The sequence below is a fragment of the Tachypleus tridentatus genome, chromosome 9, assembly GCF_004210375.1.
Source record: "Tachypleus tridentatus isolate NWPU-2018 chromosome 9, ASM421037v1, whole genome shotgun sequence".
Taxonomy (NCBI): domain Eukaryota; kingdom Metazoa; phylum Arthropoda; class Merostomata; order Xiphosura; family Limulidae; genus Tachypleus; species Tachypleus tridentatus.
This window is the reverse complement of record NC_134833.1, coordinates 47,459,528-47,733,496: the sequence shown is the minus strand read 5'-3', so window position 1 is coordinate 47,733,496 and position 273,969 is coordinate 47,459,528. Positions and strand designations below refer to the sequence as shown.

The 273,969-nt window shown below is 32.5% G+C and overlaps 3 protein-coding genes across 10 annotated transcripts; all 3 read right to left on the bottom strand.

Annotated features, from left to right (window-relative positions):
* Positions 1-7,578: 7,578 nt before the first annotated feature.
* On the bottom strand, positions 7,579-26,132 carry Pex3 (peroxisomal biogenesis factor 3). Of its 4 annotated transcripts, XM_076454199.1 has the most exons (4): positions 26,006-26,060; positions 15,989-16,016; positions 11,706-12,807; positions 7,579-10,897 (listed from the first exon to the last, which is right to left on the bottom strand). In XM_076454199.1, the coding sequence occupies exons 2-4, from the start codon at positions 15,989-15,991 to the stop codon at positions 10,887-10,889; spliced, it is 1,116 nt and encodes a 371-aa protein (XP_076310314.1). In that variant the 5' UTR covers positions 15,992-16,016; positions 26,006-26,060; the 3' UTR covers positions 7,579-10,886. The 4 variants fall into 4 exon arrangements, with proteins under 4 accessions (XP_076310314.1, XP_076310315.1, XP_076310312.1 ...); XM_076454200.1 differs by lacking the exon at positions 15,989-16,016 and having other exon boundaries at positions 26,006-26,132; XM_076454197.1 differs by lacking the exon at positions 7,579-10,897 and having other exon boundaries at positions 10,904-12,807.
* Positions 26,133-30,995: 4,863 nt separating this feature from the next.
* Positions 30,996-38,507, bottom strand: LOC143227075 (uncharacterized). The gene is made up of 3 exons (XM_076458613.1): positions 38,151-38,507; positions 33,579-33,844; positions 30,996-32,149 (listed from the first exon to the last, which is right to left on the bottom strand). Exons 2-3 carry the CDS (start codon positions 33,831-33,833, stop codon positions 32,072-32,074), a joined length of 333 nt encoding a protein of 110 aa, XP_076314728.1. The 5' UTR covers positions 33,834-33,844; positions 38,151-38,507; the 3' UTR covers positions 30,996-32,071.
* A 14,295-nt stretch (positions 38,508-52,802) lies between these two features.
* Positions 52,803-254,459, bottom strand: LOC143225198 (SID1 transmembrane family member 1-like). 5 transcript variants are annotated; one of them, XM_076454195.1, is made up of 24 exons: positions 253,817-254,459; positions 241,199-241,320; positions 235,881-236,051; positions 227,767-227,911; positions 217,473-217,556; positions 212,920-213,010; positions 208,419-208,475; positions 199,847-199,940; positions 191,967-192,001; positions 172,328-172,393; positions 150,745-150,929; positions 139,394-139,467; positions 128,201-128,267; positions 125,804-125,952; positions 108,910-108,940; positions 102,755-102,872; positions 101,147-101,283; positions 97,280-97,382; positions 96,551-96,627; positions 93,640-93,686; positions 78,086-78,191; positions 70,237-70,292; positions 64,556-64,669; positions 52,803-56,718 (listed from the first exon to the last, which is right to left on the bottom strand). In XM_076454195.1, coding segments are annotated over exons 1-24 (2,628 nt in total). In that variant the 5' UTR covers positions 254,315-254,459; the 3' UTR covers positions 52,803-56,717. The 5 variants fall into 5 exon arrangements, with proteins under 5 accessions (XP_076310310.1, XP_076310309.1, XP_076310307.1 ...); XM_076454194.1 differs by having other exon boundaries at positions 70,237-70,254; XM_076454192.1 differs by having other exon boundaries at positions 70,237-70,347; positions 253,817-254,458.
* Between the last annotated feature and the right edge of the window lie 19,510 nt (positions 254,460-273,969).

Genomic DNA, 273,969 nt, shown 5'->3' with positions numbered 1-273,969 from the left:
GATCCTCAAGGTTTCGTTTTTCGCTAAAATACACAATTTTGGGGAAAAATAATTAAGATAAATAACAAAACATATTCGTGTGGTTGTAAAAGACAAAGTAACTAAATGAAAATGCTTATTAGCTTATTCTATTGTAACAATTTTGTTCAAGTGTAATATATTCGATTTTAACCATTTTTCTAATCTCCTATATAGAAGTGTAAGTTTATTGAGCTGTTTATCCTAGAGACAAAAATAATACACTGACACTAAATTGTTAGGTTTAACCATCACATATGTTTAGTTTATATACAGTGAGTAGATAAATGTAGTACGGATGATCGCAGAAGAAGTGATTAATAATCATGTATAACTTATGGCATGACAAACTTTGATCAAAACGTTCTACCACCTAAAGCTCATTATCAGAATTTCTATGTTTATTCAAGTTTTTAATGTCACTAAATATCCTGTGTTTCACAACAACCGTCTTCATCAGTTGTTAGTAAACAAATGTCATTTTCATATTGATTTTCTAAAAAAATTTTTTTCTACACTAGGGATTGTCAAATAATTTTTAGTGGTACCTATATTGAAAATAGTTTAGGTTGTGACGAAGATCTCTACTTTATCTATGACATTTAGCTTTAGCTGGTAGGAAAACGATTTCCAGAAAGTTAAACTACAGTTAACACTGACTTTAACAGGTTATAAAAACAAACAAAAAACAAAATAATCAAACCCTGCTTCAGCAGTTATGGATAAAATCAACAGACCATATAGATACAATCAAACCTAGCTTTAACTTGTTGAAAAGCAATCACTAGAACATTTGAACACAATTAGACAACCGTTACAACTTGTAAGTACACTTAAAGCCTGCCTTACCAGTTAGGAAAATAATAAATACAACCAGGGCCAAAATTATCAGGTAGAAAAAACAACCAAATTCGGCTACAAAAGGACGAAAGAAATCACAAGAACGTGTAAATACAATCAGTCCTGGATTTATCTTGTAGAAGAGCAATTACCAGAACATCTAAGTTCGATGAAGCCTGGAACATGTGTAAAAACGATCATTATAACGTGTATGTATAATTAAACCCACATTTAGCAAGTAGAAAAATAATCACCAGAACGTGTCAGTACAATAAGGCCCGAATTTAAATTGTAGAAAAATAACCATCATTATGTGCAAGTACAACTAGAATGGTTTTAATGAGTAGGAATATAGTTAGGTCAGGCTTTAATATCTAGAAGGTTTGAGTGCAATCAAGACAATCTTTAGAAAGTAGGAAAACAGTTACCAAAAAGTTTAAGTACCGTGTTTACTCGCTTATAAGACGGGGAATTTTCCTCGAGATTTCGGGCTCAAATTGGGGGGCCCGTCTTATAGGCAAGGTCTACAGACATAGAAAATAAATTTAGTTCACCAGTTTATCAGATCGTTCCTCAAATGCGGAATTTCGAATTCCATTGACGGCAGTGAGGATGATGAACTTTTCAGTGAGTTTATCGGCGGCAGAGATGACGTAGAGCAGGAGGAGAACACGGAGGAATGTGACCTCTACGATGATGGATTGTCCGAGGAGCAGTTTTATGAACTGTTTGGAGATAGCGACAACGAATAATTTGAAGGCTTTTGAATTTCATAACTTGCATACTGATTTGCTGTGTTCTATTAAAGTGCAGTTTGCGTAAACTCTTTTAATACTTTGAAGAAATGTGGTTTAAAAGTTAGCATAAACGTACTTTGATACTGAAATATGTTGTGATAAGTTTTGTGCGTTAGATTGTTCTTTGTTATGTGTCTTAAATATGAATATTTATCATACAGTAAATAAAATAGTTGATGAAATTCCATTAAACGCTTGAACACCGAGTTTGGATTTATTCATTTATTTTCACTTTTCTATCTCTTCTATTTTTCTCCTTCTAATCTGAAATCGAAATATCGTATACGAAACCCAAAATTAGGTTTCTATTAATTTCCATTTTTTTCACTTTTCTCTCGTTACCTGCTTTCCTTCCTTCGTCTTATAAACGAGTCTAAACAGAATATTGACAATCTCTCAGGTGAAGTTGGGACCCGTCTTATAAGCGAATCGTCTTATAAACGAATAAAAACGGTACAATCAGACCTAAATTTAACAAGTAGGAAAAAATAATCAGAAAAATGCGTACGTTCAATCAAGACCAGTTTTACCACATAGAAGTCACGAGAATGTGTAAGTACTACGTGAGTAGGCTTTTACAGGTTGAAAAACAATCATCTCCATCTATCATAGATAAGATAGCAATAATCAAAATGAATAATTGGAAACCGCTTGCCTTTAACAGGTAGGAAGACAATTACCAAAATGTAAACGTACAATTACGTCAGGCTTTAACTGTAGGGAAAACGACGATTTCACTTATAAGTGAAATTCAGCTTGGCCTTACCAGATAAGAAAATAATCACCAAAAACTTTGGGTACAATCAAACCCGGGTTTAACATGTTAAAAAATAGCCTGCAGAACTAGAACGTGCAAGCAAGCTTGTGTTTAAAACATAAGAAACAAAATCACCAGAACATGTAAATAAAATAAGATCCGGCTTTAACAGATTGGAAGTACAATCACAGTAAGCTTTAGCATGTAATAAAATAAGTACCAGTGCATGTGCAATGAGTCCAGACTTTAATTAACAAGTAGTAAAACATCGCCAGAACATGTAAGTACAATGAAGTGTGGCTTTCGAAGGTAGAAAAATGATCAAGCTTAGCTTTAGCTGATAGTAAAACTGTCATCAGTTTGTGCCTCGCTATAGCAACAGGAAAGCAATCATCAGAACGTTTAGGTACAATAAAGGCCATCTTTAGTAGGTAGGAGAACAATCCTCAGAGTATGTAATTACAATGAAGCTCATCTTCAACAATTAGGAAAATAATCTTTCTAATATATAAGTACAATGAGATCTGGCTTTAATTTAATAGGTACGAAAATAATTATCAGAATAGATGAGCATAATCATAACTGTATTTAACACGTAGAAACATAACCACCAAAACGTGGAAATATATTCAGAACCATTTTCAGCACTTGGGAAAATAATCACTGAAACGCGTAAGTGCAAGTAAATTTGGTTTTATCACATAAGCAGTTAACGCAGCTGTTTTGTGGCATATTGCCTGAGTGACCTTCGCCCACAGAGGAGGTGTAGAGACGACTAGGAATTGTGTAACTTGATAAGAGGATGAGTTACGACAGGTTTGTATATAATTTGAATACAGGTTGGATTATGACGGGATTATGTATAATTTGATGACAAGCTGGATTAAGGATTAATATAGGCGTTCATGTCTAGGATAAAATATAAAAGAATGAATTGACTATTTTTAACCAATTAGCTACTGATTTGCTGCATAGTGTACGGTTCATCTCCAATAGTTGAATGAGAGTGTGATGTATACCATGTAGGGCTTACAAAAAATCTGCATACATTTAAAGCAGCAATCGACAAAGGGTTAACAAATGATTGTTTTAAATATAACAGGATTTAAAAAATAATGAAAATAAACACAGTCACTGGTTACAGACTCAAATATCAGCAGAATTTTTGAAAAAAAAAAAAGAATTTTAAGGAACTAAGATATCAATGAATTTAACCATATACTACTTGAAACACATTTTGATTACTAGAGTAATTTTACTTGCGGCAAAATAAATTAATATGTTATTTTTATATAAAACACTAAATGTTACTTTTTCCTTGGTGCTACTCATGGGACTGACACAATGAGATAAATGAACCAGAAAATTATTTTTTTTTATTTCGAAATTACTGAAGATATATTCATGAGTGTCTGTATTCAAGTGAATATTTTTTCTGTTTAGGGAATGTTGTGGAGGAAAAGTTTCATCAGAGAATAGCACTCATTGATATGCTGGTTGTATTCTTCTTGGTAAAACGACTCAGCCAAATGAAAATCTTGTAAAAAGTATCTCACTCTCAAGATATTTTCCAGAAAATCACCAAAAGATATCACCTTTATAACACCTCCTCACTCCCTCACACAAATGATAATTATAATATCCTGTTTTTTTTATCTATTTAATGTTAGCAATAAGATTTTCAAACCTAGTGTTATTTTTTCCCAACCCAGCATAAATTTTTCTGCTTACTAATTTTTATCCCAATGTGAGTCCTTCAATCAAGATTACTTTCCTTCCATTATGCTGTTGTTGAGGTTAAATTTCAAAGTTGTTGTGTTTCTTATGTAGAATATGTTAGCCCTCTTTTGTTAAGCTAGATAATAAGGCCACCTGTTTTCTTACGTAATAAAACTTCACATGATAAATTTAAAATCATTTGATTCTTGATGACAAGAAACCCACTTGTCAATGTTTCTCAGAACGACTGATATGGTTATTAACACTTTTACTGATAAGCAAAGAGACCTTTCTAGGTCATCTTCAGGTTAACCTTTTTTTTTACCTGAAAATGACCTAAGAAGGTAGAAACGTTGTTCTGTGCTTGTCAATAAAAGTGTTAATATCCATACCAGCCGTTTAAGTGGGTTTATTGTCACCAAGAATTACTTCACCACGGCGATTATACGAGAAGTGCAAGTCTTTTGTGTTTCTTTGTGTACTATGTTATCTGTTTAAACTACATTTCGCCATTGTTAACTGTACATGCTCCTGCAAACCTAACGAAAGAAACTTAAATCAAAAAATCATCAATAGAAGAAATGACATTTATTTCATCCAAAAGTGCAGAAAGGAAAAAAATAATCGCTAATTTTGTGAAGATAAAACTATAGAAGAATTTTGACCAGTGTACAAACATTATCCATAAATTTCAGAAAAACTATTAAAAGTCATGTTAAATTCGAAATATAAAGAACTAAATGACCTGCATTAAACCAGACATTCATGGACTAACACAACGCAACATCACTCAACTCAATAGTGAGAACGAAAAGGAAAAGAAGGTCCGTCACAACAAAAACAACAAAAAAGACGCCAACACGACGAACCATCACCCAACCTCATAATTAACAGATTAGACCGAATATTAAGCAATTAAGAAATACATCTACTCAACCTATCTGTTAACCTGAAGATGACCTAGGAAGGTCGAAACGTTCTCTGCTTATCAATAAAAGTGTTAATATCCATACTAGAAGTTCTGAGATACAAATTTAAAATCAACGTTGATTTGCTCTTTATATTCTAGGGTGTCACTGTCTGCATGTCACAACCTTTTTACAAAATATTTAATTAAAAATCTTTAATTTTAATACATTTGGAGTAAAAATATGATTTTGTAACAACTCATATTTTAGTATTTTATAAATTTTAACTTAACTTAAAAAATAAACAAATTCTAAATCATCACTTTTTGTATCAAATAATGCTTCTTTGCTCTAAATTGCTCACTGTAGATTTTTTCTACTCTTCATAATCGCCAAAATTAACAGAAATTATACAACTCCTTATCAGCATGTATTGCTTATATATTTTGTTGCCATAAAGTACTGTACAAAATTGTTTTTGGTGTTTTTGTTTTTGCTGTCATAAACTTAAATTAGTTTGAGCTGTAAATTTGGTGCTGTGGCAAATGATGAAGCAATGTTGGCGTTCTATTTACCTTTTCAGTAGTAGGTTTGGCTCTATGTTTGATTTTTATTTTTGGAAAAAATATGCTGTAAAAAGTTAAAATCTATAAATACTATACTTGGGCCTTTGTCTGACTTAAAATATTATCAATAGGCTTATCTATGTCCTGTGTGGATGTTTTATCATCAACCTACCACTTTCCTAGAAACAATAAATCGACTACGAATATAAAAGTTGACCAGTATAATAAAATGAGAAATTTTCCAGATAAGTTCAAACACACACTTTATTTGTGACTAAACATTCTTTTGATTTGTTTCTACTAGGCGTTTTTGCTGGGTTCGTGTCCTTCTTGTTTCTTGTCATTAAGAAATTGGTGATGTAGCATGAACTGTTTCAATGTCTCATTTCTAAAGGATTTACTGTTGCCCATTTATTTTAATATCTACATTCCAGTTTAATGCATGTGACGTATGTTTTTAAATGTGAGTTGCGCAAGTTCCACCTGTTCTCTTAATTTGTAGATTCTCGATAGTAAGTATCAACAATGCATGTTTTACGAAAACACTAGCCCATCTTCGAATATTGTTGAACTTTCAAAAATATCTCCTAATATGTATAAAAGCTAGCTATCGCATAACGCCGAGAGACTGTAAAATATTGTTAGTCTGCTATGGTCAATATACTACAAGCCTCAAAAGTTATCATTGTGATAAACGTTTATCATTAAGAAAACTACAGAATTTGACCAGGAACATTTATAGGTTTTGAACATTACAAATTTCACCGAGTTGACTTCAGACGTTAGCACTTTTATGAATACATTAGATATCTTCCTTGGTAAAAAGTGAGCTTATAAACTGTAGACAAGAAAAGAGCTAGCTTTCATTCTTGCCAAGTGAAGTGTACCTATGAATCAACACCGAATTAATTCGTCCCTTTTGGATCTAGATCGTTGATAAAATATTCAGTTCCAAACCAGATATAATACTCAATATTATTATGAATTTGTAAAATTATTGTATATAAACCATTATTTGTAATAACTCCTCGTAATAACCGTTATTATAAATTTTGTCATTGAAATATATTTATTGGTAAAGGAAATTATGTATATCAATCTTGTTCGTAAATATAATGTATATCGACATTTCATTACCTTCTAAATTAAAATTTCCGGCTATTTGAAATTTTAATACGTAGTGTTCGTAACATAATAAATCGGAGAATTGTCCGAGATAAATTATAATACGTAGTATATTATACTTGTTCGTGTTTCTCCTACCAGTAGGAACACTGGGGTTTAACCTGATAATACGTTGGCCCAACTAACCTTTTCTTATCCTCTGAGTCTTCTCTTTTTAACAGTGAAAAAACGTTTAAATTCACTTATTCGTTCTTGTGGTAAACTAGATAATATATGAAATATGGATACACATTACAAGAAAATGAGTACAAACTGTAACGACAGAAAAAGTGACTACACATTAGAAACTTACAATTCTATTATTAAACTTTAGTACTCCTCTACTTATTCAGTAACAGACGAAAACGTATAGTAAAATCTTCTTAATATCTTTTGTGTGATAAATGCACTGTCAGCTAATAATTATCTGCAGTTGTTTCTGACTATAATATAACTAGTTATACATTATTTCTCATGCATAACCAGTAAATTATAACAAGAAATTGTACCAGTTGTAATAAGCATACATTTAAGTATGTCAAATTAAAAACGTGTTTAATTTATGTGTTTATACTTTGTTCGACATCCTTTGAGTAGAAAGCCTGCTTTGATTTTTCTGTAAAACAAGCTGAGGCATGCTTAAACACAAACTGTGGCAGTATAAATTTTTCTTTGTTTTTTTTTAATAAACAAACTCTCACAAAGCCATAAAAAATGACAACTGAAATACATTGAGTTGTTTCATTCGCTAATATCCAATCAAAAGCTGTGTGACATAATTCTTTTAGCATAAAAACATCCACAAACCATTGAAATTTCATTTGCTTTATTAAACCCTGCAAGTAGATATATGTATGTAATTACAGTTATAAGAAACAGATTGCTAGTTAACTAAAGCAAACATCAAGAAAAATTATTCTGCTGGAAATTGCCGAAAAGTATGCACATGTTCTGCCATAAAGTATTATTTCAATTCAACATGATACTTAGAAAAGTTAAAGTATTAGTATTACCGTATCAAAAATAAGAATGCATTCATTCAAAAAGTCAGTTGTAAGCTTGACATAATAAACCTGATGAAATTAATCAGTATACGTTAGTTAGGTTCAAAAGAAACATGTTATTGATAATGTATTTTCTTACAGCCATTTCTAATGACATATTTGCAAACAAATTAGTTCTAAATAACAAGACTACATTTAGCTGTGGTGTTACACAACTCATAACAATATGCACTACACCAGCAGTTCTTAAACATTTCAGGATCCGTATTATTTTTTAATTTTTAAACACCTATACACCTATTTTCTTCGACACTACACAATCCAACAACTGCTTGCTTTTAGATAATATATTTCACTGAAGTTCCATAGGTATATAGACTTCACAAATCAGTTACTCCATTTTCTGTTCGCCTTAATCTATTGATAACGATGAACCCAATCTCGCTACACATCCAAGACCTCACCCATTAAGTCGTTTCCTTAACCACCACCAACAAAAATTCCTTGACAATTATAAATCCTGCTTAGATTACTACTCATTCTTTCTTTTTTTCACATGTTATTAAAATCTTCCAAGATTCAGGGTTTAGCCGCAAAAAAATTTCAGCACCTGACCAGTGAAAATTGGGTTTCTCGTTTCACTGCCGTTTCTCCCCACATCCAATTACACAGGCGTAGGATGTATAGACCTCCGATTCTATAAAGGACCACAAGTCAAACAAGAGACGTTTAATGTGTAATGTTAACATTAATCCCTATCTTTACGTTATCTTTATAGCTATTCACGTCACACTCGTTGTTTTAGTTGGGATCGTAATTCTCTCTGTACGTCTTCCAACCTTCTCCTCGCTCGATAAGTTAGTACTATTGTATACATTTGAATTGGAGCCGTCAGTTCGAAATACAGCGTTCTAACACAGTTTTCCTATACTTAAGTCTCTTTGTTCAAAAACAAAACTAAGTTGGAAATACATTTTGCATACTGTATTTTCACTACAGCTTCTAACTTGTTGATGACACAAGTTTCCAAATCTTTACAACTGGAAAATATTACTGAAAAATTAGTGATGTAAATTTGATTTTATAATATATTTAGTTATGAACTTATGCTTAACAGACGAATAAATTGTAAGTCTGAATTCGAGTCGTCAACCAGTCTGGGAGCACATGGTACTCTGAAACCGTCTCATTAAAAACTGATGCCGCATTTAAACTCTAAAGATGTGTTCTTTTAGGAATTTCTTCCTAGACTATAAAATTAGAATACTAAATAAAAACAGATGTTTCCTGAAAGAAATATTTGTCAATCTTAAATTTATATTTTAGGATATATAATATTTAATTGTGCATAAACAGCTATAGAGAATACAATCTAATACGGAGGTTAACTCACTAACAAATTAGTTGGTAGAGTCACTATTTTATTCTCTTTATTTTCGGTTTCGAACATCTATAACTTTCCAGTCACAGACATACAAGCGAGCAAGAAAGCTGACAATACTGTCTATTCTCTGAATAATTAACTACCTGTATAAAAATAAGATTGTTGGAAAAAAGAAAGCTGGAGAAACTGAGTGGTAAAAGAAAAGACTGATTTAACACTCATTGTAACCTTAATATGACGTCAAATCTATTCCCGCTGTGTAATGTTAATTACTTGTTCCCAGACACAAGAACAGTATTCTTCAGTATAAATGACGAAACTAATCTTAACATTTTGAATAATTCAAACAGCCTGTGAACTAAAAACAACCTTCTCAGAGGAATTGATAAACATTTGTCTTGTAGCCTCATAAACTCTAATACTGATAAATAATAAATTTAAAAAATCTGACCAACTGATGGTTGATCAGCTTTTTTTTTGCCTGAGTTCAAATTTCAGCTTTGAAGTTGCATTTATGTAATTTTCCTTTGGTAAATTCAGCTCAATTTGTATTCAGTAAAATGTCATCATTCAATTAGTGAAACTCTGAGTTAAATCCTGCAACTTTCATCAGATATTTTACCGTGATAAAGTATACTTATGAAAATCTATCATGCATATTTTGCACGATACTTAAGCCTCGCTGATATTGAATTGGTGAGTGATCAGGTATTTGCTCAAAGCTATGTGATAGCTAACAACACGAACCATTCCTAATTTCAAACTTATAGACTACTACTTTCTGCTTCATTGAGATTGAGATACATCCATGCAAAGATACACGAAAGCTATCTGCAGTAACCATCCATGATTTAGCAGTAAATGACAAAGGCAAAAACAGACAATCATCACTACCCACTGCCAACTCTTGGGCTACTCTTTTTCCAACAAATAGTGAGACTGACCATCCCTTTATAAATGCCCCTACGACTGAAATGGCAAGTATTTTCATGGGATGAAAATTTGATTATAACCCTTAAGTTGCCAGTCAAGCACCCTAACCACCTAGCCATGCTGGGCTGAGATAAGAGGAAACACAACTAGTTAGTAGCCCTCCATCATCAACACTTGTTTGACTAAATAGTGGCATTGTATAGTCACTCTTAAAATGCATCCATGACCCCAAAGTGCAAAATACTACTGATTTTGGTTTATGATGTAACAGAATATGAATATAAGACAAACAGTTTGGCATTCTAACCCCTTAGCCATCCCCAACCATTGAAATCAGACTAACTCTTTAAATAAGATTACTCTTTCACATTGCTATTGATCATATAGTTCACCATCACCATAGACAACACAACGGAAAAATTCATAGTTTGCATAACATACTTACTACTATTATTGTGGTATCTAATGCACCTATTTGTTGTTGTTTTTATCTATTTATACCAACACTAGTGAACTATTAATAAATACATTAGAGCTTATTTTCTTTCACATAATACATTTTGTCACAAAATTTGTATTTATGGCAAATCTATTATGCTAGTTTTTCACCTTCCCTAATTTTGGACTACTGAACAGATGGAACACAGTCAGCAGCACCCTTCCAACCATCATCCATACCACAGGAATGATTGTCACTCTTAAAACACACCAACAGCTTAAAGTGTGTGTGGTGGTAGGGATATTTTCAGTATCAAATGCACTCACAGCTTCACACTCAGCTCCTATATCCACAGCTTTACCACAGAGCTGATCTGCATTAAGGTGTCAATAACTTATTACAAACACAATGGCTTAATGTTATATTAAATATTTAACACTGGTAATTTCAAAACATAATTATTTATTGCAAACTTTTATAACTTATGAATGTTCTTCTTTCTTACAGATCTGATAATCCTCATAAGTTGCTCATTATCTTCATAATAATTTCACTAATCAGTGACTTTGTTAGCTAGAAAATACAATTACTGTTAATTAAGGTTCTAACAATTTAAAAAAAAACTGAAACAATCCAATCTCAAAAAAACAAAACAGTGCAGTATTGATTTGATCCTAAAGATAGTAAATGACTTTGTTACAGAAAACTGGGTACAATTTAAAGTCTTACTTTTAATTTTTGTTTTAAATTTTACTAAGTGAAAGAAAAGCAAAAATATTACTACAAAGAAAAAACAAACAATAACACCATGAGCAACCAAGATATAAGACATTCATATTATTGAACAAACAAAGAAACCTTTACAAACACCCACCATTATTAAAGTTACAAAGGACTAATGATATTTTAATATGTTCACTTACAAATTGAGTCCTGAGGTTTTGCATATGATATTAATTAATAGGTAAAACCTTATTATAGCTATACAGTACAAGGTTGATCCTAGAATAATATATTCATTTGATAACTGATACTCTTAACGCACTTTTGTGTATACATTTAATCCCTTTTTAAAAACAAACAAACTAGTATTACAAAACAGCACTACTACAATGATAAATCCAAATATGAATTAGGTAGGTGTTCACACTGTGGAGACTTGTGTATTAAGGATACAGTTACAATCACCAACAGGATAGGAGAAAGCTTCATAAACATTGGCAGAAAAAGATTTCAAGAGCTCTAACTGAAGCAACTGATATGTAAACAAACTTTTATCTTCAACTGGAATGTCCTGAAGCACTTTTTTCAATACTGGAAGGACTTTGACAAATGGAACATTTACACTGTAAGGATTGGTAAACTTTTCTTTATTACTCTGATTTATATGAAAGTAACATTCGGACAGTTTATCAAGGAGTGTTCCATAACCTTGATCTATGCAACTAGACAATACTTTCACAAAGTCTGGACTTTCTAAGATGTCATAGGTTTCAACAAATAGTTTAGACAACACTGACGGTGTTGCTGAAGCAATTGAACCAGAAGGCAGATGATCAGGACCATCAGGAAGCAAGTACTCACTCACTTTTGGAATTACACCATGAGTTCCTGCAATGTTGATTTTAACATTTTCAATAAGGGAATGAAAGTCTTTTAGGAAAAGATTATCTTTCAAGCTCACACTATCAAATTCCTTTTTAACAGCTTCCTTGACTACTCTCACAAGCTGCTTTACACCAATGTCAAGAAAGTGTTGGATACAAGCTAAATATTTCTGTTGAACCTCTGCTGTGGCTAGAGGAAGCTTTATGCCATTTTTAGACTTTTGCAACTGGGTGTCAACATACATATATCCCCCAATTATGCTAAGCTGCACTCTCATAAACATCACAAATAAGCTTGTAGCATAAACTTCACATACTGCATAACTAACAAGATTTATCTTCAGCTCTTCCCACAGCTGAAGTTTGTTTCCAGATTTAAGTTTCAACATTTCCAAGACCTGGTCAAAATCTAGCAGCATGAGTAGGTGTTCCCACACCTTTGGTACCAAAGAAATTGTTGATGAGTCACATGTTTGAATGGTTCCCTCAAAATGTTGTTGTTTCTTCAATTGTTCTACATACTCAGTTGTCTGTTTCAACTCGAAGTCTATCAGTTTACTGTGCAGATATTTATTCAGCCAGAAAACTCCTACCATGACACCTCCACCAATTAGAATCTTTTTCTGATGTCGACGAATAAAGTGGAATACTTTTTTAAGCATTTTATGTACCTAGAAAATAAAAGCTACCTAGTAAGTACCACATATGATTAATAAACTGTGCATCATAATTTAAAATATTATGTTATACTAGTAACAGTAAAAAAGACCAGAAGTCTATTATATTCATGACAAATGTGCTACAAAAAATAAAATTAATGATGAAAATATAAATGAAAAAACTTTAAATATATACTCATAAATATACACATTAAAATGCCACTGTGTGTATACTAATCAAATTACATAAATGATGAAAATCAAAATAATATAGAAAAGCTTAAAATGCTGTCAAAGGTGTGTTAACATGTTTAAAGAAAATTCATCTAACACTTATTTAAATACATGTTCAGCAATTAGCAAGCTTGAGACATAAGAAAGCAGGTTAACTAAGCACATAAATATGAGAAGGATTTAACTTGTTTATCTTAATTTTGTGATATCTTAATTTTGAATTACTTCACAATGAATAAATGGTTGAAAGCTATCTCATTAAATGGTTTGTTTTAAATTTCACATAAAGGTACACAAGGCTATCTGTGCTAACTGACACCAATTTAGCAGTGATAAACTAGAGGACTATACATTGCCAACTCTTTGGCTACTCTTTTATCATCAAATAGAAAAAATGACCATAACATTATAATGCCCCCAACAGCTGAAAGGAAGAGCAAGTTAGATGAGGAGAAGTCAAACTCACAACCCCCAGGCCAGTCCTGTTAAGAGTTCAGAAATGACTGTGTAAAGAAAATATGTGGTTTGATTAAAATTACATACAGTGAAACACATCTGATTTTCTTTATTAAAATGATAAATTTATCTGATATGTTTAATTATTAGAAATTCTACAATCATGAGATAACCATGCAAAAATTCTAAACATGTGCATGCAGCATGCCCAACACTACTGTAAAAACAAATAGTAAATTGGGAAAAACTAAAATTGTCAAAATAAGCATTTTCCAATCAACAGATGCAAACATTTTACTGCATGTTTTCATAAATTTCATTTACTCTTTTCTGAAACAAATTACACTCCACATGTTGTTTAATACTGAGTGTTTGTTTTTACATGACTAGTAGTTCTTTTTGGTACTAAACTTTTTTTTTAATAAAAACCCAAAGCTAGCAAATCTGAATTATTTCTCTAATTCTTATTTGATGTGTTTGAATGAGAAGTATGAATTATTCTAATGGAACAAGATTTCCAAATCTTTCAAGACAATGGTTGGTAAGTGTGCATTTGTAAACAGGAAGTTCAATAACTCAGGATGATAATGTAACAAATGAGCAAACCCACATATAGGCAGTCTTCTTTACTGATAGCATACGTATATGTACATAATGTGTAATGGTCAAACAAACACACTGACCTCTGTGTTTACAGCACCTATATGAGTATACAATGTGACAAATGTTCAAACCCACAGTTATTTAAGTTACATGAAAATGGTCAAACTCACATACAATCCACTGTGAGTACATAATGTGATTAACAGCCAAACCTACATAGTCTTCTAAAGAAGCACATAAGTTACATCTGAAACTACAAAATTATAAATGAAGTTTTAATAACTACTGTACAAATATCACTCCTATTAAGTAATAATAATAATAACAGCAATGTACATAGGTTATAAGGGATATGAAGAGTGCAACAGAATTTTTCTTCAGAAAGGAAAAGTATCATAACTACTAGCCTTTACAAATGGTAGTAAAAAGCACCTGTCACCAATTCTTGAGATCCTCTTGTATGCCAGAATAGTGGGATTTAAGCACCAGTTTCACACAGTACACCTGGCTCCAAAGTACAGAGCAAAAATTTAAACAGGAAAGTAACATGAACCAACCATATCTGGACTACCTGTCTAGCAAACCAAACACCAAACATGTTGCAATCCTGAGATGTATAGTAAATATATCCCATTTAAACTTGACATTTATTACATAGTATTAGTCCCTTAATTGCATGCTATGCAAACATCAAGTACTTTATGTATATCTTTAATCTTTAAATAAGCACAATATATTTGTGCAATTAATTTTACATATATGACAAAATAATAATGTTAGTTGTTTTTTTAAAAACACTGGTACAAACTGAAGAAATAAAACTTTTAAAATATATTTTTGTGATGTATAAAAATACATATGCTTTCAAAGAGTCCCAACTGCTTAAAATAACACTGTAAACAGATTTGTAACTACTGAGTAAGATGATCAGAGCACATTTGTCAATGTAATTTTACTTAATTATAATAATTATGTAATTAATTAAACCACTACTTTAGGTTTTTTGTTGTTGTTGTTGTTTGAGATTGAGAAATGTATATTCATGACATTTTCATAACACATAAAAGAACAATCCAGGCCATGGTTTTCTGCTCATTTCAAACACATGCTGTTGTTTTATGTCAAAACCTGAAAACAAAATGTCATTGTGTCTCCACCTAAAGATCATGAACATAAATAAAAATCTGCAAGACCACAAATATCTACTTATTGTAAGCCTAGTTTAGGTGGCCAAAGTATTAATATCATTTCTCTCTTCAAGCAAAAAGTTAACAGTTTCAGTAAAAAAACGAATTTATATGAAATGAAAAATAAAACAATTAAGGTAATCAGTAACCATTCTGCTAGCTCTTCTGGGCTGTCTTGTTCATGCAGGTAATATTAGATACCAGAGAGATCACAGAAACAAATAATATATCTTGAAAAAAGATGAATATGGAAGAAAGACTAGTTTCAGCTGCAAGGCTACATAAATACTCAGATATTGACATGGAGGATGAAACATATACTCAAATTACATGACATTACAAAAAACAGCACAAATACAAACCAATGTACATTTTGCACTACAATAAAACTTATGAAATACAGGACAAATTGTCACCACAAAACTCCTCCTCAAATATTAAAATATCTTAACCTCAAGGAATTACACCCCAATACTCGTAGTAATTCTAAAATGGGTCTTGAACACACACAGAGACCCTGATCTAGTAAAAAGAATTAATTCATTATAAACACAGTTTGTAACATACACTAACTCATTGAGGAATTATATTTCAAGGAGCTGAAGTTCAGAGTTTCAAACTACCTCTTAAAAGCTTAATTAAAAAGATATATTTAATCCTGGAAAAAAAAATTAAAATACAGCCCCAGACAACAAACAACAGACAATGCTTACCATTCATGTTAATGCTGATCTTGATCCTCTAATGGAACAAAATATTTTATTTAAATTTGTTCACTAAATGATCTTTTAGATAATAAATATACAGACAAATCTTATAAAATAAACCACTGACAACACAGATGTTTACAACATAAATATACCAATGGCATTATTTGACAGTATGGATAATATATATAACATTAACAAATTCTTATTCTTAATTTCCAGAAAGCTGATTGAAGTATTTTGAGGAACACATTTGACAACAATTCCAGTAAAAGAAAAACACTTTTTTTTTACAATGTTTGATATTTTGCTTTATGGCTTCATCATGTGATATCATTGAATGTATAAAGATAAGCTCCTAATAGAGCCATTACACAAAGTACCAAACTAACAACTACTTTTTATCTAAACTGGGATGTAGAAAAAGCCAAAATATCTGCCACTTCAGCAACTCAGTGCTTTAATTTGAAGCACTAATGTAACGTTGCAGTTGCATGCAAATCTCAGTCTAGTTGTATGTGGAAACAATCATGGTATTAAAATCTCCCAGATCACACACCATCTTGAACCAGAATATAGTACAGAAAATAGCTTTCTCCTCCTTCTCAGTATTATGGACTATTGGTTTATTATAAGTTTAACAAGAGAAGCACTGGCATAAATGCCTTGATGTCAAAATTAATAAATGTTAACATTAAGTATGTTTGTCAAAGTAAGCTGTCCATCTTGATATTTCATATAATTAAAATAGTTAATGCATGCTTCTTGTGAACTGCTAAAGTATGTGTGGTATACAATCTAAATAGATCCTACCCTTGACAAACATAGTGTATATAATATCACAATTCAATGAATAATCTTTACAACATTATAGTTTATACTACACAACTAATCTTGTAAGTGGTGGGAAATACTGTCTTGGAAAATAAGTTAATTCACAAGATATAGTTAAAGTTACTGCTTGATAATAAGTAGTTTAAATGCAAAACAGTGTTATTTTCTGGTGAACTAGCTTTTTCATTCTGTTAATTTTTTTTTCCTAATTCGTTTGATACGTATTGAAATTAATTATACTGAGATTTTTGTTGTAATTTGTGTTAATGTTTACAGTTAATCCTTGGCATACAAGAGTTTACTTTTTTTTCTGTGACTGATGAAATTTGTATTCTAGTGGTTTCAAAGTTTTTGCTTGGATTTTATACTTAATAAATGGTTTCTGTTTGATCCTGATCGTAGTAGCATTATGATTATTTTCTTACAACAAACACATCGTTTATAAGACAACAACAAGCTCTCATCCAAATAGCTTTTGTTGTGTACTGCTATTACTTTGTACATTTCTGCAAAACAATTCTATATAAATTGCTTTTCCCAACCAAAAGACTTATGGAACTTTATGTTACATATTTATATATACATTTTTGCTCAAGCCAACTTGGTAATGAAGTACAACTCCTAAAACAAAGATCCAAGAATAAAATTATAATTCTTTATAATCTAGTAAATAATATAACTGTATCAAATTGTTTCAAAACATTAAAAACCATAATTAATTAATAAATAAATCCAATATAACAGTTATCAACATCATCTCACTATATTTTAGTGACTGATTACAATCTCAATGAGCTAATTATGTTTAACCCTCACATTACCAACCTGTTCTTAAATCATTCATTATACATATGCCCAAATACTTCCCATAATATATTGAGTAATTTCAATTTTGAATGTTATAACACTCAGTTTGAATTAACCATTTCACAATGGGTCAAAGTTCAAATGCCATGCCATCATGTTTGTTGACTTGCATTCAAAATTTTATTGAACTACTATTTTTTTTAATTAATGTCAATAAGTTTGAAATCAAATTGTAGATTATAATTCAAACTTTAGTATTACATATAAGTTAATTTCTTAATTTAGAACTAAATATTAAATGAACACAAATATAGATGTTATTGAGTCACATGGTATGTTAAATGCAGCACTGTTTAAAATTAGATGTTTGTGACATCAAAATACAAAGTCCATAATTTTGTACAAATTAGAAACTGAAATTACTAATATTTACAAGCTATAATACAAAACAAAATCCTCGTATCTTTTTATTTTGCTGAGATATAGCTTACATATTGAATCAAACTGTGGCTCCATTCAATTCCTATCATTTTTTTTTTTTTAAATGTTCCTTATATACTCTTACTACAGTATATGACATGTGAACAACCAATCAACTTAGAAAGTTCTCAGGGTGGTCTTCTCAGCCATTTTAATCTTTGAAAAAGTTGCTGCATTCTTTCAAAATTTCAAGGCAATAGATTGTGTCTTTAATCTGCTCGAAGGTCTGTAATTTTTTAAATAAATAAATCTCAGTTACTAAGCTCAATAAATTATAGTGGAATTCTGTAGTATCAGTGTAGTAATTTATGATTTTTTGATTATTCAACTGTATACATAAAACCTAAAAAAAAAATTTGTTTGATATCCTCCAAGTGCAAAATTTTAAAAGGCTTAATGTCCTACGTCCAGCAACAACCAAGTACAAAAGTTGTAGCAAGAAGAGATAAATGTTTGCTTTACATCTTGATTTGTTGTTCTATATTTTAAGAAAAATAAGTTTAATAATTTATTTCTAAATAATAATAATCTGTATACACACACACATATATATATAATGTATTATAATTGAAATGTTTTAGTCCACTAAAATACAGCCATTACAGGGAAAACTGTACAGGTCAGTTACATATTACTGAATATGTGGCCTGAGTGCATGTGCACTGTGTCAATGCAAGCTATATAATGTTAAGTAGGTATGACTAAAAAATTAATAAATATGTATATTCATATATAGCATTATAAAAATTAAGATACTTAGACTAAACATTTGTATATTCATGTTATAATATGTAATTATTCTATCACAAAAAAGCATAATTTATATTTCCTAATTTTTTGTGATGGTTATGAGGTTGGTTAGAGTATAGAAAATAACAAAATATAAAGCCTTATTCAAAACAAACATTTGAAATGTATTTATATGTTTACAAATCTTTTAGAAACTGTAATGATAAATATACACTCAATTTTATTACAATTTATATAATGTAAATAACTGTTTTTATCCATCATCAAGTTTCCATAAAATGTTTAACTTCTACATTTGTCACAGATGGTTAAAATAATTGAAAATAATATATACCTGTGCACACATCAACATAGCAATCCAATATAATAAAAAAGTGATATAAGTATCAAATATGAAACTAATTTCAGCCATAACAAATCTCTGCTTTCTACAAGAGAAACTTTACTGTGCCAACCATTATTTATTTGTTGGAAACATATGTGATTTAAAAAATAGGTGAGGCTCAAATTCATCCTAACTTTAACATATAACATCAATATTTAAGTTTATTAAAGCAAAGACATCCAGAGAGCTAAACGTTTTGAGAAAAATCAAACAAACATAACTTTGAATTTCCTTAGACCTCTTAGCTTCAAAACACAAAGCAAATTTCTGTTACCTGTATCCAGATTATTTAAGGTTCCTGTAAGAAACATAGAACATCAAGAGACCATTTGGTCGTTTATGACTGTCATTGCTCAACCACCATTTAGTTTTCAGAAAATTACCAATTTTCCTTCTTAACCTCCTACAGAAATTTGGGGTTCATTATTGCTGATGGCAACTTATTCCATAAGTCATTCACCTTATTATAAAAACAAAACACTTAACTGAAATACAGCTGTTTTACTGAATCCCAAACCTGTGTCTATCCATCGTGTTTTATTCAAAATATGGCATCAAGAATTATTGATAAAATATTTAAATTATGTACATATATCTCATAATTCTAATTACCTTTAAATCTGACATTAAATCTCAAATAAAAAGTATTTTTACTCAAGGAATGGCTTCCTACACTTTACAATTCAAAATTCTCTTTTTCAATTAAACCAATTTTAATTTTTTGTAATTTATTGTTCTCCTCTTTTAAATAGATAATCTGATGGTTTTATAAAGTTCCTACACTTTTGTATTACAGATGATACATGCTTCTCTGAAAATTTGTTTTTATTATTAATGTAATTCTCTCATTTTTGATCAAGTTATGGCTTCTGAAACATGAATAAACTAATAACCTTGATTTTGGTGTCCTTAAGCTTGTTGAATAAGTATATGGATGTGGCATGCCATATTTGTTTAAAAGAGCAATATTCTTTCTTGCATATGGGGAAGAAAGATCTTACAAGGCCAAATGGCATTTGGTCACACTCTCCCCCATTAATTTACATTATGTTGCTGCTTTATATAGGCTTGGAGGCTTATTTAGTTTTGCAAATGTGAAAACAAGTTTTGATATATACTCATTGTATATTTACAACTTGTATTCTATACAGAAACTAGCAGTTACTTCTTTATAATATTAAAGTACAGAAAAAAAAACAATACAGCATGTCAATTAATTCCAGTTCCAACAATGATTACTAAGAAAAACAGTAAATACTACATACTTAAGTAATAAAGTGATGGATTATCATAGTTAGTTCTACTATATGAAAGTGGTGAGAACAGTCGTTTTAGGAATTTAAGAAACTGAAGAATCAACAACATATATCATTTTATAGCTGAGGTTCTGTGCTTTAAAAAAAAAGGTGTTGTGGAGTTCCTATCTGATCAGGTTGTTACAAAAAATATCACACTCATTGAAGCCAACTTCATTTTATGGTTCCACTTTCTCCATTCTACAATTTCTTCATTTACTGTGTGAATCAAAACATTTACTATGGAGGCATAGAACAAGATTAAATAAACTGTTAACAATATTCATAATTGTTAAAAACATTAATCTCATTTATTTGAAAGAAATCTATTTAAATGCCTCAAAGATTCAATATCAAGGATTTATGATAAACATACAATGCAACAAAAAGGTACTTTCAATTCTTTTTATCATGGATGTACACACATTTTCATGACACACATTCTTATGTTCTTGTCTACATGCATGTTTCAATAAAGAAAAATAACAATTACACTGAATAGTATTTAAGTGTTTGATGCTTTAGTGCATACTAACTGACCATCTTTCTCCTGATAAGTACAGTAAAAACTGTAATATTACATGCATGCTGAGTGATGAAGACTAACTACCTATGGATCTGGGTAATCTGAAACACTGTCACAAGTGGACAAGTCTGAGTACACATGTTGTCATATTCTGAATCACTCTCTTCAAAATTCTGTAAAAATAATATTTAATATTCTTGAGCAGAAGTCAGCTCATACTTCAACTTTCTTTCTGCCCTCACAGTGTCACCTAAAGTAATATTCTACTTGATATTGAGACCATATCACACTTTTGTCATCACAATGTTTGATTAGTTGGCTCTATGGTATGAAACTTGTGTGTTCTTCTCTTGCTTCCAGTGAAAGAAATGACTTGTACATATCAAGCAATTTGAACAAAGTTTTTTATTGTCTCATTAAGACATCATGAATTTCATCAATAACTACTTTACAAGTGCTATCATGATCAAAAGCTTCTTCCAAGTCTTTGTAATCAATGGGGCTAATTTTATGTACATAGTAAGGCAAGTCGAGTGGTATACTGCATCTCTGTCTATTACATCTTTAGCTCTGACTTACAAGAGTGCCTGGTCATCTACATGCCTTTTTGCTGCAATTTTCATGCTAACTTTTTCAGTTTCTATTCTATGAAGATTGATACCTTTTCTTTATGGATTTTTTTTAAACACACAATGCATGTTGACCAATCAAAATATGGTAAATTTTATTGCTAAATGAAGAAGTTTTGCTTTCAAAAGTGGAGAAAATTTTACAGGAAGGCACATTTTGTTTCATTTCAAATAATTTTCTATCAACTTCACAAGCAAAATGTTGGACTTGTTTACATATTGCTTTCTGTGGTATAGTTATATCAGGTGGTAATGGAGAGCATATATTCTCATATTTCTCTTGAAGCCTCTTAATACATCACTGCCACCTCTCTGAACAGTTGAAATATGTTAAAGGCTCTCAACTTCTGCACTAGATGCCTTTTTGAGTTTGCAATGTTTGACAAACAACACATTCTATAAAGTTCCTTGTCAACTACAAATATTTGTTTTGGAGCATTAGTTTTAATGGATTGTGATCATCTTTACTACTGCTAGTCATGATGATTGATATACTTTAAGTTATAAAAATACATTTTGCAAAAATTAAGTATGATGAAGGTATGGCAATGCTACAACGTACAGAAACAAGGCAGGAAATGAATAAAGCATAACAAAATCCCTACATTAGTAACCAAATATTTCTAAGAATAACTTTTATGTACAACTAAATATTGAATGTCCTTCAGTTGCTTAAACTCAGATTTGAATAAAAGTATTTAAGTGGAACAGTGCTATAAAGTCTTACAGTGGCTGATAACCACAACCTTGCAAGTTTGACTCAGTACAGTGTACTTACTGGATACTTAGGTAAGGATTTTTGTATAGTTTGTGTATTCCTTCATATCTCATTTCTGTGCATTTTGGCAATGCCATCCAAACATCATACTTACCTTTTGCAAATTTTATTATTAATATTATTTGTTTTCCTTTTATAAAAAATAATTTCATTGAAATAGGTTGATAGCTGATAAGTGAACATTTAATTTATTTTTATAATCCAATGGTAATATATATTGTTAATATTATATCAGTTTCTCTAATTTTAAGGCCAATGAAGCTGGAATAGATTCTCCAAGTATAATGAAGCACTTGACTGATGTTAAGGGGTTATATACAGAACTAATGCTGTGCAACTTCATCCCAACTCACTGTATGAGCATAAAATCAACTCTCCCACAAGCTAGGATCATGTTATGGAGAACGTCTTATAAATCCCAGGCCATGAAATATTATACCACATATACATACATAGTTACCAGACTTGGCACCACCATAAATTTGAAGGAAAGTAGACAGCTACTTAATGTACTCTTATGATAATTAAAAAACTAATGATTTTTAAACTCAGACACCAGTAACATAACATGTACAGACACAGACCTGTCAGGCCTACAAGATGTACTTGATATCTTGTACATTAATTTAGCTTATTCCCTTTTTTTTTTTTTTTACCAAAATTTTTTGGAAAATATCATGTAAGAAAGAGTACAAATGGATGTTACATACAAACAATTTGTACTGTGATTTTGTCACCAGAATTAACATTTAAGAAACATGGAAATAATATATGCTTATAAACTGAACTCATTACTAAGTAGTAATTTTCCATTTTTTAATTTTTCCCAACAAAATACATGTTTAACAGAAGATCTGTTTGTTTGAAGCTAAGCACAAAATTACACAATGGGCTATCTGTGTTCCACCCACCATGGGTATCGAAATCCAGTTTGTAGTATTACAAGTCCAATAATAGCAGAACAGAATAATATTACCATTATACAAGCTGTGACACACTCGATAATGGCAATTAGATACTCAAATAAGGTTACAACTCAACTTTAGCAGTTATTTATAAGCATCACAGAGTAATAGACTGCATGCAGCAGACTTTATAACTCAGCCTATCACTACATACTAAATACTATGATACTTAGCAATTTCAAATTTACTACTATGCAATATAACTCAGAATAAATTTTTGCAATAAACTGCAAATGTTACAACATTCCAACAGCTTACTTAAAAATTCATGGCAATAAGGTTATTTAGGTTTAAAAGTAGACAAATTTGTGAGGTATAATAACAATTATTCATTTGCTTGAATGTTTTGTACTGTATTATATATGCAAAGCCATACCAAAAAAAATTTAGTACAGAAAACATTAGGTACAAGCATTATAGATTACAATATATATACTGCTAGTTGATATTCTTAGACACTAATTTTCTGTGCCAAATGCATAATACTGCTATAGTGTACTATTATTACTAATACTAATAATAGCTGTAGCATAAATCCACAAGATACAACATGTAAATCATAATATAAAATGTAACATGCAAATATAGGACTAGTGCCATTACTGATTTTTTTATAAACCTTGTAATCATTTTAATTAAAGTTTTAACTGACAAAGGAAAAGCAAAAAGAAGTTATGAAGTGTACTGTATAGCAATGATTCTCAACTGTGGCATCAAAAAACCCACTGAGTTTCACAACAGAAATCCATGGGTTCCAAGAGATAGTGGAGATTCCACGGAATGCAAAATTAATGCATATTCTAACATCACATAATTGCAATCAAAGAACACCATATTTCATTATTAGGAGTGGGTTTCCTAATGACACAATATAAATCACTGCATTATTTAAAATGAGAAACACCACACACAAACAACTGCTAGTATAGAATTAATGTTTCTGTTTGGGTAGTGAATTCTGTGACACAAATTTGATACCAGAAGAGCTCTGTAGATTCAAAAAGATTAAGAACTGCTGCTGTATACTCAATGTAATATGAAGTAGCTCTGCTAATACTACTAAGTCAAATACTATGTGCCAGTCCTCAGCTTGTATTTTTGAAGTTTAATTCCACTATCATATTCAAGTTACATCAAGTTTAAACATATAATTGCAAATACGCCCAATGTTGTTCTACTTAGTAAAAGTTCAACACATAAGTTCTAGTACCTTTTATTTTTAAGTTACCATTTAATTATACTTAATAGTAATATTTATTATGCTTGACATGTTCAGGCTTACAAGAGTTAAATTAAGTTCAACAGTAATATTCTGTTCCACATTGTACTTATCTTAGGACATACATTAATTAAAATCTTAAATACTGTACTACTTGTGCTACTACATGAAACAATTTACATGAGACTTTCAACTTCAATTTAGTTCTACCTTCTAATACAATGATACTAACAGTAATGTTGAATTGATAACAATATCTAGTACTATATATACATATATAAAGAATTCACTACTACACAATACTGTATACTTTTTTCTTTTTCAGAACTTAAGTTAAGCAGCCTCTTCAATTTGCTAGATAATTCTAATAGTAATAGTACTTGCAGATTATTATTATTAGTGTTACTAGCCTAGTCCCAGTAATATCATTGAAATAAATACTCTTATTTTGAATTTATTAGATCAAGAAAACAATACAAAACAGATATACAAATAAAAAACATACAAAACAGTATAAACAATGTGAGTTTGCAATGTGCTTGACAAAAAAATTTATAAGTTCAATGAAAAGAAAATTACAACACAAATTGGAAATAATAAATTAAATGAATAAAATAGAAGTTGAGCTTTTGATATTTACAATACATAACAATAAACACATAGAGTAATTGGCAAATTATTAGAACCCTCTTGTTTGTTTGTTTGGTTTGAATTTCGCACAAAGCTACTCGAGGGCTATCTGTGCCAGGCATCCATAATTTACCAATGTAAGACTAGAGGGAAGGCAGCTAGCCATCACCACCCACTGCCAACTCTTTGGCTGCTCTTTTACCAATGAATAGTGGGATTGACCTTACATTATAGCGTCCCCACAGCTGAAAGGGCGAGCAATGTTTGGTGCGACGGGGATTAGAATCCGCGACCCTAGGTTTACGAGTCGAACGCCTTAACCCACTTGGCCATGCCGGACCCAACCCTCTCGTTACTGATGGTGCATATTGGCGATATGTTCGGACGCCTAAATCATCTGACCCATTTTTTAAAAATCAATAACTTCAAAAGTATCATACACAGAACAATCTGGTTATATTTAAATATAACTTGTAAATTTTAACTTCCTTTCTGTTGTACAGTGGTAACACTACTATTAGTAACAGTAACAATAATCTAGTTTAACAAATCGAAAAGGCTGTTTAACACTAACTTAAATTCTGAATAGGAAACAAGTACATAAAACTATGAAATAGCGATTTCTGAGTTTTATTTTGTTATGGTTTTGTTTACCATTCACTTATTATTCCTTATATGGTGTAGTTGAAGTTATTAATATTTAATTCATATAAACACTAACCAACCTTTAAGTTTTAGTTGATCACCTTGATTTCAAGTTTGTACGTGTTATAACACTAACACCTGTTTTCCCTAGTGGTGACATACAGATATTATGAATGCCGCAAATGAGTTTGTAAATTTATTGTAATATAAATATAATCTTACGATCTAACTACTGAATAAAAATCATGCCAAACTTCAATAAGTTGGTTCGCGAAAGATATCTCATATTGCTGGCTATTAACTTTTACTCGATACAGTTAATGATATTGTAGTTGAGTAAATATGTAATATTGTTATTTTGGAACATCGTTTTTCTTCTGATTATTACTTTTTCTATTTCATTTATTTATTGTAAAGTTAACCACTGATATTTATGGTATATTGTTCTTTAATGTCAGTAGCAAGTTGTGGCCATACACATACTTATTAATTGTGTTTTAGGGAAAAATCCATTTTGCTTTCTAATAGTTCAGTGTTTTCTTAAAGTTTAATAATTTCATTTTTTTTGTGTTTTATCAAGGTTGTAGCAACTGTTTAACTGTAGTTTAGCCCGTTAGGACATGATTCAAATATTTTCAATAAACAACTTCAGCCGAATTTAAAATTAAAAGTGAAAAGGTCGAAGTAAAAAATAGTGACATATATCTAAACATTATTATTATTGTTGTTGCCCAAAGATAGATTTCCCATCTCGTGAAGGACATTGCTTAAATTACTAGAGGTATGCTAAATTCATTCTTCTACACATGATAACGTATTTGTTTGTAATTAAGTTCAAAATTACACAACGGACTATCTGTTCTACGTCCACCACCGGTATCGAAAATCGGATTTGAACTGTATAAGCCTTCAGACTCACAACTATGCTACTGAGAGCTCTGTAATAAGGTCACTTGGAACACTGTTCTGAGCTTCTTTCACCAGTTCTCGACGACAAGGTTGCTGAGGGAAAACACTAATGCACCATGTTGTAAAGAACAGGCACCTGTGGCAAGTAATTATTCAAATATATTTAGGCTCACATGTAGAATGTTTGAAAGAGAGGTTCTAATTTGTGAAATCAAAAACCAACACATATCTTTCAAACCACAATCAGGATGTAAAGCATGCTAATGATATAGGGGTCTCGGGACATGCCCTCCCAGAAAGTTTGTAAGCAAAATAGTTGCTACGAGATTAAATCTGGAAGTAATTTTGCATGAAATATAGCTTAAACAATTGCATGGGTATTCACATAAAATCCACAAACATTGAATAAAAAGTCGTTCCCTAGTGGGATAGCGGTAAATTTTCGGATTTACAACGCTAAATTCAGGGGTTTGATTTCCATTGGTGGACTCAGCAGATAGCCCGATGTGGCTTTGCTATACGAAATATATATACACATGCGCGTGCACGCGCAATATAAGAAATACACACCAATGAAAAGTCAGCAAATCATCTTTTTGTTTTAACTCTGTATGGAAACAAGACTTAAATGAACATAAAAATATGTGTTTTATTATAGTACTATACTATCTACATGTATAGTATTCATTAATTGTTAAATTATAATACTAATTTAAACAGTTCTATACAACAACAATATAGCAACTGTTTTAATCATTGGCTATCATATATGTACATAGATACACTACTGGAATATCTTCAGATATTACCTAAATGATCATTGAAGGACACTCAAGTCAAAACTTTATGCAACCTACAGTATTGCTACAATATCTGTATCGCAGGCAGAGCAGGTATCTTCTTGTAGAGAACAACAGTGGAGCACAGGTAACCAGTATAAAATCAGCACAAAGGCGTGAAGTAGCGAATGCTATTTTTATTTCATTTGGGTTTTGTTTACGATTCATTTATTATTTGTGTGTGTGTGTGTGTGTGTGTGTGTGTGTTTTCTTATAGCAAAGCCGCATGGAGCTATCTGCTTGTCCACCGAGAGGAACTGAATCTCTGATTTTAGCTGGGACAGGGGGGGGGACTTATTATTTCTTCTATCATTTAGTTTATTTAATCAAAGTGATATTGAAGCACAAATTCATTTGATAGTTGATCAGGTTGATTTTGAGTACGTTTGTGAACTTAACACCAGTGTTCCCTAACTGATTTGCAGAAATGTTTAATGTTGTGAAATATAGTGTAAATTTATGGTCAAGTGAGATGTAATATCGTGGTCTAAAGATTGAATATACCCACACACACACAAGATACAGCTGAAAAGTATTATTGCTTATTATTATTATTACTCGATGCTGTTGGTGATTTTGTAATTGTCTAAATAGGGAATGTTTTCATTTTAAAATTACGTTTTTTATTTGTTTGGTTAAATTTCCTGATTCCTTTATTTATTGAAATAATTATCAATCTTGATATATATGTTTTATCATTCTCTAACGTTAGTATCAAGCCATAGCTAAACAAGTATTTAATAATTGTGTTCGTTTATTTGTTTTTTTAAATTTCGCACAAAGCTACACGAGGGCTATCTGCACTAGTTGTCCCAAATTTAACAGTGTAATACCAGAGGAAAGGTAGCTAGTCGTCACCACCCACCGTCAACTCTTAGGCTACTCTTTTACCAACGAATAGTGGAATTGACCGTCACATTATATTGCCCTCACGGCTGAAAGGGCGAGCATATTTGGTGCGTCGGGAATTCGAACCTGCGACCCTCAGATTACGAATCGAACGTCTTAATTGTGTTTTAATAAGTTATAAACTTTGTATTTCAGCTTCTTGACAGTTTTGTTTTGAATTTTGTAGCTAAGAAAGTAAAATCAATTCGTTTTTCGTGTTTCAACTGTACTTGTAACAGATGTTTGTGTTTTAAACTGCAACAAAGGCTTTCGGGATCCATATTATATGCAACTCTCACGCACACAAAATAGAATAAATTCAGAATAAATGCTACATTAACAAAATAACATTGTATTACAAGCTATGTTTAACATTGTAATTTATTTAATTCAGATGCTACCAAAAGGGCTTCTGGTATTAAGGTCAATAAACCCTATAAATGTCTAGAACAAGTGTATGCTATAAATATGATATTCTATGAAGAATCAAGAGGTTAGTTAGTAAAAAAACGTTGAAAGCTAGCTGATGAGATAAATGAGGAGAAAATAAGTAAGTAAACTTAAAGAATGAATCAGTCAGTGTGTTTGTATATTTGTATCTGTGTTATAATCGCCTTTATTGAGTTCTTTTTACAAATAGGTTGATTTGTTTTATATTAGTTAACGTCATTTTTGAAGCTATAGAAAACTTAAAATGGAAATAAAAACTCATTATTTATAACTGATATGGACTATACTTTAAATTATTTTACTGAATAATTTAAAATAACCTGCCCATGAAAAAACAACGTATTTTGACGTATATATTCGAAATTAAACTTTAAACTATTGAAGATGATTGATTACCACAAGGTAAAATAGGGTTTCAAGTGTTACTTGAGATCCCAAAATGATTAAGACAGGATCAGGAGTAAAGAGACAGAAAATTAGGGCCCCCCAGTGACACAGTGGTATGTCTGTGTACTTGCACCCTAAAAAACCGGGTTTCGATTCCCGTGATGGGCAGAGCACAGATAGCCCAATGTGTAGCTTTGTGCTTAATTCTAAACAAACAAACAAAAACAAACATAAAATTAGATGAAAGATAAAATAAAAGAAGACCGAGAAGATATTTATAGAATATTGAAAAATGGTCAAGAGCAATGTGACGGGAAGAGTTTAAAAAAAAATGACATAATATTTAAAAGTTAAAATATAACTGAAGAAAAGGTTGATAATGCAATAGGGGTGTATAATGGAATCACAATAACATGTTTGAAGAAACGAAGAACATTAGCAAAGTATAAAAGAAAATTGCTGCTATCAAAACAGAAGAACTAAAGGACATCAACACAAATAAAATTCAGATAAAAAACATAATTTAAATAGAAAAGATCAACAATCACAGAAAAAGAAGCATTTGAAAATTAATTATTAAATTAAAAGATTCAAGCCGCCACACTTCCTTAATTTTCTCAAAATTTTCAACTAAAATCACAATCTGTTACTAGATGTGCAACAGGAGAATACAAGTTACTTACACCTAATACCACTACTGTTGTGCCAACATTTAGTGAAGATCTTTCTGGACTCTCCAGCCATGATATTACTAAATCTTCTTCCATAAATTAACTGTCCAGTTCAACATCAACTATTGGAAAAATAAACGGACTCTTGATGGGAAGGTATCATTGGAGTCATACCAGACTCAGTTTGAAGTCATTTCCAAAGTGAGTAGGTGGAATAGTCAAAAATAAAATTCAATCCACCAATCTTGTTGTCCATCTAAAAAAATTAGCTTTAAGAACAGTTGAGATCAAAATGACTATCTTGCATTGATAGCCATCTTATCACTCAAAATAAGAACTAGTCAAGGCGATGACTTTTGAATAGTAAATCAGGTAATCAAGCGGTACCAAAAAAGACTCTCCAAGTAGTCGCTAAAATCGATGACTACCTAATATAACTATTAAACCTTAGTCATTTTTACTATTTGTAGTCGGGAAATAGTCAGATGATGGTGGCACGGATGCCTGGCACGTAATAAATTTGACTGCACTATGATAGTCGTTATGACTTTCGTTAGGTAGTCATTCTGATCAATGCTGACCACCTGACAATAGTCTCATTGCCTACCTGCAAACCACTACAGAGTAGTCATGACATAGTCAGTGTGACCCTTTCGTCCAAGGAGCAGTTGTCATTATGACCATCCATTAACAATGGACTGCTGTCATTATGACTATCCAACGACCATGGAAGATAAGTCATGTTGACCCGGTCAGGACCACCTCTGCAATTTCACTGTTAGGCAAAGAGACCACCTTCAGTCAGTTGTGGTCAGCAGAACCGTCACTGAGCAGTCAACCCCGCAGCCATCTGATGATTCAACCTAAGTCCCATTAACCTGCCTCCATCCTGAAAAATATAAAATGCAATTTAGCAGCACCATTTTTATTCTAAACTGAACAAGTGTACATCAGTATACATGTACCAAAATCAAATTCATAATGCAGCAACAATTTGAAAATAAACAACTAAACGTTACACCTGGTTTTTGAAAATTCATCCTGGATCAAATACACATGACAAGTTACTATTACCAGATCTAATATAACCTTATGGCTTTGAACACTTTCCTCTTCCTTTACCTTTGGAGGTTGTGACAGATTTTCCGCTGCTATGTTTTTTAACATTCAAGAGATCAAGTAACTGAATAACACATCTTTCTGCATCTTTATCAGATTTGGTAATTTTCCTAGACTCATCATAGAGCTTCAGAACAACTCTTTTAACAAAGTTGAAAGTTTTCTTGAGTTTTGTTGGAATGCAAAGTTGAAGATATAAAAACTCCCTATATACACAGTGAATGCTTCCACAAAATATTCAATGGCACAAATATCAAAGCCATCAACATATAATTTGAATTTCTGATCACAAAACTGAGAAATTGAATCACATTGAATGTATATACCATTCTCAGTAGGTTCCCTAACTTCAGTACCCACCATGATACTTTCACTTTCTTTTAGAAAGTAACATCACTAAGATGTAACATCAGGCATGTGCGAGGACTGTTTCATAAGAAATGCTAGCAATGAATTATTTTTTGGTGATATGTTTCTGTCCTGCAGGTGAGAATTTACTGAGTCCTTATATTGAGAGAGAACGTTGGACACTCCTTTTTCTGCATCATTTTCTAGCCGCTTAAATTCATTCAATAGCTGTGCTGGTGATGCCACAAGGAAAGGATAATGCTCTATAAGTTCATTGACAAAAGTGTTGTCAATGACCAGTTTCCTACGATCATGCAGAGTTTTGTCCATAAGCAAGTCCACTTTACAAAGATCACCCCTTTTTTCTGCAATGCAGACAGGTTTTCATCCATTCCTTGTGTTTTTCGGTGGAAGTTTCATCCTCCCCAACTAGCTTTTCACACAAGTATTGCTTTAATCCATATAGCCTCTGTTCTGAGATGTAGTTTGGAAATGGGGTTTCATCTGTTGCAGTTTTCGTCTTTTTCTTTCTTTCTTAAACTATAGGCAATGATGAATCCTTCCGCTTTCTATTATTCTGGAATTTCTGACGAAGTCTCATCCTCCACAGCTCCTGCAATTAGAATTGACAGAATTAGTTATATTGAGAATGAATAACAAAACTGCCCTGGTATAACTATAATCATTTTAAACAGTATTTCTTTTAAGCCACTTCTGGCATTTTCAGGTTTAATCTAAGAAACTGAAAGTCATACACATACTGGTTAATAAATCAGTTGTACGAGTTCATCTTGACAATGTATTCTCTTTAGCATCAAATTAGTTGAGTTTCATTAGTTGAGTCATATTACATCGTATACAAACAAAACAAATATTTCAAAGTATCAAAATAGTATTTTCCAAAACCCCTCCTTAGTAGATATATGTACTTGTGTGTATTTTAGAAAATATAACTTCCCACAAAATTTTCACTTGTTTCTTCACTAATATTATGCAACACAAAAATGCCATTTAATTTATTTTGTAACTAATGAATATATTTCTTGCAGAATACATTTACACCCTTACAAGTGGTGATATGGTCATTCCTGTTATGCACTTTAGGATGAATTTTATTGGGCTCATAAAGTCAAATGTATAGATAAAAGAATATATTTGTAATGAAAATATATTTCACAACAAACATAACATAATGCACATGTGGATAGTACTTACACGAACACCTTGGGGTGTTAGATTTGGGGCATCTGACAGCTGAGGGTAGCACTTAAATATTTCATCCACTACTTGGTAATGCTGCCTTGAAGTGGGATATCTGGAAAATAGAGGCTGGGCAGGCTATCATGTGCAGATGAAGACATCTGAAGAGATATAATTACACGTTTGTAATCAGAAATGGTACACATGGTATTCACTGCACAGCACTTACAAGGTATAGTTGGAAACCTCAGTGTAAACTGAATTCAGTAAATGGAAGCGACCTTCTTCCTCAACAGGCTTCCCTTGCGACAACTGCAAAGCAGTAGATCAATGCAGACTTGACAAATTTTCCAGCTTAAATGGTACTGGCCAAGGCTTGAATGCTAAGATGCTGACCAAAGAAAATATCAGATAGTTCAAAACACTTACAAATTGGGGTTGACTGATTGCAGTGAAATACTATCCAAGGCCTAATTGTCTCAAGTGAGAGATGAAACTATTTCTCCAACAGATTGAAAGATCTGTTTGACATTCATTAGGACATATTCTACCATGATGATATGGACTGAATACGTTCAGTACTGGGACCGGATGAAGATGCACTCTGATTGCTTGAAAACACTTCAGTGTTCGGTGGATTCTGCTCAAAAATACATTTTTAACGTGTCTAAATTTGTAATAAAAATTAGCAACCGTAATTGTGCTATGTTGAATAATGTATATTGAACAATTTTACTTCTTTTCTTCAGAATAAAGTTTTCCCAGGGTGATTTCCAATGACTACATAAATGATTATAATCACTCAAATTTAAATGGGTTGCGTATTTTTACAAACGACTCACCACAACAGCTATCTCTCTGTCAGAGGCTCCAGCATTAGAAACCAGAAAAACGCGCAACTTTGCTCGTGGTTTTGGAATGTCAGACCATTGAACATCCACCCAGTCCTGCCAGTCTTTCACGTACACTTGAGCTGACAAGTTGGTAGCATCTACATCCAGATTTAAGTTGTCAGAAATCTTACTCGGCAACAATCTCAGACCATCCACTGACACCAATATTTTTTCAGTGTAGGTAATGTGGTAGGATAAAACCATCTCTCTGGAATCTAAAAGAATGGTACTGATCAAAAATGATTTATACTATACACATGCAGAAAAGTTGTCATTGAAGTACAACTATAAAACACCAAAAAGATAGATTAAATTTCCATAAATTTAACATCAGCAGGACTGGTATAAATCAGCTAAATAAGTAATTTGGTTTTTTCCCTAACAAATAGTAGCCTTTAAAAGGTGAAAGCAAATATAAGTGGTCTGACCTCAATAGATGGTGATGATAGTGGTGATTTTGGTGCAAATATGCATGATACATATTAATATGACACAAGTTTTCTCTGAAAATTTTGATGAAATTTGTCACAAAAAGGCAGAAACAAATTTAAATAAAATATGTCAAATCTTTTGATGAAATTTGTCACTGGAAGGTACACACCAAGTTACATAAAATAGCTTAAAATTTACCACTGATTACAGAGTTCTGTTTAAAAGTTGTCATCATTGAGTCGCCACGAATGTAGTGATGTAGGATGATCATATTTTCACCTTTGTTCACATAACAAGGCAATGGGTAATGATTATAAAGATCTCGAGTGCTCAGAAGTTCATAGCTTCTCATTGACTCTACAATGTAAGCATGAAGATGCCTGTGATAATCAACAGTTTGGTATCTTTGACAATACAAAAAAGATTTTCCCCAAAGAACAAAGCAACAGATCACTGAAGAAAATTGAAGACTCTCGAATTCGTAGCTACTGACAACCATTGTCCCTGTGTTGTATGCGAGGCAGTTGACTGTATAACCTGATGCTTAGTGACAAAATCACCTTCCCCAACATATGCACTGACAAGGTTTCGCTCTTCTCCGAGTGAATTCACAGGCAATTTGACAGGATTAGTCAGGTGAAAGGCATCAATTCCAAGAAATCCATTGCTTTCCAAATGTGAACAGAGTTTATACTGGTGTCTCATCGCCATTGTTTTGGCTAGATTCCTCCCGTTTTTGGTACGTCTTGTAACATCAACAAAAAACTAGGTTTGGCTTCAAATCTCATGGTCCACACATTCCTCAGTGGACCAAATCTGCGGGGTCACCTCTGGGTAATGTAAAGTAAAATGTCCCTTTGGCTTGAGAGTTCTATTTGGAAATTCTTTTTCATAAAGAGAATGGAACTGTTGTATCACATCATTTAAGAATTCAGTGCTTGCATATGACATTGATGGACACATTATCAAATCTAGCATATCCAGCAGAACCAACAGAACTTCCCATTTGTTGTTGCCTTCTAGCACTGCATCACCCACCAGTAATGGAAATAACCTTAAGAGACACCAAACTTGCACACAGCTTTTTGCTTAATGTGTACAGACCCTCTCAAAATAACAAGCTCAGGACTATTGATTTTATCAGTTCCTTTGTAGTGGAACTCCTTCACTCTGCCTGCAAGGTACTGAAGGCTGAAGTATCCAGACAAGACATACTGATCTATGAATAGAACTAAAATTTTTGACATCAAGCCAGATTCAAAAAGATCATGTAATATATCAGGTGGTAGAGCATTTTCCACATGAAATTGCTGTAGAACGTTCACGGACGATCTTTTTTAACCCCATATGTACTTGACAAAGTCTGTTCAGTTTCGACCATTGCAACTTGGTAATTATAGGATGCAGTAGATCTCTCTGGGCATTTTGAAATATTAGTCAACTTTCTTAAATTATCCCGAGTTACCATACAGAATTTACCTCATCTGAGAACAGAAAATGATTCAAGAAACCCTCCAATAGCATGGCTTCCCAAACTATCTGCAACAACAACAAGAGGTGCACCTCTGAATTTGAATGTTCCCCCTGGTTTGACAATATGAATACCGATGTTTTCAAGAACAGATAGTTCTTCAATCAAAGGTCTCATCACTGTATTAAGCCCATGGTATTTTACATTTTGGCTCTTCACCAAGATTGCTAAGAATATACAATGAAGCTGAGATCCCAAAGTAGGTTCAATATTGCCTAACTGAAAGAAGAAAGCAGTATATTTGTAAGCAGGAGCTCGTATTCCAGCCTGGTTCACAGCTGTAAAAAAAGTCATTAAAATAGAGAATGATTTGAAGGGCAAGAGGAGTTTCTTGCCAGAATGGATGGTTTTTGAAATGTTCACCATCAACGACATCTCTAAGACAATCATCAGCTGACTGGTGAGGATAAACAACCTGGCTAAAAATATCATCATGTTTAAGCAAACACTTCAGAGTATCTAATAAAGAACCATACAGCATTGTGTCACGTTTCCCATCACCAGCAATTTCCAGGTCATACTCAACAGGTTTTACAAATGACAAATTATCTTCAATGTAAGACTGGAAATTATTGTGGTCAGTGAAAATTTCAATCATGGAATTTCTTTCTTGCAAGTTTCCATTACTGCAACTCTACTATTTCTTGGAACCCCCTCACTGATCAATGTTCTTTTTATGGTTTGGAATAAATGTTCATCTTTGGCAGCCATAATAGAACAGGACAAATTTTAAAAAATACTTGTAGTTTTGTAAGTAAGTTCTTTCATTTTCACGCAGCTACAGAATTGTTTTAACTAAGGTTCTTCACTTGTCTGTGACAACTATCTCCTTATTACCATCAACTGCCTCATCACTGTCAGAGTTTTTATACCTCTGTTCCGTAAAGTACTCGGCACATTCACCACCAGCTTCATTATCATGTATACTGGTAGTAGCGAACCATTCATGCTTTTTATTTATATGTCTTTTCAAACATTTGATGCTTTTGAATGGTCTTTCACATCCGTTAACCCCACATGGAATAACAAATCCAGGCTCATGCTCATGATCCAAAGAAAAATGTGAAAGAAGCTTGCTAAAATGCCTAACCTTATAATTACATTTAATGTCAGAGAAAATATTGAAAACGTCTGATTGTTCTGCCATGTTTAACTCCAAAGTTCACAAAACTTCACAGTGTTTATTAATAAATATCATGCAAGCCATGCATCCAAATGTCACGGGTTTTCATTCTGGAACGTAAAATGTATCATTTATTTAACTAAATTTAATGATAAATTTCAACAATAGCAACTAGCAAATGTCGGTCGCTCACGAACCGACGGTGTATCCTCGGACTTGCCCTCAATCTAGCCAATAAAAACGTACTTCAAAATGCAAGTTCTTGCCACAATCCCCGGGGTGGCCAAAAATATTCATTGGCCAGACCTCAACCTGATTAACATATTCACCAAATTGGACAGAAATCCGAAAGGAATTGTGGAGTGTAGAAAAAACACAAGGAGCTCTCTGCAGACGCATACGTATGCTGATGCGTGATCTATAGTATTCCCCGATTTTCGTAAGGGTATAAATATTTTATTATTTTAAACTACACAACTCGGTTGCTCATGACTCGATGCAATATCCCCCAGATCCTACATTTTTCTCACCGGTATGGATTATGGGAGGGACCCAAAGTCTGAGAAAGTTCCCTGGGAGCAAAGAAGGGAGAGGGGTTGGCGTAATATTTTGCAGGATCACAGGCCTTCTATTCATAGTGTACGGCCCGGCGCTGGCTCCTATCTCGCACCATTAAAGTATAGAGTTTAAAAATTTAAATACAGTTTGTGCCTAAAGAGAATTTTAGATAGTTTTCAATATTAAATTAAAGAAACACACATTATACACAATAGATGTTTCACTTTTTCGCTGTTTTCATATGATTTGTGTTGCCACCCCATTTGTAACTCCATTGTTTGCTGTGTCAGTGGATCCCGCCATAATACACAAGTCACATAAAGTATGTATGCTTTAACATTTGTAGCTCTGCTGATTTATTAAAAATAAGGATTTATTATTTACGTATTATCGTATGTCATCTTTCATTATCAAATGTCTATAAAATAATAACAGACGAGGTCCCTTTTAATGAGTATACAACTTTCACCTATGTAGCGGTGGCCGTAACAAATCTTTTTAGCAGCGGTGTAGTTGGCGCTAAATTTAACAGAGCAGCAACATGGATCATTGCGGGCTTTTGATTCTACCACAGGATATGCATTCAAGATATCAAATATGTGCATTTGTGATGTCAAGACTGGGGAATGTTTTCGATTTCATACTTGCTTCAAAGCATTACCTAAATATAAATATTCCTACTCTATTACTACTAGACTACATTAGTACAGACCTACACAATGTAACGGGCAACCATCCTTGTTTACACATAACGAGTTATACAAAAAAAATACGGATGAATTCACTTTAGCTAATCTAGAAAGTTAAACATTCGTATTATTATATTGTTTTATTGAAACAAGTATAGGAAAATAAGACATAAACGATTAATATTTACCTAGATTTCTTCTTTCCGTATTCTGCGCGGTTGCATGGCAATTGTACAATGTCAGTACAAGTTTCGGTTATTATAAATTCTATAAATGTCATATGTAATTCTCCAATGTGCGATAAAATATTGCTGTGTGTGATTTCTCCCCCCCCCCCCATCCGTCCCCTTTGGGTTTATAGTGTCATCCCTACCTTCGGCTACTGCTAAGGGGTGGACCGTGCCGTCTTCACTCCCCTCCTGTGTATGTATTGTTGTATATGAGCTCCTAAATCCCCCCTCGACCACCTTGGGGAATGATTAACCTCTCTCCACAAATAACACCTACAGCCCTCCTTGCACAAGGAACTCCCGCCTTCAGATAAACTCGACCTGGTACACCCCTCTGGAAAAGAGAAAGTCTCGCTCGCGCCTACTGTAGCTGCTTTCCATTTGTACTCGATTTGCGCTCGGACTACTAGACGAATCGGATGCATTTCTCGGACGTGTAGTGTCAGTGCGAGTGTTAACCACATGGGGAAAGCTTATTTCAGTCATAACTTAGATCGTTGTGGATTGTAATAATAAATGTATTGATTATTGGATTTCATATTCGAATATTCCAACACACACACACAACAATGTAAAAACACAATTGTCAAATAAAACAGTGAAGAAATAGTAGTGGTCGATAAATAAGATTTATTTAGGTAAGATTTATTTTGTGTGAAAGAAATTTATCCCCCCCCAAAAAAAAAAAAAAAAGTAAATAAATAAATATATAAGTTCTTGCAAAGTTTAGCTCTGGTCAAGTTTCAATTGTTGCATTTATGGAACAAAATTCATGTATACAGTCATTTGCTTGAACTGCGCCTTAATGTTATAGGAAACATAAGAGTGTCAATTCATGAGTTAATGCTGACTATGGTGTTGTTCTTCCTGATAACGAAGTAGTCGTTAAGACTAGCATAGCAGTGCTGCTATGAAGTAGTCAAGGTGACTGGGAAGTGGTCAAACAGACTGGGACATGGTCATTCTGACTGGGAAGTAGTCAAACTGACTAATTGCTTAAATTGACTAAGTGTCACTCAAATTGACTAAGGGTCAGTCAAACTGACTAGTAATAGATCATCGTTACTACTTAATAGTCAATTGCATACCCACGACTACAAAACGATAGTCATCTTGCTTATTGATACACTTTAGATAGTCAATTTGACAGCGACCACGATACCTCTAAAGCAGAAAATAGATGTGACTATGCCCTGGTAGTCGAAATGAACAACTTTTATTTAGAGTGATACGGAGTGTCGGTTTAGAAAATAGTATCGAGAGCAACGTTCTAGAGTCGTGTGTCAAAGAAAAAAAAAAAAAACCTCAAACAAACTTCCAGACCATTGGGAAATGCTTGCCCAGTTATCTTACTTAAAACGTTCTCGTGAAATAATGGACTTGTTGACGTGTACCAATTATAGACACCGTAACAAAGAAAGATGTGAGAACTTGGTTGAAGCAGAGTAGGTATAGATCTTTAAAGAAAGCTATGCAATTACTGATCAAATAAAATCACATATAAACAACAAAAGGTACCATTTTAAATTTATATTATCCTCAGATAGAGTAATATTGAAACATCAACACATACTAGCAACAGGCTAGAAGAAATAGAAGGATTAGTTAGAGAAATATTTATACAGAATAGAGGCAATAAATAACAAAACAATTATGTTTCAAATTTAATTTCAAAAGAAATATTGCCAAGAATTACAGTACAAAGTTTGTAGGTCATAAGAGTTCCATCCTGAGGAAACAAGAAAGAAGGAAATTTTATTGATGTTGGAAACCTGATCATTACAGCAAAATAAACTATACAACAAGTCTTTAGGACCAAGCAGATTGAAGAAACAATCATTGGTTAGTCAAACACTGAACAATAGGAATTAACTGAACTTGTAAGGCAAAGTTCAGCTAAGAATGTATCTTCTATCCTAAATGAAATAAGAAATTCACATTTTAAACAAACAAACCAATAAGTCCGCATGTTTATTGATGGGAAGCCTTGTATTATTTGGATCAACACTGGTTCTACAGCTAAAATAATTTGATTAAGTTTGGTAATGAAAGGTAGAAAATGTTTCTATATGTGAAGAAAGAAGAGGTAGTGAGCAAGCAATCATAAGATTCCAGTGAGAGTAAATTTAGAAGTTACTTTTATTGTAAGTGTTTGTACTATGCTTAATGATGTTTGGGTAATTGATATCAAGGTAGAGTTCATACTGGAAACTACTTTAATACAAAGACGTGGGTGCAAGGTTAAGGTAGCTCAAACAGTTTCATAGGTCATAAGCAGGAAATCCCTTTACATGGCATGATCGTTACTACATATGACGTTGAATTCCCCATGGTAACAATGAGAGTAGTTATTGTACCATCATGAATTTACATATATATTACAAATATGAACTATTATATATCTCTCTACATAAATACACATTTCCCCAGTGACAATTCTCTCGACAGTGAAGAAAATAGTCATCGTTCTAATCAGTTGAAGCAAAACGAAAATGTCGGCTACAGGAGACTTGACGGTCGTTTTCCTACAAGAAAATGTGACTCCACTGATATGTCCACTTCTCACCCTTCAACTGATTCTGCTGATGATTTTCCTCTATCTCTACCGCAAAAGACGTTATGACTACGTCGCAGAGTTAATTACAGTAGTTAGTTGTTTTTCAAAATGTTTGGCTTTCGGTAAGCCGAGCCGGAAGTTTCAGAAGATCTAACCGAAGATTCAAAACGTGAAGTATATTTTTCTTACACGATATTTGTACTAAAATTGTAAAGGATTCAAGATGTCAGTATGAAAAGGGAGGTAAAATTAAAAATAAGAAAGTTAGAATATTTTATAGTAAGTGATTAATGGCATATTCTCTTTTGTTTTCTTTTTATGATTATAGCTGCGTTTATAGTTCATTTATTATTTCCCTCTCTCGTCTAGTTTACCTACGTATTTTTAGTTGTATTAAAATGTTAACTGATTTTCTACGTAATCACTTGTATTTTGAACAAAAATATGTATGTGTGAGAGAGAGAGTCATTGATATTAAAAGGTATTGGTTGAATAGTGTTTTGTCCGTTTTTTATTAGCTTTTTCTTTCTGTTTCTTTTTTCTGATTCCATTATTATTGATTTATTAATATTTAGGATAAAATGTTTATGAATACTGGTGTGAAGTCTGCGCATTTGTTTATCAGATGTGTAGAAGTTATTTCTAAGTGTATTGTGAATACATTGTATTTTTGTTGTTGAATCCTGATTGTAGCGGCGTGTTCATTTTACTTTCACAAGGTATAAAGAAATTTACTAAACATTGTTTAAAACAAAACTGCATCGTGGGGATGATGTATCTTTGGAAGAAACAAGCTGTTAAGATACGTACAATGACAAATATATCTGAATACGATTTAGAGTATGTAAACTTGAACAAACATTTTAAAGATAAATATTCTGGATTTAAATATGAGCTTAATTCTTAGTACTTTAATGTTAGGAGTGTGAGAAACAGATTAATAGACCTGCATTTCGATTTTCTTATAGTGTTATAATAGTTATCCTGACTTCATTCATAGCTCTGAATACTATAGGCTGTATATACTGCATAATCAAGAAAACTATTAATTTGATCTTGCTTCAAGTTATCTTTATTAATCTTGTTAACTAGTACATGTTAACTTCCATGTAGAATATTTCTTATTCAAACCTTCTGCCCGGCATGGCAAGGTGGTTAAGGTACTCGAGTTGTAATCCGAGGGTCATGGGATCGAATCCCCGTCACACCAAACATGCTTCCCTTTCAGCCGTGAAGGTGTTGTTATGTTACGATCAATTCCACTATTCGTTGGTAAAAGAGTATCCTAGGAGTTGGCGGTAGGTGGTGATGACTAGCTGCCTTCCCTCTAGTTTTACACTGCTAAATTAGGAACGGCTAGCGCAGATAGCCCTCCTGTAGCTTTGCGCGAGGTTCAGAAACAAACAAACCTTGTATAAGAATAGAGGTAGCAATGCTTTCTAATGGTTGTTATTGTGATATCTAAAGCTACTGGCTCTACCTGTGTGTAACAAGAATAACTAGTTATATGGAAGCACATGTAACAGTGGGTAAATGAAAGATTTTTGAAGTTTAAAAACCTTGGACTTAGCACTATGACCTGTAACATCATAGAAGGTAAATGATTTTGACGTGAAAGAACATCAAGTAGAAGCAATCTTTCGAAATCTGAGAATAAAGTGTAGTACAAAAAATACGTTTTACACTTAACAACGATAGTCCATTTTATTATACATTTATGTCCAGTCACTTTATTCTTTTAAAAGTAAGGAGTTTTTTGATATTCTGTAGTTTATATCTTAATAGAATCTTTACTTATTTAGAAGACATCAGATAGATCAAACTTGTATTCATAGTTTCCTGGATATACAAGTGTAACATAAATCATTAAATGTGTGGTTAGGTTCACGGAACAGTAACATACTTTGAATTTCTAAATTATGCAACGAACGATAAACGTTTATTACACGAGAAATGAATTCATCTTCAATGGTATGAAGACATAGAAAGTGGTAGTCAAGAAGTTGAAACTATATACGTCACAACCACGAACATCGAAGGTAGAGTTTAACTAGTCAATAAGTAAAGATCACCTACTCACACAAAGAATAAATTGTATAATGAAATTATGACTTTTACTAACAAAGATACCGATGTAATAATTATCTGGTACCTTAGATTGAGATTGTAATCTGCCAAACAGTGAATTACAGGGTGTTTAACTACAGTTTTCTAGACGAAATGGTTAGAGGAAATGCAATTTTGAATATATTGTTAAGCACTAATGAGAATGCAACTCAAAAAGTGGAAATGGGAAACATTTGGGACCAGTTACCATTGCATAATTATATTTAGTATTTTGTTAATGTTGAGATAAAAAAGAAAAAAATATATACTTTCTATTTTTAGAAAACCCATTTTAAGAAAGACATTTTTAAAATTGGGTTTAAGTCCAGAAAGACGTGTTCCTAGAAAGTTAAAATGGTAAAAATAAAAACTTGGTTTTTAATTTTTGTAGTGGATACTGGTGTATATAGTCGTTTACTTCTAGTGCTAAAATAAAACTTAATTGGCTTATTAAAGAGATAAAGAAAAATAAGCAAGATAATTATACAATAATCTTAATATGCTTAGATATAGAGGGTTAAAACATTACAGAGCTATAGAAATCCTAGGGATTTCGTTTAAAAACTAGAAAAATAAAAATTGATTTATCAGTAACAGCCGGGCAGCATTGTTAAAACTGATAATAGATATTTTTAAATGTGTGTTAAAGGTGAGGAAGATGTTAAAACATGGATTGAGCACTTAAATATTATTGATGAGAAGATTTTTGCTGAAGAATATGAGATGACTGATCTATTTAATATTTTTTTTTTTTTTTTGCACGAGAATACTAAAGCTATTCCTGAATATTCTATGAGAAATACTGAAATTGTCTGAGCTCACTTGATGGGAGTTAATAATTATTGTACTTTAAAAACAATAAACATTATAAGCCAATGGTTGTTAGTCTGACTTCTGCAGTTTGTTTGTTTCTTTTTGAAACTCGCGCAAAGCTACACGAGGGTTATCTACGCTCGCCGTTCCTAATTTAGCAGTGTAAGACTAGAGGAAAAGCAGCTAGTCACCACCAACCACCTCCAACTCAGGCCATTCTTCTGTCAACGAACAGTGGGATTGATCGTCACATTATAACGTCCTCACAGATGAAAGGGAGAGAATGTTTGGTGTGATGAAGATTCGAACCCGCGACCCTCAGATTACGAGTCGAGTGCCTTAACCATCTGGCTATGCCGGCTGCTTTTATAAGAATCATGCGATTTTCTCAACGCTTCAGCGCGTTTCGTAAACAAATATTGATTTTCACTCTAAAGAAAGTTCTATAAACTTGGAGAACAGGCACTATTTGCGCAACACACAGCCAAGAATGTATGTCACATGCAAAAATAAAACTATACAGAAACAAGCTTAGGCACTAAAATAAATGTACAACAATAAATTTGTTATATTGGTTAGATGGCCCCTTGAGTTTACGACCTCTCTTCATTAAGTTGGATGGAGAATAATTAGTGTGTGAGTAATACTGGTTACCTTAGACAAGGCTAACATCATATTGAAAATAAAAACATTAGGTTTGAAAACTGGTAAATGATATCGTTCAATGCAGTTTGGAGTGTGTGTTTATGTATAGCAAAGCCATATTGAGCTAATATGGTTTGTCCACCAAGGGGAATCAAAACTCTGGTTTTAGCACTGTAACTTCAAAGACTTACTTCTGTCCACAAACGGACCAATTTGGAAAGAAAACAACCTATGCTGTAGAAAATGTGATTGCTAGTGTCCTAAGGAAATATATACACTGCACTTGTGTTATCAATAAAGATTCTTCATTGTGTTCAGTTTATTTATTTCATACCCATTAACCCAGTTTTAGAGAAATATCGAAATTATGTAAATAAATATATTGTCAAAAATCCTATTATTCAGTAGACCTATCTAACAGTTCCAAGGAAAAATCAGTTTCACAAAGAGTACCTTATTGCATAGTTCTGTGATTAAAGCCATTTGTGAATGGAAAAGAGAGATGAAAGGCACCACTGGTAAATAATATATATGACAGAAGTTACACAGCAGATATACAATTATGAAAACAGTGAACTATGGGGCATTGTTGACCATTTCTGGCCGAACAGATCTATTAATGGGGCGACTGCATCATGTGGGAACCTGGGATTGTGTTTAGCAAATGGCCAATAACCTCTCGTTTCTATGCCACTTTTGACTATAAATTGAGTACTTAAGAAAGCTATGTTCCCTGATAATGCTGCAACAATTTACCCACGACAACATGAATATCTTGGTTACGTAGTTGCCAAAAGACTGTGAGAGTAAGGTTCTGATCATGATAACATGTCTATGAGCGAGGGAAAATACGGGTGCAGCAAAGGAAGATTTGGATCATTCCTTTAAGCAGTTCAAGTAATTACTAATAAGGACTGTTCTGTAGATTGTGATATTGAGTTTAGATTGATTGTCAGGCTCCAGTTTCCATCGAGACTTAAGCAAGGTGCAATTTTGGACTATGAGACAATTGTTGCTGAGTTGTTCCAAGGGTTCAATATGGTAAAAGACTGAGGCATCCATCACGCCATTCAAGACTTTGAAGAGGAATACCGTGGAGAGCTCGGTTGTTTATGTGGATGGTCTAAGCCATTTCTAAAGTAAAGCTTACCCAGCAAGGATTTCAGTTAATTACTATGATATTCTCGTTTAAAAGAATTGTAGAAAGGTTACACAGTAAAACAATGACGTACCACAGGATATAAGAGATTTTCTCACCACTAGCAAGGCAATTTCTGTAGTAATATAGTATGAAGTGGAAACTTTGAATTTGTCTCAATGTATGTGAAATTACTAATGGAAGATCGTGAAGACGAATCTAGATTCAACAGAGGCAGCTTTTCTACAACGTCTTGGTTGATTACACTAATGTATTTATGGAATAATATGGCTTCTTGGTTCAACAAAAGTTACACAGCACTACAGTGATACACGTCCAAATTTAAAAACTGCAATGAAAGCTTCCCTAGAACATTATGGATGTAGCCAGTACTGAAGTACAAAGGATGTTAAAGGACCAGATTACATGGCTTTCAGGTAGTGCTTGGCTATTTCCAACAGCGATTTTTAAGAAGGAATGTACATATATGTTCTGCATTATTTCACATGGGCGAATAATGGTAACTCACAACGATGCTTTTCTATTACTACAAACAAGTGAATGTCTGGATGCATTGGAAAAGACCCAATGATCCAATACATTAGGCCTGGCATTATGGTGTTGACTAGTCAAATTATATGATAATGACAAGAGCAAACATAAGATTGCGTTCAGTGCAATAAATGGTTTATTTTAGTTTTGAGCAGTCCTAGCTATCATGTGTAATACACCCTGAAACTACGGATAAATTAATGAACCTTATACTGAGAGGGCCTCTTTGGGACAAGTGTCGGTTCTATATTGACCAACGATTGGTATATGATTGCACGTTTCATCATGTTATCAATAATCTGAAAATTATACTTCAGTGAATAAAATAAGGCAGGTTTGAAACTGAAACTAAAGAAATAAACGTTCAGGTGTGACGAAGTAGAATTTCTCAGTCATATTATGGGATGAAATTTGTTTGTTGAATACCATGCAAAGATATTTGAAGTCTGTCTATGCATGCCATCCCTAATTTTGAAGCGATACACTAAAAGGAGGAAGGACAGTTAATCAAAAACCACCCACTACTAATTTTTGGGCTACTCCTTACCAACAAATAGTTAAGACTGAATATCACATTAAAACATCCCACAAAGCTGAAGGGAGAAGTATGTTCAGTGGTACAATTCAAAAACACGACCTGCTTATTGGCAATTGAGTACTCTAACCATCATGCCAAACATGGCATCTCCCAAGATCCTGCAAATAAAGAAGCAGTGCAGTATCAGCCGCAATATATTACCAAGAAAGAAATTTCAGCTTCCTCAGTGTCACATTGTACTATTGACAGTTTGTGGTCAACTTCTCCAAGACTGTGACACTTTATTAGATCTCAATAAATATAATATGTACTTCCGATGGACTGAGGAATGTCACTAAGCATTCGAATTCTTGAAGCATGCGTAAATAGAATCATCAGTGTTTGTATATCTACAATAAGACTGTGAGATCTTGTCAGCTACAACTGCTAGTGACGGTGAAATCAGAAAAGTGATTATGCATTTCCAGGATGAAGTACACTGTGACACAGTGATACACTGTATATGCTAGTCATACACTTATGAACTCTGAATTCGGATACTGTTCAATGAATAAAAAAAACTTCTTGCAGCTGCAGTCTTCAGAGAACATTATCAACATTTCTTGTATGGGAGACATTTCATTATTCAAGTGCATTAAGCATCATTAAAATGATTGATGAACCTTAAACTTCTGGATGGAATGCAAAAATGTTGAATAGTTGGGTAACAGTATTGCACATCACAAAAGCTGTAGGGTGTCAAAATGGCACCCACACATTTACTAGAAATCAATGGTAGTTTTTTCGAATCATACTGTGTGCTACCACTAGAAACTGTTAACCTAAACAACTTTTTTCAGAGAATCTTAAATTCCTTCTACAGGGAATGGACCAAGATATTGTTGGTCCACCTTCAGAGACAAAATGAGGTTACCTGTAAATACTCATTGCTATCAGTTACCTTAAAAAGCCAGCTGAAGCTTATCATAGGTCGATAGCTTAGCATGGTCTGTGAATGATGCATTGGCAAAACACTGGATAAAAACCCAATTCAAATAATAAGAGATCCATACGAATCATGGGACTGACTTGAACAAATAACTATTTCATCACAATCAACTTTATAGTACAGTAAAGTAAGTAATAATGACTGTCATTTGTGTCATGCTTTTCATGATACACAGCCACTTTATCTATGAATTTTCCAGACCATTTTATCTATGCTTGTAAATTATCATTAAACTATTACCTTTAATAAAAGGAAAAATTGAAAAGTTTTATTCACGTGTTGACTAATACATGCTATGATTTAAGTCACAGTTTGCTTAATGTCATGTTACAAAGTTTCAATATGATTGGCCACGACTTTTTTGAATTATTTACGCTTTTTCAAAACAGTTTATCCACGTATTTAGGAAAATGCACCGATTACACTTTTTAATGTCAATTTAAATCACGAAAACGTAAGCATAATGAACACTACAAATCTTAACAATTGCGATTCTTAAGTTTTGTCTTTACATAGGAATGTGTGTTATACATACATACACAAAAATGTGCATAACTTTCACTTTCTGACTGTACACTGCACTAAAGTCAGACTTTTTATATCTATAAAACAATTCCCACATTAATGAAAGTACCCAGATCACATTGTAACACTTCTCTGTATTACAATATGTAAATTAACGTGAATCTTATCATCGATTATTCTGTAACAGAAAATATTTCCAGGTTTATGCAAGTTTCGCTCCACGAGATTGCCAGATTGTAGCTACAAATAACAAAGTTGAAATTCTAATTATGCATGACACTTTATACACAGTATCAGAACAGCTAGTAAAATAACTACAAACATTGTCCTCCACTTTATTTTAATAAAAGTTTTAATACCCATACCAGCGGTCTTGAGTATTAAAACTTTTATTAAAATAAAGTGGCGAATATGGTTTCGACCTTCTTAGGCCATCTTCAGGTTAACAAAGTTAATAAACGTTTTAATACCCATACAGGTCGTCTTGAGATACATTTTTACTTCAAGTGAGTTTCTCGTCACCATGAATATTTGTAGTTGCATTATTTCAACGCCATTCAGTCGTGGGGGCGTTATAATGTGACGATCAATCCCACAATTCATTGGTAAAAGAGTAGCCAAAGAGTTGGCAGTGATGACTAGCTGCCTTCCCTCTAGTCTTACACTGCTAAATTAGATACGGCTAGCGCAGATAGCCCTCGTGTAGCTTTGCGCGAAATTCAAAAACAAACTGCATAAACACGAAGTACGGAAAAACGGACATCGCTGACAGTAAATGAAATTTATTTTATATAAAGAATATATTAAATAGTTTTCATTATAAATCCTTGTTTGCCCACTTGCAATGTATAATATACTTCCGCACACAAATATAACGAGAGTTGTATTATTATGCCATTTATGTGTCAAGATTTTACTATTATATAATGTCGCTTATTGCATTAAGTAAAAAAAAAAAAAAACTGGTACTAAACAAATCTTTTACTGAAAGTATTCTCATTATATTGACTTTTCTATGGCCCTCGTAAGCATAATGGAAAACACTACTACATTATCTCCATAATAATTATCCCGATCTCAAAAGCACACCGTGGTCCGAGAGTCCAAAATTTAAAAACAATACCAGAACTACTCATTCAAGCTTTCAAGCTCACTTCCACTGTAATCTTTCCTGTCCTAAAATATAATTTGTTGCCAATTTAGATGAATTTGTTTCTACCAGACTTTTAAAAAAGCAAACCTTTAGCACTTGTAAATTGCTACAAATTACAACTCACCTTCTAAAAGAATGTCCCCTCGAAAAATTTTTTTTCCTTATTTATTCAGTAAAGTAAAACGATGAATTTCCTGGATCAATGTGATACTAAATTTGGCGCGGATATAGCCAGCCAACAACAATGCATTCCAAAAAGTTAGCTACTTTGACTAAAATATTTTTTTACTAATGCGTGTAAAACTTGAGTTTCATGTTCAATAACTAAGTGTTGGAAGCACAGTTTTTCCTGATTCATCCGAGGCATTAAAATATTAATTATTAGTTAATCAGAATGTATTAAATTATTCACTTGCGCCAATTAAATTGTTTCTAGAAAGATTAATGGATCGCAAATCCGGCATGTAAGGCACTCAACTCGTAATCTGAGGGTCGCGGGTTCGAATCCCCGTCACACCAAACATATTCGCCCTTTCATCTGTGGGGACGTTATAATGGGATGGTCAATCACACTATTCATTGGTAAAAGTGTAACCCAAGAGTTGGCGGTGAGTGGTGATGACTAGTTGCCTTCCCTCTAGTCTTACACTGCTAAAATAAGTGCTGTTAACGCAGATAGCTCTAGTGTAGCTTTGCGCGAAATTCCAAAAAAGCAAATACCATTGACATTTTACAAATATTTACTGCACTACGTTATTATTTACTGTTAACGAAACAATCTAAATGTCTGAAATTGTTTAAATCGACATCTTCCAAAACTTTTATACTCGTTAGTGACATTCTACCTGTCTCTCTGATATCACTTGTTAACGAACCAAGTCCAAATTGTACTTCATATCATGACATTATGTACTGTAGGAAATCCTTGGTTATGGTATATTTTGTTTTATAGTGACTTAAAAACAGTTTTTGATAACTTACTCCATATAACTATTATTATTATAGTTTTGAGAATTCATTAGATAAATAAAAGTATAGGTATAAGATAAAAACTCACCCAAAGTATGTAGATTTGTTATATCTTTGAACTACCGGGCTTTGTTGAAATAACCAAAACGTTTTTCTTTTACATCTTTAAAACCTGTCCTACACAAATATGTCAATGATATAACCCAGATGTTATGTATTCCTTCTCTGTCTACTGACATAGGGACTGTTTTATTATTATTAAAGTGCTAAAATATATAAGATCAAAATAACGTATTTGAATAAAGTAACCATTTTCTAACTAGTAATTTGTAAAGGGGTTTTAAGCAGTAGTAAAATGATCCTACACGACCTAATTTTAGGAAGAGGAGATCAAGTCTTTATTAAAACCCTTTCACTCCTACTTACTATTTATGTATTATCTTATGGTTGCCTTTATATGGCAATTAACAGTAAGCAAAAAGATAGATGTAGATAACAGCAGTGTATACGTACAAGTAAATGATTTTTAAGTACTAATAGTTATTTTTTAAACATTGATGTCCCACAAGCATTACTAAATCACGTGAAATTCATTAACTGTTCCTAGTTTTTGTTTGTAAAATGAATTTCTCTGATGTTTCACAGCCTGGGCATGCAAAATATAAAGATCTTTCTTTCTTCCCAGTTTCCCTGACCATTGGGAACCATTGTATGTTTGCTAAGTATGTTAATTTTGAGTGAATCAGCTGGGATAAACACTTAAATCATATTATGATGTTGTTTTCTTCAAATGAGGAAAGATCAACAGGACTTTTTGCAGTTCATGTTTATGTAGATTCTTGCTGGTATACAACCTCTGCTGATAAACTTGAAAAAACAAAGTTTCACTTAAATTTTCCATTTATCATTCTGAGTAGGTATATACACTGTCTTTCTGTTATTAACTAATTATTGTTCATTGTGTTAAGTCTAATTCATTCTAACAACCTCAGTTTTAGAGAAACCAGAGCTACTCGATAAGAGTTATCTTGTCAAACCTCCTGTTATTAAGCAGGTCCATCTAACTGCTATCAGCAAAATCAGTTCCACCCAAGATAAACCATATTATTAGCTGTATATAGTCAAGTTGGATTTGTAAATAGTGAGATTCAAGGATCAGTGCTTAAACATTTGTTTTATTTTTATTTACATTAATAATATATGTAGGGGCATAATTAATAAATTCATAAAGTTTGCAGATGACAATAAACTATCAGGTATTTCAAGCTTTACAGAGGATGTTAACGTACTACAGAGTGAATTAGTTAATTGAACAAAAATTTGCCAAATAAGTAATATAAGATAGCACATTTATGTCATATTTGATTGTATATGTTTAATGTAAATAAAAACCCACTCAGTACCATGACCAAAGAAAAATATTTTTTATCATTGTATGGATAAGCCATTTAAGTCATCAAAGCAATGCTTTGTAGCTAACAACACAGCTAAAAAAATTTTAGGATCTATTTACACTCATAAAAAATTTATTATTTCTATATAAATCATTTGCTAGGCCTCATTTGTAATACTGTGTACAATTCTGGTATCTTTAACTAAAAAACAAATTTGTTGTTAAAGGTACAAAGAAGGGCTACAGAAGGATTATTTTACATGATAAGATAAGACCTCTTATTTCTTCCTGTTAAAATAAAGGTAATCCTATTGAAATTTTACCAGAATATCTGAGGGTCAATAAGATAAAAATATAAGTTTTCTTTGCACTGTAACCTGAAGACTACAGGACAAGAGGACACAAGGTTAAGATTTGTAAAATACTGGCTTGGATCCATTTACAACAGAGTTTTTTTCATACAGGATAATCGGCTTATGAAATTAATTTCCATTGACAGTGGAATGAATTACTACTGGCAGCAGTGGAGACCAGCACTTTACAATAATTTAAAATAGAGAAACTGAAAATTTTCTATAAAGGGTAAGATTAACTTTTTTTTTTTTTTTTCTCATACATGTGTGTGTGTGTGTGTGTGTGTGTATGCAAGGACAGCCTTGAAGGGCTAAAAGGTCACTTGTAAATAATTTATGATATGTTAAATCACCACATCTGTCTTTCCACCACCTCTATTGATGAACTTCTTGATATTTGGAATAATACAGCTGCACTTCTATTCATCTGCATTCATACTCTACTAATACTATATTTTGGAATGTTTTTAGACAAGGATATCTCTTCTCAAGACACCACATGTATGAATGTGAAGTTTTTTATTTACATTAAAGATACAGATAGTGGCATAACTGCAAGCTTATTCATTGCTTTTTATTGACTGTTCAAAGCAATGTGCAATGTGTTTTTCATAGCTGTTGTCTCATGTGCATTTTCTTGGATAATCTACTGACATGCAGTATTTGAGGTTATAATCAAGTAAGCAGGAATTACCATTATTCAGCTCTTCATGCTACTTTTAACATGCCACATTTAATAAAGATAACTGTTCATAAATAATATCAAACCTAACTGAATAAACTGTCTGTAATCAAGATACTTGTATAGATAGTACTGTAAAAATCTTTAGTATTATAAATTTAGGATTTTAATTATTTATGATGCATCTTCACATTTTCCATAGAATACACATAACAGAAGATTAGTTTTTTAATGGGGTCTCTTAAGATTGGCTACACATGTTTACTTAAAAAGGGAAAAAAAAGGTACAAGCTACTTCTCTTAATGAAATACAACTTCCCAATGGCTCAGCAGTAACTTTGCAAGACTCACAATGCTAAAAATTGGGTGCTGATATCTGTTGAGGGAACAGCACAGATAGCACATTGTGTAGTTTGGCACTTTACAAATGTACAAACAAAATTATATATCAACAATTAATAAATAATACAAATTTTGAGTTTATATAGCATAGAAATCATAAATTTATAATCAACTTGTAAAAAGTAACCTTACTAATGGCCTGTAAAGTATTGGGTTATGCCCATATACAGAATTCTCAATTAATATTTTTAAATTTTTGCCATAATGCTTTTGACAGCCTTTCATTTATTCTCATGATCTGACAATATACATTATAAACAGTATACTAAGTCAAACAATTATTTCCAGAAACACAATCTCACACTGAAATATTTTAGTATTCCAAAGTGAAAAATTAAGTATTTTAAATAGGAAAAGAAGCATTCAGTAAACTTCATCCATATAAATAAAAAAATTATAATGTTCCAAGAAATCACATCATAAATCTTAGCTCCACATATACTAATAAAATGTTATCTTTATAAAAACGTGAAAATATCAAACAGTACTAAATTTGAATTACCTCAGATACACATATATAATAATTTTCATTTTCATCAGTATTTACTCTTGATCTTGAATTCCTCTAATTCTGTTTCAGCAAAATGATTGCATCTTTTGCTTGTAGGCTCTTCATTTCCACAGAATATAAACAAGTTAACACTTTAAAAAAAACCTTAAGAATGTTTCAAATCTGGGGAATAAAGGTTTTTTTTTTGGCATCTTGATTGTAAAAACTAGTATTAAAATGTAAGATGCAGTTCAGAACAACAATAATCTAAATTCAGATTTTCACAATTTCCATAGAATACCCTTTAACAGGTGATTAGTTTGTTGTTGTTGTTTTTGTTTTTTTTTTTTTTGTGGGAGAAGATGGCTCTTAGGATTGGCTGCAACTAATTTACTTGAAAGCTAAAAAAATGATACAAAACCGTTCAAACAAATGTGCAAAATGTTCTTCATAACTGTTTTCTCTTATGCATTGCCTTGGGTAATCTACTAACAATTTCACTAACATTCAGCATCAACCATAATCAAGAATTTAATAAAATGACTTTTACATTATGAAGCTACACAAATGTATGATAAATCTGGGAATATTAAATTAAAAAAGTATATATTTTTTAATAACTGGCAAAATTTCTAATGGCCAAAACTATTCTTGACTAGATGCTGTATCTTACAGAAAGAGAGAAAACATTTTAAAATAATATGAATACAAGGATTATTTTATTTGACAACCAAAAATGCACTATTTAACTATTAGACAAAAGGTATTTCAAATGTAAAATCTATATATACAACAAACAAATGGCTTTCCAGGATATTTTCAGGGTCCTTTATATATATGTTTGATAAATTAAAATGGTGCTTTCTCAATCTGAAAATCTCTTAATATTACAAATTGTTTCAGGTTTTTAATAAATATGGTAAGTCATTGATGACATAAACCTTTGTTTTAAACTGCATCAGAAGTTAATTCTGCTAAAAACTTCAAACTACAACAGTTGTAAACATTCCTGTTTTCAACAAATTATTAATGTAAGAAAATGAATGCTACTATTAACAAAAATAGTTATTTTAATATATTATTCAGTTCTTCATGCTACTTTTAATATGCTGTATTTTATAAAGACAACTGCTCATAAATAATACTAAACCTAATAGATTATATTGCCCATAATCAAAATATTTGTATTATATACTTTTATAAACTAATTCATACTTTTAAGGAAAGTGTCTGTGTTTAAATATTCTCATAAATTAGTTTATAGAGCATTTAATACAGACACTTATATTCAAACAACAAAAATATCAACTAATTTTTGCTGGTACTAGCATAGATATCTGCTCATCAACTTAATATGAATAAAATAATTGATCTTGTTTTCTAAAAAGATATTTTAAAATATATTAATATATTAACCTAACATTTTAATAGAGACATTTCTAAAATGGTGATGAACTTATTCATGTTATTTTTTCTAATATTCATTTTTAATCACAAATATATTAACCTAACATTTTAATAGAGACATTTCTAAAATGGTGATGAACTTATTCATGTTATTTTTTTTAATATTCATTTTTAATGACAAATATACTGGTATACATACAGATTACCTTGCACTACTTTTAATAAAGATGTTTTAAAAATATATTATACATCAATTAGTTTATAGTGCTGTAATGAGATACCCTTTCAAGATATTATAATCAACTGAGTTATGCTGTTTTAACAAATATGATTTTAAAAATACTTGATTTGAAATATCATTTTGTGTTCAAAGCTTTAAGCTACAACCTTACAAGTACAGAGTAAGAGGTTAAATTGAATAATTAAAACCAAGAGTTAGACACTTTTACAAAATATACTATAAAATCTCCCCAGAAAATGTACCACTTACTTAAAAATAAACACTATTGTCATGCTTTATAGTAAATATATGATTATATATTTATCTTATAAATTCAAATATAATTTGTTCAATGTGAAGGAGTATCATAATTAACTGTTATGTAATGAGGAAATACTTACAATTACTCTGTTGAAACATGACTAGCCTTGTCAATAAGACAAAATAATTGACAAATAAAACTCAGTTTAAATAGCTCCTTGAAAAAAATATTGCAATAAACATATAAACATGAAAAACTAAATAAAAATAATAAGTGTAATGTTTACATGACAGGTTTGTATCTGTTTTATTTATAACATTTCTAGATAAATTGATGAAATTTAGTGTATTACTGCATCTTAAGCTAAAAGCTTGATTACACAGAGTTACATCATTTTAACAGGAAATTATCCCACACTACCATTTTTAATGTGTGTATATATATATATATTTATATGTGAGCCGTATATTTTCAACAGAGTAGAAATTTTTGATATGTGAAGAAAGTATCAAGCTTCTAACAATCTGTTTTAAAATAGCAATAATTTTAATTTAAAAGAACCCACCTAACCACAATTCACAGCTCTGATACTCTGTTTTTAATATTTTCATATCGTGACCTAAGGTATTTGAATACTAAAAAGAAACCTGAAAAAAGAAAGACTAAGTACTGAAATATGTTTCAAAATGAAGTAATACATTAACATATAATCATCTATTAATATTAAATGAAATAAAACATCTTCCAAATTTACACTGGTACACAATGTCCAAATAGTATGTTGACCAATTTTTTAAAACAAGTAAACAATTTTGTTATAATAATTTCTGAACAACTTTTATTAGTATAAACTTTCAAGCTCATTCATGACCTATCCATTAAAACAAGGTACATTTTCAAAAATAATTAGTTATTTTCACATTTAAAAGAATGCTCAAAAATAACAAATGATTTACTGTGAACAACTATTCTGATACAATACAAGCTTACTAACTCAAAGATACTTTAAAGATAATTTTGAATTTTTCACCTTATTAAAAATAAAAATAAAGTAAAACTATTTTATCAATATGTTTTCTTTTTCAAGTAACATAACTAATATCGCAATATTTTTTTTAAGTCTACATACATAATGTACAGAGTGAAGATTATTCTGAGATTTAAAATTCACTGAAACTTTTTAAATTATTGTAATGGTGTAAAAAGAAAGACAAAATCACGAATACCATTATTGGTCAATAATAAGGTTTCCCCACTATAGAAACCAAATTTAAAAGACAGGGATACTGTCCCTGGATGTAGAAATAAGGTCATCATCTAAAGTCAGAAGAATCTGGAAGAAAGAAAAAAGGTTGTTGAATTTACTGAAAAATATGAAATTATAATTATTTTACAATTAGTTTACATGCAACAATAAGGAAATCATAACAGACAATTCCTGATTGATGCAGATAGAAGCCAAGATAAAAATGACTAAATTAGAATATTAAAAAATATAGTTTGTAACATTGTCTCCTTCCTAGATGGTGAAGTCGTTTAAACAATCTTAACACACAAATAAAACAATATTATATCAAGTTTAGTTTAAGTAATGAGTATAATTTGCTTATAATTAGCAAGAAAGTCAGTTGATGCAGTATCAGTTACTTGTAACACAGATTTTTAAAAAGGCTAGTGTATGAACTAAACATTTTCCTAAAAAAATCTTCAGGTCACAATTGAGAGAAACAAGTAAATAAGAAAGAAAAAACAATCTTTTATTTTAAAATAAAGTAAATAATGACATAGTCATAACAGTATGCTTTTCAATTCTTATTATTCATTCACCATTAGATTCCATCAAGGAACATAGGGCCGCAATCACTTGCTGATTCTTCAACAGGTATTTAAATGAGTAGGTTGTTAGCCCACTGCACAATTCTTATTATACTTAAAACAAATACTTCTCTGTAGACTGATAAGGTTTGTATTAATCATAATTCATTGTTTAACATTAATAAAGAAAGAGGTATATAAAATATGTTTAAACCATTCAATTAGTTTGCTAGTTTAGTTAAATATATATTTAATATATTAGAATAAAGTATTGGGATGACACACCTACAGTCAATATTGAAAAGGACCCTAGTGATTTTACTTATGAATTCCTAGGTTCACATTAGCTTATAAGGGTTAACAGCCACTACAATCAGCCAGTTTTAATTGACGTTAGATGAAAAAACAGGATCTCAAGCATTTTAAAGGTGCAGCAATGATAGTATGAATATCTGAACACTTTAGCCATCTTCAGCTACTCAAACTAATGCAAATTCATGTTTTATCAATTGATAAAGAAAGTAACCATTCCATATTACTGTTGAAACTACAGAACACATGCACCAGTTGAAGAGCTGTAAATCATATCAAATGGAAGCTTATTTCTCATCCAAGCAGCATAAGATGTGTAGAACAACTGGTCAACAATTACTTAGCTGCATGGTGTGCCATTATAGCACATAGTTGGTAAACATCCAAAATAGTTTGATGAAGGTTCACAAACTTAGTAAGCATACCCCCACTTAACTAACTCATCAAACTGAAAATGATTTGTGAAGTACATATTTCACCATGTACAATTCTTGGTGAAAATTTGAAAACAAAATGGTCTTTGAAGACAGGTCCTCCACCCATCTGAATAATTTCAGGTGCTTTAAAGTGTGATATATATTGTTCAGCCATACATTTAGCAGTGGAATGCACTACCATTTTAACATCAAAACACTTGCTAAAGAAATGAATAATAACCAGTACATACTGGTTATCTTTCTGATTTTGGTAGCAATGGATTCACTATATTCATGAAGATTCTAGTCACCCTATCACTACCAACTACTAATTTTTTTAGTGAATAATATTGCTCTTACCATATTTAATTTTGATTTGTTCTACTATTTCTAATAAATATTTGTTATATCATGTAATTATTTGCACTTGGGCTCTGAATATTTCACCTGTAAGGTGACTTTACTTTTGAGTATGAAAACTCTATCTATTGTATTCCATTTTTCATTTGATAACCTCTAGGACCTTATTAACTGAATATCAAGTATTTTTAAAGTATAGATTTATATTTTCCATTCTCTCTTCTATATCACTAACTATATCTATTATCACCAACATACAGTGCTGTGAAATGTTTAAAACTAGTTTAACAACTGGAAATATGTACATACTTTCAAGCCCATCACAGAAATCCACTAAAGTAGTTGTATTTTTTATTTGCTTAATTTCAAGTTTTTATCTTTCCACTTACAGTTTATTTTTTAATTTTACTTTCAAATTCTTAATTGATGCCTGTGGGGCTATACAAAGTTATTTTAGCAGACACACGTTGCTGAAACAAAATAGTGCTTATGTGCGCCACCTTATTTATAATCTTTCAAAATCCAGATGACAAATTAAATGTATAAAAATCATTAAACTATTCAAGCATGATTTTTAAAACAAATATAATATATAATTAACTAAAATATAAAAATAAGACCTAAATACAGTTCCACCGTATCTCTAACAAAAGCATATTTAGGTAAGAAACCACAGTACATACTACAATCTATCAGGTAGACAACCATATGAAAGACAGTTACATGTATACTGTACAGAAAAATGTGCATAAATTTCAAACTAACCAATGGTAGGCTATAGTGTAAAGTGAGATATTTCTAATGACTATATAAACTTGTGTCAAGTAGAAGATCTCAAGGCAATATTTAGAAGGTGGGCATGGCAATCATCAAGGGTTGGAAGACTTATACGATTCTCAGGCAATCCAGATTGCAGACTTCAGTTCTCGTATAACAATTAGGTCAAACAAATCTATTTAGTATGTAGAACTGCCTGTACATGCTAGCTTATGTGTCTAATAAAAAATGATGCTAAATTCAAGATCTTTTGAAGCATGTAGTTCATGTAACAAAAATTACATTTAAGTATTTTTTCTAAAAGATTCCTTTGAAACAAAGCAATTAAAACTTAGATAACATAAAAATTCAAGTTGTCACACAAAATAACATTAATTCCATCTTCATATAAAGTAGTTTAATTATATTTTGAATGTAGCACAGTACTACATGTAGAAAATAATTTAAAAACATGTTGGGAGACAAAGGGTTGAAGGAAGAGCTCAAAACACTCTGGCACAAAGTCGAAACTAAGTTCTCATGTTTTTACAATTATGTAACCAGAAAAACTACTAGTGCAAATTTTCAGCAGTATATGGTATTCCTAGTACTTTCTAGTTCATGCATTATGTAAAGTCCAAAGTATTCCTTGCTTTAGAGTTCTGGAGACCACTAGCAGTATCTTGGGTTGGCTATCACATTTAAGTGACTCATAATGATAGTAAAATATAGCATCCTCTACTAATGATGGGAAAAATGTCACATTAACAGACTGCCAGTTTGTAACAGTCATGTTTTTATCTTGGTACATAGCATGTACCATTAAAATTACATCTTGGTACTTCTGTTTCTCCTCCTGACGTTTCTAATTGTTCACTTTCATCACTTCTACAGTTCTTCATCACTATTTCTACAATGGTTTTAAAAGCTTAACAGGGTCCAGGATTCAAACGTTCAACAAGAAGATATATCTCCGAGGTTGGTAAGGTACTCCCATAAGCAAGTTCTGCTCTAATAGCATTGCAATCCGATGCACAGTCATACCATCTAGCTTTCCAAAGTTCACTAGCCATTTCTATAATGCATGGTCCACTTGGTTGGTGAGCTCCCTTCCATAGAATTAGTTATATAACTAATATAGTTATATTTGACAAGTATTACAAATCCAAGCAATTCCTTGTATGTCATAAAGTACTGGCATTTATGAAAAATTAACATGATAGCATACTCTATACAGTTCTATACTTAAAACAAATCCACTCATAGGTGGCATACAAGTCATTTGTTTTATTCATTATTCTATCATATATGAATGTTATACAGTTAAGAAGAATCAGTTTGCACTCCTAAGTAAATAAACTCTCCTTAGTGACACACACAAACTTTTTTTTTGCTCTCTTCACATATCCTTCATGATATTTGAGAGAAGGTAAAAATAAAACATATAGTTTACCCATAGGAGGTATGGCTGTAAAGATGCACCTTATGCACAACAGTCAACAGCAAAGTCCTGAAGTTATATGTCAGGTGATATCTTGAGGTCACAATCTCTCTTATGTTTAAATGGGAATCACCAGTAACACAACTAGCACCAATTGCTATGATTTAGTCTTGCATTACAGATTTAACTATGTAATGTGAGACTTATACAGCATGAAAGCCATTTTGAGTGAATCAGTCAGTTTGGAAGTAAGTGTTCAAGGAGTACACATAGCCTCATAAATTCACAACTCAATCAGAAACAACAGTCCAGCATCCAACACAAGTATATAAACTGTATGTGTAAAATTTATAAAGATTGCTTTTTATTGTGCATGACACTTTGTTTCCTATCCATTTATTTTATAGAACTGACTAAGCTTTAACAGAACTCAGTATTACTTTGCAATTTATCTTAAAAGTCTCCTGTTATAAAGCAAACCTAATTTAATCTACTGAGAATTCACTTGAAAATTTTCACAATATTATCATTTGTATGAAGTGATGTAGTTGCTACTCACAGTTACTCCACTAAACCATCTCATTGAAACAGAAAACACTGTGGTCAGTGTGAACACAATAAGCAGGACTTGACAATTTGATGAACTGACCCTGCCAATACCAGATAAAAAAAAAGACAAGGAGGATAATAAGCACAGACAAAAAAGTTCTACTAAAATGCCTTAAAGTATCCATCACTAGAGAAGAGAGGTCTGTAGCTGAGGAACCAGCAAAGCAGAAGATTAGTGCCTACCCGTTGTAAAAAAAACAAACCACAATAATCAAAAAACTGAGGGGTCCATTCTAATGTTCTATGGAAAGAGAATCCACAAGAATGTTTAAAGCACCAAAATAGGAGGGAAAATGTAGTGAAATAAAAGATATGGAATAATGCTCCTCCCAGATTGTTAACCACTCCAGAGTTGTATAAGCTAAACACATAGCAGTGATGTAGTATGGGTAGAAACTCATGACAAGTCCAACAATTCAAAAGACTGATATAAGATTATGATTCTTGAGAAGATCTAGAACCCAAAAGATGTTCTTCCAAGACAGTGTACTAGCTCTTAAGAAGGACACCTGTAAAGATGTGCAGATCTATATAAAGTGGAAGAGAGAGAAATTTGCTGAGATAACAGGTGTGAAGAGAAGGGCCAAAGAGAAAAAAAATTACATTGGAAATGTAATATGTGATGTGAGTGCACTTAAAATGAATGACTGTGTGAAATAAAGCCATCATCCCTATGGCACAAAGGATGTTTTTTGAAAGTGGGTGTGACAGACAGAAGAATATGAGCACAAGACTCCAAGGTTTGCAATACACAATACAAGCAAATAGTTGAAGTGTCCCAACTGTGTTGATCCAAATTTCCAGATGTACCAACATTGAGTTGGTAGTACTAAATTAGGACTGGAGTTGGATGAGCTACCCAAATGTACTGAGCCAAAGTCCCTTTTCCCCTTTCCAATGGCAAAGAAAAGAAAGAAAGAAAGGATAAGCAGAAATATAAAGATAAGCAATTCTGTATATCCACTGATGTCATCCAATGGCTACAGGAAAGAAACTTTTGTAATAATCCAGTATATTCCATTTTAAATGCAGTCTCCAGGAAAAGATTAATACAGCCAAGTCTCTGAATTCTAGAGCTTCTTAGAACTACAAAGTCAATTGTACATTTATTTATGAGATTTAAGACTTTATGGTGTATAATGTCAGAATGACCAGATTAGATGAAATATTAGGTCATATAACAAAATAAATTAATTGAGTGGGTCAAGAAATACACCTGGCTATATAGTGGGGGGGGCAAAGAGAAGTAGACTAGTGATGTAAGGGAAAAGAAAACACATCACTTGGTGTTGTTTCAAAAGGAAAAAACTGTCAGAAGTAGGTTGAAATGCTAAAACCCTAATCAGCTCCTGGTGGCATGCTTCTCCTGAATGGGAGATAAGCAATGTTGAAACATTCTGGAAGGATAAAAGATTTAAATAAAATGTTTTGAAACAAGGCTAAATGACATTTTAAACTCCAACAATTTTCTTTGAAACCTTTCTTTCTTCCATTGGTGATTCACGTAGATCATGAGAACATAAATATATATATATATGGAATTCATGTACTGTTTGAAACCTGTCTCCAAATTGCAATTGGCAAACATTTGACTTTTACTAGCATGAGAAAATCTCAACATCTGTTGGTGCCAGGCATTGTTTGGTGTATTAATATGTGTTATAATATGTTCTATAATAATTATTTATGCAAAAAATAATTTTTTTGAAAATACAAACAGAGATCCAGTATATGTCGAGTAAATGTACCATAATTAATACAAGATGAAAGTACTGTACTAGATTCTACTTTAAATGAAAAAAAAAAAGTTGTCTTCAAGCCACTTAATTCAATTTTACATAATAATAGCATAATAAAATCAAACTATGATAGTAACATGACCTTTAGGCTGAAATGGATTACTGCTTTAAGATATTTACATTAACTATGAATAGCCTTGACTTTGAAATAGAATGCATATAAATGCAGATCATACAGTGGAGAAGAAATAAGTGCATCACCCAATTTTTTACACTTTTCTTGGTTCTAGTAATTTTTTTACAAGATTGTGTACTGTAGAAGTGTCAGAACCAGTATAAAATGGTGTTTGATATTGTAAGGTGTAAGCTTACACAAATTTCAGTCATCCAAACATACAGATCTTTATTAATAAATTAACCATGACAAATATATTACAGCAGATGATTAACAAATACTTGGCAAATATGAAAATGTTCCCTGATTAAGAAAACCTAGATTTACTGGTAATGCCACTAATGTAACTGACAAAAAGTGGTCATGGGGTTTGTATTTTGTTTTAAAATTTGGTTATGCTCCTCTGGCCTTCATGACTGCTTGATATTGGTGTGGTATAGAGTGCATGAGGAGCTGTATGTGACTGCTTGATATTGGTGTGGTATAGAGTGTATGAGGAACTGTATGTAGGCAAGGTAACTGGCTCAGCACGTGAGACTGGATAGTGCACATGGTGACAGGGACCTCAGAAGTTTCTTGACAGCTCATGCATTTCATAATAATATCATCAGCTGCTGTAGAAGTTTTCTTCCTAGCTCATTCCATTCCATCCCTCCATACAGCCAGTCTCTGTGTGTGTGTGTGTGTGTGTGTGTGTGTGTATATACCCAGCATTTCAGTGTGAATTGATTAAATCTAATTTCTTTAGCAATCTGTTTTGTTGAAAGGCCTCTCTGCTCAAAGAAACAATAGCTGTATTTGTCTGTGTAATTATTTCACAACCCTTGACCATGGTAACATCACACACATATTGTATTAGGCTTCAAAACTGATTTTCAGTATGAAACTCTATTTACAGACAAAAAATAGCTAATACAATACACAAACACCCTATAACCATTGATGTAATAATTAGACATCACTGCATCATCCACAAAACAAAATTGTACCTACATGCATTAGAGTTTCTAAACCAATGATTCCAAAAAAAAGTATAAAAAAATTGGGTAATGCAATAAATTTTTTGACCACTGTATATTTTTTTAGTTTTTAGGAAATCAACTCTCTTAAGTTTGCAATAACTTGTGTATTTCTTCTATGCTTATAAATCTGTCAACCATAAATTTATTACTTTATGCAAGCTACAATACATCTGATCCAGTAAGTTACAGAAAGAAATTTTCTGTCAGCACAGTTACCTTCTTTTTGACCTTCATGAAATTTAATATGAAAACATGTTTGTTTTGTAATGTGTAAAGCATAATTCATTGAAACAAAATTCAAGTTTGAAAAATGTGTTTACTACCTGTATGCCACATAACATAAAGACATTTTTCCTAAAACATAATTCTTTCTGTCTAAAAATACTTAAAATCCTTATCTTAAACTTTCTGGATGGAACCCTACAATTGTTTACTAGAAAAGTTTTATAATTCTTTAAACTATTTTTACTAATGCTTACCTACTGAATGATACAAATCTTATGAACATAAAAGTTTTATATTTACCATGAAAGAAAAGAATAGGGCAGAACTGGACAGTAAATGCCAGATGTCATGATCATCATAAAAATGTAACACAAGACAGTTTCTATTGTGTTCTCTAGACTGGGCAGGAGTCTCCTACAGAAAAAAAATCTTTAATAATACCCATTCAGCCAATTATATCACATCAATAATATAAACATAACTAATAAGTGTGTGTATTATTTCATTATTACAATAATCATCTCAAATATAAAGAGTTTTCCTTAAACCTAAAAACTGACAGTTTACAATTTACTTTCCATATGAAATGTTGATAATACTCCAGTAAGGTGACAGAATCCTTCGTTTATAAAATTTCTAACCATCAAATAATTTATCTTTGAAATCTGATAAAATTTGGTGATAAATTAACAAACCAACTACAATGAAAACATAATGAACTGTAACCAGTTTTGAAACACAATTTCATTATAATGGTGCCTACAGTTTTTGTCAAAATGCAATACATGTTTTGGAAATAAAGAAATTCTTAATTAGTAAAATCCTAGAAACTTTATAAAACCTGGATCATTCAAAAATGTTTCATTAGGCTTGCTCTTTGCCAGATACAGTATCACTTATTAAAATATTCTATTAAATGTGCAAATACATAAGTGTAATATACAACAATTGTTATATTAATTTTTTAGATGGTTGTCATCAATGTTTATTAGATTCAAGCTGTTGAGCTGTAGGTATCAGAGTACAGCAACTCTGACATATGAAATTGTTTTCTCATAAAATGAACAAGGTCACTGAACTCAGTAAATAAAATATTTTTTTCCTGACATGTATTCTCACCATTTAGTTTCCCTATATATGTGCATTCAAACTACATGCTCACAACAATTAATGCACTGTATTTAAAACCTGATAATCTTCTCTAAAGATAAATTAAGAGAATGAATAAAATAAAAGTGTGATTAACAATGTTTTTCTTCAATAAAAATGTACAAAATAAGAGAATAAAACCTGTATTGAGAATTTTAAAAATAATTCACTGATTTCTGCCTGATTATCTGATACATATAAAAACTGCTACACTCTAACTAAGAGTAAATGGCAGTGTGATAAGAAAGGGCAAAGGATCATAAGAGATCTTCTGTTGATTACTCATAGTCCATTAGAGAAGTTTCAAGTGATCCTAGCCTAGAGGAACATGATGTTTGAGAGGTGTGAGAGTCTCTGAGAGATAAGCCCTTTCATGCAAGAAAAGCAAGAACTGAGATGACTAGATGTACCACTTCCTACAGATAAATGGAAGGAAGGCTGAGCCCAGTTCACCAATGAATTGCAAAAATACCCCAAGATGGACCAAGTATTGTGTTGAAGTTAGAAGGGACTTGAAAAATAAAACCAAACATCTACTGAAGGAGAACTGATGTGGCTGAAAAGCAGGCCTCCTGAAAAGAAAAACAGGCAGTCATCTACTTAATAATAGAAAATACTTCCATGAAGCAATGTCAAAGTGTTCAAAAAATGTTAAACCTTGCCCTGATAAATGAAACAATGGGACAATAAGATTATACAGAAAGATATCTGAGATGTTTACTTTGTTCATTTTAGTCCACAGGAAAGGACTAATTGATAGGAAGAAACCCCTTCATCTTGAAGTGAAGAATAACAAGAGAGTGGTTGAGGTTAGGTTACTGAAGAGGTTCATGATGAAATTTCAGTCCCTGGCCTTTTTTTAGGGACAACAAAAATGTGAAAATAAAACTCTGGAAAGGGGCAAACAACTCTCTCAATGATGCTCATGTCCAAAAGATTCAATACCACAATCTTAAGTATGATGCTGAGGATCATACAAAGCAAATGGGAAAAGAGGACAGAGGAGGTGAGAAAGACCAAGCTTAAAATCCTAAATGATCCACTAGTCAGCCACGAAAGTGGTCTAAAAGTCTGCAAACAGAAATGCATGTGCCCTGTGGGGACCAAGCTGATAGTAACCTTATGGCTAACCTGATGGGATGGAGGAATTATGCAAATTAATAAGAGGAAAAAAAAAAAAGGTGAAAAAGAGAGAGAGGAGAAGAGATTTCATATGGATGAGAAACTGTAGTGGACCCACGAGGCTGTGAGTGACAAGAAACCAAGGAGGAAAGGGAAGGCCAGTGTGAGGCAGCCTCAGTTTAAGTCTCCAAGGCATGAGGAACATCCTTGAAGACTTCAGAGCAAATAAAAAAGCCAACTAGAGGTCATGGAGGTAAGACTGGTGAATACAAGTGAAACAGAGAAGATCATCATGTCCTACAAGGTCTCAAGAACAAAAGAATCAAATAAGAACAGAAAAAAAACCATAGACATGGTATTAAAAATACCAACTGTTGATTCCAAGAAAATATAAAAGCCATGGTGTAGAGCATCAACTAGGAAAAGAAAAGAAGATAGCTAACAAAGAATATGAGTAAGAAAAAACAGGGCAAACAAAGCACTAGAGAGTGTTACTGAAGACAGGGATCAGTCCTCACGAAAGTCTTTAATGGGAAATGGCCTTAAGTCACGGTAAAGGAATCTTGGAGTTAAGAAAGATGAGGTATTCGAAAGAGTTAATGAAGCTGATTCATGAATATGTCAACATGAACTCTTTATGCTTGAAGAAAGAGGTAAAATCAAATAATCCTTAATGTAAAATCATATAGTAAAGAATGGGAAGAACCAAAAGATACGAGAAGGGAATGTAAAGATCAAACCTGAATAATTAAATCTACTATGAGATTTAGAGGAGAAACATTGTTATCACAGGGCAAGAAAGGCATGAAATAACTCACAATCTGATGAACTATGGCAGTAACATCTTCCACAGCCAAGAAGCCCCCACTGTACACAAATAAAGCAGAGGTAGTGTTAGTAGCATTGCCAGAATCTCATAAATAGGTGGCACTCATCATCACTTAAGAATTCATCATCATTGTAGCAATTCTCCACATCAAATATTTTAGTTACTTTTTAAAAAAAAAGGTTTTTTTAAGGAGGTTAAAAGGTTAGTCAAATTGATTGAATCCATTTAGGGTTAGGGAAGAAAAATAAAATATGAAATATAAGTTTAAATGAAAATAGCATTATTTATTTATTTAGGAGCTTTTAGAGGTTATCAGAATCAAATTTGAAAATTTTTAGCTTAAAAAAACTTAACATTAACATGAAAATCACTTTGTTGTCAGAACAGTCAAAACTGTGACTACACATATTTATGAACAAATCTTTTCTAAAAATATTTAATTAAAAATTCTGATGCTTTTGTGTAAAAGACTTATCATAGTTATTAAAAGTTATAGTATAGAAACTGCAATCATTACTTTGAAGATACATTCTATATTAAAAGTTACAATATGGAAACTGTAATCGTTACTTTGAAGATACAAGGTTGGTTGCATCAGTTGACTCTGTATGGAAAGAATTAAGTTTGAACTTAAACACATCTGTCAAAGATAGTGTTGAGGATAAAAATAAAGCTAGTTTAGAGTGCAAGTTCTTACGGGAATCTACTGTGCATAGATGTCTTGTCCTCCTATTGGTGTACAGCTACTTTTGCATAATTATACATCATATACAAGCACAATTTACTTTACAAGAAGTGTTTTAGGTGACAGATAGCTCAAATTTTGTAGGATGTTCATAATCTGAAAGACAGATGGGCAAGAAATAATTATTGTATGCAGAGAGTTAAGTCTATCAGTTTATAAAAAACATATTTGACATCCTGTTTCAGAGCATGAAAATATCTCACTATAGCCCTGATTATGGTAGGAAATAAGTAGTTGTTAATAATTTCCTGATATTTATATATATTTTTTATGTGTTTTATCAAATTATAAACCAACTTTAGTGTTAGCTAATTCATTGGAAAAATATGTTTAGAATCAGACTTAGTATCAAAAACTTTGTGAAATGAGCACTCACAGTGAGATTAATGCTTCCTTTAATCTTTAATATTAAGTCATGTGCTAAGATTTCTTGGATGCAATAAATATTTCTATGCAGTGACTTAAAGTTACAGATGAGAGATTATGGCATAGAATGGCTAATGAGAAGTTCTTTGTTCTGCTAATTAAAGGTATGAATGTATAGAAAACATTTCTAGAAGACACAAATAATTGAGTAGTAAATATTTCAGATATTTTAGTAGTATTTTTTATTCAGATTTTTTTTACACATCCTCTGGGATATTCTGATGTTTATCAGATGAAATTTACCGAATTTAGAAAAATTTTTACAAACACTTTGAGTTCAAAGAACTGGGCTAGTTAATCCTTAAATGTGTAACATGGATCACAAATCACCCATATATCCCATTATTGGCTTAAAGTTGATGATGAAATTTTTTGGTTGGACAATATGACACTTTTTCAATCTTTAACTGAAACTTTTCTTTAAATTTAACATGTTAATATAACTGAAATGTGTAAAAACTTAAATTGTAGAGGGGATTTGTGCAATTCATCTATCTTGAACAATCAATACAGATGTAAGTGATAACTACAGTAAATGGTCACCCAAAAGTTTTGTAACACAATTTGTTATTGACTTCATCTGGGATCTTGTTGTTGTTGTTGTTATTTTTTTAAATAAAAGATGTTTATGTGTCCCATTATTTTTCTTACACTTTTAAAAATAGAAATGTCTAAATATGTCTCTAAATTACTCTGTGTTAGACAAAGATATTATTTGTTTAATTTCATAAGGAAATTTAATATTTAATATTATTTTAATCAATTTTTCTCTGATTGGGAAAATTTTGACCCACATTATGCATTGACATAAATAACTCATGCTTTTATGGAGTAAGGTAAACACTGCTGTATGGGAAGAAAGTTTAAGTTGTTTTTTTTCTACAAGTATGACGAAATTAAGGTTTAATTCCACAACTTTCATGTAGCACAAAATGTGTTTTATTTTTGAGCTAAATAAATTTTACAATAAAAATGGTAATTTTTTTTAGTTAGAAACAGAAGAGGTCAGTTAGTTGTTTTTTTTTTCATTTCTTTTAGAACTTTTGATCAAATTGAACCAAGAGTTTATAGTTGGTATACACCAATGTGACACATCAAAAACTAAGCATCGATATTAATGTTTAGTGAAGAACCTATGAATTAAATAATTAATTAAAAAATTATACAGTAATGCCAATTTTACATTGGCATGACCTAATACTGATGATTACAATGTTTTGATCCACAGTATTGAATTATCATAAGGTAACAATTACATATAAAAGAACATTTATATCTGATGATGACTCCATGTAATGAGTCAAATCAGAAAATGCCTACTGAAAAGTTACTGTATTTTTTTAATCAATTAAACATTAATATGTTAGGGTTTGCTAAACTCAGCAAAATACTAAAAAAATTCAATTTCAATGAAAGATTAAAGATTTTAAGTTCAGTTTATTAATGTTCAGTTATCTATACATTAGGTTTCTTGACTTTATAATTTTACTGTACTTGTTTCTTGTTAAGTTTTTGATCTTATTTTCCATTTTAAAAATTTTCTAGATAAAACAAATTTAATAATGTTTCGACAATAATCAAAACTGAAGTTCTTATTATGAAAACTAAAAATAAGAAGACAGTACCTTGCACCTTTTTTAAGTTAAAAATAATAAACTATTATATATACATATTTTTTGACCAGCATGCAATGACAAAAAAACACCCTACCTGCCAACTAGTAACATTCTGCAAGAAGAAAAAGAGAGCTGCAGCCCAGGTAGTAGCTGAAAGCAGAATATATAACAGAGAGACAGGCAAAATTCGTTCTTTGTGACGTAGCTAAAAAATAAAATTTCAATACTAATTTTTCAAAATGTATTCTAGAAATATATTAATAAAACATTCTAACAAAATAAGCATGTTACATCTTAACCAAGTCTTAAGTAAAAGTTAAAACCTTCAAAGTTACCATGCTACCATTCTTTTAAGTTTCAATGCATTTTTTTACCTCAAATAACTTAACAACTATAACATAATAAAATTTTGTTAGTCTTAAAAATATTGTCAACGATGTACATGGAAAACCATCTGGTTACAAATTCATTACACAACCTGTTTGCTTAACAACATGACTAACAATAAATGAATTCCAATGCTTTGACCATTCAACTTCTGTGAAACTCAATTAATACTTTTCTTGTTAACAAACTGTTAACCAATTAGAGGTGAAAAAGTATAATAACAAAATATTTAGGCCATTTATTTATAAACCACATTAGAAATTTTGAAAATAGGTTTTTGATCTTTTTATACCTAGAAAGTACTGTAACTTAGATATGTAAAAGAAAAAACACACACACACACATCAATTTCACTTGAAGATATGTTAATGACATAACTGATTCCTAATCCAGTTTGAATTATTTGACTTATATTGCTCAGTGGAAATAAACTTTTTAGTAAAAATTTACTGATTTAAATGCCAAATAATAATTATTTGGAGATGTTTCATAAAAGACAATGATATATAGTTATCAAAGTTAAAATACAAACCAGTGAAAATCATCTTATGGAAAATTTCACGTTCAAATTTGATTTATTTAGAAGTTCACTTAAAGCTACATGAGGGCTAATTGTGCTAGTTGTCCCTAATTTAACAGTGAAAGACTAGATGGAATGCAGCTAGTCATCATCACCCATCACCAATTTACGAGTTCCTTTTTTACCACTGAATAGTGGGATTTAATATCATATTATAATAACTCCACATCTGAAAGGGTGAGCATGTTTGATGGGGCAGGGATTTAATCACATGACCCTCAGGTTGTGGGTCGAGCTACATTCAAATTTACCATTTTTATTATGATTAAAAAGTCTATGAATGATAATTGGTGGCTATGTTAATGCTCAACATTAAATTTAATATTAGTGTGTCTACTGTTAAGACAGTTTAAAACACACTCAACATGTTCCTGAAGATAACCTTTCTAATAACCTGAACTCCTCCTTGTTTATACTAGTATGTTTTCTTATAAAATTCTTATCATTAAAAGATACTAAAGTAATGTAACTTATTTCAGTTCTTATGTCGTTACAAGTTTCATGCCTTTCCCCTCCCCATACAATTTGCTAGAACAACTGCTGCAGTAGCTGTTCAAATTAAATAGATAATCCTAATATTTAAGCCTTTTTGGTCGAATGGGAAATTTCAAAACATGGACCAACATGTTTTTTTTTCTCTAAGACACTTAAACCATGAGTGAAAAAATTGAAACTTGTATATATTTATATTATTTATATGATCTATACAAATATCTTCATTGCATTTTCTTAACCTATTTACTGTTTTCTAAATCATTATTTCCAAATTTTAACAGAATTTTATTATCTTGTGCATTCATTCAATTAAACAAAAGGTTGTAATTTGATTTACTGGTTTGTTTTTCCAAGAAAGAAAAATTTTCTTTCAACTGTTGTTTTATTGTCTTTTCTGTTTTTATCTCAAAATTTAACAACTGTTTCTTGAATTGTAAGTGATGTCTTGAATAACAGAACTGTGAAATAGGACTTTAAAATTATCAAGCCTTATTTTTCAAATACTTAAAATTAACTTTTATATTTTTCTGAACAACAACAAAATGAAATAATTATACCAGTTAAGAATTACAGTGGAAATATATTTATGGTTTGGATATCTAAAACTTATAATAAGTCTTAATATTAAAAAACTACACACTACAGAATAATATAGAAACCATATTTTTAATTAATAGAAAGTATTTAAAATGGTTCCATAGTTACAATTTAGATTTTAAATATTGTGTGGAAGATATGGATGTCAAATATAATATATTTTTTGTCTATGTTTGAAAAATATTTAAAGAACTTTATCTAGCAAGGTCTGACATTTCTTTATTTTTCTGTGAAGATCAGTGTTGTTGGTCAAATCTCATATATTGTTGATCATATTAAGGAAAATAATATTTTCTTCACAATGAAAGGTATATTTAGTTAACTGATACATGGTGTAGGTCTATGGCCAAACTTAGTCAGGTTTTATAAAATCTTCTATTTGAGAGGTTTGTACAGGGCAAAAATTAATATGAAAAGCTGTTTGAAACTGTACCCTCAGAAGAGCTCCACATTGTTTAAATGTTGTTCCACTTTGTGGGATTATAAATCAGAATACTAAATACAGCAATGATTGGCAAGGTTATTAGTTGGTAGAGAATAATATATGTCACATACATTTAGTTCTTGAGTTTATGATTTTATAAGAACACAACTATATCTAGGAAATTAATCATGTGATGGTTAACATACTATACACAACTACTTTACATTATCAACAAATGATTACTTTTGGATTGTTTTCAACATACAATGGGACAATGAACTTAACAAAATTTCTGTAGGTATAAAATTTAAAAAGTTAATAATATCACCAATATAAAGCAATTCCCAAAATTTCTGTATGTAACATGTTATTCCTGGATATTGTTCAACACCCTGTATATTTTAAAAGTTTGTTTTGAAAACTTTACAACTGAACTCTTCCACAGTACAGAATAATAATTATGTTCACTTGACTATTTGCAAGAATATTGAAGTAAAAAAGACAATCCTCCTTAGTTATACAATAAAACACATCTCTAAACATAATTAGCTAAGTGCTACTATACTTATAAATATTAGATAACCCCTCACATGGTTTAACGTATGTTAAACAATTGAAGCTTGTTTTCAGATCGATAGTTTGAGAAACTGCTGTTCAAGAAAGAATACTATATAGTTTCAACCAATAAACTGAAACAAACATCACTGTAATAAAAAAAGTTCAGATTCTGAGTCTTGGGAAAACAAAAACTTGAAATGTATACAAAAAATACTGGAAAGCAACACAATAAATAATCCACTTAGGGTCACTGGCAAAATTTAGTATTATAATAATAATAATAGTAGAAGAAAAAAACAAAGGGTCTCTGCACATTTATAATGATTAACCTCTTGACAGCAGTTTTCAACTGGTATATTTTTACAAAAATCAATATGGGTTCTTCCTTTCTGCCTGTGGTTGTATGCCTACCACACAGTCACCTCCTACACAAGAGCACAACAGAAAGAGAGCATAGCTAAAGGGGTCATGAAGAGCTAATTCAAATCATTTTGACATAAAATGTATATTCAATCAAAGTGACACAGTGTTATTTCAGGACTCAGGTTATAGAACACACGGGTTCCCTTGGCTATGGTTTTTTTAAACAGTAGATAGGGGCAGTGGAAATCTCGTTAATCCATTCATGCACATCACTAATTAGATGATGAGGCATTTGGTTACCTTAAGAGAGTCACAGAATGTAATCAATTTGTTACCAGCAATATGCCAAAAACACTAAACTCACCTGCACAACAACAAAAACATTTTATTTCACTAATGAAGAAAATGAAAGAAAAATAACAAGCTGACTGGAGTACATAGGATGTTGGATAAAGAAGCAGTACAGTGCAGAAAGTTCTGGCTCTCTGAAATGATGAAAATTGCTTTTTATCTTCACACTTCCCAAGTAGCTGACAAATTACAAATTGGGCTGAAAAGAACTTTTAATTATCTCTGCTCTGTATCAGTTGTAAAGTAATCTCACACTCAGGATAATGTTGAATACAATATAATTATCCCATGAAACAGTAGGTAAGATCCTTGATGACTCATTCCACTGAGATTAACACCTACATATGAATTAACATTTAGAGGGTAACAGATTATCTAACAACACTCAAGCTGGTAACGCTTAATAATCATACTAACTAAATGTGTCATGCTTTACCTTTGACACGTGAATCAAAGCTGACTTAGTAGATAACTTCAAGCAACTATGATACAATCAAGGATAATTACATCAAAAACTGAAAATATAAAAACTTTTTGTTGAACTAACTGGTGAATTACTGTTAGCCAGTCTTGATTATCAGCTGAATTCAACCTTGGAACAATATAAAAGTTTCTTGTAAGTTTTTTTTTATTTTATGTTAATAAGATAGAAAGTGTAATAAAAATCCTAAAGATAATTTTATAATACATGAAAATAGAGGATGATGAAATAGGAAGTAAAAAAGAATGAGTAATTTAATTTTTGATATAACTAAAGGATTACCACAGAGTAACAGCAGCTGTAAGACACAGTATTTAAATTTCAATGTTCTGTACAAATCTTTAAAAATTCAAAAATAAAAATGTTATTTGTTTACTATTCATTATAAAATAATACTAATGTATTGTTTCTTTGTTTTGAGAATTCATGCAGTGTTACACAAGGGCTATCACTGTTGGCCATTTCTAATTTTAAACTGAAAGTGTAGAGCAGTAATTCTCAACCTGTGTGCAGTGGTGTTTTTGAAACACATTCAACTTTCTTGGGATTTTACAAGCAAGTCCAACACATCAGTTAATAAAAGCTATTATAGAGACACTCTAAAACCTTCCAAAACATTCGATGGTTTTCATTGAACTCGAGCACTGAGAAATTTATACTTAAATATCATTCTCGACTGCAACGGTTTGACTGTTAGTTTAACTGTGTTGCAACAAATGTGTCGTACATCATAAATGATATATCAAACAATCAAACTGCTTTCTGGAACACGTTCTCATTTTGCAGTAAGCTACAGCTACTATGCTGTAGGTAGGAATTTTATATCAACTGCAGTACTTCATGCTTATCGTATTTGAATTAGCTTTACCATTTATCCATGGAAAAATATTTAAGTAAGTCTGGTGCTGCAAAGGAGGTGTTCAATCAAAAGCAAGGAATCAAACAAAAATACAAAAACGAATACATCAAATATGGTTTTATTGCTTTGAAATCGGAACATTCTCAATTACCATTCTGTCTTCTCTGCAATGCAGCTTTATCAAACGTGGCGCTTATTCCTAGCAAACTGAAGAGACACTTGGAAACAAAACATTCAGCCGTGAAGGATAAACCAAAAGAATACTTCAAGAATCTCGCGGCTCAACAACACGAACAATCAAGGAAGCTTGGGAACAACATGAAGCTGCCTGAAAAAGGATTGATTGCAAGTTATAAGGTTGCTCAATTGTTGGCAAAATGCAAGAAAGTGCATACGGAGGCCGAATCAGTCATTGCGCCAGTGTTAGCAATCATCATTGAAACTTTGCTTGGAATGAATGCTGCCAAAAAGGTTAAGCAAGTTCCACTGTCCAATGACACAATTTCACGTAGAATTGTAGACTTGTCATTGGATTTGAAGGATTGAGTTTGCGAACACCTCGAAGCACCTGAAGATGAATTGTCTCTGCTATGGTCTCTTCAAGTTGATGAATCTACTAATGTTAGTGAAAAAGCTCATGTTCTGGCTTTTGTTCGATTCATAAAAGATAGAAAAATTGTAAAGGAATACTTATTTTGCAAAGATTTAAAAAGTACAGCAAAAGGCCAAGACATTTACGAGTTGGCGAATGAAAACATTTTGCTCTTCAAATTACATTGGAATAACTGTCAGCGTTTGCATCGATGGCTGTCCTTCAATGCAAGGAAAGGAAAAAGAAGGGATTCATCACTCTGGTGTGCCAACAAAATCCAAACATTAGGATTGTTCACTGCATGATTCACAGAGAGATGCTCACCTCCAAATCTTTGCTGAAAGATTTGCAGTCTGTTATGAATCAAGTTATTCAAGTGGTGAATTTCATCAAGTCTCGGGCACTTCAATCTCGACTTTTCTCTCTTCTCTGGGAGGCGATGGATTCAGACTACAAAAAGCTACTGTATCACACTGAAGTTCAGTGGCTTTTAAAAGGAAAGGTGTTAAAGTGTCTTGTCCAACAAAAAACTGAAGTAATTTCTTTCTTGGAGGTTGAGGAAGCAGGTTTTGATTTTCTTTACATGATGAAATCTGATGGCTGAAGGTTCAGTTTCTCTTCGACTTGTTTGACAAATTAAATTCTCTGAACTTAAGTCTCCAAAGACCATCTGAAATCATTATTACTGCAACATCCAAACTGAAGGCCTTTGATGAAAAGGTGACGCTGTGGAAGAATAAGTTCTCATAAAGAGTCCTTGATTGTTTTCCTTTTGTTAATGAATGTCCGTCAAAGAAGAAAATTGTGCCTCAAATTTTGAACACATTAAGCGACCTACAGTCCACACTAAAACATTACTTCCCGTCACTTGCTGTCGATGAATATAATTGGGTGACCTATCCATTCAGAATCAATGAGACAACAAATCTTACAACAGAGGGGGAAGAACAGCCCATTGATTTACAAAACAACAAATTTTATCAGTCATTGTTTCCCAAAAAGAGCTGGGATGAGTTTTGGATCTACATTAAAAATTTGTGTCCTGCAATCAGTTCAAAAGCAGTTGAAGTTTGCTTTCATATGCATCTTCGTGGTTTTGAGGAATTGGATTTTCAGCATTAACTGAAATTAAAGCCATAAAGAGAGAGGCTTCTTACAGTCGATAATGAAATGCGAGCTTGTTTGTCTACGTTAGAGCTTTGCTTTAATTTTATTTGATTTTGGAAGCAGACACATGCATGACATTGAAAACATATGTAAAAATTAAAAGTTTTGATTTATCTGCTATACCACAAAATCGTTAAAAGCCTCAGAATGACACCCACAGCCAAAGCAAGTAACAGTATTGTCAATGTGCTGATGACATTAATATCGCTTGCTCTGGATGTGATTTTCATTCTAAGGCTTTCAAGTTGACTCTTCTGTGTTACGTGTATCAAAACGTGATGCACAATGGCATTATTATTGCTTGCTTTGGCCATGATTTTCATTCTAAGGCTTTTAATGCTTACTGTATAATGTTTACCTAAAAAAATCATTGAGGCTTTCCGGGTGTGCCATGAAATTTTTCAGATTTTTTTAGTGTGCTGCAAGTCAGAAAAGTGTGAGAACCACTGGTGTAGAGGGAAGGCAAGGTAACCAACGATACCCAAATTCAACTCTTAGGATACTCAAATAAAACAGTAGGATTTATTCATTACTCGTATAACACATCTATAGTCCCAAATATAGGCACAATTTTAAAGTAAACAAGCACTAACCTGGACCCTTTTGTTTTTGAACTTTAACATACAGTCATTTCTCACATTTTTCTGAATAAAGGAATGTCTTTCAAAAATTAAGTAGCATTTGTTATAAGATAGCATTCTAGTGACAGTCATCATACTAGGCAAATACTACAACCACTGTAAAATTTAATTGATTTGGAGTGACATGAATATGCTAAGGTCATATTAATTACACATGAAAAAAGATCAAACAGTAAATGTGTATGAAATTAAGTATGGTTCACTTAGTAACTGATTGTATAATCATCTTGTGAACATTATATATTGCCAGATCCTTAGGACTAAATATCATTTATTAGAAAAGCAATAAGATTATTCATTCTAAAGCAAACTTCCTGTATCCATATAAAGTCAATGAGAAATTCTTACTGAACTTGTGAAGTAATTTTAGAAAACAAATGTTGTTTTTTTTACTTTCTTTATGCAGTTAATAATTTTAAGTTTTGAAACTAGTAATAAAATGTCTCACCTTCATTATGATGTAAAAAGCAACATAAAGTAAGAGGTTTGTTATGAACAATGACACGAGGTACGATGCAACATCTCGAGGCTGAGTGTAGAGACCATAACCTGCCCTGCAATTTAATGAAGCTTATATACTTAAAAACCACCAATACAAAATATTTAAAAATCATACAAAGGATATTTTGAGTTTAAAAATAATCATTCTTGTTATGGGAAATACTTTTAGCTTATAGCTTTCGTTTTATATAGAGCTAAATATAGTTTTATGAATGAAATACAAAGGTAGAATTAAAAAATAAACTATTTGAACATTCGACAACAAGACAAGTATTTTGAAACCTTAATATCAGATTTTTATGGTTTTAAAACCAGTAAGTCAAAATGTTAGATTGGAGGGACATCATTAACACGTATCACTGATTTTAATCCTTTAATTTTTCTGATATCTTGAACTCATTTTGTGGACTGTTTATACAAGTAAATACACTGTACATGATGTTATGATAAAAACAGTATCAGTATGAGAACACAAACAGATTTTCACATTATAACATTTGGGAGAACAATTTGAAATCCATTTAAAATGAAAGAGTAATAAAATATATATACGTATATACATATCTAAAGCAAATCAAAATTAACACTAATCACTAATCTGATGACAATTTGAAATCCATTTAAAATGAAAGAGTAATGACAATATAAAACGTTTAAGAACATAGTTTCAGAATTAGCTATGAAATGACAACATGTTGACTAAACATTCAAGTAACTCCTCCTCTTCAAGTTCAATAAAACATTTTACCCAAGAAAATGGTGTAGAATAGCAAAAAAACAAATTAATTTTTTTTATAAAGTGCTTCTGATATATTAATTTTCAAGGCATTGGGCCTGTAGTCTTAAAAAGTATCAAATAAAGAGTGAAACAATCTTATAAATCAGTAGAAAGTCATGGTACCTCCCGTATTTATGTATCATCAACACATTTTAGCAAGTTGCTATGTGAAGTACTAAAGAAAAATATGAGTATATGTATGGTATTTAAAGGATAAACTAAGCACAATGTTACCTAAACTTCACAACACATTAGGCTTATGAATCTTGTATGTGAAAGTACTTATATAGCAACAAGAGATGAGACAAAAGATGAAGCTGAAAATCAGACAAACAACACTTCAGCCTGATAACTATGGGTTTTCCTATGGTCAGGGGTCAAATGGTATGTCATCATGTTTGTAGACTTACATTCAGTAATTTATTGAACTATTATTTTATGAATCTATGTCAGTAAGTTTGGTATCATATTATAAATTATAACTCAAATTTTAGTATTACACACAACTTAATTTCTTTATTTATAAATTAAGTAAATATTAAAACAAAATTCCTAAATATTAATTTTTGTGTGTCACATGGTATGTTGAATACAACTTTGGTTCAAATTAAATGTTTGTGATGTCCAAGTACAAAGTCTACAGTTTATTACAAATTACATACTCAAATTATTAATAATGACAAGCTAAAATATGAAATAAGAACTTCCTATCTTTTTTATCTACTGAAATACCATTATATTTACTGACTGAAACACAGTGGCCCCATCCACTTCTTTCCCTTTTTGGATGTATTTGCTTATTTACATACACTATAAACATGTATTTATAATCAATCAAGAGCTCAGAACTTGCCCACCAATATGATGTAACCATGTATCTAGAGAAATTGGATATGTATAAAAGATAAAGAAAATTGAGCCAATTGTTTTTGAATATCAAAGAGAACAAGATGAGAATTAACACAAAAAGATTCCAAGGCCAGTAGAGAGCTAAATGAGTTGATATAATTAGTACAAATGATTCATTGCATCGCTTCTACATGATCCAGGGCAAGAGAAATGGCACACAATTTGGCAGAGAACAAAGAAACTGTAGAGGGGATCTTGTGTGTGACCACTGATCCAAAACAATCCATGTCAAAGTCCACAGAGCCATCTGATTTCAAACTATCCATATAAATGGAAATAGAAAGATAGTTCAAAAGACACTCAGCAAAAAGAAGAAAGTACTTCCAATAGGAATATCTGCCTTCCTCAGATGACTCAAGGAAATATCACAGATAAGAACAGTAATAAGCCATGGTGGGATGGCCTGACCAGTGGAGATGGTAATATCATCCAAGAACAGACCCAATTCATCCAGCTATGTCTGGATACAAAGGCCAAAGAGAAGAAGTACAGACCATCTATTCTGAAAAAGCATAGCTCACTGAGGAAGAAAGACACAACCCCAGGTGGGATGCCATAGTAAGGATCAAAGTTTTGAACCACAGAGTACAGAAAGTTGGAAAGGGTGGAGGTAAAGAGTAGGCTTGTGAGGCTCGGTGTACAAATTCTAGACTGGAGAAGCATGAAAAGTTCCTATGCAGAGCCAAAGCATCAGAGAGTGAATAAGGTCCAACATCTTCAAGTCTGAGGTCCTGGCAGAATCACAGACAACAGACTGATAGTCCAGTTTGAATCAAATATGAGCAAGATAGATCATTAGAATAGAACATCAATCCACTCCCCAAGAGGTGGAAAAGAGGACACGGAAGATGTTCAGTACCCTTGTACACTTGACTTGTAGCTGCTTGATGTGTGGAATGAAGCTCATCTTATGGCCAAAGATAAGCACCAAGAATTTTGTCTCAGGGACTATGGTAAGAACAACATCACTGAGTGAAACAGTGCTCGGAATTGGAGTGAATAGCCCATTGATGACAAAAGTGCATGCAAATTGTTTAAGAAAAAAATATGTGAAACTGTTTGCTATGGTCCACTTCAAAACACAACTGAAAGCACTTTGAAGCTGCCACTCAATAAACCTCATGCTCGACAACTGACACAAGATGTGGAAGTCTTCAATAGAGACTCTGTTTGCAACATTAGGAAGAAGTTGCATTTTGATGGCATTTATCTTTACACTGAAAAGTATGAAACTCAAGACACAGCCCTGAGGGACTCCAAATTCCTGTGGAAAGGAATACGAAAGTGTCAAGCATACATGAATTTGAAATCACCAGTCCATTAAAAATTTGTTGATAAAAGTTGTTAAATGGCAACGTAAAATGCTGTACCTCCACATAGTATCATAAGCCTTCTCAAGGTCAAGAAATACAGCTATAATATGTTATAATTTGAGAAAGGCTTCTGTAATCAACATTTTAAGTCAAATCAAGTGGTCTATGGTGGAGCACTGTCATCAGAGCCCACACTGGGTGGGCAAGAAAAGGTTGTTTGATTCAAGAAATCAAAAACAATAGGACGATAGTGTGAATGAATCTTGGGAGCCTTTCCAGGTTTAGAAAAAATGAAGGGCAACAACCTAGTGCTAAGTATCAGGAAAAGCATTCTCCTGCCAGGTCCAGTTAAAAATAGCCAGAAGAACAAATAGCAAGAAAGGCAGGAGGGAGATAATGCAGCATCTCATGGTGAATATCATCAGGTCCAACCAGTGTACTGCCAGATCAATGAAGAGCAAGCTTGAGTTCCACAAGTGCAAAGGGGCAATTATAATCATAGAGACAATTAGCCTGAAAGGAAAGAGGCTAGGAAGTTGCTGATGCCCATAGCATTGCAGATACTTTTGGCAAAATTTTTTCTCATGCATGTAACATTTCTGTTTCATTCCCCACCTTCTTAGTCATCAAGACAGGGAGGAAAGTATAATGCCTACTAACCTTCTAAATCTTGTCCCATATGATTTTGGAACAAATGGCAGAAGAGGTGATTGTTGTAAACATAATTTAAGATTTCTTATGGCTTTGATCTCTTAACTGCTGAGTATGTGCACAAGCCTACTGAAAAGGGATGCAGTTTTAAAGTGTGGGATACCTACAAAAGGTATCCCTGGCCCATTTTTGAGCCTTCCATACCATTTGGCAGGTAAGTTTGCGCCGTGAATGAAGATACCATGAAAAGTGTGTCCGAGGTTTTAGGAATAGGTTTAGAAGCTGCCTGAACAATACAGTCAACCACTGCTGCCACAGTTATCTATTGATGGATTACAGATGATGGCAGGATCAAGTACCAAGACAGAAGTGAAAATGGGCCAGTTGGCCAGGTCCAGCTTTCATCAAAAAACAAAGGTTGGATGGCACTGACCACGGCCAGTCTCTTTCAAAATGATAGGAAGATGATCACTGTCAACCCTCCAAGAAAAGTAAGAGAAAAGTGTAGAAGAGCAGATATAGATCAATGATAGTAAAAGACTGACTAGATGCATGAAAATAAATATAAGAACCAGTTTTGAAGAGAGAAAAGTTGTGATCCAATAGCATACACTACAGAATGATCCCTCCCATCAATATCAGCACCACTTCAGAGGAAGATTATGTCTATTAAAGTCCTCCAGACTTAAAAAAGGAGATGACAAGTCTTCAATGAGAGCATCATGATCTGATTGATCATAGGTGTCACCAGAAGATACATAAAGAGAACAAACAGTGATGGTATGACCCAAGAAAACATGGATGGCTACGGCCTCCAAGGGTGTATCCAGTGGCAAAGACAAGGCAGGCACATGCTGATTAACCAGCAGCCACCCGTCCATGCATTCATCCATCATGCAATGTAACTGTATTGGCAGGTTTCAAAAATATTTCCAGTAAGGAAAGATACACAAGATGATAAGAATCAATCAGTGCCTTGATGCCATCCAAGTTAGAATGGAAATTTTTACCTTGGTGAAGAAAAATTGGGTGTAGTGCCCTTTTGCATTTTTCTTTAGTTGAAGGAGATATACTGACCTCCTTGGATCCTATCCTAGGTTGATTGGACAGATCTTCAACTTGTAGAAAAATCCTCAAAGTACAATGAAATGGTAAATTGTAAAATTAGAAATAAAATGAGCAGTTGTACCCTTTTTTCATTATCACTGATCACAAAGTTCAGAGTACTTCTCTTAAGAGTTTGAACTTATAAACATTTCACATTTATTTTACCCAGTAAAACCCCACTGAAAGGAAAGCAATAAATTGCTGCTTGTGTCAATAGACTGTTTATGTAACTCCACTGTAGTATGATACCCTTGAAAGCAACAAAGCATGCAAAAAAGTAGCTAACTTGATCCCTGCTCCAAGAAATGAATGTCTAATATATAAGATTATATATCCTAAATTTTTTCTTGGAAAATTCAAAGTAACCACACTGTATTTATAATCAGTGAAAACATTCATGCCAACAACAGGATGTGTAATTTATCAGCTTATGTACATATCCTATGGTGTTCACAACAAGACTTCTAAAAAGTGACAATACTGCATTTTGAGCCTGTCATTTATTTATTATATGGTTTGGCACTGATATAATAAACATAACTATTCTTTGAATATGGTAATCCTTTTGGGTTTTTGGAATTTAGTGACAAAGGTGCATAAAGATGTTATATGAGCCCATGATTATAAAATCCTATTTTCCTTTTCGATACAGTTTTGTCAACCAATAAAAACAAGTTTCAGCATTACTAATAACTTTCATTTAGTTTTACAAACCTTATAAGTTTAGTCTTCTTTGGAGAACATTCTTATGTTTGCAGCTAAAGTGTAGTTTAGAAGTTCCCTTACAGTTGTGAAACTCCTTAAGTTGTTACTGACTCTTTCCTTGAAGTAAGCAATCATCATTTATAATACACACACACACACAGAATCTTTGTGCAGTAAGTTTAGTATACTGTTGTTAATCAAAATCCAGTTTAGTTGTTCCTGTATTTTAACATATCCTGTACTGCTTCAGAAATTATTATAGACATCACAGAACATGTGTACATATAAAGTAGATATACACAACAGAAAATATATATAATTTAGATGTAATGCATTTTTTCAAAGTGTATTTTTTCTTATACACATGGATAAACAGTCAGTAAAGCAAAAAAGTGCAGAAGCTAAAAAAGGTTGATTGATTGATTGATTGATTTAGTGTTTTATGGCACAAAGCAGCGAGGCTATCTGCACCAGACATTCGGTAAAAATGTAAAAAAAAAATAAAAAATAAAAAAAAATAAATAAATGTAGTAATAGACATAAATGGAAATGAAGGTAAAACAAAAAAGTATAAAACCAATGTTGACACCTAGTCTACAATGTTAAGATAGAAGGCAGAGTATAAGAAGTTGTAAGGTATTTACTCTAGCAAAAAGGTAATGATCATAACCCGCCAGGAAGATTAACAGGTAAGTTCAAGAACCACCGTCAATCACCTGAAGTTGGCCTTTCCAGTCCTGGTTCCGGGTTATGTGTCATAGCAGCTATTATCAAAATGTAAAAGAATAAAAGTTTTAAAAGACACTCCATGAAAATCGTAATAATGAGTAGCCAAATGTCCAGTAAAAGATAAAGTCAAGTAAATGGAGTAAAATTTGTAAAAGTAAATGAAGGTAAAAACAAAACAGCAATTAAAACAGAAAATGGTGTAAAAACCAATGGTGACATCCAGTCTTCAAAGTTGTAAAATATTTACTCTAGCAAAATGTTAATGATCATAACCCACCAGGAAGACTAACAGGTAAGTTCAAGAACCACTGTCAATCACCTGAAGTTGACCTTTCCAGTCCTGGTTCCGGGTTATGTGTCATAGCAGCTATTATCAAAATGTAAAGAATAAAGTTTTAAAAGACACTCCGCAAAATCGTAATAATGAGTAGCCAAATGTCCAGTAAAAACATAAAAGTCAAGTAAATGGAGTAAAATTTGTAAAAGTAATTGAAGATAAAAGCAAAATGGCAATTAAAACAGAAAATAGCGTAAAAACCAATGTTGACATCCAGTCAACAAAGTTGTAAAGAACTACCTGTAGCAGAATGGTAATGATCGTAACCCGCCAGGAAGACTAACAGGTAAGTATAAAAACCACTGTCAGTCACCTGAAGTTGGTCTTTCTAGTCCTGGTTCCGGGTTATGAGTCAATATGGCCAGTACTAAAAAGTTAAGTAGTAAAAGTGTGAAATGATATGCAGCAAAAGTATAATAACGACTCGCCAGGATGACTAACGAGTAGTTCAAACGGATAGTTCAAACAGGAGCGTTAGTCACCTGAAATTGGCCTTTCCAGTCCTGGTGTCGAGTTATTTAATGTTCTGGCCATTGTCCAATGTCAAATTGAAGGAGAGAGATTAAAACGGTAAAAAAGGAACCATAATTAAAAAGGTGTAATGAATAAATATGCAACACTTAAATGAGATTAAAAAGGTTAATGACCATTAAAAAATTAAAAACATTATCAAGGTGGACAGAGTCACCATCACCAATAACTCTGTCCAATGTTACAGATTGACCCTGGGAAAAAATGTTTAAAATATTGCCATCGTTGAGAATTGTAACGATGGCAAGAAAGTAAAACGTGGCTGGTAGTGATTTGAGTGTTACACAAACTACACATTGGTGCATCAGTTCCAGATAAAAGAAAATGATGAGTTAAAAAACTGTGACCAATGCGTAGCCTAGTGAGAACAACTTCCTCCTTCCGAACTTTACGGAAGCTAGATGGCCAAAGTCCAATTTTGGGTTTGATTTGAAAAAGTTTGTTGTCAAGTTGCTCATTCCAAGTGGACTGCCAGCTGGCACGGAGCCGAGCCTTGAAGACAACACCATAGTCCAGGTACGGAAGAGGCATAGGAGTGATGGTGCTGAAGCAGACATATTTAGCTGCCATGTCTGCAAGCTCCTTCCCGCGAATACCAACATGGCCTGGTATCCAGAAAAACTCGATTGAAGTAGCTGCTAATGAAAAATGGGCCAGTCGGTTTCGAATATCAGCGAGAATAGGATGTGAGCTAACGTGTAGTAATTCCAAGGCAAGTATAGAACTAAGCGAATCAGTATAAATAGTGCAGTTGGAGTACTGCTCAGCTGCAATATGATCCAGGGCAAGAGATATGGCATACAGTTCAGCAGTGAACACAGAAGCTGTAGAAGGGATTTTGCGTGCAACTACTGACCCATAGCAAACCATAGCAGAGCCCACTGAATTACCTTATTTGGAACCATCTGTATAAATGGAAACTGAATGATTGTTTGAAAGATATTCATTGAATAAAAGACGGTACTTCCAATCTGGAGTATCTGCCTTTTTTAGGTGACTGAAAAAAAGGTCACATTTGGGGGCTGTAACAAGCCATGGTGGGATGGGCCGACCTGTGGAATCTGCAATGTTATCCAAGGACAGACCCAATTCATCCAATTGCTCCTGGATGCGAAGGCCAAACGGAGCAATGACAGATCGTCTGTTCTGAAAAAGTACTGCCCACCGAGGAAGGAAAACACATTTCCAGGTGGGATGCTTTGGTAAGGAATGAAGTTTCAAAGTATATTGTAAAGACAGTTGCAAACAGCAAAGGTGTAGAGAAGGTTCATGAGATTCAATGCATATACTTTGAACTGGAGAGGTACGGAAAGCCCCAGTGCAGAGTCGAAGTCCTTGGTGATGAACGGGATCCAGCATCTTTAAGGACAAGGGTCTGGCAGAGCCATAGACCATTGATCCATAATCGAGTTTTGATCTAATAAGAGCACGATATACCTTTAACACTGAACAGCGATCTGCCCCCCAACTGGTAGAAGAGAGAACAGGGAGGATGTTCAGTGCTCTTGTGCATTTGACCCGAAGCTGCTTTAAGTGTGGTATAAAGGTCAGTTTACGATCAAAGATAAGCCCCAAGAACTTGGTCTCCGGGACCACTGGCAGCAAAACTTCACCGATATGAAGTTCAGGATCAGGGTGAATACCCCGTCGACGGCAAAAGTGCTGGCATACAGTTTTGGAGAGAGAGAAATTAAAGCCATTCGCCAGAGTCTACTTCCGTACACAACTGAGGGCGGTTTGTAGTTGCAGCTCAATATATCTCATGTTTGATGACTGACATGAGATGTGAAAGTCGTCGACATACAGCCCATTCGCAACAGTGAGAGGGAGTTGTTCAGTGATGGCATTTATCTTTATAATGAAGAGTGTAACACTCAATACACAGCCTTGAGGGACTCCAAGTTCCTGTACAAAAGAACGGGAAAGTGTCGAGCCCACACGAACTTGGAATCTCCTGTCCATTAAAAAATTTTTAATAAACATGGGTAGATGGCCACGTAACCCATATGTATGGAGGTCTCGCAAAACGCCATACCTCCATGTTGTGTCGTAAGCCTTCTCTATGTCAAAGAATATTGATACAAGATGTTGGCGGTTGAGAAAGGCTTCTCTGATTGATGTTTCAAGACGAATTAGGTGGTCTGTGGTGGAGTGCTGTCGACGGAACCCACACTGGGTGGGCGAGAGGAGGTTTGGTTCCTTGAACCAAACAAGACGAGCATTAACCATCCTTTCTAATGTCTTACAGAGACAGCTCGTCAAAGCAATTGGACGGTAGTTTGAAGGAATCTTGGGATCTTTCCCTGGCTTAGAGAAAGGTAAAATAATAGCCTGGCACCAGGCATCAGGAAAAACATTCTCCTGCCAGATCCAGTTGAAAACAATCAAAAGGACATCAAGAGAAGCAGGAAATAGATGGTGCAGCATGTCATAATAAATATCATCAGGTCCAACAGACGTACTGGCAGACCGATGAAGGGCCATTTTTTAGTTCCACCAGGGTAAAGGGACAATTATAGTCAAAGAAACAGTCAGTTCGAAAGGAAAGAGGTGATCGCTCTGCCCGAGTCTTGATGGCCAGGAAGGTGGAGGAACAAGCAGAAGTGCTAGATACCCGGCAAAAGCTTTCACCTAGAGTGTTAGCGATGTTCCGAACATCAGTCACCTCCTGACCATCAGAGAGTAAGATCGAGAGGGGGATAGAATTGTAGTGTCCATTAACATTTCAAATCCTGTCCCATATGATCTTGGAACTGGTGGTAGAAGATATACTGGTTGTGAACTTAATCCAAGATTCCTTCTGGCTGTGACGTCTTACCCAACTAGCATGAGCACGGGCCCGTTGGAAAGCAACCCGGTTTGAAAGTGTGGGATATTTACGAAAAGTATCCCAGGCCCGCTTTTTGAGCCTTCCGTGCTAAGTGACAAGCAGGATTCCACCACGGACGAGGATATCGTGGAAAACGTGTCGAGGTTTTAGGAATACACTGAGCAGCTGCATGTGTAATACAGTCAGTTACTGCTGCTACACAGTCGTGTATTGATGGCTGATTTACGATGGCAGGATCAAGTTCTGCGAGAGCAGTGAAAGTGGACCAGTCTGCCTGATCCAGCTTCCACCGGGTCACGCGGGTAGAGTGGCATCGACCACGGCCAGTCTCTCTCAAATGGATCGGAAAATGATCACTGCCTAGTGGATTACTGTCAACCCTCCATGAAAAATGGGAGAATAATGAAGGGGAGCAAACTGAGAGATCAATAGCGGTAAAGGACTGACTAGGTGCATGAAAGTAAGTGGAAGAACCAGTATTGAAAAGAGAAAGATCGGCCCCTCCCATCAATAATAGCACTTCCCCAGAGGGGATGATGTCCATTAAAATCCCCTAGGATTAGAAATGGAGATGGCAATTGTTCAACGAGAGCATCAAGATCTGATTGATCATATGTCTTTCCAGGGGACAGGTACAGAGAACAAACAGTGATGGTATGACCCAAGGAAACACGAATGGCTACAGCCTCCAAGGGTGTGTTGAGTGACAAAGACAGGGTGGGCACGTGTTGATCAACCAACAGTGCCACCCCTCCATGTACTCGACCATCACACAACCTGTCATTTCTGTACAAAGAAATCTGCCGAATGGAGACAGTATCAGCAGTTTTGAGAAATGTTTCTTGTAAAGAAAGACAAACAGGATGGTAGGAAGCAATCAGCGTTTTGATATCATCCAGATTAGAACGTAAACCTCGACAGTTTCATTGTATCAAGGTGGCCATTTTTAAGAATGGTGAAGTGGATGGAGAACCCTTCGGTTTACGACCACGTCTTTTTCTTTACTGTCTTTAGTCGGAGGAGGTCTATCAACCTCCATGGATCCTGCCCTGGGTTGAGTGGGCAGGTTTTTGTTATTGGAAGGGGAATCCAGTGACTGAGGATGCGAACGAATAATTGTTTTGTCTCTTGTGGTGGGAGAAAAAGATGTATCAGAAGAAATGCCTGTATTTGAAACTGAAGGACGTGGATCTTGAGGTTTGTTGGAAGGTATGGGAGGAACAGAGATAGGTGTGGAAGTCGATCATCAACCTTTTTAACCACGGAGGTCAAAAGGCTTTTCATTTGTTTTGAAAACAATTCTCTTGTAGGCACAGAGAGATCTGTCTGCACTCCCACTGTAGTTGTGGAATGAAGTGCAGCAGCATATGTCCGAGATGGAGTTGTGGGCAGCAATTTCCGAGCCTCAGGATAACTAATGTTATGTGTCGTTTTCAAACGCTGCACCTCTTTTTCCTCCAACCATTTTGGGCAAGCAGGAATCAAGAGGGGTGAGAACCATTGCAGTTTACGCAATGTGGGTTCATGTCACAGTCATAGGCATCGTGGTCCTTGCCTCCACAACGAGCACATGTCAGGGAACCACGACAGGATGTCTTTGAGTGGCGAATCTCTGACATTGGAAACATCGAAGAGGGTTTGGTATGTATGGCCAAACCCTGCAAATGAGATAACCTGCCTTGATGGTGGCAGGTGCGTGGTGAAGTAAATGTTAAAACGAGGGTATTTGTTGGCAGTGTAATTCTATCTTTGCAGTGGAAATGCCTCACTGCAGAAACTCCTTGAGTGGAGAGACCAGCGAGAATCTCTGAATCGGGAACGTTTTTCAAATCCCTTTCAAGAATAACTCCTCGTGAAGAATTCAAGGTAGCATGGGGTGTAACCTCAATAGGTATATCCCCAATTGCCATTGAATTCAACAGGAGTTCACTGTGTTGGGATGTGGATGTTTCAACCAATATGTCACTAGATCGAAGTTTCTTTACTGATTTTGGAAAGCCAGCAAGTCCCTCTAGTCCCTTTTGAATGAAAAAAGGGGTCATTTGCCCTAAAGGTTTTTCGAAGAGAATGTAATATAAGAAAATGAGGTGCGTGTGTTACTGATGTTGAAGACTGCTGTTCTGAGTATTCAAGATATGGTCGCTACCCATTGACTGTTTTTTACAATTTTATTTAAATTTTTAGAGGATCCATAGGAAAAGAAAAAAATTTGGTACCCACTGACCCCACCCACCATGAAGCTCTACAAGGGACGCACTACAAAGTCACATAAGGACAATGCAGCAACGCCAGGGTTTTCGTGAGCACTATACCCAAACACCAGCATCAGGCACAATGTCCACAACACCCGTTGAGAATTTCCAACACTGGTACTTGGTTGACTCTAGCCCAAGTGGACCAGCCGATTGACCCAAGGGCGGCCACCCAAAGGTCGCCCGTCTACAGGAATTCGAGGCCAAAGTGGTGTGTTAGGGTTGGACCCCTCAACCACCAGGATCCTCTCCTCCCCTTCACGGGTCGCCATGCATGGCAAACACATGGGTGGATGTTTAGATCCCAGAGAAGGTAACCAGATAGAACAGAACCTTCCCTGGGAGGTCCCCTCACCACGTACAGGAATCCACACCGAGGGGCTAAAAAAGGAAAAAATTTCTTTCTCAGGAAGGGATTCAGTTCTTTTTGGACCTGTCTTCCTCATCACAAAAAGTAATTCAGTAATAAGAATCAAATGTTGAAGTCCCTGATGTTTCAATTTCAATATCTCTGACTGAACCTGTTTACAAGACCAGATGACCACTAAATATAGAACTAGCTTTTCTTGACTCTATCTTACGGACAGATCAAGATATAACTGGTGACACCCATTTCAATGAGGATGTTCTGGACTTACCACAGGGAACAGGAAGAGTTAATATAAGAGGAAGAGCTCCAGTGAATTCTAGCACTGATCCTTCCCCACAGGAGAAGCCTCTTCTATGTAACAAATGAAACAGTCTCTCAACAGGTCATCTCTTTGAATAAACCAAAGCAATTTTTCAAACTTATTTTTGCAGTGGAAATTCTGCACCTAATTGTAGTTGAAATGAAAAATTTCCACATGAAAAAAAGTACACCTTGAAAAAAAAACAACTTATGTGGACAGATGTTACTGTTGAGGATACCTTAGCTTGCTTTGGACTAGTTATAGTTATGAGCTTTGAGCCTCATCCTTGTATTTCTGACATTGGTCAATCTTTTCTTTCATAATGTTTTATTTACTGATATCATTTCTAGAAGCAAGGTTTTAGTTATCCATAAATATTTACATTTATAATAACAACTCTAATAAATTTCATAGAACTTACCCCAGCCATGATACACAACTTCATTTCTCACTATTTTCCTAATAGGGAACTATCTGTAAATGAGTAAATGTTGGATACAAAATGTAGAATTGATTTTTTTTTCAATACTTACCAAAGAAACAAGTCAAGTTGGATATAAAATTGTGGGTCTTAGCATGTGCTGTAAGATAATACTGTTTAAAATTAAAGATCTACACAGGCAAGGAGAGACAAATACCAGCAAGTGGTTTAGCAGATAATGTTGTCATAGACTTGATAGACAGATTCAACAGACTGGGACAGTGTCATCATTGTCATTGACAGTGTTCAATATTAGAGGTAAACCCGTGGGTAAAACATATCTAAAACAGCACCATCGTTCAGTTTCGTAATGATGGCATTTCAGAAAAGCATGGGCTATTTTGATATGAGTGTCACAAAGGCCACATACTGGTGAACAAGACCCAGATAAAAGTAAACAACAAGGTAAAAATTCTGACTAATGCATAGCCTAGCCAGGAAAACTTTCTTCTGATCCATGTATCGTGTAATATTTGAAGAATCCAAGATGTCACAGATTTTGCAAACACTATCTACATCATAGGTTAGACAAAGTATTTGCATAGGTCATAGCAACAGCACAATACTCCTTGTAATCTGTGATGGTTTTACTTCACCTTGTTTAATGTCAAGTACCAACCAAACAAGATACGAATTTTTTAATTATTCTTAACTCTGTCGTTGTCTTGGATATCCATTCAATAGAGGTATCCTTACTATGAGACAAAGTTTCTTGGTAACATTATGCCTAGGATCCATATAAGGAACAAGTGGACAAGCTTGTGCATACCTGTGAGAAAGTCTATTTTTAGTTTTATGCTTCTGACCTGTCCTGTATTGTACAATAACATTCCCTACAATATGGTCATCCATGTGCAATTATATTTCTGGTCCTCTAAAGTTTATCAGCAGTTTCAATAATGCAATATCTGCTTTATCACACTAAATCTGTAACAACCAACTCTGTGACAGATAATATAATCTAATGTTTTATTATTTCTTTTCTTTTCAAAAACTTACAGATCTGAAATATTTCAAAATACAGAAAACTAGCAAGAACAGTTCTTTCTCTATACTACAGTAATGTCATTCTGCTCACACATGATGAAACATATTCTAGATCATTTTGTATTTGCAATAATATTGCTCCAATTACTTCACCACTAACATCCATGTTAAAGACGAATGACTGAAATAACCTAACACTGGTACATCAACAAAGGCACCTTTTCCTGAACAGAATGGCTTTGAACAGCCCCCAGTCCAAATACAATTTGACATTCATTTATGCTGAAAAAGGTGCTGCCACAAAATAAGATCTATCTACAAAGAATGTTTGATATGATTATAACCAAGAATGCTAAAAAATATGCTTCATGTTCTTGCTCTCAGACACTCTATCAGATGTTTCTTTTTTAATCTTTGGATATGTAGACATTTTATACCTATTTTATATCCTACAAAAGTTCATATGTCAGGAAATTTCCCTGACATCACATATATATATATATATATATATATGTTGAAATACCAAGCACAGATATTCCAGAATATACTAAACCATGCAGTCAATAATCATAAAACTGATATCAAACACCATTCCCATTCCAAATTAACGTGAATTACATCAGCTGCTCAAAGACAGCCAACATATTACACAGGCTGAAAGGCATAACACTCAAACTAGCCTCCTGATCTTGGCTCTTTTTAATCTAGAATGATCTTTCAGTAGCCTGGAGAAATATCTCATGTATAAGGAAATAATAAATAAACAAATTAAAGAATATGTCTTACAAATGCAATGGGGCATTTATTAATAGCATACCTCATTTCTTCTTCAAATATACTTAAGATTGAATAATTCTATCTTGCAGTATTAAACTGAATTATTTGTAATTGTAATAACAACATGTTTTAATAGAAACATTATTACTGCTTATCATGAGAGTAAACCATGTTTTCTGAATTCACTTATCAATTTATTTACATATCTGTGTAGGATTAGAATTATTGCATATTTGAAGCCATAAGGGTGAAGGTTTTTCTATCATTCTCTCAAATCCCTTGAAATATTTTTAGAAACACTGATTTCTTGCAAAAGGTGATAAAACTATTCATTCATAGTGTTGCCACTTTGTGTTATTCACTATATGTAAGTGACCAAACTAAACACTGACTATTTACTTAAGCCTTCTATCTTAATATAAAGAAATGATGAAACAACTTACAATAACCAGTTAACAAAGTTTCCTACAAGCAGCAACATCAGCCGATCCTGTATCAGGTGGAGGTAAAAAATACATAATGAAATAAGATATGAGAATAATATTTATATGCAAGAAATAGTTATGAAATTTAGTTTTTAGATAAATTGATATTACTTTTAATTATACACATATTCTAAAGATCATATAAGAGCATTAATCTATCAGGCTTTGTCATTATTGATTAAATCACAATGGAAGATGTCTGTGGTCATGGCACTCAAAAGCATTGTAGATAATGCATCTGTCAGACAAGATCTGAATGCAAATGTCACACGTTCGGATCACTTTCTAATAAACATTCCTGTAAAGGATAAAAAGTAAAAGTCTTATATAGTGATAGATTTTAAATACAAAGGATATGATGATTTATTATTTATAATTCATAAATATTTAAGATGAAATAGTTCCTTTTAAATTGTTATCACCTACAGAAATATAAGATTGTTTATTTATACTATAAGGTTATTTTAATAACTACTTTTTATATGAAAAGTTTAAGGATGACTGCCTTCCCACAGCTAACTGCAAATAGTAAAAGGCAGTAGGAGTCAAGACGTTGCAAGCCAAAGCATTCATTTCTTAGTCTCTAATTTGATCTAACGTAGCCACTATCTGCTTTATCAAGTGTTCAGATCGTGTCTGAAAGATGGAATGTCTCCAACACTTTTGGGTATTATGACCACAGAAATTTTCCATTATGATTAAATACATAGTAACAAGAACTGGAAGTCAAACAAAAAGTGTTTCTTTTTATAAGTTAGAATCTCATAACCAAATTCTCTGGTCACCCAGCATGCTTCACTGTAGAGATAATAACATTGACCATGCACTATTTTATTCTCCACTACTGTACAAACTATTACTGAATGTTCCCAAAGAATCTGAATTCACCAACATACGACTGCACTCGTGTATAATTCATTTTGATATAACAGAAAGGGAGAAATTCTATAACATTTGCATGTTATGCCCATTTATTCACTATTTATACAATTATTTCCAACAGTTCATACCTATATATTACTGTAGGCTATTTTTTTAATATTCTAATTTTAACTTGAGTCTGTGCCACAACGAAGAGCTAATTGATATGAGATAACTGGAAAGTAACTTGAATTTTAAGCTGAGACATCATTTGTGAAATAGGCTTATTAATAGTTATCTAAAGGAATATACAATTTATTGAACTTAAAGATCAAGAAATCTTAACAATTATTATCATTAAATGGACAGGATTTCACAAAATTTATTATGAATAATCTAAAAGAATCCTCCAAACAATAGAAACTCTTAGTTCATTCAGTTGCTTTATTCTACCGAGCAGCAATGATGAGAGATTAATTTTTACAAAACTGGTCTGCTGCAGGAGAAAAGTGAATCAAGGAACAGATTAAGCCTATTTTATCCCTAAAATTTACATTTTGGTTAGAAAGAGAAATTAACAAATGGGTATTTGTCAAAAGTGAAGTATATGATGATTACATAAGAGCTGCTGAATAAAAGGTATTAGATGGAAAAGCAGTTGCATAATGAAAAAAGACAAAAATTACATTTTTTATTGCTTTACATAAAATAATTGTTTTATTAACACAATTGCTCTATTGATATGAATTTTTATACTATAAAACTTTCTCAATTAGACAATTTATGTTAGATTTATCACTGCAAATTGGGATTTGGATAATAGTTAACTGATATCTTTTGGTTACACGAGTAAAAAAAAATGTTTGAATAATCTTTTAAATAAAAATGCAATAACTTATTTAAAATAATTTGTGGAAATTCTTTTAGAGAAAGTTATTTTTGTTGTTATCATTACTTCAATGTTTCACCTTATGACCTTTTTAAGAGATAAACTTTTGGATGCAATAGTACTCTTAAAAACTAACTACTGATGTTAATAGAAAGCAAAACTAATGATGTGTTCTCAAATATCAGCACACATACAGGCTGACATATTTCAACAATATGCATGATAAACTTAAGGAAAAAAGTTCACAAACATAAAATGACTTTTCAAATACTATTTAATAACTCTACAGCTAAAAGTATTTTTAGGAATGTTATGATGGTCTCTTAAATTATATTTAGTTCACTCAGTATTAAAACCTCCTGATGACTGCCACAACAAGTGTGTTCCATGTACACTGGGTTTTCAAAATAAATGCATGAAGAAAAATATAATTTGCCATATTTCTTGCAATACTTGCAAAGAAAGACACATACACTAGGAAAACAGAGAGTTACTGTATGGGACATCTTTGAGTTACTATAAAAGGAAATTTTAATAAAAGTGCTGAAACAACATACTTTAATAATAAACATAGCTTATCTGAGCCTGATCACTTTTCATAATTAATTATAAAAATACAATGAGTCCCTCCTTAATCTTATAAGATCCAAGCACTATTAATTAAAGAAACAAATGGACAGCCTGTTTAAACTACATATTTCCTTTAGTTATAAAGTGCAACGATAAACACTTGAGCTATTGTTTATGACCTTTGGTATATTATGCATAAGCAATGGCATATATATATATATATTTCAACATACCTATCTTCACGTTGTTAGAAATGTGTCTGCACATGTGCTGATATTTAAAACACTGTTAATTTTCCTTTGAACTCACAACAGTATATATTTTTATTAAAACAAATATTGTGTTCAATACAGTCATCTCTAGAAAAGCCAACAGGTGAAATATTAAAGAAATAATAATACAAGAAACTTTTCTGGTTTCTTGTAGCTTCTCTTTTCATCAAATATTTTTTTACTCCAGTGTGCAGAAGGCTAACATATTTTCAAGAAATTTTTGTACATATAAAACTACTCTTGCAAGAAAACTTGCTTCAAATAAATCAGCACTTACCATATACATTGGTCTTGTGAAAGGAGAATGTAAATCCACCCTCATAGTATGATACATTCGCTTAAAGATCCCCAAGTCTAGACCATACAAAATATAATTATTATAAAAAAAATTTACTTTTAAAGTCTCACACACACATTTCAACCTATATTACACATAACAACAATTTTTGTTTCAAATGTTTGTAATACACTATAACCTTTATTTAATTAAATAATGCATCAAAGGACTTGTAACATGCAAAGAAGTAGAAAATTTGCTCTAATACCCAAAATAAGGGAAAGGTCAAAATCTGTAAAGCCATTTGGTCTAGTGAAAACCTTTGAATGATTTTAAGTTATTTTAGCATGATAATCAGAAAAAAGATCTATCAAACAAAATGTGAAATTAGTTCAAATAAAACTTACTGTATTCAAACACCTGTTTATTTTAAAGTAGTTTATTAAAATACAGTAAAAGGTGTTTTTCATTCAGAGGATTAGATTAATGTAAGCTTGTTTTATAAAAAAGTAGCCCATTAATTTTTTTTCAGTGGTAAATATTCAAAACTATAACAAGCATAAATGACTAAATTCTGAAGATTTAATACTGGATAAATAATTTATTCATTTTAATGTTCTACATAAAAGTGGGATACCTACATGATTTTTGGACCATTCTCTGACCTGATCTATATCCTACATATATATATATATATTATACATAAAGTGAAATACATTACAAACTTACTGAGCTTCCATCGTCCCATGTAGTATATCTGGGCACTTAGGGCAAGGCCTAGTAGTACATGCAATGGCACAAACACTATCCAGAAAACAGTAGACCTTTTCAGCTGTTAATAATAGAAATACCTAGTATTAACCACAGTAATTTCTTTAATACTTATAAAAAGGAAATGAAATGTCATGTCAAATAAAGTAACACTGCATTAAGAAACAGGTAAATAATACTGATCCTGATTTCTGTGTTTATTATTTGGATACTAATTGTTTTGCAAATTAATTTTAAATTTACTTTTGTTTACAACCAATATTTTCATAGATATCAAAAATGGGGCTGTACAAGAATTACCTTTTAAAATGAAAACATTTAAGGCTGTTCAATGAGAAGCTGAAAAATTAGAGCTCTTACAGAACTGAGAAAAACAAAATATAAGCCTACTAGTTTTGTCACTACGTTATTAAAATTATCTCACAACCAAATCATCTTTCTCCATGTCACACTTACATTCTAAAATTACGTATATTAAATGTATAATTTTTTTGAAATGTATGTACAACAGTGTATATTTGTTATTGTAATTTTTAATTCAAAAATATTTTACAGATGATATTTTGAAACATTATTTAATGCAATTCACAAATAAAAATAAGAAAAATGCTCTAACTTTGTATGGCTTTGAGAAGTCTCAAGCATATACAATGCAGTCATAATTATTCTGTTATCTGAAAAATTGGTGTAAAGTTGTAAAGAGACTGCAACCATGTTTTGTCTCTGATATGATCTTCCTTCTTTATCAGTAGTTTTATTACAAATTTAGTCATACCCTCTAATAATGTCACATGATGTGGTCTTAACAATTATGAATGAAGTAAACCTATAGGACAGCTATAAGCAACAATAAAAAATATTTGGATGAGGGATATTACAAATTTTTACTAAAAGGCAGAGTAACTAAAGAGGTGTGATTAGTAATTTATGTTTTGTGTGGGGAACAACTAAGTGGCACTCATTAGAAATGATCAAAGGGTGCTTTTCTTATAAACAAACAAGGCCAATTTTTATACCAAACACTAAAAAATATGAGACATTGACTGTGTATCAAATATTCTATAGTATCTTAAGAAATATGTAATGTGCTAGTCTACAATCTCACAAAGTACACACACTGATGGCTAATTCTCACTAACATAAAGAGTAAAGTGGTAGACATTTAACAGTAGTAATATTTTTGTGGTTTTTATAGTGCATACTAAAAATTATGTGCTCATTATCAAAGGTGTTACAATGTTAAAAAAAAAAGTAGAACAAATATGACAAAATGTAAAACACGCAGCAAAATATGAAAATCCTTCCTTTACTAAGCCTACTGGGTAGGAAGAGTGAAACTGGACTGAACATTTTCTTATTACCTATATTATGCTCTCAAGACAGTATTATGTTAACTACAAAACTACTTCTTAATAACATTGTGAATTTGTAAAGACATCATTTAGTCAAGATAGATTAAACCAGAAGTTTCAGAACCTTCTGTATGGACAAAACATGAATTATACAAATTAAACTTATATTTTAAAGAAAAATCCCCACAATTTCTGACTGCATCTGACATGTTAGAGATAAAAGAAAATTTGCAATAAATGAGATTCTAGAGCAAAACAATTTTAGGTTAATAATTTGGTTTCTAACGTGTAAATTGATTGAAAATATTCATTGGTAGAGCATATAGTCTTCATAAAATGATAGTGAATTTTTATTATATCTAATTTTTGAGCATGGCCATTGCAGAAGTTTCAAAGTATGTATACACTAGTATATTTTTATTATAATTAACCATGTGGAACTTTCATCATTGTCTTTTGACAACAGTAAAAGGTTTTCTTAATTTTTTATGGTAAATCTAGTGTTAAGATAAATAAGATTCATATAATACATGTTAAATCATCTCAGTCAGTTAAAATACTGTCAACACATCTTACCCAAAAAATTGGTTGGTGAAACGAAGTAGAAAAAGTGATCTTCAATTCTGATCATGAATATGTTTGTGAAAATAGAAACCCATATCAAAAAGTAATTTACTTATTTATTAAGGTTTCAAGATGCATCTAATTCAGAACTGCTTACATATATCCCTAAAAGTAGTTAATTTTTTCTTTACTTCATTGTTAAGTAGTAAAATGTTTCTTATCTTTTCATAAACAGTAAAGTGAAAAGTACAAAAAAGTCAGTTTCGTTTAAGCATTCATCAAATAAGTTATTAATAAAATTAATATTAGCACGGACTTCCTTTAAAAAAACTGACAATCCTGTATCATGTTCTTCTTGAGTAATTTTAACACTCAAGCTTCTCATTCAAATATAGAGTCGAGTATGTTACATTATAAGAGTTTTGAACAAGTAAATCAGTAAGTCATACGAAAACCACAACAAATGTAAAGCCGTAATGAAATGGAATGTATCAGAACAACATTTTGACACCACTTGGTATTCTATAAGTAGTGAGATACCACAAAAATGTGTTCAGATTGAGAATTTAGAATTTTCAAGATGAGGATATCCTTCATAATTAATGGCATTAGAAACAAAAGATTACAGATCAACTTGGGGTACCAAGATCATCCAGGAGACCTACAGTCAGTCATACCCAACCATGGTAAACAAAGTGCAATGTTTTGTAACAGACGAGAATCCACAAACACAAAGGACATTACCAAAGTCATCCACATGCTAAAGACAACAGTATGCAAAATAATCAATATGGTCTCCATTTGGAAATAAGGCCAGTTTGGTATGTGTTCATTAAGATAAGGCTTCCAGTTATATCCCTTCTTTATTGGCACATCCCTCAAGTAGATGGTGAATGAAACAGGTATTCATGCTATTCCATACCAAGACATATTGGTTAAATCACAATATGTAACACCTATAGATTTCTATGCCATTAGACTACTGAAACATGAGCTGGAAAACCAATGTTCTATACATTATTATACAATGTTCCTTTAACATTATGAACTGTAGAAATCTCTTAAATATTCTTTAAACTGAAAAATAACACATCATCAACATAACAGTTTTAGTAAAGGATGTAAGGAATATAAATGTGCAATAACTCCATATAAAAACAGAAAATCCAAAACAAATCAGGAAGTTTCACAGTTTTCTTTAATCACAGCTAAATCACTTGTAAAGTTTGAAACAAAATTAATTAGAAACTTGAAGAATGCAAAAAATATTATAGGTGTCAATATTTAATAATACTAGTCTTACAGGTAATTCCAATTTATAAACTTTAAGCATAATATATATTCTGCAGTTTTAGGTAGGTAAATCAACATTTAAACATGTTACAGCTTTTACATGCATGACATTTAGATTATTTGTGCTATCATTTTCATGTATCTGAGAATGATTTACCAGTCATGGAAATATACGTTTTCTAAAAAATTATTTTCCTATTGTAAAAGCTCCAACTTTTAATAAAATAATACACAATTAGTAAGTAAACTCAAAATGAAGCTGTATCTCTCTTACCAGTTTCAGATATTTAGTAGTAATTTAGTTTATTTGAAAATTTTTTTGTCATATTGGAAAGAATAACTATATTTTAATGTTTCCCAACCAGTTGGGCACAGTGTAAAAAAAGTAGGGTAGGATATCTTAAAGCAAACTGGAGATAAACTAATTGCACAGAGTTACTCGTATTTTAAAGTAAATATAATTCGAAATATAAGTTAGATATTTCAAATTAAGTTATAGAACAAAATTCCTCTGATGTTTAAACATATATTTCAAACCTCCATCTCAGAGCCATGCAAGAATAGATCTCACTATCAGAGAAAATGATTTTAAGGAAGTTCAAGAAGTAATACTCACCACGCCAATGACACAAATGACAGCTACAACAGCAATAAATAAATATGAAAAGTGAGATTTTGCAAGAATGTCAGGATGTCTATTCTGGTAAATTTTCATCATGCAGAGCATTGCAATAACATACATTGTTGTTGTGTCTGTTAAGAAGAAAAATGTTTAAAAATTTAGGAAAACTTTTTCAAGGTTTAAACAAAATAATCTGTTCATAACTAAATAAGTATAAAAAAAAACCTTATTATAAAAACAGTTTTATATGTTATACCACTCCATCATCTATATTAAAAACTTTAGTAATAATATGCACCAAATTAAAAACTACTGTATGACACTTACAGTAAAATATTTTGGATGCAGAGAAAGAATAATTCTCTGTAATCCAAATCTCAGACTACATAGTGTTTATGCAAACACGTCTTGGATCATATGAACAGTGGGGCTAAGTAAGTTTGAATACTAAGTTTTGTGTTTTCACTTATATTTTTAAATAGCCTAACCTTGTAATCATAAAAAAATGACTTCATTTATCCTTTGCCTATCCAAAGTAGCTATAAACTCCTAACAGTATAAATCTTTTTATCAATAAATTTTATTTTTTTATTGCCCTTTGAACAGTGTTTACCTACTATTTGTACCATTATAAGTTGTAAATCTTTCGAGTAGCATGCTGCTCAAATGCATACCTAGTGAAACATTTTCATTATATAAAATCTTTCCATGCACAGAAAAAAATATTTAAAAGGAAGACATTATTGGGAGAGGTCATATCCACAATGAACTACTGTATATCATTTAACAGATAAAAACCTTGGCATTCTATTGGTTACACACAATATAGTTTCAAGAGTAAGAGAAAACTGTTGATAAAGAGATGGGTGTGGCAAGAGAGGTTAGAATTTCTATCTGATAACACTGCAACTAAACAAAATTGGAGGCAATAAAAATATAGATTGTCTGAGAAATGATGGTTTAACAATGAGTAATGTATGTTAAATTTGAAACTTACTGGAGGTGTAATGAATAAGATAGAGAAGAGGGGTTACTCAGAGAAAATATGTCACATTTCTCACACTTGGGAAAATTCAGGATTTGTTTTAAATATTGGCTTACAAAATTTAGGACATGTACTATTAAAATATGGATTATTATCTACAATTTTATGCTATACTAATTGGTATACAATAAACAAAAAGTAGTTTAACTAAATTTTGCATGCAAATTATTAGAACCTCATGAAATGTGCAATAAATGATGCCTAAGCAGAAAGAATTAATAAAATTTTCAATGCAAGTCTACAAAATATGATGGCATGCACTATGACCCCTACCTTTATATAAAGGGTTAAAAGATACTAGCATTTGTATTATAATTTCAATTACCCATTTTTATGTTAAAAACTATTCATACAGTTTTAATTACTTTAAGAACCAATTATGATGTCAGAAACCTCCCAAAAGGTGACCATTATTAGGTATATGCCAATAACCTATATGTAAATAGATGCTATTGAATGTATTTCAATTGAAGCAGTAAGTAGCAAATAACTACCTTAGAAGAATTAAACACTTAATACAATAAATAATTTGGTTTGAAAATTGTAATCCAACCCACCAAATTGGAAATTAGAGCCATTTGGACAAACATGGTAGCATCCACTTAAAACTCCTTCCATAATCAAAGCCAGGCCCATGGCATAAAATAAACCAAAATGCCCTGGTATACCACAATTCTGAAAAGAGAGAGATTACTCACATGGATTATTACTTACATTTAAATTTTTTATTCAAAGTTTAATTATGAAATTTGTTGAATCCATTTCACACTTCATAAAACTGTAAATTTTTAAAAGAAATCAAGAAGAAACAGAAAAATAAACTGACCACAATTCTTCTTAGTAGTTTAAAATTTAAAAACCCTCTTGAGAGAAGAAAGAGCTTAAATTTTTTCACAAGCCAATTAAACTTAATATTTGTTATGCCCACTTTAAATTCAGAAAAGGGCTATAAATCTTAATGATGAATTAATTGGGATAGTTTATTATAGCAAATACATGTATACTAAAAAAAAAAGGAAGTACTAGAAAAATAAAAGATAAAAAGGAAAATTAGAGAAGGAAAGAAAAGTGAAAATTAAAAAAGAAAAACTGAATTTAAATCTTATATAAGGATTTACAAATTTGTTTTGTTTCTTGTAGCTCTGTTAATTCACCATAATATTAAATCCAAGTTTAATTATACAGTCATCAACTGCTAGGTTATATGCTTAAATGCATGTACCATGTACTTGATTAGACACTGAAAAAGAATTACGTTTCACTTTTAACAACACAATTAGTTCATCTTTAGTTTTATTACAGCATTCTCATATGTTCAACTTCAAATATACGTGCAGTGTGAATATAAGTTACAGATGTAATATTTAGCTTAAAAATAATAAGAATTACTGTGAATTAAAATGTAAGTAACAGTATAGCACTAATGATGAATTAGCTATAGCTCTATGATAAGACCACACTTGAGTTTAATATTAGTGCATGCAAAAGGCATTAATTCTAATTTAATGATAAGACAAATCTCAGTGTAAAGTCACCTGAAGCCCAATTACAAGCAGTATTAAAGCAGACAAATCTCTATAATTTCAGTAGTACATGATGATGTATAAAAGACATTAACTCTAGAAATTAACAACCTTATAATACCAAATTTTTTTACTAAAACACAAACCAAAATATTCCTGAAGAAGCTTTAAAGTGAAATGTTAAATATCTAATTAAATTAAAACATTTTTAGTGTTATAAGGTTGTTTATTTCCAGATAAATCTCTATTCTGGAATCAATGATCAATCCAAGTTAGAGCAATAAAATGTACCAGAATAGTATAACAAAAAGGAATAATTTGGCAGATCATCAAATAAACAGAACACTTCACAATACTTGTTATTAGACCATGGAAACCAGTTACAAGTAGTGCTTATCAAAGCAACATACTGTGCCAGGAAAACTTTCAGATGGTTGGAAAGTAACTTTACACCTGTTGACTTGTGTGTGACCACCTCAAGAATGATAGTCCCTTCTAACAGGTACTGACTTATCATCAACATATAAACAATAATACATAAAAATTAGTGCCCAGAAGGACAAGAGCAATGGAGCTTATGTGCATACTAATGAGTGACTCTGAGTATCCACAAGAGAAGAAAAGAAAAAAAACAATTCAAGGACCAAACACTGAGCTGATATATATAATAATTACACTAGAATCTGCCAGTGTTACATTATGGTAGTATATTGTAATATCAGTGGGACCTGTATAAGTAAATACTGTCTTGTGAACCTTTCTGAATTTTACAAAACCACACTCACTTTTTCAAGTGATTTCACTGTAGAATTCTAAGTTCACTCTTACTGACTTTAACTTCATACAACACAGTTTGCAATGAAATTCAATGGCAAGTCTCAGTGAAACAGCCACCAATGCAAACTACAAACCATCCCAATAGCTCTTCCTGATATAACTGACAAATATTTTAAACATCAACATGTAAACCAAAGGAAACACAGCATACCATTCTTGACTAATGTCTGACAACATCCCTATGTATATGACACCCATCTGTAAGTGAAAACACTAATGATAAAGGTTTACACTCTCCTCCCTACAGTACAGCCATCAACCTTATACCTAAACATGGAAAGACAAGATTTAAAAAAAAAAAGATTCTGTATAGACCTTACATTTTCTAACACCACCTTAAGTGCCATAAAGGACATGATGTCAGCAGAAATCACCTCATGTGTGAAGTTCATATGAAGACTGGATGATGTAGTGAAACTCTTAAATGACTGTCATACTATCTAGCAGCACTTGTACCTTCAAGCATCTCTTCACCAATGAGCAAAGTCAATGCAACAACTTCTGCAAAAAGAACATCTCATACAACTGGCATGCTGATAAAGGCTAGTAAAATATAATTCAGCACAGAATAAGTTCATGCAGACAAGGCAAGACAGATCAGACAGTAAAGGCAATAACTATATGGAATAATGCCTGTACTCTCTAGAGGTAATTAGCATAAAAAGCACAATACAAGAAATGGAATGCACTGTTCAACAAGGCCATTTTCACAAGAACTTCCTTCTGGTACTTCAACAATCTTACGACTTACAATGATGATGGTACTCCATTCATACAGATGAAAATCAAGGTGATATGTAAAAAAGCTCAAGCTACAGCAGTCCTTATCTGAGCTATAAGTACATGCATATATGGAGGCCATCTTTAGCTTGTTGAAATACACACTCATGAATACATCTCAAGATGGAACACCAGGTCCAGATGGTGAAAGAATATCTACTTTAGAGAAACTTACAACAGCTAACCTCATGTAGAGCCACAGTAGTAACACATCATCCTTACCCCAACTCATGAAGAATCACTAACTTTAAAGCCCAACATATCACTGTCCTAAAAAATAATACATGCAAAATTACAGAAAAGGGTGTAGCTAGAAGTATTGTCTGTTACATTTAATCACTGCTATCCTCATAAACAGGTGGTGAGTGTGGTGGATGAGAAACCTGGATCAATACTGCTGAATTTGCAGCAGATGTTTGAGAATCTTTTGTAGCCAGTAAGAACAATATGACAGCAGCTATAAATCTGAAATATGCTTAAAACAGAGTCCAAATGCTGATTCTTACCAACAGTCAAACTGCATTAAGAAAATACACTATGAAGCATGGAACATTGTAAGCAAACTAAATCATCATAAATACCAATTTGCCTTCAAAGATTTCCATCTTTGTCAGTCATGCAAAACATCTAGATCAAGAATATAGCCTACCTTGATGTCATGTGGTAACCTTTGTTGATGACATTCTGCTGCACAGCAGAGGCTGTAGCAAAGCTAAAATTGAAAATATAATTCAACCATCTTTAAGTAGGGTGTGCAAACAGTGCAATAAAACAGGAATGGTCATCACATCTACCACGGCCAAGCCTTATTCTACAGACTCAGCAACAGACATGTTAATAAGAACAAACCATCACTTTCTCTTGCAAGCATTGTCATCCCTCTAATAAGTACTCTGAAGGACAATACACCCTCACCAGCCACATTAACACTATGATAATCAGATCTACCAGAAAAATCAATACAGTTGAAAGTTGCAGCAAGAAATAGAACTGAAGAATGTCATCCACCATTAATCAATATAAGTGCTATACTACTTGATAGGATGGAAAAGATACTTAACTTTCTAAGAATTATTACAAAAGGTACATCAAGACACTATATACCTAATGGTTCTTAAACCATAGATGGTTGGGTTTTGATTATTTTATGGAGCAACATCAGTCAACATAAGGCTGGTAAAACATTTAATCTACTCAAAAGTAGCAAAAGCAAAATATAAAGCAAGCTTTTATCTAGATTGCTCAAATCAATGAGCCACAAATACTCAGTGCCACCAGTACAATATTTTCAATTGCCTTACAGTTGTACTGCATAAAATTGGTATTCAAATGAAATCAGCTATGTGATAAAACCTTCATCTGGTGGCCATATAAAATATAGTAGTTACATTACACTTAAATGGACCAAATGCATTAAATGTTACAATTCTGACTTATCAGATACTGTGTCAATATCAAGATACATCACTTAGCATGCTATGCACAGTAAAATGTTTTGCATGGCAATGCATATTTTTTTAGTGTCAACTATACCAATGAGATGTGGCTACAGTGAGTATATCTTCTATTTGCACAAGTTTTGTTTTTGTAATATTACAAATGTATCTTACTATAAAGTACATAAATTTCTTTACAGACAGAAAAAATAAATATAACACTGCTTTACTTAGCACTGTATCACAACTATCATTGTATTTAATTCTTTTTCATTGTTGTTGTTGCATATTTATAAAAAGACTGTTATTATAGAATTCAGAATTTATCAATGTAACTGTAGTACAGATTTTGTAAAATACAATTATATCTTTCAATTATATTTCAACATGCTTTTGTTACAACAATTATATATTGCTAAATAAAGAAACTGACTACAGTAAATTAATTAATGGTTAGTTAACAGAAGTAATTCTTAGAATTCATATCTTTAATAATATAAATCTTAAGCATCAGTAAGGGTTCAAACAGTTTATGTATATCATGAACATCTTTTATATTGATAAGTGTGATTGATATGCGGTAATGTAGCTATAATGTATTATGAATAATTTTAATGTTGACAAGTTAGTATGAATTCATTTATATTTAACCAATATAAAGCCAGTTTGTATCACATAATGCTTCATGTCTTAAAATGGGAGTTATAAAAGCTCAAATGCATACATAATATTCAATTACTGTCTGTCTGCCAACTACAATTTTAATGATGGTGGTGCATCCCTTAGCTGTAAGGAAGGAATTGTTATGAAATCTCATAAGTGTAGTGAGTGTTGGTATGATGAGGTGCAAGAGAGCTGTGAGGGAGGGACTGTTATGAAACCTCACAAGTGTAGTGAGTGTTGGTATGATGAGGTGCAAGAGAGCTGTGAGGGAGGGACTGTTATGAAATCTCATAAGTGGAGTGAGTGTTGGTATGATGAGGTGCAAGAGAGCTGTGAGGGAGGGACTGTTATGAAATCCCACAAGTGGAGTGAGTGTTGGTATAATAAGCCTATAGCCAACTGCATAAAATTTATCATAAAAGTAAAAATATAAATTAAATTTTAAACTTAAATCATTTGTGAACTAAGCTATTTTCTGTTGCATCACCAGATTTTGATAAAAAAACAAACCTATTTAATCAACAAATATTTTTTTTGAGTTATGTCGTCCATACATTTCATTTTATACTTTCCAGTTTCAAATCAGCACTGGAAGAGATTAGACGTTCACAGCACTGGTCCAAGAGCTTTACTTTTTTCATTTCTTTCTAGTGGGAGCTACCCCAGTCCTTGTCAGAATCATGAAGAATGACACAGTGTTAAACAGATCTGTGAAAGTGTCACAACAAGGTCAAGCAAAACATCTTCATACCCTGATGAGTTCCACACCCTGTTAACAGTAGCAGAGTGTGAAGCAGCTATTGACCTGTTCTACCCTCAACATTGTCCCACCTGACTTCACTTGTTGTTTTTTTTTATACTTTCAGTACATATACTATCAACATATTAAGTTATATTAACACATAAAAGCCATTGTTGGGACAGTGTTACCAAAATGCACTAGTTTTTCTATATATTATAAATTGTTAATATAAGTGACTTTTACCAATGATTATTTTATCAATACACCACTAATTCATTTTATTAATTATCTCAATTTTAAATGGCCCACAAAGGAATTTACTGAAGTTTCACTGTCTTGATTGCACTTTTCTGCTTCTTTGTTCATCAAGCCTGATTTTGCAAAAATTATGCATTTGAGTTAGCTATGAAATGTGAAGTTAAAATACACTATGGAGTGAGAGAGGAAGTATTTGCCCCATTATTTTTGACAGACATTTTTTGCCAAATAATATATATTAATATTAATATATATGCAAATTTATATTTATAGTGATATAAAATGGCCACCATTTAAGTGTTTAAAATATCTGAAAATAAAAAACACATCTTTGTTAAAGTACATTTTATAAAGGTATTTTTAAATTGCATGTCTGTTTCAAGAAATTAAAACCAAAATCTCAAAATACTGAAATATTTAACTGATAAAATGCCTAAAACAATAGAAGAGTTATGTAAAATTTCCAATATTACCTTATCTAGTCTGTCATGTTGAACAAATTCTCTGAAAAGCAAGAGATAAGTAAGTTCAGTGCATATACAAACTAATAGATTTTTATCATATAAAAGAGCAATTACTTATTGAAAAATACCTAAAAGCCTGACAAAACAAAAATTAGGTACATGTATGGATACATTCACATTAATACATACTTAATATTTCACTAACAGCTCAAACTAATATAATAAATATCTCAGCTTAACACTTGTATAATTTTCACGAGAAATTTCACTAACAAAGAAAGAAAGAAATGCAATTAATAAAAATGTTTATTACACTAATTAGACTTATCTTCTTCATTTACAGTTACTCTTGGAATAAAACAAAATCTTAACAATTCCAGGCCAGTCAATTCAATAACTTATTGGGTATATAACAATATATTTCACACAAATAAGATTATTTCAATCTATTATACCTTGGAAACTACTATACATAACTGTGTGAAATATTAATGCTCTAGAATAAAGATGTATAAAACAGTACATGTATCTTTTATAACACAAGGATTTCAAAGAAGCATAATCCAAAAAAATTAAAAAACATCCTTGAATGACAGAAGAAAAAAATCAGGTCCAAAACCAAAGTCAGACAAAATCAGCAAATAACTTAAACCCAGAAAATCTGAACCAATACTATTATAATATTGCTTTTTATTAGGCAGGTTCTTTGATTTTATCAAGTGATGACAAACTAGTTTATTTATTCATGGACATTTCTACAAGCTGGCTTTACTTGGAGACTGCTGAAATTAGTTAAGTTGTAAGTTTAAGTAGCCTTATTTTAATGCTCAGATGGAAACCAAAAGATCAATGTAAAAAAAACTAGTTCACTTGTGCAGTTTCATGGCTTATATGCTGAATAAATGAAATGAATGTACTAAATAGCAATGATCCAATGCTTCACTACAACTAAGTTCTTCATCATACTAAAACAGACGTTCTACTTAAATAATACTCGTTCAATAATTGCTTATATCAAAACACAAGTTCTGATATTTATGATCCAGCCTTATTTCTAAACACTTCATAAAGTTTCTCAAACATTCTAGCCATTCTAGAAGTTGCTTAATCTAAATATTATGTATCTTCTAACAAACATCCAAATATAAGCATTAAAATATAGCTCATGAAAAACACATTAAAACCAGTGTTTAAAAGAACAGAAAGGATCCTATCAGTAATAGTTATTGTAAACAAAGAAATGAAAGTTCTTGAGGGAATAAATACTTATTTAGCAATAAAATAATAATAAAAAAAGCTATATTATATACTTTTAAAATTTTCTGTTTTTATTTGTGACACTCAAATGTAAAATACATAGTAAAATTTACAAGGAACTGAACATGTTAGTAAAATAAATGTTACCTTTACATTTTAATTAAGAGAAAATTAAACACAATCCATTAATAAATTATGTTATAATCTTTCAATCATGTACTATATACCATCCATTGATGTCAAAATATTCCAGAATCTAACATTTCGTAGTCTATATCTTTTATCTTCTAATTTGCATCGTAATTCATCAAATAAACAGAAAAAAGTCTTACAGGTGACAAAACGATTTGTAAGAAGAAAAATTGTTGTGTTATATTTCAACATGAACAGCTTCTTACACACATGGCTACTGGAAATATTATCAAAATTAGAATTTTCCTTACTCAAAAATGTATTTGCAAAAGATACTTACCTCTTTCTATACTGCAGCTATCCTCATGGATCTATCATTATCTTTGAGCTATTTCCCATCTAAGACACATTCTAATATGAACTGTTGTAATGCATGATGTAACCATCATTTAACAATAGTCCTCCACTGATAGGAGGGCAACAAAAATACTACCCCCACTTGCATTGGACCCCCAAAACACTTTTGCTTGAAACTCATTCTTCAGTGAAGCAAGAATAATGTGTTAGCAGTAGGAGAGAGAGGAAGGGTCAAAAGGTATGAAGAGAAATGTACCAGAAATGCGTTCTCAAGTAAAGAAAATGTTAGCTTCTGAAACTATCCCTTACTTATCTGCACATAGTAGCTTTAATCCCACAGTTGTGCAACTGATACAGACATTAAAACATGGATGAGCTCTTTTCAGAGAAGGCAACTAGAGGAGAAAGTCTATAATAAGGGCTTACTAGAAAGGCAACATCGTGGGAAACAACATCCATCTCATGCACAGTATTCTCTTTGCTAATGGAAATAAGAAGCAAGCCAAAAAGTCAATGTTTCACAGGGAAGAGTGGTAAAATAAGTATTTAAACACAACTGTTTAGTTAGATGAGGTATAGCTTGCCCTAGTCAAATGTAGCAAAGAGTTTTCCTGCAGCAGGGAGGAATCTTAATTTGGCTGGCAAAGCCACTGGGAAACTGGCATATTATAAAAGAGGAGAAATTTTAACTACACTCATACAGATACCTCTGCCTCACTTCCTACTGCACTGTGCTTCCTAATTGAGAGATCAAGAAAATAGGCAAATACTCCCCAGGTACTTTATTTTCTGTGGAAAACAGAGTCTGGAAAAGACTTAGTGGTCATACAGAAAAACTACATCTCAACAGTGAGCATACTTGGATCCAGAGCAGATATTTTTAATGTTTTCTATTCCCCTTAACTTGATGTAGATTTAAAGAAGTAAGTACACTCTGTTAAGCAGCACCTGCCACTGGGGAAAGGAAAGGAGGGGTGGTCTGAAAAGTGGGTTGTATAAGATAAGAAGTAAATGAAGCACCTACCCATCAAATATGGTGAGAAGACTGGTGAATGGCAACTGAGAGAGGTGACACAAGCAGATGGTAAAGTTAATATAAAACAAAGGTGTTGGACATAGTCAACATTACAGCCTGAAGGATCTCATGATGGGTCATCAAAAATACAAGGCCAAAGAATAAATCAAGTGAAGGATTTTATCCAATGAGATATGACACAGCCTGCAAGCATCTCCAAGCACCTAGTTAATTGAAAACTGAACACTTGAAAAGTGTTAAGTTTCACAGTTATTCACTGTGAAAAGTGCATAACTGAAAAGTGAACACTTTATTAGATATACATCATATTTTGTGTCAGTTGTCAAGGCTTAAGATCTTGTCTGATGGCAAGATAATTTCACCAAATGATTGTATATATCTGCAGAAAATAATATTATATCCTGAGGGCACTATTGACTTGTACAGAGATGAGTAATATAAGGTGAAGAATAGAATAGAATAAGGTGAAAAATAAAACTTTAAAAATGAATTATATGCAAAAAGGAAAAGACCTGAAATTACAAATATAACCAAAAGAAGATATCCTACAAAAAATTAAAAGGTATGCACATTTTTTATAATTCCTAATTTTAAACATTTCATTGCACTGCATGTTGATGATATCTACAGCTAGTGATATCATGTAAAATAAAAAGTATATATAATCTTTAATAAAATCTTACCAGTTTTTGCAAGTATAGGATGAGAAATTTCAGATTTATAGTACGTATTATTGCATTTTTATACACCAGACAGGGTCATGTAAAATAAACAAATCCAAAGTAAAAAACAAAATGAAAGGTTTTGAGACAAAACAACAACAATTTTTTTCAATAATTTCATGTTTAATGTGTCAATTATAAACATTACCACGACTTCACATTAAATACATTCTTGCATACCACATACGTTTTTGCTTCAAAATATAAATTTGAGCAATTTGGTATGCTTTTCAACAAATTTTAGAAATTTCAATGGAAGATAACACATTTATTTGTATTGCAATTTTTAAACATAACAAATATCGGAAAAGAAAGACTATAATAAAGCTTTGTGGATTAAAGTTGTAGGTATATTAATGACAATCTTATGACTAATTATCAAGGCTTTCTTGATGCAACCAAGAAAGCTTATTCACAAGAACTCACCCTGAAAAAACTGTTTTTCACAAAAAATAAGGCATACTGCCTGGATTTAAATATCAGCATTTTTATTTGAGCATTCAAGTTTAAAGATTTCAATAAAATCTCACAATCAATTTTGAACTTATAAATTTTCCAGATATTCCAAATAAGTTATGTTACAATGTTTGTTATTTAAAGCTTATTACATACAATAAAATTATTCCTCTATTATAAGATTTATATAAAGACTTGTGAACTCACATTTTTTAACAAACAAGACTTCTCTTATCATATGTTAGGAAAGATTCAATAACTGCACAAATATTAATGATAAAATCAGAGGTTTTACAGAATATTACGACTTTTTCAAAACTTTCACATCAAAAGTTTCATTCTTTCAGAAATTATTTAAGGTAATAATGAACAATTTTGGTTTAATGACCACATTAATTTTATTTCTTATTAGATTAAGCTTTTATTAAATAAAGGTAATACTAGCTACATAAAAATTTTGTGTAGGTAATATTACACCATTAGTTACGTTACAATTTTTGGTATCTATTTTATTTGTTATGTTTACAATTGCTATAACTTCCCTTTCCAGTTCTCATTATTATTAGTGGATCTTCTCAAATCATATAATGTTACTTTTTTGGCTTTTACAAAATATTCTACTTTATTTATCATTGCCTCTTGCTTGTTTCATGTATTAAGTGACAGAACTGAGTTAAAGATAAATTAGTAGTGTTAAAAATACTTCACAATATGTATAATACATTGTTTTTCCTTCTAATATACTTCACATTGTTATATTTTAGCTTTCTCTGCATGGGTTCAGTAACAGGAACTCACCTAGTAATCAGTTTGTTTTCTATAGTTTTCATGCTAGAATTTTCAAATTAATAAGCATATCTTCATGAAATTTTGCATATTGTTAGTAAACATTACAAGGCTTTCATACATAAAATAACAGATTTTTTTTAAATCTTAGGTTTTAAGTAATAGTTTTCTTATGTTCTTTTTCAAGCATTAGCTGTCAAACAAACAAAGTAATTTTAAGGTTAGAAATACTCTTATGCATCAGATAATTTTCACATTCCACAAGCAAGATATTTATAACCTCCTGATAATTATCAAATGTTTTTTTAGGAAAATCTTTATATTTTGTACGTTCTTTTCTCTACTATATTTCTGTACAGGTTGAGTCAATTTGAACAACCTCGTAACCACTATAAAAATTAGGAAATAAATATAAGTTATGCTTTTTTCATTCTAGAATGAAACATGAAAATTATAACATGAAAACACAAATATTTAGTCTAAATAACTTTAATCACATAACATTACATATTTATACATATTTTTTTTTTATTTTTAATATATTAACCTTTAAGCAATGCCTAATTAACATAACAAATTGCAATGTTACTGCATCCAAGATTATAAAAACAGCCTTTATAAAGTGACCTGTATTAGCTGTGTTTTGGTTGGCCAGGACTTTGTAAAATACAGTCACATTTCAGTTATAATACATTATATATGTATACACATTATTACTATAAACAACTATGTTTTTAAACATATTTTTCATAAAATACAGCAAATAAAGAAGTACAGCAAACAATTATTTCTTCTAATTATGAAATTTGTACTCACTTGCTGCTTGCCATAGGTTTCTAAGCCTTATCAGATTTTGTACACAAAGGATGTGACACAAGATAATTCTTTTTAAGGTTTCATACATACATTTTGAAATAAAAAATATCATGAACTACTATATTAATACCATAGAATTCCACTGTATTTTACCAAGCATAGTAACTAAGCTGTATTGGATCTAAAAAAAATATGAAATTTCAAACTAACTAATGTCTTACCTTACCCCTTGGAATCTAACATAAAACAAAAGTTTCCTGAAAAAATCAGGAAATCAGGCTGAGAAAATCACTAATGAGGACATTCTGAGCTTTTGATTGGTTGTACATGCATCACTGAGCAAAGAAGGTGTGCATATGCAAGTATTTTGAATAACTAAGAGGTGAGCAGGAATACATGGTTTAATTCAATAACTATATAACTATCTCAGGAAACAGAAGATATAAGAAGTTCTTATTTTACATTCCAGTTTTCCAATGTTGTCAGTTTGAATATATAATTCATAATAAACTATAGACTTTGTATTTGGACTTCACAAAAGTCTAATGTGAACTAATAATGCATTCAACATATCACCTAACACCCAAAAATTGATATTTAGAATTTTTCTTTTATATTTACTTTTAAATTAAAAAGTTTAATAATGTATAATACTAAAATTTGATACCAAACATAGTGACATACATTCATCAAATAGAATTTTGAATGCAAGTCAACAAACATGATGATACGGCCTTTGACCCATGTTGATATAATTAATCAGCATAAGAATATTCTAGCTATTTACTGTATGATTAAAATATTCATTTTATTTTGCATCTTCATATGCATTACTTTCTGATAATACTATTTGTAATGTCCTCTTACTTGATTCCACATCTAAAAAGCAACATGTGTCACAGCAGTTTCTCTCAGATGGTAGGCTTCTCTGAAAGTTTTAGTGCCAAAGATGTTTAATTGGTTTTCATTGCTCATACAATGTTTTTAAGAAGGATTATTAAATATTTTTAATACACAGTTACACTAATGTTACAAAATTCAAAAAACATTAAACTGTATGACAATACTTGAAGCTAACAAAATATTTGCACTGTATAAGGTACAGTTTAACATTGTTTAAAATGTTTAAAATATCTAGAATTACCATTTGTAAGTTTTTTAATATATGGCTTTATATAGATGTTTTTACATTGCTAGCTTAGTACAAGGATTTACAATTAACCTAAATTTCCTATGCTGACTAAAATTAGAAGATATTGTCATATTAAACCTATTTCAACAAAATTGTGTATCTTACACAACTCTGAAACCACCCAGTAACCATAATGGTAAAAATACTATATTCTGAAGTACTTAATGTATATTCATAAAATATGGCAACATTTTAGTAAAATTTAGTCTTTTGTAAAGTGAAAATCATATTTTTTTATTTAAGTATTTTTATTTAACACTCACTACAGACATCTTTTTAATAGTATATAAGCATTTAAAATTTTATATGGCAATATGAAAAATCCTGAATTTCCCCTAGTAAAGAAGTAACATTTTCTCTATAAGCATCTTCTCTTCTCTAATTTATTACACCAACCCTCCATGAAAGTTAATGCAGATTACTAATTATAATATGGTCATCACCCCAGTAAAGCACAGTGTTTATATCCCTCAATCGTATTTAGTTACAGAAATTAGAAAATCAGACACCTTTTGCCACACCAACCTGTGATATCCTTTCATACAGAAATTGCCAATAATTCTCCATGACATTTAATACACCATTACTTATAACTATAAGAAAGCCAAGATATTAAACCTGTTATATGACATATTATATTACATTATTTTCCCTACAGAAAACTGTTTATTTCATTTCCAGTACAAACTTCATTCTCATGGAAAACACATCAATGAACTCATATGGATTTCTAATGATTCTTGTCACACAGTAGCCAGATAAATTTGGATAATAGTTGGAGAATATTGTTTGCCTTTTGCATTATGTAATTTAATGAGGTAATGTGAGGTAATAATTCACCAAGTGATTTGAAAAATTTATAACAGGAATATCACTCATGATTCAAAGGGAAATAAAACAAAACCTAAGTAAAAGCAGATGCATTCTGTAATGATTTTTAAGCTATTTATAAAAAACAAATGAAGTTTGATGTTATACTTTGAAGTCATTCTGGAAAGAAAAAAAGAGGATCTTACTCTTTTTTCAAATTTCTTTTCCTGTTGTTATAAAGTTGTTAAATCTGTCCAACATTATATAGAGATACGTAGAGAAAACAACAAATAAAATATAGAGTTCTAGTAAAAAGAAAAATCTTTGATATTTATTTATTGGGTTTTAGATATTATGCAAATGAAATTTGAGATTTTTTTAATGAGAATGTTTGGTTAAAATAATTAATTCTAAATCCTGACATTTTTGTCTGCAAATCACTCCTAATGATTACTGACAATTTGCAATATTTTGTGAAAATACACAAAACATAATAGAAGTTATAGTATGGAATTTACACAGGTCATTTGAGGTCATGAACTTGGTCATTTTGAGAAACCCTTAGTGAGAGTTAAAATATATCTTTTTCCTGGAATGACTGCAAATTGTAACAGGAAATCACAGTTGTTATCCTAAACAGCTTAAAACTTGTAACAGTATACATCTATTTATAATTATTTTACTGCTTATTGAAATCTCTCTAATTAATAATCTCACCAAAGAAATTGTAAATCACTTTATGAAAGTGTAGCTCAGCTCACCTTATCAAATTATAATACATAACCTACTCACAAGCTTGTGAGGAATGTTTATTGCACTATGTAACAAAATTTTTACTTTTTCTTGTTCCTTGGCAGCAAGAGTTATTTCCCAATTGCCAATGCCTAAAGTAAATGGAAAAGACCTATTTTTTTCTTCAAACTTTGCTTTTGTGACCTGGAAGCGTATAATGAAAACACGATGGGACACTGTATTTGGGGGCTGATACATGAAAGTGATTTATATTACAGTTGCAAATCTCAAAAACTACTCACTTCTAAACATTTTTGTATAACTTCAGTATAAATACACGTAAATCTTGATTCATATGTTGTTTCATTCAGACTTTATGTAAATGAAAATGTACAAATTTGCCCATTTTTACATTGAAAATAGGTTAATTTTCTAAATTTAATTATTCAAGTCACAAAACAAAGTTTGAATGGAATAATAGTCATTTTCTGTAATTTTACAACATAAGCAATTAAGAAATAACGCATACTATCCAGGAACAAAATTTGTGTTACACAGTGTTATCAGCATTATTTTTCACCTTCTTTAATCTACCTTTATCTAACCTAATAAAATTCCTATTTTTACTTTCAAGTAACATTTATAACAACAAATAAATTATACACATGAAATATAGTACTCACCTGGGTCTTATTTTTTGTTCTCAACTGTCAATGAAATTTAAGCATACTTTTTTATGCTAATGGTACTACTACAAAATTCAATTTTTTATTTCATTATGTAGTAAGAACACAGAATAACAACATGTAAAAAGCAGATGATATTCTGTAACTATCATAACTGTTTTGACTTTCTAACTATGCAGTAAAGGTCATTAAGAATTCAGCTCTTCAATGTGTTTCCCATGGGAATAAAATTTGGACTGAAGTGAAATTCAGAGTAATATGATACAACAATTGATAAATTCAAACTCTGGATTTCTGTTGGCTATAAATAATACTCTACGAAACACCAGATAAAACTATTGGCAATTTATGAAAAAGAGGATATAACAAGTGGGCTCTGATTTTCTAGTTTACAGCTTGATAAAAAATAAGATTGAAGGCTATAAAAAGTATGCATTAATTAGTAATATCTATGTTATAATAAGTAATTTATGCTAAATTTAGTACTTTTTGAAGGGTAAGTAAATAAATTGAAAAGAGCAGACTTAGAGAGCACATATCAGAGTTCACACACTAGGGGAAATTGAGAACTTTTTTTAGCTATTTCCTCATAAATGTATGAGCTTAATACTTGTATTAAAATTGGATTTTGTTTACTATATTTTGATGCTAAGTTTATTATTATACACATTGAGAAAAAAGTGACATGCACACTTTGATGCATTCAACATAAAAAGGTTAAGTTATTAACAGAAAGGGTACCAAACTGATGAAAACAATGTATTCTAAACATTAAAAATAAGAATATCAGAAAAATATATTTAATTATTCATACTCATTATCAACAGAAGTTTTGTTTTGTTTGAAGAACGTAATTTGTTTTGATCAACCTTTTTCCAACCACAAAAAAAAGAGAAAAATCTGAGTTAGCCCTTTTTTTCTTTCTAGAATGTCTGCAGATTGTAACAGAAGACTACAAATGTTTACACTAAATAGCTTAGCTCTTTCCACATAGGCTTAGTCAAATTGACCAACCACATTATCACTTTATACTAATTTAAAGTCATCATAGTTTTGGTAATAGTAACTTTAAATATAGGTTAGCTTCACCAAATTTGGCAGACTTTTAAGTAAAGATCACAAATCTTTATATTGAAAAAATCAGATTTTTAGTGAATTATTGTTAATAAATTAAAAAAACAACTGTCCATGAACATACTGAGTCTTTTTTTTATTACACTGAGAGCAAAACAATTTTCATGTTAAGATTAAAATTATTTCTTTAACTAAAGTCTCAAATTAATTTGCATAATCTCCAAACCCTCAAAATTAAATTTCAAACGTTTTTTTTTTTATTTTCAGCAAAACTTTATATTTTATCTGCTATTTTCTATACCCTAACTCTATCTAGTATTAGTTAATTTGACTGACCTTGTAACTATGATAAAAATTAAGAAATAAATCTAAATTATCTTTTTTGTTCTAGAATTACTGCAAATGGTAATAGGAAACCATAAATATTTATTGTAAATAGTTTAATTCTAGTAACAGTATACATCTCTTAATATTTCTCAATTTTTTGTTTTATTAACCTCTGAACCATGTCTCAACAAAAGTTGAAAATTATATCTCAAGTTACCATACCAAACAGAATTATGCACAAGCTGCTCACTATTATATTTCATGACAACTTCTATTTTTATTTTTTCCTTATCTTACCTGATAAGTTTCTAATTTTTTACACTTCAGTTACTTTTATAATAATAAAGAAAGAAAGCAAATAAAAAAATGAAAAATCTCATAATAAAACACCAAACACTCTTTACAGTAAAGCTTTATATTTCAACTGTCAGTTTCTCTACAATAACTCATACTTGATTCTCAAGGTTGTAAGACAAGTTATCAAAGTAAAATAAAGGCAGTAAAGTGCAAAATAAAATGTACTGTTAGTTCTAATCAAAGAGTTTCAAAGGCCTTAAGGGTAGATTTTATAATTCTCACACTTATTTTCATTTGTAAACTTATTGTTGTATCTGGAAAAAAAAACACATTATACTGTCTACTTTTTTCAGTATGGATTACTAAGTGCCAAAGTAAAAGTCCCGAGAGAGTTTCTTCTACTATTTTCACACCTATTTTTTATGTTTATTCTACAATTAGTGGCTGAAGTAGGAACCTACAAAATATAAAGCAGTGAATCACTGCTCCTTACTTAGTTTGACCTCATCAATATCAAATAAGCACATGTAATGCAATTCCTGGAACTTTCCCTGCTTCAAAAACACAGTGGAGTAGGGTTTATTATTTATTGACAGTGTAATGGTTTTATTAACACAACTGTTTGAAGTATTATAAACTGCTGATATTATAACTTTGTAAAAAGTCCAAACTCATAAAATAAGTTGATATGCATAAATTCCCTACAGTCTATTCCAATTTCCACTCCGAGAGTACAGCGAGATAGAATTTATTGATTTCTTTACAGGAAAGTGGTTGTAATGTGAACTGTCTAAAGTACTTTATCATAGGAGACAAATATTTATGATATGATTCTGCAGAAAGTTGTATCTGATGTTAGTCAATCTCCTGGGTGGACAGGACTTAGTCTTAATACTGGGGTAAAAGTGTGTAAATGCTTATGAACATACTGCTTCCTACATTACCATGTTCACATACTATCCAATAAACACAATTTCCATTAACGTAAATATGGCCTGTTTAGGTTGAGCTAATATTTTTGGCTTAGCCTTCATGCTTATCACTTTAGAAACATATTATTCAGTGGTAACTTTTTGTTTGAATTTACAATAATATGTTTTAAAACTTTTCTATAATAAAACAAAGTACAAATCTATCACTCATAGTGCAATTGTATCAGTATTTTGTAAAATACAGTAACATTTTGATTACGATACATAACTTGTGTATTATTACTTTCAAATAAATACTAAGTGTCAGATATTTTCATTAAAACATAGAACAGTAAATAAGAAATGTTTGGAAAACAATGATTTCTACTATTTATAATGCTACAAAGTTTTTCTTTGTACTTGTGAGTCATAATTGCTAACTCATTGTAAGACTCATCCAAGTTCATACACAGAGAATGTGTGTGTGTTTTCTTAGAGCAAAGCCACATGGGCTATCTGCTGAGCCCACCGAGGGGAATCAAACCCCTGATTTTAGCATTGTAAATCCGGAGACATACCGCTGTACTAGCAGGGGCTACATAGAGGAAAAAAAATTGTTTCAGATCTTCTACATGCATTTTGGAATACAAATAAAATTGTAAATTACAATACTGATACCTCCAAATCCCACTCTAATTTACATCAAGTTTTCTAACTAAACCGCATTTGGGGTTGAAAAACATTTAATATCTGTTCATAAAATAGCCTTAATTGTAATAATTCAAATTTTCCAACAGTATAGGAGACATTTTCTCATATGTAACTCAGAAAGAGTGACAGAATAACAAAGAAGAAATGCAGAGCTTTCACTCAATTATAAAGTGATTGCTAAACAGAAGTAGACATTGATACACAAATCTTCGCAAATGATCAAGTGGCATGCAAATATCTCAGCAAATAGAAAAGGCAGGAGGTCCTTATTTTATATTCTAACTTTTCAGTACTGGAAATTTTAGTTTCTAATACATAAGAAACTATGAATGTTGTATTGTGGGTGTCATAATATATAATCTAACCAAATCGAGAAGGCATTGTACCACGTTACATTTGTTGAATACAAGTTGAAAAAAGCTTGATAAAATGCCTACTAATCCCTACCCATGTACAGTGATTTTAAGTCTCTTTAGAACCTGTATTTGTTTCTGCTTAATTTTATTGGTTTGTTTTTATTTGAACAGTGTCTAACTAATAATTCCATAACACAAGCTGTAAGCTACATGTAGCTGAAGCTAACATATTGAATAATGTAAAACACAAGCTAATTGTAAGCACAGCTCAAAGAGAAATAAATTTCTGTTATTTTACATTAATTTACCTGATCTAACGAGTTTATAATTTTCACACCTCAGTTCTTTTTATAACAATAAATAAAAAATAAACTTAAAAAATGAGAAATTTAGTACGTACTTTTGGTCCACTGACAAAATTTATGTTGACGTTTTTGTAATGATTGTAAAAGTATATAAAATACTTTTCAGTTACTTCAACTATGTGCTTGAAAAGGCAATATAATAATATCCAGAAAGCAAACAATGTCTTATAACTAGTATAATTTAAATGGTTTTCTATTAAGGTATAAGTGCACTACACAATCTGTATTAATTGATATCAACTTTCAATATGTAAGAGAAATAAGTAAAAGTTTCTATTTAGAACAACTTGGAATTACAAGGCTATTTGATAAATTAAAACTTTGTCTACTGATTATAAATTATTTAACAACAAATATCAGAGAGAATTACCAGAAATGTGTGAAAAAAAAAAGGTGACAGGTGAATGTGGTGAGTTTGACTTTTTAGTTTATACCAACATGAAAAAGAAGACAGTAAGCAATGAAAATTAGGTTACGCCTAATCAACACTTTTGCAACGAGCGACAGGTCAAAGGCCATCATCACATTTGTTGGCTTGCAATTAAAATGTTATTGAACTACTATTTCATAAATTTATGTTAACAAGTTTGGAATCAAACTGTAGATTATAAATCAAAATTTAAAGTTATATATGTGCTAAATTCTTAGGTTAAAAGTCAATATTAAAAGAACACACCTAAATGTAGGTTTTACTTAGTCATGCAGTATGTTGAATGCAGCATTTGTTTAAAATGAGATGTTTGTGATGTAAAAATACTAATTCTATAATTTTCTACAAATTAGGAACTCAAATTACTAATATTGACAAGCTAGAATATAAATTAAAAACTCCATATCGTTTTATTTTGCTGAAATATGACTTATGTACTGAAATCAAATTGTAGATTATAATTCAGACTTTAATATTATATGAGTTAATTTCTTAATTTAAAAGAAAATATTAAAAAAACATTTAAATAGATTTTAGTGAGTCATGTGGTATGTTGAATGCAGCACTTATTAAAATTAGATCTTTGTGATCTCAAAATATTATGTCTATAGTTTTGTACAAATAAGGAACTCATATTACTAAAATTTTAGTGTAATTAAATTTAACTCTCACAACTGTCTGCAGGCAGTGAAGAGTGACATAGATGTAGGACATTGTGGGCTTGAACACCCACATCTCGCTCTCCTAATTTCTAATCTTCTCATGTGAGAAGATTACTAAATCAAATTACTAAAATTTTAGTGTAATTAAATTTAACTCTCACAACTGTCTGCAGGCAGTGAAGAGTGACATAGATGTAGGACATTGTGGGCTTGAACACCCACATCTTGCTCTCCTAATTTCTAATCTTCTCATGTGAGAAGATTACTAAATCTATTTACTAAATCAAATTACTAAAATTTTAGTGTAATTAAATTTAACTCTCACAACTGTCTGCAGGCAGTGAAGGGTGACATAGATGTAGGACATTGTGGGCTTGAACACCCACATCTCATGTGAGAAGATTACTAAATCTATTTACTAAATCAAATTACTCCTAATTTCTAATCTTCTCATGTGAGAAGATTACTAAATCTAGTTACTAAATCAAATTACTAAAATTTTAGTGTAATTAAATTTAACTCTCACAACTGTCTGCAGGCAGTGAAGAGTGACATAGATGTAGGACATTGTGGGCTTGAACACCCACATCTCGCTCTCCTAATTTCTAATCTCATGTGAGACTAGAGAATTGAAGGTTAAGACTGATAGATGGTGTATACCCACCACAACGTGGGTCCTTCTTCTACAGTAATCTCCAAAACCTAGGATATATTTTATAATCTTATGTTGTAGCTTGTACCCTAAGATCTTTTTTCCAAAATGCAGCATATTTTGTTTAATCTTAATGTATTTTGTTTTGGCATAAAAAATTATGGTTATAAAATAATTAATCAGAGGTTTGGATTTGCTGTTTCTAATGCAAGTTTCCTCATGATTGTTTTTAATTATTTAACTTCATTTAAATGTATTTATTTAATTTCACACACACACACACGTGTGTGTACTTCATCAAAAATAGTATCCCTGTTCACCCCTTTCTATTTTTGAAAACGATCCAGTATATACTCTTACTACATTATATAACATGTGAATAACCATTCAACAACATAGAATATCCCAAGAGTAGTTTTTTCTGCCATTTAATCTGCAAAAAAAGCTACCACGTTCTTTCATCCAAGTTTTCAAAAAGGTAAGTTGTACCTTATATCTACTCAAAGTTTCATATTTTTTAAAACCTAAATACAGCTTAGTTACTATGATCAATAAATTATGGTGGAATTTTACAATATTGATATAGTAATTTATGATTTGTTTGGTTATTCAACTGCAAATATAAAACCTTAAAAAAATTTTCTTGTATATGCTCTACATGTGAAATTTTAAAAGGCTTAGGAAGCTATGTTCAGCATCAACTTCATGCAAAGGTCATAGAAAGAAGAGAAAATTGTTTGCTTTACTTCTTGATTCATTGTTCTGTATTTTGAGAAAAAAATTTAATAATTTACTTCTACATAGTAATAATCTATATACATATATAATGTATAATAATTAAAATGTGACTGTGCATTACAAAATACTACTCCACTAAAACACAGTCAACAAAGGGAAGACTTGAGGTCAATTTTATATTTCTGGATAGGTAACATGAGTGTATGTGCACCATGTCAATGCAAGTTATGTAATGTTAGCTAAGCATGATTTGAAGGTCAATATAATAAAAAATAACAAATATATATATAAATATATATTGTTATGAGACTCAAGTGACTTAAACTAAACATTTGTATTTTTGAGTTATAACATCTAGTCTTTCTGGCATGAAAAAAGCACAATTTATGTTTACTTCCTAATTATTAGTACAACAAGTTTAAAGAGCAATAAAACTATAAAAACAGATGTGAACTGTTACAAGCCTTCAGCAGTTTAGGATAAATAACTGTAATTTTCTGTTGCAATTTATAGTTATATAAATAAAGAATGATAATTTTGATTTTTTTCATACTTTTTTGTAGTGGCAACAAGGTTGGTTAAATCAACTGAGTTCATACAGTGTTAAGGTAAAGAAACTACTAGAGAAGTCTTATTAGAAAATAAAACAATAATTTTTAGTGTTATTTAGAATGTTTTGAAAGTTATTCATATGAATTTTGTTGATTTTAAAATGAAGAATAGTATTTGTATTATTAGCATGAAAAATTGCCTTGTTCTTGAACTAGTCAGTACTGGCTCCTTATGTTCACAAACAAATGTTTTGCAAGAATATATGATTTTAGTTTTTTGTTTTGTTTTTTACATACAAAATATTTGCAATATTTATTAAAAGCATATCAACTTTTGTGAAAAGATATTAAAAGTTACAGTATGCATTTTTCATTTCTGTCTTATACATGTAGTTCCATGATCTGTCAAAATGTCAGCTAATCTTGAGAGAGCTAAACTAGATATTTGGTTAACTAGATCTCATATATATTTACTGCATACAAAAACTGTAGGCAAGGTGTTTAACATGTGTCCTTACAGCTAAAATAAGTCATTTTAATGCTAAATTCATCAATTATTATGAAATTTTTTATAGCATTCATTTATTTTTCATATTTTAATCCACAATCAAATCATTGTAGATTTTAGTAACTATAATACTGATGTTCCAGTTTTGTTTTCAACTGATTCATGAAAAGACATTCAATATAACAGCAGTTGTTTTTATATTGATTACTAGTATGTTTATAATATATAAAATGTAATATAATATAACTTAAAATTAGTGATTTTTATATTTTACAACAAATTATGATTGATTAGTAACAGTAAACAGTTTTACATTACAATAAATTAAAAGGCTATTACCTTCTCCTTACAAGTCCCAAGAAGAGTAAACCTAGCATAATATAGCCTAAGTTACTGTACACATGGTTGAAATCACTAAACACGCCAACAGGATGGGCACACAAGAAGTTGTAGTAGCAAATATCTTCATTACCGGTGACATTAAGAACCTAAAAAAGTTAAAAAAATAAAAATTCTTCTGACACCAAAATTAAGAAAAAAATACAGGTAGTTAAAAACTTTATAATATGCTTAAAATCTTTATAAAGGAACTAAAGATAAATCTTGATCAATGATCTTTTTATTTTTACAAATTATTTTATTACAGTAAAAGTTTTCTTAAATTTAATAGTGGATTTCAGTGTTTTTATAAATTGAGTTCTACAGTGTTATTCAATACTGTCACAAAGTTCATTTTAAGTAATTAAATGCTGATGGATTAAAGCAAATAAAATTATGCAAGTTAATAATTTCAGATCTTCATGCAGAACTAGAAATAAATTATGAATGAAATAAACAAAAATAAGAAATATATGTGCCTCACAGAAAGTATATCCGTACTTCAACAACCTGTAGGTAACTTCCATCTTTCATTATAATAAAACGCCCTTCAATTCAAGTACTTTGAGCAAATATAAAACACATAATAAATGAACAGAAAGTGAACACTGGATAGTACTGTATACTGTAATTATATATAGAGCATGACCATGAATTAAAAATATATAGTACCTTAACCCTCTTGCTGCAAGTAGGTTAAAGTTCACACATCACAACCTTTTAGAAAGTCACATTCAAAATTTAATTAAATTACTTGATTATCAATGCATAAGAATAAAGAGAGTAGAAAAAATTAGTTAATAAACCAATTTTTAATATCATACAGGTTTTTGTTTCTTAATTTTAAAGTGAAATATTCAATGAAACCCTCAATCTCCTCTTGTATAATGATTGTAACATTTGTTTTCTGGATCTTACCCATTCTCTAATGTATTTACTGCCCCTCTCTGAAGTTAGGAATTTAATGTAAACTACATACTATAATATAGGTATTACTAAAGCAAAGTATAATTCATATAGCTTTCAATCTTCTTTGTGTATTAAGGTAAACAAGAAAGTCAGACCAACTTCCCATACTTGCCTATCACATCCTCTCTTTCACAAACAGATAATATTTCTCTGTGATGTTTTATATCATTTACAACCAATAAAAAGACAAAAGTTTTAATATACAAAATGATGTATTATATTACATTGTTTACAGTATATGGTATTTTTTATTTCATTTTCTGTTTGAAAGTTGCTCTCACATGTCCCAATCACGAAGCTTATGGAAATATTTTAAAGCTCTTGTGCACTACTGTTTAGGAGAAACAAATGTAGTTTCCAGTCAGAATTTACAGTCATTCTACAAGAAAAAAAAAAGGAGGGAGGTAAATTTAAATTTATTTCCTACTTTTTATGGTTGTTACAAGGTTAGTCAAATCAACCAAGTCCACATGAAATTATAAGTATAGTAAATAAAATGGATAATTTCAATCAATAGTTTAAAATATATAGTTTGATATTTATTTAGTAAGTTTCAAAAATTATATACATGAAATTTAAATATTTTCAGATGAAGAAAAGTATTTTTAACTTCAGCATGAAAATCATTTTGTATTTAGTGTAGTTAACACTTTGACTCCATATATTCATGGACAAATCTTTAATAAAAATAACTTAAAAATAATATGTTGTTTTGTGTACAAAAAACTTGTAGTGTTTACTAAAAGCTTGTCTTATTTCCATACTGTAACTTTTAATGTGTCACTTTAGGGTTACAAAATTAGTCACTTCAACTGGCCTGTACAGAAAGGAGTAAGCAAATTCTACAATGTCTACAAGTTTGTTAGCAAACCTTAATTCAGTTTCAATTATTTTTATTTGAGACATAAAATTCTTAGAAATTAATGCTCTTGTAATATTTATAATTTTGTTTTTTCTCATTGTAGACAAGACTATGTAGGATCAACAGTTTGATGCTTTTCTCATTTACCAACATTATTTAAAAATCTATGATATTTCTGTATTCGGGTCAGTTTTTAAATTCTATGGAATACCTCTGATGACAGGGCTGCATACTATAGAAACACTCTTTAATCAATGTCTAAAAGAAAATTTGAGTATTAATTATTCTATAGTTCAACTTTCTTTTTTTTTTTTTAAAGTGGTTGTTCTAAATGGTGAGATATGGTACAGAATTGTAAAGGGAATCTGAAATATTTGCTGACTGAGTTTTAAACATCTATCACACCAGTTGTACGGAAAAAAAGAACACTTGGGTTAATGATAACGAAACATAAGTACACTTATATAAACAATACTGATACTATGATGGGTTACATCAGTATCAAGTACAAGTATGTCATAACTTACTTTTTGATAAGTATAAACAAGCTGAATCACAGGAACACCATAAAAGATTGCAATAATAATCAAGTTCCTGAAAAAGCATAAATATACATTATATTAGTTTGATACAGAGCAGTAAAGAAAACACTGTCTGTATAACTAAAAATATTCCTGTGCATAAAATTGAAAATTTGTAATTCAACAGCCTAAGTAATAATCTTGTAGAAGTATTTGATCTGTGCATCAATGATACTTGGTAATACCTCATGGAACAACTGAATAATAACTTCTATTACTACTCTATCTTTTATTAAAAACAACAACAACAAAAAACCAACAAGAATGGACAATAAAAAAGGCAGTGGGAATGTTAAAGTTAATCAGAAATTTCCTTATAAGATTAAGAATCTCACAAAAAACATTAAAATAACAGGATTTTTTGTGGATGTATTGCTTATTATACTACTGAAATCAGTTGCCACGATGGCAAAGACTAGATGCTGTTGGTAAAATGAAATGTTTTAAAAACAGAAAGTACTGAACAAGTTAACTCTTAGAAAAAGATTTAATAAAGCTTAGTATAATTTTTAAACAATATATTAATTTGATATCTGCTTATCTTAATCTTAAATACAAAAGATATGTACAAAATCAACTTGTACTATGGAATGTTATAAAATAATACTGTGAATATAAACTTTACTGATTTCTTTGATGTAATGTCATGAAAAAAGTGTAACTGCATTGATTAAGAACTAAAAATAATTCTATTTTTAACCCTTTACCAACCAACAAAGTGAAAAAAGCTAATAAAAACACAACAGGAGAAAAGGCTTAACACATTAAAAAAAAAATATTTGGTATAGAATTAAATGAGTCTTGTTATTTGTTTCTGGCAACTGCACAAACTTTCATAATGGTTATGTCTGTGAGGCATTCCTAATTTTGAACTGCCAGACTAGAGGGAAAGCACTTAAGTCAATAACACCTATTGGCAATCTTGGGCGATACTAATCAAACAATAGGATTTGATTGCCTTTCATGTAATGCATCTGTAATCAAAAAGTAGAATGTATGTTTTCGTTTTTGCATTAGCTTGGAAATATGGACCTTTGATCCAAAGTCTGGCACAATTAACTATTAGTCTTGAATCTCAATAAAGCAGTTGAAGCATAGTCATGTATCCTGTTATGTAATGTTACTGATGTGGATGAACAAAGAACATTCAAATTACTAAAAAGATGGAGACAATATTACACTTATTACATGGGTTTGAAGTTATATTTGCTCATAATAACAAAGAGTAATACAGCATACAAGTTACTGGATTTCTTACTCTTAGTCTCTCTTCACAGAAAGTCACACATAAAACTTGTCACCACTTTTAGCTTAATGCAAAAGAATTGTCTTACAATATGCAAAGGTAAATGCCACTGCAGTTGCACTGACAATGAATCAAACAAATTATAATGATACACTCACCATGTGTAACACACTGGGAGCTTCAGGAAGAGCAACAGATCCAAACCTAGCTTGAGTTCTACTTACTATACAGCAATAAAAGTATGACCTGCTGAATTGGGTAAAATCAGCACAAATAAGGGAAACCTCTGGTACTTACATACATGAATAAAAGATAGTATACCCTATTATTTGTGTTTACCACGAAAGTTTAATGTAGCTGGTAAGTCCAAGAGTTGTGGCAGACGATAGTTTAGATTTTGCATGATGCAAAACTGAGGAACTATAGTCACCATGCACAATCAGTTGTGTTATTCCATTCACATTCATGTCAAGATATTGAAAGACAGAATATATGCAGCTCCACAAAAAAGAGGAAGAGGGGAGTTGTAGAATCTCTCTGCAAAGAATAGTCTTGGGTACAGATGATCCTCTCAGTGAGAATGTTAAGGGTAATTATTGCATGCTGATCATTAACAGTCACTTTACAAAATGGGCCACAGTTTATTTATTACTTGACACTTTTGTATAGTCATTTGCTTTTAAGTTAGCTGATTAGTGGATATCATGGTTTGGAAAAACCTACAGAAATTCACACAAATCCAGGAGAAAAATTCATCAGGCAGTTATTTACAAAGTCTACCAATTGCTAGCTGGAATCAAGATGTGCATTTCAACATATAACCATCTGTATGATGGGTCTACTGTAAATTCTGGCCAAAATTTCTTAAATGAACACTTATTAAATGTCATACCTGCATGTAAGGTACCAGCTCAACAATCAAATGATTTGTCATCGGACGTACTAATAATTACTCATAAACCATAATTCCAAGTGGATGTAATGTATAGTTCATCTCTCGGTACATATTATCAGTGTTCACTGTAATATATGAAGTGTTTAACATTTACTTCAAGTGATCTAGCTGAAGTTTCATACCAGGAGATGGATACAGCTGCTGTAATACATACAAAAATAAAATTGACCACAAGGCAGAAAATATTAACCAGGTTTGGCAATGGTAAGTGTCAGCAGAATGAAAGCAGTATGATTCTAGTTGGACAGGTTTATACAGCTAAATTCACTAGCTAAAGCAGTTGTATGGCAGGAGAAAGTTTGTTAAACACAATAAGAAGTTATAACTATAGGTTACTGAACAATCTCCAGTTTACAGATTAAACTTGAGGATGAAAGCTCATGAAGAATTGGAAAACAGAAAAAGCAATATCTACCTATACTAACAAGGCTGGTGACAATATCTACCTATACTAACAAGGCTGGTGACAATATCTACCTATACTAACAAGGCTGGTAACAATATCTACCTATACTAACAAGGCTGGTAACAATATCTACCTATACTAACAAGGCTGGTGACAATATCTACCTATACTAACAAGGCTGGTAACAATATCTACCTATACTAACAGGGCTGGTAACAATATCTACCTATACTAACAAGGCTGGTAATAATATCTACCTATACTAACAAGGCTGGTAACAATATCTACCTATACTAACAAGGCTGGTGACAATATCTACCTATACTAACAAGGCTGGTAACAATATCTACCTATACTAACAAGGCTGGTAACAATATCTACCTATACTAACAAGGCTGGTGACAATACCTATACTAACAAGGCTGGTGACAATATCTACCTATACTAACAAGGCTGGTGACAATATCTACCTATACTAACAAGGCTGGTAACAATATCTACCTATACTAACAAGGCTGGTGACAATATCTACCTATACTAACAAGGGCTGGTAACAATCTACCTATACTAACAAACAACAATATCTACCTATACTAACAAGGCTGGTGACAATATCTACCTATACTAACAAGGCTGGTGACAATATCTACCTATACTAACAAGGCTGGTGACAATATCTACCTATACTAACAAGGCTGGTGACAATATCTACCTATACTAACAAGGCTGGTGACAATATCTACCTATACTAACAAGGCTGGTGACAATATCTACCTATACTAACAAGGCTGGTGACAATATCTACCTATACTAACAAGGCTGGTGACAATATCTACCTATACTAACAAGGCTGGTGACAATATCTACCTATACTAACAAGGCTGGTGACAATATCTACCTATACTAACAAGGCTGGTGACAATATCTACCTATACTAACAAGGCTGGTGACAACAACCTATACCAACAAGGCTGGTGACAATATCACCTATACTAACAAGGCTGGTGACAATATCTACCTATACTAACAAGGCTGGTAACAATATCTACCTATACTAACAAGGCTGGTGACAATATCTACCTATACTAACAAGGCTGGTAACAATATCTACCTATACTAACAAGGCTGGTAACAATATCTACCTATACTAACAAGGCTGGTAACAATATCTACCTATACTAACAAGGCTGGTGACAATATCTACCTATACTAACAAGGCTGGTAACAATATCTACCTATACTAACAAGGCTGGTAACAATATCTACCTATACTAACAAGGCTGGTAACAATATCTACCTATACTAACAAGGCTGGTAACAATATCTACCTATACTAACAAGGCTGGTAACAATATCTACCTATACTAACAAGGCTGGTAACAATATCTACCTATACTAACAAGGCTGGTAACAATATCTACCTATACTAACAAGGCTGGTAACAATATCTACCTATACTAACAAGGCTGGTGACAATATCTACCTATACTAACAAGGCTGGTGACAATATCTACCTATACTAACAAGGCTGGTGACAATATCTACCTATACTAGGCTGGTAACAATATCTACCTATACTAACAAGGCTGGTGACAATATCTACCTATACTAACAAGGCTGGTGACAATATCTACCTATACTAACAAGGCTGGTGACAATATCTACCTATACTAACAAGGCTGGTGACAATATCTACCTATACTAACAAGGCTGGTGACAATATCTACCTATACTAACAAGGCTGGTGACAATATCTACCTATACTAACAAGGCTGGTGACAATATCTACCTATACTAACAAGGCTGGTGACAATATCTACCTATACTAACAAGGCTGGTAACAATATCTACCTATACTAACAAGGCTGGTAACAATATCTACCTATACTAACAAGGCTGGTGACAATATCTACCTATACTAACAAGGCTGGTAACAATATCTACCTATACTAACAAGGCTGGTAACAATATCTACCTATACTAACAAGGCTGGTAACAATATCTACCTATACTAACAAGGCTGGTAACAATATCTACCTATACTAACAAGGCTGGTGACAATATCTACCTATACTAACAAGGCTGGTGACAATATCTACCTATACTAACAAGGCTGGTGACAATATCTACCTATACTAACAAGGCTGGTGACAATATCTACCTATACTAACAAGGGCTGGTGACAATATCTACCTATACTAACAAGGCTGGTGACAATATCTACCTATACTAACAAGGCTGGTGACAATATCTACCTATACTAACAAGGCTGGTGACAATATCTACCTATACTAACAAGGCTGGTGACAATATCTACCTATACTAACAAGGCCAATATCTACCTATACTAACAAGGCTGGTGACAATATCTACCTATACTAACAAGGCTGGTAACAATATCTACCTATACTAACAAGGCTGGTAACAATATCAATATACTAACCTGGTAACATATCTAACTATACTAACAAGGCTGGTAACAATATCTACCTATACTAACAAGGCTGGTAACAATATCTACCTATACTAACAAGGCTGGTAACAATATCTACCTATACTAACAAGGCTGGTAACAATATCTACCTATACTAACAAGGCTGGTAACAATATCTACCTATACTAACAAGGCTGGGCTGGTAACAATATCTACCTATACTAACAAGGCTGGTGACAATATCTACCTATACTAACAAGGCTGGTGACAATATCTACCTATACTAACAAGGCTGGTGACAATATCTACCTATACTAACAAGGCTGGTGACAATATCTACCTATACTAACAAGGCTGGTAACAATATCTGCCTATACTAACAAGGCTGGTGACAATATCTACCTATACTAACAAGGGCTGGTAACAATATCTACCTATACTAACAAGGCTGGTGACAATATCTACCTATACTAACAAGGCTGGTGACAATATCTGCCTATACTAACAGGGCTGGTGACAATATCTACCTATACTAACAAGGCTGGTGACAATATCTGCCTATACTAACAAGGCTGGTGACAATATCTACCTATACTAACAAGGCTGGTGACAATATCTACCTATACTAACAAGGCTGGTGACATATATCTACCTATACTAACAGGGCTGGTAACAATATCTACCTATACTAACAAGGCTGGTAACAATATCTACCTATACTAACAAGGCTGGTAACAATATCTGCCTATACTAACAAGGCTGGTGACAATATCTACCTATACTAACAAGGCTGGTAACAATATCTACCTATACTAACAAGGCTGGTGACAATATCTCTGCCTATACTAACAAGGCTGGTAACAATATCTACCTATACTAACAAGGCTGGTAACAATATCTGCCTATACTAACAAGGCTGGTGACAATATCTACCTATACTAACAAGGCTGGTGACAATATCTACCTATACTAACAAGGCTGGTGACAATATCTACCTATACTAACAAGGCTGGTAACAATATCTGCCTATACTAACAGGGCTGGTGACAGTATCTGCCTATACTAACAAGGGCTGGTGACAATATCTACCTATACTAACAAGGCTGGTGACAATATACCTATACTAACAAGGCTGGTGACAATATCTACCTATACTAACAAGGCTGGTGACAATATCTACCTATACTAACAAGGCTGGTGACAATATCTGCCTATACTAACAAGGCTGGTGACAATATCTATACTAACAAGGCTAACCTATACTAACAAGGCAATATCTACCTATACTAACAAGGCTGGTGACAGTATCTGCCTATACTAACAAGGCTGGTGACAATATCTACCTATACTAACAAGGCTGGTGACAATATCTACCTATACTAACAAGGCTGGTAACAATATCTACCTATACTAACAAGGCTGGTGACAATATCTACCTATACTAACAAGGCTGGTGACAATATCTACCTATACTAACAAGGCTGGTAACAATATCTACCTATACTAACAAGGCTGGTGACAATATCTACCTATACTAACAAGGCTGGTGACAATATCTACCTATACTAACAAGGCTGGTGACAATATCTACCTATACTAACAAGGCTGGTGACAATATCTGCCTATACTAACAAGGCTGGTGACAATAATATCTACCTATCTACCTAACTAACAGGCTGGTGACAATATCTACCTATACTAACAAGGCTGGTGACAATATCTACCTATACTAACAAGGCTGGTGACAATATCTGCCTATACTAACAAGGCTGGTGAATATCTACCTATACTAACAAGGGCTGGTGACAATATCTACCTATACTAACAAGGCTGGTGACAATATCTACCTATACTAACAAGGCTGGTGACAATATCTACCTATACTAACAAGGCTGGTGACAATATCTACCTATACTAACAAGGCTGGTGACAATATCTACCTATACTAACAAGGCTGGTGACAATATCTACCTATACTAACAAGGCTGGTGACAATATCTACCTATACTAACAAGGCTGGTGACAATATCTACCTATACTAACAAGGCTGGTAACAATATCTACCTATATACTAACAAGGCTGGTAACAATATCTACCTATACTAACAAGGCTGGTAACAATATCTACCTATACTAACAAGGCTGGTAACAATATCTACCTATACTAACAAGGCTGGTAACAATATCTACCTATACTAACAAGGCTGGTAACAATATCTACCTATACTAACAAGGCTGGTGACAATATCTACCTATACTAACAAGGCTGGTGACAATATCTACCTATACTAACAAGGCTGGTGACAATATCTACCTATACTAACAAGGCTGGTGACAATATCTACCTATACTAACAAGGCTGGTGACAATATCTACCTATACTAACAAGGCTGGTGACAATATCTACCTATACTAACAAGGCTGGTGACAATATCTACCTATACTAACAAGGCTGGTGACAATATCTACCTATACTAACAAGGCTGGTGACAATATCTACCTATACTAACAAGGCTGGTAACAATATCTACCTATACTAACAAGGCTGGTAACAATATCTACCTATACTAACAAGGCTGGTGACAATATCTACCTATACTAACAAGGCTGGTAACAATATCTACCTATACTAACAAGGCTGGTGACAATATCTACCTATACTAACAAGGCTGGTGACAATATCTACCTATACTAACAAGGCTGGTGACAATATCTACCTATACTAACAAGGCTGGTGACAACAATATCTACCTATACTAACAAGGCTGGTAACAATATCTACCTATACTAACAAGGCTGGTAACAATATCTACCTATACTAACAAGGCTGGTAACAATATCTACCTATACTAACAAGGCTGGTAACAATATCTGCCTATACTAACAAGGCTGGTAACAATATCTACCTATACTAACAAGGCTGGTAACAATATCTACCTATACTAACAAGGCTGGTAACAATATCTACCTATCTAACAAGGCCTATACCTATACTAACAAGGCTGGTAACAATATCTACCTATACTAACAAGGCTGGTAACAATATCTACCTATACTAACAAGGCTGGTAACAATATCTACCTATACTAACAAGGCTGGTGACAATATCTACCTATACTAACAAGGCTGGTGACAATATCACCTATACTAACAAGGCTGGTGACAATATCTACCTATACTAACAAGGCTGGTGACAATATCTACCTATACTAACAAGGCTGGTAACAATATCTACCTATACTAACAAGGCTGGTGACAATATCTACCTATACTAACAAGGCTGGTAACAATATCTACCTATACTAACAAGGCTGGTAACAATATCTACCTATACTAACAAGGCTGGTAACAATATCTACCTATACTAACAAGGCTGGTAACAATATCTACCTATACTAACAAGGCTGGTAACAATATCTACCTATACTAACAAGGCTGGTGACAATATCTACCTATACTAACAAGGCTGGTAACAATATCTACCTATACTAACAAGGCTGGTAACAATATCTACCTATACTAACAAGGCTGGTGACAAAATCTACCTATACTAACAAGGCTGGTGACAAATAAGTTGCAGTTCACTGGCTCTTGATGATGAGTTGGAGAGTTAACATTAAACCACTGGAACTTTTCAAAAAATTGCTCCATTAATAACAACCACTACTGCTAATTTTCTCCTTAATCCTGATAGATTTTTATCACTCAGGAAATTTCAAAGAAGCAAATACATTTTTTATTTATACAAACAAGAAGGAATTACTATGAAAATAAAACTTCTTAATGTTTGTAACCTTTTGGAAAACAAGAAGTGTGAAGTTCAATGTTTTTGTTTTCCACAAGCCCTTTCAAAAGTAAAGGTTTACTATCAACCTTAGTTCTGATTGTATGGTTTGTTTATTTCATTGTGGAATTACACACAAAGCTACACAAAGGCTATCTGAGCTAGCAATTCCCAGTTTTGAAATGACAGACTAAATGGAAAGCAACTAGTTAGTTATTACCCACTGCCAACTCTTGAGCTATTCTTGTCAGACCAAACAATGATTTAACCATTGCTCTTATAATGCACCTACAACCTCAAAGTGACTTATTAGTTGTTGTTTTTTGTTAGCAAGAGCACAAAAAACGAACTTTAGACCCCCTTGGTAAAAAGAAGATAAGGTGATAATATAAATAGATGCTTAACACTTTAGCTACAGACATCTTTTTCCACACTTCTTATGAGGTTTTAGTGAGCTACATTCAAACTTTAATTAAATCTACTTTCTTACCACAGTATATAAATAACTTGCACAAAAATACAGCGAATAATTTAAGTTTTACATTCTTAGTTTAACTGAAATATAGGGAGCATTTAAGATTTACTTATAGTGATATTAAAGAAAATCTTAAATTCCCCTAATTCCAGAATTGTGACATCTGCTCTTTAGACTACCTCCCTTCTTTAATTTATTTACTACCTTTCTGAGAAGTATGAAATTTAACATAAATTACTTATTATAATGTTATCACCACTCAGGAAAGTATAATTTTTATAAACTTCAACTGTATTTAGTTAAAGAGCTATAAAATAAATAATCAGCCTGCTTCTGCCATGCTCAATTGTCACATCTCTCCTCCCGAAATTGCCAATAGTTCTCCAACATTTAATATTATATTACTTAGAACCAACAGAAAGCCAATGTTTTAATCTATCAAAGTATTTATTACACTTCATTGTTTTCTGTACTTTGAATTATCTACTTCACATCCAGTTCAAACTCCATTCCCATCAAAATATTACTGACAAGCTTAGCTTCTGACACATAAAAACCCACAAACCTGTGATAATTATAAAACACTGTTTGCCTATTACATGTTCTGATTCTGTATTCTTTGGTACATTATTTACTTAAGCAAAAAATTATTCAGTGTAGTAGTGTTAGTAGTATAAAAAAGTAGGGTTAAGTGTCATTGAAAGTCAGCCATGAAAAAAAAGGAGAACCAGATAATACTTTACTTTTCGTTTTCCTTGTGTATTCTTATTTATTATTACAAAATTAATTAAAATGTATAAATTAGAAAATTTTTAGCTCAGATAAATATAAATTAAGGTTTGGTTTTTGAATTTTGCACAAAGTTACTCGAGGACTATCTGTGATAAATTAAGGACTAATAATAATAATAAAAATATTTTCCCTTAATGAGCTTGTGAGTAGTTCATGCATTATGTAGTTCAATGAGGTAGCATTAGCTACATGTTCAACAACAGATTTACAACTTATATGATGACAAATGAAAGTCAGATATGGTTCAAAGGGTAATAAAACAATAAAATTTTAAGTATAAACAGATGTATAAAGTTACAAGTTTAAAGCTATTTAGGATAAACAAATAATAGTTTCATTTACAATTTGAAGTAATTCTATAAAAAAAAGGGTAATTTTAGGTGTTTTTTTCAGTGGTTAGTCAAATTGATCATCCTCATATAAAATACAACAGATAAAATATAAAGTTTTACTGGAAAAAAAAAGTCAAAATGTACTTAGGATATTTTAGAGGTTATTCAAATGAAGTTTGAGATTTTTCAGATGAAGAAAAGTACTTATAATCTTAACATAAAAATCACTTTGTACTCAGACTAGTCAACACACTGACTCCATGTATTCTTGGACAGATCTTTACTACAGTATCTGATTTTTTTGTTCAAAATAGCTGTAATGTTTACTGAAAGTTTGTCAAAGTTTGTGAAGATACATATACCACACCAATTGTTGCAGTATGAAAACTTTCATAATTTCCTGATGGATACAAGACCAGTGTAATAAAGTTTTGTTAGAATTACAGCTATAATTAGCTCATTTCATATAATCCACTATTGTTGTACATTCTTTGTTTATGATACAGTAAATTGTTGTACATTATGTATTGTTTTATATTATTGTTTTGTCAGATGTAATGTTCACATTAACATTTTCTCACAAAAATAACTTGTAAATAAGTATAAAAGCTTGCATTTCACTAATACATTGGGGAGTTAGTCCAAACCTTTTTTCCATATGACTGAAAAATTATACTGAAAACATACATCAATGAATTAATTTTTTCATACTCACCAAAAGTATGTCACAGATTTTTTTGCCAATTTTTTTTCTTTTTTTCTTGCAAGATCAGAAACATAAAGAAAAGTCTACATACATGTAAAAAAAAGTTTAAATTAGTAATAATTTAAATAATGCCATTTTTACACTTATATACAACATACTAACAGATGGTCCTTTACTTTCTAGCTTTTGTAGGTTTCACACTTACAAAAATTAATATGTGTTGTTTACATCATTATTAAAGTTTAAATTAAACATCAATACATATTTATGTTTATTAGAAGAAATCTAAAACTAAACACATTAAGTTTTCAACTACTGAATGCATCTTATACTATACCTTCTACAGCAATCTAACTGCAAAATACTTTATTTGAGAACCTCAGTAATAAATATTTCTTTAAAATTTATCCTTCAACAAGTGTGAAAAAACTAACATGAAGTATAGATTCAAATTAAATTTTAAACAAAAATGTAATAGCTGATTATACTTCAAAAATTAAATGTTCTTATAATTTGTTAAAACATTTAAATACTATTTGAACACCTTTCAAAGTTTGTTGAATTTATTCAAGTTTTACTTGATAGCTGGCTACCAACAAACATTTAATAAACTGAAAAAAAAATTAATCACTAATTTTGTACAAGTATACCCAAAGCTTGAAGATCCACTCACTTTAGATAAGGATGTTAGTGCCTTTACAATTGAAGCAGTTATTGCACTAAAATGTGATTTTCTATGACAGCAGAGCAATGAATGCTGGAAAAAGGATGTACTGTACCACCTGGAAAGAGCTAAAAAGTGTTGTTTGGGATCTAAGTTATTTCCATTATTACTTATAAATTGAAACATTTACACACTCGAGAAAGACAACACAGCACTGAAATGGATAATGATTTTCTACAGTATAGAAGGCTAGATACCAGGAGAGCACAAGAAACTTCAGGAGTATAACTTTAACATCATACACTGCTCTTGATGGAACCATAAAATTGCAAATGAATTATCATAAAGAATATTCATTAATGAAGAAAATAGGGAAATAGAAAAAGTGAAGATAACCAATCCCAAGCACAACAGAGTGTAATACAAGAAGTGAACTCCACAAGTTACTACAAATTACTACTGTGATCCAACACTCAAGCAAAAGACAGAAATTTGAAGCCACTTATTCTGTGGATCAAGAATAGTGCAGAAAAACTCTCATAGCAAAAGTCAATTATGCCACGATGGGATTTGTTATGTCTACAAAAAAGCTCACTGTGTCAGAAATGAGAAGATATCAGTGTACAGAAATAATTATTATAGTTGCTACTTCTACAATCTCACCTTTCAAAGCAAATCTTCATCTTCAGAACCTTCCAACAATTGAACACTTAGGTGTCAAGAAGAAAGTGAAATAAATAAGAAAACACTATTTGGTTGGGTACTAATAATCTATACAGAATTGGTGTGAAAGATGTGAACTATACTGAGAAAAAAAAAAGGTTCACAAAAGAAACAGCACAGGCAGTTACAACAGCATAGTGTTGGAGCACCATTTGAGAGAACAGCTGTTGATGTACATGGTTCTCTACCACAGAGTAACTGAGGGAATAAATAAACCACAGTTATAGTGGACTATTTTAACAAACAGCATGAAGCATATGCTGATCCTAACAAAGAAGCAGAAACTATAGCAAGGAAACTTGTCACTGAAGAGCCTTCAAGATTTAGCATGCTTAAAGAACTTCATTTGGATGAGGAGATCAAGGACAGAACTCTGAACTGGCTTTGTCTGAAAAAAGCATCAGAGAAGAAAAAATAAATAAAGTATAATTTCACTCAAATAAAAATGTTTGATGTTTATTTAAAAGGTTACACAAATAAAATCTGAAAATGTCCAAATTAAGAATAGGATTTTCAATGTTAACATGAAAACCATCTGTAACAGTCAACACTCTGAATCCATATATTCACAAAGAAATCTCTAGAAAAAATACTTAATCCAAAAATAACTTTTTTTAAACAGAAGAGTGGCAACAATTACTGAAAGCTTCCCAAATTTTATGAAGATAAATGCAATATATCAAAAGATATAGTATGGAAACTCTGATGGTTACTTTGTGATTACAAGATTGGTTACATTGACCAACCCTGGAGGGAAAAAAAAAAAAAAAAAAGAGTTAAAAGTGTTATTTATTACAAATATTTGCTTAAGAAGATATTATAATAAGAAAGCACAAAGCAAAAAATGTCATATAACTGTTATAATCTAACTGGATTTCTGACTAAGGCATAAGTGCCTTAAAATAAATCCCTCAGCTAATTCATCCAAATATGGCATTAGCAGCATTCAATCTGTAAGGGAAATAACTAAAAATCTCTACTTAAAACAAAGTAGTCTTATACATCATTTGGTAAATTAAAAATTTGTATTAGTATTGGTTAGAAATGTTGTAATAGCAATATCAGAGAATTATTGGCAAGTTATAAAAAAGAGGATGTGAAAGATGAACATGACAAGTAAGGCTATCTTCCTAGTTTACATCTCTGTAAAAGAAGATTGAAAACTACATAAATTAGACTATACCTTATTACAACTGTACTATAATAAGTAACTAATAGTAAACTCATTGCATCAGAAAGGAGTGATGAAAAACAACATGATGCTCACATTGGAGTAAACAAATCCCAAGATAGGCATAAGGGGAGTTTGAAATTTAAATAAATATTTTCATTTAAATTAAGAATTTAAAACAAATATTATATTAAAATTTGAAATATTAACAAGTTTGTTTTACACCATGTTTATTTGTATAAAATTATAATAAGTGCTTTAATCAAGTTTTGAATACAACTATGTAAAACATCACATTAACCTATCTGCACCGAGTGGGCTAAATCAATTAGTCATTTATTTAGATGAACATCAAAAAACATGGGATCTTGATCTTCAATACATATTATGATTTATTATGAGTTCTTGAATGGTAGCACATTAAGTTACAATAACATTATCATCACAGACGTTTTGGATAAACCTTTTGCACTTCTATCCAGAAGACAGCCAGTTTAAAGTCTTAACCCTTAAACAGTGAGAATTTTGTAAGTAGTAGTATCAACTGATGATGGCTGTCACTTAAGGGTTAAAGTGAATATGCAATGGCACTAAGAAATACCATTATGGTCAAATATAACTTTTCACAGTAAAAACACAAATCAGCTACTGAGAAAATGAAAAATCAATAAGATTAAATTCTACCAAGGTGACATGACATCCGTGCCATCTATAAGAAAGAACAAGCTCCACAGCTGGGAAGGTGTAAGGAAGATCAATATGTTATACTGAAAAGCATCAATTATGTGATTTACAGCACCCAAGAAGACAGGAGAACTAAGTCAAAGATCATCCAAAGTAATCATTTTTGGAAGAACATCGGTAAGAAAATGGCAAACTTGGTAACTACATAGAATTTTTCAGTTGAAATTCAACTTGTTGAGAAACCCAGAGTTCTTATAGAGACCACTTTCAATGAATTAACAAGAACATAGCAAAAATGTGGGTTTTTTTCAACCTCCTACTCAGGGATATATCTCTACAAAACACAAGAGTGATAAGAGAAAAAAGGAAGTAATCTGATTGCATACCACAGTGTTCAAAAGAGAAAACCACCAAAATAAGACTTATGGAATGGACAGTTTAATGCACTTATTTTTATTTGTGTATCAGGTTTGTTCATCAAGAAACTTTACAATCCAGGAAGAGGACAGTGTTAAATAGAAAAATTAGTGTTTATAGTGATGTACACTCTTTATGTTCAGGATTATCTACCCACATGATGTTTGCAACCACAAAAAGTCAATGAACTTAGTATGTAGAAAAAAAGGGAAAAAAATATACTGAGAAATTGAAAGAACAATAAACACTTGATTCATGAGGAAACAGACAAACCAGCTGTCATGTAGTGGTAGAATTACTGTGGTATAGTAAAAGTTTATTTAATGGAAGAAACCATATTGGAATAAAAAATGAATAACTTACCTAATACATAAATATAAAAATAAACTTTACGTTAAATAAAATGAAAACAATGGGTAATGATAATGCAAGAAAAAATTAACAAAAGGCTGGAAAATTAGGTTAAATCGAAGGTTACAAATATTAAAATGAAACGTTCTTAGTGACTTCTGACTTTCTCAGCAACTTAAATGAATATGCCAATAAAACAACAAACTGTTTTCATATACCTTTGTTGCTGGCTGATCACAAACTTGAATAACAATATCCTAAGGTATATTTCATCTGAGTGACAGTCATAGTAGTTCCACATACATAGTATAATGTGGAAAAAAAACAAAAATATGTAAGGAAACAGTGGCTACCTTTACTGGCAGAAGTCTTGCTACATAAAGTAACAGAAAGGGTTAAATTGGTGATCACACTTGAATAACAATACTAAGGTATATTTCATCAGTGACAGTCATAATAATTCCACATACATAATATTGTGGATGTTTACCTTTAAGGCAGAACTTTTAAAGTAACAGAAATTAATTGTACAACATCAATAATGGATGTCAAGGCAGAACTTTTTAAAAGAAATTAATTGTACAACACAAAATATGTATTTTAGCTATGTGAAAAATGTTGTATTTGCTTACCATAATAGCTTGATTGATTTAGTGTTTTATGGCACAAAGCAGCTAGGCTATCTGCACCAAATGTCTGGTAAAAAGGTAAAAACAAATTAAATGTAGTAAAATACAGAAAAGGAAATGAACGTAAAACAAAACGTCATTGAAAAACAGAAGAAGCATAAAACCAATGTTGACACCTAGTTTACAATGGTAAGAGAAAAAGCAGAGTAAAAAAAGTTGTAAAGTATTTTCTCCAGCAAAATGGTAATGATCATAACCTGCCAGGAAGACTAACTGGTAAGTTCAAGAACCACCATCAGTCACCTGAAGTTGGCCTTTCCAGTCCTGGTGTCGAGTTACTTAATGTTCTGGCCATTTTCCAACTTCAAACTGAACTAGAAAGATTGAAACTTTGAAAAGGGAACCACAATTAAAAAGGTGTAATGAATAAATATCCAATACTTAAATGAGATTAAAAACATTAATGGCCAGTAAAAAACTAAAAACTATATCAAGGTGGACAGTGCCACCATCACCAATAACACTGTCTAATGTTACAGACAAACCTTGGGACAAAACATGTTTAAAATAGTGCCATTGTTGAGAGTCATAACGATGGCAAGAAAGTATGATGTGGCTTACAGTAATTTGAATGTTACACAAACTACACACTGGTACAACAGTTCCAGATAAAAGAAAACGATGAGTTAAAAAACTGACCAATGCGTAGTCTAGTTAGAACAACTTCCTCCATCCAAACCTAACGGAAGCTAGATGGCCAAAGCCCAATAAAGGGTTTTATTTGAAAAAGCTTGTTGTCGCGTTGCTCACTCCAAGTGGACTGCCAGCTGGCACGGAGCCGAGCCTTGAATACAGGACCATAGTCCATGTACAAAATAAACACAGTGGTCATAGTGCCTGAGCAGATAGATTTAGCTGCCGTGTCTGCAAGCTCCTTCCTGCAAATACCAACATGGCCTGGTATCCAGAAAAACTGGATAGAAGTAGCAGTTAATGAGAAATGGGCCAGTCAGTTTTAAATGTCAGCGAGAACAGGGTGTGAGCCAACATGTAGTGATTCCAGGGCCAGTAGAGAACTAAGCGAGTCAGTATAAATAGTGCAGTTGGAGTACTGCTCAGCATCAATATGATCCAGGGCAAGAGATATGACATACAGTTCAGCAGTGAACACAGAAGCTGTAGAGGGGGATTCTGTGCACAACTACAGAACCGCAGCAAACCATGGCAGAACCCACTGAATTACGTGATTTGGAACCATCTGTATAAATTGGAACAGAATGATTGTTTGAAAGATGTTCATTAAATAAAAGATGGTATTTCCAATCTGGAGTATCTGCCTTTTTCAGAAGAAAGGTCACACTTGGGGGCTGTAATAAGCCATGGTAGGATGGGCCGACCTGTGGATTCTGCAATGTTATCCAAGGACAGACCCAATTCATCCAATTGCGCCTGGATGCGAAGGCCAAAAGGAGCAATGGCAGATCATCTGTTCTGAAAAAGTACGGCCCAGGTGGGATGCTTTAGTAAGAAATGAAGTTTCAAAGATTATAGTAAAGATAGTTGCAAACGGCGAAGGTGCAGAGAAGGTTCACGAGATTCAACGTATAAGCTTTGAACTGGAAAGCCCCAGTGCAGAGTCGAAGTCCTTGGTAATGAATGGGGTCCAGCATCTTTAAGGCCCGAGGGTCTGGCAGAGCCATAGACCATTGATCCATAGTCGAGTTTTGATCGAATAAGAGTACGATATACCTTTAACATAGAACATTGATCTGCTCCCCAACTGGCAGTAGAGAGGACACGGAAGATGTTCAGTGCTCTTGTGCATTTGACCCAATGCTGCTTTAAGTGCGGTATAAAGGTCAGCTTACGGTCAAAGATAAGCTCTAAGAACTTGGTCTCAGGGACGACTGGCAGTGAAACTTCACCAATTTGAAGTTCAGGATCAGGGTGAATACTCCGTTGGCAGCAAAAGTGCATGCAAACGGTTTTAGAGAGAATAAAATTAAAGCCGTTCGCCATAGTCCACTTCAGTACACGATCGAGGGCAGTTTGTAGTTTCCACTCAATATACCTCATGTTTGATGACTGACACGAGATGTGAAAGTCGTCGACATACAGCCCATTTGCAACAGTGAGAGGGAGTTGTTCAGTGATGGCATTTATCTTTATACTGAAAGTGTGACACTCAAAACACAGCCCTGAGGGACTCCAAGTTCCAGTACAAAAGAACGGGAAAGTGTTGAACCCACACAAACTTGGAATCTCCTGTCCATTAAAAAATTTTTAATAAACATGGGTAAATGGCCATGTAACCCACATGTATGGAGGTTTCGCAAAACGCCATACCTCCATGTTGTGTCATAAGCCTTCTCAATGTCAAAGAATATTGATACAAGATGTTGGCATTTGAGAAAGGCTTCTCTGATTGATGTTTCAAGTCGAATTAGGTGGTCCGTGGTGGAGTGCTGTCATCAGAACCCACACTTGGTAAGCGAGAGGAGGTTGTTTGATTCGAGGAACCAAACAAGACGAGCATTAACCATCTTTTCTAAGGTCTTACAGAGACAGCTTATCAAAGCAATTGGACAGTAGTTTGAAGGAATCTTGGGATCTTTCCCTGGCTTGGAGAAAGGTAAATAGCCTGGTGCCAGGCATCACAAAAAACATTCTTCTGCCAGATCCAGTTAAAGACAATAAGAAGGACATCAAGAGAAGCAGGAGATAGATGGTGCAGCATGTCATAGTGTACATCATCAGGTCCAACAGATGTACTGCCAGACCGATGAAGGGCCATTTTCAGTTCCACCAGTGTAAAGGGACAATTTTTGTCAAAGAGACAGTCAGTTCGAAAGGAAAGAGGTGAACGCTCTGCCTGAGTCTTGATGGCCAAGAAGGTGGAGGAACAAGCAGAAGTGCTAGATATCCGACAAAAGCTTTCACCTAGAGTATCAGCGATGCTCCGGACATCAGCCACCTCCAAATCATCAGAGAGTAAGATTGAGAGGGGGACAGAATTGTAGTGCCCAATGACCTTTCAAATCCTGTTCTATATGACCTTGGAACTGGTGGTAGAAGATATGCTAGTTGTGAACTTAATCCAAGGTTCTTTCTGGCTTTGAAGTCTTACCCACCCAGCATGTGCACAGGTCCTTTTGAAAGCAACTCAGTTCAAAAGTGTGGGATATCTACGAAAAGCATCCCAGGCCCGTTTTTGAGCCTTCCATGCTAAGTGGCAAGCAGGATTCCACCACGGATGAGGTTATCGTGGAAAACGCTGAGGTTTTAGGAATACACTGAGCAGCTGCTTGTATAATACAGCCAGTTACCGCTGCCACACAGTCGTCTGTTAATGGCTGATTCACGATGGCAGGATCAAGTTGTGCAAGAGCACTGGAAGTAGACCAGTCTGCCTGATCCAGCTTCCACCAGAGCAAGCAGGTAAGGTGGCATCGACCACAGCCAGTCTCTCTCAAAAGTATAGGAAAATGACCACTGCCTAGTGAATTATTGTCAACATTCCATGAAAAATGGGAGAATAACGAAGGGGAGCAAACTGAGAGATCAATAGCGGTAAAGGACTGACTAGGTGCATGAAAATAAGTGGAAGAACCAGTTTTAAAAAGAGAAAGGTTGTGTTCAGAGAGCATACGCTCTACAGAGCAACCCCTCCAATCAATAACAGCACTTCCCCAGATGGGATGATGTCCATTAAAGTCCCCCAGGAGTAGAAAAGGAGATGGCAACTGTTCAACAAGAGCATCAAGGTCTGATTGATCATATGTCTCTCCAGGGGACAGGTAAAGAGAACAAACAATGATGATATGACCCAAGGAAACACGGGTGGCTACGGTCTCCAAGGGTGTGTTGAGTGACAAAGACAGAGTGGGCACATGCTGATCAACCAATAGTGCCACCCCTCCATGTACTCGTCCATCACACAGCCTGTCATTTCTGTACAGAGAAAACTGACGAATGGTGACTGTATCAGCAGGTTTTAGAAATGTTTGTTGTAAGGAAAGACATACAGCATGGTAGGAAGCAATCAGTGTTTTGATATCATCCAGATTAGAATGTAAACCTCAACAGTTCCATTGTATCAAGGTGGCCATTTTTAATGATGGATAGGCAAAGTGGCTGGAGAACCCTTCTGTTTATGACCACATCTTTTTTCCTTACTGTCCTCAGTCAGAGGAGGTCTATCAACCTCCATGGATCCTGCCCTGGGTCGAGTGGGCAGGTCTTTGTTATTAGAAGGGGATTCTAGTGACTGAGGATGTGAACGAATGATTGTTTTGCCTCTTGGGTGGGAGCAAAAGATGTATAAGAAGAAATGCCTGTATTTGAAACTAAAGGATGTGGATCTTGGGGTTTGTTGGAATGTATGGGAGGAGCAGAGATTGGTGTGGAAGTTGATTCATCAACCTTTTTAACCATGGAGGTCAAAAGGCTTTTCATTTGTTTTGAAAACAATTCTCTTGGAGGCACAAAGAGATCTGTCTGCACTCCCACTGTAGCTGTGGAATGAAGTGCAGCAGCATATGTCTGAGATGGAGTGGTGGGCAGCAATTTCTGAGCCTCAAGATAACTAAGGTTATGAGTCATTTCCAAATGCTGCACCTCTTTTTCCTCCAACCATTTTGGGCAAGAACAAAAGTAGGAAGGGTGAGAACCATTGCAGTTGATGCAATGTGGGTTCATGTCACATTCATAGGCATCGTGGTCCTTGCCACCACAATGAGCACATATCAGGGAACCACAAAACGATGTCTTCGAGTGGCTGAACCTCTGACATTGGAAACATCGAAGAGGGTTTGGAATGTATGGCCATACCCTGCAAATTAGATAACCTGCCTTGATGGTGGCAGGTGCACGTGATGATGTAAATGTCAAAACGAGGATATTTGTTGGCAGTGTAACTCCATCTTTGCGAGTGGAGATGCTCCTCACTGCAGAAACTCCTTCAGTGGAGAGACCAGCGAGAATCTCTGACTCAGGGACCTTCTTCAAATCCCGCTCAACAATAACTCCTCGTGATGAATTCAAGGTAGCATGAGGTGTAACCTCAATAGGTATATCCCCAATTGCCATTGAATTCAAGAGGAGTTCACTGTGTTGGGTTGTGAATGTTTCAACTAATATATCTCCAGATCGAAGCTTCTTTACTGACTTTGGAGAGCCAGCAAGACCCTCTATTCCCTTCTAAATAAAAAAGGGGGACATTTGCTCTAAAGGTTTTTCTATAAAGAGAATGTAATATAATAAAATTAGGTACGTGTGTTACAGATGTTGAAGATTGCTGCTCAGAGTCTTTAAGATGTGGTCGTTTACCTATTGATTGTTTTTTCACTATTTTATTTAAATTTTTTGAAGAAGGATCCATAGGAAAAAAGAAAAATTTCTGTACCCACTGACCCCACCCACCATGGAGCCCTATGAGGGGACGCACTACAAAGTCATGCAAGGACAATGCAACAACGCCAGGGTTTCGTGAGCACTATATCTAAACACCAGCATCAGGCACAATGTCCACAACACCCATTGAGAACTTCCAACACTGGTACTTGGTTGACTCTAGCCCAAGTGGACCAGCCGACTGACCCCAAGGGAGGCCACCCAAAGGCTGCCCGTCTACAGGAATTCAAGGCCAAAGTGGTGCGTTAGGATTGGACCCCTCAACCATCAGGATCCTCTCCTCCCCTTCACGGGTCGCCATGCACGGCAATCACGTGGGTGGATGTTTAGATTCCAGAGAAGGGAACCAGACAGAACAGAACCTTCCCTGGAGGTCCCCTCACCACGTACAGGAATCCACACCAAGGGGCCCATAATAGAAATAACTTACTTTCTTCTACATAAGAAAGAATAAAAGTTTCTTCCAGATTAATGAAATAACATAGTAAGTCTGTAAAATTTTCAAACTTTACTAAGAAAAAATAAAGAGGCACGTGCACATTTCTTTAATGCTGTCAAAAATATTTGCACTTATTGCTAAATGTTCTTTGAGGCTGCAGACCAATATTTTTTGCAGATACCAATGATACTAAATTTTATTTTCCTTGTTATAAAAGTAGATTTGGAGAGAAATTTCAGAATCCAGGAATTTTAAGCATGCTCATAGACATAACTGTATCATGAAATATACTTGAAAGATAATTATTTCTGAGTAAAACTGATTAACAAATAACTGAGATCTATAACTCTTTTAAATACAGGGTCGTAGGTTATTTAATAGAAACAAATACTGAAAAAGGGGGAGAGAAGTAGCTTTATATGTGAAATGTGAGTTACAGGCTGTTCCAATTGAGAAAATGTACAGGCAGAAACTAGATTGAATGCTCTGTTTACACATTATTTTAAACTGCACAGGATCAATTTTTCCCTGGTACAGGAACGAGATTTTGCTAACTCCTGATAGATGCAACATCTTAATAGTTGATTTTAAAGACACCCTTTGAAAACGAGGGCTACTAGGATGATACCTGGAATGAAAAGATTGTCACACGAAAAAAGTTTAAGATCTGAAAACTTGTTTTCTCTTGAAAAAAGAATAATTAGTATGTTCAGTTTAATTTGTTACAAAGGATAGCCTAGATGGACTAAAAGCTTCCTTATTATCTGGTCATTTCAGTTATAATGACATTAAATTTCTAGAAAAAGATTAAAACCTTAACTCAATCAAATTATTGAACAACTAGAAGACTTCATCCATAAAAATAATTACCTTTGTTCTAAATACATCTTTTTCCTCATCAGCATCATCCAGCATGTCTACATCAGTTTCATCAAACAAACTATCTGACAATGTGTCATCACTAACAGAAGCTGACGAAATTTCACATGCTACATTTTCAGAGTGACGAATCATACTGCTGTTTCCATCAACCATGTTTGTGTTGTTTACTCCATCTACATCAGATTATCAGTGTTATAACTCTTATAGTTGTACTTTTATGCATAAACAAGTAAATGAAGGTTAACTCAATCTGACTCAAAATACATCTTATTATAGCTTTTCAAGTTTTCAATAACCATGTTTTGATAGATTAAATGGTCAGTTACAAGACTATTTATTAAGCATACATATTAATATTTACACAAGACAAAAATAGTTTACAATTGTAATACCTACCTTCAGTTAAAGTACATTATTTCAGTATAGCACAATATCTTAGAATATTTTACTTTACAAGTATAAGTTTAGTATACAAAAAGCATCAACCAATTGACTTTTATATGACTGAGTGTACTTTAAGAACAATATCCAAGTCATAAATTCCTCTACTAGATGGATAATTTTAAAATTTTACTCTCTAATCAACAGGGAATTAAATTAGTATGAAAACTAAAAATATCAAATTATTTGTATCACACTCTTTACATTGCAGTATATAAGTTTCTCAACCATAAACCCAGAAAACCAAATCATTACAATTCATAATATTAAACCTTAAAAAATATTTTAATAAGTGCTAATATTAAGTGTTGAAATATGACTTTATTATTTTTCTTCCTATTAACCATAATCTTCTGACACTTTATAGGAAAAATATAATCTTACAGAGTTGATATGATTTAGTGGAAGGCCTAATTGTTGTATTACAACATCACAAGTAAGAAATTATTACTAACTTTTATATAATTAACATTTTTATTTCAAGTGGGTTTCTCGTCATCAAGAGAGACAACAGTCTGATTTTACATATAACCAGCTTTAGCAAATATTTATGGACAAAATATGCATGGTTTACTATTACTGAATCTGAGTTAAAAAACATGAAAAAAGTAGCCACAAAAGTAAAAATCCATCCGGAGATCTACATGTTTATTTGTAAAGAACATTAGAATAATTCACTTAAGTCTGAGAATATGAAAATGACTGAAAAAGAAATTTCAGATGATACAAGCTTTCCTGTTAAAAAACAAACAAACAAAAAACTTTCAGAGCTGATGTGCTGTACCAGAATTCATCAGTAACTAAATGACAATTAAAGAAACTGAGGTGATTTGTATCAATTCTGTGTAAAGAGAAAGAGAAGATTGAGAGCTCAAATGATATTTTCCTTCAGCCCACTCAAGTAGATTAGGTTTGTTAACACCAATTCAGCTTATTGTTCATTTTTTAAAATTCTGTGGTCTTATAATACTTAATATTATTCTGAATGTATTCTTTATTTTTAAAGTATGCAGATTTCACATGACATTTGGGTGAGAAAACCAATAAATTCATTCTGTTTCAAGTTAGTTATGCTGAAAATATTTCTTCAACTAATCAGTCTAGTTTGAAACTTGATTATGACCAAAGATATTTGTGAAAATATACATAGAAAGGTTGTTCAAAGCAAGTTTTAGTTAAAATTTATAATCCATATCTTTAAGCCCAATTCAAAAACTTGAACATTAACATGGTTGAATATGTGACATTTAAATGTTCATTGAATGAATATCATATCATTCAGCAGCTCCATCCAACAGCTTGAACATTAATATGGTTTAAAGTCACTTTCACTACTCTAAATAAGGCTTAACCTTTATCTCTTGCTTTGGCTTGTATTAAGTCTTGACAACAAGAAGTTTCATCAAAATTAAAGTCTCATGAAATCAGGTTCTTAATGTACCTTTCTTACTAGAAAGCAGTGAAAAACATACAAGACAAGTTAGAACTGTTGTAATGATATATACACTAAATTAAAATCTGGGACCACTTTGATGCACAAAGAACATTAGTAAAGAGTTTATAGTGACAATAAAAAATTTAGCCTATGTTTAATTCAATTACCAAATGATATTTTAAAGAGATTTTCTGTGATAAAGTTTACTTTGAGATCATTAAGTAGATTCATTTTCATCAAAAGTAAAATAACTGGCCAGTAAGTGCATAGTAGGAGCAAGCTGATATAAAAATCATCAATTACCAGTTATATGGTTGCAATAAATTAGGTAATTACTTGATATATATTATTTTCAAAACATTTTCTACTATCCCCTAATCTCTTCATCAACAGCCTTTGACAAGGCTACAGTACAACAACTGAGATATGAACCTACTTATACCTGACTCCATAAATCCAGCAGCTCTAGGACTAACAGGCTATCTGTAACTGCAAGCTATCTGCACAGAACAGTACTGAAATCCAGAAAATCAATGAAAATGGCTGACTTAACATACTCTTTTTATAATTCAAATACTTATAATCATTATAGTCCAACTAGTCTTTTTGTCTCTCTATTTAATGTATCAATGATCCCTCTTGCAAGATTTTGTGTTTATTATGTTACCTTGGTTATACTTTCATTGCCATATTCCACAAACAATGCAATGTGAAAGAATTCTCAATAACCTTATGAGAAAAATACACAGTTATAAAAGGTTGTACAAGAAAAACAAATAAAAACAGGAAACAAGTATGGAATGAAAGGCCTGACAGTAAAACCTACCAAACAGACCTTACAAAATGAATCAACTAATCTTATTCTAACAATATACTTATGTCACTAAAAATTGGCTGCTCAAAATAGAAGCTTGTATCGTATTTGAGATACCATTAGTGTCTGTGATAGACAAGTTTAACTATATATAATAATAACAATTCAAAGATAAAAAAAAAAAAGTCACATGAGAAAGTGACAAAATGAGGGCATCTACAAATTTTCAACCCCTTGAATTGTTAGATTGTTCCCAATCTTGCATTTGGGTATACGTCAGAACTAATTATATCACAATACATAAAAAATGCTGTGCGATTAATTCTAGAGCCACTTATGACTTATTAGAGATATCAAATTTATCTTAGATTTTGTAATATTATGAACACTGAATCAAGTAAATTATAAACAAGAACTAAATAAAAGGGTAAAAAAACAATTTTGTTTGTCAGTTCTCTTTCCTATTTTGGTCATGAGAGTTCAAGATTCAGCATTAACTAATGTCTAATTCTAATTAATCACAGCCAATAAACAAACTCTTAAATACAACAACAAAGAACAATCTCGAAAGGTATATTTTATATCAAGGTGTTACAAAACATTTGCTATGTATTTCAAATTTCACAATAAGATTGATTGTTTAATATAAACATTTCAACTGTAAGTGAGAAACATTACACTTAAAACTTTAATATTTTTCATTTCATCAACTGTATGAATATAAGCAGATTCTAAAGCCTTAGTGATCAAATTATTATTACTATTACGTATATATGTGTATATAACATCAAAAAGAATCTCCAAAGAATAAGATTAAAAAAAAACACATTGAACATTGGAATATCAGACTTTTTTCCCTTTTTTTTCAAAGGTCACTCTTTGAGAAATATATACATATACACCACTCATGCCAATACAAACAAAACAAGAAATTCATTACTTCTGTTATGACATATTTGATAAAGAAATGCACACACTGTTTTATACAACCAGAAACAAACACCTTGTTATGTTGATCACTAAATCAAAAAAAACACTGAATGTGAAAGTAATACCAAGTATACAGTAAAGATGGGCAAAAAGTAAAATTATAATCAGTAAAAAAACTGGGATAAATATTGAATATTTTCACTTTCAGGCATTGAGAAAGCATGTACACTGTTATTGCCATTAAATGCATAACTACATAATTATGATTTTTAGAATAAAAACTGGCAATGTTCAGGTGTTAATAAGAAAACAAAATGGGTAAACCTATTGAGAATGACAGCCAGAGTTTGTAAATGAAAATAAATATAAACTGTCCACTTGTTAAGAATCATATCAAAACATTTTAAAGATATGAAAAATATCATGCTTTTTCATTATTAAATAACCAAGACTTATCAATTTCTCATCATTCAGGGTCCAAGATGGGAAAGATCTGTTAATTTTATAGCAACTGAAAGGCAAAATCATACTTATGAGTTGCTAGCATGACAAAACCCCTTACTGGTCAGCTGTCTTCCAGAATATATATGTAAAAACAACTCATTTAGGTTGAGAAAATGTTTTACGTAGAGAAACGAACAACGTTTCGACCTTCTTCGGTCATCGTCAGGTTTGTGGGTTTTCTCGACATCACTGATTACAGCTTTACAATGTCTAAAATTGATCATCAACTTCACGTTACCTCATCTAATGGATTATCCAGTTCATTCCCTCTTATTCCAATCTTTTGACTATGCAAATTTCTGACAGAGCTTGGATTTCAACTGTAAATGGTTCTAAGTAATGTGGAATGAAAGTAAAGAATAACCTGATGGTTGGAGTAAACTATGGAAGAAATCAACTGTAAGTTCCATAATTACTTCACTGAGTTCCTGCACCAAAAAAGAACTGAAATTTCATGAAATTCCAAGTTTATTTTTGAAAATTCAAGGACTATTTTATGTGGTTTATGCAATAACTTCCACATAAACATACCGTCAAATGTAAATATTACAGAATTGTTGGTAAATAACGTTTTAAATTGTGAAAGAGCAGTAACATTTTATTACTAATCTAGCAGTAGTCCAATGTGACTCAATTATTTTAAAATAAAACAGTTAAAGTGTTTCAGCATTTCCTGTTTACAATTTCTTTTCAATTTTCAATGTGAAAGCCTTCAAGGACTCTACCTTTTCTTACAGCTTTCCTCAGAGAATTGGGTACTGTGAGGAAGCTAAACGTTCTTTCCTTTTTCCATTCCTCTTGTATTTACTAAACTTTTTAGTTGATTGACTGATTGATTTAGTGTTTTATGGCACAAAGCAACAAGGCTATCTGCACCAGACATTCGGTAAAAATGTAAAAATAAAAAATGTAGTAATAGATATAAATGGAAATGAAGGTAAAACAAAAAAGTATAAAATCAATGTTGACACCTAGTCTACAATGTTAAGATAGAAGGCAGAGTATAAGAAGTTGTAAGGTATTTACTCTAGCAAAAAGGTAATGATCATAACCCGCCAGGAAGACTAACAGGTAAGTTCAAGAACCACCGTCAATCACCTGAAGTTGGCCTTTCCAGTCCTGGTTCCGGTTTATGTGGTGTAGCAGCTATTATCAAAATGTAAAAGAATAAAAGTTTTAAAAGACACATAGCAAAATCGTAATAATGAGTAGCCAAATGTCCAGTAAAAAGATAAAAGTCAAGTAAATGGTGTAAAATTCGTAAAAGTTGTAAAGGACTACCTGTAGCAGAATGGTAATGATCATAACCCGCCAGGAAGACTAACAGGTAAGTATAAAAACCACCCTCAGTCACCTGAAGTTGGTCTTTCCAGTCCTGATTCCGGGTTATGAGTCAATATGGCCAGTACTAAAAAGTTAAGTAGTAAAAGTGTGAAATGATATGCAGCAAAAGTATAATAACAACTCGCCAGGATGACTAACAAGTAGTTCCAACGGATAGTTCAACCAGCAGCGTTAGTCACCTGAAGTTGACCTTTCCAGTCCTGGTGTCGAGTTATTTAATGTTCTGGCCATTCTCCAATGTCAAATTGAATGAGAGAGATTAAAACGGTAAAAAAGGTGTAATGAATAAATATGCAACACTTAAATGAGATTAAAAAGATTAATGGCCATTAAAAAATTAAAAACATTATCAAGGTGGACAGAGTCACCATCACCAATAACTCTGTCCAATGTTACAGACTGACCCTGGGAAAAAATATGTTTAAAATATTGCCGTCGTTGAGAATTGTAACGATGGCAAGAAAGTAAAACGTAGCTGATAGTGATTTGAGTGTTACACAAACTACACATTGGTGCATCAGTTCCAGATAAAAGAAAATGATGAGTTAAAAAACTGTGACCAATGCGTAGCCTAGTGAGAACAACTTCCTCCTTCCGAACTTTACGGAAGCTAGATGGCCAAAGTCCAATTTTGGGTTTGATTTGAAAAAAGTTTGTTGTCGCGTTGCTCACTCCAAGTGGACGCCAGCTGGCACGGAGCCGAGCCTTGAAGACAACATCATAGACAATGTACGGAATAGGCATAGTAGTGACGGTGCTGAAGCAGACATATTTAGCTGCCATGTCTGCAAGCTTGTTCCCGCGAATACCAACATGGCATGGTATCCAGAAAAACTGGATTGAAGTAGCTGCTAATGAGAAATGGGCCAGTCGGTTTCGAATATCAGCGAGAATAGAATGTGAGCTAACGTGTAGCGATTCCAGGGCCTGTATAGAACTAAGCTAGTCAGTATAAACAGTGCAGTAGGAGTACTGCTCAGCTGCAATATGATCCAGGGCAAGAGATTATGGCATACAATTCAGCAGTGAACACAGAAGCTGTAGAAGGGATTCTGCACACAACTACTGACCCATAGCAAACCATAGCAGAGCCCACTGAATTACCTGATTTGGAACCATCTGTATAAATGGGAACTGAATGATTGTTTGAAAGATATTCATTGAATAAAAGACGGTACTTCCAATCTGGAGTATCTGCCTTTTTTAGGTGACTGAAAGAAAGGTCACATTTGGGGGCTGTAATAAGCCATGGTGGGATGGGCCGACCTGTGGAATCTGCAATGTTATCCAAGGACAGACCCAATTTATCCAATTGTGCCCGGATGCGAAGGCCAAACGGAGCAATGACAGATCGTCTGTTCTGAAAAAAGTACTGCCCACCGAGGAAGGAAAACACATTCCCAGGTGGGATGCTTTGTTAAGGAACGAAGTTTCAAAGAATATAGTAAAGATGGTTGCAAACGACGAAGGTGTAGAGAAGGTTCACGAGATTCAATGTATATACTTTGAACTGGAGAGGTACGGAAAGCCCCAGTGCAGAGTCGAAGTCCTTGGTGTTGAATGGGGTCCAGCATCTTTAAGGCCGAGGGTCTGGCAGAGCCATAGACCATTGATCCATAATCGAGTTTCGATCTAATAAGAGCACGATATACCTTTAACATTGAACAGCGATCTGCCCCCCAACCGGTAGAAGAGAGAACACGGAGGATGTTCAATGCTCTTGTGCATTTGACCCGAAGCTGCTTTAAGTGTGGTATAAAGGTCAGTTTACGATCAAGGATAAGCCCCAAGAACTTGGTCTCCGGGACCAATGGCAGCAAAACTTCACCGATATGAAGTTCAGGATCAGGGTGAATACCCCGTCGACAGCAAAAGTGCATGCACACAGAGAGAAATTAAAGCCGTTCGCCAGAGTCCACTTCTGTACACAATTGAGGACAGTTTGTAGTTGCCGCTCAATATATCTCATGTTTGACGACTAACATGAGATGTGAAAGTCGTCAACATACAGCCCATTCACAACAGTGAGAGGGAGTTGTTCAGTGATGACATTTATCTTTATACTGAAGAGTGTAACACTCAATACACAGCCTTGAGGGACTCCAAGTTCTTGTACAAAAGAACGGGAAAGTGTCGAACCCACACGAACTTGGAATCTCCTGTCCATAAAAAAAATTTTAATAAACATGGGTAGATGGCCACGTAACACATATGTATGGAGGTCTCGCAAAATGCCATACCTCCATGTTGTGTCGTAAGCCTTCTCTATGTCAAAGAATATTGATACAAGATGTTGGCGGTTGAGAAAGGCTTCTCTGATAGATGTTTCAAGACGAATTAGGTGGTCTGTGGTGGAGTGCTGTCGACGGAACCCACACTGGGTGGGCGAGAGGAGGTTGTTTGGTTCAAGGAACCAAACAAGATGAGCTTTAACCATCCTTTCTAATGTCTTACAAAGACAGCTCGTCAAAGCAATTGGACGGTAGTTTGGAGGAATCTTGGGATCTTTCCCTGGCTTAGAGAAAGGTAAAATAATAGCCTGGCGCCAGGCATCAGGAAAAACATTCTCCTGCCAGATGCAGTTGAAAACAATCAGAAGGACATCAAGAGAAGCAGGAGATAGATGGTGCAGCATGTCATAATGTATATCATCAGGTCTAACAGACGTACTGGCAGACCGATGAAGGGCCATTTTTAGTTCCACCAGGATAAAGGGACAATTATAGTCAAAGAAACAGTCAGTTCGAAAAGGAAAGAGGTGATCGCTCTGCCCGAGTCTTGATGGCCAGGAAGGTGGAGGAACAAGCAGAAGTGCTAGATACCCGGCAAAAGCTTTCACCTAGAGTGTTAGCGATGTTTTGAACATCAGTCACCTCCTGATCATCAGAGAGTAAGATCGAAAGGGGGACAGAATTGTAGTGCCCATTAACCTTTCGAATCCTGTCCCATATGATCTTGGAACTGGTGGTAGAAGATATGCTGGTTGTGAACTTAATCCAATATTCCTTCTGGCTTTGACGTCTTACCCACCTAGCATGTGCACGGGCCCGTTGGAAAGCAACCTGGTTTGAAAGTGTGGGATATCTAAGAAAAGTATCCCAGGCCCGTTTTTGAGCCTTCCGTGCTAAGTGGCAAGCAGGATTCCACCACGGACGAGGATATCGTGGAAAACGTGTTGAGGTTTTAGGAATACACTGAGCAGCTGCATGTGTAATACAGTCAGTTACCGCTGCTACACAGTCGTCTGTTGATGGCTGATTTACGATGGCAGGATCAAGTTCTGTGAGAGCAGTGAAAGTGGACCAGTCTGCCTGATCCAGCTTCCACCGGGGCACGCGGGTAAGGTGGCATCGACCACGACCAGTCTCTCTCAAAAGGATCAGAAAATGATCACTGCCTAGTGGATTACTGTCAACCCTCCATGAAAAATGGGAGAATAATGAAGGGGAGCAAACTGAGAGATCAATAGCGGTAAAGAACTGACTAGGTGCATGAAAATAAGTGGAAGAACCAGTATTGAAAAGAGAAAGATTGTGATCAGAGAGCATCTGCTCTACAGATCGGCCCCTCCCATCAATAATAGCACTACCCAAGAGGGGATGATGTCCATTAAAGTCCCCCAGGATTAGAAAAGGAGACGGCAACTGTTCAACAAGAGCATCAAGATCTGATTGATCATATGTCTCTCCAGGGTACAGGTACAGAGAACAAACAGTGATGGTATGACCCAAGTAAACACGGATGGCTACAGCCTCCAAGGGTGTGTTGAGTGACAAAGACAGGGTGGGCACGTGTTGATCAACCAACAGTGCCACCCCTCCATGTACTCGACCATCACACAACCTGTCATTTCTGTACAGAGAAATCTGCTGAATGGAGACAGTATCAGCAGTTTTGAGAAATGTTTCTTGTAAAGAAAGACAAACAGGATGGTAGGAAGCAATCAGCGTTTTGATATCATCCAGATTAGAACGTAAACCTCGACAGTTCCATTGTATCATTTTTAAGAACGGGTAGGTGAAGTGGCTGGAGAACCCTTCGGTTTACGCCCCACGTCTTTTTTCTTTACTGTCTTTAGTCGGAGGAGGTCTATCAACCTCCATGGATCCTGCTCTGGGTCGGGGTGGGCAGGTTTTTGTTATTGGAAGGGGAATCCAGTGACTGAGGACGCGAACGAATAATTGTTGTCTCTTGTGGTGGGAGAAAAAGATGTATCAGAAGAAATGCCTGTATTTGAAACTGAAGGACGTGGATCTTGAGGTTTGTTGGAAGGTATGGGAGGAACAAAGATGGGTGTGGAAGTCGATTCATCAACCTTTTTAACCACGGAGGTCAAAAGGATTTTCATTTGTTTTGAAACGATTCTCTTGGAGGCACAGAGAGATCTCTCTGCACTCCCACTGTAGTTGCGGAATGAAGTGCAGCAGCATATGACCGAGATGGAGTTGTGGACAGCAATTTCCGAGGCTCAGGATAACTAATGTTATGTGTCGTTTTCATACGCTGCACCTCTTTTTCCTCCAACCATTTTGGGCAAGAATGAAAGTAAGAGGGGTGAGAACCATTGTAGGTTACGCAATGTGGGTTCATGTCACAGTCATAGGCATCGTGGTCCTTGCCTCCACAACGAGCACATGTCAGGGAACCACGACAAGATGTCTTTGAGTGGCCGAATCTCTGACATTGGAAACATCGAAGAGGGTTTGGTACGTATGGCCCGAACCCTGCAAATGAGATAACCTGCCTTGATGGTGGCAGGTGCACGTGGTGAAGTAAATGTTAAAACGAGGGTATTTGTTGGCAGTGTAACTCCATCTTTGTGAGTGGAGATGTGCCTCACTGCAGAAACTCCTTGAGTGGAGAGACCAGCGAGAATCTCTGACTCGGGAATGTTCTTCAAATCCCTCTCAACAATAACTCCTCGTGAAGATTTCAAAGTAGCATGGGGTGTAACCTCAATAGGTATATCCCCAATTGCCTTTGAATTCAAGAGGAGTTCACTGTGTTGGGATGTGGATGTTTCAACCAATATGTCACCAGATCGAAGTTTCTTTACTGACTTTGGAGAGCCAGCAAGTCCCTCTAGTCCCTTTTGAATAAAAAAAGGGGACATTTACCCTAAAGGTTTTTCCAAAAGAGAATGTAATATAAGAAAATGAGGTACATGTGTTACTAATGTCGAAGATTGCTGTTCTGAGTATTCAAGACGTGGTCGCTTACCCATTGACTGTTTTTTTACAATTTTATTTAAATTGTTTGGAGGATCCATAGGAAAAAGGAAAAAAATTTCGGTACCCACTGACCCCACCCACCATGGAGCCCTACAAGGGGATGCACTACAAAGTCATGCAAGGACAATGCAGCAACGCCAGGGTTTCGTGAGCACTATACCCAAACACCAGCATCAGGCACAATGTCCACAACACCCGTTGAGAACTTCCAACACTGGTACTTGGTTGACTCTAGCCCAAGTGGACCAGCCGATTGACCCAAGAGGGGCCACCCAAAGGCCGCCCGTCTACAGGAATTCGAGGCCAAAGTGGTGTGTTAGGGTTGGACCCCTCAACCACCAGGATCCTCTCCTCCCCTTCACAGGTCCCCACGCACGGCAAACACGTGGGTGAATGTTTAGATCCCAGAGAAGGTAACCAGATAAAACAGAACCTTCTCTGGGAGGTCCCCTCACCACGTACAGGAATCCACACCGAGGGGACTAAACTTTTTAGATAAGATAAAAATATAACACTTGACACATTTAACAGCATTGCTTCTGTATTCAAGCAGCTCTTGTTTCTTATGAAGCTATCAGTTTAGGGGATCTCTAAATTATTTCACAGCAGCCTTTGAGAACTACTTGCATTTGAAGCTCTCATTAAATCATCAAGGAGTTTCATTTTAACAAATCCAGTATCAACTTTTAAAGGTTTTAAAAAAAATTAATCTGTCAAATCAAGGTTTGCAGTGTGTTCAATTTTATTTTAGATTTGTTCTCAAGTAAGAAATCTTTCCAATAAACACTGGCATGGCAAGTCATGTACGCAGTCATGCAATGCAGGAGTAAATTATCATCTGGAAATGTTCTGAGAAAGAGTTCAATTTATCCAGTAACTGAGAGAAACAACTGTTTTTGGGATCAAGAGATGGGAACTAACAGCTTCACAAATACTGTTATGTAATTTCAATTGTGTTAGGCTTTTCTGCACACTCACATGTGTTTTAAGATTAGGTAGTAAAGATAAGTATTCTTCTGCAACACTAATAATCTCTAGCCATCAGTTATTGCTAAACTTTGACAGAAGGTTTGAACATCCAGTCTCACTTTTGAAGTCATTAGCTTTTGTCACAGAATCTTTTAAAAAAAACAGTAGAACTCTACCAAAGCTTCTTCAAATTGCCAATTAACTACTCTACACTCATCTCTAAGAGCATTTAGTGTGAAAGCCATAAGATCCAACTTCAAACAGAAGTCTTTCTGGATTGAGTCTGTTTTCCTCCATTGATAATGTTTCATATAATTTCGAATTAGCACTTGGGCCATCCATAAATATCTGCAATAATTTCTTAGAAATGAGGCCTTAGATGACAGGAACAGCTAGTTGTATATATATCAATGATAGCAAAATGTCTTAAAACTCCAATTAACAAATCTTGTGTAGGAAGTAAGTGACTTTTTGATTTTCTGCTTCATTATGGAAATTAAATATGGAGCTAATCTATGTACAGCTAAGTATGATGCATTATCTTCTCAACATGCAATTTCATTGTCAAAGAACAAGTTCTTCAAAACGTTCTGTAATCCTTTTATTTGAATGAAGTTATTTGTGCAGACTTAATTATGAACCTATAATAATATCAGTTTAATGGTTTTTTCTACATTATAAATTAAATTTAGATCTAGTTAATACATTAGGCCTATGTACTAACATTAGACATGGTAGATTCTATGATTAGTTGTTATTATCTAATTCATGAGAATGATTTAAGATCTAGCTTATGCATTTGTACCTAGAAACCTTGTAGAATATATTATGCAAAATTATAACTTCTTAATACAAATATTTGTATTTTTTTATTTTATAGCCAAACTTGAAATATGCAAGAAAGTACTTTAAAAAATCAGCTACTCACACAGTTCCAAGAGATCAGTTAAAATGCAGTTATGTTATTAAACATGATCAACATGTCAGACAATAATGTGCACATGGAATAAGATTCCTTTCAATTTGTAATTGATGTTTGCAAACTGTTTACTTATCTTTTTAGGTCAGCTCATTTTCTAAGTTCAGAATTTTTCATAATATTTCTAGGCCTCAAAAGGACATTTATAAATTTAAAAACTTTTCAAGGATTTCCAAAAGAGCAGAAATTCTGCCTCCAAAGACCTTTGTCTAAAAAGCTATCAGATTAACCACATAGAAAATTATCAGAAAAAAATATATGCCTGCCAAAATAACTTAATTCCTAGATGAAAAGGTATTGTTTCTTTTGAATTGATGTGTTTAATAACTGTACTGTTTATATCTTGAATCTTCTTATATACCACATTATGAAAATGAAGACAACTAAGGTACAATGCAAATCTACTGAAACCTCATTCAATTGCTTTATCTTGTTCACCGATATCCAGAAAAAGAAGGTAGGATCAAGCCTTTCTTAGAAAGTGTTGGTAAAAACATCATGCTTGCTTAATCAGAATATAAAAAAAAATTGTTCCTGGAGGCTCAAGCAATCTCAGGAAAATAAAACTACCTTGAACAATGTGACTATGGCCCAAAACCTAGGTGAGAATTGAAAAAAATTGGTTATATCAAATCTTTCATAAAATAGATCACTACCAGATCAATGAAAAATAAATTGTATTTGATAGATTTTCAATTACCTCAAGATACACTTATTTAAAACCTTATATGATCTACTGCACATTTTACACCTATCAGTTAAAGTAATGTTTTTATAATCATATTGTTTTTGTATTTTCCCATTTAGGACTGCTAAAGAAACTTATTTTCAAGTGAGCAGAATCTGTCTGCAATCAAGCAATTACCTGTTTTCTTACAGGAATAACAGAGCATTTAGTCAGCAAACTGAACTCTTTTTGTCAGGAAATGAGGTAGTAGCTGAAGGTTGTCATACCTTTTTCTACATATTTCCTGTTGCCTAACCAAGGTTATTAATCATTATTTGTTAACTGAGGAACTGAAGATTACTTGCTCAGTTTTTGACTAGTATTTCATTTGTTTACAGCAACAAGAACACTTTTAAGCTTTTGCATCCAATTTCAGTGAGTAATACAAAGTTACAGAGATTTTATATTCTTTTACAAGTCAAAAAAACCTTTATACAATATTTCTTACGTTTACTATTGTTTTGACTTTGTGTGAATGCCCATAAGACTCTCATGGGTTCTTAGGTTTTGTTAATTTTTGCCTTAAGCAAACAAAGGTATCAGTTCATTTCACAGTTAAGCATGAAGCAACGTATCTGTTGAAATTGTTCTGTGTGTAAAGTAATTTTTAAGCTTTAATTATGCTATGTAACACAAATTTTGTTTATGGATAGTATGTGTTATTTCTTAATTTCTTATGTTGTAAATGTAAAGAAAATGGCCATTATTTCCTTCAAACTTTGCTTTTCTAACCTGGATAATGAAATTTAGAAATTAACCTATTTTCAATGTAAAAATGAGCAAATCTGCACATTTTCATTCACATAAGGTCTGAATGAAACAGCATATAAATCCAGATTTACATGTATTTATACAAAAATGTTTAGAACTGAGTAGTTTTTTGAGACTTGCAACTGTAATGTAAATCACTTTCACATATCAGCTCCCATAGTCTCCCATAAAGTTTTTGTTATACGGCCCTCAATAGCAGATGTTCAAAGTCCAGTATATTTTGGTGGAAGCACTCACCTTGCTTCACTGAGTATGCTCCCAAGTTTCCCTTGAATTTATCAGAAAGTGTCAAAGATATGGACTTTCAGGTACATCCTGCAGCCCATTTTTCCATAGTTCTTCACCAGAGCATCAACCGGTTCCACATAATTTTCGGCCTTCTGATTGCCCAAGAAGCCCTCAACCACTGCAACAAAGCTGCTCCAAGCTTTTTTTTCCTTCCAACTGAGCTTCTTGGGAAATTCTGTGCACTCCAGAATCTTCTTTATTTGTGGCCTAACAAAGACACCAGGTTTGATCTTTGCCTCAGACAGCTCAGGGAAGAAGTCTTGAAGGTAGATGAAGGCTGCAGACTCCTTATCAAGAGTTGTGACAAATTGTTTCACAAAACCCAATTTTATGTGCAATGGTGGGAACAACACCTTCTGGAGGTCTACTAATGTCCCTACTGTCCCAAAGGCAAAGATAACAGGGAAACTTGGTAAAGCCTCCTTGGAGACCCAGTGTTTGTCTTGATCCCCAACAGGCATGCTGAAATATGCCTTGTAGGCTTCACACATTTTAGCAGGTGCTGTCACAGAGTACTTTTCTGCTCTTGTCTTGATAAACTGGCCACATACATAGCAGAATGCGTCTGGAGAATGCTTGCAGCTTCTTGATGCCATCTCTGATAAAATCAGATAGATCTATATGTTCACTTAGGCAGCTAGAACTAAACTGAAGTGGTGAGCCCTGTATATATATATATATACATATATATATATATTACTATTGAAAGTTCTGGAAAATACTAAAAGGTTCTTGAAAATTATTGTAAATTCTACAACATTCTAGAAAGTTCTTGAAAATTCTCTATCAGCTACTCAGCAGTGAATCTACCTGGAATGTTTTGGAAAATGGGCAAAATTTGAAGAAAAAAATAGGTCTTTTTCATTTGCTTTAGGCAAATTGGGAAATAACACTTTCTGCCCAGGAACAAGAAAAAGTAAAAATTTTATTGCATAGTGTTATTGTGGTAAAAAATCCAAGTTAGAATTTTGGTAATTCTGATAAAAGATACTTCACAAAGTCATTTAACAATGTTTTCAGTGTTATCAGTTAGTCAACACAGAGAAAATCTTTTGGCATGTTTTGAAAATGTTATTGCAAATGTAGATGAGGATAAGGGTGTAAATTTGGTGTGAAAATACTTATCTCTCTAAGTGTATGGATAAGTTAACAAATTGGATAGAAGAGTGGCTTTATGGAAGAAAGCAGAGTTGTTGTAAATGAAATTCAGTCAAACTGGATTAATGTTGTAAGATTATATATCCCAGGGCTCAGTCTTAGAACTATTGTTCTTTTTTATTTACATTAATGATGATATCAAGGTCTTGGGTGATGCTGGCTGTGAAGAGAATTCTGCTTCTTTACAAAATAATTTGGATCATTTAGAGTTGGATAAATGAATGGCAGATGGGTTTTAATTATAATATATGCAAGATATTGCATGTGGGTATTTATAATTTGGATGGGAATAACCTTAAAAGTGTTGTGAAAAAAAAGGATATTGGTGTAATGGTTGATCAGTCTCTTAAGCCATACAAACAGTGTGCTGTTGCTACTGGTAGGGCAAACTGGATTTCAGATTATATCTACAGAAATACTGAATGCAAATCTAAAGAAGTCATAATGTTGTTCTATAGATCACTGGTTTGACTACATTTGGAGCATTGTGTTCAATCCTGGGCTTCTTGCCTTAATAAAGACACTGAACTGTTGGAAAGGGCACATAAGAGTGTTACTAAAATGGTACCTTGGATGGAGGGGTTGTAATATAAGGAGAGATTGAGATTCTTAAAATTTAGTCTTGAAAAAAGATTAACAGGATATTTGACTGAAGTGCTTAAGATCATGTGTGCCTTGTAAAACATTTTTATTATGTTATTCTTTATTTTACTTATTCTCATATTAAATAACCTAAAAAGATACCTATTTTTACGTTACAGTTACTTTTATAATTATATATAAAGAATAAACACGAAAAAAAGAAGAAATAACAATCAATCTTCTTTTCTCTTGCTATTGATTGTCATACAGTGTTAACCCTAACTTTTTTATACAAATCACAGTATTTCACTTAATAATTTAATTAAATAATGGACCAAACAATACAGACTAATAACATGCAAAAAGTAGACAAATTACCTTACCTCTAAAAATAATTTCTGGCTTTCTAACTATGCAACAAGGGTCATTACAAATTCATTCAAGTTAGTCATTAAGTTTCTAACAAAAACACTGCTTGTGCTCCCAATGAAACTGAAACTTATCTGTTCAAAAATTAATGTTATATAACATATCATTTGATAAATGAAAACCTTAATTATCTACAATTATATGTAATATATAATTAAACATAAGAGAGAACTATTAACAAATCTAGAGAGAGAACGTGACAGATAGGTGTGGCAAGAAGGGTCTAGTTTTCTATTCAACAGCTCTGTATGTTTTGTTTGTTTGTTTGTTTTATGGATTTTGTGCAAAGCTACAAGAGGGCTGTCTGCACTAACTTTCCTGAATTTAGCAGTGTACGACTTGAGAGAAGACTAGTTAACACCACCCACTGCCAGCTCTTGGGCTACTCTTTCACCAAGAAATAGTGTGATTGTCCATTGCATATAACACCCTAATGGTTGAAAGGCGAGTATGTTTCGTGTGACAAGGATTTAAACCTCCAACTCTCTGATTATGAGTCAAATGCCCTAACCACCTAACCCTGCTGGGTGCAATAGCTCTGTAATCAAACAAAACTGAAGGCTAAAATAAATGTGTCTGAGCAGCAATGATTTTATATAGAATAATTTTATTTTAATTTCATACTCTTTTAAGAGGTGGTGAATAAAATAGGATAGATGACACACTATGAGAAAATGTGTCATGTGTCACACTAGATGAAATTCACAATTTGTTTAATAGTATTGCCTTGTAGAATTAAGAACTTAAAATTTATATAGTATTAAGTTGTGGATTATTAGTTATTCTAATTAGTACAACATAAATAAAAAGTAGTTGAATAAATCTTTGAATGTAATACACTACAACCTTGTTTCATGAGCAGTAAAGGATACACATGGCAACAAGGTTGATAGATATATGAATGACAACAGCTGACTTTAAATTTTTATTCAATAGGTTTAGTTTAGCTTTGAGGATGGGACTACCAAAATAAGTATTTATTTTCTTCAATCATCAAAAACCCAAAACTGCATAAGGCTTTCTTTCCACAGCTTTGCAGCAGTCTGGTGTGATGTTTAAAACTATCATTAACCCCCCTTTGGTTCTCCTGTCCATCCTGTCAAAAACAAAATTAATACTTTCATAGCATTAGCAGTAACAATATAAGGAGAATTTAAAATTTTTTAAAATTAAATCATGACATCTCAAAACACAGAGGATACTGGTGGAAAAGCTCTCCTCAACAGGGTATGATCTGTCTCTTTTAATGCTGAAAATAATTGTTTCAACCTTATCTTTATCACATCAGCAAAAGATTCACACTTAGAAATGCACTGCTGTTACATTTTGAACGTTTTCCTTATATTCTCAAATTAATGATTATTACCTAGGTAGTGAAAAAGAGACCCAGGTCTAGTCTAATGAATTAAAGTTACCTCAGATTTCAAGTATGCATGCAAATCTCTAATATATACATATTATCACTTGCTACATTTCATTGTCAAGGGTTACCCATCCTATTTGCCAGAAACTTATGTTAGGCTAAAAGGAAAAAAAATAACAAGAAAACAATATGATAAAATGTTCAGCAAAAGTACACCCTACCACTCTCCCTTTACTGATTACATATATTCGTAGTTTGGCATAAAGCTTTTTGGTAAAACCTGAACAACTTCATTAATTCTGTCAATAACAAAGTTCTTGCATTGTAATTAATGAGAATCTCACCTTCTGTGGCTGAGACAAACAGTTTATAGAATGCCTAATTGAATTCAAGGATTCTGGAACTTCTATGTAGCTAATGAGTAAATTGGTTGTATTAGTGATGATGCATTAAATAAAATAAAACAAGCCTACTTGTCTTGACATTACATCCACTTTCTGGAATTTACCTGTTTTTTAATACTGTTATTTAAAATTTTTAATTCAGTTTTAATTTCGATGCTGGTAAAGTGCAGTTGCATTTAAAAGAAATCAACTGCACTGAATAAACATAATGAATGTCCAAAATAAAATTTACTTGAATTGGAAAATAAAATTAATTTAATTTTGGCTATAATGGTATACTTGAGACACTTGAACTTTTCTTAAGTTAATATACTTTCCTACTGCAACTGGTTCTTTTCAAAATATAGCATTTAATACATATAATTCAATGATTTGATAAAGAAATGACTGCTGCCCTAAATGACTATGAAATGGACCACTTCCAATTTATTTTGCAAATATACAATTATGTAATAGTAAGGTTATTTGCAATAGTCCATTTATTCTAGTTCATTGTCTACATCACAGAATAAATGCAGTTTGTTTTTGTGTATAGCAAGAAGTTTCTTGTATTCAAACATTCTTTTGAACAATGATCTAAACTATAGACAAGTTTAAATGTAATAGTGATTACAACTAACAATGGCTTTGCAACTTGAATTCAAACAGTTATTGGTTCAAAATACAAAGGAAAAGCAATATCAGGTTATTCTGGCACAATCAAAAAGTGCCACATAGGTTAGTGTAAAGAAAATTATCATTAAATCTAATTCACTTGAACTTACTTTTGCTCTAAAAACTGATATGTATGGTTGATATATTTCTCTACAATAAAAATCTTTGCTTCAGAGGTAGATGATTTTGACAATTTTGAAAGTTGCAATTTTCAATGAAATTCAGCAGCACATCCTGGTGGAGAGGTACTATTTATTATTACTTTGAGTTTGGGTCACAAGTTATATTACTCATTCAAAAAATGAAAATTAAATTTTTGTAAAACTCTATATATTTGGATATCCAAGACAAGTTAAATTCCAACAGAATGAATGTTATATCTTAAATTTTAAATGAATATTGCAATTAAGCCTATATATCTGTTGATTGTAAGAATATCATTTTTTTTTAAAGTTTTGTTGAAACCAATGTTTTCATAATTCTACATTGGGAGTGTTTGTTCTTTAGTTTCCTGCCAAGTTGTGTCCTAATCATTACAACTGGAAAGAAAATTTCTTCTTCAAAATAAACAACAGGAAATGAAAACCACTGAAATTACTTTGAAATGCAATGTTTCTGGCCAAGATCCTTCACCAGGTAGTGTCTAAAACAATTATAAAAAAACTAAAGAAATTAATTCACATAAAAATAACAGAACAAAGGAATGAAATATACATAGAATTGTATTTTCATTCAAACACTGTAGACAAAATACACAATATAGTAAAATACAGATAAATGAGACACCATAAATTAATAAAATAAATGCATGTAAATAAAAAATGTCCAATCAAATAATTCAAAACAGGAGGAAAGAAATACAGCAAATTTACTTTAGATAGGCATTAAACTACTGTTCAGAAAAGAAAAAGGAACCTAAGACATAGGTATAACATTTAGGTCACAGTAAACAACTGTTAAAAACATCAACAAATACTGGAATGAAACACTAAATGAAATATTTTGTTTTGTTTTTTATTTTTCCTAGAATATAAATAAGTTGTTGTTCATTACATTCACATTAGAAATCAGATGTGAAAGTTAATGTTTTTTAATGTTTACCATCACAAAGATGATGAGAAACTTACTCATTGCTATGGCTGTTAATAACATCTTCTGTGTTCAGGAAGTTTCACCAACTTTGTGATCTATCTCATTAATGAACATACCACACTTGCAAGAACTACAAATTATGTAACAGATGAGAAATTTGGATAGATGTGTGAAAGACTTTTTAATCATCTGAAAACATTTTTCATATTGGTATTTATCTGTAGAAGTTGTAATTTTTTCAAGATTTAAGGCCAATAAATGTGTATAATTTTTGACATTGAAGAATTAATGTCTGTCAAAATTTTTAGGGAAGGCAGTCTATAATTGTTGAGTATTTAACAGCGCAGCAGTGTCTTTTTAGTTAAAATTTCTATAGTCAGGTATATTACAATTTTTGAGAAATTCAGATAAATATTAATTGCTAACAGTTTTCAACTTCAAACTTTTTTTTAAATTATAGTCTGCATTATGATCACTTTCATTACTTTTTCATTTGGTTAATTTTATTCTATAATGATAGACAGAATAAAAGACAGCAGAAGAGACTTTCTTCATCTTTCAAAATAAATGTTTTGTGTGACAAGAATCCCTTTCAGACCTTCTAAATGGATATTCTTCTTTATAAGTAATGGTGTCTAAGCAAGCCCTCATCTCACTCTACTTAAACCTCTTCAATCTTGACTTGGGCTTCCTTTGTAAAATGTTAGATATAACCCAGAACAGGTTGGAAAGATATATATATATATATTGTGGCTATGAATAGACAAATGTAATTGAAAGAAGTACTTTCTGGCTGGCCCTGCTTGTTTAAAGAGTTAGCTGTTAAGACACAACTTTCATCTACTCATAGAAGGTAAGATCACAGAAAGGTAAGTGTTGGCTTTGCACATTTCAAGTTCCAAAATTATTTTATTTTGGAAAAGCTTTCACTTTTATTTGTTTGGACAGCAGTTAATACAACAATTTTGAAATGTTATAATCATAGGAATTGTAATGGTGGACTATGAATTTACTAATAGGTAAAGGTTAACATAACTTACATAACATTTAGTTCTTGGAATAAAGTTTATGATGTTATATGAGTACAGCTTTATGGAGCCAATTCATCATAATTATGAACAAAATTTTCATAACTGAATTTAGGCAATCAAACACATGGATGTTTTAGGAACATGTTCTATGTAGAAGGGGAAGCTAAACAAATATGCTGTAGAAAATATTTGCTACTGAAAGTTTGTCTATCAACAAAATTACAATGGGCTTGTTCTGAACGTACATGTGTATATGTATTAATGTATAAAATGTGTATGTAGATATGACTCAATAACATTTAATTTTAATAAAGTATCATTAATAATTTTAAGTCAAAACCTGTAACTATATCAACCCAAAATGTTGGAATTTTTTTACCCTTAGCTTCAATTCAGAAAACATAGCTTTAAAATATTACAAATACCTGTTATACTTCCATAGTTACGCATCTTTCGTGGTTGACTAGTATATGATGGACTATCACTTCCCTCTAGCCAAGATTTAAAATAAAAAAATTATATAAACAATTAACTTAAAGTTAATTCATTTACCATCTAATAATCATATGTAGATTTTCACACAATTTAAGAAAAAAGAAACAAGTTTCTCAAATGTACATATTTTCTGTACTTGTCTGTTATTTTACTGTCATAAAATTATGATGGATTTGTTTTGTATATGGGTTCCTGCATAAATACATATCATCTGCCCCTATTAACATCCTTATGTTTTAGAGAACTGCAACATTATTAAAAACAATATCACTGGGGACCAAGTTCTCCATTGATACAGTGATATAAGTGGAAGTTGTATTCCAGCAGCATAAGTGGATGTCCTACATATAATAAAATTTAATGTATATCACAAAATATAATACAATACAGAAATTAATAAAGAATACATGAAAATAAATAATACATACCATAATACAATATTAACAAAAACAATGGTTTAGCAAACTCAGGAAAACTAACCCAAGAGGAAAAAAATGTTTTTTTTTGATAATTTCTTCTTATTTTTTACTTTCATTTAATACTCATTAGCCTTTCAATGATACAAAAAAAAATGTAATTGAAAATGGAATTAATATGAGGGGGTCAACTTAAGCTTTACCTTCCAAACTAGGGTGTTTTTAATGTAGAAACAAAAATACTTTTTTGAACTTGTCAGTTTTGTGTTCAAGAAATCTGGTAACCATTTTGCTATGGATTTGCTAAAACATACACATGTTCATCTACATATCTGTACACATTAATAATTTTCATTATAACTTTTGATACAGCACATGTATCTTCAGAAAATTTGATATATTTTATTAAAGATTACAAGTTTTTTGTAGACAAAAATTCAGATTTTTTAATGAAATATTTTTACTAAAGATTTGTGAAAATAGTCTGTTTAATAACTAGTCTGAGTGCAAAGTGATTTGATGTTATGATTAAGAAAACTGTTTTTCATCCCCAAAAGATCAAATATTAATTGTATAAACGTTTATTAACAAATTATGTAAATAACAATGCAATATAATATCACATGACAAGGAGAAAAAGAATAAATTATTGTATCTGGAACATAACTTTTGAAGGTGAAGTAAAGGACATCAAAATGGTGTATTTGAAATTGTGTTAATATAAAATACCGATTCAAATTATTAATTACCAGTTACTTCAACATCACTTAAATATTTCTCAATAGTTTTCATAACAGATGTTCAATATGATTTCCACTGGTAGTCTTCAACATCTTCAAACTTGTTGACACATGCCATACAGTGTGTGTGTGTGTGTGTGTGTGTGTGTGTGTAACACAGATTCAGTTATTACCAAAGTTGTGTCTTCTTCATGTTTTATTTAAATATTTTATAACTGTGTGTGATTCTTTAATCATACTTAGTAAATAATTGGTAAATACCTACATATTAAATTGGTTTTCATATTAACATTAACTTCATAGTTAAGTGGTACATTTTAAGTTTCAGCTAATTGTTCTTTGTAAAGATGGTTTTTATTAAAGTCTGAAATAAGGATTCCATTTGTGGAACATCTTGTACATTTTTGTCTAACACATCTTCAATGCTATTTATACATTTAAAGATGGAATAATTTTTTTGCTTCTTGAAAGTTTTAAATAATTGACCTGTTAACCTAAAGTTTCTTTTTTGGTTTCTCATATATTAATGTAGTATTTTTAACTAACATTAAATCTTTGTTAAACTTCTTAAGTGCTCTATTCACTAAATTTTTTTTCAACAACTGTGTTTAATTACTAACAATTCACTGCTTAAATCTTCCTTTCTTGAACATATTCTCAAAGCTCAATAATGAGATGTATATATGCAGATATTTTTCTACCCATAGTCCTGTAGTAAAATGCAGAAGACTTGTTACAGTTATCAAGGTACACATATGCTTCATCAAGTCACTACATACTTCCACATTTCCTTGGTTAGTTACCATTCACACAGTTTTTACAGTAGACCTTTACTAAATATTTCAAAGAAACAACACATGTACACAATATTTCTAAACAGAGATCCTTTTTAAATTGTGTAATTTTGCCAAGGGCATGTAGATGACTCATACCACTGACATCCAATTTCACGGATTCTCACCTGTTACAAAACACTTTGCCTTATTTACTATAGTTTGGGTAAGACTGGTTGTAGGTATTTTTATGGATGATTCATGTGCCCTGTGTTGTTCTACATTTCTTTGTTTTCTAATGCTGTCAAATACAAAGGATTCTCCTGTCTTTGAAATTTTAAGTCCTTGACTTTTACATATCTTTATGATCTAAGTGTATGAATAACTTGAGTCAGAAAGAGCTATTTCATATCCATCTAAATAGTAATTAATTTTTGGTCGTATCATATTACTTATTGCATGCCTACCAATTTTAAAACCTATTTCTTGTGTCAAGTTAACATCAAGTGAGTAATAACTTAAAATACAATAGCATTTTGCTTTCTTGATTCTTTGAAGGATCTGTTCCTTTACTTTTAGACTTTATTTCAATTATTTCATCCTGAAAAGTTTTTTAAGCTAATGTTCATACATATTTTTATCCTTATTTTAAAGTACGTTCTCTTTCACACCATGGTAACATTTAGCTAAAAGTTCAAGTTACCCAAGAAAATTGCAATTGTTACTTATATATAGGTATCTACAGTTAACCAAAAGAGAAATATTATACGAAATAGAATAAGTAATTCAAAAAGGCTCTTTTACTGCTGACTTAATGTTGACAGAGTGCACTATTTGGTAAGCACAAAATCTTTAATGTTTGAAAATAGTAAATGTCATGAAAGCATTTCTTTTTCAAATTCTTTGGATATATATATATATATATATATACACTGTCACAGTTAAGCAAAAGAGAAATACTCTATGAAGTGGAATAATTAATTCAAAAAGGCTCTTCTAATGCATATTTTCCTAGTGACTAAGTGCACTGTTTGTTAAGCATAAAGCAATCTTCAATATCTTAGAATAGTAAATACCATGAAAGCATTTCTTCTCCAAATCCTTTAGACACATCTACACTACCAAAAGAGCAATACATTTTGGTCTTTCATGATACAAAGCCCTGGATGATAATACTGACTGAATTGTCAGAATCACAAATTACATATTTTAAAGTTGTCTGAGTATATTTCAGTATGAAGACTTTTGTGAATTTTCCATTTCAAAGAGATTATCAGAACACAATACACATTATTACTATTATTATGGTGCTAACTATTTATGCAGTTAATTTCATCCATATTACAAACTGATTTTAACAGCAAAAATTTATCTAATGGTACTTTTAATTTTTTGTCAGATTATTCTCTGAGTTTTGTTTTCTTTCTCATTAAAACTTCTGATTTAAATGTCCATTTTTGCTCTGAGGAACATATTAGACAATCCTTTGCTTGATCTTAATCTGTGGTTTCAGTTAGGAATTAGAATGTCATAAGTGAAAAAGGAAAAGCCTTAATGATGAAATGCACATTTTTTACATTGCACAATCTTAGTAAAAAATTTTGCTTTTCAATACTGGTGAAACCCCAATGGTGCCGTTGAAGCCAAAGAGGTATAATAAAGACTTGAAGGTGGCTGAAGTACATTCAATGACCAGTCTTAAACAGGTAATTTGTATCTCTTTCAATGTTATATAGATGCATAATATTCAGATGATTATCATCAGTGCATAATGCAGGATGAAGATGATAACGTTTGATAAAACATAAAGAGGTAACATCCTTCAGCTCTAATACACTGAAAGTTTCATCAGGATATAATGTCTTTTGCACCTCTGGTTGTCATGATGTTAATGTGACTGGTGAAGTTTATTATGTTTTATAAAGGCTACTTCTGGTGCTTCAATCTTTCTTCCAGAGGGATGACAATGCATGCAAAGGAAAATTATGTTTTTCTCCTCATCAGCATGTCTGTTGTTGAGTGTGCAAATCATGATTGCGCTTTGGCACAAGAGCTGACCATTCCCATGTTACTGCATTCATTACTCACCCTGGTAAATGATTGTAATATCTTACTTTCAATTTCAGCTTTGATGATGATCCTATATGATCACCAGCTTCCACACTTCACTTTCAATATTCTAATATTAGTGTAGCTATAATCCTAATTCCTTATGTCACACTAATGCCTAATTACTAATAGTAATATACATTTGACAAGTTTATTGAATGATTCCACACATTTTCCAAATATATAAACATTGACATTGTTTTTGAAATAATTTCAACTATTTTCTTTTTGTTGATAGACACACATTCACCAACTGTTATAAGTCTACTTCAGCAATGCCATAAATCATATACAGCCCTTGGTTTCTAACCAAGCACAGCTGCAACTTCGAATGCCTTTGATAGCAGCAAAGTATATATTACAACAATGAGCAATTCAGAAATACCTCTTACATTCCTGATTTAGTTTAACTGGCAGTTTGGTGTTTCTACCGTAAAATTGTTATGTTCCCAAAATGTTTCCTAAGGACAGTGGGACTAACTACAAAAACATGGGATTGTCCTGGTATTATATATACATGATTATTTCTATTTAAACACAGTTTAATTGTTGCATCTAGTTATTTTTAGAAGCAATAATTTAATGCTATCATGATATAAAAAGACTGTTTAATGTAGGTATTATTTATTTATTTTGAGAGTAAATATTTCACAATTGTTTAGCTTCTGCATAACAACAGAATTACAAGTAATTAATTTTAAAGTAAAAATTATGGGGAGTTTAGTTAAATAATTCTGTGTGAATTGTACAATGTATTTATAATTCATTGATGTTGAGGCTATCAAACATCACATCAAATTTACTGATGATGAGGGTGTATAGATTTCTAGAAGGTAAGTAAACAATTAGGTGATAAATATATAAATAGTGTGAGATCAGTGGGAACAACAAATAAAAAAGTGAAGTCATGAGAAGCAGAAGTTTGGCCAAAGAAAGGTTAACTGCCACAGTCCTAATGGTTAATACAGGTCTAACAATTAATATGTTAGAGTAAAATTAACAATTTTAAAGAGATAAGAAGTACATATTTTACATCAAAGCAAGTTCTAAAGCAACTTAATAGATTGAGTGCACTTTGTCAAGACAAACAGATAACATCTGAAGTATGAGGACTAGACAATTACAAGAAAAGCAGTATACAACTACTGTAATTGTAAGTGAATTATACACAGAATACTAGTGTAATATAAATTATAGTAAAAAAAGTTCAACTTGTCAACTGAATTTCTAAAGCAATTGAATAGGCTACATGGACTTTTGACAAGAAAAAGAGAACTATATATGTAGTGTTTATAATATGCCTACAGTCTCTATAGTGCAAAGAATTTGTTGTACACCTGTTTAACTAGTTCAAAATATATATAACAATGTTTAGGAACAACAAGGGACCTGTTAGCTCATCTGGACTGTCCCTTAATCTCTAAGTAGAACTAAAACTATTTTTAAAGAAATAAAGCCAGCCCTTACATTCATATATGTAACAAACTTCTTTAAAATTCACTCAATTTTATGCCTCCACAACATCCTAAAGCAACCCATTCCATAGGCCAACCACCCTATTTGAAAAATAAAATTGCCTTACCTGAAGATGGTTTCTACTATGCTTAAATCTCTATTTGGTCCCCTAGTTCTATATTTCTCACTGTTAAGCATAAAAAATATTGATGCATCAACAATATCAATTCTTTTTGCAATCTTAAACACATCAATAAGATTTCCTCTAACTCTACATTTTTCAAGAGAAAATTTTAAGGATCTTTCTCTCTCCTCATATGGCAACTCTTCCATCCAAGGTACCATTCTGATAACCCTTCTCTAAGCTCTTTCCAACAATTCAATGTCTTTCATACAGTAAGGAGCCCAAGACTAAACACAATATTCAAAATGTGGCTAACAATGACATTATAACTTTTTTAAATTTGTATTCATTATTTCTGTAGATAACCTAAAATCCTATTTTCCCTACCATTAGCAACAGCACACTGCTTGGACAGCTTAAGAGACTGATCAACCATTACAACAAAATCCTTTTCTTTCATGACACTGTTAAGGTTATTCCCATCCAAATTATACTTATAATTCAAATTATGAATACTCACATGCAATATCTTGCATTTATTATAATTAAATCCATCTGCCATTTATTTACCCAACTCTCTAAATGATCCAAATCCTATTGCAAAGAAGCAGAATCCTCTTCCAAGCCAGCATCACTCAAGACCTTGGTATCATCAACAAATAGAAGTAATTCATTGACCACACCTTCATTTATGTCATTAATATAAATAAAAAAGAACAATGGTTCTAAGACTGAGCTATGTGGTATATAATCTTACAACATTAATCAGTTTGACTGGTCAACCCTCTGCTTTCTTCCATCAAAGCACTGTTCTATCCAATTAGTTAACATATCTCCCACCCCTACAGAGATGAGTTTCTTTACACTAAATCTACACCCTTACCTTGAACTACATATGCAATAACATTTTCAAAGCATGTCAAAAGAATGTGAGGCATGCTTTACCTTTAGTGAAACCATGATGACTATCTAATAAAATTGAAAACTTTTAAAATGATTCTGCAAAGTATCTTTTATCAGACTTTCCAAAGTGGAGTGTGTGATGTTTGTTTATTTTTTAATTTACTGTCCAGAAGTTACAGATACCTAATGTAGAAAAATCCTTCACTCAACACACCCATATACTTACTTAATATATGCTGCTAAAAAATATATTTGATTGACAATTGGTAAGCCACAACCAAGATTTTACAGTAGTAAGTGGTGACAGAAGAAAATGTGAGTGACAGCAGAAATTAGTAGGCCTATAGTAGTGGTAATAGTATGGAAATTACAATTATACTACAGTGTGCCCCACTTTACAACAAACATGCTAATTTTGCTTGTTTATGAAATGGGATACACTGCAAAGGAGTGCATGATCATCACCAGCAACCAACAGCTGAAATCTCAAGATAAAGCAGCATGGGATATTTTTACAAAGATAATGCTGGTAAGAAAAAAGAAAAGAGCAACTGGCACTATGGATAATGTTGCCAGAAAAAAAAAAGACTCACAAATACTTATCACATTCAATACAAAAAAAAAAAAAGTTTGAACAGTGCATGGCTAATGGTCAGCCTCAAGTTATCAAACAGATTAACAATGTTAATTGTGATAAGAGCATGTGACAAATATTAAAAGATACCAAAAATCACAATATGCCATTATGTGAAGGTTATATTGGGAACAAGAAAATGAAGGTTCTACAAGACACTTGGTGCAGTAGTGAGAAACAATCTAGCAACTAATGATCAGATGACAAGTAAGTTACACATGTGTAAGTGATAACTGATGGGACAGCAAGAAAGTAATCAACGAACGTTTACATGGTTTGGTGATAGGAAACATATCAGATAATAGAAATTTGGAGTGTAAAATGTGGTAACTCACTCAAGCTATAACTTTAAGTAAATTATACACAGAATACTAGTGTGACAGAAATATAAAAATGTAGTTCAACTTGTCAACTAAAAATCAAAAGCAACTGAATAGGCCTAAGTGTACTTTTGAAAAGAAGACAACTATATATAGCATTTATAATACACCTATGATCCCAATATGGTAAAGAATTTGTTGTTAATCTGCATAATTAGTTCAATATATATATATATATACACACACACACACACACACACACACATAATAATTCTGAAAACAAATGAAGTGCATACTGTTCATCTACTTTAGTATATATTGCTAACAAGTCACAGACACCTACCCCAACACACCCATATACTTACTCAATATATAGCACCTGAAAAGTAAGCTTCATTGACAGTCTCAGGTTTGGTTATGTAACTGTTCATGAATCATATGTTGTGTAGTTCAATTGTTGTGAACTTGCAATTGTTGTATTATGTCACTAGAATCTTTCATTTTAAATGAGTATTATTGCATCTTACCAATTCATAGTATGTGGAATGTTTAGGCCTTTGTTGGATAATAAATACATTTCTAAATTGTAGTTCAAGATATATTTATATACACTGCTGGCCAAAATCTTAAGGCCAATGAACATAAAGAAAACATATGCATTTTGCATTGTTAGACTCAACCACTTATTTGAGTAGAGCTTCAAGAGATGAAAATAAGAAAACAGAAAACAAAAATAAAAAAAACTTTTTAGCATTTAATAGGGAAAATGTGAACACTATGAAATTAGTCTAAATACTAGCTGGTCCAAGGTTTAAGACCATACTAAAACAAAGCCTTAATAGGTTTTGATTGATTGATTTAGTGTTTTATGGCACAAAGCAGCTAGGCTATCTGCTCCAAATGTCCGGTAAAAAGGTAAAAATAAAGTAAATGTAGTAAAATGCATAAAAGGAAATGAAGGTAAAACAAAACATCACTGAAAAACAGAAAAAGTATAAAACCAATGTTGACACCTAGACTACAATGTTAAGAGAGAAAGCACAGTAAAAGAAGTTGTAAAGTACTTACTCTAGCAAAATGGTAATAAGCATAACCAGCCAGGAAGACTAACAGGTAAGTTCAAGAACCACCGTCAGTCACCTGAAGTTGGCCTTTCCAGTCCTGGTTCCGGGTTATGTGTCATAGCAGCCATTATCAAAATGTAAAATAATAGAAGTTTTAAAAGACACATAGCAAAATCGTAATAATGAGTAGCCAAATGTCCAGTAAAAAGGTAAAAGTAAAGTAAATGGAGTAAAATTTGTAAAAGTAAATGAAGGTAAAAACAAAACAGCAATTAAAACAGAAAATGGCATAAAACCAATGTTGACATCCAGTCTACAAAGTTGTAAAGGACTTCCTGTAGCAGAATGGTAATGATCATAACCCGCCAGGAAGAATAACAGGTAAGTATAAGAATCACCGTCAGTCACCTGAAGTTGGTCTTTCCAGTCCTGGTTATGTGTCATTATGGCCAGTACCAAAGGGTAAAAGTAATAAAAGTTTAAAAGACATGCAGCAAAATTGGAATAACAACTCGCCAGGATGACTAACAAGTAGTTCGAACGGATAGTTCAACCAGCAGCGTTAGTCACCTGAAGTTGGGCTTTCCAGTCCTGGTGTCGAGTTATTTAATGTTCTGGCCATTTTCCAATGTCAAATTGAACTAAAGAGAATGAAACTGTGAAAAGAGAACTACAATTAAAAAGGTGTAATGAATAAATATCCAACACTTAAATGAGATTTAAAAGATTAATGGCCAGTAAAAAACTAAAAACTTTATCAAGGTTGACAGTGCCACCATTACCAATAACACTGTCCAATGTTACAGATAAACCCTGGGAAAAAACATGTTTAAAATAGTGCCATTGTTGAGAGTCATAACGATGGCAAGAAAGTAAAATGTGGCTGATAGTGATTTGAGTGTTACACAAACTACACATTGGTGCATCAGTTCCAGATAAAAGAAAACAATGAGTTAGAAAACTGTGACCAATGAGTAGTCTAGTTAGAACAACTTCCTCCTTCCGAACTTTATGGAACCTAGATGGCCAAAGCCCAATAAAGGGTTTTATTTGAAAAAGCTTGTTGTCGCGTTGCTCACTCCAAGTGGACTGCCAGCTGGCACGGAGCTGAGCCTTGAATACAAGACCATAGTCCATGTATGGAATAGGCACAGTGGTGATAGTGCCAGAGCAGATAGATTAAGCTGCCATGTCAGCAAACTCGTTCCCGCGAATACCAACATGGCCTGGTATCCAGAAAAACAGGATAGAAGTAGCAGTTAATGAGAAATGGGCCAGTCGGTTTTGAATATCAGTGAGAACAGGGTGTGAGCCAACATGTAGCGATTCCAGGGCCTGTATAGAACAAAGCGAGTCAGTATAAACAGTGCAGTTGGATACTGCTCAGCTTCAATATGATCCAGGGCAAGAGATATGGCATACAGTTCAGCAGTGAACACAGAAGATGTAGAGGGGATTCTAGGCGCAACTACCAAACTGCAGAAAAACATAGCAGAGACCACTGATTTATATGATTTGGAACCATTTGTATAAATGGGAATGGAATGATTGTTTGAAAAATGTTCATTAAATAAAAGACGGTACATCCAATCTGGAGTATCTGCCTTTTTCATATGACTGAAAAAAAGGTCACATTTGGGGGCTGTAATAAGCCATGGTGGGATGGGCTGACCTGTGGAATCTGCAATGTCATCCAAGGACAGACCCAATTCATCCAATTGCGCCCGAATGCGAAGGCCAAATGGCAGATAGTCTGTTCTGAAAAACTACGGCCCACCGAGGAAGGAAAACACATTCCCAGGTGGGATGCTTTGTTAAGGAACGAAGTTTCAAAGAATATAGTAAAGATGGTTGCAAATGGCGAAGGTGCAGAGAAGGTTCATGAGATTCAACATATAAGCTTTGAACTGGAGAGGTACGGAAAGCTCCAGTGCAGAGTCGAAGTCCTTGATGACGAATGGGGTCCAGCATCTTTAAGGCCGAGGGTCTGGCAGAGCCATTGACCATTGATCGATAGTCAAGTTTTGATTGAATAAGAGCACAATATACCTTTAACATTGAACATCAATCTGCTCCCCAAGTGGTAGAAGAGAGGACACGGAGGATGTTCAGTGCACTTGTGCTTTTGACCAGAAGCTGCTTTAAGTGTGGTATAAAGGTCAGCTTAGGGTCAAAGATAAGCCCCAAGAACTTGGTCTCAGGGGCCACTGGCAAGGAAACTTCACCGATATGAAGTTCAGGATCAGGGTGAATACCCAGTTGGTGGCAAAAGTGCATGCATACGGTTTTAGAAAGAAAGAAATTAAAGCCGTTTGCCATAGTCCACTTCAGAACACGATTGAGGGCAGTTTGTAGTTGCCATTCAATATATCTCATGTTTGACGACTGACATGAGACGTGAAAGTCATAGACATACAGCCCATTCACAATAGTGAGAGGGAGTTGTTCAGTAATGGCATTTATCTTTATACTGAAGAGTGTAACACTCAAAACACAGCCTTGAGGGACTCCAAGTTCCTGTACAAAAGAACGGGAAAGTGTCAAACCCACACGAACTTGGAATCTCCTGTCCATTAAAAAATTTTTAATAAACATGAGTAAATGGCCAAGGAACCCATATGTATGGAGGTCTTGCAAAATGCCATACCTCCATGTTGTGTCATAAGCCTTCTCAATGTCAAAGAATATTGATACAGATGTTGGCATTTGAGAAAGGCTTCTCTGATTGATGTTTCAAGAAGAATTAGGTGGTCTGTGGTAGAGTGCTGTCGTCGGAACCCACACTGGGTGGGTGAGAGGAGATTGTTTGATTCGAGGAACCAAACAAGACGAGCATTAACCATCCTTTCTAAGGTCTTACAGAGACAGCTCGTCAAAGCAATTGGACGGTAGTTTGAAGGAATCTTGGGATCTTTCCTGGCTTAGAGAAAGGTAAAATAAAGCCTAGCACCAGGCATGAGCAAAAACATTCTCCTGCCAGATCCGGTTAAAGTCAATCAGAACGACATCAAGAGAAGCAGGAGATAGATGGTGCAGCATGTCATAATGAACATCATCAGGTCCAACAGATGTACTGGCAGACCAATGAAGGGCCATTTTCAGTTCCACCAGTGTAAAGGGACAATTATAGTCAAAGAAACAGTCAGTTTCGAAAGGAAAGAGGTGAACGCTCTGCCCGAATCTTGATGGCCAAGAAGGTGGAGGAACAAGCAGAAGTGCTAGATACCCAGCAAAAGCTTTCACCTACAGTATCAGCGATGCTCCAGACATCAGCCACCTCCTGACCATCAGAGAGTAACATCAAGAGGAGGACAGAATTGTAGTGCCCATTAACCTTTCGAATCCTGTCCCATATGATCTTGGAACTGGTGGTAGAAGATATGCTAGTGGTGAACTTAATCCAAGATTCCCTCTGACTTCGACATCTTATCCACCTAGCATGTGCACGGGCCCGTTGGAAGGCGACGAGGTTTGAAAGTGTGGGATATCTACGAAAAGTATCCCAGGCCCGTTTTTGAGCCTTCCGTGCTAAGTGGCAAGCAGAATTTCACCAGGGACGAGGATATCGTGGAAAACGTGTCGAGGTTTTAGGAATACACTGAGCAGCTGCTTGTATAATACAGCCAGTTACTGCTGCCACACAGTCGTCTATTGATGGCTGATTTACGATGGCAGGATCAAGTTTTGCAAGAGCAGTGAAAGTGGACCAGTCTGCCTGATCCAGCTTCCACCGGGGCACACGAGTAAGGTGGCATCGACCACGACCAGTCTCTCTTAAAAGGATAAGAAAATGATCACTGCCTAGTGGATTACTTTCAACCCTCCATGAAAAATGAGAGAATAATGAAGGGGAGCAAACCGAGAGATCAATAACGGTAAAGAACTGACTAGATGCATGAAAATAAGTGGAAGAAGCAGTATTGAAAAGAGAAAGATTGTGATCAGAGCGACCCCTCTCATCAATAGCAGCACTTCCGCAGAGGGGATGATGTCCATTAAAGTCCCCCAGGATTAGAAAAGGAGACGGCAACTGTTCAACAGGAGCATCAAGTTCTGATTGATCATATGTCTCTTTAGGGTATAGGTAGAGAGAACAAACAGTGATGGTATGACCCAAGGAAACACAGATGGCTACGGCCTCCAAGGGTGTGTTGAGTGACAAAGACAGGGTGAGCACATGCTAATCAACCAATAGTGCCACCCCTCCATGTACTTGTCCATCACACAGCCTGTCATTTCTGTACAAAGAAAACTGCCAAATGGTGACTGTATCAGCAGGTTTGAGAAATGTTTCTTGTAAGAAAAGACATACAGGATGGTAGGAAGCAATCAGGGTAGAACGTAAACCTCGACAGTTCCATTGTATCAAGGTAACCATTTTTATGACGGGTAGACAAAGTGGCTGGAGAACCCTTCTGTTTACAACCACGTCTTTTTTCCTTACTGTCTTTAGTCGGAGGAGGTTTATCAACCTCCATGGATCCTGCCCTGGATCGAGTGGGCAGGTCTTTGTTATTGGAAGGGGTTTCCAGTGACTGAGGATGCGAACGAATGATTGTTTTGCCTCTTGGGGTGGGAGAAAAAGATGTATCGGAAGAAATGCCTGTATTTGAAACTGAAGGATGTGGATCTTGAGGTTTGTTGGAATGTATGGAAGGAACAGAGATGGGTGTGGAAGTCGATTCATCAACCTTTTTAACCACGGAGGTCAAAAGGCTTTTCATTTGTTTTGAAAACGATTCTCTTGGAGGCACAGAGAGATTTGTCTGCACTCCCACTGTAGTTGTGGAATGAAGTGCAGCAGCATATGTCCGAGATGGAGTGGTGGGCAGCAATATCCGAGCCTCAGGATAACTAATGTTATGTATCGTTTTCAAACGTTGCACCTCTTCTTCCTCCAACCATTTTGGGCAAGAATGAAAGTAGGAGGGGTGAGAACCATTGCAGTTGATGCAATGTGGGTCCATGTCACATTCATAGGCATCATGGTCCTTGCCACCACAACGAGCACATGTCAGGGAACCACGACAAGATGTCTTTGAGTGGCCGAATCTCTGACATTGGAAACATCGAAGAGGGTTTGGAATGTATGGCCGCACCCTGCAAATGAGATAACCTGCCTTGATGGTGGCAGGTGCACGTGATGAAGTAAATGTCAAAACCAGGGTATTTGTTGGCAGTGTAACTCCATCTTTGCGAGTGGAGATGCTCCTCACTGCAGAAACTCCTTGAGTGGAGAGACCAGCGAGAATCTATGACTCGGGGACCTTCTTCAAATCCCTCTCAACAATAACTCCTCGTGAAGAATTCAAAGTAGCATGAGGTGTAACCTCAATCGGTATATCCCCAATTGCCATTGAATTCAAGAGGAGTTCACTGTGTTGGGTTGTGAATGTTTCAACTAATATGTCTCCAGATCGAAGCTTCTTTACTGACTTTGGAGAGCCAGCAAGACCCTCTATTCCCTTCTAAATAAAAAAGGGGGACATTTGCTCTAAAGGTTTTTCTATAAAGAGAATGTAATATAAGAAAATGAGGTACGTGTGTTACAGATGTTGAAGATTGCTGCTCAGAGTCTTTAAGACGTGGTCGTTTACCTATTGACTGTTTTTCACTATTTTATTTAAATTTTTTGAAGAAGGATCCATAGGAAAAAAGAAAAATTTCGGTACCCACTGACCCCACCCACCATGGAGCCCTACGAGGGGACACACTACAAAGTCATGCAAGGACAATGCAGCAACGCCAGGGTTTCGTGAGCACTTTTCCCAAACACCAGCATCAGGCACAATGTCCACAACACTCATTGAGAACTTCCAACACTGGTACTTGGTTGACTCTAGCCCAAGTGGACCAGCCGACTGATCCAAGGGGGGTCACCCAAAGGCTGCCCATCTACAGGAATTCAAGGCCAAAGTGGTGTGTTAGGGTTGGACCCCTCAACCACCAGGATCCTCTCTTCCCCTTCACAGGTCGCCACACACAGCAAACATGTGGGTAGATGTTTAGATCCCAGAGAAGGTAACCAGACAGAACAGAACCTTCCCTGTTAGGTCCCCTCACCACGTACAGGAATCCACACCGAGGGGCCTTAATAAGTAATCACGTAACAAAATTATTCATTTGTGTTCAAGCATTAGCATTGTAAACATCTCCCACTCACATCTCTTGTGTTACATTGGGTAAAAACATGGCAAAGGCTAAAACCTTAACAGAGTTTGAATGCGGCAGAATTGTCGAGCTGCAAAAGCAAGGTCCCTCTCAATGTGCCATCGCTGGTGAGATTGGGCATACTAAAACTGCTGTTGCAAATTTCTTAAAAGACCCTCAGGGATATGGAACAAGAATTTCAAGTGGTCGGCTCGAGAAAATTTCGCAGGCGTTGAGCAAGAGGATTCGACAGGTTGTCCGACAAGACACCAGCCGATCATCGAAATGATGCTAAATGCTGCTCAAGAACAATAAGACAGCATCTACAAGAGAAAGGCTTTAAAAACCATAAATGTCTTCAAAGGCCACGCCTTCTTCCATACCACGAAACAGCTCGGTTAAACTTTGCTGAAAAGCACCAAACATGGGACATAGAAAAGTGAATGTGGGTTTTGTTTTCTGGTGAGAAACAAAATTTAACCTGGATAGTCCAGATGGCTTGTAACATTACTGACACGATAAGGATATCCCACTGGAGACATTTTCTACACGACACAGTGGAGGAGGTTCCATCATGATTTGGGGTGCTTTCTCCTTCCATGGAACAATGGAGCTTCAGGTTATACAGGGGTGTCAAACAGCAGCTATCTACATTGGCATGTTGAAGAGAGCATCCTTATTGACTGAAGACTCTCACTTGTGTGGAAATGATTGAATGTTTCAGTAAGACAATGCTGCAATCCGCAATGCCTGCAGAACAAAGGACTTTTTCATGGCGTATAACGTGATCCTTTTGGACCATCCAGCATGTTTGCCCTAACTGAACCCCATTGAAAATGTTTGGGGGTGGATGACAAGGGAAATCTATAGAAATGGATGTCAATTCCAAACAGTGCATGATCTTCGTGAAGCTATCTTCGCCACTTGGAAAAACATTCCAGCCAGCCTTCTTCAAATGCTTATATCAGCCGTGCCAAGGCGAATGTTTGAAGTTATTTGCAATGACAGCCGTGCAACACACTACTGAGATCTCTTGTTGGGCATTTCCTACTCCGTTTAGAACTTCCTTTTTGGTATGGTTAACTTTGACCAGCTGATATTTAGGCTAATTTCATAGTGTTCACATTTTCCCTATTAAATGCTTAAAAGTTTTTTGTTTTTTTTCCCCTTTTCTTATTATCATCTTTTGAAGCTCTACTGAAATAAGTGGTTGAGTCTAACAATGCAAAATACATATTTTGTCTTTATGTTCATTGGCCTTAAGATTTTGGCCAGCAGTGTAAATATATACATATATATACTTCATAATTATTAGTTCGGCCATAAAGATTGTAAAGTGACAATTTCTGAATTTAAATTATCAGTACTATAATGATAAAGTATAGAATAATAATTAAACTTATCACTTGTATTCTAAAGTAAATGAACCAGTCTGCTGGCTTTAACAAAATACAAACAAATAGTAACAATTACTTATAGCTCTGGATACAACTGTTATAATCATTATCAACTATGTAATGAACATTTGTATGCAAGTTAGAATTGTTTTAATACACTATTGTAAAACAAAAAGACTACGTTTTTGTTAATGATTGAAATTTATCACCAACAGGTCACAGACACCAAACGTAAAGAATTAAGCCAATACATACAGAAACAGTGACACATGACAAAAGTAAAACATTTGGTCACCCTGCATAAACTATAAAATTAGATCCATTTGTCACACTCACTTCTCCCATCTTTTCTTTCACAAATTGTCAACAGCTCTAAGGTTTTACACTATATTACATATGACCAGCAAAAAGTTAGTTTCATTTCATCTATCAAATGGCATGTTATATCATGCTGCTTTCTCAAAAGAGTGTAGTCTATTTTACCACTACATTTGTACTAACTCTTCTGTCACATAGTTCAAGATCCAGATAAACTATGAGTGCAAGAGAACAATTTTTTTATACATATTATTATTCTGTGTTCAAAGGTGCATTATGTAATTACATAAGCTCTTACTGTACTAGTACCATTAATATAAGACAATAGGTTTAGCTTTCATTTACAGTTGACAGAAAAAGAATGACAAAAGTAAGTACCTGTATTCTAAGTATATTCCTAACTTCTTATTGTAAAAGTAAAGAGTAACAAAAATTTAAAAATTATAAGGTGAGATTAGGTAAGATAATGAAAAGTAAAAATAATAATTCTTCAGGACAATAGACATGGGTCAAATAGCAATAAAATACTGTTGAAAGCTTTAAGTTTGATTTTGTAGTCATTCTAGAGTGAAAAAAAACTTAGATCTATTTTGTTTTGCTTTTTACACTTGACACAAAGCCAGGGAAATCAACCATATCTATATACATTTATTGATACTTGTTTAGGAGGTTTTTAGAGATTATGCAAATGAAATATGACAATTTTGTGTTGAAGTTTTTTTTTTGTTTTTTTTTAACTTAACACAAAAATTACTTTGCACTTGGGGTAGTCAACAGTCTGGCTCCATGTATTCATGGTCAAATTTTTAGCAAAAATGCTCAATTAAAAGATATGATTTTTTTGCACAAATACTTATAATGTTTACTTAAAGACTGACAAATTTTGCGATGGAAACTCTACTTATCACTTTGGGGTTACAAACTAAATAAAACTGGTTGAAACTGATTAATTGTTTGGCATTTTTTGATGAAAGCAAACAGGCTATTTGCATCAAGCAAACCAATAAAAATGTCAAAGGTAAAATATTATAAAATGTAAAATAATATCAAATTAAAAACTCAATAAAGAACAAAAATCTGGTAAAAAAAGCTTAAACTGAATTAAAAAGCCTATGGCCCATAAAAAGTTCAAAACACAATCAAGTTGGACAATGTCACCATAGCCTATGGCACAGTTCAACATCAAAGATAAACTCTTAGAAAACACATCCACAGGGTGTTCAGAAAGCCACTGTGCACTTATATATTTATTAACAGACATGTTTCAATACAGAATACAAGAGGTAAATATGAATGACAATTATAAACAATGTTGAAAGTGACATCAATTGGCATCAATACAGGCTTGGATCCTTCTTATTTTGTTTCTAAACACCACTATCAGTTGCTGAATTAATGCTGTTAAAATATGATTACAAAACTGCACAGTAACTTTCCGAACACCCTGTATAACGGTGCTCTGTTCACAGTTGTACTGATGACATGAGAATAAAATGTGCACAATAATAACTTGAGTGTCACAAGTGAGTCAGTACCAGATAAAAGAAAATGCTGAGCTAAAAAAGCTGTGACTGATGAATAGCCTAACCAAAACAACTTCCTCCTTCTGATCCTTATGGAAAAAGACACAACCTTGTAAAATATTGGGCATTTTATTTTAATGAAATTTTGTTAAGTGAAGGTGAAAAGTTTATAATTTTTACACTTTAACTCTGTTAACAAAATATATAACAATAAATAGAGAATATACATAACATACAGGGATTCGGTGTCCACAAAGTCATATTCATGCTCATTTGTGCTTATGTAAAAATTAAAGCCATTCTTTTCTAAACCTCATAAATTTGAGTGTCCAAAACTAGAATTAATTTAATTTTAAAATGTGCATCTCTAAACATAAATTTACCAGTCACTAAAATAAAATGTTCTAAAATTATTACAATTTATCTGGCTTTCTATGTCAGCCATAAACAGGTCAGAAAAATGTAACAGTTCGGAGAAAGTTAATGATGGTAACAGAAATAAAAATTACAGCTTACATTATACTTACAAACACCAAAATCATCTGTAATGAGCCTTATATAGAGAAGAATCTGCTCTTATTATTAGATATGAATATATCAATCAGCAATGTAAAGTTCATTAACAAACAATCTATAAAATGTAAAAGAGAAGGGGTTTCAACATATCCATAAGCAATTATTTCTATGTTAGTAGAAAGTAGGAGTCATCATATTCAATAAATCCTTATAAGTTTTTAATGTGTTATTAATTTTCATAATTCTGATTTGGGAATGCAGGGAGAATGTTGCTGATGACAACTTTAATATTAAGTGATTACGTTTCTAAAAGTAACTGATTTATAAATTTAACAAGAATAGTTAGAAATTTCTTATGTAGTATTAGATCAAGAGGGTTTCAAAGCAACTGAAGTTGTTCAACTCAGTGAATTGTCTCTGCATCACAGAAGATCTTTCAGGATTACAGATTGAGTTGCTCACACTGGACTTATTTATTTTACATACAGTTAACATTTGATAAGTTAGTATATTTTATACTGAGATATACCTGTTGTTATTTTTTGTTCTTAAAACTTTGTGCATGTTCATATCTTGTGTCAATCAAAAACAATTTCTCTGTTAAAATGAGAAATTATGTATTGGTACAATTTCAATATTTGTAATATTTCCTTCTTTTCATCATAGAATACTGTCTGTACTTACTTGTAATGGAGTTTAATGTGAATTTGAAATTCACAGAAAATTATCATACATTGTGGAGTTAGTGCACAACTGATACAAGTGTGGAACTTAAGTATACTTCTTAGTGTATGGGTTCTTTATGCAACATAACCCATACTTTTTTAAATATAAAATCAATCACTGTACATTGTTCAGAAGACACAGGTATCTGCAGGAATAAGTGAGAGTTATCTCACTCTCATATTGTTCATGTTTTTCAAATCATGTAAAAACCTTCACATGATAATTAGATTCACAATATGAATGTAACTAAATTAATGATTAAATCACTGAAGCAATTAAGATTAGAACACTTCAAGTTAACTCAATGATTTCTCAGTTTATTGTTATGCTAACTGGTTAACCAAAGCTTATGCTGGAGAGTTTGACAATATCAAGTATGTAAAATTAATAAAGTACATTACCTTTGCATGCATTCACTGAAGATGTTTTCCATGCTCTGGAGAAAAAAACAACAACAAAAGATTACAGCTGTGTGTGTAAACTTCCAATAAAATCACAAAAATACTTTAAAAAAATTATTAAACACCTACTTTAAGTCTCAGAATCTGATTCACAACTCAACCTATCCATAGGTCAAATTATTGCTATAGATGTCTCTCATTATATTTAATCTTATTAATTTTTTTTGAATAAGTTATATAAGAAACCATAAATGGAAAAGAAAATTCTGCAGAGTATGCCTAAGTATAAATAATTCAATACATTTGTAAAACTATTTCTGTTGTTTTCTTTTATAAACTCAAATACAGGTTTTGTATTGGTATGCAAAATGTATTTTAAATATTGGTATAAACTCAGATTTGTTTCAAAGTATATTTATCTCAGATAATGTGGTTGTGTTATTAGTGAGCTATACCAATAACTTTTATTTCAACCATAAGATTACATATGTAAAGATACACATATCCAAAAGCAAACTGATAAAACACTTTCAATAGCTGAATATATTTCTTTCAGAAATAACAACACAAATCAAATCTACCTGTAAAAATCTCCATGACTTTAACTGATTTGTTCACGTGATTTAGCAAATGTTTTTGTTACAGCATACATAGTAGATCAAAATAGGGTTCAACTATAAATTTCACAAATATTCTAAAAGAAAAAATGTGCAAAAACTATTTTAAAAAGTATACTTGTTCTTGAATTACTATTCAAGACCTATCTGAGTGGCTAAGATTGCTAAAAGACTTAACAGCAAAAAAAGTTGATTTTCTGATTGTCAGTCAAAATTCATCCATTTTTCTGTAGAAAAAATAGCTATACATATTTTATTCAAGCCTGGATGAACCTAATAAAACAGCTCCTGTACAGATTATGAGACTATTTTTAACTTGATTCTTGAAAGAGAAGGAGAGATTTATCAGTGACTTCATTGTTACTGGCCAAAATTCTCTTCAAAGACATTCAAGCACTGTATCCTACAGAAAAAACAGCAATGTACACTCTGCCAAAATTTATGAACAGCTACTAAACAAACTCCTGTGAAAGTTGTAGGGCTATTCTTAAGTTGATTTTTGAAAGTTGGTATTTCCACCCTCTAAAGTTTTCTAAATTCTTCTTCACTATCAACATTAAGTCTCTGAAGCCATTTCATGTACTGCAGAAATAAAGAAGCTATTTAAGCACAGCTATGATAGCTTGCCATTGTATTTTGTCTCTACATGGTTTTCTGCAACTATTTCAGTAAGTTTTCTAACAGCAGATGATTACCATAGTAGACTTTTCTACTCTTGTGAGTGGTAATATATTCTAATGATTTTCATACTTCATCTGTTAAATGCTTGGTAAGTCACCTGACTCAGTAAATAATGGTTGGGTGGGGAAAAAAGGGCCAATGTAGTGGTACATCGTTGAAAAACATAATATTTCACTGAATGCATATGCACATATGTAACTTAAAATTTATTCTGCATAAATGGACCTAGAAACAAAAGAAACAAGATAATTAAAAATCATGAATTTAAAAAGAGGAATAGAAATCATCAAAAGGTACAGAAGCAAGTTGAATCACAATCCAAAAATTATATTTTGAAGCCTACAACCAAGAACTCTAAAAAAAACCCATAAGCAAACTAAACTAGAACTAGTTTCTACAATAACTTTTTTTAAAAACTACAAATCCAAATTTTGACTTAACTGTTCATAAAAGGAATACTTCTCTGCAAATGTCAAAAGGTATTTAGTAACTTGCATTAAAAATTTAATCAAACTACTTTTTGTTTATGTTATACCTATGAGTATAGCATAAAAAATCACAGTTAGTAATCCATATTTTAATAAAATAAAAGTTTTACATTCTTAATTTTAATTTTAAGAGTGACATTTTTTATAGGTGTCTCCAAAATGTGGAAAATAAATACATTATTCAATACAATATCATCATTGCTCAGACAAACCATAATTTTTATAGCCTTCAATTTGGTTAAAGAACCATAAACTAGAATAGTAGACCCCTCCTGCCACACCCACCTGTCAAATTCCCTCTTTCACGATTTGTTAATAGTTCTTTCTCACATTTGATATTATATTACTTATAACCAATAGAAAGATTTCTTCTGTCAAATGACATTTTTTTTTGCAAACAGAGAAACCTCAATTTCTCTTTTACAGGCATGCCAATGACATTTATGAAAGAAAGAGGAAACAGTATATAGCCTGGTGCCAGAGGTGCCACAGCGCGGCACAGCCATGCCTGACTAGGGGGGTCCGGGGGCATGCCCCCCGGGAAATTTTTAAAAAATGGATGCTATTTGGTGTGATTTGGTGCAATCTGGGACATAATTTCTTTATGTTTTTTGACATTGCAATGTTGGAAAAGTACACAATATATATCATATAAAATAACAAAAGGAAATTAAAAGACTACATCAAACTAATAAAAACTATAACTTTCATTTACAGTTTTTAGCAGATTGATTTATTCTTTTAATTTGCATTCATTTTTTAGAAGATATATCAAAATATCTAAAATTAACAAATAAAATAAAAGATAAATAAATGAAATTTAAGATTGTTTATTTGCTATTTATTCAGTTTAATTTTTTTATAAATCAAAATATATTAGTAATATGAGTTAATAAAGCCAAAATAACTCAGTAAATATTTCAAATACAAATCATTTCATTATTATCCTTTTTGTCATCAATAACATCATCATCATCAACTACTGGTATGCTGCCAATTAAATATTTTACAGTCATTGCCAATAACTACTTCTCTGCTGCATATATTCCATACAATTTTCAAATCACATAAAATTACTCTTTTGACTAATCATGACTACCTACAGTTCAAATTGTTCATCTATGCAATCTTGTCATTATACTACTGGTAACTTAATGTCAGTGAATTTTCCATTCTTTCACAAATTGACAATACAAACTAAAACAGCATATGAAGGAAAGCTATGACATTGCTTAAAAATTCAACTACTGATATGGTTCAATATTAAACTACTGATATCAGTGATATGCCTCAGAAATTAAATTTTGTACAGTCACTGACATCAACAACTACTGCTCAGCTGCATGTATTCCATTAAAATTTCAAATTACTTAAAATTACTCTACATGACTACCTACAGTAAAACTTGTTCATCTATACAATCTTATCAGTAAATTACTGGTACCTCAATATCAGTATATTTTTCATTCTTTCACAATACAAACTGAAACAGCAAATCAAGGAAAGCTTTGACATTGCTTCAAAATAAAATTAATGATATGCTTTAAAATAAACCACTGGCACTGTATGCTACAGATAATAATAAAATGTTTTTCAGTCACTGATATCAACTTCTGCTCTGCTGCATAAATTACAGTCAAATTTCAAATCACTTAATTTCCTTTAATCAATCTTGGCTACTTTCCTCTTTTTCGAGACAAGGGTTTCCAGTGCTCTCTTCCAAGCTTTTTTTCTCTCCTTCTCTGAATGGGCAGCTCTGTGCCTCTGCGGCTTTCTGGACTTTTTTCTTTAGCCAAGGTGGCTGGGCCAGATTTCACAAAACCATAGGCCTCAAGCCTTTCTGCCCTTTTCTTCTGATTCTCCCTCAGCTTTGAGGTATACTTTGAAGCTGCTGATCTAATGTCCTTACACATTCTCTTGTCTACAGGATTAAAATGAACATCTTTCCTTTTAAACATTTCAATCGCTGTTGTTTCTTTGGAGCGTAAAGAATATTTTATCGTCTGGTATGCACACGATACCAGACCACGAGACCAGCAACGAAACTGCCTCCAAGATGGCGGTCAGATTTTTTTTTTTCTGCAATAAACATTGAAAAAATATGATTTCTCCTCAAAAACCACCTACCAGGCTCCCAAATCGCTCATATTTTCTCCTCGAATTTACACGAATCTCGTGGGTGATCGTTGGCCATTTGAAAACCGCAGAACTCCACGTTTCAGCGGAAAAATGGCACACATGCTTTTATTACAAGCTTTTTTTACATGGTAAATATAACACGTTAAATCCTCTCTTTCAGGATTTGTAATAGTTCTATCTTACATTAAATATTACTTATAACCAATAGAAAGTTTTCATCTATCAAATAACATACTATATAATTTTGTTTTATGAACAGAGTAATGTCAATTTCATTTTTTAGTACAAGCTTCATTTCTATGAGAAAATAACAAATAGTTTCAATTAATTTCTAACTGCTCTTGTCATATACTTGGATAACCAGAGACATTTTGAGAGATAGGAGGAATTATCTACTTTTTCCATGTTATTAGTCTATATTCATTGGAGCATTATTTACTTAACTGAAAATTATTTTGTGCACCACTACCATTAGTATGATAAGTATGGTTATGTGTCATTAACAGTTGACAGCAAATAAACAAAAGGTCCAGTTAAGAACTTTATTTGTTTTTGTTTTTCATGTGTATTCTTTATTTATTTGTATGAAGTAGCTATGATGTAAAAACAGGAATCTCTTGAAATACCCGTGTTAAATTAGGTAAAATAATTAGTAACAACACAATAAAAATGTTTCAGGAGTCCTGCACTCAAGCAGCTCAGAGGAGTTGCAGATGGGTAATGTAATTTGATAATGTAACCTCCACATTCCCCAAGTGATTTGAAACTCATAACGATATGAAGAGCAGTTACACACAATTCAAATGGCAATAAAACAATTTATAAATAGATGTACTCTGTTATGAGTTTAAAGCTTCTCAGAATAAACAATGCAGTTTCATGTTACAATTTGAAGTCATTCTAGAAAGAAAATGAGGGTAATTTAGATTTATTTAGATTTGCAACTGATGGTTGCAAGGTTAGTCAAATTGACCAACCTTGTACAGAGTTAGGGTAAAGAAAATAATGGGTAAAATATAAAGATTTACTGAAAACAAACATTTTAAATGTATTTAGAAGATTTTAGAGATTACACAAAGGAAACTTTAGGTTTTTGAGATGAAGTATGTTTAAGCTGAACATGAACATTACTTTACATACAGACTATTAAACAAAATACTTAATATATTCATAGACAAATCTTTAGTTTATTAACAGTACTTTACAAAAAAATGGTTTTTTTTATAAGTTAAAGACATAATATTTATAGAAAGTCTGCCAAATCTTGTGATGATGCACATACTTTTTTAAAAGTTGTAGTATAAATACTTAACATATGCAAATATGTCATGAAAGGGTTAAAGCACTTCAAAGCCAATCAAAAATCATCAACAAAAACAAAACCATTTCCAAATTCATTTACTGCTTTTATTAACTGTTTATATATCTTTAATCATTTTGCATTTCCCCACTTTTTGTCAGCAGATCATCACTGCTTTTTTTAGCTTTGTTATACTGCCATTACTACACCATGTAATTAACATGTTTATATTTGGTGTTATGTTATTTGCTTGTGTATTTTAATATCATTTGTAGTTTTGTTTTAAAATGTATTGCAGCAGTTTGTTATTAGCCAACAGTGTTTTTCTTTGCTTGAAAAAGAACATTTAATTAAAATGTTGCCAAAAAAAATACAAAACTAAAGTTTTTTTATAATAATTTAACCTCAAATCTAATTTCTTTATTTTAATACCTTTACATATTTCTCTTTCATGATAGGTACATACTTGTACTTATGTGTATACATATTAATCTGTTGAAATAACAGTCAACAGCTCATTTTATTATATTACATTTGCAAAGAATTTCTGTTCTAATATTGTGTTTACTTTTGTTACATAGCCTATTTGATTACTGTTGTAAATATGTTCAAGAAATTTAATTAAATAAGCATTTGTTCCACTATTTTTGTTCCTTTTAAACATATACCATTCTGTTGTGTACAATGTAGGCCTAAATCTGAAATGTAACACATATATTTAAAACTTTTTATTATTTATGGCATAAGTAATTTTTTTCGTTGTCACATTGCCATGCAAATTTGTCCTTAAACTTACTTCTGTACAGAGAAATGTGTAGTGTTTTGTACTTTTAGTATTTATAGAAATATAAACTAGAAATTAAACCTTTATGAACATAAACATAATTGTTAAATGTATTAAAGAAGCTACTTTTTTCTTAAGACTGAAAGTATAAAATTTTAAAATCCTTGGTCAATATTATTTGGATACTTTAAGGATACTTTTCTACTCATAACATATTAACATCTAATTCATGGTTGCTTCAAAGAGTACAAAGAAATTAGTGCAACTACAAGCTACATTTATGGCAAGATCATCAAAACTAATTGCAATCCAGCTTCTATGTTCATGGGGTTTCCAAACAAAAATATAAATAGATTTTGATTATAATTTAATATATGATTTAAAATAAAAATTACATAAGTTTCTTGAAAATCCAGGAACAAATGAAAATTATCAGGTATTATAAAGAACTAGTCAAATATGATTTTTTTTAAGCATCAATGAGATTTTATAACAAAATGTGATAACATTGAGTTTAATACCTTCAAATCTAAATCAACTTTCTGAATACGAGAAGAAAAAAACTATTACCTTGAGTTTAAATATGATTTTTTTTTCATGTGAGACAGATGTGACATTTGTATTAGAATAACTACAGAATTTATTGTAATTAAAAACTGACAAGGAAATACAACACTTTGCTCATATAAAACATGCAGCTGAGCTTAATGTTTATTATTTTATCAATATATTATCTGCTTTACCTTATTTACAATAATTTTTAGCATAAGAAAAGATGTCTATCAATGCACTTTGGATGCAATTATCAAAAGCAATAGCAACTGACATGCTTGATAAAACAAAAAAGAAATCTCCAATAATTACTGTTTATTCACTAGCACTTAATTTACTAACCTATTTACCTGCATTCTTAAACAATCTTTACAAATTTGGCTCATGAACCCATTTCTATGATATTCTAATACTAAGAAATTATATAAGATTAAAATGTTGTTAAATACTAAACAAGAAACTAAAAGGAAATGTTAAGTAAGGAAGTCAGAGGCTTCCAATAACATCAAAAGTATCCATAGAAGTTCACAATAACAACAGTGAAGTACTTAGTTGTTCTGCAATTAATACTTGAAAAACTGATCACATTCATATATGATTAATCCTAATTCCAAAATTGTAAATCTTATACCTTTAATTTATTCCCTTTAAGTCAAAAACCATGTTTAGTTTTTAATTCCTTCTACTTACTTCAATGTGAAAAATGTTGTAAATAAAATGTCAATTGACTTCATTATTTAATGAGTTTAAGTCATTTTTGTTTGTATTGTTTTTCTTATAACTTATTGTGCACAGTTTTGATTTTATTTTTATGAAGTTATAACTAAAAATGTTTTTATTCTTTATTATTCTCATACACCCCATATTCAATATTCATTTTGTTCTTCACTCATATTTCCTGCCTTTTCCCTTCTTTTTGTTTAATGAAAATCAGCTACACCTGCAACATTCTTACAAAAAGTCAACCCAAACATTTCTGTGTTATCAGTAAGCTGCTGTAAAAACCAATGATATTAATTAATATCACAAACTGTAACTCAACACTTACCACTGTTCCAAAAGTCTTTTAAAAAATTTCCTTTCAAATATACTTGAGCATTCTATTTTCTTCCTATATATTAGTATATCATAATTGTGACCTTCCTTATGTAATACCAAGCATTACATGATTTGTGTATTTGTTATGGGATTTTTGGAAAACTATTATGAGCATGCACACATGCACACACACATTTATATAATCACAAATTTATGAGTAAGATGTAAATTTCCTTATGCCTGAAATTATGTTATTATTGTTTAAAAATGTATTTACATACCTTAAGCAATTTGATGCAGAAATGACAATTGAAAAAATATAAAACATAAAAAATATCCCTAGAGTTCCAAAGACTGCTTCATAGTATTCCATTTCTGAAAAAATAAAATAAAAATTAAGCAATGTTAATTCAGAATACAAATATATGAATCAAAATAATATATACAGATATGTAAGTTTACCATTATCAAAAGGAATGTAAACGTAAAATGATGTTCAACTAAAATCAAATATGTATTTCTTCTTTAAAAGTCAATTTTTAGGTGAAAAAATATTATGCAAAATGCAAGTTACTTTCTTATATGTTCAACTATTAATGTGAAACTACATGACTTGTTAATTATCCATTAAATACATCTGGAAGTTAATTAAATACATTAAATACACTAGCATACAAAGATGTATATGGCAGTTACAAACTTCACTGTACTCAGATAATTTGCTAGGAAATTTAATTTGTGTAAAACAATTTTTGAAAATTATTAGTTCAAGAAATATATTAAACAGCAAGTATGCTTATCACATGTTAAAATATTTTATTACTTGTAACCTTTATTTCTATCAACAAGATTTTCAAAAGCATTATAACTCAGTACTTTTCTAGCATTTCTATGAAGGCAAATTACACACTTAGCCAGCTTAAGAATCCAACAATTGAATCACATTTTGTCTAACTGCTTAGTTTTGGTTACATGCATAAATACTGATGAACATATTTTGTTCATTATAGCAAGATTTATGTTTTAACATTTACACCGAGATATCATAATGTTATAGTTGACTTAAGTACATTGGTCATCTTAAACTGGTTGATATTCTAAAAATTAGTAATCTAAATTATACAGTCATACTCACAGCTATGGAAGAATCCATTAAATACTGACATTTATATTCCAAAATGAGCTTACACCCAGTTACGTGATACAGAGTATAAATATAACATTTGAAACAAAAAATGTAGCTACAGTTGTTTTTTTTAACTTTCTTGAAATTTTGAGTTGATACTATGGACTCAGATTCATTGAACAGTACTATCAATTAATACTCCTTAAATTTCAAGCAAGGAGATGTATTCTACATATCCATTATGAAGCAGCTTTCACAATCTGACTAAGTTCCTATCGTAATACCCAACAACTAGGCTAAGCATAAATAAGACGTGATGACATTCAATATTTTATGTACTTGAATCAGTAACTAATACAGTGTAATATACTGTGAAAATTAAGCAATGAAGTTATAATGTTTTACTTTGTAGTTATAAAATTAAACAATATATTCAAGTACATAAACCTTTTTTGTGTTTGCATGCCTGTTCTTTATCTTCTCTGATTGTGTATGTGAAATAACATATGATCTAACTAACTGGTTTTAAAATCTTGTGGGTAAAGTCATGAATGATTGCATAAGACAGGTTCAAAAGCAAATTGGTCACTTTCTGTCACAACTGTGTCTTTGTAGAATGCAGTACACAGTTCGTAATATTTTTGAAATAAGGTTCACTATATATCATATTGACAATACATTTTTACAACTGTTTACCAAGTAGACACACATTATTTTTAGTAATTATATCACAATTTGTATAATTGGATATCTTTATCAACCAGCATCTTACTTTGCACTTATTCACTTGGCTGTAAAAAGAAAGAAAGAAAAAATATAAATATCTATATTTTATATAAAAATTTAATACATCACAATAAGTGTAAAAAATCAAAATTCTGTCATTTCCAAATGCACAATCATTTAAAAAATATGATTTTATTAGACAGCTCAACAAATTTATGGTATTTATGTAGAGAAGAAACAAAGTTATTGCTTCTATTTGCCTTGAGCAAATGATGTAATATGAAAACTTTTTTTTCATGGTTAAGACACATAATTTTATATTTTAATAGACTGACTGAATGAGTGTTTTAATCATTTATTTACAGCCCTACGAAGTTTCACAGTACAATTTATGTAGTGCACAGCATTTTATGTTGATTATTACCATGAACAAAGCACACACATATAATTGTTATATTAAGTATGTTTATTGTTTAAGTACAAATCAAAATGATAGAATACCTATAGTCTCCTCATCACAGGTGTCAAAACCAGACTTTTAGTGTTATAAGCACTAATAATTACCACTGAAACACCCAGGGTGTTACAGTAGGTGGTCCATATTACTGTTGCTTGAGTGTCAATCACTTGAAATAATAAACATGATGATGTGAATTACAGATATTACTGTTTACGATACACAACTTTTTTCTTTTAATTTTAAACTAACTATAATGTTTTAGCCAACTTAAGTTGTACATTTCAATAGATTTTCATTTAAAACTTTAAAGTTTAGAACTTTTAGAAACTTCTTAAAGTACTTCAAATTATATGTAATAGGTATTTAGAGAATTTCTAAAAATGTTTGTATGTAAAAGTTTGGTTGGTTATTTGGCATTTATCAGCATATAGTAACTTGGATATCTGCATCAAACAGCTAGTAAAAAAAAAGTAAAATTTATATAAAATGTGAAAACAAATGGATGTCCAAAGAAACAATGTCCAAATTAAAACAAAAGATTTAAATATAATTAAAAAGGTCAATGGCTTGCAAAAAATTAAAAACATAAGAAAGATGGACAGTGTCACCATTGCCAATGGCACTGTTCAACATTAGGGGTGAACTCGTTGAAAACACGTTTAAAATGGTGCTGCCACTCACAGTCAAGACAAAGACACAACAGTAAAAGTTGGGCTACTGTGACTTGTGTGACAGAAAGGTCACTTTTTGGTGGATCAGAACTAGACAAAAAAATGAGTGAAAAACTGTGACCAATCATAGCCTAGTTAAAACAAATTTCTCCTTCAGATCCTTACAGAAACAAGACAGCTAAAGAACAACAGATTGATTGATCTGGAAAAGCTTATTACAGCATTATATTCACTCCAAGTTAAGTGCCAACTGATGTGAACCCAAGCCTTCAATACAGGGATGTAGTCCATAGGATAGGCACAGTTTTGACTGTACCAGGGCAGACAGACTTAGCCATTGTGTCAGCAAGCTCATTCCCACTAATCCCGACATGGTTAGGTATTCAGAAAAACAAAAAAGAAACAGAAGATGAAGAAAAATAGGACATTTGGTTTTGAATATTGATGAAAACAGGGTAAAAACCTGACACAAAGAGATTCCAGGACAAGTTGAGAGCTTAAAAAAAAGTCTGTTAATTGTACAACTGGTGCACTGCATAGCTTCTACATTATTCAAGTCAAGAGAAATGGCATACAACTCAGCATTGAACACAGAAACTGTAAAGTAAAATCACCGGTACAAAAGGAAACAGAAAAATGGTTCAAAGGATGTTCAACAAATAAAAAATGGTACTTTCAATCAGGATTATCTGCCTTCCTCAGATCACTCAAGGAAAGATCATAAGTGAGAATGGTAATAAGCCATGGCAGGATGAGCTGATCAGTGAAGAAAACATCATTATCCAAGGACAGACCAAAATCAGCCAGATGCACCTGGATAAAGGCCAACAGGAAGAACTGCAGACCCAGATAGGATGCTGTGGTAAGAATTGAAGTTTAGAAGCATAGTGCAAAGAGTTGCAAGCAGTGAAACTTAAAAGAAGGTTTGTGAAACTCAGTGTACAAACTCTTGAACTGGAAAAGTGTGGATAGCCCCATGCAGAACCATAGCACTAGATAGTGAATGGGGTCTTGCATCTTCAGCATTGAGATCCTAGCAGAATCACAGTTTGAACCAAAAGAGGGCATTATAGATCTTAAGCACAGAACTTTTACCCACTCTCCAAAGGGTTGAAGAGAGGACATGGAAGATGTTCAGTGCCCTCATATACTTCACACATAGCCACTTGATGTGAAAAATGAAATATTATGGTCAAAGACAAGCTCCAAGAACTTTGCCTTGGGGACCATGGCAAGAACAACATCACTGAGATGGAACTCGAGATCAAAATGTATACTCTGTTGGTGGCAAAAGTGCATGGAAATGGTTGTGGAGAAAGAAAAAGTAAAACAATTTGTTGTGATCCGCTTCAAAACGTACCTGAGGGCAGTTTGAAGCTGCTGCTTAATAAATCTTGTATTCAATGACTGACACAAGATGTGGAAGTTGTCAACACAGAACCTGTTTGCAACAGTTGGAGGAAGTTGTGTAGTGGCAGCAGTAATCTTTATATTGAAAAGTGTGACATTCAGGTCACAGCCTTGAGGAACTCCAAGTTCCTGTGTAAGAGGACAGAAAAGTCAAATCCACACACACTGATATTCATAAAGATGATTGGCAAAAAAAAAAAAAGCAATCAATCTGCCCAAAACTTGATGTCCTTGAAGGAGGGGAAAGAAGCAAAAGTGCTGAATGCAGGGGAAAAACTCTCATTGAGAGTCACAGTTATGTTCTGTACATCAGTGGCTTCCTTGCCATTGGAGAGTAAGATGAAAAGGGAATTGGAGACTGACTTTCCAAATCCTCTTCCAGATTTTGTAACTAATAGTAGAAGAAATGCCAATAGTGAACTTAATCCAAGATTGTTTCTGGCTTTGACATCAAATCTGCTGTGCACAAGCTCAGTCCCACTGATAAATGGTGTTAATTACAAAAAGAGGAATAATGTTGCAAGGTATCCCAAGCCTGTTTCTGAGCTTTCCATGTCACCTGGCAGACAGGACTCCAATGGATAAGGATACTATGAAAAATATATTAAAGTCTTAAAAAGAGATTGAACAGCTTCCTGGGTAATACAATCAGTCACTACTACCACAGTTACCTATAAATAAGTGAGATCAAGTTCCAAAAGAGCAGTGAAAGAAGATCAGTTAACTTGGTCCAACAAAAAAACAAAAAACACTTGCATGGTTGAACATGAACCAGACATTAAAATAACCCATGAAGAACTATGTGAAACAAAAATTAATAAGGTAACATAGTATGGAAGAATGAGCAAAAACAGATGGAACATCATAGCCACCCAATGCAGAGTTTGAAAAGAAGAACAGAATTATTGATTAATAATACATTAACAATGATTTGTAAACAAAATTAAAGTTATTTTAGAAAACGTAATAAATGTTTCAACAATACTTCGATCTTTCTTAATCACGTATGATACAAAACTAAGTATACTAGATCTATATGCAAAAACACTGACACACAAGAATACAAGTTTTGTAAATCAAACAAATGTGGTCATACAAAAAGAATAAATTTTTCCAAACAAGTTTCATAATTTAAGAAAATTATCTGAGGGCCAACAATGTGAGGGACAGAATACTATGACAATAAAATCTGCCAGATTTTTCTGATGTTACCAAAATCAGTGCAAACCCATAAACCAAGATTGTTAACTATTGCAGTATTAACTTGCTTCTCTTCACAAGGATGTTTATTATTATAGGCTCATTCAAACTTACTGTAGACAGTACTGATCTCTTACATTGCAAAAGTCAGCCTCAAGAAAAAGAGACAGAATCTCATTTAGATAAGTGGTGGTTTCAAGACTTTTACAGACTGCACAAATAAGAGGAGAAAGATCCATGAGAACATCTGTTAACAGCAAGGAAACATTCTACTGAACTGATAATTAAAATAAAATAAGCTGTTGGGGCAAAACATATGACACCAACAAAATAATAATAGGATTTTAAAAAAAGAACAATAAAACAGTCTACAACAAGAACATATATGAAGAAAAATTACAAGTGTAATAAAAATTTAAATAAAAGATCAGGAAGTTGAAATGAGAGGAAAAGAAAAAGGAAAGAATAGTGGGATGTTTTTGACACAGTGCAACTGCATAGTGGGTATGGCCATAATTCTGACCATTCTTACTTTACATGGTTTTTGTGACTTGGTAACTGTTCAAACTAAATTAAAGTGTATATAGCTAATTTCTCAGTTATAAACTTTGGTTCAGCAAATACATGTATATAATCAAATTAAGAGACTCTAACAAATTGCATGACATCTTCTTCAACTTTCAAACTGAAGATGAAATAAACAATACTCTGCACTGAAAGAAATGTAATATATTAAAAGGTAGATCAAAACTTTGACTTTCTATTCATAATAGAAAATACAGTATAAAACATCTAAGAGTAATATTAGCAATATGTGATGGGTGGGTGTGGCTGGTGAGTCTGATTTTCTAGTTTGAGACCATTAAATTAGAAGATGAAAGATAATAACAATACTTTGCCTTGGTAGTGTATAAATTATAATAGGTAATATGTGTTAAACTCTGTACTTGAGATAGGGCTGGTAAGTAAATTATAAATGGCAAAAACCTAGAGAACAAATGTAGAAATTCTCATACTAGAAGAAAATGATGACCTTTTTTAATATATATATTTATAAGAATTAAGAACTTAATGCTTATATAATATTAAAATTTCATCTATTATCTATAACCTATGCCTAATTCATTCTTTTTGTATATATTAATTACAATGTAGCTTAACTAATTTGTGAATATAGGTGAAGCACCTGATAATTTAGAAGTGATGAGGATATGATAGAAATCATCCCATGTAACTAAACAAGTACATAAACTATGCATTTTATTTCTGTAATAAAGACTGTGCTTTTTATTTTACACACTGAGTCCAGTCTTACTGTTTTATTTTATACTGACTCAATCAACAAAAGGTGGAATATTATTCACAAATCATCACCTCAATCAAATCCCCTGTATTGCAGTACACCTATAAAACATAGCTCAGTAGTTAATTAACTTTCATTTAGAAATACTACATCTCCTTGTTTTTAAATTAATAGTATGTTGTTCTGGTTGTACTGAAATATCAAGTATATTGTCAAAAATTAACCTTCTTGCCATGGACATCTTCTTATGCACTTATCACAAGGTTTTAGTTAATTACATTTAAAATCAAAGTAAAACTACTTTGTTATCATGATGCACAAATAACTAAAGCATGAAAATGCAGCTAATAAATTAAATTTTAATAGTAAGTTCTAAGTTCTTAATTTTATGAAACAATATTAAAAAATCCTAAATTTCCTTTAGATTGAAAATTTTGACATTTTCCCTAACATATTTATCACCCTTCCGAGAAATATAAAATTTAATGTAAATTACTCATTGTAACAATGTCATAGCTCATGCAAAGCATAATTTTTATAGCAATCAATATTATTTAATTACAAAGCCATAAACTAAAAAACATACTACTATTGTAAGTCACTAAGTCCAGCTGCCATAACATTCTCAATTTTAGAAATAGCCAAAAGTTCTCTCTGACCTTTAATACTGTTTTACTTACAACCGACAGAAAAACTAAGGTTTTTGTCTATCAAATTATACATTATTGTACATTGTTATCTGAATACAGAGTTGTCTATTTTGCTTCCAATATAAACTTTCCTTCCATGGGAATAAAATATCAATGACCTTAGCTAAATTTTGAAATCTCTTATCACAAAGTAAGAAAGCAAATTAATTAAGACAGTTATAGGACATTATCTATGTTCACATGTTATTATTTTATACTCTTAGGTGCATTTTGTACTTAAAAATTATTTAGTGTAGTAGTACTATTAGTCTAAAGAAAACATGGTTAAGTGTTGTCAAGAGCAAAAAATGCCAATTAAGCACTATATTTCCTGTTTCTCATCTATTATTATAAAAGTAACTAAGATGGAAACTTTTCAGGTTACTTAAGGTAAAGAACAATAACAATAATTCACACTGGGTATGCTTGTAAACAACTTGCAAGTAGTTTGCATGTTTTTATCATTTGATACTATGATATGATCTGCATGTTTGCCATTTGATTTACAACATATATGGTGGGAATATTAGTCAGACACATTCAAAGGGCAATAAGACACTAAAATTTAAGTATAAATTGATGTATACTGTTATAAGTGTTCAACTGTTTAAAAAAAATGTACTTTCATGTACAAATTTGAAATCATTCTGGTAATTTAGATTTTTAAACAAATTCTTTTCTGGTAATTACAAGGTCACTCAAATTGACCAATCTTGTATAAAGTTATGAAAGACAAAATAATAAAAAAAATAAACTTTCACTGAAAAAACTTTCCAATTTATTTAGAAGATATTAGAGACTACACAAATTAAATTTGACAATTTTAAAATAAAAATAAGTACTTTTAATATTAACATAAAAATCAATTTGCACTTGGACTTGTATCATGAACAAATCTTTAAGTAATTGTAAAAGAAGCATAAAACAAGAAGGCCAACGGTTAGTATTATTTTTCAAATGTTGGACCTTTTTTAATCATTCCTAACAATTGTATAATAACCAGGCAAGAATGAAAGTAAAATGGCAAAAAGGTAAGTCTAGTTACTTATGCTTGAACAAGTAATTATTATTAGTGATGGATGGAATTCTTTTTGTTAACAAAGCTTGAATTAATTTTTCAAGAAATCAAAAAACAGCATGCTCAGATTGAAAGAAAAAAAACAAACTTAAGTATCACTAAATTTACATATCTGATAATTCCTGATAGGATTCAAGGAAATCACAGCACCTTAAGGATTACAACAAATTCTAATATTTAAGATACTTACTAGTTATTTTAGTAATGACTGTGATCTTCACATCCTTTTCTCTCTTTTGATTGAAATCTGTAACAAACGAAAGATGTAAATATCAATAATAGTATCAATTACAGTTTTTCTTGTTATATGCATATAATAAGATGACTAGAAATAACTTAATAATGTTAAATATAACAGATTTTCTTCAAGAAAATATATGCTTGTGTGATGTAATACTGGCACTTTTTCAGAAGTTCTAAGTACCCACGAGTTATAATTGGTCAGCCAAAGACATGTAAAAATTAAATTCTGAAAAAACAAGAAACTCTACTGAGACAAATGAAAATTGGCAAAAAAATGTATACAGAAGTGGTGTCAAAATTATTCAGTGGCAGATTTAAGGTTGTGTACAGTTAAGGCCTAATAATTTTTATGTGCCCTATTTCCCGTGTAATTTTACATGGTATAAAATTATCAATGGGCCCCTATTAATACCATAAGTCCTGGGTCTGAGCCCCCTCTAGCCTTTGTTTAAATATGCCACTGCAACTAATTATGTTTTATTTAATACTTATTAATTTCATCCTAATTAAAAGCCTTGTAAGTGGCACTTTTGGCTTTCTTTAGGAAATTGTCAGTAAATTATTAAGAGAAACATGGTTTTTGATAAGCTCATCTTTCATCTCACCAATTCTATACCAACACTTGTCTGGTAGCTTGCTGAGATTTATGCCAGTCAATGTGTCAGGCTGGTAAGTGATCAATTGCTGCTAAAGACAGTTCACGGTTCTGGCCCAAGGTGCATCCTATGCAATAAATTGTTTGAAATTTCCAACAAAATATTCTACTTATTCCAAAGAACAACTTTTTCTTACAGATACTTTTGCAACTTTTGCATGTTTGAAAGTTGTGCCCAATAAAGGTGTAAGAAAATTGGCTTCCATTTTCATATTTTGTAAGGAACAGTTCTAATTCATAACCAGTTACTAAGTCCTTTTTTTTTTTTTTTACTAAAGTTGTCTGTTTTTGAAATTTAAGTCCAAAATATTTGACTTATTCAAAACTGCACGTAGTGTCATGTCTGCTTAATAAATTAATGAATAAAGTAAACAGGAATCTGTACAAGTAACCAATGGGAAGGTCCTCATACTTAAGTTTCAAATTATACTTGTCAAACATTTGAATACAACTGTTCAGAAATAATGCACATACAACACATCTCCTTGATATAAGTAGCTTGTAAAGTATTTCCTCTTGCAAATAAGTTTCCTAGTGATTTGGTGTCAGGTGTATCTTGTACCTTGTCACCTGCCTTTTCAATTTTATTTCATTTGCTATTTTCTTAAGAGGAACCAGGAAACACATTGACAGATAGCCTTTTTTTTAATTTTACTCTGAATTTTTCTAAAAATTCACTCTTTCTCCACTGATACCTCTCATAGCTTTTTTTGTTTTACTTTTTTTTTTTCATTGTGTTTAGGTGCAAGTTATTGATTCAAAGGTCTCCACTCCTCAATTACTTCTGTAAGCATTTTCCAAAAGAATCAACTATTGCACACATAATTCAGGATAACTTGAATCTCTTCATCACATATTCTTGGTTTCTAATTTGTACTCTTGTCCAAACAGTAGTAAATGTCAACAAGTATTTCTTCAAATTGACAATGCAGTTTTTTGTTGCTTTTTCTGCTGCTAAATGCAGGAGGTGATATGGGTATTCACTAATCACCATTTCAGGGTTAATTTTCAGAAGATAACCTCAAACTCCTTCTTTTCTCCCTTTTCATTGCATTTGTGTTGTCAATGATACATAATTTTCTTATTTGAGGTTCATTCTTCCTGAAGAGGCCCTGAAGTATTCTCACCAGTTGATTTTTCCAATTAAACTTGGATTACAAAGTCATACATTATCTATCTTTTCTTGTTGTCATTGAACTATGTCACTACAACAGGATACAGTTTAGTCTCAACATTATTAGTGCCATCAGTGAACAAATTGAAATCCCCAGTTTTAACATTACTCACAATTTACTCAGTTGCAGTATTGGCCATTTTTCCAGTTATTACAGAACTTTTGATTTTAGAGCATATGTATCTTTTAGCAATTTCCAAATCTGAAAACATTTTTAAAGCATGGACCAAAACTGCCAAACAAACGTTATGTTTTTCAACCAAGAAGATTAATAAACATTTTATTCAAATCACATCATATGCTGAATTGGTATTGGGTTTTACAAAAATGAGTCCAGTTTATTAATTTCAGATGCCCTTAAACACTTTACTGGTATTTAGTAGTGTTGAACTGTTTTTGATGTCATTTTCATCTCTGTGAGTGATTGAGAAATTATAACTGGAAATTGCAAATCTTGCATAATTCATATCCTTTGAGAACAATACAATATCACTGAACTTTTTGAATATTTGTGTCTAAACTTGTGCTTGTAACAAACTTTTCTTTTTTTGAACCAATGGAGACAACGTAGAACCACTTATCTCAAAAAATCATCAGCACATCTTTTAAATACTATTTTCTGTGTTTGTGAGGTTCAGATTGTGATGAATAGTTACCAGAAAGTTATTTGTGGAAATAACAGTCAGTGAAAAAAATTCCATAACTGGATATAAAACCATAAAATACACAACAATTCATACAGGTGTAAACTTAAAAAATGATGTTAAAAACTACACATAAATAAAAAGAGTTGGCAGGTCTGTAACTAGCTTATACTTGCCATAGCCAGTGAAAAAAAAAGCCAAATGCCAAGGTTTACCAGGCTGACCAAGATATGGAAGACAAAGTAGTGGTCTGAGCACTATATATACATATCATCAATTTTCAAGAATGACAACTCTTACAATGTAAACTATATAGTGCAAATAAACTGATTTTATTTTAATTTTTTTGTTATTTAGAAATCAGATTTTTAGGGTAAGAATTAATAACATTTTTTTCATGATATCATTTTAAACAAATATCAGCTTTAACAAATCAAGTATTTTACAGTAATCTTACATTTGTAATTTAGAATTATTAAAAGCAAGGGCACACCCACTCAAATGTTTAAGTGACTCCTGATTATCCTTTGCAAGTAAAAAAGGAAAAGTTATAATGAATAGAAAGCAACTATTCAATTATATGGATCTAGAAACTATTTTAACAAGCTTTATTTACAAATATCAAATTCAATTATTCATTGTAGAATTCTAACCAAAATATTTTAACAATATATGGAAACAAGATATAGGACAGCCTCAAACTGTTAACCATAATCCTCTGAGTCCAAAACTGATAAATCATGTTCATATTATGCATTATTGACCTATGTAGCTGAAACGTTTCACTGAGCCAAAGAATTCATCATAAAGAAATTTTAAAATATTTATCTTTTGTTTGGCCAAGTTTTTAGTGTAAAGTTACACAATGGGCTATCTTCACAATGTCTATCACAGTAAATTAAATCCCATATTTTAACATTATAAATCCATAAACTTACTGCTAACCTACATGTGACAAATTGGTTCAAGGCTTATTACATACATAAGAAATAACAGGATTATTATATATGCAAGATGAAACCTTCTGATCAAGAATTACAAAAAAACTGACTTGCTTACAACTTTGGCGCACTAAAATTTTATCTTTATTGAAAGCCAGTAATTCTGGATACAGTGGAGTAACATAGGTGAATTTATTATGGATTGTATAGTAAGAAACAGAAGAGACAAAAAATTATTTGTCTTTTCCATTGGGTTCTAAAGTAACTGAGCCAGTATTTGTGGACTTATGACAAGAAGGGGAGAATTATTTAGAATTTAAGATACAACTGTGATAACCTGTAGTGAAAGGAAATTTTGTACACACGTTTCACTTGTTTTGAATATATTATTTCAAAACAAATAGATCACATGCTGTTAATTTACTGTTTGAATTCACTGCCAACAAGTCATACGCACCTACAGTAAAACAACCTGCAGCCAAATAATAAAAACCTTACAAAGAACAACCTTTATTTTACATGTTTCAAATGTTAAGTTACTGTAATAACAACTGTCAGTGACAACTATTTAAAGCAGTAACAAAACAAAAAATAAAAAGTCCTAGAAAATTTACATAATTGAAAAACTTCTTCAAAAATCAATGAAAATTAAAAGAAACAAGATCAAATCCTTTCTAAGCAGTCAAACAATAAAAATGCATTGAACCGTCAAAATATGTCCATAAAACGATTAAGATTGTTTGAAAATGAGAATTCATATTACAAACTGGACACCATTTCACAAAAATAGAGACTAATTACAACATTTAAATTCAACTACTATAAATAAAGATGTTTGTGGAATTGTCTCTCCCCCCATTATCTATTTATGCTTTGTAGAGGAGTAAAAACAAAATTGGTGGAAATTCTCACAAACTAATCTGTTCATTCATGTATTATGGTAGCTGAATTAACCCTACGGAATACAAGAACATGAAAATTGAATCCACTCTAGGTTTTAACACACTAGATGCATGTACTGAAAAGTACCTTACCTGGCTGAATTCTAGCCTGTCCTTCACACTGATAGTCAGTGGGTCTGACAACAATTACAATATAAAATTGAGGAGTACCAAAGTCTTCTCTCTGCAAAAACGCATGTTAATTATTTCTTACTGAACTACAAAACAAACAACACAATATAAACTAACTTATAGTAAGAGCAAAAGCCAGCAATATATTTTATGCAGGTATACATACATCTGTAGTTCCATAAGCAAACAGAGTTTATGCAGTAGCTTTAGGTGTTAGAAATTAATAACGGCACACATTTAGCTCGGAAATATATTTATAAATCTAACATATAAAACAAGCGTTGTTCATCACTTCTTACAGCTGGTGCTGAAAAGCAATGAAATGGTCAAAAAACAAGTAAAGAAGATGTATAAATTTGTTATGAAAAATAATCAGATGTGTTTTAAAAATATTTGTACTCAAAACATGTCTGTGAATTGGAATCAATATGACTCAACTTCTGATAAGTCAGAGTACAAGGTAATGTTCATGTCAGGAATAAAAGTATTTTTATTCATCACACAGTTTATATGTTACTTAACCTCCAGAACCACCAAATCACATATTTGAAGTTTTTTCAGTATCTATGTATATCATATCAAATATTTGCCTTCCTCCTCTATCATGAACTATCACTAAATCAGCAATGTAGAGTAAAATGTCTGTTTGATCTTTAATTTCCACAAAGAAGCCATACAAGGGTTATCCGCACTTGTCATCCCTAATTTAGCATTGAAAGACTAGAAGGAAGGCAGCTAGTAATCACCATCCATCATTAACTCTTGAGCTACTAATTTACCAATGAATAGTGGGATTGAATGGTACATTATAACACCCCATGGCTAAATGGGTGAGCATGTTTGGTGGGATGGGGATTTGAACCTACAACCCTCAGATTGTGATTCAAATACACTAACCATCTGAATGATTTGTAACTTTGACAGCAAATACATAATACCATGTTGACTGGCATTCTATGAAAGATCATGCCATGGACATTTAAACTTTTGTGCATATGAGGTTAATAAATAAAGAAATAAACATATTAAAGCTGTGTGAAATTTCTTCTTTCTTCCTGGAATAACATTCTCACTAGTAGTTACTTCTGATACTAAACTTAGAATTTTCTAATTAACCCTTTCTCTGTGAGCAGATCAAAGGAAGCATTCAAGACATTTTAGGGAGATATTTTTGAAATTTATAAACATACTGTTGCTATTACTTATATCAAAGGAATTCACATCAAAACGAAGGTTACATTTTAAATTTTAATATTTTACGTGTTTGAATTTCTCAATTTAAAAGTAAATATCAAGAAAAACATAAAGTTTTAACATAAGTTAAAACTAAAATATTAAAACCTCCTACATCTTTGATTTGTTGAAATACAAGTATATTTTACCAATCACGTAGTTTCACTCCTCCAACTACTTCAATTCTTTCAAAACCTCTTGCCTAATCCCACCTACTTTTATTTTTCTAAGAGTTCATAACAATAAAAAGAGCAGTTACTTGTGTAGGCAAATCTTATAGCCATTTGTAAGCAATTTGAAGGAAAAAAAAATCATTATTTAACCAAAACTGTTGAAGTGTGATGACTAAATTGTTGCTCTGAAGAGGAATGAAATTTTTTTAAACTCATATATAGCTTGTTTAGATACCAAAATACATTACAGATGTTTTGTGTGCACTAATAAAGTTGATATCTTTATCATTATGCCTATATATGAAATGTAGAAATATTAATAGTTCTACGTCCTCCATTTGGAAGAATGAATGAAATTAAGCACATGTGATGCTCAAGCACAAAGTCTCGTCACTACCATAAGTATTCAAAATCTTTGTCCTTTGAAGTATATTTTCTTTATTCATTTAGATTTTAAAAAGAATAAATTTCAAATTATTTGTGAATACATAATAAATATATAATATATTTTTGGTAGCCAAAATTTCCCTATATTTCACAAAATACTGGTGTTATAGTCAGAGATTTCTACTTTGACTTTGTAGGTCCATATAGCTATGGCTGCTGAATTTGTATTATTCCTCTAAATTGTCTGAATTGAGATAAAATAAAAGTAAATTATGCAACACTAGAAACTGAACAACCTATAGAAAAGGTTTGTTTATAACATTTTTAAAAGATACAATATTCTACAAATGTCTGCAAAATAAAGTTATGCACAAGTTGTACATACTTCTGAAATGAATAATGCATATACAAAGTGCATGAAACAATTGAAAGTTATATACATTCTAACACAACAAAATGTACATAAAAATAAAACACACCTAATGTTGTGCGTAAGAAAAACTGTATCAATAAGTGCAAATTTAAGTAGGTATTTTACTACAAACATTTTAGACATTGTAAACTGATTTTGACACATGAAAGGGAGCATCATCACTGTACAAATAATAAAAGAACATTTTACAGAATGTTTCAGTCAAAATTTAATGTAAAAAGTAACCACTGGTGTACTTTGAAATACAAACATTAAAATATTTAGAAGAAAGAAAATGTAAATAAAGGAAGAAAGCAGACATAGATAAACAATTAACTTCTTTGAAGAGTAACACTTATGTAATATTCTTCAAAATGTTTAATACAAATGTATTCAATACTTAGTTTACATTTGGTTGTTACTTAATTTTACAGGAGGCACAGTATTCATCTCCTCCAGCAACTTCTATCAATAATCGGTGAGAAATGCCAATCAAGAGTGAGTCTCGTAGATGATTAATCCTGCAGAGTACTTGAAAGTAGTATACGAGAAGGACTTGGTCTGCTTTGAAGTAGAGGCTTATTCAGAGCTGGAACCAAGTCCATTCTGAAGGCTTTCTGAGATAATGAGAGCTGATTGGGTTGTTGTTTCTACAAAATGTATGCATTTACAACTGTCAAGTCCAAAAGTCAAAATAACAGTTTTTGTATTATTTTATTGTTCTTCAACCAGTAAAATAGTGACTTAAATGTTGGTCATTAGGTTTACTCTTCCTATAAACTTGTTTTAGGCTACAATTAACTGAGGTTTTGTAACCTTAGCATCCCTTCCTCTGCTTGGTTTATTAGTTCTCTACAAGTATATATATTCTGTGACGAGTATCTCATGCCAAAATACAGAAACAGCTACAATGTATTTTGGTCAACAATTATATACCTAAACTACTGAACAGATTTTCCAAATGCATTATAAATAATTACTTACTTCTAGGTAAATAGTCAGTGGCAAGAAATATTGTTCTAGTGGAATGTATTTGTATGGTAACAATATGACTGTGTCTTCTAACAAAGTGTAAAGAAATAGCTAAAGTCAGTGTGCTGCCTCTTTACACATGCTTCATTTCTTTTGAAAGTATCATATTACAGTGTTATGTAAACAGTCCCATGACACAAGTGGCAATTTATTGCTTTATCTTATCTGGTCATAGAAAAAAATGAGAAATGCTTAGCAGTAGAAATTCTCAAGAGAAGTACTATTAAAGCTATATACAAGACATAAGGTCAAGTGGTCAGTCCCATAGCTTTTGATTACTAAATGCATTATGTGGTATACAGTTTGTTTGTTTTTTTTTGTTTTTCTTGTTGCTGAAGGATGAACTTAAGAACATTTCTGATCTATCAGATTAACTAATTTGAGTTTAAAAGGTGCTTGACATTGATTTATTGCAAAATAAACAAATGTTTTGGGCATTTTTTATCCCCAGGTAGACACCACTAACCTCAAAACCAAAGGAGAATTTCAAACATATTATTCTGTTCAACATTAAGATATTAACTTTTTATATACCAAAAGGTCTTGATATAAAGTGTCAAAAACGTTGGGAAAAACTGAATAACATTTTGTTAAACTTATGACAAAAAATATGAGACATTTATTAAGATATCATGCAACTTTTTCCTAAAGTTATATGTGGCTTTATACTAGGACAATATCTCGGAGACCTCTTGGTATATAAAAGTTGAAGAGTGTAAATAAAGCTCTCAGACTGATGTTTGTTATTTACTTGGATGAATAATTTTGTTAATATTTTTTATGACTGCATATTAAATTTTAATACACTTAAGAAATTCACAGGCATCAATACAAAATGAAATACCTAAACATTTAATAATGATAATAATATGCATTACTCATTTATGTACACTGGTTCTTTATTGACATTAACTTACTATTAAAACATAACTAAGGCAGAGACAGTAGCTTAACCCCTCAGGGATTTACCATTACTATAGCAATGTTTCAACCATAACAAACTAGGCATGAAGCACTTTAAGTAGCATGCAAAACATCTGAAATATATATATTTATGTGTGGGTGAAGGTCATGTCTAGCACACATAAGTATACGAGTGAAGATGACATGTATCATGCATAAATATATTGATGGAGATGATCTCTACCATGCATATATGTATGGGTGGAGATGACAAAAGGTTAATAACATATAACAATATCACACAAAAATATTTTATTTCCTAGATATCCAATATATATCACTTTTGAGAAACATTCTTACAGAGTTTGACTTACCCTGACTGTAATTCCTCCCTTATGTGACATTGTCTGATACAGCCCTATGAACTCAACTTTTGTATTCAAATCCAATACTGGACACTACAAAAAGAAATAACATATAAATTATCAGGAAAAAAAAAAACACAAATTAACATTTAATCCTAAAGTGAAATCCAAAAAATACTTCCTGCTATTATTACTTTCTTAGATATTAATTTGGCTAATTATGCAAGGCATAAACCTCCTTATTTTCAAGGTCAATTACCAGAAAATTTTCCTTCTTATGAAAATTTGAAGAGATTAATTATTTGTCAAATAGCCTTTATTTAACTCACTCATCTTCAGCTTTAGTTATATACATTTCTTGCTCTTAAAATTAATAACCCACTTATCAAGTAAAACTTGTTACACTTTTATATTTTTAATGAAAGAGCTTCCATTTACATTTTAAGATATGTAAATTAAAGTCACATAGAAGAATATGACTATCACTGTATACTCATCATCCCAGCATATACTTGAAAATTGGGCTGAAGAATGTAGAGGTGCTTGTTACTACTGTTCATATGAAACAGACATAATAAAAATTAATACCACAGGATGTAATATGTCATGTATTATTCGAGTGATAAAAAAAAAGGTTTGGTTTTGAGAATAAAGTAAATCTCTATGGAGTTCTTTCTACAAATTCTATGTTTGCCCCAATTTCAAAGGAACAACTTCTTTGGATATAAATGGCCAAATGAAAGAGCATTATTAACTGTAAACATGAAAAGTAATAACCACTTCTCTGAATGGACATGTATATAAAGAACAAAGTGTGCCAATGTACATTTCTTTAGAAGTTAGCTGTTGTCCAAGGTAAGGATTTATCAAATCTAAAAATAAAACCAAATATCCTATCTTCTGGTGTCTTGAAAGAGTTCTAAGGATGGCAGTAAACAGTGTTGTATGTTACTTACTGAGTCTTGAAAACATAGTATTTCAACAGTCAGAAACTCTCAAATAGACCTACCTTAGTAAAGTCAGTAGTTTCTACATAAGTGAGTTACCACAGATGTGATTAATGATCATATCAATAATGATGTAAACTTAATGATATTGTGCCAACAAAGTTGCAGTTAAATAAAAAAAAGTGGGGACAGTTAAAGGTAAAAATTAAATATTCACCTAAAATTCAGTAAAACTGGAGTTCAAAAGCCACCAGCTACAAGGTCAATGAAGGTTTTTCCAAAAAAAAAAAAGACTTAAATACACTAAAAATAGGATAAAGCAAAAATCTGTACAAGGTTCCATAATCACTGCTCCAAGATTTTACAACAATTCTAGTAAATGCCATAAACAGAAGCATGATAAAATAATTTACTAAACCAAAAAAATGAAAAATTCTAGAAGCAATATATTAAAATGAAGAAAGAACTTAAGATTCATAAGCAGCAAGGAAGATGGACAAATTTAATGTCAGCAGACCAAGGCATAGTATATATGTTTAAAAAAAAAAAAAGTTATAAGGTACATCCATTTAAATTCAAGAAGTAAACTGCAAGCTACCATTTGATTGCATCATAAAAATGAAGCATTTGTAGACAACCATGAATCAAGAAATACGGTGAGGGATTCTGACTATAATAAATATACAAGTTTCAATTAGACAATGAGAAATAGATTGATAAAAGGAATATCAAGTGAAAAAAAATAAATCAAAGAATTATAAAGCAGAGTTTAAGAAGAGTAATATAATCAAATTAGTGAAGAACAAATATTCCAGTACCGTACTGCATAATCCAATAATAAAAAATATACAAACATAATTAGAAACAGAAAATACAATGTTAATATTCTCACTGTATCTCTGAAAGTACGTAATGTATCTTAACAAAGTCTGTCAAGCTTTAAGTAAAGATTAAGTATTTTGTTTACAACAGTTCAGTATTTTTAATCAAGTACTTTTATCACAATATTGTCCCTTAATTGTATTAAAACAAAGATGTTGACTGCTCTAAGTGTAAAGTGATTTTCATGATACAATTAAAATACTTTTCTTTACCTCAAAAATTTAAACTTTCATTTGCATCACTCTTAAAATGTCCAAAATAAATATCAAATGTTTTCTTTTAGACAGACTTTATATTGTATCTGTTATTTACCATACGACAAATCTATAAGAAGCTGGTCAATTTAATCGCATGTAATCATCATAAAAACTAAGAAGGAATCCTAACTTACTCTTTTCTTCTTTCTGGAAAGGCTGCAAATTGTAACTATTTATCCAAAATAACTTAAAGCTTATAACAATATAGATTTATTTTCACTTACTTTTATCATTTTTTCATCTCTAACTAATTATCCTACAACATCAACTACAAATTTCTTAGCTATTGTGCAGCTCACATTAAAGCATCAAGTTACGTAACACATAAGCAGCCTATCTCATGAGAACTTTTTTATTATCATCATGAATTTCCATTATCTTTTCTAATCTAAACTGATAAGTATCTCAATTTTACATTTTAGTTACACTTATAACACTAAATAAAGAGTAAACATGATACACAATACTTTTTTATACTAATGGTACTGCTGCACAAAATAACATTTCAGTTTTTTAAAAAAATACACCAAAGAAAACATAATAATATATGAAAAGGCACATAATATCCTATAACTGTCACAAATTTCTGGCTTTTTAATTATGCAATAAAATCCATTAAAAATTTAGCTGAATTCATTGATGTATTTCAGGTGGGAATAAAGTTTGAACTTGAAGCAAAGTAGACAGTCCTCTGTATAGAATACAATAAAATATATCATTAGATATATTACAACCTTGGCTTTCTGTTGACTATAAATATTATGGTATAAAATGTCTATTGTTAATGAATATCAAAAAAAAAGCCACACTCAGCAGAAGAGATTTACCAACCATGAACAGTGATTGTTACCTAAATATAGCGAAAGCTGTTATTTACCAATAATGTCCACATCCTACACATATTAAGTGTTCCATAACTGAATTTAGCCACATAAGAAATTAGCAAAACTGTATCAACTATCAATAAATACTCATCCTACAATATTCCAAAATGTATCCATGCTGAATTCACATTTTCCCAAAATCCCTTGATATATTCATTAAATTTTAATCAAACACAAAAAATAAAATCACTGTGATCCTAAACAGATACCAGTTTAAATTACCAAACATTTTTATGTAACACAATATCAAAAATGTTCCATATATCCTTATTTGTTCTCTAATGGATTTGAAATTTTGTAAGATACAGTTATGATTATCAAATTTCTTAATTTAAAAATAATGTTTACATTGTGTTACTTCAAATTTAGATCACTTACAGAATATTAAAAATACTAGGTTTTTACTTTGGCTAAGAACATAAAAATTATTTATGATTATTCATGACAAATCATTAGAATAACTATGTGGTTATAGGTACAATTCCGTAAGGCTCCAAAAATATTATAAACAAACTTATAAATATGTAAAATGACACTACATTGTCTGGAAAAGGATATATTATGCAGAATGTTGTTGCCCTAGATGACCGACTGAATATGTCTTTCACTGTTTCTTAAAGGATAATGTGTAAATTGTAAAATCTGTTATTTGTGTTGTGTTATAATTTATAATTTGCATAACTTTATTCATTAGTGTCAAACTATGCTTCTTTTCTTTTACATTATCTGTACGTTATGTTTATAACATTTTAATCAATAGGCTCTTGATATTTTTTGTCATGTGATAAAATGTTTGAAACACATAATGTCTACATTTAACCCAAACAGTGTTTAGAATATTTTATTAATTTAATGTAACTAGTTTTACATGGCTGCAAATAGTTCTTACCTGTAAAGAAATGTATTTTTTTTAGAACCCTCCCCCCAAATAAAAACCTTTATTTTTATCTATCATCCCTGTAGAATATGTTATCTATATATTGATCTATAAGTTTCCCTTAGTTTTCATACAGATCTGGAAACTGTTGAAATCTTCTTATGGCACAAGTGGTTTAAAGAAAGTTTAAATATGAATATATACTGTGGATAGAGAAAGAATTAAACTATCATGTAAATATATAGCTTTAATTTTTTTTATAGTTTCTGCCATTTCTATTCCTTTCATTTGTGCACTGTGAAAGTATTTGTGTTTGAAAGCTACACAGTTTTTTTTTTATTGAGAAAATGCCAGGTAACTTAGGATAAGGTAAGCTTTTTTAGATTGGTTGAATGGATAACAAAATCAAACATTATTACAAGTTTAACACAATAACAAATGTGCAATGTATGGAGAAGGTTTTATGATCCTCAGGTTCAAGCTGTTCACCTCGACAGAGCAAGATATATACAACACAAAGAAAGATGTCACCTAATAAGAGATTTATTAAACTTTAATAAAGGTACCACAGTGATGTCTGGTTATTTAAAACTATACTGTGTTTACTTTGATGTTATATACACTAATTTTATTGAGTTGTAATTTTTGTAAACATGGTTATTTTCATTATATTTATCAAATAAGTTACTTAAGTTTGCTGTCTGACAACATGGTTAGTACAGTAGATGAGAACAAAATTTTTTGATGAATTAAATCTTTATTGAGTATTACTTTTATGTTTATGTTAGTCAAAGAAAACACAATCATTATTTTATTTTTTTAGCAAAAGAAATATTAACCTTATTGGTGAATGGTGATAGTAAAAGTTAAATACATCTCCATCATTTCATTTACTTTTGGTTAGTTCAAGATCACTACATATTTAAAAAAAACAACATAATGGTGACCATGTAGTGGCAATGTTTAGCTGACATTAGTGATTTATTCACAAAGCATCATGACTTTGTGAAAACATCTGCAAAAATAAAATACTAACAAAATAAGTTGTGAAAATAACACATAGACACTTTTTTTTTTTGGTTTGTATAGAAGTCCTAGTTGGGGGCATACAAAATTTAATCAATTGATCAGTTAGTAAATCCCACTAATCACCCAGCTCTAACCAAAACAGAAGTACTGGGAAGATGCAGTCAAATAATTGGTTAGTGACAAGTACAAAGCCAAGACAAAGAGCCACACACAATTTGTATGTCACGACTTCAAGAAGAATAAAAAACTCCCCAACAGTTAGCATTTTCCTACACTGAAAATGTTTGTTTGCTTGTTTAAATTTAAATTTAAAGCTATACAAAGGGCTACCTGTGCTATGCCCACCACAAGCATCAAAACCCAGGTTTTAGAGGTGTGAGTCTGCAGACACACCACCTCTGTACCACTGGGGGCACTGAAAATGTCTTTCTGATAGTTACTTTCACTCATAAAATAGCTTTACTCCATTAGCATTGCCTCTACTGGTGCAGATTTTCAATATTCTATCAGGTCCACAGTAGGAGGAGTCTAACGACATGGAGCATCAAAGAGAAAACAATCTAGGTCTACTTTACTCACATTATTCCATGAGTGTGTGGTTTAGAAGGAATATATCTGTAATGCAAAAAAACCATGAGAGAAAACTACTAGTAGTCCCACAGAACATCCCATCATTACAGTGTGCATAACCCAATCCTAAATTGTAATTTTTTTAGGCACAGATGACAATAGAATGACACGCAACCAACACCTGGCAGCATCTAGAATTATACACCAGCTTCTTGGTAGAAATGACTAAATGTAACTGATATTAAGTATGGTTACAGGACTGACAGTGCAAATTATTAAAAAACTATATGTTCGTGGTTAGGCACCATATGCCACAGAGTAAAATCCACAATAAGCTAGTTAAAAAGGCACCTGATAAAGGAAGAAAATTTGGAAAAAGCAACCTTTCACAAAGCAAAAATTTATACAAATAGTAAAGAAAACCAAGTCTTTGGTATAAAGAAAAACAGACAAACCAGCACGTCTGTAAAGCACTAATACCAATCAAAAACTGACTGAATGCAAATGTAAAGAGGGTACTAGTTATGATAGGAGTGACATCATTTTGAGGCTTGTGGGGATTAATGTACATAGAACATGCATCATCCTCTCTTCTTTCTGAGACATATAATCTAATGATGATTACATCAGAGACTGATTTAAGACACCTTGACACACTTTAAATGGCATGAGCAGGAAATTTTATAGCAGAGGGCATAAGATAAGAGCTGTAGATGGTTCAGAGAGATAAATAGCATTTCTAAAGTGTACTAAATATATTTTAAATGATGCACTTCAAAAACTACAACTTTACTACTTTCAAGAACTGGATCTGTGTCATGGGAAATAAATAATAATTTGAATGTTTAAAACAAGATTAAAAAATGTGACTAAAGTAGCAATATTAGTTTTTCCCCCTCATACATTTTATTATTATTATTTAATTGTTTATTTTATATGTTCAATAACAACAGACATATTAGAAAGGCAAAATAAAAGACAATGTAAAATAAAAATGATTACATAAAAAGTAAGTCAGATATCATTGTATAGCTTTTATATTCAGTATCACAGATGAAAATAAAGATAAAAACTGACAAATTAAAAGAATGGAAGTCAGTGATGCCAAAATCAGAGTTAATGCCATAAATGTTAACAGTATTAAGAATGGCAATCCAATCTGCTTTCAATAAGAATCCTATTTCAATACTTAAAACACTCATATCATTGACAGAATAATTAGTTGTTTATAGTGTTTCTCAAGGTCAACCACATTTGTTCAATACTCTGATGGTTACATTTTTTTAAAACCATATAAGATAGATAATGTTTTGTGTGGTTTGGGTGACTCTTTCTTCATGTTATAATGTGTATGGTATGATCCAGAAAATCTTTGACATTACTGTTTTTCTGAAACAGAAATTTATGGAAAAATATATCATAGATGGTCAGTAAGTTTAAATACAGGGAAATATTTTACATATAATGTGAGGTATTTTAGTTTTAGATAGTATCATGTAATTGTAATCTGTAAAGTTTGAGTATATAAACTTTCATATGTGTATGAGCTTAAAGTACATCCATAAAAATTGTATTCCATGATTTATAAAAGCATGACATAAGATAAAACATGAGTTTGTCCAACATCAAAATATGTTTTAACAGAAACATTAAAGTAATATATTAAAGTTATAAATGAAAACCAAACAGAAGTTCAACATAAGATCTGTTACAGAAATGGCTGTAACAGTTAGTAAAGAAATATGTAATTTAATATAACCACTATGATCCTGTGAACTTCTTCCAGATTCTTGTAAGTACTTATATTTAACATACAGCAACTTCTACAAAAGAATATGTCAAATAAATTTTAAATCATAAAGATACATCACAGCACAGAAAATCATACAACATTCATCAATTATGTGATAACTTATACCAAAAGAGTTGTTGAAATCTTCAATAAAGTTCAGAGTTAATAATAATTAGTGTGAATTATGAATGATATGCAAAACCAAAAGTAGTAGATTAAATTTACAGGTAAGTTTAACTTTGTAAAAGATTTCAAAGAAAATAAGTTAAAATAAAAAGCATCAGAATTCATAAATTTTTACCCGATATTATAATAACAAGTAGCCTACTTCTTGTAAAAAAAACAACAAAATAACAACTTCAAATTTACTAAGAAAGAAATAAAGCTCAAAGAATGACTTACACTGAAGAAAAAAAATATATTACAATGAAAAACCACAATACTAAACAAAGACAAGTTAGTATTCTAAATTTTAAGATTAAAAAAAATGGCAAGTTTAGTATCAACAGCAGAGATATCAGTTCACATGTAGATAAAAAACTAAAAGTTGTGATAAAGGTTATTGTATTTGAAACAAATATTAATGATAAATTAAAATGATAAAAAATTATATTACAATGAAAGACCACAATACTAAACAAAGACAAGTTAGTATTCTAAATTTTAAAATTAAAAAAATGGCAAGTTTAGTATCAACAGCAGAGATATCAGTTCACATGTATATAAAAAACTAAAAGTTGTGATAAAGGTTATTGCATTTGAAACAACTATTAATGATAATAAACAACATATTAAAAAATTAAAAATATATATATCAAAAAATATTTTTTCTCTCCAATTTCACATCACATACTAATTCAAAATGAATCCCCACAGTAATATATTTACCTTCGAATATAACAATAGACTGCATTCAGACAAAACTTGTGGAAATTTGTATGTCTCACTGATGAATTTTGTTTTTATAATATTGATTTTTATTTAATTAATAAGTAAAACTTAAAGAAAATATTACAAAACATCAACATTATGTAAAAAATAGTTTAGAAAGTATTTAATATTCCATTCAACATGAGATAATTTTACCATTTTAACTTCGTTTTAATATTCAATAAGGTGAAGACAGGATTAATACAGGAGTTAGGAGATATGAGAAGAGTTAAAATTAATTATCAAACATAGTAACTTAATTCCCGATTTGATTTCCATACAGCATAAGCAAAAATAAATCACTTCATGACAAACGTAATATTATCAAACACTGGAAAGTAACTACAGTAACTCTTATTAATATACAAATTTTAAAAATCAAGAAAATGCACAATTTTAGTTTATAATGATTCAAACAGTTAACTCTTTTGTGATAGGTCACAGATCAAAGGCTACATCATTGCATTTGTTGACTTGCATTCAAAATTTTATTGAAATACTATTTTATATATTTATATCAAAGTTTGGAATCAAACTGTGTATTATAATTCAAACTTTAATGTTATATGTGAGATAATTTTTTAATATAAAAGCAAATATTAGAAGAACACATCCAAATTCAGATTTTAGTGAATCATATGGTATATTGAATGCAGCACTGGTTAAAATTAGATGGTTGTGATATCAAAATACTAAGTATATAGTTTTGTACAGATTAGGAACTCAAATTACTAATATTATCAAGCTAGAATATAAAATATGAATCTCACATCTTTATATTTTGCTGAGATATAGCTTATGTACTGAATCAAACACATTGGTCCATTCACCTCTTTCCATTTTTAGAAAAGGTTCCCTTATACCTCTATTTCAATACATAACATGTGAACAACCAATTGACAACTTAGAATGTTTCCCTAATGGTCTTCTCAGTAATTTTAAAAGTCTACCATGTTCTTTCAAGGAGGTAAGTTGTGTCCTTAGTCTGCTTGAAGTTTCTTTTTCTTAAGACCTAAGTACAATTTAGTTATTGAGCTTGATAAATTATAGTGGAGTTCTATGGTATAGATATAGTTATTTATGATTTTTTGGTTATTCATCTGTATATATTGGTCTGATATCCTCTATGTGCAAAATTTTAAAAGGCTTAGCAACCTATGTACAGCAACAACAGAGTACAAAGGTCATAGTAAGAAGAGATAATTGTTTGATTTACTTCTTGATTTATTGTTCTATATTTTCTGAAAAATAAGTTTAATAATTTATTTCTAAATAGTACTAACCTACGTAAACATATATAATGCATGATAATTAAAATATGACTATTACAAACTACTAGTCCAAAACCACAGCCAAATCAGGAGAAACTAGAGGTCAGTTTTATATTACTGGATACATAACATGATTTCACATGCACTGCATCAATGCAAGTTATGTAATGTTAGCTAGGCACAACTGGGAGGTCAATATAATAAAAAGTAATAAATATATGTGTAAATGTATATAGCATATGAGACTTAAGCAATTAAGGTTAAACATTTGTATTTTCTTGTTATAATATGTAGTCATCCTAGCACAAAAAAAGCATAATTTATATTTATTTCCTAATTTTTTATGATGGATACGAGGTCAGTCAAATGACAGACCCTGCATAGTTTGAGTATAGAAAATATCATGAAATATAAAGTCTTACTAAAACAATCATTTAAAATTTTTCATTTTAGGAGGTTTTAAAGATTATACAAATAATATTTGAGATTTTTGAGATGAATATTAGTATTTATAATCATAACAACAAATCACTTTGCATTCAGACTAGTAATGAGACCAATTCTATTTTCACAAACAAATCTTTAGTAAAAACATTTTGTTAAAAATCTAATTTTTTTTGCATACAAAATACTTGTAATTTTTACTTAAAGTCTGTCAAATTTTGTGAAGATACACATGCTACATCAAAAGTTATGGTGTAAATGCTTAACATGTGTAAATGTGTAGACAAGCTTGTGTATATTAAAACCCAGCCCATAGCAAAAGGGTTGAATAAAATAATTACACATATAAATAAAATCCCATATCAAAATGTAATAACAAATTTAGAGATCAACATACTAGTGAGAAAACAACCTATTTACCTCAATGTCCTGAATGGAAGCAGTGATGCAAAGACTATCTTCTGATGTAATTTGAACTAAAACTAGGTCTTTGTCAGGTGGAAAATTGTATTGGAAGAATTGAGGTTCGGAAGGAGAAACTTTCACATGCATTTCCTCTCCCGTTCTAAACAGACAAAAAACAATACTTATATCTCTTCTTTTACTGACATACTACATGGCATTGCCTAACATTCTGTGAAGAAATTACAATTTTTCTGACAGTTTTGCTAAAGTAAAAAAATTACATATGCATAAATGCAGTGAAGACAAGTCAATTTCTTTTTCACAATCTTTTACTCAAAACTTCAAAAAGGAAATCCATTATTACCAGAAAATGTCTAATGAAGTCATACATAAAATACAAGGTTTTAAAAAAATCACATTAAGCTACCACAAAACTATTCAACAACCTGTGATCCTTTTCTTAAATCTTAAGATTTAAATGTCAATAAATCTTTTTTAAAAAGTCTCATGAAACCCAGCACTAATCATTCTCTTTATCAAAGACATTAAAAAATAGTTTTCCATTTTGCTATATCACAAATATTAAAGTGCTCTTTTCATATTTTAGACAAATCTTCAACTTTACAAATCTTAAAAACACACAATGACTTTCTGTGAGCATTCAGAATCATAAACATTAAAATATCTTATCACAATTTTGACATTTTGTACTACTACAAATTTTACACAAATATGTATTGGTATTAAAACTACAAAATGGACTTATTACTCTGAAGTACAGTAAGATTTGTTGTAACCCATATGCTGGTCTTGGATCTTAAGAATGGCATACTTTAAGAAATAATTACCACAGATCTGCTTTATGCCCTATTTATTTAGTGTTACTTTCAGAACTGTTATTTTTGTACTTGAAACAAAATAAAAACTTGTTGTATACAAAGTATATAAAGTACACAATAATTCAAAAAGTATGTACATCTATCATAATTTCAAACCACAATTTATATGTTCTTAAATTTTTGATAATCTGCATTCATATTAATCTAACTGATACTGAAAATAATATTATAATATGCAAAATGACAACAATTACTTATAAATAATTTTAAATTAAAAGCTATCCAATTAAAACATTTAGAGTTTTGTATCAATCTTACAACTGCTACTACTCTTTTGTTTGGTACACAAATACAACTTGCAGGTGAAAAGAGTAATACTGATATAAATAAAGAGCTCTTGTTTTATATATTATTAAACCTGAAGATATAAGCTCAATTAACCTTATTTTCCAAAAGTAATGTTTATGTTGTTTTTTTTGTTGTTTTTAAATAATGGTCATGTATTATTTAAAAGAAATAAAATCCTCTCATTTTCTTGGGAAAAATGTAGTTACTCTAATAGTGGCTATTTCAAAATTGTTTTTTATATCATCTGTACTTAGGATTGGTGTAACAAAAACAATTCTTTTTTTCTAGAACTCTTATCGTTTATATTATTCTGCTTAACATTTTTATGTGATACATGTGATGTTAAGGGTGTAATTGTACAATTTTAATACAGCTCTTAAATTTCTAGACCTACACAATTTCATTATCTTCAAATCATAAATCCAATCACTAATGACACCATAGAATTATGGTTCATAAAAAGTACTGCTCTGATAGCTTTCTTAATTGCTAATCTTCTACTTCATACCAAACTTAGTGTGACAGTATCATTACTGGTGTATCCCTTTGAGAAAAACCAGTTCATGTAGATTTCCTAAAGTAATGGTCTGTATACAATTTGTCTCACATACTGTAATTAAATGGTGCAAAAACTTAAAATGTTTTGGTTAAAGTTTAAATGGTTTTGTAACTCACTTTATACATGTGTATGCAACTACAGGGATGCAACTTTCATTTGGGAGTTTACAACTACTGTCACCATGTAATTTTGTGTCACGATGATATGCTGCAGGATTACTTGACTGTTATGAAAGTTTGTTAGCAGTTAACATTATCACTTATCACTTTTTTGAAACTGACTCAATCCCAGTCTCTAATACTTGGTCTGAGTGGAGAGAAAGGGTGTGAGGGTGCAAATAGCAGAAAGTATCACTACTTACTAAATGAAAATGTTAGCTTCCAAAATATGCTTACAATACACTGTCACTTATAAAAATACTCATTTCTCCTTACAATCTAACTTACATTGTTAAAATGGCCAAAGGGAGTAGTCAACAAATCAGAAGAAACTGCCAGGTCATGTAAAGAATGTGAGAGAGAAGAAGTGAGAGAAAGCCATGTACCACCCCATATGATATCTAACAGCAGGTAATTCAAATGGGTAGCTAAAGACATAGAAAAGTGACAAATCTGATGAGATACAACTTCCAGAACATTACTTTCCTTAAGAAAAGTCCAGAATAAGCAGTGAGGATCTATTTGTGAAGCTACCTCAAAGTAATTTGGGATAAATCTCAAGAAACTGAAGGATCTCAGTGAAGAAAGAGTCAAGTTCCATCACCTAAACAAGTCAGTGAGAGACTCGTAACACATCAGGGCTCTACAGGGCATCACAAATGATAAGTGTCTGATCAGTTGTAAAGGTGAGAAATATCTGGCAAAATAATTGGTGAAAATTGATTTATCCCCTTACCTGGCTGCCAGTTTCACAAAAAAAAGTACCTATCAGGGTACAGCAGAATTAAAGTGGAGTGATAAATAGTTCTGTGCATATGTAGTGCAAACAACATATACAGGCCAGTAACAATAAAAATTATCCTTTAAAGAAAAGGTGATACCAGTTACAAAAGGATAAAGACTCAAATGGATGTTGAGACAAAACATGTAATACAACCCTAATATCTGAGTTGGGTAACAGAAAAGGCTTTTTCAAAAGGAAGACTCTAAATAATTGGAAAAGGACAGACAGCACTGGAGAGTCAAAACTTTACAATGTTTAGAATAAAGAAAAGTAGTCAATAAAGTTTCCTCCAATCAAACAGCAAGGAGTTCTAAAATGTTGATGTGGAGGGATGATTTGACCATTGATATCTGTCCCTCCAACCCTGAAGTACGGCATCTATGAAAAATGAACTTGGGGAAGAGAAATGGTAGAAGAGAAATGCCAATGGTAGAAGAGACAGCATGTGTGTGCATCCTAAAGTAATGCAACATCCCAAAGAGAGAAAGCCATCCATACAGTAGGAGAAGGAGACATGAGCAACAATCTGACTATTCCCTCCAGATGGACAATGTATTAAGTCTACAATAATATAGATTACTCTGTACTGAAAAGAAATTCAGCTTTAGTGTCCTCCAAATGCAGAATGAGGGTGTGCTTTCCTGCTACATGATGAAAAGGTGCTAGAAGACCAAAAGAATGAAAGTGACAAGAAACACTAGTACTACCCCCAAAAAGACATATGGTATGGATGTTAGGACAGATAGAAGAATCCTGAACTGCAGAACCTGGCACTTATGCACAAAATATAGAAGTTAGAAGGATTTCTTAATTACAGAAATGTGAAGGAGTGCATCAGAAACATAGAACTTGGTCATCCAGAAACCTAGATAAAAATGCCACTGTAGGCTAAGAAATGGCTCCAAGGTGAACCAAGAAGGATCCAAGAATTGGTTAAGGTGAGAAAGATCGACATTTGAATACCGATCTTCCATTTTTTTCAGCATAACAAAAGACAGGAATACCACCCCTTTGACTGACTTTGCAACTTCAGAACAGAACCACACTCAGCTGATCTGATGGAAATGGAAATTCCACAGAAGGAGAAAGGTGAGAAAAATGTGAACTGAATATCCAACCCCAATGCTAGAACCCAGAGTCCTGTGGATTTGTGGTGAAAATAAGTTTAATGATTGGTTGATTTAGTGTTTTATGGCACAAAGCAGCTAGGCTATCTGCACCAAATGTCCAGTAAAAGTAAATATAGTAAAATTCATAAAAGGAAATGAAGGTAAAACAAAACAGCATTGAAAAACATAAATAGCATAAAACCAATGTTTACATCTAGTCTACAATGTTAAGAGAGAAACCAGAGTAAAAGAAGGTGTAAAAGACTTTCTGTAGCATAATGGTAATTACCATAACCTGCCAGGAAGACTAACAGGTAAATACAAGAACCACCACCAGTCACCTTAAGTTGGCCTTTCCAGTCCTGGTACTGGGTTATGTGTCATTACAGCCATTATCAAAAGGTAAAGTAATAAAATTTTTAAAAGACATGTAGCAAAATTGTAATAATAACTTACTAAGCATCCGATAAAAAGGTAAAAATAAAGTAAATGTAGTAAAATTCATAAAAGGAAATGAAGGTAAAACAATACAGCAATTAAAAACATAAATGGCATAAAACCAATGTTGACATCCAGTGTACAAATTTAAGAGAGAAACTACAGAAAGAGAAGTTATGAAGGACATTCTGTAGCATAATGGTAACTATGATAACCCGCCAGGAAGACTAACAGGTAAGTACAGGAACCACTGTCAGTCACATGAATTTGGCCTTTCCAGTCCTGGTTTTGAATTATGTGTCATTGCAGCCATTATCAAAGGGTAAAATAATAAAAGTGTTAAAAGGCATGCAACAAAATTGTGATAATAACTTGCCAGGACAACTAACAGGAAGTTCAAACAGCATCGTTAGTCACCTGAAGTTGGCCTTTTCAGTTATTTAATGTTACGGCCATTTTCCAATTTCAAATCGAACAAGAGAGATTGTGACTCTTAAAAGGGAACCACAATAAAAAAGGTTTAATGAAGAAATATAAAACACTTAAATGAGATTAAAAAGATTAATGGCCAATAAAAAACTAAAAACTTTATCAAGGTGGACAGTGTTATCGACACAAATAACACTGTCTAATGTTAAAGTCAAACCTTGGGACAGAACGTGTTCAAAATAGTGCCGTCGTTGAGAAATTTATATGCAAAAACGGCTCGTTGGCAAGAACGATGGCAAGAAAGTAAAATGTGGCTTATAGTGATCTGAGTGTTACACAAACTACACATTGGTGCATCGAACCCAGATAAAAGAAAACAACAAGTTAATAAAACTGTCACCAATGTGTAGTGTAGTTAGAACAACTTCCTCTTTCCGATCCTTACGGAAACAAGACGGCCAAAGTCCAATATAGGGTTTTCTTTTTTGGAAAAGCTTGTTTTTGCTTTGCTCACTCCAAGTAAACTGTCAGCTGGCACAGAGCCAAGCCTTGAATACAGGACCATAGTCCATGTACGGAATAGGCACAGTGGTGATAGTGCCAGAGCAGATAGATTTTGCTGCCATGTCTGCAAGCTCATTCCCTCGAATACCAACATGGCATGGTATCCAGAAAAGCTGGATAGAAGTAGCAGTTAACGAGAAATGGACCAGTCAGTTTAGAATATCAGCAAGAACTGGGTGTGAACCAATGTGAAGCGATTCCAGGGCCAGTAGAGAGCTAAGCGAGTCAGTATAAACAGTGCAGTTTGAGTACTGCTTAGCTTCAATATGATCCAGGGCAAGAGATATGGTGTACAGTTCAGCAGCGAACACAGAAGCTGTAGAGGGGATTCTACGTGCAACCACTGAACTGCAACAAACCATGGCAGAGCCCACAGAGTCACCTGATTTGAAACCATCCGTTTAAATTGAAATGGAAATATTTTTTGAAAGATGTTCAGTAAATAAAAGACAGTACTTCCAATCAGGAGTATCTGCTTTTCTCAGATGACTTAAAGAAACATCACATTTGGGGAATGTGATAAGCCATGGTGGGATGGGCTGACCAGAGGATTCTGCAATTTTATCCAAGGACAGACCCAATTCATCCAATTATGCCTGGATGTGAAGGACAAAAGAAGCAATAGCAGATCGTCTGTTCCCTAGCTTAGATAAGATAAGAGCCTGGCACCAGGCATTAGAAAAAACATTCTCCTGCCAGATCCAGTTAAAAACAATTAGAAGAATATCAAGAGAAGCAAGAGATAAATGGTGCAGCATGTCATAGTGTACATCATCTGGTCCAACAGATGTACTGCCAGACCGATGAAGGGCCATTTTCAGTTCCACCAGTGTAAAGGGATGATTATAGTCAAAGAGACAGTAAGTTCAAAAGGAAAGATGTGAATGCTCCGCCCGTGTCTTGGTGGCTAAGAAGGTGGAGGAACAAGCAGAAGTGCTAGATACCCAGCAAAAGCTTTCACCTACAGTATCGGCGATGCTCTGGACATCAGTCACCTCCTGACCATCAGAGAGTAAGATCGAGGCTCCACTCTGGAGACCACATGTCCAAAATGTGTTCAACTTTTGTGAATCTAATTAGATACCCTCCTGGTGGTAATAAGTTAAAGCATGCCATTACAACAAACATGGGGAATATGATATAGCTATTTCCCCATGTAACTGAGTATAAAATGTCCAAGCATGAACGGCAATGTAGAATTAGAGGAAAAAACTAAATAACCTCATAACCACAATGAAGAAAGGAGTAGACTTAAAGGCAACTGGTGAAAGCACTCAAACCTACCAAACATGAGTGATTAACTGAAAAAAAGGAGCAGGAGGTTGTTGATCCAGGTTGGCCTTGCAATAAGTCAACTGATTAAAGGAAAATGTCAAAAATCCTCCCCAGAATGTCTCAAAACATTAATAAAAACAGCCTATAAACCCCAGGTGTGACACAACCGGGTCAAATATATGTCTCCATCTTAAAATAAAGCAAATCACGAACAGCCTAAACCAAGAGTGATTCCCCCCTTCCCCCAACTGTTAAGAAACACTGGTTAATAGAGGTGGAATAGGGGAGGTCTGATCAGCCTCCATGCTGGCTAGAGTAACAGAGAAATTCATGTACAAAAAGAGCCCATAAAATCCCTTTTTCTTTAGAAGATCATAGCTGTATTGAAATCCACAAAACAACACCAAAAGTACAATCAATAAAAAACCAAGCACAGAGCTGTATCAGAAAAACCCATCACCACACATTTTGTTTAGAATAAGTAATTTCATTATCCAAGTGAGGTACTTATATACAGTACCAAGATAGAGAGCACATTGATATAGATGGAGAAGAACATGAGACAAATGTTGTCAAGGGTATTTAAGTGGGGTATAAAAGTCCAGAGCATACAAGACCAATACTTTGATGGGTAAAGTCGAAAACCTGAACACTGAGGAATAGCTTTAAGTACCACTGGAAGTATGTATGTTTTGGAATAACTTTTAATTAATTAAATAATGCACCTAAGGACACAGAATAACAACATGTAAAAAGTAGACAATGCCCTATAAGTATCATAATTTTTCTCCTTTCTAACAATGCAATAAGAACAGTTAAAAATTCAGCTGAGCTAGTTAACTTGTTTCTCACAAGAATAAGGTTTGAACTGGAAGTGAAACAGACAATTCTCTACACAGAAAACAGCATAATATAATATATAATTTGATAAATTGAAACTCTAGCTTTTCATTGGTTATAAATAATGTAATATTAAAGATTCATAAGAACAACTGGCAAGTTGTGAAAGAGAGGATGTGACAAGTAGGCATGGCAAGAGAGATCTGGTTCTTGAGATTATGGCTCTGTAACTAAATAACATTAAAGGTTAGAAAAATTATGCTTTGCTTGAACAATAACTACGTTATAGTAATAATTTACATTAAATTATATACTTTTCTAAAAGATGTTAACTAATTTAGAGAAGAGGTAACACCAAGAAAGAAAATGTCCCAATTCTCACAATAGAGGAGATTGAGAATTTTTTAAAACATTTTCTTCAAAAATTAAATTTTAAACTTGTATAATATTAAGACTTGAATTATTAACTATGTTTTGATGCCATGATTATTTGTATAACATGATAATCAACAAGTTTAAAATTTTTAACTTAATTTAGTATAATAATTAGTATAATAATTTTATAAGTCTTCCCATAACCAATAAATTTCTGTAATTTATACTATATTTCCAAATCCACTTATTTGGAGTTTTGAATGCTGTTAATTTTCGAGCACAAAAATATTTCAAAACTCAGTATCTGCTACACAGAAAATATGTTTAAAACAACATAAAACTTGATCAAAAATATGAAAACTTGTTTAAAAAAGGTGCAAAAAGTACAAAAATATTAGAATATACACATACTTGAGAACAAACTCAGGGATAGCAGTCATTCTTAGTAGAAAAGGCACAGGTGTTTCAGACGACGAAGATACGTCAACATATATACTTTGGTTACCCGGTGGAATAGGTTGATAAGTATTCTTATAATTCTGTATAGGGCATAAGGTTCTACTGACATGTGTATATTCATGTCTGAAATTCAAAAAGTATTAACACATATATACTTAAAAAAATTAGAATTAATAACAAAAATATGCACAGTATACATACAGTCATAAAATATATTTCACTTGATTTATAAATTACCTTTATTTTATATATAACACTATAACAATGTTCTATTGATACTGCTTGCCTACAGTAATTAGTTTTACAAAGAAGCAAATAATTTTTATTTATTTCACATATTTAAGTAGTTAGTGTTATATTAGTGTGTGTGTGAAATGTACTTATACTTCCTGTCACAGAAAAATCTACCCAATGAAGAAGTGATAGAGATAAGATAAAAGTACACATCCTGGAGTTATGTAAATTAAATTGAAAAAACACATAAATAACTGGATGAACGTTATATTTCTTTACAATTTGTTTTTTCTTTAACTGGATAGACAACTCTACAATGTCTCTGATGTAAATCAATCTTCAACTGAAAAGTAAATTATAAAATACATGTAAGTGTATGTATGTCTTTATACACGTACTTTAAAATCCAGAATGTCAAGATTAGCATAGCAATCTATGTAAAGTCACTGGATATAAAGAAATATTTTATTTCAGTTTTCAACTTTTGCAGTTTTGTTGGACACATACTACAAATAGAAGAAAGAAGAGAAATGTTATAATTATTTTAAGAAGAAAAAACCAAAACATTATTTAGTATGCCAAACAACTTTTCACTCTCTTACGTAGGCTACTACTAAAACAGCTATACCCCAAATACACTGCTGGCCAAAATCTTAAGGGCAATGAACATAAAGAAAAAATATGCATTTTGTATTGTTAGACTCAACCACTTATTTGATTAGAGCTTCAAAAGCAGAAAATAAGAAAAGGGAAAATAAAAGAAAAACTTTTTTAGCATTTAATAGGGAAAATGTAAACACAATGAAATTAGCCTAGATACTAGCCGGTCAAAAGTTGAAGACCATACTGAAACGAAGCATTAATAGGTAAACACATTACAAAATTTAGTCATTTGTGTTCAAGCATTAGCATTGTCAACATCTTCCACTCACATCTCTTGTATTACATTGGGTAAAAACATGACAAAGGCTAAAAAGTTTGAAAGCGGCAGAATTGTCAAGCTGCAAAAGCAAGGTCTCTCTCAATGTGCCATCACTGGTGAGATTAGGAATATTAAAACTGCTGTTGCAAATTTCTTAAAAGACCTTGAAGGATACACAACAAGAATTTCAAGTGATCAACCAAAGAAAATTTCACTGGCGTTGAGCAGGAGGAATTGACGGGTTGTCCGGCAAGACACCAGCCAATTGTCGAACCAGATTAATGCCCTTATGGAAGCAGAATGCAGTTCAAGAACAATAAAACAGCATCTACAAGAAAAAGGCTTTAAAAACCGTAAACGTCTTCAAAGGTCACGCCTCCTTCCACACCACGAAACAGATCAGTTAAACTTTGCTGAGGAGCACCAAACATGGGACACAGAAAAGTGGATGAGGTTTTTGTTCTCTGTAACAAAATTTAACCTGAATGGTCCAGATGGCTTCCAACATTACTGGCAAAATAAGGATATCCTACTGGAGACATTTTCTGCATGACACAGTGCAGGAAGTTCCATCATGATCTGGGGTGCTTTCTCTTTCCATGGAGCAATGGAGCTTCAGATTATACAGGGGGATCAAACAGTAGCTGGCTACATTGGCATGTTGGAAAGAGCATCCTTATTGACTGAAAGCCCTCGCTTGTGAGTAAATAACTAGCTCTTTCAGCAGGACAACATTGCAATCAACAATACCTGCAGGACAAAGGACTTTTTCATGGCAAATAACATGATTCTTTTGGACCATCCAGTGTGTTCACCCAAACTGAACCCCACTGAAAGTGTTTGGGGGTAGATAGCAAGAAAAGTCTATAGAAAGGGACATCAATTCCAAACAGTGGATGATCTTCGTGAAGCCATCTTCACCACTTGGAATAACATTCCAGCCAGCCTTCTGCAAATGCTTATATTGACCATACCAAAGCGAATGATTGAAGTTATTTGCAATGACAGCCATGCAACTCACTACTGAGACCTCTTGTTGGGCATTTCCTATCCTGTTTAGGACTTCTTTATGGTATGGTCTTAAACGTTTGACCAGCCAGTATTTAGGCTAATTTCATAGTGTTCACGTTTTTCCCTATTAAATACTAAAAGGTTTTTTTATTTTTATTTTTTCCTTTTCTTATTTTCATCTTTGAAGCTCTAATTAAATAAGTGGTTGAGTCTAACAATGCAAAGTGCATATTATGTCTTTATGTTCATGGGCCATAAGATTTTGACCAGCAGTGTATATATTTCTGTCTGGTACAAAAATATGCAATCAGCTAAAATTTTTTATGCAAACATACTTCAAAGCTTTACAACAATTAATGTAAAAGAAACAAACATATAATTGCATAAACAGTGTGAATTGTAAAGTAAACTAAAGCTTAAAGAAATTTATTCGCAATTTCTGAGAAGAATATTTTACTTTCACTAAATTTAAGATTCTTAAATGTTATTATTAATCAGTACCAACCAAAAACCTTTAAAATATTTCATGTTTCTGGTATTTTAAATTTATTTATGTTGGCCTTTTAACCACAATGGAATATAATGTGCATAAATTGAAAAATTGTAAAAGTGGTAGAATAAAAAAAGAAAAACAGGCTTCTGAATGTAAATCACTTTTAAAAAATCTTTAGTTTTATTTCTTACTTTCTTGGTGAAGTTCAGCAAATCCTTTTTATCAAGCAGAAAAAAGCTTATCAGTTAAAGAAAAACCACTACAGGATGTTCTGACAGGAATACAATACACACACACAAAATTTAAACAATATATTCATAACAACATAACAAAACTAAAGAAATCTATGAAGACCTATTGATTGAAAATAAAATTACACTTTAAACAAAAATATAAAAAAATTTAAAAATGGAGAAATTATAAAAAAAGGATGTTTAGTTGAAACCTTCCAAGGAATTAAGAAATGAAACAAAGATTTCAATGTAATTTATCTCCAAAACTGTATTACATACGTCTAATTTATAACTGAAGGAAAGTAAATCAGAATTTAACTAAATTGAATGCATTTACAAGAGAAACAAACTAGACACAACGTATGACGCACAATGAAAAAAATACTATGTCTATATGAGGGGGGTTGCTTTTTACCAGGTTCATTAACTGCTTGTCTTCCTTTAATCAATTCGCATAAGTCCAGGGACAAGAATATTTTCTTTACCAAGATGTATTGCAGAATGTTTAAATGTAACCTTATATTGTGGCAAACACTGGCTTTATACATATGAACAGATTACATCATCCAAGAAATGAATTGCTTCAAAGGCACCTTAGAAGACAATTATGGGTGACAAATGTCATAAAGCAACCACCAGAACTCAAACACCACCATACTGAATAAATATCTGGCACTGGTAGGATCTATAAAACCTGTTGGTACCCATTTAAAGACCATAGCAGTCTGTCCCTAGTAAAATCATAGACACAGGTGGTTCCCACACTACAGACAGTGAGACAGCTGATTTGGCACCCAGCATTTCACAGAGCAAAAACATTCTGCATATAGATAGTGGAACCTTCAGGTTTCCCACAAGAAGCAGAAAGATGAGAGTTAGAAGCCATTAAGCAAATTCCTTTCTGGATCGCTGAAAGCATTGAACAAAAATAGTGTCACAGATATGACATTTTACACTAACCTGCAGGCAGTATTGCAAAACATTCAGGCTGGTTAATCACCAGAATAGGTGAAAAGAACCAAAGCACAGTAAGACCATCTCCAAGATGCATGTATGAAGCTAAACAAGGAATCTAATAAGCTTACAAGAGACAAGCATGTAACAAGTTTGACACAACTCTGTTGGCAGGATATCATTCCCCATCTGCATTGAAAAGGTAAAAATGGCAGTCATGGAAGGTCTTCATCAACATTCAGCAGGAGTAAGTCTGTTCTTCATCTAGAAAATGCAATATTTGGTGGATTAGCAGGACAATATACAACCAGAAGCCCAGTGTTAACATCAATAAAGGAACTCTCTTCTACCTCCTAGGAGGCAGCTGGTCTCCACAAAAGGTCAGAATTATTGGTACAGATCATGAGATTGTTGCTTGCTATTCAACTAACTGAATTATTCAAGACTATCATTTAATAACAAAGGGTATATTTTGATTTAATTTGAAGTATTTTTATTCTATTCAATATTTTTACCAGTGTTCTAATTCATGTAGATTCAAAATGATAACAAGTCTTCAAATGATTTCAAAATCACTTTAGTTTTGGCCAAAATTATTTCAAATTGAAACCATGAAGTAGTTTCAAAATCCAATTGAAACTGTAAAATCTTTCATATACCTTTCATAATTTTAAATCATTAGGACAGCACAAGTTTACACTTTCATTATAAATTTATCTTAAGAATGAAGTAAGCAAATCCATCTTTCATTCTTAAACCACTATTTAATTAATATAAAGTAGCTGTAAAGTAAAGGGGTTTTCAATCATGTATAAACTAGTAATTATGGTGACTTCATAAATAAGTTTTGCAAACAAATGCAACTAAAGGTTCAAACCCCATTTGATAATGTGTTCCAAATTACAAATATCAAAATCTACCTTTATTACCATTTAACCATTGTTTTCTAATTAACAAACTTTATGTTATTAACATATCATAATTTAATACAATTAAATAACCTGATTCCAGTCACTTTCTACAATTGTATATTCAAGTTGGAATGAGAAAAACATAATGCAGATACAAAATGGCATATAGTTTTTTTACATGAAAGAATATTTAAAAGTGTGCAACACCATTAGCAATCATAGCAACCAAGATAACTTTAAAAGCTGATACCCTTGTAAAAGAATAATATAGCAAAGTAATTTCTCACATGCATCAGTTTTATTGGAAATCAGTAATAATGCTAAAACCACAACAGCAAGTAGTCCCCACTGTGCACAAGAAACTGTATGTATACAGAAAGTAAGCAGCATAAGTAAAATCCTCTTTGTAAGGTATCAACACACACTCCTGTATACAGAAATTCACAAAAGCTGAAAAACAAAAGTTTTTTCTATATTATAAACTTTCTAACAAGTAATTTCATATCACTTACATACTTTCCATGACCATTGGAACCTGCCATGAAAAAATTCCTGTATCCTGCTTCACTACAAACATGACAGGTGAATATTGTGTAGCATTCTCACTAGACACCATTATTCGAATAGCACTTGTCTATGAAAAATAGAAAAGATAAATGACTGACTGAAAGATTAAAATAAAAAATTGAAACTAAAGGATTCAATTTACTCCAAAATACCAGTCATCCTTTTTCTAAGATTACCTAAATTCTTAGTAGAAGAGAATCCTAAATTTACACCAAAGAAAACTGTAAACAATAGTAGATGCTGTATTATAGTAAAAGTATGTGATTTTTACCTGAAATCTTGCTTTACTGAGCAATCATTGTATGAAAGTTGTAAACTTCTGACTTTGAAGACATCATACACAAACATACCATGCATTTTCCACCTTATTTTAACATTATATTTTTTTGGAACTAGTTAGTTAAACTGGTATGTATAGTTTTCACATAATACATGGTCAAAAAAGATAAGTAGTTTCTTTCTAGCTGCCTTTCTTCTTTGTCATTCATTAGAAATAACACCTGGTATACTTGTGGGAATATGGTTGTAACACTCTATGTTGTTAAAAAAGGTGTACAGCAATTTCCTCAAAAAGTAGTTCAGGTGATACCCTGAGATAACAACCACCTTTTAGCTTGAATGAGAATAATCTGTCAGTTGGATAGTGCTAGTCACTCTTGCTAAGACACTTTACGTTTTAAGTTACTGTGTTAGGTTTAAACAGTCTAATAAATTATTCAATCAGTAAGCATACAGAAGAAAACAGGTACTATCCAGTTAAAGCAACTGCTTAGCATCCTCAACAATTATATACACTATTCATGTTATTATATATGAATTACTCATTATGTTTTATGTTTATGCAATATATACTTCATTTTCACAAATTAGTCAGTTGAGAAGAATTACAGAACTACTGTTTTGAACATTAAATGAAATACAGTCTATAAAAGGTGATAAAGAGTAAATCTTGAAAATGCAAAACAAGCATTTAAAAAATAAATTTGGATTTAAGGGAAACATGAGAAGTAATAAAACTCCAACTGGAAATGGCCACTGGTAGACAACTGATGAATAAAATTATAAATACTTTGAATAAACAAACAACTTATTACAACAGACATAGCAAGTATATATGTATACAACCAAAATAATAAATATAATGCAGCGTCATTTACTGAATGGCACCAGAAACAAAAATCAATAATAATCTTTCATGCATTGGGTAATCAAAATTCAGACAAAAAATAACTACAGTATGTGTAATATCCATTTAATTATCACAAATTAAAATTTTAAACAAAAATATTCTTCTCAATAATAACACAACTTTCACTAAAACTGTATCTCAGTATGTCTTTATTGATGTAATTTGTAAATACATTATTACAAAAATGGAGTTCTTAAAACATATTTTATCAATAAACAGTACCACTTTTAATATATAAAAACATTGCTGTTTATATCAGCTCAATCCCATCACTTTTACCATGCAGTACTTTCTGCAAAAATCCTTTTTAGAAAATGTTCACTTTTTCCAAAAAGTGAAGACTATAATTTGTAATTACTGGCACAAACAGCTGCCCATTGGGTGGCATTTCAGTTAGTTATGGGAACATAACAATTGGTAGGCAAACAACAATTTATAAGCATAAAGAAAGTTTACTTCTGAAAAAAACAGATCAATATGTTGTCAAAACATACAGTATCTTTTACCATCAATAAAACTCTTCCTTATGTTTATAGATTGTTGTTTGCTTATCTGTTGTTATTGTTAATTATTACTGGAAATACATTTCCAATTTAGAAAAATATTAACTTTAAAAACATACTTACCATCCACTGACACTACAGCTAGAATGCCACACTGAAAAAGTGGAAGGATCAGTGAGAGCATTATCCATACAGAAAGGATCTGGTCAGACCATGGACATACCAAGATAGTGGTATCCAAGTCAAGGAACAGCACAACATTAAAAATGGGTATGCTCTTCATCAAGAGAGCATTTCTTACATCAAGGGAGGAGTTGTACATGAGTGATCATTACTATAGACCAGCTCAAACCAGACAGCTGAGGTTCCACCTCACAGGAGTCTTAGTCCCTATATCCTACATTGGTGGCTTCAGCAATTGGACCACAATGTTAGATACAGATTTACATATGATCAGGTCCCAACCTGCAGCCCTGGAGTGAAGCTTTCCAAACTACCCAAATCATAATGAGAAAGTAAGCAATACTGAAACAGACAAACCTTCTCCTAAAAAATGAAGCTTGAAAGGAAACACCCAAAGCTGAGAATTATGGGATCACATATGCTGTACTCTACCAGTCTGAAATAATAAAGATTCATCCTCCATCTCCAATTTTACTTGCCCCCAGAAATATGTAGAAAGCATGGAACACTGTGTTCAATGAAGGACCAAGCATAAATCATTTTGCATTCATAATTATGAGTTAGTGGAACTCCTATGAACAATATACTAAACTGAAATTAATCAAAATCAAGGGTCAATCATCCACCAATTGGATAGCTTTCTGTCAAAACTAAACTAGTATTACAAGTATGCTTCCATGTAGGCTGGTGTCACTCCTACCAGTACTCTGGGGAAAACATCCAGGGGCTTTACTTTGCCAAATTCACTTGAACACTTTAAAGGAAAAGCCTTTGTCCACCACTCCAATATCTGGAAACAGTGTGGTAAGGTCCCTCTAACTACACGAGTAGAATCTGAGGGTAATGTGCATTGGAGAGTACTGCAGAACAGTGCTCTGGAAACAGTGCAATAGATGAACCAAGTTCTCTAAAGCTTTAAAAGCAAACAAACCCTAATTTATTCAATCTGATAAATAGTAGGAACAGGCAGAATGCCCTTTAGCTTTACTCACTACAGTCCATGAAAATATGATAATACCATTACCTAAGAAGTATTTAGGTGGCCTTACAGAACACCTCATTTCTACAAAGCCTGTTGTAACCTATAGTAAATATAGTAAAAGTAGTTGCTAGTGCAGAACTAAAATGATAAAAGCACATCTGCCTGAGCACCATTTGCCACAAATTAGGGTTCAGTGAAACGTAAAGGGATTCTTGATAGAAAGAGATCATATAATGTAAAAAATTACTAATCCCTTGTTAAAATCTAACATATGTGGTCAAAAACGTTGCACTGGATAGTCAAAAACATCAGAAGAAGAAACTGTACAATAATGTTAGTAATAAGAGATGAAAGTGTTGGGGAAGTTCACATACCAGGGCACATTATGTTTTCAGAAAATATGACAACTCTGGTAAGAAGTGCCTCAAAACAGATTTCTCTCCTGTAAAAATAATACAGAGTAGGCAATGTGAATCAATTTGTTAAGGTAATGGAATATAAATCATGGGAAACTGAAGGATCCCAATGAATAAATAGTCAATTTCTAGTACCCCTAAATGAGTTATCAGAAGCCACAGACCACCTGAAAGTCCTGACAAGATATAACAAACAATCAGGAATTAAAGGGTCATAAAGGAAGAACATGGCTGGCAAATGATTTGATGAGAAGGACTTGTGCCTTCTATAGGTGCCAGAGTCTTTGAAAGGAAGGACCTATTTGGATTAAGCAGAACGTAGGTGGAAAGATAAAAAGAGTCCTATTGCAAACAACTTTGACCAACAATGTCCACATACCAACAACTATAAATATAAATTAAGCAAAAAATGATACAAACAACAGGAGGCTAAAGCCTCAAAGGGATGGCAATACAACATATGTAAAACAACCTAAAAATCTCAATTAGGCAATTGAAAAGGCTGTTTGGATTAAAGAACATGAAAAGGTTTCAGTAGGCCAAAAATCACTGAGAAGACAAAAACCTTCCTCTGTTTGAAATATCAAAAAGTAGTTAATAAGGATGCCTTACACAAGTTAACAGTAGACAAAGAAACACCTCTTAAAAAAAAAAGGAATATGGTAGATACCTTAGAATGAAGTGGGTTTAATTTCATTTTGATACACCACTGACAACAAGTGTGCTATTTCTGTTGACAAAGGGCCCTAGATTTATTTAAATACAAAGTATTTTTAGAAGTTAAACCCTTATGTCAGGCACAGAACTCCATAATTTCCAAGCATAAAGTTTGAGTTTCTAAACATCTTGGTATAGAACTTTGGATAGAGGTGACCAAAGAAGAAGCAGTAGAGGTAGATACTCTTGCAGATACTGAAGAAGAGTAAACATTTTTGAGCTAGCCAGCATGGTGCTACCAAAAAGACCTGACAAGAAATTAAAAAAAAAAAAAAAAAACTCTGAACAACATATGAACTGAGGGAAAGTCATACAAATGCAAACCCATTCAGTTCTGACTGAATGCATCTGTTGCCAATGTCTAAGGACAAGGTACCAAAGACCAAAACATATGCAGTTGAGAATTTCAATAAGTTGCTAAAGCATCAATCATTTGAAACTCAAAATGAGAGCAAATTCACTGAATAACCTTGTGATATCACATCCATTCCATCAAAAGAATCCTGTTGAGCTGAGACAAATGATCTATAATTAAATTCATCACTCCTAGAATACGGTACTCTAAGAGACTAACAGGATGAGAGAGAGCCAAACAGAGAAGATCCAAAGTTAAAAAATAAAGCTCTTAGGAATGTATGCCCCCTTGATGAGAAATATGAGATACCACTATGGAATTGCCAGAATGTATCATGATAAGGTCACACTTCAAAAGAGACAGATCTTGAGCCATTGCCCAGTGTACAGCAAGGAGCCTGAGAATGCTGACCTCAGAACAATGAGGTGGTACTGGTACCCTGATAGTAATGTTGTTCTGATCCAGCCACCACTCAAGATATATGTTAATCCCAAGTCAGGAGGCTGGATGAGCCAATGGATCAAATTTCATGATACATTACTTGCAAAATGACCAATAAAGAGACCTCGTGTGATTATCCCAAGAGAATTATGGATTTGAGGAAGAGAGGGAAGAAAGAGACATAAATAAAAATCTGACTGCTCTTTCCATAACCTGATGGAAATTGGCTGAGCCTCTCTTAAATATATACTGAAAAAGCACCCAGATGGAAAAAGTATTGAGTTGGTAATAAAATGGATTTCTCTTCTAGGATATGAAAGCATGTCTTTGTAGCATCTGAAAAAGGAATCTGGATGTGTTGTTCTGCCAACTGACCAGATGGTATCAAAAGTAGCCAGTCACCCATTTAATGATAAATGCAAAGGCCCAAGGAATGCAAAAATGAGCAAAAGCTCAAACAACTCTGCAGAAGACAAAGTGCTGATGCAAGGCTAAAAATTAAAACTTTAAAGTGCAGCCCCTGAACCTTGTGCAGAAACTGTAGAAATTGGTGGGATGACTCTTTATGAGAATGTGGAGATAAGTGTCAGTAACAATGATACTGATCATCCAAAGCTCTCATACAAAATGTCATTGTAGAAAGATCCAAAAATTGACTAAGCCAAGAAAGATCAATGGTTGGATGCCAATCTCCTATCATCTTGAATACAATAAATAAACAAGAATAAAAGCAAGAAAAACAAGATTAACCTCCTCTACTGCCCTTTTGGCTTATAACTCTCTTATCACCTGAAAATGAAGCTCCACTTACAATGGATCCATTGTAGATGGAAAAGCAACAGTTTGGGAGGATGATAGAGATGAAGATATAAACTGAATGACCAACCCTAAAGCCAGAACCTGTAATACTCATGGATCCCTGGTAGAGGAAATTCAGATATTCAGAAAATGATGTAATCATGTTTCTACTAGTCCCTCAGGCACAAGATTGTCACTGATGTCATTGGCACCATTTCACCCTAAGACCATATTCTCAAAGACAAGGATAGAATGTACTGTAGAAACTAACAACTCAAGGTACTGAAATCAGGAGATGGGAAGAGCTGTGAGACAACACTATCAAACTACCATTTAGAGCCAAAGAATGGTGAGAGGCCAACAACGCTAATGAAGAATGTAAGCAGGTAGCATCAATCCATGATTCCTACATCTCTGAACGTCCATCAAATAATAAGGGAGGACAACAGATGGTAGATAAACACCCTCCCATCTAAATTTACAATACAAAATGTTAATAATCACAACACTCCCACAAAAAAACACATGCCAAATGCTTTACTAAGAAAATGTGATTATATTATCTGAATGAAATATTTATATACAGTACCTAGATAGAAGGTGCATTGACAATGGTTGAGAGTTTTGCAAATCAGATATTGCCAAAGGCATTCAAGTGGAGTATGATAGAGTGGTGCAAGCACTATACATGCTTAGAAAGGCAAAGTAGTTGAAAACATAGAGCTCAAAAAATAGCTATACTGTCAGTGGATGGTAAGTTTGTTTTGGAATAAATGTTATAAAGTTAGGAAGTTTAATGTTTCAAAATGGTTTGAGAATACTGAAAGTGCATATTTTAAACTCTAGAAAAGGGCTATCATCAGAGTTGAGGAAGGTTTTATGGGTGCATAACAGACACTTTTTAATCTTTTGGTTTATGGATGTTATAAATGAAACTAGTGATAAACTATCAATGGCACACAATAGTTCTCATTTTTTATAATACAAACTGACAAAAAAGTTGATTAAAAGATGAGAAGAATTGCATAAATATATTATTAAAATGTAATTGTACTGTAAAGAACTTTTTCATCACCTCAGAGTAAATTATATAGATAAATTTGCTTTTAAAATAATATAAAAGCATAGGTATACAATCAGGTCATTTTCATACTCGCATAAGAAAATATGTTTTACATATTGTTTTTAAGTATAAACATATTTATCCATGCAACTTTTTGATAGCTATAAATATTCTGTTCTTGTATAATTAATTAAAAGCACATAAAAATGTCTGTTCTGCACATTTATCAAATGTAATAACTATGAAGAAACAAGTAAAAATATTGAAAATGTTGACAGATTATGGTCTGTTCCTCTACTGTATCCAGTGCATCTGCACAGAATGAACAGTTACCAGCACCTGTTTCTTATGGCAGAGTTACCCAGGATGTAATAATACATCTACAAACAAATAATATAAAATTGATAAGCCCCCATTATTCATGAGCACCAGTGATGTGGTATTAATGATAGCACAGTAAGTGTATTTGTGCAGCACTTGAATATTGGTTTTGTTTGCACATGTATAACTTCTATTTGTGTACACATTTCATGTTAATTTAAAATAATTTAAAAGTGAACAAATTACTGGGGAATCTATTACGATATAATGAATTTTATAACTTCATTATACACATATCTGTGTATGATATTCAGTAGTCAAGTTGCACTAATAAAAACTATATATACTATCTCATGCATATACTATATGCTGGACTTTATACAAAATCTACCACAATCATATGAATATTGAAACTTAAAAAAGCATACTACTATTTCTTTAACTATTGTAATGCACCAACTGTTTCAACAACTTCTGGATTACCCTTATTATAAACCTAATATTATGGATCAACAACAAAATATTGAATATAACTGCTAGTGTATGAAGGTCATCTTATATAACCTTTTGCACTTTTGTTTCAACATAGCAATGTTTTGGGACAACTTAAAACCTGGTCTACCTCAGCTGTTACACACTCTAAATTAACTTAAAACAAAAAGCAGCTCCAAAGCCAGCCCTTATAATTCATATCCTTATCAAGATTTTTCTTAAACTGGTTTAAATTACTGTCTCTACAACATCTAAAGGCAATCCATTTCAAAGGGCAACTATCCTACTTGAAAACTAAAACTGTCTTAACAGAAAATGACTCCTATCCTGCCAAAATTTATAGTTGGATTTACTAGTCCTATTATTTTCACTATTAAATATGGAAAAAGATGATATATCAACATTATCAATTTTCTTTAAAATCTTAAATACCTGAATTAAATCTAACCTAACTCTTCTTTTTCTAGTGAGAACAATTTTAAGAGATTTCAGCCTTCTTTCTTATGACAACCCCTCCACCATCCCATATACCATTCTAATAGTCCTTCTCTGAACCCTTTTAAAGAATTCAATATCTTTCCTAAGGTAAGGAGTCCAAGACAGAACACAATATTTCAAATGTGGTCCAACCAGTAACCTGCTCAATGAAATTATATGCTCCTTAGCCTTGTATTCAGTACTTCTGTAGATACAACATTAAATGCTACTTTTTCTACCACTAGCACCAGCATACTGGTTGAATAGCTTTAGAGACTGATATGACTATAATACCAAGATCCCTTTCTTTCATAACATTGTTTATATTATCCCCATCCAAATTATACTTACAATTCAAATTATGGCAACACACACGCATTATCTTGCATTTATTATAATTAAAACACATTTGTCATTTATTTGCCCAACTCACAAAATGATCTAAATCCTTTTTTCAAATAAGCATTATCCTTTTCACAGCTGAAAACACCCAAGACATTAAAATTATCCCCAAATTTAAGTAATTTATTGATTATTTCTTCATCTACATTATTAATGTAAATCAGAAAAAGCAAAGGTCCTTGGGGCATTAATCCAATTTGACATAACTCCATTTGTAACAACCCTCTGCTTTCTTCCATCCACCCACTTTTCTATCCAATTTGCTAAGGTATCCCCCACATGTGTAGAGACAATTTTTCTTTAAAATCCTTTTATCTGGAACCTTATCTAATGCTTTCTGAAAATTTAGATGCATCAAATCTACACCCTTACCTTCATCTACACAAGCAGTAACCTTTTCCAAGAATATCAAAAGATTGGTAAGGCAAGATTTTCCCTCAGTGGCACAACATTGGCAATCCAATAAAAATGAAACTTTATTAAATGACTTTGCAAAGCATCTTTTAACAGACCTTTCAAACCTTTTCTTACAACTGATGTAAGACTAATGGATCTATAATTACTGGAACAATTGTTATCACCTCCTTTGACAAAAGGAGTTACATACCTAACTTCCATTCCTCTAGTACCTGTCCACTGTTCAAGAACTGACAAAAAATAGTTGTGAGTCACATACCTCATCTTTAACCTCTTTCAAAACTTTAAGGATATATTATACAACCCAGGAGCCTATCATTTTTCAAACTTTCCAAGTTTTTCTTAGCCAGCTTAATGTTAATGCAGTCATCTTGTTCAACCTCATTTCCATTTATCAGATGTTCAAGATGTGAAATTCTACTTTCATCTTTGTTAGTAAAAACTGAAGTAAAAACTCAATTTAATAACCTACCCATATCATAATCATCAGATACCAGCTTTCCTTTATCATCTCTAAAAGAGTACAACCTCCATTTTAACATTTTGTTTACCCTAAATGTATTTTAAAAAATCCTTAATGTTAATTTTTTTTACATTTTTAGCCAACCTTTCCTCATACATCTTTTTGGGTGTTTTAATTTTCTCATTGTCACCAAAGTTGATCAATTCATCACAACAGATATGTATTTCTTCATAGCTACTATTGTAATTATTTTTACTGTAAAGTTCTCAAATACATTTTGAAACACATAAACCTACATACATTTAAAATCCACATAAGCCTTGAATTAAGTGAAGCATTACTTTTTTGTTTTCAAAAACTTCTCTTACCATCTTTTTTGGAGGAATTGACAGTTAGATCATGCATTTATATTCTAAACTCCATTGTTAACAACACAAGAAATACTAAAGCTGGCTTCTCTATGGCTAGGCTGATGCAAAATGTATTTGCAGAACAAGCATTACAATCTTGTTCTATTATCAGCAAAAGGCACTGGCTGCTCAAAAGAAACAAAAATGACTTTGAACTAGCAGTTGATGCTACAGTAGGTAAGTTACTATTTATGCAGATATCATACATTTGCATTGTAATAATTTTACAAGTGTATTAATATTGAAAACTTAAAGTCTGTTTATTCAGATGCAATATGTCATTAGCTTTCAATTTAAAAACTGGTTTGAAATATTAGGTTGAGGAATAATTCGTGAGCATTTTTAAATAATTTCATTCAAGCATTACATGCAAGACTATACAATACTTCAATGCATGAACACATTACACCCAAAACATTTATTATGATACTTTATTTCATGTAATACCTAGGTATATAGTATGCATTGTTTTAAACGAAATTGCAAGAAATTAAATGCAAAAAGCAGATGGTGTCGAAAATGCTCGATTTTGTCCACTTGACATTCCATTTAATCAGCTGAAAATGAAAGCAAAAATTGAAGACATATGAAAATCAAACACACCATCTATTAGAGCAAAAAATTATCTACCAAATGACATAAAATATTTTGTGAAAGCGTTTCATTTATGAATATATTTTTTAACTTGAAAAAACGCTCACGAATTATTCCTCAACCCAATATTTAATCTAGAATATCATACTAAAGAATTTCCATTTTTCTCAATGAAAATGTTTTTTCTGAAGAACAGTTATAAATAACTCATGTTTCAGAGCTTGATCTTAATGGTCATTTCAAATGACTAAAAATTTCCTCAAATGATCAACTTAGACTCAATATTGTTCAAACAAGGGATACAACAGACAATTACTATACTGTTATAAAAAAATTGCATTCTGTACAAGAGAAATTTTGGTATAATCCATCAAAAGGAATTAAAAATGTTAGGAAAATTTGCTTTTGTAATTGGCTAATAATGCCATTTTAATCACTAAATTTCTTTTAGTGAACAAACTGCACATACATTTTGTATATAGTTTAATTGGATGTGAATGACTGTACATGGTAACACAGCACAGTGTATATAGTTCAGTTAGTTACATTACCACACTTTATTATTTACAATAAGTAAGATTTAATTTCAAATCAGGCACAGTTTTGATCACCAGTGCAATCATTCTTAAGTTCATGTTTTAACAGTATAAAATATTTAGTATTTAAATCATTATTCTACCACATGACGCACAAGTTCACTGAATCTTAGTTTTTGTCTCTGAAACGTGAATATTTTTATATGCACACCCTACTTATATGTACAGAGAGAAACTAGGGAAGTTGCTTTGTTTACACATTTTTCTTTCATGTTCCTTACAAAATAGTTGGAGAAAGGTGAAATAAATTCCTTGAAATTTTACAAAAGCCATGCCCACTCTCTACACAAATGGTCTTAATTTCTCAACCAATTATAATTAAAGCTAGATGTTTATAATCAATGAAAAAGCACATTTTACAGTAAGATTTCCCAACAGTTATTCTAAAACTGGCATGAACATTTTTATAAAGAACTAGTCAAACCACTCTCAACACTGTTTCACTTTTGTCTTAACTAGTACTTTAGTGTTGTTTCTCAACTAGAAACATGTTAATCACATAGACAGTTAAACTCTATTTGGGTTTTAATTTCATATTTCAACTAATTGGGTGTTATTTATGATGTAGATGCATATTTAAAAGTTTCTCAGCCAATGAAACTTTAATATTGGCTGGGGATATCCATGGACATGTGTCACAATAAAAAATAGCAGTGCTAAAGAACAGGAATGGGGAATATAAAATCAAAAATAAATTATATATAAAAATGTAAATACATACAAGTAAGAATATAATCAAAATGTTTCAAAATTATTTTATGAAAATTGAAAGGTATGTACAAATTTCTTTTTTAAACATTCCTTTGTAACTATATCTTGATGGGTCATTCCATGTCAAATCATCCAGATTTTGGAAAATTTTCCAGGTGACCCCCTCAGAATGCCTTGAAAAATTCACATGTGCTCATCTACCCATATAATGAAAAACTGCCAAAGATTAGATCAATGTCTCTAATAGTTTCTGATTTACAGCCCTGTAAAAATTTTTTGTTTTTTTTATTTTTGGCGCATTCATTTTCGGGCAAATATGGCTGCTTAAAGCTACAAGAGTAATGGTGGTAGAAGGCTGAAATTTGCAACACCGACTGAATTAATCTTGCAGAATTCAAAAATGTTCTCAAACCAAGTTTATCTCTCTTAGGATTTGCATAGTGAAGCTGTAAAATCACCTGAAAACCCAAAATCATAAAAAAACATTGGTTTATTTAAGAAGCCATAGCTCTAAGACTTAATATGATAAAAAGCTGAATTTTGTTTTCAAATTTCCTATAACATATCACTTGATAAATCAGCAATTGTTGTAATTAAAAGTCTATTAGATCTCCTGTAAAAAAAAATTTAGTTGCATGCAATTTTTTATGATTTGCTAAAAACAGCCCTACTTCAGGCCACAGTTTGACCATGTCACCAGTTATTCAGCCTTTTCAGATTTTTACCATATATTCTTGCATCTCTGAATATGATCTACAAAAAAAATCAGGATAGTGTTCAACCTACGTTTTGAGTTATAATTTTTTAAAGTATCCTCTGACCATACGTTGTTTACTTGAAATAAAAACAAACTTCAATTCAGGTGTGTTACTGTATCATAGATATAACATCTATAAACAGTATCAAGCATTAGTCTTTCCTGGTATTTCCTATTAAACAGCTGGTAACTGTTGCCTAACACAGTCTACACCACTTAATGAAATAAAGGACCATTACCAAATACCTATTAGGATTATTCAATGATTTGACTCACCTGATTTGGGTGATAGTCATACTCAAAATGGTAAATCACTTCAATGTCCTGAGCAACAACTGTATTATTGTACGTCTCATTGAATTCTCCTTGTATGATTTTTGGGAAAAAATTATTAACTTTATTTGCATTATTTCTTAAAGTAGTAAAATTAACACGCTTCAGCCGACTTGTAGTTGTCCTAGTTGTAGCTGGACTGTTAGTGCTATTCCTTATAAATGTTTCTTCTAGTTCGCGACTTAAAAACTTGACAACGTCGATGATACTCTCAGTACCGTTTTCAGTGTTAGACCAAACACTCATATTAATACTATTAGTAGTATTATAACTGACTTCAGCAATAACGACAGTACTGGGGGTAATACTGTTAGTAGTAGTACTTGTATTGTTGGTTCTATGGTATTTATAATCAAAACCTTGACTGGCTTCAACAAATATAAAATTATAACCGAAAATAATTAACAAAATAACACAGCACTTCTCACTCATGAAATTCATGTCAACTCCTTTCTTTCAAGACTTTACACTTTAATAATGTCACAAAACACCTTTTATCTTTAAACTTCAAACACCCACAAACACAGAACAAATGACAAACAATTTCTCCAATCCCATGCATTTCCTGCCTCCTCATTGTCAAATGACTAACGTATGGAAAGTAAAATGGGGAAATATTTGATTTGTATAAGAAATCTATATCTCATTCCAAGGTCTTCAAGTAGGGCCTGGCATGGCCAAGCGCGTAAGGCGTGCGAGTCGTAATCCGAGGGTCGCGTGTTCACGCCCGCGTCGCGCTAAACATGCTCGCCCTCCCAGCCGTGGGGGTGTATAATGTGACGGTCAATCCCACTATTCGTTGGTAAAAGAGTAGCCCAAGAGTTGGCGGTGGATGGTGATGACTAGCTGCCTTCACTCTAGTCTTACACTGCTAAATTAGGGACGGCTAGCACAGATAGCCCTCGAGTAGCTTTGTGCGAAATTCCCAAACAAACACAAAAGGTCTTCAAATAAAATTCTTTGTTTGTATTTGAGCAAAAAGCTACACAAAGGACTACTTATACCTACCCATCATGGGTTTCTAAACCAGGTTCTTAGTAGTATATGTCCGCATACATATTGATGTGACATTGGGTAATATTCAATAATAAGTAACAGCAGTTTTCACTTCATATTTAAAACTTTGCTCATTGAAACATTTGTAAAAAAAAATAAAAAATTATTACACACTGTAAGATATTAATTCAGGTAAATAATAAAGTCTATAACTTTCAATTGCAACAAATTTAGTGTTATTAAGGTCATTTAACCAGGGGTCATAAAAGATATTAGCACAAAATTGCTGTTAGTTGGTGCCCCCGCTAGTAAAGCGGTAAGTCTATGGAATTACAACGCTAAAATCAATGATTCGATTCCCCTCCGTAGGCTCAGTAGATAGCCCAATGTGGCTCTCCTATAAGCAAACACACATCATTGTTTGTTTAAAAAAGTACGTATTGCGCTTTCTTTTTGTGTCAATAAACAGTTTTATTAATTTGAGTATTTGATTCTAGTTTCTCTCTCTTTTTTTTTATGACAGGGAAAAATCACACTCAGTTGTTTGATATCCTTTCAACTTTCTCTAAGGATACCTTCATTGACTACTCTGAGATCATGACGCGTCAGTAAAATCCACATTTCTCAACATTAACACCATGCTAACTTTTCAACTGTATGAAGTCATGTATGACATACTTATTCTTCACATCCGCGACAGTTCTTCCTATCATCAATTCCTCGGGACATATAGTCGCATACTGGAGTATTAGGACCTACTATGCCCCAGTCATTAGATGTACATTTATTATTGATAACTTCTGGTAAAGCTATTCCACTTCTTTTTGGTATAGTGTCCTGTTTTAACTCAAATTTCAGTCTTGTTTAATTTAATATGCTAATACATGGGGATTTCTTGGTCATGTATTGTGAAGCTATTTAAAGCTAATTTAATCTTGCATCTACGTCTCAATACGAAGTCAGTTCCCAATATAAACTCTTCAGTTATCCAAACATCGCCAGGTGTAAAGAAGCTTCCTACAGTAAAGGCTACTTCCAGCTTCCCTTCTACTGGAACTTTGAGTCTATTTGTCGTTAATCTCACTCCCTATTTTGTCTTTATCTCTGGTGGTAATTTACCAGGTTTCATTAACAAATCTGGTCCAAATATTATAGCTGCAGAACCAGTATCACCCAACATAGAAAAAAAAAAAATCCTACTAGTAAGTTGATGAACTTGTGAACTGTTTTTGTTTTGTGTTTAATAATGAGCTTCTTATCTTATATGGAGCACATGGGGTATTCTTATGTGAGCTTTGCTCCATAACTACAGTTAATTCTTGTTTTCCTATGTTTGATTAGCCTTTTATTGTTTCTTCAGTTTGGATTTGGATTTGAAAACTTATCCTTGGGATACTCTTTGTTTGGTGTCTTAACAGATGTTAATTCGTCACAGTTTTGACTGCAAATAACAGATTTTTCACGTCCGTAATAGTTCTTGTTTACTACAAGGTTTTTACTACAGTTTTTACTAATTATCCTTTGAAGTTATTTGTCTCAGAACGGCTGGTATGGGTATTAACACTTTCATTGAAAAGCAGCAAACAACATTTCGATCTTCCTAGGTCATCTTTTCTATTTCAAGTGGGCTTCTCGTCATCAAGAATTACTTTCAAGTTATGTTCAAACACATACAGTTTGGTTGACTCTTTCTTCTATGCTGTATAACTAACTGTTTAATTAATATTTTAATTTTTTTATAATATCGTTAGTGGAAGCTGATGATTCAATATTATTTTACCTGATAATCTCATAACTTCGAGGTAGGTCTTTAGTTATTTACCAGTGACTTTAATAAGTTAGTTCCATCTCCAAACGTAAAGCTTCTTTAAAAGGTATGTATCTATTGGTTCAGTTTGATTTTCATATTCTCGTCTATTATAGCATCTAACTGGCCATATGCCAGTAAATATATTATTTCATGAGGAATGCCACCCAAAATAATTTAGTACCTTTTTCTAGAACTTTACTCTTAATATTTCCTCCTGTTATGCTTTCTGAAACCTTTTGAGTGAAGTGACTCTCGGTACTATAAAATTATAATTATAGGGTTTTTATTCATTTCGATTAAGACTTCTTAAATCTATGTTTTCTGACATACAAACGCTGCTGTATCTATGTCCAATTCTCTTCCCGAATCTGTCTGATTTCTGACAATTCACTCTGGTACTAACGACCTGAAACAATCTGATAAGACTGTTGAAAACTGTTTCTCGGAAACTGAAAACACAGTTGCACACATCTTCAGCCTCAAACCATATATTAAACTGGCTATATCTATTGTAATAAAAGATATGTGAACAGACACACTTTCGCTGGTTACAATACACAAAACATCAGAATAATTAAACAGCTCAACAACAAAATTGAACATTTTAATGAATTAATCAAACACCTACAGAGACTTTACCCCAACTTGCCTACGTTGTCCATACAAACCTGACACCACTCACTTCTTACACGAGATGGACTTCACCTCAGCTTTTCAAATATTTTTACCCTGGTCTCACACTTCAAGTACTTTATTTCCCGTAGTATTCCCCAACTCTTGTCTTCCTCTTCTAAGTTACTCCAGTCATTACCTATTTCTACTTCTAATAATTTTTCTACCCTTCCCTGTCCAGTTATCCTTCAAGTTGTGTTAGAGAACTAAACACAAATCAAACTTCCTCAAACACATCACATTCCATAAATAGCAGCATTTGTTTTTCTTATAGTCCTGTCGTTTTTCTCCTTTGCCAACAAACCTTTCCACTCCCTTATCTTCAAAACCTCACCAAATCGCTACTAATATAAACGCCACATGTTCCACACTATAATCTTTACTTGTCAATTAGTCTCTTGTAGAACACAGTGGTCTTTTGTCTATTAGCATAAACTCTCAGAACGACCAACAATGCACTTCACATTCTGAAGATCATTACTTCCCTCGAACGTAACCATCCTCTATCTCACGATTACAAGGACGTCCTCACACAAATATCTGTCAATTTTCAACGGAAATCAAGCGGGAAATCACTCAACTGACAGAAACTCGGATTATAAGGTTTTTATTTCATCACTCATTCACTTTGGAAATTATTTTAAACCGAGCGTGATATGATCCCCATGTAACATTCCCATTACATTTAATCGTTTTCTTGATTGGCCAGTTAAATTTTAAAACTTGATTTGGTAGTTTTGGCATAGCAACAGTGGTAATAGATGTAGACCAAATAAATTCTTCTATTTCATATTTAAGAGTAGATGGTGTTTAATATTGAAATTCGTTTAAATTCTTTCTCGGAAAATTAATGTATAACATCAGTGATATTCTTTTAACTCTTACTGCATGTTCTGTGTGTAAGACTGCCCTATGAATGCAAGTGAAGAGGGTCCAATGATACTTTGTGTTTTTTGTTATTTTCAAAGATTGACGCTTGTAGTGTGTTGCCGGTAGTTTCATGTACTGCTGTTTAATAATTTCTGTGTGGCAATGGAGGAAGATCTTTATCACACATTTTTTTATGTTCATCGAAATAAATAATTAATTGGCTTAAAAGTGTGTTTTTTTCACCATACCATAGCAAAATTGACGAAAAGCTGTTATTCTGGTATTTTTATTCCAAGTACCGACATATTTCTCTAAGTATAGCTGGTTCAAAGTTATATCTCTGACATGAGCAAGGTTCCATGAATGCATGATGACGAAAAACCCACTTTGAAGTAAACATGTGTTCTAAGGACAGTTGGTGTGGATAATAAAACTTTAAATAAAATAAAGTACAGAACAATGTTTCAACCTTCTTAGGTCATCTTTAGGATAACAAAAAGAATTTGCAATTGACCGTGCCCGGTATGGCCAGGTAGGTTAAGGCGTGCGACTTGTAATCTGAGGGTCGCTGGTTCGCATCCCCGTCGCGCCAAACATGCTCGCCCTTTCAGCCGTGGGGGCGTTATAATGTGACGTTCAATCACACTATTCGTTGGTAAAAGAGTAGCTCAAGAGTTGGCGGTGGGTGGTGATAACTAGCTGCCTTCCCTCCAGTCTTACACTGCAAAATTAGAGACAGCTAGCGCAGATAGCCTTCGAGTAGCTGTGCGCGAAATTCAAAAAACAATTGACCGTTGCTGGGCGCATGTCTCAGGGACAAAAGCGTGAATAGATACGAGATTATAGAGGACGTTGAAGTTAGAAGTTAGGTTATTACATAATATAGATATAAAGGTGTTTCTTTATATTTGTTTAATTTTGGTTTGAATTCTTAATAAGTAGGGATTTGATTTTGTGTTTGTTTATATTTGTTTCCCTAAATTAAGCAAAATGCTACTACAAATGAAAAACCAATACTATCTCAGAAAACCTTTATTTCTACCAACGCAAAGCCGATTCACGCACACCCAAACCCCACAAACCCAATTGTTCACTATGCTCCATAATGTCAATATATGAATCATAGTGTGGATATTTTCTAAGTTTTTAACATCAACCAACTCCTTTATCAAAGATTTTTTAAACTTTAAATCTGTTATAGTTTAACTAAACCATAAAGTCTTAATTGCCAATTCTGAAGTAATTTCCTTCTTCACACAAGTCCCAACTACTGCAACCTGTAAGGTAGATTTAGAATGTTATATTCAAGACCCAAACCCATTAATACACATCCCCAGCATCTAATTAGCAACTCTTATAGAATTCACTATCATCAAAACTAACTTTATGTTCAGTAACCAAAGCTACATAAAATTAAATGTCATAAGTATGGGCAATCCTGTGTCACCAATTCTAGCCAATACTTTCATAACACAGATTGAATCTCAAGCGATCAATTCAGCCTTACACCAACCACCATACTGGTACAGGAATGTTGGCGATACAGTTGCTGTATTTACATCTACAGAACATTCACTTATTTTTTCAACCTCTTTAACTCCATACATCCAAACATTAAGTTCACCTGTGAATACGAGAAAACTAATAAAGTAACAGTTTTTAATCTCGAGATTATAAAAACCGATATACAATTCAAAACAGAAATCTGCAGAAAAATCACCTGTACTGGACTATATATTCCTTGAGATTCAACACATGAAACAAAATTCAACATGTCAAGACACGAAATAAGTGCAGCCGCAAAACTACGCTAACCTCATGAAATGAATGATGAAATCAACCAAAAAAAATATAATTTCATCAACATCAATAAATTTCCTTCAAAAACCTTTGAAATAATTATACAGACATATCTAGCCTAAGAACAACAATTAAAAAATAATAAATACAATGAAACAACCAATTATAAAAATTTACACTGTTGCATTCCATTTATTCCCGATATTAGCGATAAAATAACGAACATTTTGAAAACCTTACAACTAAACACAACATTCCAGTAAACACAGAATTCATTTAAAAACCAGTACAATACTAAAATCCATATTATGTAAAACCTACACCGACAACCATAACACCAACTTTATTTATAAACTACAATGCAACAGCTGCCAAGACTTCTATATCGGAGGAACAACCAGTACAATACTAAAATCCATATTATGTAAAACCTACACCGACAACCATAACACCAACTTTATTTATAAACTACAATGCAACAGCTGCCAAGACTTCTATATCGGAGGAACAAGCAAAAAAATGGAAACCAGATTCAAAGAACACACACACACATAAAACACTCTCGTATATTTTTGAACATTGCAAATCAAATAGGCACAACATAACCATAGAAAACACCAACAAACTGAGTAGGGGAACAAATGCAAAATCTAAGAAGCCCTACTGATACAAGAACTTAAACCAAAATTAAACAAATATAAAGAAACATGTCTATTCCTATATTAATTAATAACTTAACATCTAAGTGCAATGCCTTTTACAATCTTATACTCGTTCACACTCCCGTCCCTAAGACATGTGTCCAGCAACAGTCAAATGCAAGCTCTCTTTGTTAACCTAAAGATGACCGAAGAAGGTTGAAACATTGTTCTATATTTTATTTTATTTTAATTAAAGTTTTAACGCCCATACCAGCCGTCTTTAGAATACAAAGCTTCGTCAACATTCTAAATCCAATGATAAATTTATTAGGGAGCTTCCTTGTTTGGGTTTATGCTTTCCGATTAGCAGCATAAGCTGGACATTCCATGAAATACAGTACTGTGCAAAAGTGTTAGGAGAAAGTCAAAAGTTAGCTTTCAGTCTACTTTCGAAGGAAATGGAAAGTAAACAACAGATGAAAAATAAAAATTTTAATTAATTGTCACATTTAGTGCAACAGTGGAAGTGCTTGAGTTCAGTAAACAATTATGATTTTATGTCCTTTTGTTTTGATAGCTGTAGTCTTTCAGGCGTTGTCGTAACGTACTTGATTAAACTGTCCTTTGGGAATATACTACAAATATCTATAATACACTCCTATAAAGTTTCTTTGCAACTAACTTTGATTTATATAACTTGATTTATAAATCAAGTCAAGTTCTTGATTTATCAAATATTATATTTGCTCACTTTTTGTACTTTTTAAAGCAAGTTTGAAAATATCTGGAGATCGAAGAAAAAGTTGTTTTTTTTAACTGATACATGACCAAATGCTCCATTGTCATTGAGTCTGTTTGATACTGTAGATAAGGTCGTTTTGAAATCAGTTACAGTCTTCTTTCTGTCCCGAAGACTGCACAAACAAAAATATTGAATATCAGTATCAATGCTTTCACGTGTTCTGCCTCTTCCTTTCCTATTTATAAATTTACCTGTTTTAGTTTTGCTTGTTTTTTTAATTTGCCATAACTAACCCCTGATTTAACAGTGTAAGACGAGAGAGAAAGTAGCAAGTTATCAACACATACCGCCAACTTTTGGGATACTCTTTTACCAACAAAGAGTAGGACTGACCGACATATTATAACGCCCCCACAGCTGAAAGGGCGAATATGTTTAGTGCGATGAGGATTCGAACCCGCGACCCTCAGATTAGAAGTTGAGTACCGTAACCACTTAACTAGTCTGGCAACGGTACTCGACTTCTAATCTGAGGGTCGCGAGTTCGAATGTATTTGAAAGTCTTTGGGAAGCACTTTAAGTTTGCAGCAATTTATTGGAGGGTCCAACCAACATCATGTAAAGCTTTTATGCAAACTATCTGCTCTACTAAAATTCTCTAGAGATGTTTGGGCTGTGGAATGATAACAAAATTTAATATACAGTGTTAAACATTATTTTTATCAAGGTTTATTTATGAAGTGCTATTAAATTAATTTCTTCTTATAACAGTACCATATGCTAGCTCTTTCTATATAGTTAATAAACTATATGAGGTTACATCCCAGTTATTTCAGACCCTAAGTTTGATTAGTATGTTCATTCAAGCAGAATCCTTATGGCATGCCCTTGGTATAAGTATATTGGAATTCCAAAGAATGATAAATATTCTCACTCTAGCTCATTTAGTTGTCAACAGGGTTCAGTAAAGCGTTACCAAAGTGTTGAAATTTACATTTTGCAATGACATGGACGAATTAGCACATAAAATGGAAATATTGATAAAATATTCTCTTGTCCCCCTACTTTTGCACAGTACTGGATACCATTACAACAAGAAAGCGTTTTATCCAATAGTTACTTTGTGTCAGAGAACCAAACATATTGACAGTAATGTTTTACAAGTGGTACTCCAACATAATACTACTTTAGCAATCCATGTTATTTCTTCCTTGGACCATTTTTTCATTCCAAGTTTATATAGATTCCTAGCCCTAAACCCAATAGATGCGTTCTTTGACTGTTTCTGATATATCTTAACATTTAAATGCACAGCCATTGAAAGGATGTGTAGTGAATAGCTATTTTAGAATGTAGAAACTACTTTGTTATCAGTTTGAGTTAGGCCACAAAATACTTTGATACAAGCTTTCCTTAAACATCAACTCAAAACTAAAAAGAGAGGAACTGTTTAGAAACATCATAAACCATCAAAGTAGGTAGGGTCTGGCATGGCCTAGCGCGTTAAGGCGTGCGCTTCGTAATCTGAGGGTCGCGAGTTCGCGCCCGAGTCGCGCCAAACATGCTCGCCCTTTCAGCCGCGAGGGCGTTATAATGTGACGGTCAATTCTACTATTCGTTGGTAAAAGAGTAGTCCAAGAATTGGCGGTTGGTGGTGATGACTAGCAGCCTTCCCTCTAGTCTTACACTGCTAAATTAGGGACGGCTAGCACAGATAGCCCTCGAGTAGCTTTGTGCAAAATTCCAAAACAAACAAACAAAATCAAAGTAGGTATGATATAATTAAGAACTCATAGTTTTTCAAGAAAGAAAGTTGAATCAGTTAGCGTGTTTTCATGTTGTATTTAAATATTTTGCTATTATGCTTAATGATTAACTTTGTATAAAAAGTTCATTTGTCTAAAAATTCCCTTTTTAAATAAAACAACTATCTTTGTACATAAAAATTAGTCTTTTCCCAGTCTCAATTTTGCAATAAAATAATAAATAACGTACTGTACACGATAAAAGAAACAACAAAATGGACTACAAGAAGCCTCATACATTCAACTTGTTATGACGTGTATTTATATATTTATTTAACAACAATCACAGAGGGGACATATCACACGTATTTATACCCTTAAAAATCACCACTATACAATTTACATATTAAAATTTTTGAGCCAGCTGCTAAAAATGTCTTCACAAAATCCATCATTATTATTGAATATCTTAAATTCATTATTATTGAATATCTTAAATTCATTTTTTATGTTTGATTACTCTCGTATTATATAAGCGCCAATGAATTTTAATAAAAAGTTCGTTTGTTTTATGCCAGTTAAAGTAATTTTGCAAAATATGTCTTCGGCAGTTTACGAAAGTGTGTAAATGGTGAAACTTGTACAAAGTTAAAAGTGGAAATTCTTTGTTTGTTTGTAGTTGGGCACAAGCTTCAAAACAGGCTACATGTGCTCTACCTACCACGGGTATCGAAACTTTATTTCTAGCATTGGGGGAGGGGTACCTACTAGCAAACAAAATTAAAATATTAAACACGTGGAATCCAATGTCATTTATTTCAAATTTATCATTTATTTTGTATATGCACAGTTCATATAACCATGATAAAAAAGCCCCAAGATTTACTCTAACTGCCTTTGTTCTTTTGTTTATTCGTAATTAAATATATTTTTTAAACTTTTACCCTTTCAGCTGTGGCTGCAATTCTATATATTGTGTAATGATACTAACAGCAGATCTTAGCACGACTCAGTGGTTATAGCACTCAACTCATAATTTGAGGGGGCATGTTTGAATAAAGTCATCGAATGTGCACGCCTTTCTGCTTTAGGGCTTTATAAGGGGATGACTAATTTCACTATTCAGTGGCAAAAAGCAGCTAAAGGATTAATCTGTGGTACTGATTAAATGTTTTCCTTCTAGTTTTTTAGTATAAAATTAGGGATGACTGAAAGCTAACCAGACTTTGACAGTAGCTTCCTTCAAAACTAATTCAACTTATATCTTATAGCTACAACCCTGCGTAATGGATGAGAATGATCGATCATGAAGATAGTGCTCGTCGCTCTAAGTAAATATAATCTTTTTTTTGTGTGTGTGTGAAGTGAGGAGCTTTGGATTTAGTTATTCTGGTAAACAATGTGGAAGAAAAAGTTTTAGAGATAGAAAATTGTTTAAATGATCATCCTATCTCAGTAAAGTAAACATACACAATATTATTAATAGATTATAGATATTGATAGAGACTATATATTCTGTATTTTACTTTGTTTTCAATCTCTTTACTTCATTTATTATCATGACTAGGTTATCCAAAATCATCATACATGTGCTCGTCAAAATTTCCTATTATTTTGCGGATCTATCCCATTGCTCTTAAGAACTTCAATTTAATGGTTATACTATAAAGTGAAGAGGAATGAGTGATTTTTTTGTTCTATGATAACAGATACTGTACTGCAGAATTTGCTGATTTTGATTAAACGAGTACGGGTTTTTACTTGAGCTCTTGTGTTTTGAGTTTAGAACAACTTTTCTTCGGCAATGAATTTTTTTATAACAAGAAGTAGTTATTACCAAGAGGGGTAGTAGGTCTTTGAATGAAAATGTTGTACAAAAGAGTTTTCGGTCTATGGCATTTCTTCTCCTGAATGTTAGGCTTTTGCTGATGCAACAAAGATCCATGACTTCTATACTATTATAGCCATTAATACAGGATAATAGCCACGGATATCAGATGCACCAAGAATGTCTTTGATTCCCCTTGGGCTGTAGTAGTGTAAGATCATGCGCTACTCCTTTATCAATGAATAGTAGAATTGACCGTTACTTATAATGCTCCCACGACTGAAAGGGCGATTACGTTTGGTGTGACGGGACTTGAGCCAGCGACCCTCAGATTACGAGTTGAGCGCTGTAACTACCTGGGCACAAAGCAATAAGAATAGGCATAAGTGGACATTTGGCTAGAAGAAGGGCTTGCCATGACCAAGTGGCTAAGGCAGTCGACTCGTAATCCGAGGCTCGCGGGTTCAAATCCCCGTCACATAAAACATGCTCGCCCTTTCAGCCGTGGGAGCGTTTAATGTGAGATGGTTAGGGCGCTCGACCTGAACTCTAAAGGTGACGAGTTAGAATCCCTGTCACATCAAATATGCTCGTCCTTTCAGCCGTATGGTGTTATAATGTGATGGTCAATCCCGCTATTCGTTGGTAAAAGAGTAGACCAAGAATAAGGGGTGGGTAGTGATGAATAGTTGCCTTCCCTCTAGTCTTACACTGCTAAATTAGGTATGGCTAGCGCAGATAGTCCTCGTGTTGTTTTGTGCAAAATTCAAAACAAACCAAACCAAAACCAAAAAGAAGAGAACCATATAGCGTTTGCGATATCCCTATGATCTCTATATCTTACAAAATTTATTGTATGTACGTCTAAGTTGTTTTGTATGTGTATGTATATATATATATTATATACTGTTTTGAAAACAAGTGGAAGGTGTACTCTTTGTTTACCTTTGAATTTATCGCCACCAAATCACAGATACCTAATGTAGAAGAATTTGTAAGTCCAACACAACCCACATATACTTAAAACCCAGACAGATGCACTGTTTGTTTTCTATCCCTTTAGATGAAAACTAAAACTTTCAAAGTTATATTGTTTTTCATCGTTCTATGATAGCATATAGAGAGTTTAATGAAGGTCATTTGCTTATTTGGTTTACAAAAATAGTGACACTGTCTTTAATCAGTGAGCTTAATATTTTTGGGAAAACATACAACAGTTGCAAATGGAATTGGCATTGGCATTGGTATTTATTGGTTGTCGGCCAGTTGATCTAAAACAAACAATCTGGTTTATTGTGTTGGAAATTTCGCCTGGTAGGACAGCGGTAAGTCTTCGGATTTACAACGCCAAAATCAGGAGTTCGATTCCGCTCAGTGGATACAGCAGATAGCTCGATGGGGTTTTGCTATAAAAAGACCCACACATGCACCAAGTGTACGAAATTTGAAGAGTTACTGATATATGTGATACAATATTTGGGGTTTGCGAAAGAATGATCTTTAGACATTTACACAGCCTTTAATGAGATAATGTTGGCCTGGCATGACAAGGTAATTATGGTGCTCAATTCCCGATGTGAGAGTCGCGTGCTAGAATACCTATCATTCCAAATATGCTCGCCATTTCAAGCGTGATGATCACTCCCACTATTCATTAATAAAAGAGGGGCCCAATAGTTGGTGGTGTGTTGTGATGACAGTATCTTTTCCTTCTAATTTTTTACCGCTAAATTAGAGATGGCTAGTGCAGATAGCCCTTATGTCACTTTGCGCGACATTCAAAGCAAACATATATTTTTTGAATAATCAAAATAATTTTATATTATATTATTATTTGTTGAAAAATTTGTACTGTAGTTATCTGTCTTGTAAATGAAAATCTGAAAAGTTGTACGCATTAGCATCATTTTGTGAAAGTTGATATAATCAGTTTCTTTAATGTTCGGTTTTGGAATCAGTTTTGATTAGGAGTTTGATACATAACACAATAAATGAAATTTTCTTGAGTTTTACTGTTTATGAAATGAATCAAACAAAAGTATAGTATCAGAAAAATGATTTAAGTTCATTGTTTAGCCTAAAAACTCTGTAGCAGGTCTGAGCCTGTTGTCCTTTAGGAAAATGAAATATTTTGAATAGATGTTTAATTAGCCAATTATTTAGATCAATACATGGATTGTTTGTCATTAATTGTGTTGGACTAGCATAACAATTTTGTGTCAGTATTGGAATATTTCAACTGTATTATTTAAACATTTAATACAAAAGAAACTATTCGAAGTATTTCAAAATGGCTATAAGGAGTAATTGCATAGCCTGCAGACAAGAGCAATGAAAGCAAAAAGAATTATCCAACATGGTTAGATCGATCAATGCTACAATTGAACTCAAAGGTTGTACTGACGATTCAACAAATGCAAAATGTCAACAAAAACATGATGAACAAGCAATAATATCAAATCAATAAATTCAAGAGCTATGTCAACACATGAATCAACAAATGCTTGAGACAAATTAATGACTGCAACAATCAAATCAGCAAATGTACTAACTTAAATTAAAAAAAAAAACTTAATCATCAGGCCTAGTTATAAAATATCAAACCTGTAAGTTATGAAAAAGTAGCTCACCAAGCAGCAATAACAAATCAGAAACTAAAGGCGTTTTCTTAAGAAGTGAATTACTAAACAAACGTAACGATGGATCAAATCAATAGGACGATTACCAAAAAGATAAAAGGCTTAACTTTTTTCTAAATTACATTGCAAATACAAAAGACTAATTTAGAAGAAGCCTAAGTACATCAGACTGAGTTCTTATATCAACTTGATGACAGAATAGACAGGCATAAGAGATAATTATTTGGATGTTCTCTAATGAGTTAATATTACCCAAAAATTCTAGAACATTTCTGAGAAGAATCACAGTAAAAGTTATGTGCAAAAACTACTTAAGTTACTTGGAAGGAATAGTTTGCTAAATTCCACTTATTAGCTAGAGAATGGTCGGTTAGAAGAACATATTTTTGATCAAACTTGCAACTAGATTGAAGGAAACAAACTTGGGTGTCATCTACCAGTCCATCCCCAAGAGGGATTTCCGATTTGATCTTTAGAGAAAAGGTTTGTGGCTAAATACAAAGAAGAGATATATAAAGCCAAGTTTTGAACAAGGATGGGACAAAAGCCAGGAACCTAACAACTGTTAGAGCAGCAATTAATAAAGCTCACCCATTATATCTGTCCAACTGTAAAACCAAATCTATTGCAAGTTTTCCTACATAATTATTAGATTTTTGTTCCAGATGATGGCAATTTGTTTTTTGGTTTTGAATTTCGCACAAAGCTACTCAAGGGCTATCTGTGCTAGCCGTCCCTAATTTAGCAGTGTAAGACTAGAGGGAAGGCAGCTAGTCATCACCACCCACCGACAACTCTTGGGCTACTCTTTTACCAACGAATAGCGCGATTGACCATCACATTATAACACCATACGGCTGAAAGGACGAGCATATTTGATGTGACAGGGATTCTAACTCGTCACCTTTAGAGTACAGATATATTTAAAATTGTCATATGAAGTATGGTTTAGACATATTATGGTACCACCGAACAAACGATGTTTTCTTATAGTTGTGGCAAAATTCTTAAATACTACTTAAAAGTTAAAGTCTGGACAAAGAATTAAACAAACTAAACTGAAAGAGATTGTGACAGAAGTATCAGTAAGTCTAGACAGTAAAATTGGAGACCTTCTGATTCATCTGCAGGACTAGTAAGTGACTATGTATTTTTTATCAATGGGGCAACAAGCTTTGGAACATCTACTTAGTGCCAGTGCAGATATTTTAGACAGATATTTTGAAAGTATCTATTTAATAGAACACTAAGTTTATATTGGTAAAAATATTCTATAAAGCCAAGCATCAGTATGACTTCCTCAGCAAAAAGAGAGGAAGTTGAAACGAATTGTTCAAGACATGAAACGCCAAAAACTTATCAAGAAGTCACAAAGCTCATAGTCTTCAAATATTTTATTGGTCAGAAATAAGAACTGATCCACCCAATTATGCCTAGTATAATAGTTTCATAATCTAACAAAGAATGGGCAACTCTTCTTTTGAAAAAAACAAGCAACGAAACTTTTTAACAGATTAAAAGGAACTTGATTTTAGCTTCCATTTTATATAGGTTTCAAGAACAAATATTTTGGAATCTGTGGAACATGTGTCTACAGTCCACGTATACTGAAAGTGGATGAACAAGCCAAGATTGGTTTAAAGTTTATTGATATTCTTCTTTCTCATATCACTGCAATAGCATTTGGAGAGAGTCATATGGGGCATCTCAGGTGAGTATCTCGTAATAAAGAAAACACTTTGGTAAAAGTTCTAGTGATGTGACATAAGAAGAGATGTTGGAAAATGAGTTTTATCATGTAATGTTTGTGCTGAAAAAATGGGGTCATCTAAACTGAGGAGAATATATATAAGATAGCATTAAACTTGTACCGGGTTGAATCAACAGCGAAGGGATTAACAACTGGCAACATGGAACTTTTGCCAAAAATTGATGCTGGGAACAAATATATATTAGTAGCTATGGATTATTCACAAACTTATACAATCGCAATTCAAGAAGCAGCCACAGTAGCTGATGTATTCTTTGATCAGTTTTTAATAATATTTGGCTTACTTATGGAACTTCACTCTCACTAGCTGAAAAACTTCAAATCAACAGTATTTAAGGAATATTGTAAATTACTGGCATAGGGCAAACCTGTATAATACCGTTAAGCCCTAGTCAAATGGAAAGGTAGGATATTTAAACCAGACAATAAGCAAATAACTTACCAAGATTAGTAAGAAAATCGTATCAGTTAGTAAAATCTGAAATTAGTAATACATATGCCCTAAGAAGTTCTGTGCATGAAGCTCAGGCTATATACATACCAGGATGATCCTGAAATGACAACTTTGACTACCAGTGAATTTATTCATCAGCAGACCACCAGATGCATGCCTTCCAGAAAATAATACTCATATTTAGAAACCTACACAAACAACTGGAAGTAGTACATCCACATATAAAAGTGAACATCAACATACCAGAAGATGTAAGTTTGTCCCTATGTGAATCAACTAATGAGGTAAGACCAATTCGTCATTATGGTAGTGGGGGGGGGGAGACAAAATAGCCATTTAGCCTGGGATACAACTTTAGACATTATTTATTGTTTTGAATTTTTTACGTTTCGCTACTTATTTTATTGCAGAATAAAAAGCTAGAAACTGTGTTTATTTAAATGTTAAATAACGACAATAACTATATGTCAAAGTATTGAAATTATGCTTTGCTTTTGTTTTTCTGTGTCATCATTTTCTTTTATTAAAGCCATGAGATTCAAAATATATGTGGCCGCGCCTCCCTGAACCTATGAGAAGGCCTGTAAGGAGGTACTAGGCTCCTGGAAAAACGTGGAACAGAAACACTGAAAGCCAGGGAAGTGGTAAATGAGTTGCCATTCTAGGTAAAGTTCATGAAAATTATGTTTATTGTTCAACAAAACCTGCATCACTTCAGCTCTCTGAAGAATAAGCGCTTCAAAAAAGATCTTCTCCGAGGCAAGAGAACCACACTAGATCGGTTATGAGTGAATGGCCCGGCATGGCCAAGTGTGTTAAGGCGTTCGACTCGTAATCTGAGGGTCGCGGGTTCGAATCGCGGTCGCACCAAACATGCTCGCCCTTTTAGCAGTGGGGGCGTTATAATGTGACGGTTAATCCCACTACTCGTTGGTAAAAGAGTAGCCCAAGAGTTGGCGGTGGGTGGTGATGACTATTTGCCTTCCCTTTAGTCTTGCACTCCTAAATTAGGGACGGCTAGCGCAGATAGCTCTCGAGTAGCTTTGCGCGAAATTCAAATTAACTAACTAACTATGAGTTAATAAATTGACATTGTCAATAATGTGGATTGTTTTTTATTTATATATTTGTAATTTCACCAGAATGATTGAAATTTAGGTGAAGGGAGTGTTGTGAACAATTGAAATAATGTTGTGGTTTGTTTGTTTTTACAAGTATCTGAATTATATTATTGTTTCTTCAAAACTTTTATGCTGTAATTATTTGTATTGTAAATTATTTTTGTGAAGGTCTGAAACATTTTACATATTAGCATCATTTGGTGAAAGCCTATGTAATCAGTTTTGCATCTCTCGGTTTTGTAATTAGTCAATTCAGTTTTCAGGAGTATTATAATATTTTGTTGTTGTTTTTGAATTTCGCACAAAGCTACTCGAGGGCTATCTGTGCTAGCCGTCCCTAATTTAGCAGTGTAAGACTAGAGGGAACGCAGCTAGCCATCCCCACCCACCACCAACTCTTGGTCTACTCTTTACCAACAAATAGTGGGATTGACCGTCACATTATAAAGCCCCCACGGCTGAAAGGGCGAGCATGTTTGGTGTGACAGGGATTCGAACCCGCGACCATCAGATTATGAATCGAGTGTCTAAACCGTCTGGCGAGTTATCTTGGGATACGTTTACAGTTAGCATTTTTCGCCGCGGTATATTTTGTTTGTTTGTTTGTTTGGAAATTTCGCACAAAGCTACTCGAGGGCTATCTGTGCTAGCCGTCCCTAATTTAGCAGTGTAAGACTAGAGGGAAGGCAGCTAGTCATCACCACCCACCGCCAACTCTTGGGCTACTCTTTACCAACGAATAGTGGGATTGACCGTCACATTATACACCCCCACGGCTGGGAGGGCGAGCATGTTTAGCGCGACGCGGGCGCGAACCCGCGACCCTCGGATTACGAGTCGCACGCCTTACGCGCTAGGCCATGCCGGGCCCGCCGCGGTATAGCGGCACATAGAGTGTCTCGGAGTTTTCTTGTTTTTTATCTAGAAACGTTTAGTCATAACTCCGTATTTTGAGTAAATTTACATCTATTTACAGTCGTGGCTGTTGAGGATTTTCTCTTGTCTTTTTCTTTATCTCATTTAGTTTACCTAACATGGGGGATTTACACGTGATGACGAGAGCTTTTAAGTTTTTATTAGACTATTCTGAGTTTTCTTAAACTGTAACCAATCATACATACATGATTATTTGCTCAGAACCAATCCTTTAGGGAGGAGGGCTCGCCAATTAATATTTCCTCCTTTCTTTGATGATGATTTATTGTCACATAATTGCTTTTGTAATGTCTGTATATATGTGGAAGTAGCATATTTCACACTTTTCAGAGGAAATTCACTAGAATCTACTTGCTGGGATAATAAAGGTGCCATTATATATTTCTGAATTTTTCCACCCGCAGACATTAAAATTCCGCTTGAAATGAGTTCAGTTTAGGGGCAAAAAGAACATACTCCTCTCTACTTCCCGACCTGGCTATAGACTTGTCAGTTGTTTGTTATTTTGTCTATTTCCATATGTATTGTTTATTGTGAAAATTGTATTAAACGTTTGTTCTATATAGAAATCTATTTATGTTTTGTGCATGCTTTTTTTTGTTACATGATTGTTGAAATGCTTTGGAAAATATATGCACTCGATCTCAATACATGAGAACCTCCAATTTTTAGCAGGTCTGGCTTTTTTGCTTTGCTGGTTTTCTACAAAAAAATACGTAGTTTAAAGATATCCACTAAAAGATAGAGACTGGTATAAACAAAACACATGATCCAATTAATAAAATATAGCATTACTTTGTGATAAATATCCTGATAAAATTTGAAAGTCTACACATTTATCCAATTGTTATTAACAAACTTCAGTTTTCACGCTAGTAAAACAAGTGAAAAGTGTACGTTTCACTGTTTAATTTTTGTTTCTTCAAAGTTAAACACAAGGCTACACAAAGGATTCTTTGTGCTCTGCCAATCACGATTATCAAAACCTGGTTGGTAGTATTGCAAATCTGCAGACATATTGCTATTCCACGGAGGGGAGAAACACGTTTCATTGTATGTTCAATGTTTGCTTGTGACACTCTGTACTGTAATTGATTTACTATTATATATTTATGTTTGTTTCAGTTCAATATATATTTAGAAATGATTGTAACTTATATTGTTAAATGCACATTGCTAAAGCTCCGTCTATTCTCTAAATTTGTAGGAGATTCTTGGTTGTAAAAATCAACAAAAATCTTCGAATATTGCTGCTAACTGAACTTTCGAGAACCTCGGAAGCTATAAATGTGATAAATGCTTATTAGTGGGGAAACTACAGATATGTGATTAGGAACTTTTATAGATTTTGAACATTGTAAACTGTTTATCTTCAGTGAATTAACTTTTGGACATTAGCATTTCCAAAGGATATTATATATGTTCGTCGAGAAAAAACTCATATATGAGTAACTAGCTAGCTTTCCGTGAAATCATGCGTACCTATGTATCAACATAGAATTAATTCACTCATGGTGAACCGTCGATAAAATATTCAGTTTCAGACCAGATAAAAGATTCAGTATTCTTTGTGAAACTTTCATACATATAAAATATTATTTGTGATTTATAATTTATAAGTTATTTGTTATAACTCTTATTATAAATTGTATTGTTGTTCGTATATTAAAATATATTTGTGTTAAGAAAGAAAACTGTATGTATCAATCTTGTTGGCAAATATCACAAATTCGATATATATTGACATTCATTTTACCTCTACATTAAAATTAAAGTTTCCGGCTACTTGAAACCGAAATACGTAACATAATAAATCGGAAACTCATTCGAAATAAGTTATAATATGTAACAATACTTTTTGAGCAGCTAAACATAGAAAGAAGTATAAGCCCAAATGCTTCATTTCAAGAGAGCCCAGCATGGCCAGGTGGTTAAGGCACTTGACTCGTAATCTGATTCGAATCTCTGTTACAACAAACATGCTCACCCTTTCAGCCGTGGGGGCGTTATAATGTGATGGTCAATCCCACTATTCGTTAGTAAAAGAGTTGGCGGTGGGTGGTGATGACTC

What these genes read in the sequence shown, in the direction of transcription:
- LOC143225198 (XM_076454192.1), bottom strand. Translation starts at nt 254,314, where the DNA reads ATGAATTTCATGAGTGAGAAGTGCTGTGTTATTTTGTTAATTATTTTC. An exon ending in AAGATGTATTTAGAACAAAG is followed by an intron (nt 139,468 to 150,744) that starts GTAATTATTTTT and finishes ACATGTATGTAG; the next exon opens with ACTTTTCTTTATGTTTCTGA. An exon ending in AGAATGTTACTAGTTGGCAG is followed by an intron (nt 64,670 to 70,236) that starts GTAGGGTGTTTT and finishes TTTTTTCTGTAG; the next exon opens with GAGACTCCTGCCCAGTCTAG.
- LOC143227075 (XM_076458613.1), bottom strand. Translation starts at nt 33,833, where the DNA reads ATGGTTTTATCCTACCACATTACCTACACTGAAAAAATATTGGTGTCA. An exon ending in ACAGAGAGATAGCTGTTGTG is followed by an intron (nt 32,150 to 33,578) that starts GTGAGTCGTTTG and finishes TTCTAATTGCAG; the next exon opens with GAGCTGTGGAGGATGAGACT.